Source organism: Leucoraja erinacea, chromosome 9 (genome assembly GCF_028641065.1).
Source record: "Leucoraja erinacea ecotype New England chromosome 9, Leri_hhj_1, whole genome shotgun sequence".
Taxonomy (NCBI): Eukaryota; Metazoa; Chordata; class Chondrichthyes; order Rajiformes; family Rajidae; genus Leucoraja; species Leucoraja erinaceus.
In genome coordinates this window covers 347,819-590,000 of record NC_073385.1, presented here as the reverse complement: position 1 = coordinate 590,000, position 242,182 = coordinate 347,819, and the positions used below count along the sequence as shown (strand labels likewise).

At 42.5% G+C, this 242,182-nt stretch overlaps 4 protein-coding genes across 10 annotated transcripts; 3 read left to right on the top strand and 1 right to left on the bottom strand.

Moving 5' to 3' along the window:
- Positions 1-18,389: 18,389 nt before the first annotated feature.
- Positions 18,390-50,472, bottom strand: cpsf2 (cleavage and polyadenylation specific factor 2). Its single transcript, XM_055640061.1, has 15 exons — positions 50,358-50,472; positions 48,812-48,987; positions 44,347-44,506; positions 43,947-44,052; positions 43,110-43,239; positions 42,667-42,782; positions 41,298-41,485; positions 40,413-40,703; positions 38,583-38,683; positions 37,425-37,625; positions 33,520-33,672; positions 33,182-33,407; positions 31,788-32,096; positions 22,219-22,353; positions 18,390-21,414 (listed from the first exon to the last, which is right to left on the bottom strand). Exons 2-15 carry the CDS (start codon positions 48,958-48,960, stop codon positions 21,322-21,324), a joined length of 2,358 nt encoding a protein of 785 aa, XP_055496036.1. The 5' UTR covers positions 48,961-48,987; positions 50,358-50,472; the 3' UTR covers positions 18,390-21,321.
- A 789-nt stretch (positions 50,473-51,261) lies between these two features.
- LOC129699957 (NADH dehydrogenase [ubiquinone] 1 beta subcomplex subunit 1-like) lies at positions 51,262-57,698 on the top strand. Its single transcript, XM_055640062.1, has 3 exons — positions 51,262-51,367; positions 54,115-54,255; positions 57,558-57,698. Exons 2-3 carry the CDS (start codon positions 54,119-54,121, stop codon positions 57,592-57,594), a joined length of 174 nt encoding a protein of 57 aa, XP_055496037.1. The 5' UTR covers positions 51,262-51,367; positions 54,115-54,118; the 3' UTR covers positions 57,595-57,698.
- A 4,811-nt stretch (positions 57,699-62,509) lies between these two features.
- Positions 62,510-176,240, top strand: atxn3 (ataxin 3). Of its 7 annotated transcripts, XR_008723968.1 has the most exons (13): positions 62,510-62,658; positions 69,376-69,540; positions 71,632-71,676; positions 79,456-79,541; positions 79,794-79,860; positions 82,085-82,172; positions 95,288-95,426; positions 95,823-95,995; positions 107,862-107,953; positions 110,838-110,970; positions 123,434-123,507; positions 170,767-170,856; positions 176,026-176,069. XR_008723968.1 is itself a non-coding variant. In XM_055640054.1 (12 exons), the coding sequence occupies exons 1-12, from the start codon at positions 62,635-62,637 to the stop codon at positions 176,094-176,096; spliced, it is 1,155 nt and encodes a 384-aa protein (XP_055496029.1). In that variant the 5' UTR covers positions 62,510-62,634; the 3' UTR covers positions 176,097-176,240. The 7 variants fall into 7 exon arrangements, 6 of the variants coding, with proteins under 6 accessions (XP_055496029.1, XP_055496032.1, XP_055496033.1 ...); XM_055640054.1 differs by lacking the exon at positions 107,862-107,953 and having other exon boundaries at positions 176,026-176,240; XM_055640057.1 differs by lacking the exons at positions 170,767-170,856; positions 176,026-176,069 and adding an exon at positions 124,757-127,807.
- Positions 176,241-211,247: 35,007 nt separating this feature from the next.
- Positions 211,248-216,904, top strand: wdr89 (WD repeat domain 89). Its single transcript, XM_055640053.1, is given in 3 exon segments — positions 211,248-211,402; positions 213,688-214,256; positions 214,258-216,904. Coding segments are annotated over 2 exon segments (1,167 nt in total). The 5' UTR covers positions 211,248-211,402; positions 213,688-213,710; the 3' UTR covers positions 214,879-216,904.
- The last annotated feature ends 25,278 nt before the right edge of the window (positions 216,905-242,182 follow it).

Sequence of the window (242,182 nt, the reverse complement as noted above, 5' to 3'; positions counted from 1 at the left end):
TCTGCATACTGCTATATCATGAGACATTGTTACTTCAAAAGCTCGATAGCCACACAAAATCAAAAATGAAATTGCGCCTGAATTTTCTACAGAAATAAATTTGACTTCAGCTTTGAGGTTTCAAATGTTAATGAAAAGCAAAATTCAAATGTAATCTTATGTGTTGATAGTTATTAAGATGATCAAACTAACAATGACTAAAATGTATTCATTATATTTTTCAGTTGATTATAATGAATACATGGACATAGTGACTAATACTTGTCAGGTGTGAACTATCTGTTCTTATTGCCAACCTTCACATTTACTTTTACTACAGGTGTAAGCACGCTACCCATCCTGATCCTAATTGGTCATGCCTTACCTGGTAGCAAGATACTAAGATAGGTGGGGTTGCGGGTAATGAAGTAGAGTTTCAAAGTCTACAGAGAGATTTATGCCAGTTGAAAGAGTGGGCTGAAAGATGGCAGATGGAGTTTAATGCTGATAAGTGTGAGGTGCTACAAACTTGGCAGGACAAATCAAAATAGGACGTACATGGTAAAATGGTAGGGAATTGAAGAATGTAGGTGAACAGAGGGATCTGGGAATAACTGTGCACAGTTCCCTGAAAGTCGAATCTCATGTAGATAGGGTGGTAAAGAAAGCTTTTGGTGTGCTGGCCTTTATAAATCAGAGCATTGAGTATAGAAGTTGGGATGTAATGTTAAAATTGTATAGGGCATTGGTGAGGCCAATTCTGGAGTATGGTGTACAATTTTGGTCGCCTAATTATAGGAAGGATGTCAACAAAATAGAGAGAATACAGAGGAGATTTACTAGAATGTTGCCTGGGTTTCAGCAACTAAGTTACAGAGAAAGGTTGAACAAGTTAGGGCTTTATTCTTTGGAGCGCAGAAAGTTAAGGGGGGACTTGATAGAGGTTTTTAAAATGATGAGAGGGATAGACAGAGTTGACGTGGAAAAGCTTTTCCCACTGAGAGTAGGGACGATTCAAACAAGGGGACATGACTTGAGAATTAAGGGACTGAAGTTTAGGGGTACATGAGGGGGAACTTCTTTACTCAGAGAGTGGTAGCTGTGTGGAATGAGCTTCCAGTGAAGGTGGTGAAGGCAGGTTCGTTTTCTTATCATTTAAAAATAAATTGGATAGTTATATGGATGGGAAGGGAATGGAGGGTTATGGTCTGAGCTATCAGGTATATGGGACTAGGGGAGATTATGTGTTCGGCACGGACTAGAAGGGTCGAGATGGCCGGTTTCAGTGCTGTAAGTGTTTATATGGTTATATGGTTAAGAGTTTATACAATGTAAGGCATGAATAACAGCTAGGGAAAAAAATCTTTGACAGTCAACTGACACATGCCTCGGCTCAACTGATCGTCAAATTCTTTACGTGTAGGAACTGCAGATGCTGGTTTAAACTAAGATAGACACAAAATGCTGGAGTAACTCAACAGGACAGGCAGTAGCTCTGGAGAGAAGGAATGGGTGACGTTTCGGGTAGAGACCCTTCTTCAATCCTTTATGACTGTTAAATGTTGCCTGTTAGAAACATGATTAAATGCTCATAAACTAAAATGAAAAATGTATGAAACAATTTAAAAAGGCATTACAAATGTTTAACATTTTTTAAAAGCCTAACACTTTTAAACAATTAAAGACTTAGATAAAATTAATCAGTTAAAATTAAGGGAAATCACCTAATTCCTACGTCATTTGCTGCCATTCCTTTCCATTGAAATAAATAGACTCAATGTTCCTGTGCCAGAACTAACCTGTCATGAATTCATTGGATTGATTCACAGTATATGTGCCAAGTTATTAAGGCATGCAGTTACATCTATGGCTTCAATATAGAGCACAGCAATGGAACACATTCATCTAAAATCCAGGATAAAGCTCCCAGCAGCTTTGGGCTCCTGCATTCAATTGTTAACATTTTTACTCAACAGCTGACTGAAACCTACCCAACTTTGGAAGTTAAATCTACGCTCTTGATTCTCCTCTTTAGACGTGAACAAATCTTCCACCAAGAATGTTCCATCTTTTATTAAGAATGTTCATTTCCATCAGTCTGAAGACAGGCTCGTCTGAAAAAGGGTTTTAACCCAAAACACCAACTATCCTTTTTCTCCAAAGATTCTGCCTGACCCGTTTAGTTGCTCCAGCACTTTGTGTCTATCTTCATTTCCAGCATGTCAATTTCCCCCCAAATTACAGAGCACCATATTAATATCAGGGGGTTAACTCTTGGCATCTGTTTAGACTAAAAATTGGTGTGAATATCTCAATCAGTTTAACAGGCTTCTAAAATTAAAGTTTGTTAAAAGAAGTGGAGATAAGAAGAATCGTCCACAAAATGCTTGTTCTCAATTTTGCATAAATAGGGAAATTATGGATTTTCAGCAGGTCAGTAGCAGCTGTGAGGAAAGAATCAGAGTTAATATTTCAATCAGAACTGGAAGGTGAGATGAAAAATCCAATAGTTGCTGCAAATCTAAAACAAAGGAGAGTCACCCAACAGATCAGGTAGCATTTATGGAAAGAAAATAACTGAGCAAATGTTACAGGTATATAACATGATTTTTCCATATGTTTTGCAAATGTATTGACTGCTTCTGATATTTAAAGAAAGGAGGAAAATGCAATCAGTTGAAATGTTTCAGCAAAGTACATTCTTGCCTGAAACTTTCTCTGCATTTTTGTTCCTTTTGCTGGTTTTGAAGTTCTTGCTCAGACACTTTACTTCCGTCCCTAGCTGGATGGTACATCAACAATACACAGAGGGAGGCAACAATAATGCTTCAACCTGTCAGCTCAATAATGCTTCAACCTGAAGAGAGATGAAGGGCTGCAATATCTCATGGACATATCTATCTAGATGGTGTAGTGCCAGTAATATATTTGTGGCTGCAGGAGTCAGTGCTTTAGAAGCTAACCTAAGAAATCACATGTATAAATTCATTTGCAGGATAAATGACTCTAAAAATGTAATTTTTGTGGCCTTGTCAAACATAAGGGTTAGCACTACACGCTACGAATCCCAGTTGTGGAGACACTGGTATCATTGTCTCATTGTAGGACATTGATTCTTTTAATCTGGATTTTTAACATATTGTGTTTTAAAAAATATATATAATTTATGATGCTTTTATAAGTGATATACTAAGATTTTATATGTATTTATGGTATGATGAATCCGTAATAACGTGTATTATTATTATTATTATTATTGGACATAAGAGATATTTGAAACAACTAGTCACAGGACAGACCAAGAAGGACTGGTTGAATCGAATGCCAATAAGAGATGATTGGCCTTGGCACACATATTGCCTGGCATGCTAATGTTCATGAAACAATCACCTGTGGCGCACACCTCCACAATTATGCCAGACAAATATAACAATCTGGATTTACATTATGGCTTTAATAAAGTGAATCTTTACAGAATAGGGTTTGTGAATTTAAATGTGAATGAATGAAACCAGTGCAATAGTACATTTTGTCATTCAAAGACAATCTTTACCAGATCTGACTAAATATTCTGGTTCTAATTACTCTAAAATAAATGAGTTTATTTTACATATTTTAAATACATTAAGCGGGTCTCAAAATAAAAGCAGAGATAGGAATAGAGTGAACTGTGAAGGAAATGCTTAGAGGGGTACGGGCCACAGTTGGGAAGAGTGAAGAATGAAGCAAAGTTTAAACATTCTGAGGAAAGATGGAATTAGCCTGAAACATGAACTGCTTATCTCTCTGCAACTTTCCCCCTGACTAAATGGATATTCACAACTCCACTATTATTTCTGTCTTGTATTTTTGTTATACTAAGTAATTTTGAAAAAGTAATAAAGGATACCACACATATATATGTAGAAAAGCTCATCAAATGAAAAGCATCAAAGGCTAGCTCTGTGATTATCTGTAACAGTAACAGTAGGCTGTGATCAAGTGATCAGGACATGCTAACATAATGAAAAGTAGAGGCCCTCTTGCTAATCCCATGTGTTCACTTACAATCAGAAGGCCTGTTACATTTTGTGCATTCCATAATTGTTAACCAGGATCCAGAAGTACATTTTAACTTATTAATGGTGCATTTTACATATTTGATTGAAGTCATTTAGAGGCGTATAAATTGAAAATGTTCAAAACCTTGTCTAGAACTTTCAAAATTGAGCTTTGTGAGGGGAACATAATGTTTTTTGGATGGCTACAAGCTTAAGTACAATCCTTGCAAATTTGTTTCCCCTCTCTCTTATACCTTCTAACAGTTCTGCTGTAATTTCTGGAGTCATTTTTATGTTTCTATGATGACAGATTATTTTCTATGTGTTGCCAGAAGTACAATTTGCCACCTATGGGGTAGACACTGTGCTGGATTGATTGTACCACTTTATTTGCCAGTTTTGTAGGCGGAAAAGGAGAATCTAAATAGATGATCGATGTGTTCGTATTTGTACCTGAAGCTGCTCACTCTACCCACCGTTGCCAAGCTCCTGTGTCAATAGACCAGGGCTTCCTGATATATGTCCAACTGCCCCTTGTACATCATTGAGGAAGAACTTATCAAAAGTGCAAATCCCTCGTTAGACGCTTGGACAAGTTCCCACAATAATAAAACAAGACTCTGGTAGTTGCCTCCAGGCAACAAGTAGTTTACCTCTTATAATAGAATTGTTCAAGCAACAACAGTAACAGAAACGTGTAAATATATTTCTTTAACATGGTAAAATGTCCCAAGATACCTCACATAAATATAAAAAGATGTGTATATTTCAAGCATTTGTGCTCCCTTGAAGAAATATTTTCTTAAATGAAAGCTGTTCCTAACACGTAGCACTTAAAATAAGCAGTGGAGGACTAGTTCCAATTGCAAATGAGCTGACGCATTTTTAATTCCTGCAGCTCACTTGAGCAACATGAACCACGCCAGTCTGAATTATTTAGGACATGTCGTCATGTTATCTGCCCCAGTTCACAAGCAGCAGTTATCATACCCCATAGAAAATATAGGCCAACATGTCCTTGTATGATGCCGAATCAATTAGTTGATGCATACAATCTCTCGGATCCACGAGTCTTTAAGATGGGAAATCTCTGCACTTAATAAATCAGATTTCCCAAAAGCATTACTCAATTAAAACTCATAATATGTATGATTAAAGACTGACTCGTACAGCATGAAAACAGGCCCTTCGGCCCAACTCGTCCAGACCAACCAAGATGCCCATTCTAAACTAATCCCATTTGATCTGTTTGGCCCATATCTTCCTAAACATTTTCGAAAACATTCCCTGTCTAAATGTTTAGTTTAGAAAAACAGTGTGGAAACAGACCGTCCGGCACTGAGTCTGTAGCGACAAGCGATCCCGACACATTAACACTATCCTACACACATAGGGGACAATTTACATTTATACCAAGCCAATTAAGCTACAAACCTGTACATCTTTGGAGTGTAGGAGGAAACTGAGGATCTTGTAGAAAACCCATGCAGGTCACAGGGAGAATGTACAAATTCCATACAGACAGCACCCCAACTCAGGATAGAACCCGGGTCTCTCGGGTTGTAAAACAGCAACTCTACCGCTGCGACACCATACCATCCGATGAAAGGTCTGATCTGACAAGACCTCTATAAGATCACTATACAACCTGCTGTGCTCCAAGGAATAAAGTCCCATCTGCCCAAACTCTTCCTATGGCTCAGGCCCATGTGTTCTGGCAATATCCTTGTCAATCTGAGTTCTCTTTACAGTTTAATAACATCTTTCCAACAGCAGGGTGATCAAAAGTGAACACAGTGCTCCAGCTTGTACAATTGATTTTCAAGGCTATAGATGTTACAGCCCAATACAGGATATATGCAAGATCTTAAATATGATTATGTTCAGAGGGATACAGTTGATGCATATTATATACATTTGTGCACAATTAATAATATCAGTCAGTTTCAACCTACTTGGTAACTGTATTCCTAAGCTTCTTATTATCTGCAAACTTTCTTGAACCTATGCTGCAGGTCAATAATAGTGTTGCAGACACTGACCTCTGGTACACATCACAGCAAACTTCCAACTATCCATGAAATGTGTTCACCATTGGTCTGCTTTTATCCCTTAAACAAATCCACATCCATATCTCCTGTACCCTCTACACACCACAGGTGTCATTTTGCCTCAGACCTAATGTGTGCCACTTAGATAGCTTACTTACATAATAAATTTATCTATCTATCTATCTATCTATCTATCTAAAACTCCCATCTTGTTTGTTTCTATGCGTGTGTGTGTGTGTCCGTCTGCATGCCTGTGATCCTGGAACAACGCCACAACAGTACACGATAGCGCTACAATTTTTGCACCACCTTATTCACAATTGTCCCGTGGTGTGGTGTCTTGTTTCGTTCAGGTTGATGTTATATTTTAAGTTATTCACATTTTTAACTGTACAAAACCCCAATTTGAGAAAGATTTCTTCCCTCTGCACTGGCAATTACAGCTATGATGTCACAATGAGATTGTAGCCCTGCTCGCTACAATGTTGCTATCCCAGGACACTGAGTCCTGCCAGCCCTCGCTTGCATTTTTTTTAAAGTTTAAAATGAGGGAGGGTGAATAAGGGGAAATGACCAGCCTCTGCCCAGTTGTGGGCTATGGGTGATTGGTGAAAAATTGAGTTGGAGGAACAGGTTGCATTGGGGGAACAGGTGAGTGGTGGAATGTTGCCTTGGGGAACGGGTTGCGTTTGGGGACCAGGCCTTCCGTGGGGGCTATGGGTGAGTGGTGGAATATTGCGTTGGGGGAACGGGTTGCATTGGGGGAATCGGGCCTCTCGTGTGACAGGGACCCAATGGTCCCACTTGGTTATATATATATATATATATATATATATACATGTGTGTGTGTGTATATATACACACACACACACATATATATATATATATGTTTATATATATATATATATATATATATATATAGATATATATATATATATATATATATATATATATATATATAACAAACATATATATACACACACACACACATATATACATACATATATATATACACACACACACGTATACACTCATACACTATATATATATATATATATATATATATATATATATATATATTGTGTATGAGTGTATACATGTATACGTGTGTGTGTGTGTGTATATATATATATATATGCGGACATCACCCATTCGCTCGTGTCCACCGAATGCCTGTGTCGCCTTGCTGAACACACAGCTGCTGATAAAACCACCCAACTACTGACTTCCATCATTATAGGTGGGTGGCCAAACAGTCTAAAACCCCTCTTGAAATACGACCCTACTTCCTGGTACGTGACGAACTAGTACTACAGGATGGAGTAATAGTCAAGGGTCACAAGGTGGTCATCCCCTCATCCCTGCGAAACGAGTACTATGAGGAAATCCACGGTGATCACCTGGGAGTGGAGGCTACCTTACAGCGTGCAAAATAAATTATCCACTGGCCCGGAATGACTAAATACATTCGGGAACGAACAGAATCGTGGCTATCTGTAACAGTCAAGAACCGCACCAGCAAAAACAAGCCCCTCGTCTCAACCAGCGCCCTCTCTACCATGGTCATCAGTTGCTGCTGACATCTTCGATTGGCACGGGAAACACTATCTCGTGTCAGTGGACTCATACGCTAACTGGTTTGAAATTGATTTTCTGCCAACAATCACTTCAGAGCTCGTAGTTCAAAAGCTAAAAATACACATGGAATTCCAGCTCGTCTTCAGACTGACAATGGGACCCAATGCACCAGCCAAAAGTTTAAAGACTTTGCAAAACGGTGGAACTTTCGACAAGTCACTAGCAGCCCGGAATACCCACAGTCCAATGGACTTGCCGAGCGCGCTGTTTGAAGCGCTACACAACTCGTGGAGCGCTCCTACATAGGCAAACCTGATGTCTACCTGGACCTGTTGAACCTACGAAATATTGCAAGAGATAACATTCTAGGTTCTCCAGCCCGGCGCCTGATGTCCCGCCGAATGTGACCTCCGCTGCCTGTCATCCATAAACACCTAAAGCCTAAAGTCTGCCTCCCTGCCGTGAAATAAAAGCACGTACAGTTCAATCGAGATGCGCAGAAACAAAGTTATGACAAGACCAGCAAACCACTTAAGCCACTTATTCAAGGCCGAGTGGTCCAACTACAGACAGACAAAGGACATACCATACTAGGTCAATACCTCCTTCCTGTAAAGGAACGGCATCCGGCACTCCAGGGTCCTGATGCCCCATCGCTCAAGTTTAAAATGATCACAGTTTCAGCCATTCCGGCATCTGCTGCCACCAGTCCCACCCATCACACCTGTCCCTACTTCCCCTATTGTAACCGGCTCTCCGATGTCCCCACGATGGTCTTCCTCGAGTTCTCCTACGGTGTCTCCTTACAGCCCATCCAACTCACGGAACCGCGCCCTCAGCTTTTCGGAGGAAAAGGTTGATGAGGCCGCTCCATACCGTACCAGAACCGGGCGGGTTAGCAAGCCACCCATTAAATATGGAGATTATGTTTAACCTCGTTATTACCAGATGTGGCGATTTGCGTTTAACATTTTTATTTACTCGTTGTAGTTGTAATGCCTTAATTGCTTTTTCATTTATACAAGAGATGTAGATTGGCTTTTGCATGTTAACCAATTAGAATGCTTAATAATTATAACTCCGCCTAATTATAACATACATAGTATAAGAACTCGCCACTGCCTGGCACTAGCCGTAGCAGTGTGAACGTGTGTTGTACCGGTTAGATGATAATGACCTGAACAATAAAGATGCTAGTGCTTCAACCTGTGAGACATTAAGCTCTTTACAAAATTGCCTTGCTTAATTAAAGTTGCCTTGCATTCTACATAATTAAAAGTCTAATCTTGAACACTTCCTGTTTGCGATTTATATTGATTTTAGAGTCCCCCTCCGCTGCGCAGGACAAAACAATTTTTCCCATCGATTAACAAGAAGAGTTTTTAGTGTTTAAAAAATGTTGAGATTCTCGCTCCTGAAGGCCATGCCCCTTCCAGAGGGACTATAAAACCCAGAAGTGTGAGTGCCTCAGTCAGTCTCTGCAAGATGGGGGCGCGAGAGGGTCACGTCTCTCAGTCTGAGCTGTGAATAACACTGAACACATGTCATTTAAACTGTGAGTGGTTATACTGACCTGTCAGTGCCCTTAGTCTGGTTTGGAAGTGCTAAAGCTCTGTTGCCTTTGGTTTGGAAATGCTAAAGCTGTGTTGCCTAATTAAAGTTGCCTTGCAAAATTAAAGTTGCCTTGCCTTCTATATAATTAAAAGTCTAATCTTGACCACTTCATGTTTGTGCTTTATATTGATTTTAGAAATAACGCTACCACGTGCTGCTGTGGTTTTTGGCCATCTTACTCGGAATCCCACTCCGCTCATCAGGTGCTGAGGATTTTTCCCATCGATAAAAAATAAAAGAGTTATTAGTGTTTTTTTTAATGTTGAGATTCTCCCCTGTCATTCATGCCATGAAGGCCACGCCCCTTCTGGTGTGAGGAGGGAGGGACTATAAACCCAGCAGTGTGGTCGTGGCTCTGTCTCTGCAAGATGGAGGAGGGAGAAGTCACGACTCGCTGTCTTTAGTGGCCTTGCACCCCGCTTGAAATGGAATTTCAAGGAATAGCCACGAGTCAATTGCCAGCCCACCAGCCGTGAGCGTGTGAGCTGCCAACACAACAGGCTTGAGTGCCAGCCCAATAATCCATTCGGCCCACAATGTCCACACTAGCCCTCTGGAAACAAGTCCCTTCAGCCCATAACAGCCCCCACAACCGCCCCCGCCCCCCCCCCCCCCCCCCTTCCCCAAGCCACCAATATTGGATTTGGTGGAGAGGTGGAATATTGTGTTGGTGGACAAGCCCTCCTGTGTGATGCTGGGACCCAACGGGTCCCACTTAGCCTAGTCTATATTACTAAATCTCTGTTCTTGACCGCTTTTGGCAGTCTGTGCTACGATTTCCGAGAGAACACCGCCACCTACGGCCGTCATTTTTGGCCACCTCGCTCAGAGCCCCCCTCCGCCGCATGTGCGCCGAGGATTTTTCCCGTCGATGAAAAATTACAGGGATATTAATGTTTGTATAGAATTCACCATTCTCTCTGCTGCCCCTGCTGGAGGGAGGGGGAGGGACTATAAAACCAGGAAGTGGCGTGCCTCAATTAGTCTCTGCAAGATGGAGCTCTGTCAATTAGTCTCTGTCACTCTGAGCTATGAATGACACTGAACAAATGTCTACATCACTGTGAGTAACCTTAATGTGGTTTGAAAATGAATATATGGTTAGTTTGAAGTAAAAAAAGCACTGCCTGCAAATGGTTCTTTGTGTTTGGGTTGAAGTAAAAAGGCACTCTCTCTCTCTTTCTCTCTCTCTCTCTATCCCTCTCTCTTTCTCTCTCTCATTCTCCCCTTCTCCCTCTACCCCCCCTCCTCGCCCACCCTCTCTCCTCTCCCCCCCCCTCCCCTCCCACCCCCCCCTCCCCCCTCCCCCCTCTCCTCCTCTCCCACCCCACCTTGCTCTCTCCCTATCCTCGCTCGCCCGCTCTTTCTCTCTCCTCCCGTCCCGTCTCTCTCCCCTCCTCTCTTCCCCCCCCCACTCCTCCCCCCTCCTCTCCCCCTCCCTCAATCTCTCCTCTCCCTCCCCTCCTCTCTTACCCCTCCTCTCTCCCCCTCCTCTCCTACCCCCCTCTTCTCCCCCCCCCCCCCTCTTCTCCCCCCCCCCCCCCTCTCTCTCTCTCTCTCTTTCTCTCTCTTTCTCTCTCTCTCCACCTCCTCTCTCTCCCTCTCTCTCTCCCTATCCCTCCCTATTGTCTCTCTCCCTTCCTCTCTCTCTCTCTCTCTCTCTTCAACGTCTCTCTCCCTCCATTTCCATCCCTCCCTTCTCCTCCTCTCCCTCTACTCTCTCCCCCACCCTTCCCCCCCTTTCCTCCCCTCTCCTCCTCCCCCCCCCCCTCCCCTTCCCCCCCTCCCGTCCCCTCTTATCCCTCCTCTCCTCCCCCTCCCTCCCCTCTCTACTCTCCTCCCCCCCCTTCTCCCCTCCCCCCTCCTCCCTCCCCCCCCCCCCCCCCCCTCCTCCTCTCCCTCTTACCCCTCCTCTCTCCTCTTTCCCCTCTCCTCTTCCCCCCTCTCTCCTCTCTCCCCTCTTTAGGGGGGGGGGGATATTTTATGTGTGTGACGCTGCATGCCGCCTCCCCCCCCCCTCTCCCCCCCCCCCCCACCTCCCACGTTGGGGGAACAGACCCAACGGGTCTGCAATTGGTCCAGTATATTATTAAAACTCTCATCATGTTTGTTTCTGTGAGTGTGGCTGTCTGCGTGCCTATGTGATCCTGGAACTATGCCATAATGGTACACAATAGCGCTACAATTGTTGCACCACCTTACTCACAATTGTCCTTTGGTGTGGTGTCTCAGATTTTGGTCAGATTGGTGTTATATATTTACATTTTTAACTTTACAAAACCCCAATTTAAGAAAGATTTCTTCCCTCTGCACTAGCACTTACAGCTATGACATCACAATAGGATTTGAGCCCTGCTCGCAGCAATGTTGCCATCCCAGGACACCGAGTCCTGCCAGCCCTAGCAAGCATGTTTTTAAAGTTTAAAATGAGGGAGGGTGAATAAGGAGAAATGAGCAGCCCGGGTCAGATACAGAAACATAGAAAATAGGTGCGGGAGGCCATTCGGCACTTCGAACCAGCACCACCATTCATTATGATCATGGCTGATCATCCCAAATCGATAACCCGTGCCTGCCTTCTCCCCATATCCCTTGATTCCACTAGCCCCTAGAGCCTTAGTGACTCTCTCTTAAATCTATCCAGTGATTTGGCCTCCACTGCCCTCTGTGGCAGGGAATTCCACAAATTCACAACTCTCTGGGTGAAGAAGTTTTTTCTCACCTCAGTCTTAAATGGCCTCCCCTTTATTCTAAGACTGTGGCCCCTTCTTCAGAAGAAGCGGAGCCAATGAGCAGTGGGAGAGCTGAGAAGGGGAGGGGAAGGAGGGAGACAGCAAGGACTACCTGAAATTGGAGATCAATGTTCATCATTTCAGGGGAAGCCTTTCACCTGCACATGGATAAACCTAAATCATACATTTAAACAGTTACATTATATTAAATCCATCAATCACACGCTTCACATTTATGTTCAGTTGGAGCATTCACTTTTTAGAAAAGGCAGAAGTAAATTGATGTGATAACTAAGCACTGAACATGGGAAAATATCAGCTGTATTAGATCTGATTAGATACATAACACTATTTTTTCACAAATAACAGCCATGCCTGAGTAATGAGAAAGGATACCTGTATTATATACGAAGGTGAAACAGTGCCATCTTTTGCAGATTTAGGTGAAATGCAATGTACATCATTCAGTCCAAATCACTCAACAATACCATACATAGAAACATAGAAAATAGGTGCAGGAGTAGGCCATTTGGTTCTTCGAGCCTGCACCGCCATTCAATATGATCATGGCTGATCATACAACTCAGTATCCTGTACCTGCCTTCTCTCCATACCCCCTGATCCCTTTAGCCACAAGGGCCACATCTAACTCCCTCTTAAATATAGCCAATGAACTGGCCTCAACTACCTTCTGTGGCAGAGAAATCCAGAGATTCACCACTCTCTGCGTGAAAAATGTTTTCCTCATCTCGGCCCTAAAAGATTTCCCCCTTATCCTTAAACTGTGACCCCTTGTTCTGGACTTCCCCAACATCGGGAACAATCTTCCTGCATCTAGCCTGTCCAACCCCTTAAGAATTTTGTAAGTTTCTATAAGACCCCCCTCAATCTTCTAAATTCTAGCGAGTACAAGCAGAGTCTATCCAGTCTTTCTTCATATGAAAGTCCTGACATCCCAGGAATCAGTCTGGTGAACCTTCTTTGTACCTCTATGGCAAGAATGTCCTTCCTCAGATTAGGAGACCAAAACTGTACGCAATACTCCAGATGTGGTCTCACCAAGACCCTGTACAACTGCAGTAGAACTTCCCTGCTCCTATACTCAAATCCTTTTGCAATGCATGCTAACATACCATTCGCCTTCTTCATTGCCTGCTGCACCTGCATGCTTACTTTTAATGACTGGTGTACCATGACACCCAGGTCTCGTTGCATCTCCCCTTTTCCTACTCGGCCACCATTCAGTAGTCTACTTTCCTGTTTTTGCCACCAAAGTGGATAACCTCACATTTATCCACATTATACTGCATCTGCCATGCATTTGCCCACTCACCCAGCCTATCCAAGTCACCTTGCAGCCTCCTAGCATCCTCCTCACAGCTAACACTGCCCCCCAGCTTCGTGTCATCCGCAAACTTGGAGATATTGCATTCAATTCCCTCGTCCAAATCATTAATATATATCGTAAATAGCTGGGGTCCCAGCACTGAGCCTTGCGGTACCCCACTAGTCACTGCCTGCCATTGTGAAAAGGACCCGTTTACTCCTACTCTTTGCTTCCTGTCTGCCAGCCAGTTCTCTATCCACATCAATACTGAACCGCCAATACCGTGTGCTTTAAGTTTGTATACTAATCTCTTATGTGGGACCTTGTCGAAAGCCTTCTGAAAGTCCCAATATAACACATCCACTGGTTCTCCATTATCCACTTTACTAATTACATTCTCGAAAAATTCTATAAGATTCGTCAGACATGATTTACCTTTCATAAATCCATGCTGACTTTGTCCAATGATTTCACCACTTTCCAAATGTGCTGCTAGCCCATCTTTAATAACTGATTCTAGCAGTTTCCCCACTACCGATGTTAGACTAACTGGTCTGTAATTCCCGTTTTCTCTCTCCCTCCCTCCCTTTTTAAAAAGTGGGGTTACATTATCACTAATGCATCCACTATTTCTGGGGCTACTTCCTTAAGTACTCTGTGATGCAGCCTATCTGGCCCTGGGGATTTATCGGCCTTTAATCCATTCAATTTACCTAACACCAATTCCCGGCTAACCTGGATTTCACTCAGTTCCTCCATCTCATTTGACCCGCGGTCCCCTGCTATTTCCGGCAGATTATGTCTTCCTTAGTGAAGACAGAACCAAAGTAGTTATTCAATTGGTCTGCCATGCCCTTGTTCCCCAATTCACCCGTTTCTGACTGCAAGGGACCTATATTTGGTTTAACTAATCTTTTTCTCTTCACATATCTATAAAAGCTTTCGCAGTCAGTTTTTATGTTCCCTGCCAGTTTTCTTTCATAATCCATTTTCCCTTTCCTAATTAAGCCCTTTGTCCTCCTCTGCTGGACTCTGAATTTCTCCCAGTCCTCTGGTAGGCTGCTTTTTCTGGCTAATTTGTACGCTTCATCTTTTGTTTTGATACTATCCCTGATTTCCCTTGTTATCCACGGATGCACTACCTTCCCTGATTTTTTTTGCCAAACTGGGATGAACAATTGTTGTAGTTCATCCATGCAGTCTCTAAATGCCTTTCATTGCATATCCACCGTCAACCCATTAAGAATCAATTGCCAGTCTATCTTGGCCAATTCACGTCTCATACCCACAAAGTTAACTTTCTTTAAGTTCAGGACCCTTGTTTCTGAATTAACAATGTCACTCTCCATCCTAATGAAGAACTCAACCATATTATGGTCACTCTTGCCCAAGGGGCCACGCAGAACAAGACTGCTAACTAACCCTTCCTCATTACTCAATACCCAATCTAGAATAGCCTGCTCTCTCGTTGGTTCCTCTACATGTTGGTTTAGAAAATTATCCTGCATACATTCCAAGAAATCCTCTTCCTCAGCACCCTTGCCAATTTGATTCACCCAATCTATATGTAGATTGAAGTCACCCATTATAACTGTTTTACCTTTGTTACACGCATTTCTAATTTCCTGTTTGATGCCATCCCCAACTCCACTACTACTGTTAGGTGGCCTGTACACAACTCCCACTAGCGTTTTCTGCCCCTTAGTGTTTTGCAGCTCTACCCATATCGATTCCACATCCTCCAAGCTAATGTCCTTCCTTTCTATTGCGTTAATCTGCTCTCTAACCAGCAACGCTACCCCATTCTAATATTGTCTTATTCTAATTCTAATACATTCTAATATTGTCTTATAAACTGTAGTGTCACAAAAAATCTTACAATCCTGAAAAATCTATATCTTGTGTCTTTGTTAATTTAATTTCTGGTCTTTGTTGACAGAATTAGGACTACCAGGAAGGAATGTGAACATTTGATATTCATATATCAAGGGCCAGGAAGCGAGTGGGCAAGATCATCTCTGACCCCTCTCACCCTGGCCACAAACTCTTTGAATCACTTCCCTCTGGAAGGCGACTTCGGACTGTCAAAGCTGCCACAGACAGAAACAAAAACAGTTTTTATCCACGAGTAATTGCTCTACTCAACAGCCAAAAATCTGTAACCTCCCTTTGATCTGGTATTTTGTTGGTTCACATGCTTGATCAATGGTGTTTTATATTTAATGTTTTATTATTATTAATGTTTAGTGTTTTCTGAGTCATTCGTAACTGTCACTGTATGTCATGTTGTTACTTGTGGGCGGAGCACCAAGGCAAATTCCTTGTATGTGAATACTTGGCCAATAAACTTACTTACTTATATACTCAAATTTTCCTAATACAGTTCCAATCCCCCCAATACTGGCCTGCCAAGGCTGCGGTGTGTACCATCTCCAAGATGCATTGAGCACTCAACCACGCTCATTCTATTGCACTTCCCATTGCGTTGGGGGATGGGTGAGTGGTGGAATATTGCCTTGGGGAACGGGTTGCGTTGAGGGACCAGGCTTCCCGTGAGACAGGGACCTAACGGGTCCCACTTGGTTTAGTTATTTCTAAAAATCTCCTTGTAAACATGGGTTGCGTTTGGAAAATTGAAAGAAAACTAACAATTTTAACGTCCGATTTGGATACTCCTTTGGAAAACATTCTGTGACCTGGGAATCTTCTCGCCGAATGAATATTATGCAGATTTGCACCCTTCCTCAAACGAGACATGGGAGCTTTGACCCTAACAACTGTGAGAAGATCTTCCACCCTTTCAATGCATGTTCTTTCAAATCTTGCAGTAACACTCTCACTTTCTTATGCATCATCGTCAAACTGAGTACAAGCTGTTGATCCTGATTTTCTAACCATACCTGTAACCCTTTTTCAATTCTCTCCATTATGTCAACTACCTTTTGAAACACATGGCACATTTCCAGGGTTAACATACCGTTACAACTAATAGAGATCCATTTCTAATAACCATTATGTCAGTAGGCAAATATATCAACAGGCTGCATTTTATTTCACTATGTACTTATATCAATGGTCAGATGTTGGTGACTTGGAGGACAGGACATATTACCTTAGTCCTTCAGATGGGGGAGGTTGGTGCATTTGAAGAATTGTTGTGTGCTCAATTCATCTTGAAGATGCTACACACTGCAGCCTTGGTGGGCTGGTATAGGGGCAGATGGGCTGCTGCTCAAGGTGGAACATTGGGAAAGTAAAAGTAAAGGATTATCAAAACATAGACAATAGGTGCAGGAGGAGGCCATTCGGCCCTTCGAGCCAGCAGCACCATTCATTGTGACCATGGCTGATCGTCCCCAATCAATAACCCGTGCCTGCCTTCTCCCCATATCCCTTGATTGCATTAGCCCCTAGAGCTCTATCTAACTCTCTCTTAAATCCATCCAGTGACTTGGCCTCCACTGCCCTCTGTGGCAGGGAATTCCACAAATTCAAAACTCTCTGGGTGAAAATGTTTCTCACCGCAGTCTTAAATGGCCTCCCCTTTATTCTAAGACTATGGCCCCTGGTTCTGGACTCGCCCAACATTGGGAACATTTTTCCTGCATCTAGCTTGTCCAGTTCTTTTATAATTTTATATGTTTCTATAAGATCCCCCTCTCATCCTTCTAAACTCCAGTGAATACAAGCCTAGTCTTTTCAATCTTTCCTCATATGACAGTCCCGCCATCCCAGGGATCAATCTTGTGAACCTACGCTGCACTGCCTCAATCACAAGGATGTCCTTCCTCAAAGTGCAATAATCAGTGTATTGCAAATTAGTTGTCAACCAAATCGATGGTGATTTTTATTGGCACAGCTACAACCATTGACATTTCATTTTTGATGACTATCAATATTAATGTCCATCCTCGTCTCTTAACAAGAATTATTCACAATTGTCAAAATTATCAACTATAACAAATATTTACAAATTGAATATTCATAAATCAAAGTATATCAGATCTCACCTCACACTTGAGCAAACAGCCAAATCATTACGCCCATCACATATTTATGCATGCACACATTAGATTTAGCTATAAACCCATAGCTGATTTCTGCAACAATTCACTTCTTCATAAGGCAATTTCACAAATGTTCCATCATGGAGGATTTATCTAGATGCAAGAATGGATCTTCGAAAACTAAAAATGCATTGTGTCATAATTTTCTCGAGGGTTTAGTTAAAACGGCCGTGTTTATTGAAGGTATTTTATAATGCTTGGATGCATAAATTGTACTCAAAAGTATAAGCCGTTTTAATCTTAAAACCTTGCATACTCTTGGAAAATAAATATTAACTTATCATTATCAGTGGGAAGAAAATGATGCACGGATTTAGAAATTTGCCTCATGGTACCAGAAGAGGGCATGGCTTGGATGATGGGGATCTTTGATGATCATAAGGTCATAAGGGATAGTAGAATTAGGCCATTCGGCCCATCGTCTCCTCCACCATTCAATCATGGCTAATCAATCTCTCCCTCCTATACAGTCAAGTGTACCAACAAAAGCAACATCAGGGAATTTACCACTGATAAGAAATTTAATTTGAACAAGCCACATAAACTTTGTGGCTACAAGAGCTATTTGGAATTTGAATACATTTCAATGCCTATTAATGTCCTGAATCTCCAAAGCTTTTACATCATTTATAAGACATAAGATATTTATTAATATATTCTTCTTCGGCATAATTGATTGCATCTCCATTAGCATTCAAGACCATCCAGGAAAAGGCAGAATAGTTACTTGGTATCCCATTCCTTTCAGAACTTTCACTTCCTCCACCAGAGTCCACATTTAGGTTTAGGTTTATTATTACATGCACTGAGGTACCGTTAAAACCTTTTTTTTTGCATGCTATCCAAACAGATCAGATATGCCATATATAAACACAATCAGTTCAACCTCAAGTACAATAGATTGATAAGGGAAGATACAGAGTGCATAATATAGTCCTTAGACTGATGTGCTACAATGGCCAAAGTGTGTAACATGAACAAAAAGTACTGCACCAACCCCCACATCTGTACACGTTTATTATATTTAAGGACAAGTGCAACAGAATCAAAGTTTCCCCGTCTTAGAAATTGAAATCAGTGATTTTATTGTTGCTAAATCAAAATTCTGGAACTACAAATCTAATGACACTGTGGAAGCACACATGGACTGCAACAGCTAAGAAGATTACCATTCCTTTCATAAGGCATCAAAGGCTTTCATTGAGGTTTGCATTGCAAAAACCATGGTAAAAATAACATAAATTTGGAAATTCCAGTTATGCTCAAAATGTTCTGAAAATGGTAACGTGATTATCAAACATTGTGAAAGCGTAAATATTACAGCAGTGAAAAATATTAATTTGCCAATAAGCTTAATTTGCCTTGGTGATTTTATATTGACATTCCCCAGTTTCAACCATTTTATCAAGGAGCAGTCAATGACGCAGGGTAAAAAAAGCATGTCCCAAAAGGCAAAAAAAACATACTTAAATAGTTTCCCTTCTCCCCTCCACACCTATCACTATCAAAGAGAACTAACATAATAAAGCTTTATTAAAATGAAATTCTTTCATGCTCAGCTGATGAGAATGCCCTGTAAGTATCCTACAGTGGATATCTTCCGAATGATAAATTTCTCAAAAATTGTATGACTGATGGGAATACTTAAGACTTACGGTACTTCTAAACAGAAGACTACACTCTTTTCAATAATTTGCAATGTAGATCACCACGAAAAAAAAAAACAAGATTACCAGCACATAGGTAATAAGTTTGCTATTAATGTTAATCTCACATGTGCACAATAATATGTAGAGATAAATGCAAAATACATGAAAATTATGCCATTCAATGCAGCTCAAAAGATTACAGCCATGGCAAGCAGGGAGATACAATTAATACTTGACAGAGGGAAAATTTTGCCGAAACTCAGCAGGTCAGGCAACATCCATGAAAAGAGATAAAGAGTCAATGCCCCTGTCCCACTTAGGAAACCTGAACGGTTTACCTCTGGAGACTTTGTGCCCCACCCAAGGTTTCCGTGTGGTTCCCAGAGGTTGCAGGTGGTTGCCGGAGGTTGCAGGTAGTGGAAGCAGGTAGGTAGACCGACAAAACCCTCAGGGAATCTCCGGGAATCGCACGGAAACCTTGGGTGGGGCGCAAAGTCTCCAGCGGTGTCCGTTCAGGTTTCCTAAGTGGAACAGGGGCATTAACGATTCAGTTCCAGGGCCCTTAGTTAGAATTTAAACCATAACTTTATTTCTCTTTCCACAGATGGTTCCCGATCTGCTGAGTGTATCTGGAATTTCTTAAATTTCAGATTGGGGCAGCACTGTGGCGTAGTGGTGGAGTTGCTGCCTTACAGCACCAGAGACCCAGGTTCAAACTTGACTACGGGTGCTGCGTGTATGGAGTTTGTACGTTCCCCCTGTGACTGCATGGTTTTTCTCCGGGTGCTCCGGTTCCCTCCCACACTCCAAAAATATACATGTTTGTAGGTTAATTGGCTTCAGTAAAATTGTAAATTGTCCCTAGTGTGTAAGATAATGCTAGTGTACGGGGTTTGCTGCTCAGCGCAGACCCAGTAAGCCAAAAGGCCTGCTTCCATGCTAAAGTTTACAACATCAGTAATTATTTTAGTTTAGTTTAGTTTAGAGATACAGCGAGGAAACAGGAGATACCCTGCGGCCCACAGAGTCTGTCCGACCAGCGATCCCCTCACACTGATACTATCCTAAGGAACAATAATTACAGTTATACCAAGCCAATTAGCTTACAAAACTGTATGTCTTTGGAGTGTGGGAGGAAGGGTGGATCCCGGAGAAAACCCACGCACGTCACAGGGAGAACGTACAAACTCTGTACAGACAGCATCCTTACTGCAGCACCACCCATGCTGCCAAATTTTGATTCAATTTTGATTTTCATATTATCAATAATTGCCTACTATCTACCGAGTACGATCTACTCAAGAACTACATTAGAATGCACACTTTCAGTAAGAACAGGGTGAATGCACGAAAAAAATTTAAAGGCTAAATTTTATAAACAATTTAATTATGTTTTTATGGATTGCAAAACTAAGTTACAACTTATTTGTAAACAAATCTCAAACAGCATTTCTCCTTTATAAATGCAATCTATTTACAATATTTATGCATTGGTGAGTCCGGTATTTTATAATTTTACAAAAAACTGATAAACCAACTTAGTAGTCCCATATTGTATAGGGTGAGCACACCAAATTCTCCAAAATACATACTAACATTTCAGAAAAAAAATTTAAAACTTTAAAATTATTTTGGGCTTTTCTTGGTCGAAAACTCACCTGTTTTATTTCTCTGCTGGCTAAGATAGACACAAAAATCTGGAGTGACTTAGCAGGACAGGCACATCTTTGGAGGAAAGGGATAGGTGACATTTCAGGTCAAGACCCTTGTTCAGACTGGAGAAGTCTGAAGGGTCTCAACCCAAAATGTCATCTATTCCATTTCTCCAGAGATGCTGACTTACTCCCGCTTTTTGTGTCTATCTTCGGTTTAAACCATATTATATGTTCGTCCCTACACATATAATAGGCCAAGTTAGTTTGACACAGCTTGATAAAAGTACAGCATCCCAAGTTGCAGTGTTATTACGTAAATAGGCAAATTAAATCTGGTATTCCGTGAGCCCTCAAAATGTACTGTAATTGGTCAAGAAATCAATTCTGAAGGAATCCAGTGAAAAGAGAACGTAATCTTATGTTTATCAGTTTTGACATACACAAAGACAAATTTGCACCTCAAATTTCTTCCAATGGAATGAGAAAAGAATACCAAACTCGAAAGACAAAGAATTGCTATTGTAGAAAGAAAAAATTGTCCAGATTTTTCATGTCACTTTCAAGCCTCCCAGAGTTCGAGATGACTCCCAGTGAGTAGAATAGATTTTCCAAGAGAATTCCACGCACAATTATACAATTGCATACTGTTCGTATAAAAGGTCCCTTATTTTATAATAATCTTCGCACAAACATCCTTCTAATCCAATGCGTCCTGTCTCAGTCTACAAATAAAATTGAAAAACAAGTAAGAATTTATAGAGAACAAACACTTAGTTTTACATCACATCTAAATGAGTACTGGAATTTGACATTTAAATGTTTGCTATTTATTGCAAAATAGTAATGTTGGGTAGAACAATTCTAAACACTATGGGTAGATCAATTCAAAACATTATTCAAAGGTTTCTTAATAATTCTCAGATAAACAAAATATTGATCAAGTAATGTAACAGTTCATTTCATTGTAAATCAAATTTGAAAAAGATAAATGACTTTCATGACAATTCAATGATAGTCCATACAGATGGATTTTAATTATAAATGCATTTTTCTATTTATTATCAATCTGCAAAATGCAACAATGCGCTTTACACTTGGATATTATAAATGATTCCTCAACCAAAACAACATTGCAATAGGAGATGGCTACACAGAAGATTGGTCAAATCACTGCAGAGCAATATGCCGTTTAAATATTTTTTAATCAAGACAAGAAAAATGATAAGCAAATATCACCTTAACACAAGAACCCATTTTGCAACTCCAATGATTGAAACAAATAGTTTAACTTCCTACACGAGTCAAAGGAAATGCATGGTGCTTAAATTACTTAGCTTCATCTAATTTTGTTCAATATTACTGTGAATACCTCTGGCTGCTTTTCGGACCTTGCTCAGTGACAAGCCAAAGGAAAATCATACAAAATATGTAGTATTCATTAAATTCATCAAATTTCCTTTCCATCAGATTTACTAACTTTGCTCGTGTTGTTTTAATGCAATAACATACCGGATGAAAATACTTACTCTTCGAACAGCTACTAAATTATTGCAGACAAGCACACCTCCAACAAATTCTGCCTGGATACCTTCCCGCAAAAGAACTTGTTTAAAATCAGATAATCTTGGCTCATTAATAAAGACTGCTTGATGACCAGGAACCTAAAAAATGAAAATTATTGATTTGTGAATGATTATTTGCATTTTAATTATCCCATTCAATTTGAAATAAACATATTAATACAACAGGCAAAATAAAAGGTAAAATCAGAAAGAATTTCAGAAGCCATTTGATCTCCAGGATAGATATCGGAATAGAATTGTTTATTCAAAATGAGCATGGAATCGAGTAATATGGACAGGCACAGTGGAGATAAAATTGCATCCCGTTTGTTGATGGTTACATTATTGAGCAATGCTGCATAGCGTTTTACTTCCACAACATTGATATGTTATACAACTACCTGAAGAAAATGCTAGAAATACCAGTAGGACAGGCTGAGGAGAGAGGAAAGAGAAACAGAATGATGAGAACAGAGAAGGAGACACAAAAGGCTTGTTAACTGTAGGAAAGAACGTTTTTAATATAATTAATCCAGGGTGACCATGGGAATAAGCCGTAAACAAGGTTATCTGGTCATGATCTCCGACTGAAATCACAGGGAGGACCGTCACATGTAGGTATAACAAAAGATTGTCAATCGGAAATGCAACCAAAAATGTGAAGAAAAACTTAATGGATGCCAAATCAAATCTGAAAAGAAAACAGGCAATAGGTGCAGGAGTAGGCCATTTGGCCCTTCGAGCTAGCATTCAATGTGATCATGACTGGTCATTCACAATCAGTACCCCGTTCCTGCCTTCTCCCCATATCCCCTGACCGCTATCTTTAAGAGCCCTATCTAGCTCTCTCTTGAAAGTATCCAGAGAACAGGCCTCCACCACCCTCTGTGGCAGAGAATTCCATAAACTCACAACTGTGTGCGAAAAAGTGTTTCTTCATCTCTGTTCTAAATGGCTTATCCATTCTTAAACTGTGGCCCTGGTTCTGGACTCCCCCAACATCGGGAACATGTTTCCTGCCTCTAGCGTGTCCAAACCCTTAATAATCTTATATGTTTCAATAAGATCCCCTCTCATCCTTCTAAATTCCAGAGTATACAAGCCCAGCCACTCCATTCTCTCAGCATATGACAGTCCCGCTATCCCGGGAATTAACCTTGTGAACCTATGCTGCACTCCCTCAATAGCAAGAATGTCCTTCCTCAAATTTGAAGACCAAAACTGCACACAATACTCCAGGTGTGGTTTTACTAGGGCCCTGTACAACTGCAGAAGGACCTCTTTGCTCCTATACTCAACTCCTCTTGTTATGAAGGCCAACATGCCATATGCTTTCTTCACTGCCTGCTGTACTTGCATGCTTACTTTCATTGACTGATGAACAGGGACCCCCCAGATCACGTTGTACTTCCCCTTTTCCCAACTTGACACCATTTAGATAATAATCTTGCAACCGAATTTCTTACACTCAAAAAAATATATAGTATCAATTCAATTTGCCCAAGGGTTCCAAATCTCCTCCACTCTGAATGGGTGGGGGGGTGGAGGGTGACGACAGGTGAAGAGATAGTGGGAAAAAAGAGGTGGGAAAAACGGGAGCACACCAGGACAAGTTGAATCAGTTGTGATCTTATTGAATGGCAATACTAGTTCAAGGGACCATTTGGTGGCTGCTCCTTTCACAGCATGTGGGGAGTCTGGCCAGGGGTACAGTAGCGGGGAGGGCAGGAGCGTTGAGAAGGAGGGGGTGGGGATCATGCCAGCAACTCACTCTCACCGCTGTCCGACCCCCTCCTTCTCAACGCTCCTACCCTCCGCGCAACTTTGTCCCTGGCCAGACTCCCCACACGATGTGAAAGGACCCCCCCCCCCAGGTAAATTTTCGTGCCTTATTTTTGGGTAAAAAATAGTGTCTTCATTGCCGGGAAATACAGTATTTAAAAACATTTAGCTGAAAGAAATTTACGTACTACATTATTTGTACACGAACTCCATTCTTCTCTCTTTGTTTCCTAAGATACTCTTAAGATAATGACATCCATGTTTGCAAAACCGGCCAAGAAACTTGCACTGCGCATGCGCAGTACGCAGTCCACGGCGCAAAGGCAGAATTTCAGCTGGCTTCAGCTCCCCTTGTCGTGAAGGCTTGAAGCAGCATCGACGGCACTTGAGCTGCACATACTTTTGCGTATTACATGTACTGTGGATGAAAGGCACGGGAGAATTATGCCTAAAGAGATCGATCTCTTAGGTCGGCATAATTGTCTCGTGCTTTTACTATTTATTTTTAATAATTACCACTTTATAATTTTAGGCAGGGTAGGCAGTGCCTACCATGCCTATCCTGACTGCACGTGCCTGTTCCACTGGCTCTCCCTTATGATTTCCCCTTCTTAAATCCATGGTGACTCGGACCAATCCTGTTACTGCTATTTCATCATTTCATCTTTTATGATTTACTCCAGCATCTTCCCCAACACTGATGTCAGGCTAAGCATTTACTTTCTCTTCCATGGATGCTGCTTGACCTGCTCACTATTTCCAGAAATTTAATTAGTCATTATACCTTTGGGACATCCGTTTTGGGGGCAATGGGGGGCTTGTTAGGATCGATTCAAAGCATTTCTTCTCATTATCATATTTTCAATTTTTATTCTCAAAGTGCAAGTGATAAAAACAGGACAACACATCATGTCTATCCGAACCATATTCTTGGATGACAAATAGCCCCATTGTTTGAAGGAAACAGAAACAGAGGTAGTTCTAAAAAAGGCCCATCTGACCTTTAAGAACGGAGGTTCTCATTGATGATACAGCTAAATATTATATAGCCAGGCATACTGCTCTGAGCAGCTGCATCCCAGTCTGCAACTTCTGGACTTCTCCTGGGAAATTGCATTCCTGACATAGTTCTGCTGAGGCTGTTGGTGTTGGAAGTAGTTGAGTTGCCTCAGACTCGAGCCCAGACTTTCTCAGTTCCCTTACATCAGTCAGGCTGCAATGGTATCGAAACCTGAAAGGCTCTGGCAGAATCCAAACGAAGTATCAGCAAGTAGGCTGTGGGTGACGTGTTGCTAAATTATTGTTGTAAATTATTAATCGGGCTGATGTCTGATGAAGAGTTCACTGGCTATTTATAAATGCTGTTTACAGACATTTAATACGGGCTTCAACACTTCTAATTAACCTGGCACGAAAGTTAACTTTTCAACAGCAGAGTTGCACTGTTATTTTGATGTCTTGTGCAGTAAAAAGGAACAGTACATCTCACTGTAAAAACTGCATTTGTGGATTTTATGTAAAAAATAATCACATTTGTTTGCTCCTTTCTGTGGTCAACCAACTGGAGTGTTTTACAGTTCATCATCCACAAAGGTAGTAAAATGTTTATGGCTGTAGCTGCAAGTTCACAGTGTTCAGGGCACACAGTGATAGTTCTATATCATGGACCCAAAGCCAAGCTGAACTTTAACTAAATAATAGACAGTAAAAGTGTTTCTAATCAAAATTCACTCTGACTGTGAACCATCGATCTTAGGAATTTTACTTTAAAAAACAATTAAGAAATATATTTAAAGATTCCCAGGAAATATAAACAATGAACAATAATTAATCCAATTATTTGAAAATATGAGCAAAATAATCACTAATCACAAGTACTAAATGGAAAATGTTTTGTGAATGATATTGTGTGTGTTTCTGTGTTATCCCTGTTCTTCAAAAATAGTTCCATTGCAGTCAAACAATTTGTTTGTAGAAATTATAAAGATAACATTATGCCATAATACAGTCAACTCTTACCTGAATCAACGACAAATGAGGAATAATAAGTACAAAATAAGATTTGATGACATTGACAGTAGCGTCATACAGCATGGAAACAGGCCCTGCGGCCCAACTTGCCCATGCTGCCAAGATCTAAACTTGTCTCACCTGCCTATTTTTGACCATATCATTCTAAACCCATCCTATCCACATACCTGTTCAAATGTCTTTTAAATGTTGTGATAGTATCTTCCTCAACCACCTCCTCTGGCAGCTTGATCTATATACCCACTATTCTTTGTGTGAAATGGTTGCCCCTTGGGTTCCTATTAAATCTATCCCCTCTTACCTTAAACCTATGTCCTCTGATTCTTGATTCCCCCAACATCTTTCCTCTTAACAGGCAGACCAAAACTGAACACAATACTCCAAATGTGGCCTCACCAATGCCTTGTACAACTGTAAAATAACACCCCAACTCTATACTCAGACTAATAAGTTCTATAAAAACAGGCTAATCCTTTGACTTTATCAAGAGTTTCCTCCTCCGTCCGTCTCCAATAAAAAGTCATTGTTTTACTTCTGGCAAGGGCAAAGACTGAATAATTAATACTTACATTTTAATTAAGTTCACATTACAAACTATCAAATTTTACAGATTCTATCTCCAAGCTTTGATCCATTGTGCCCAATCGCTCAACTTAATTACACGCTCAAGAGGAAATAAACAAGTTAAGCTTTTTTTGACATCAAAGTCTTTGAAAAATAACTGTCTGTCACTTTAGTAACAGCGTGATGTATCCTGCCTTTCAAATTTACTTTCTTAAAGTTAATGAAATTAAGTTTTGGAGACAGAATCAATGTGTTGCTGTTTTATAATGTGCTTGGCACCATTACTGAGGATCAATTTCTAACCACACAAGCCTTGAATCTTAGCTTTACGTTTTAAAAAGTCAGTTTTGTTTTAATCAAGCAAGGCAATTGAAGTCCACTGCTAATCAGACATTTCCCCCCACTTTAGGTTGTTTAACTATACATTCAATTCCCAATGTTATCAGTTCCTAGTTCAATTAAAGTACAAAAAAATATTTTTAATAGGGGCAGGTAGTTCTGTTATACAATATATTATATTATATTGAATACAATGCAAGAGATGCATTAGGGGAAGTTATTTGCATTACTCGTACTGAATTGATTGTAACGCAATTTTAATGGGAACTAGAAAACCACTTAAAGGTTACTTCGGAAATTAATGAGCAGAAAAATGAATGGTCTTGGATTTAAACAGTATAGGGGACAAAAACCTTGTTTCGGTGTAATGTTCGTGCAGTAATCGGACACCATTGTCTCTTAACTGGACAGCTGCTGCTAATCAAGGGTGGCCATTGAAATTGACTGGTAATCATTTCTATTGACACCAGTGCAACTATACTCTGGTGAACAATGTAACAAAGAATCGTTAGTATTATTAGCTTGCATTGACAATAAACCTAGTGCTGTTGAAAAGATCTTCATTTTTGAAAACCTTGCAGCCAAAACATCTTTGTTATTAAGGGTTGGCAATTCTTATTGTCTCACGGCAGGGTTCTCGCTTAACTGTTGCCAGCTGGGCAACCTCGGCAGCATTTTAGGTTGCCAAATGACAGTTTAGGTGGTCATTTAAGACGGCTTGCATGACGTGTGCGATAATGTGCTCGGACCAAGTGCGTAGTTACCAGTCGGAATTATGGTCAATGAAGCATTCACATTATTTCTGCTTCAAATAAAGTCACAAACTAAACATATTCACCAATCAAGACATGATATATACCACAATGACATGCTGCAAAATAACAATATAGTATCTCATCTCCTTTTACACGTTGCAATGAATGCAATTTCTATTATTTCTTTCCACTTCCAAACAAAATTCTGGTTGGATTATTCAGCGTATGATCGACCTCAGTGAGACCAAGTGCAGGCTTGGCGATCACTTCACACAACACCTACACTCAGTTCGCAATAACCAACCTGATCTCCCGGTGGCTCAGCACTTCAACTCCCCCTCCCATTCCGAATCCAACATTTCTGTCCTGGGCCTCCTCCATGGCCAGAGTGAGGCCCACCGCAAATTGGAGGAAACAGCACCTCATATATTGCTTGGGTAGTTTACACCCCAGCAGTATGAACATTGACCTCTCCAATGTCAGGTAGTCCTTGCTTTCTCCCTCCTTCCCCTCCTCTTCCCAGCTCTCCCACAGCCTACTGTCTCCGCCCCTCACTTTCTTTTACCGACCCCCCCCCCCCCCCCCCCCCGCCCCCGACATCAGTCTGAAGAAGGGTCTCGACCCGAAACGTCGCCTATTCCTTCGCTCCATAGATGCTGCCCTCACCCGCTGATTTTCTCCAGCTTTGTCTACCAACGGGATCCCATCACTGGCCACATCTTCCCATCTCCTCCCGTCGGCTTTCCGCAGAGACCGCTTCTTCCGCAACTCCCTGGTCATTTCGTCCCTTCCCACCCAAACCACCCCCTCTCCTGGCACTTTCCCTTGCAACTGCAGGTAATGCTACACTTGTCGCATTACCTCCCCCCTTGACTCCATTCAAGGACCCAAGCCGTCTTTCCAGGTGCGGCAGAGGTTCACCTGCATCTCCTCCAACCTCATCTATTGCATCCGCTGCTCTAGGTGTCAGCTGCTCTACATTGGTGAGACCAAGCGCAGGCTTGGCGATCGCTTTGCCCAATACCTCCGCTCCGTTCGCAATAACCAACCTGATCTCCCGGTGGCTCAGCACTTCAACTCTCCCTCCCATTCCGAATCAGCCTTTTTGTCCTGGGCCTCCTCCATGGCCAGAGTGAGGCCCACCGTAAATTGGAGGAACAGCACCTCATATTTTGCTTGTGCAGTTTACACCCCAGCGGTATGAACATTGATCTCCAATTTCAGGTAGTCCCTGCTTTCTCCCTCCGCTTCCCAGCTCTCCTTCAGCCCACTGTCTCCGCCTCTTCCTTTCTTCTTCCCACCCCCTGCACCCTCACATCAGTTTGAATAAGGTCTCGACTCAAAACGTCACCTAATTCCTTCGCTCCATAGATGCTGCCTCACCCGCTGAGTTTCTCCAGCATTTTTGTCTCCCCATTCACACAAGTTCTGTTATCCCACTTTCCTCACCCACTCCCTACACATTAGGGCAATTTTACAGAGACATGTTAAGCTACAGAGCCAATGCATCTTTGGGATGTGGGAGGAAACCTACATGCTTGAGGGAGAATGTTCAAATTCAACACAGACCGTGGCTGAGGACAGGATCGAACACAGATCCCTGATGTGTGAGGCAGCAAGTCCACCAGCTGTGCCACTATATTTTATTTTCCAACACACAAAACAATTATACGTTGATAACTTTGGTTACTAAAAAAAAAGAAACTTTCCATTTTCAGTCTTAAATCTCTAAGTGACACTATGTCCCCCTTTACAGCTACTGTATGTTTTAATTCAGTTCAAGTCTATGGGGCAGTACATCGGCCATAAAGTTGCTGCCTAAAATTGCCAGAGACCCGGAAGTGATCCTGAATAAGGGTGCTGTCTGAATGGAGTTTGCTCCTTTTCCCTTTGATCGCATGGGTTTTCTCCGGGTGCTCTTGTTTCCTTCCACATTCCAAAGGTGTGCAAGAACCTTTTTCAGACCCAACCCAAAACGTAATATTTTCCTTTTGTCCAGAGATTCTGTCTGACCTGTTGAGTCACTCCAGCTTTTTGTGTCTATATTCAGTTTAACCCAGCATCTGCAGTTCTTACCTACGCACGCGATACTATACGATAAAACTTTATTTATCCAAGGAGGGAAATTGTGTGTGTGTGTGTGTGTGTGTGTGTGTGTGTGTGTGTGTGTGTGTGTGTGTGTGTGTGTGTGTGTGTGTGTGGTTATATATTCATATATAAATATACACTGTTTTGTTTTCTCGTTGATAACATTGTTTACAGAGTACTATGTTTACATATTCTGTTGTGGTGCTGCAAGTAAGGGACACGAGAGAATAAAACAATCTTGACTCTTGACTTACGTCGCTAATGTGTGGGATAGAACTAGTGTACGGGTGATCAGTGATTGGCGTGGGCCGAAGGGCCTGTTTCCACGCTGTACGTTTAAAACACTAAAACCAGAGGAAATCTAAAGACGGGTCTCTACCCGAAACGTCACCCAATTTCCTCTATCCAGATATGCTGGCAGCTCCATGAAGATCCACCGCACAATTAAAGCTTGGAATAGTCTTCAACCTACTATAGGTACCCACCCAGAAGCAATTAAATTTAAGGTAGCTCTTCTGCTCTACCAGTTTCGTGGTGGTGTTTAAATTCTGTTTAAATTCCATTTAGAATATTTTTGGAGGGCCAGGATACCAAGAAGCAAGAGATACTCCAGGGAGTTACTCCAGCTCCAGCGAGTGAGTCTGCGTTGATTTTCAGCGGTCGCGGCGAGTGGACAGCAATGGCAGCCAGATCTCCCACCATGCAAAAGGGAGGGAGAAAGTGGCCGACGTCGACCAGTTGCAGGGTGGCACATGTGCACAACCACAGCCGATGATGTGCTGATCAAAGAACCTCGCTATAGAAACATAGAAAATAGGTGCAGGAGTAGGCCATTCGGCCCTTCGAGCCTGCACCGCCATTCAATATGATCATGGCTGATCATCCAACTCAGTATCCCGTACCTGCCTTCTCTCCATACCCCCTGATCCCTTTAGCCACAAGGGCCACATCTAACTCCCTCTTAAATATAGCCAATGAACTGGCCTCAACTACCTTCTGTGGCAAGATCTTTGGTGCTGGCCGTGGTTGTGCGCATGTGTAAGGCGGCCGGCCGTGCCAGCGGATGAGGAGCAGGCGGAGACTTGAGACATGGACAGTGGGTGGAGCTGTCCGCCCCCCCCCCCCCCCTCCCCCCCCCCCCAACTCCAGTCCCGTCCCCGACCCCCTGGGAAACTGAAGGGAGCGACAATCAACTGCCACCGACACAAATAAAGTCATACACAAGAAAGGGCAGATGCTGGTTGACAAAAAGTGAACACACAGTACTGGAGTAACACAAAGATGCAGCAGAATTTTGGAAACATCATCCCATCACCCATTCCTTCTCTCCAGAGATGCTGCCTGTCCCGCTGAGTTAAAGAGTATCCACGGTAGACTCACGAGTCACTAGGGTAAACTCACGGGCTACTACGTTCTTACAACGAGTTTAAAAGTTTTCAATTTTTACTTCAAGTGTAAATTTGACATCATGTTGAAAGATTTTCACGAGTTAACAAGTTTCCCGAGCACCTGTCGTTAGCGTGACGAGTTCCGACGTTCCCGCTACCTTAATTCTACGTGATTACCACGAGTTTGATTTGTTTTAAACTCGGGATCACTCGTGGGTGGACTCTCACCGTGAGACAGGGGTTTAACTCTTTCCCCATTGACACAATTGTTTTTATAATGTGATTTTCTGTATCTTAAGGTTTCTTAATAATGTGACTATTGTATACCTTTTACAATTTATGCAACACAAAGCGAGAAAATATCTTATTATGATTCAGAATAAGACACCATGTATACTAAAATAATACATTTGTGTTAAATGGAAATATAAAATAATCTTTAAAACATTCAGTTTTAACATAAAGAACATTATTATAAAACCAATATTTTTTTTCATTTCAAAACTTAAATCAAGCTTGATAATGTATGCCTTGTAAGAAAATGCAAGTTTGCAACTATGAATGACTGGTATTTAGATGTTGTTACCTCATTTGGTGACAATGGTTCCAAAGTGGGAATTACATCAAGATCTTCATTGTTCTCTTTATCATCATCATCAAATAGGTTCTTCAAAGCCTTTTGTTGAGCTGCAACTTGATCCGAGCTGTGTGTAGATGTAGGAGCATCCACCTGCATTTCTCCTTCTTCATCATCTCTTAACTCCCCCTCTTCAAGAATGACCCCAGTATCTACTTTTGACACCCGCATGTCCAAAATACCATCTATCCAGGCCAATTCTGCATCCTTTGCTTTACAGAACTGAAGGGAACTGACCAAAGAATCCTTTAGTCTAACCTGTGAGAATAAAATATGCACATTTTAGAAAATCATGGAATACGAAGAGCCAACAGCCCTAATTACACAAAGGCAACTAAAGCAATTTAACAAGCAGTTAATTTACATCCATCCCATATATATTAATATATTTTAAAATATAATATCAGTGGTATAAAATAAATATTAGAGGTCACTTTAAATTATACGGTTTAAGATAGAGATGAAATGTTTTTCTCCCTGGGGGAGTCTGAAGTCTGGATCTCTCACCCTTAAAAGGACAGTGGAAACAAAGTCTTTAAATATTTTTTTAAGGCCAATGTTGATAGATTATTTAATAACATGGGGGTGATAGGTTACTGTGGGTAGACTGGAAAACGGAGTTCAGATTATAATGTGCTTCTAATTTAAATGCTATTAAATATGTATTCAGTGATTTATGAACTATAATCAAATTCAATAGGTTTATGTAGATTTTTTAAAGTTGTTTATTAGTATCAATTTAGAATATTTATCTAAATGTACCGTTGAATGCTTTTTTCCAATGCACAGTTTTATTTAAATGTTTATAATAGATCTCTTACAAATTAGTCAGTACTTTTCTCCTCCCATTTATACTTTCAGCTAATGTTATCATTTCCTTCACAGTAAAATTTATTATTTTCTCAGTTGCCGAGTAGGCAACGTAATATTTTGTCAACTCTAATTTGCTTCGGAAAGCATCAAATTTAGGCTTTGCATATGTAAGACTTGAAGGTCCAACTTGAGGATGTTAAATTCATAAATCTAATTCTTTCTGGACTGACAAGTTGTTGTTTCAAGCTGCACATTTATAGTAATTCCTAGTGGAAATGATACCTACAAACTACCTGCCCAAAAATATAAAATACAATCACCTTTGAAATACACTTCAATATATTTGTTCGAGGGAAACTATTTCCTTTGTGACAAATCACAACTTCAATAATGGAGTCATTTTTCCTAGATTACAAAGGTAGGACCATCTGCTATCCTGGAAATTATTATTCAGCCTACAAAATTGAAGCAAAAAGCCTACGTACAGCAATTAATATCCATCAAATATATTAACCTTCAAGCTGCATTACCTGGTAAATATGAGTTTCGCTTGTAGCATCTATTGTTTCTTGAAGCTTTGGTGTGTAAAGTTTTATGTCCTTTCCACCAAATATTTTGCAGGATTCAGCAAGATCTTGGCTGGACTCTGGAGGTCCGTGAACAATAATTAACTGACGGGGTTTCATCTGATTAATGATTTTTTTGATAGAGTCACCATCTGAACGCCCCTCATAATCAATATATGTCACTCTTGCTCTGTTTGAGAAAGGCAAATTATTTGATGAAGATACATATCACTTTAGAAGATAAATAAGCAGATTTTCTCTGTACAAATCATTTTACTTTCAAATATTAGGGTTTCACTAACCTGATATCTATGGTTTCTGTTGCAGCAATGCACTTGGTTGGAACATCAGATAGATCCTGATCCATAGGTTCATCTCCATTACTCAGACCAGCATCAAGTTTGCTCTTTTCTTCTTCTGTGGCCTGAAGCTCTGGAACTAAAAAATCTTCAGCTCTATATTTTAAAAAAAAAAAACAGTAATAAACACAAATCAGGAAGCACAGAGCAAAGAAGCTCACTGTTGAATTTCTCATCTGCATAGATATCAAATTGAATGATTTAAAAAAAAGGTTCAAAATGAAAGGATGACTCAAGTTGAAGATAAGTTAAAAGCCTACAGGCATTGAGGAACATGGCTGTTCCAAATGAAACTCCAGCAGGCTAAAACAATCAATAATCTTGGATGATATCAGCACTTGTTTAGATCAATGAGAATACCAGAAATTATGCAACTACGGACAGGGATTTAATGGATCACGAATAAAAGGTCACTAGGTGCACTGAGGAGGAGGTAAGAATAATGACAGGTTGCCTGAAAAGATTTTCCTCCTCCTTTTTGTAAAGCTTTTACTGAGAAACATTATCAGAATTTGTATTTAATGACACCAATTGAGAAAAAAATACATTAAAAGGCATTTCATAGAAGTGGAATCCAGTAAAAATGCACTCAGACAAAGAAAATGATAGGCAAGATAATTAAAAGGCTGGTGTGGGTGCAAGAATGGAAACAAACACAGAGAGGAAAGAGAGTCAGGAGACGAGGATGATGATCTCAAAGTATAAGATCGTATGGAATTCTGAGAAAGGTTGGAATAGCAGCTTTGAAGGAGAGAGAGTGTCAGATGAGAGAGAATGATTTACAATGTCATGCAGCATGCAAATTAGGATAGCCAGTAAATTGGTCAGGTTTGTTAGAGTCACATCAACAAAATATGAGATTGGTCTCATGGACGAGAAACCTAAACGGAGGATGAGTGCAGCGTGAGAAAGTGAGAGAGCGCGAATGTAATTGGGTAAAATAAAGTGAAAATCTCTGATAAAGATTGGTGGTGGAGACAGAAACAACAGTGGCATTTTAAGTTTTGTGTACCTTAGTGGCATTTAAGAGGTGTTTAGATAGGCACAGGAATATGCAGGGAATGGAAGGAAATTGTAAAAGTGCATGCAAAGGCCAAGTGCAAATAGTGGAAGGGATATGCAAGATTTCAGTCAAGGCATGGGCTGACTATGTCAAGCTTCACCTATCCCAACCTCAATGATGATGGTGATCTGGGAACAAAAAAGTCTCTATACTGTTTCAGTAATAAATGGCAATGAAATGTAGGACTAAAATTACTATGCACATTTTTTAAAAGTATATATTGACATAATTACACTAAATGATTAACAATGTGACTGCTGATCTTTTCTTAAACTTAAAATGCTCAAGTCCAGAAGATCTGGCAGGAAATTGCAAAGTTGCAGCACTGCCCATCATACAAACCAGCCTCCCCCATCAATTCCATCCATACCACGCTGCTTTGGAAAACCAGCCAGCATAATCAACCACTCACATGACATTCATTCTTTCTTCTCCCCTTTCCCAATATAAAAACTTTAATAATAATAATAATAATATATTTTATTGTCATTGCACGTCAGTGCAACGAGATTTAGTATGCAGCTCCAACCGATGAAAAAGAAAAGTAAAATAAATAAATAAGCTGTGTGTCGTGACCATCCGAGGGAGACAATCCGGGGGGGGGGGGGGGGGGGGGGGCACTCAGCAGGGCCGGTTCAGAGCCGCTATAGCTCCTGGAATAAAGCTGTTTCTGAATCTAAATCGTGTAACTCCGGGTTGAAGAACAGCTGGTTTCCCACTGTTAACAGACTCTTTAATGGACCTCTCAGATGCAGAGGATGAATTTCCCAACCCTTCCACCTGCCTCATAGCAGCCCTTGCATGTTTTTAGTCTGCATTGTCGCCTTAGCTGTAATTATATTCTGCATGCACTCTGTTTATTTTCACTTCTGCTCTACCAGATGCACAAATTTATGTTAGAATGCTGATGCAAAACAAGATTTTCCACTATATCTCAGGACGTGTGACAATAATAAACCAAAACCAAATCCATGATTCAATAGATCAAAAATTATCATTCAAAACATCTCTAAACTTAAACCTGCATGAAAGATGCTATAAGGAACAAATTAGTAATGTGCTGCATTGTAAACCATATAACAATTACAGCACGGAAACAGGCCATCTAGTCCGTGCCAAACACTTACTCTCACCTAGTCCCATCTACCTGCACTCGGACCATAACCCTCCATTCCTTTCCCGTCCATATACCTATCCAATTTATTATTATTATTATTATTATTATTATTAAAGCTTTATTTCAGACACAGGTCCATATACACATCAAACAGTACAAAGAATTACAAAGATACATTAAGAAATTGCATATTAGCCTAAAATATATATAAGCTATTGCACCAATGCCATCTTAGCCTAGAAGTGAATCTATAGCAGCTTTTCAGAGGGCTGACTAAGGCTTCAATTATGTGGTTCTCTGACTTGTCCAGGCGACACATAAAACTAAACATCAGCTCTCTTAAGAGTGCCTCACAGGTTGGCACTCTAGTGGACACAAATAATTGACTTTATTTTTAAATGCTAAAATAGAACCTGCCTCCACCACTTCCACTGGAAGCTCATTCCACACAGCTACCATTCTCTGAGTAAAGAAGTTCCCCCTCATGTTACCCCTAAACTTTTGTCCCTTAATTCTCAAATCATGTCCTCTTGTTTGAATCTTCTCTACTCTCAATGGAAAAAACTTATCCACGTCAACTCTCTCTATCCCTCTCATAATTTTAAAGACCTCTACAAGTCCCCCCTTAACCTTCTGCGCTCCAAAGAATAAAGACATGAAACAGACATAGTGAGGGTCTGCTAGCAAAGTGAAATACTAACTTTATATGACTATACTGAAGAAACTAACATGCTTTTTGCAGCATTTTAATAGTTTAAAAAGACATTGTGCTAAATAGGCATAGGCAGTGGAAAGCACTGTTTGCAAAGGAACTGCACTAGGGAACCAGACAAGTTTGTAGGAAAGCATTTTTTTTCACCACATAAAACACATAAGATTGTATATGTATGTATCACAACTCCTTAAACATCCATCGCTTTCACAGTCATATATGAAGTGCAAACCAAAGATTAATCTCCCACTATGATTGGAACACTTAAAAAAGTAAATGGCAACAGGAATCTTTTGGTGGAAGCATTTATCACAGTTTAGTCAAAGAGTCAACCCCTATTGTGCAGCCATAATTACACACAAATAGGACATAGGCAGTGGATGGAAGCACTGTTTCCACTGCAAATGTCAGAGTCAAAGTCATACTGCACTAGGGAAAAAGCCACGCCGGGTGGTGCAAGTTTTGTAGCCCCCGGTGTGTGCTCGCAAAGTCATTTTTTTGTCAGGCCCCGCTCCAGGAGCTCTTCGACCCCCGCAACTCAGTCGCCGTTGCAAAAAGCGGTCTCCCTAAGATCCGTGGGCTCCCGGGTGCCGCCGTCCGCAGACCCGCAGTAGCAGCCTTCGCATCAGCAGTAGCAACGGCATCGGCAGCAGCAGCAGTAGCAGCAGCAGCGGCAGCGCTCCTCCACCGCTCCACCCGTCCGGTATCGGCCATGCGAGTGCAACGGTGAGTCGGCACCAGAGTCCCCGGCTTCTTCCTGTTTGGAGGCCGCTCCCACGTATCAACGACTGGAACACTTAAAAAAAGTAAATGCAGGGAAGATTCAAAAAGTTTCACCCCCCCACCACAACCCCAACATAAAATGGAAAAACTACATAAAAACACAGGCGGACAGGCTGCAGAGGCGCTGCTGGCCAGAGCCGCGCCACACCGGAGTGGAGGACAACAGGATATACCTTATTATTTCTCCATATTCATCCCACTTCACTCTCTCCTCTGTGGCTGGGAACATGGGATAAGATTTTTTAGCTTGTTTGAAGAAGCTTCCCTTGCGACTACTCTCACTTTTCATCATGAGATCATGTTTGGCTTTTCCGGCAAGCGGCTGATCCAAGTCTTCCTCAACATCACTCTCGTCACTGGAGTCAACATCTCGCCTGGAAGAAAAATAAAATCAGACTCTACATTTTTGTTTCGAACAACATTAATAATGTAACAAATATAAGTTTAAATAATATTACATTGACACATTGGAATTTTGATGATTCATTAACATTTTAAGAATTCCATCTAGACTCTGAATGTTCAAGGATCCCATTTGCATTTTCAAATGCGGAAGACCCAAAGGTACTGACAGATTCTGCAGGCCAAGTCTGTCAGTTTTCTTTACTTCTGGACTCTTGGAGCCCCTTGCAAGGGTGGCTCGGAGTTTCCAGTTGTATGTTACGTTAATCTTTCCTCTTTCACTCTATATTGCTCTCCTTTGCTGTTCCAGTAAAGTTCAATCTAAGCTCCATGAACAACACATTTTCTTCCAACTTAGCAGGCTACTGCCTTCAGGACTCTACAATCAAAATGTGCAAAAGAAGATAAAAAAACATTTGGAATATTGTGAGTAGTTCTGTGGAAGAAGTGCTGGCATTGGCGAGTGCCCAGAGGTGGTTTACGAGAATGATACAGAAGATGATTGGGTTAACATATGAGGAGCGTTTGATGGCTCCAGGCCTTTACTCACTCGAATTTAGACTGATGAGAGGGGATCTCATTGAAACCTACCGAATTATGAAAGGCCTAGAGAATGGATGTGGAGAGGATGTTTGCAGCAGTGGGAGTCTCAGAATAAAAGCTTGTAAGTTTAGAATGGAGATTAGAATAGAGGGGAATGTATTTAGCTAAAGTGTGGTAAATCTGTGGAATTCATTACCAGACAACTGTGGAGGTCAAGTCATGATGTATTTTTAAAGTGAAGATTGATAGGACCTTAATTAGTAAGCGTGTGAAAGGCAGGAGAATGAAAGTGAAAAATAGATCGGCCATGATCGAATGGCAGAGCAGACCCGATGGGCCGAATGGCCCAATTCTGCTCCCATGACTTACGATCTTGAGCTACTTACTCTTTTTCTTGTTCCTGCTTTTTAGCCGCCTCTTTCTTGAGCCTTTCCTTTTCCAGATATTCTTCTAAATCTTTCCCTTCCAATTTTACACGACGCCTAATCTATTAACAAAACATTATGATAGTCAGTCTGACGAAGGGTCTCAAACCGAAATGTCACAGATTCCTTCTCTCCAGAGATGCTGCCTGTCCCGCTGAGTTACTCCAGCATTGTGTCTATTATGATAGTCATAGAGTAGAATAACACAGAAACAGGTGACCCTTGCAAGTGAAAGGAAAATTAATTCTTCAAATTTGATTGAACAATTATTATATTACTGTAACTATATTATTATTTTCCTATGCGCTCATGACTGTGGCCAAATTCTGCTGTAACTCAATTTACTAATTTGCAGATAATACCAATGTGGTTGGCTGGATCTCAAACAATAGTGAGACGGAATACAGGAAGGAGATGGAGAGCTTAATAACATGGTGTCAAGACAACAACCTCTCCCTCAATGTCAGCAAGACAAACAAGTTAGTTATTGACTTCAGGAAACTCATTCAGCATAGAAACATAGAAATTAGGTGCAGGAGTAGGCCATTCGGCCCTTCGAGCCTGCACCGCCATTCAATATGATCATGGCTGATCATCCAACTCATTATCCCATACCTGCCTTCTCTCCATACCCCCTGATCCCCTTAGCCACAAGGACCACATCTAACTCCTTCTTAAATATAGCAAACCTGCTGAAGTTAAAATGGTTGAGAGCTTCAAGATTCCAGGTGTAAATAGCATCAAAGATTTGTCCTAGACCGATCACATTGAAACTACAGTGACAAAAGCACACCAATGCCTCTACTTCCTCAGAAGTTTAAGGAAGTTCAGCATGTCTCCATGATTCAGCATGATTCTTATGAACTTCTAAATATGCACCAAAAAAAAAGTATCATGATGCATCATAGATTGGTTTGGCACCAACTCTGCTCAAGACGCAAGAAATTGTAGATGACTGTGGCTGTAGCCTGATCCATTATACAAACCAGCTACAACCCCAACTACCCCCCCCCCCCCTCCCACCAACACACCCACATCAACTCCATCTACACTTAACAATGCCTCAGAAAGCAGCCAACATAATCAAGGACTATTTACATCCTAGATACTCCCTCTCCCGTCAGCCAGATGATTCATACGCATGAAAGTGTGTACAACTAGATTCAGCAACAGGTTCTTGTCTGCTGTCATTAGACTGTCTGGTCCTCTCATAAACTAAGGATTGGTTCTAATCTCTCAAACTAACTCATTGCAGCCCTTGAACTTTTTTTATATCTATACTTTCCCTGTAACTGTAATGCTTTAATGCTGTACCACTATAGTCTGCTCTCTGGTACTTTTTTCTTTGGACTACATTTTTTCCACGAGTAGTAGCTCTACTCAATAACCAAAAGTCTGTAGCCTCCTTTTGCTCTGGTATTTTATTTCATTCACACGTTTAAACTATAATGTTTTATTTTTAATGTTTTGTTCTTAATTGTTTACTGTATGTAGTGTTGTTGCTTGCGAGCCGAGCACCAAGGCAGATTCCTTGTATGTGTACATACTTGGCCAACAAACTTATTAATTTGTTCATTCATTCATTCATTCATTGTTGTACTTGTGTACGGCCTGATTGCACCCATGCATTGTATGATTTGTATCACACAAAGTATTTGAAACTATATCTTCAGCAACTGAAACTGCCTGCTTTCATTTACAGTGGTTACATTGTAATTCAGAATCTTTGATAAACCTAAAGAATAACAACTTTAATTGCAATCTACAGGCTTTTTTTTTTTAAACTCTTACCTCTATTTCCATTTTCTTGGTGAGTGGATTGTCTATCAGATATCTGGCCAGTGTACCTGGGGTTGTTCTGTATGTGAGAATTACAGAATTCTTTGGGTCCTGACACCACTGTATGAATAGGTCACGTGAAAATCCACATTCCATATCGGACTGACTAGCAAGCACCACCTTTGGACTAGGCACCCGTGCCAAATCCGAGAGGCTGTGGCACAATGAAAGGTGACGGAATTGAAAGGGATTGTTTCGTTTGTCTTCAAAGCATCTCATTAACTTGTCACTCATCCATTCTACCTAAAATTGATGAAATAATTAAGACAATATTTTATAATTGCATCCTACTGGCAGCTTAACATATTCTACGGCGAAGGTTTCTAACCGCATAAGTTACATCTTGTAAAAAAAGCTATTGAAGCCACATTGACACCTCAATTATAATACACTTACAAACACACCTGAATATTCCACAAAAGAGCCTTGTCATATCGATGGCTGACAACAGTCACATTTCTTTCAAAATAAGATTACTGATTACTGATAAGACACTTGATCCCAGCTGCCTATACCTGCGTCGTTCTTGCCCTTCACACTAACTTTGCCTGCCTTTCCCTTAACTCTAACACAGAATTTGTCTGAGACTTATGGTGCAAGAATTCTCTCACTTAGGATTCTGTACGAGATAAAAGTAAAAAAGGAAATAGAGTTTTATAGAAAGCATTTCAATGGCCTAAAGTCAATCTCTTTCTGAAAATAACGTTATTTTTTAGGTAATTATGCCTGACATTTAAAGAAAAAGAAACAGAAGCTGAACTCTAATTTAATAAATCAATTTTAAATATGTAATCTATAATAACAACAAAAGTATGGAGTGAAAACGTTCAGACTAACCTGCGATTTGGAAAACTCCACCACATTGTAGCTAACGTTATTGAGTAAAGCAAGAGAGTAGACGCTCAGCCCAGCATCTTTTGTCCTCCAGATTTGATCCAAAAGCTGAGCTAGTTCCAGAACTCTGCCAGCAGTATCCAGAGCTATGAGCACATTGCCATCTCCACGTAAAGTCTCCAGGACATTGGCTGCAAAGCAAGGCCATTGGCATGGAAATAATCTTTGACAATGCTATATAATGTTATATGGTTATATGCTAATGCAGCAAAAATAAACAACTTTCAGAAATACAAGGTTCTATATTTCTTACATGCATGTTCTTAATTGTCTACAATTCTACTGAGGATCAAGAACTCAGCATTTGTTCCTCAAGGAATCCACAGAATGTTGTTATACTTTCACTCTATTTGTCATTTTCCCTTCTTTTACTGATGACACTTTATTTATTTCTTCTCTGCCACCAATTTAATGAGAAATTAAAAAGTCTCGACCTGAAACGCCGCCTATTCCTTTGCTCCATAGATGCTGCCTCACCCGCTGAGTTTCTCCAGCTTTGTCTACTTTCGATTTTACCAGCATCTGCAGTTCTTTCTTAAACAAAAGGTTCAATTTCTTGCTCCCTTTGAACTCGCTCTAGCTCAACTTTATGCCTACAGTTGAAACTCACCAGGTTCAATTAAAAAAATCTACTACAGTCCTGTACAGCATGCAACAATTATGAAATACAAGTGGGATTGGGGTTTTAACAGGAGCAAAATTCAATAGACCAGATATGTTAGCACTAACAGAATCCTGAGTGTTGGATTATCAGGGTTTTACTATACTTTAACAATATTAAAGTAGTTAAAATCTAGTCATGCTGTCTCCCATTACTATAAAGTATAAAGTCAAATATGATGGCGCCAGGAAAAACAGAAGCCATGGTAAAATAAAATCTAGGTATGGATTTCAATTAGAATAAAAGAATAATATTAATGAGCCAAACAGGCAACTTTGAAGAGAGCCAAAACATCAATGAAGACAAGAACAACTAGAATTTTGTCTAATACAAAACAAATCTCTCTATTCCTTGATAACTTTGTGTGCCAATATCTCTATTGCCTTCAAAACAGATCTTGCACAACTACTTGGTTAGAATAACAGCCAGCAAACAAAGAAAGTACGGGTTACCATAATCACAATTTGAAGCAATTAACACTCAGTTTATTTGAACCAATAAAGAGATCTAGTTTGGCTGGCATACATTGCAAAATCCACAATTTTAGTTAAAAACAAAAAAAAGGTTTTTGATGTCACACAGAGAATGATAATGGACCAAATGATTCAGAATCCCGCTAGTCCTGATTTTCCATTGTTGACAAATACATACTGAGCAGTTGTTCATCACGTTGCTTTCTTCGGGGTTGAACATATGTGGCATTGAAAGAATCCGTGATGAGTAAAGATGGCCGACTAATCATTTCCAGTGAACATCCGTTCAGATGGCTAAGAAGTAAAACAGATAATGAACTTGGAAGCTGTGCCCACACAAATTAGTTCTGAATCTAGTCTTATTAGGGCTTTAAATACGAGAGTCCACAGTATTAACAACATATCTGATTTAAATCAAAGTTTGAAAACTTTGAATTTGCGTCAGATGGGATGTTTGTCTTGCACAAGAATCATTTAATATTAAAAGCATTCCGCTTCACATACAGCTACTTCTGAATTTCTTCAGATGACTTTTAGATATTAACTAGCGCTGTATAGATGATTTGACAAGTGGCAAATGTTGCATGATTATGTAAATGTGATGCTAGAAGTATTACTCACATTTCTCTCTTATGGTTAAAATCAACTGCATACACAATCTCCTCTTCACCATCTTTCACAATCTTCCAAATTGTTCCTCCAATCATGTGACCTGCAGGTAATGGAGTTATGGATAGGCCATGTCCTTTACCTAAATACAAGGAAGAAATTAAAAAGTTCAATAATTGAGTGCAACTAAACTGCTCATTGGATTTTTAAACATGTTCAACCCGTAATTTGTTGCAGTCGTTTTGGCCACATAACACACGGCACCCAAATGCTCTACATCCAAAACACTTGAGCCACTTTGCATTGATAACATAGAGTTGTCATCACCATTTGTGTATCTGGAGGAAAAACATCTACTTACTAAGACAGACACAAAATATTGGATTAACTCAGTGAGTCTGGCAGATCACTGGAGAAAAGGAATACGTTTTAAAGAACCTTTTCCTTTGCTCCAGAGATGCTGCCTGACCCACTGAGAAACTCCAGCATTTTGTGTCTATCTTCGGTGTAAACCAGCATCTGCAGATCCTTCCTACACATTTACTAAGACATCCTTATTACCAACAGTGATTGTACTTCAGAGTTGGCTCATTGGCTGTGAACCTCTGTGGAACATTCAGTTTGTGAAGAGAATGACAGTGCAAGTTTTCCAAGTGAGGTACCTTGTTTCCACACGGTACATCAACAAACAACACAGCTGAGATTTAAGATGTTGGAGATGAGCTGGTCATAAATCTAAAGGCCATCATTGTAGTGATGCAAACCTATTCCACTAATAAAATAAACTGATCAATTGCCCGATGCTCAAGTTGAACTTGAGGGTTATTACCCGAGTTTGTGAGCTCGCACCTTTTAAGTTGACAATCTGAGAGTATTTCAGTTGCTGGATTTTATCAAATGCTGCATCCACATCATCCAATGTAAACAGGGAGAACTCTTCAGTATTGTGCCGAGACTTGTAACGAGAAATTAAATCAATTTACAACTTCACAGTAAGAAATTATATCTTAATGAACTTCATTGTAATCTATTAAGTTAAATCAGTCTTACATTCTTAGAATATTATTAATTTTAGATCAATCTACGATTTAAGCAAAAACGTTAATACATTAAACTGAGCTTTGCTGCACCTTGGCTGCTCTGTTTAAATTACCATTAGCTGCTACTACCAAGGTTATAATGTTTAAACAGAAATTAGTACAAACAACATTACATATTTGACACCACATATAGTTATCAATTAATTTACCTGATAGAGATCGTACATAAACATCTGCCCCATCTTGTAAACAGGAATAGTGGCATAAATGGAGCAGTTTAACCCTAGCCTCCCAACAGCATAAGGGAGTGCACCCAGGTGTAAGGGGTCAGGATGAGAAAGGAGGATTGCATCAATCAAATGTACATATCTGCAAAATAAAGATTACAAAAATCATTGTAACACAGCAACAAGTCGTATCTTCAAATCTAACTGGATCAAATTGTACAGGATTCGAACATGTCACTGATTTCTCTCAGTATTTCTCTCATGATCCAGATGCACAGGGACAGCCCAGTTAACACTCTCACGTTCACCTGCAAAGTGGGACAGACAGCCCATTTCCACCTACAAAGTTGGTCAGGCAAATGGTGACCAGGTGGATCTCCTAAATCTGGACCACTCTTTGACAAAAAAATCCTATCAAAGGCCCATGAATTGTTCTCAAACGCTTCATAATCAGAACTAGTTAAGGCTAAATGTCATTAAGCATTCGAATCCAAAATTATACGTCACCTTCTTGTTGGAGAAGTCATTTAAAAGCATAAAGATGCCGTAAAATAAAGACAGACAAGTAAATCGACTGCCTGCACATTTAATCAGGATTTTTGACCCCACTGAAATGAATGGCGCCAGCCTACAACTGGTGGGAAGTCAGATGTGCCAGGATCTGACATCCATTTAATCTCTGACCCAGTGTTTCAGTGCTTAGGTACAGAACTCAATCTCCAAATAAAAAGAAATCAAAAATACACAAAATGGTTTAGGCAATATTTATGATTTAAAGCTCATGACTTGCAGTTTCATAATTAATATTGTGCTGGATACAGCAGCAAAATTTTACGTATGTTGAACTATAAATTCTAAAAGTTTAGGAATTACTTTTAAGCTGGTTGAGGACATTAAACAATGCAGATAAAATCAACACAATTTAGAGACCTCAGAAGAAGCCAAGAAAATAAATTGTCAGAACATAGAAACATAGAAAATAGGTGCAGGAGGAGGCCATTCAGCCCTTCGAGCCAGCACCGCCATTCATTGTGATCATGGCTGATCATCCCCAATCAATAACCCGTCCTGCCTTCTCCCCATATCCCTTGATTCCACTAGCCCCTAGAGCTCTATCTAACTCCCTCTTAAATCCATCCAGTGATTTGGCCTCCACTGCCCTCTGTGGCAGGGAATTCCACAGGACGTGAACGGAAATAAGAACATGGAAATAAAAATGGTTTAAGGCCACACGAGACATGCGACTGCTCAGCCACACATCAAGATTGTGACCAATTTTGCACAATGGCACTTTTCAGCAAAGCCTCAAATCCCTTGATTCCCTTCATGATCTATTGATCTTTGTTTCAAATTAAGATGACAATTGAGCTTCTACAATTATCTGGGGTGAAGAATTCAAAAGGCTTGCCATCTGAGGCAAGAAATTTCATATCTTCTCAGTCTTGAATAGCTAACCCCTAATTCTCAAAATACCCCCCAGTCTCTGACTCCTCCATCAGGGGAAATGTCCTCCCTGCAACTAGCCTGGCAGACCCTTTAAGAAATTTCAAACCTACAATCTTCTTAACTACAGTATAAAATATAGAGACCGAGTCTATTCAATCTTTCTTCATAGGATATACCTGCTACCCTGGAACTGTCTAATGAATCTTCACTGCACTGCCTCCACAGTAAATATATCATTTTGTGGATAGAGAAAGCGAAACTGTCTACAATACTCCAGAGATGCAGTCTCACCCCATACAGCGGTAATAAAAGGTCCTTGGATAGTTCAAAAGCAACTTTAAAACAGAAACACTGAAAAATGTACTAATTTTAAAGTGATAAATATTTATATTAGACGGGCAAGCAAGATTATAGATGCAAAAACATTGTGCTATTGAACATGCAAATTAGTGCTTTGTTATTAATATAGAGGGATGAAAATAATTGATCTTCTGGGGTGATCTTGTTCATTTTTAACTTCTTACAGAAAGAGTTTTTGTACAGAGTATAAACACAGAAATCATGATGAATTGTCAATAAATAACAGACATGCCAAAAAGTAGCTTTTGGATAGGGTATCCAATATTTCTTTAATCAGGTACCATATTCCCCCATCATTATAGTGTCTAGAACAAGGCCATTCAGGTACAAGGCCAAAATCATGGTTGACTTTATTGAATCAAATCATCTGCAGTTCCTTCATACACATGGTTGGTTTTATCCCAGCTCAGTTCACTTCATCTTTCCTGTGTACCATATTATCTGTATCCATTGACAAATTAATGAACTTCATATTCCTCCATGGTCTTTGGGTTTCACCCCAAACACTGTCTCCAGCCATCAACTTTATTCCCCCTCCCTGGGCAGATTATTGACAACCCAAACTACATATCTTCTGCCCATCCATTATAGCGATTGTATTAATGGTGCGAAGTGAGACAAAGGAATTTAATGTGATGGTCATTACTTACAATAAATTTCAGACTAATTTGTATTATAGAAACTGATGTACAAGCACACCCTGGTCTTGTTGCACCCATCCTTTTCCTAATCTGACACAATTCAGATAACAATCTTCCATCCTGTTCTTCCCACCAAAGTGGATAATCTCACATTTATCCACATAATACTGCATCTGCCATGCATCTGCCCACTCACCTAACCAAGTCACCTTGCAGCCTCATAGCATCCTCCTCGCAGCTCACACTGCCACCCAGCTTTGTGTCATCCGCAAACTTGCAGATATCCCATTTAATTCCCTCGTCTAAATATATTGTAAATAACTGGGGTCCCAGCATCGAGCCTCGCGCCAAGAGATCAAGAATTAAGAATCATGGTCTCAAAATAAGACTTCAAACATTTGGACTAAAATGATAATTCTTTGGAATTTTCTACCCAAGAGGCCTGTGGAGGCTTAGTCATTAATATTCAACAATTATATAGATAAGATTTTTGCAAAGAATACGCGGTTGGGATGTTCAGCATGTCCCCAGCAACTCTCACTAACTTCTACTGATGCGCCATTGAAAGCATTTTATAGGGATACATCACAACATGGTCTAGGAACAGCTTCATCCAAGTCCACAAAAAACTACAGAGAGTTATGGACATAGTCCAGACACTCATGCAAAGTAATCTTCCTTCCATTGACTCCGTCAACATGTCATGCTGCTTCAGCAAGGCCTCCAGCATAATCAAGGTCCAGTCTCACTCCTTTTCTCCTCTCCCATTAGGCAAGTGCTAACAGAAGTTTAAAACGCATACCTCCAGATTCAGGGAGAATTTCTTCTCAGCGTTTACCAGGCAACTGAACGGTCATCTCATCAGTGGAGTGCGGCCCTGACCTCCCATCTATCTCATTGGAGAATTTTGAACACTCATTAATTGGATTTTCCCTTGCACTATATTCCGTACCGTTTATCTGTGTATAGGGCTTGATTGTAATGTGTAGTATTTTCTTTGACTGGATTGCACGCAACAAACGTTTTTCACTGTACTTCAGTATAGGTGACATTAATAAACTAAATTAAACTAAATAGGGCACAACAGTAGTAGGCCCCCCTCGGTCATGACTAATCACGGGTGATGCATCCTAGTTTGTCGGATGCAAGCCTGGGCTGACGAGCCCCATCTGCCCGAGACTCGTGGGGCGGGAGTGTCTACCTTCCCGTGCAGGTCTATAGCACCTGCCCACTGCCACAAGGGCACAACATTAGTATTGAAATAGAAGATAGTCAAAGATCTGATTGAATGAAGCAACAGGTTCAAAGATCCTCCATAAAGTTCAGTATGTCAACACTACAACAATTTCTAACCTGAACCAAGTTACTTTTATCCATCTACATAAAATTTGCCAACTTAGAGGGTAAGCATTAAGAACCGATTAAGGTAGATAGTCAGAACCTATTAACGTAGTGCTAGGGGTGGTGGAGGAGACAGATACGGTAGTGGCATTTAAGACACTTTTGGATAAGCACTTGGATAGGCTGGGAATGGAGGGATATTGATCATATGACCAGAAGATATAGGAGCAGAATTAGGCCATTGAGCCCTTCGAGTCTACTTCGCCATTTAATTGAGGCTGATCTATTTTTCTTTCTCAAGTCATTTTCCTGCCTTCTCCCCATAACCTTGGACACCCTTACCAATCAATTATCTATCAGTATGATGTGCAATCAGATAAGGCTGGTCTCAGCATCATGTCCAACAAATATTATGACCTGAAGGGCCTGTTCCAGTGTGTTACTGCCCTATGTTCTATGTACTCCTGCACCTAATTTCTATGTTTCTATGTATTTAAAATTTCCATTAAATCCTTGCACAGCCTTATTCGTCAGCATATTTGTAACTTTTGCCAGCTTCACCAGCTTCCAACATCTCTGCACTCCTCCAATTCTTGAAACTTCTATTTGATTTCCTTCAATGTCAATCTTGCCTTCATCTGTCAGTTGTTATCACTTACTTTTTCAGTGAATCTATGATGTCCATGGAAAAGCTTTCATCCCAGCCACAATCAAGCAGAAAGCGGAATTCATCCACCTGCAGCAAATAACAGAGGGCAGATTCCTCCTGTACTCCAGAAATGGCAGTCAGCTTTATGATAGACGTCATTGTTGTTTTTCAAATATGCGCAGACCTCTGGCAAAATTAAAAAGTACACCAATATGTAAAAGTAGAACTTTACATTGCTGAAATAGAATAAAATAATGTAAATCAATTGGACACAAGAATTGGACACAATTGTGGATGCTGGAATCTTGAGTAAACAAAATGCAAATGCTGATCAAAACACAAAGTGCTGGAGAAATTCATGGATCAGGCAGCATCTGTGGAGGCACAGCTTCAGGTTGGGACTCGTCTTATGGACTAATGGAGTGGGTGAAAAAAAAGGAAAAAAGAGGTAGGAGGGAAACAAAGTCTTGCAAGCTTTGTCACTTACTCCATCCATCTGCCAATCATCTTGTTCCCCCCTCACTAGTACCCACCTATCACTTGCCAGACTTTGCCCACTCCCACTTTTTCAGCTTTCTCCTTCAACTCCATCAGTATGAAGACGCATCATCTGACCATTTTTTACCACAGATGCTGCCTGATCTGCTGATATCCTCCAGCACTTTGGTTTTTGTAAGTAAATTGTTCACTTGAAATGTTTATAGACTAGAATTAGGGTGGGGATCGCTGGTCAGTATGGGCTCTCTGGGCCTGTTTCCACACTATATCTCTAAACTAAAACTAAACTAACTCTGAAAACTCATCAACTGCTCCCTTTCTAAAGACTCTCCTGCATGACCCGAATCTTTCAAGTGGCAAGTTAAATTGAGGTCCTAAAACCCCCCTTCAAATAACTTCAAAGGGAGTTGGTGGAAGGATATTAATCCAACAATTTTCCATCAGAGTGATCTGGTCACTATCTACTGGATGGCAATTGGTTGTAGCGTTTCCTATATATCGACAGCCTATCTATGAAACTGATGCGCGACAATGCTGATAACTATATTCTGCACTCCAAATGTAGAAACAAGGAACTGTAGATGATGATTAATACACAAATGGACAGTGGTGGATTAACTCAGCAGGTCAGGCAGCATCTCTGGAGAACATGGATAGGTGACTGAAGAACGATCTCAACCTGAAATGTTCTTCAGAGATGCTGTCTGGCCTGCCGAGTTACTCCAGCACTTTGTGCCCTTTTGCAAATACTGCACTCTATTCCCCTTCAAACCATCTATTGTACTGACGTTTGACTTTACCTATGCATGCATCTGATTAGATAGCATGCAAAATAAAGTTTTCCGCTTTACCTCAGTACAGGCGACAATAATAATAATAATAAACCTAAACCTAACGTCACCAACAGCTGCATTTTATCGCCTGAGAAGAGTTTGAGAAATTCGCGGCTCCCTTCACCTTCCCTCCCCCCCATCCTATCCCTTGATATCCCAGGGCCGGGCCTCGAAACACGGAGCGGGGCTGAATGAAGAGACGGCGACTGGTTGCGGTGAACGTACCGGGCCTGGCCGGGCTGGACTAGGCTGGGCCGGGCTGGGCCTGGTTGTACCGGGCTGGGCTTGTACCGGGCCTGGTTGTACCGGGCTGGGCTGGGCCTGGTTGTATCGGGCTGGGCTGGGCCCGGGTGGACTGGACTGGGTCGGGCTGGGCTGGGTACCGGGCTGGGCTGGGCCTGGTTGTACTGGGCCGGGCTTGTACCGGGCTGGGCTGGGCCTGGTTGTACCGGGCTGGGCTGGGCCTGGTTGTACTGGGCTGGGCCTGGACTGGGCCGGGCTGGGCCGGGAGGGGTTGGAGAGGCCCGAGCAGCGAGCGGCTGCAGTCAGAGCGCACGCCTTGCCGCCATCTTCCGCCGACGAGGCACCGGGTCAGAGGGTAACGGGCGGCACCATTCCATTCCATTCCATCCCCCCCATCAGCCAAACATCCTCATTCCTGACCTTACTCGCCTGAAACATTTACTTCCCAGACGTAAACCTCAAATTAATGCCAGTAACATGGTGTGTCAATACATAACTTCATATTTATCTGATATTGTCCGATTGTGTGTGTGTGTATATATGTATGTATATATATATATATATATATATACATACATACACACACACTGAACTTTTGTTTCGGTTATTGTATTGTCTAGTTCTTACTTGCAGCAGCACCAAAGATATGGCAACATAGTACACTGTAAATTGATTTTGCCTTTTTGCACTATTATTGTTTTATGTGTGTGTGCACATATGTATACATATGAAAGTATGTGTGTGTGTGTGTGTGTATATATATACCACACACTGAACTAGTTTGTCGTTTATTATTGTGTTTACACATCTTGTTGTGTTGCTGCAAGAATGTCATTGTTCCACCTGGGACTTTATGTTCATCACCCCCCCCCCCCCCCCCCCCCCCATCTCCATGGTAACGTAGTGGGTGGTAGAGCCTGCTGCCCTTTGCCCCGGAACCAGTAGCGGACCCGCGTTGTGGGTGGGTGGGTGGAGAGCGGCGGTTTGGGCAGGTGAGTGAAGTGTGATCGCGACCTGCGCTCCGGGGCCGGGCCGGGCCGGCGGGGAGAGTAGAGCAGAGGACAGGACAGGACCTGACCCCCTCCCCGCCCGACCACGCTCTCCCAGCGCCGGCGTGACTCACTGAGCCTCGCCCTCGCCCTCGCCCTGTGGCCTGTGGCTGCTGCTTGGCGGCGCCGCTGAAGGTCAGAGTGAGAGTGGGGACGGCGCTGATACCGGGACAGGACCTGCATCAAGGCGACACCTGCTCCTTGTTGCCAACTCATCTTCCCATCCCCACATGACCTTTCTGTCCTGGGCCACCTCCACTGACAGAGTGAGGAAAAGGGGCGGTGAAGCGAGACCTGTGTGTCCTCGTACATCAGTCACTGAAAGTAAACGTGCAGGTACAGCAGGCAGTGAATCAATCTAATGGCATGTTGGCCTTCATTGCGAGAGCATTTGAGTATTGGAGCAAGGAGGTCCTACTGCTGTTGTACAGGGCCCTGGTGAGACCGCACCTGGAGTTTTGTGTACAGTTTTGGTCTCCTAATTTGAGTAAGGACATCCTTGTGATTGAGGCAGTGCAGCGTAGGTTCACGAGATCGATCCCTGGGATGGCGGGACTGTCATATGAGGAAAGATTGAAAAGACTAGGCTTGTATTCACTGGAGTTTAGAAGGATGAGGGGGGATGAGAAACATATAAAATTATAAAAGGACTGGACAAGCTAGATGCAGGAAAAATGTTCCCAATGTCCAGGGACCTCCCCTTAGAATAAAGGGGAGGTCATTTATGACTGAGGTGAGAAACTTTTTCACCCAGAGAGTTGCGAATTTATGGAATTCCCTGCCACAGAAGGCAGTGGAGGCCAAATCTCTGAATGGATTAAAGAGAGAGTTAGATAGAGCCCTAGGGGCTAGTGGGGTCAAGGGATATGGGGAGAAGGCAGGCACGGGTTATTGAAAGGCAGTGGACGCCAATTCACTGGCAGGCACGGGTTATTGAAAGGGGACGATCAGCCATGATCACAACGGACCCGCAATGTCACCCATTCTTTTTTTCCAGAGATGTTGCCTGACTTGCTGAGTTTTCCGCAGCACTTTGTGTCTGTCCCATCCCCGAGTCCTTGTTTCTCTTTTCTCAGCCCTCTTTCCTCCTCTCTCTCCCTCTCCTCTTCTCCTCTCTCTCCTCTCCCCCTCTTCTCCCCCTCTTCCCCCCTAGATTTCCAAGTCACTGTGATGTTTTGGCCTTTTTTTAATTAAATGATCCTTCTAGGGAAGTGGGGACAATTCATTAAACATTTCATTTGATAAGTTGGAATATATTTTAAATGTATAAACTTGCCCCTCCATACAAATTAAATCCAAACTCATCAATAATTATCTATGTCTCATAGACCTTCACCCTAACTTTCTCTATTTATCCTCCTATCCTCTTTTTATTTGCCATTTTGTTGCCATCATTCTGACCCCTCCTTCCCCTCATGCCTCTGGAATGTGAGATAAAATAGGAGCACCTGGTGTACCCACAGAGTTACAGCAAGAATGGTCAAATTCCACACAGTCAGCACCTGGGTTGCTGGACCTCTAAGCCACAGTGCAGTATGTAAATATTTTTAATGTTGCAGTTATAAACTGCATGCTACACATCAATAAAAACCTTGTTTCAATAACACTATTCTTTCATTTCTACCTGACATTCTTGTTTCATTACTTTTCCATAATAATTGAGAATTATATCACACTTGTGTAGCGTTGTTACAATCCCTGCCATCAGTAGCGTGCCAGATCTGCCGACTGCTGTGCGCGGGACTCGAGAGGCTGTAGGGGAGGGATGGGGGGGGGGGTTTGCGTAAACTGCAGTTTTTTCATTGTTGTCAGGGATGGATTTCCTCTTAAAACAAGCTTATGATGTAGAGGAAACCCCGTTCTGTCTTGGCTCGAAGGGCCGAATGGCCTCCTGCACCTATTTTCTATGTTCCTACGTCATCCGTTCGTGGGTTTTTTTTTTTTTCAACACATTGCTGATCTATTGAATCGCTGGATTTGAAAGTCAGGGCTCAAATTCAAGGCCTTCAAAATCACGGATCACAAGTTCACGCTAAAACAAAATGTTAGGACGTTTACTTAACATCTTATCTAGTTTTTGGTGTAATTTAATTTGAAGCTAATGATGCGAAATAAGTTAATTAGGCCCCGATATCGGCAACATGAACATTATCCGTATTGTGTAATTGTCTATCAGTGAACACTATTTTCATGCTAAAAATCTAACTAAAAGCTTCCACAGTACATACAGATCGGATTGTAGGCACCGCCATATTAAACATGGCGGCAGCCATGACAGATCTGTATGTGTGTCTGTGTAAAACGGCCCTTGTGACAAGGCTTGTCCTTGATCGCAGCTTTTGAGTTAACAATACAAAACAATAGGGAACAAGATGCTAATTTCCTAGTATGAAAATGACCATCATTTTTTTTAATACTGAAGATATGAAAGTGAATTAGGTAAATATTAAAGTTTTTTATGCTTTATCTGATGGGATAAATTACAGGCTTGATTTTTAAAATCTCAACATTTTGTAACATTCCTAACTTGTGCATAGTAATTTTACTCTCAAGAGCGCTAGCTGGATTGTTTTGCTTGTTGTGAGTAGAAATTGTGTATGAAATTATTTTCATAATGTACAGGGTTAAAAGGAGAATCTCATTATCTTATTTGTACCAACATTCATTTTGTTTTGTTTTCCTCCTTTCAGCATAATGAACCTGGTAGGTTTTGTGCGTGATCACTGGTACAATATCCTCGTCCCCCTGGGTTTTGTGCTGGGATGTTATCTAGATAGAATGAATGATGAAAAGCTCACTGCATTCAGAAACAAAAGCTTATTGTTCAAACGGTGAGTGTATGTTTTGCATTTTGAAACCACCAGTTAGTAAGAATTATCTATATTACTAATAGTAAGATCTTGACCACTTACTATTTTTCTGTTTCATGATTTTTGAAAAAACGCTGCCACTCACGGCTGTGAATTTTGGCCATCTTACTCGGAGTCCGCCTCTGCTGCGCAGGTCAAGAGGATTTTTCCCATCGATGAAAAATAAAAATGTTATTAGTGTTTTAAAAAATGTTGAGAATTTATTTCCTGTCAATCATGCCATGAATGCCACGCCCCTTCCAGTGGAAGGGGGGGGAGGGATTATAAAACCTGGAAGTGTGCGTGTGGCTCAGTCTGCAAGATGGGGGAGGGAGAGGTCCCGACTGTGAGTTGTGAATCAACTGAACACACTGAATGTCTACTGAACTGTGAGTGTGGTATTTATGTTGTGTTTTGTGTAGTTTTATGGTGGTTTCACCTTGCTTGAAATGGTATGAAACTGCATTTCAATGTGGTGGCCTTGCACCCTGTATGAAATGGTATGAAACTGCACTTCAATTTGGTGGCCTTGCACCCTGCTTGAAATGGTATGAAACTGCACTTCAATTTGGTGGCCTTGCACCCTTTGAAATGGTATGAAACTTCACTTCAATTTGGTTGTCTTACACCCTGCTTGAAGTGGTATGAAACGGCACTTGAATTTAGTGGCCTTGCACCCTGCTTGAAATGGCATTAAACAACACTGGCATTTGGTGGCCTTGCATCCTGCTTGAACCAAATTGGCGGCGCGACTTTTCGTCAGCAGCGGCCTCTGCAGCCCGTCCGCGTTTTTATTATTTTTTGTCTATGTTTATATGTAGTTTTTGTTATTTTTTGTTGGGGTGTGTGTGTGGGGGGGTAGGAGGGAGGGGGTAAATCTTTTAAATCTCTCCCTGCACTGGAGACCCGACCTTTTCTTGTCGGGTCTCCGTTGTCGTTGGGGCTGCAATGAGGAGCGGCCTCCAACAGAAGAAGCCGGGGACTCTGGTGCCGACTCACCTCACCGTCGCGGAGCTGGCCGAGTCCAGAGCGGGTGGAGCGGTGGTGGAGCGCTGCTGCTGCTGCTGCTGCTGCTGCTTCGGAGGCTGCAACTGCGGGTCTGCGGACGGCGGCACCGGGAGCCCGCGGGTCCCTGGAGGGAGACCGCTTTTCAGGGCTCCTGCAACGGCGACTTCTCCCGCCCGAGTTGCGGGGTCGAAGAGCTCCTGGAGCGGGGCCTAACATCACTGCCCCGCGCGGCTTGGAATGGCCGCGGGACTCTGCGAGCGCACGCCGGGGGCTCCAACATCAAGACCCGGTGTGCGACCTCGCACCACCCGGCGTGGCTTTAATGGCCGCGGGACAATCGCCATCGCCAGCCGGGGGCTTTGACTTTGACTTTGACTCTGTCATCGGGGGGGGGGGGGGGGGGGGGGGGGGGGGGTGCAGTGGAGAGATAAGTTTTTTTTTTTGCCTTCCATCACAGCAATGTGATGGATGTTTATGTAAAATGAAAATTATGTTGTGTCTGGGGTCTATTTGTTTGTAATGTATGGCTGCAGAAACAGCATTTCGTTTGGACCTCAAGGGGTCCAAATGACAATTAAATTGACTCTTGACTCTTGACTTGAAGTGGCATGAAACTGCACTTGAGTTTGGTGGCCCTGCGCCCTGCTTGAAGTGGTAGGAAACTGCACTTGAGTTTGGTGGCCCTGCACCCTGCTTGAAGTGGTAGGAAACTGCACTTGAGTTTGGTGGCCCTGCACCCTGCTTGAAGTGGTAGGAAACTGCACTTGAGTTTGGTGGCCCTGCACCCTGCTTGAAGTGGTATGAAACTGCACTTGAATTCGGTGGCCTTGCACCTTGCTTGAAGTGGTAGGAAACTGCATTTGAATTTGATGGTCCTTGCACCCTGCTTGAAATGGAATTTCAAGGAATAGCCGTGTCAACTCGCCCACCAGCCGTGAGTGATCTGCCAGCACATCAGGCTTGAGTGACTGAGCTGTCACCTCAAGAATCCATTAGGCCTTCAATGTCCATACTAGCCCTCTGGAAACCAGTCCCTTCTGCCCACAATACCCATACTAGCGCTCTAGAAAGCTCCCCCCACTGGCCACCAATATTGGAATTGATGGAGAGGTGGAATATTGCGTTGGGGCCGTGTGAACACTTAGTCTAGTTACTAATATGTTCTTGCAAGACACAAAGTGCTAGAGTAACTCAGCAAGTTACGTAGCACCCCTGGAGGACATAGATAGGTGTGTTTCGGGGCAGGACCCTTCTTCAGACTGGAGAAGAGTCCCGACCCAAAACGTCACCTCTCCATGTTCTTCCGGGATGCTGCCTGACCTGCTGCGTTACTACACACTCAGTTTTTTTCTTATTAGTAATTAATTTGGGTGGTTGCAGTGTCGTTTGAGAATTGATCACATTTTTGTAAAGGTTTCAGTGTTAGTCTTTCCCTGATTGAATAGATCAATGACATTTTGAATAAGTTTATTTAATCCAACTATGAAATATATAATGTTTTAATGGTTTATGTTACATTTCCCTGCACAGGGAAGAGTGTGAGGAAAAGATAAACAATCTAATCATTCAGTATTGTACATTTTCAGAAAATATATTAAGATCTTAAGGTGCAGCAGTACCAGAAATAATGTAACTCATCATTGCAGAAAGATTGCTGAGGTTGAGATTGTTCTCCAAACCAATGACATTCCGTGACCTTTTGGAAAACGGTCAAAATCTATCAGGATTTTGAAGAATGGCAAAGTTTTTGCCATTAGTAGGGGGATTTCTGATCAGAGTACATGGTTTTAGGATAATTAACAAACAAAATTTGTCAGTGAGATGATTGATAAGAATCATGTTTTACTCAGCAAGTTGTTCTGATCTGAAATGCATTATTGAAAGGACCTTGGAAGCAGATTCAGTACTAACTTTGAAAATGCTTGGATATGATTGGAAATAATCAAGAATTAACTGTCCAGTGGGACTAATTTGTAGAAACCAGGATTTGCAGGTGCTGATTTGCAAAATAGACAAAGTGTTGTAGTAGCTCAGCGGATCAGGCAGCATCACTGGAGAACATAAAAAGATATTTAAAAGTGTCAACATGGTCATTGAGAAGAATGGTAATCTCTTGAGTTTTATAACTAATTGCCACAACTGGAAGAATAAACTTATTCTACCAATTTTGGCAATGTTATAAAGTTAAGATTTTAAGAGTATATAAAAAATACATGTAATACCTATCTACTTCTATCCATGAGCTGCATATTTAAATTGTTATCTTTCCCTTTTAGGGAATTGAAACCAGGTGAAGAAACTACATGGAAGTGATTCAAATGCTTTGTTGCAGAAAAGAACATTAAAAAGAATCACCACAACAGTTTTATTCTCGATGGACTTTCAATTAAGAATTAAATTAAATATTATATGAAAAATGCAAGTGTTGTTTCGTTTGTATTCTGATCTATCACAAGAAATAGCTATCTGCATGTAGCAAATGATAATTAGCTTAAAATTCACATTTGACAGAACTTTCCTCAGGAGTATAAAATTTAAGGGAATATTTCATTAAATTGGATATGCACAAACTGATGCATATAACTTGATAAATATGATATTTTTAACGTTTTATTTTCACAATAACAAATGTTAAATAACAGCAGCAGACAGATTGTGCTTTTTATTCTATTGCAGGGTAATTGGCTAGGGAACATAGAACCATTTTAATAATTCCAAATGATTAGAGTGCTAGTGATGCCGTATACTTGATAATGTCTCATAAGGGCATTTATCCATTTTAAACTGTTAATAATATTTTTTAATATAGCTGACATTTAATGTAGTAGTGAAATTTGATTGGCAGTGTTTGAGCAGATCCAATGCATTGCCTGTGTGTTGAGTAACTTTGCAGCATATTCTCTTCACTCTTGAGGATTTTTTTGTTTTCTATTGTAAATTATTTTGTTCTGAAAGGACAGGAGTTTTACATGTAATATTGTTTTTGATTAAGCGTGTGCCTAAATAAATGAATGTTTCTTGTAAAATATTTATTGACTAAGTGATAGGAGCAGAATTAGGCCATTTGACCCATCAAATCTCCTCTGCCATTTAATCATGGCTGATCTATCTCTTGCCCTCAACCCCATTCTCCTGCCTTCTCCCCAAAACCCCTGACACCAGTACTAATCAAGTTGTCACTTGTAATGGATTGACGTCAGATCAAAATCATCTACCACGAACATTGTACTATTATTCTTGTATCTGTAATCCTTTGGCTTTTTTTGCACAATTTAACAGACTGGTTATGTGAGCTGAAGAGTAATTTCATTGGAAATTTATGGATACTAATCTTTTTCGGTTTGTTTTAGTGCTGTTCGATTATTGGATTGGTAGAGGAAAATTTGGAGGGGGGTTTGAGCTATATCCTGTAAATAATTTTTTTTTAATCCTTGAATGGAATGTGATTCCCTCCCCTTTATAAGATACTGGTTTTTACTTGAAAAGTTGATAACTTTTTTTTAAATAGTTTTGAGACAATTTTATATCAATGATTTGGATGAGAACATACAGTGCAAGATTAGCAAGTTTGCTGATGATACAAGTTAATGGTTTTGCAGATAGTGAATATGGTTGTGAACGATTGCAGCAGGATCTGGATCGATTGGCCAGGTGGGCCGAGGAATGGTTGATTGAATTTAATACAGAGAAGTGTGAGGTGTTGCATTTTGGAACGTCGAACATGGGCAGGTCCTACACAGTAAATGGTAGGCCTCTGGGTTGTGTTGTAGAGCAGAGGGATCTAGGAGTACAGGTGCATGGTTCCTTGACGGTCGAGTTGCTGGTAGATAAGGTGGTCAAAAAAGCTTTTGGCACTTTGGCCTTCATCAGTCAGGGTATTGAGTATAGAAGTTGGAAGTTCATATTGCAGTTGTATAAGACATTGGTGAGACCACATTTCGAATATTGTGTTCAGTTCTGGGATATAGGAAAGATATTGTCAAGCTTGAAAAGGTTCAGAAAAGATTTACGAGGATGGTGCCAGGACTAGGAGTTACAGGGATGGTTGAGAAAACTGGGTCTTTATTCCATGGAGCACAGGAGGATGAGGGGAGATCTTATCGAGGTATACAAAATCATGAGAGGAATAGATCGGGTAGATGCACAGAGTCTTTTGCCCAGAGTAGGGGAATTGAGGACCAGAAGACGTAGGTTCAAGGTGAAGGGGAAAAGATTTAATAGAAATCTGAGGGGTAACTTTTTCACACAAAGGGTGGTGGGTGTATGGAACAAACTGCCAGAGGAGGTTGTTGAGGCTGAGATTATCCCATCGTTTAAGAAACAGTTGGACAGGTACATGGATAGGACAGGTTTGTAGGGACATGGACCAAGCGCAGGCAAGTGGGACTAGCGTAGCTGGGACATTATTGGGTGAGTTGGGCCGAAGGGCCTGTTTCCACACTGTATGACTATGAGAACCTTTGAAAACCCTCATGCCATTTTCAATATTTATAGTCCTATGGTTGGATAGTGAGGGGTTATATAAAGCAAAACTTGATGTGGCATTCCACTGCTAAGATGAAGCCAATTTCCCCTTAGGTTTGCTCAGTAAACGGGCTTTATACATTCCCACCTCAGATGCTGCCCGACCTGCTGAATTCCTCTGGCACTTTGTATTTTGCTCAAGATTTCAGCATCTCCAATCTCATGTGTCTCAATTAGATGAGATCTGTTCAATTGCTTTTCAAGCAGTAGGTCAGAAGCTACTTTCTGATTCAACTACAGTTTTTGGACATACTCTGTCAGAGTTAAGAAACTGCCATGTTTTGTTTTAGAAAGAAACATTGAATGTGTAAATAAAATGTTCATCGGACAATGTTTATGTAAGAGGTCCTGTGAATAGCTTATTTGCTTTTTGGTTTATCACTATTAGTGCCCCCAGGGTCGAGGCACGCCTGCTCATCAATGGTGGCGTGGCGCCAGTGCAGAGATCCACCCTCACATCACTGGCATGGAAACTGATGGTCCGTACCGCCTATTGTGTTTGAATGGCTTAGAACATAAGGGTATGAACACTGGAGATTGGTTACCAAAGATAGGAGGATTCAAATATCCCCACATGGGATTCAAATATCCCCACAAACGTTCTGTTTCGGGGCATATGACAATAAAACACATTTGACTCGCCCATTCCTTCCACCTATATTCCTTACTCTAACTTCACAATCCATACATCTATCCTCATCTCACACCTTTCTGGTGTTTTTTTCATCTCTGGCCTTTGTTCAATCATAGGCCTATCAAAAAAACACTCACCTGTCTTCGATGCAGAACTCGACTCGGTCATTGCTGCCACAGTTCCCATTGCAGACCTTCGCCCTCGCATCAACAGCTGCTAAGCCATACTCTCATCCCGGCAGTGTCCCCAGTGCAGAGCTCCACCTTCTCAACCCCGGCATTGTCCCCATTGCAGAGCTATGCTTTCTCATCTAGGCAGTGTCCCCAGTGGAGAAGGAGGAGAACACCTATCCATGTTTAAGAAGGAACTGCAGATGCTGGAAAATCGAAGGTAGACAAAAATGCTGGAGAAACTCAGCAGGTGAGGCTCTCACTCCCCATCCCCCCCCCCCACTCGTAACAAGGACAGAGTCCCCCTTGTCCTCACCTTCCACCCTACCAGCCATCACATAACAAATAATCCTCCAACATTTTTGCCACCTCCAACGTGATCCCACCACTTGCCACATCTTCCCACCTACTCCCCTGTCTGCTTTCTGCAGAGACTGCTCCCTCTGTAACTCCCTGGTCAATTTGTCCCTTCCCACCCGAACCACCCCCTCTCTGGGCACCTTAGAAACATAGAAACATAGAAAGTAGGTGCGAGAGCAGACCACCAGGTCCATCGAGCCCGCACCGCCATTCGCTCATGGCTGAACACTAAACAGACACACTTACCCACAAACAGTAGACACAAGACACAGAACACAAGACACTACCCTCCCCTTTATACCGCTATCACCCCTCTCCCCCCCAAGAACCTCGTGATCTCCTGGGGGAGGCAAAAAACCGGATAAAAATCCAGGTCCAATTCGGGAAAAAAATCCGGGAAATTCCTCTCCGACCCCAATCTAGGCGATCGACACTTGTCCAGGAGATCACTCAGGTCTTACTATACTAACCATACCTAGGTCCATATCCCTGCCCTCTCCCCGTAGCCCCTTATCCACCCTTGGCAGCTAAAAAACCATCTATTTTAGTCTTTAGTCACCTTCCCTTGCAACTGCAGGAGATGCTACACTTGTCGCTTTACCTCCCCCATTGACTCCATTCAAGGACCCAAACAGTCTTTCCAGGTGCGGCAGAGGTTGACCTGCATCTCCTCCAACCTCATCTATTGCACCGCTGCTCTAGATGTCAGCTGTTCTACATCGGTGAGACCAAGCGTAGGCTTCGCCGAACACCTCCCGCTCGGTTTGCAATAACCTACCTGATCTCCCTGTGGCTCAGCACTTCAACTCCCCCCTCCCATTCCGAATCTGACCTGTCTGTCCTGTGTGAGGCCCACCGTAAATTGGAGGAGCAGCACCTCGTATTTAGCTTGGGCAGCCTACACCCCAGCGGTATGAACATTGACTTCTCTAATTTCAGGTAGTCCCTGCTTTCTCCTCCCCTACTCAGCTCTCCCTTCAGCCCACTGGGGCCACCTCTTCCTTTCTTCTTCCCGTCCAACATTTCCCCTCAAATCAGTCAACGACAATAAGGGTTTCGACCCAAAACGAATGCCTATCTTTGCTTCGCTCCATAGTGCAGCCTCCGTCCCCGCTGAGTTTCCCCAGCGCAGAACACCTATCCATGTTCTCCGCCCCGGACGGTCCCTGGACCCGATGAGTTACTCGAGCCTTTGTGTCCCGCCGGCAGAGCTCGATGGCCCTTTCCATCCCGCAAGTTGTCCCGTAGACAAGTAAGTTGGGTCCAGAAAGTGTTTTAACCTTGGCCCATCCATGTTCTCCAGACACGCGGCGCCTGACCCGCTGAGTTACTCGAGCACTTTGTGTCCCCAGGGCAGAGCTCCGCCCTTTCATCCCGCAAGTTGTCCCTGTAGACAAGGAGAAGGGTCCAGAAAGGAAACCTTGCCCATCCATTTTCTCCAGACACGCTGCCTGACCTGCTGAGTAACTCCGGTACTTGGTGTCAAAGATCCTATCGCGGATCTTTGCTTGGTGTCCCCAGTGCAGAGCTCCGTCCCGCCGCCGGTGTCCCCAGCGCAGAGCTCCGCCCTGTCGCCCCGGCGGTGTCCCCAGTGCGGAGCTGATTGGTTTGTGAGGTTTGACCTTGGCGGGTCACGCCGCACAGGACGATGGTCCATTATCCATCATGGAGGCGATATTTCACGAGAAAGTAAGTTGATGGCGGAAATTGTGTTTTAAATCGGCGGCGGGGAGACGGGGAGAGGCGAGGCGGCGGCGGGGAGACGGGGAGAGGCGAGGCGGCGGCGGGGAGACGGGGAGAGGCGAGGCGGCGGGGAGAGGCGAGGCGGCGGCGGGGACACGGGGAGCGGCGAGGCGGCGGCGGCGGCATCACTATCACTATCACTGGGTTTATCGGGCGGACATCTAATGAAGCCGGGCCGCCCTGAACTGATTCCTTTCCTCCAGGCCAGGGCTTCATGTACCGGGAGGCCGGTGGGCCGCGGGTGGGGGTGGTGTCGGCTGTTTACTCGGCCTAGCAGGGCAAGAACTTCGTTTATCCCAGGTGGCAAGAGTGAAAAAACCTCAAGCAGAACGGCCTGGGAAACAGAGGCGCTAATTTGGACGGGTTGACAGCTTAAGGATAAGGTGGAAATCCTTTAAAACCGAGATGAGAAGAACTTTTTTCACACAGAGAGTGGTGAATCTCTGGAACTCTCTGACACAGAGGGTAGTCGAGGCCACAGTTCATTGGCTATATTTAAGAGGGAGTTAGATGTGGCCCTTGTGGCTAAGGGGATCAGGGGGTATGGAGAGAAGGCAGGTACGGGATACTGAGTTGGATGATCAGCCATGATCATATTGAATGGCGGTGCAGGCTCGAAGGGCCGAATGGCCTACTCCTGCACCTAATGTCTATGTTTCTATGAAATGCTAGAAAAGACGGTCAATAAGCTTGATTGATGAGGTATTAAATGTTTCAACAATTGGAACAAAAAGTAATGAGACAAGGGGGATGTGAGACCTATTCAAACGAAGAATTTCGCCTGATCCAGGTCGGGGAAATGGAGAGGAGAGTTTAACCTAAGGGGAATGGGACACAGAGAAGTAAGAGAGTATCAGCCAAATTAAAGAAAGCTAAGTTCCAACACATGGGAAGAATAGAAGGCTGTATTTAATCTATTAGAATACAAGTAATCTCTTATGTAAGGATATTGAACTGAGGAAGACGTATAATTTTAACAACTTGATGCACAGAGTTGTTCATCTTTGTGGGACAGGGGGATGATGTTATGGACAAGATGGCATGACAATATTGATCAAGAAGTCGGAGTGGAGTGTAGGAGGGGGGGAGAGCGTGGGGAGGGAGGGGAGGTGTGTATGTGGGCGGGATGGGGGAGGGGTGTGTACAATACAATATACATTACAATATATTTGTCATTTGGACCCCGTTGAGGTCCAAACGAAATGTCGTTTCTGCAGCCATACATTACAAAACGAAAAAGACCCGAGACGCAACACAATTTACACATACATCCATCACATCGCTGTGATGGAAGGCAAAAAAAAAAACATCTCTCCCCTGCACTCCCGCCAAATGTCAAAGTCAAAGCCCCCCGGCTGGCGATTGTGATTGTCCCGCGGCCATTAAAGCCACGCCGGGTGATGCAAGGCCGCGCACCGGGTCTTGGTGTTAGAGCCCCGGCGTGCGCTCGCAAATTCCCGCGGCCATTCCAAGCCGCGCGGGGCGGTGATGTAAGGCCCTGCTCCAGGTGCTCAGACTTCTCCGCAACTCGGGCGAGAGAAGTCGCCGCCGCGGAAACCCCGAAAAGCGGTCTCCCATCCAGGGACCCGCGGGCTCCCGGTGTTGCCGTCCGCCAGACTTGCAGCTGCAGTCTCCGGGGGTCGGGTCGCAGCAGCGCGCCACCACAGCTGCACCCGCTCGGACTCGGCCAGCTCCACGAAGGTGAGTAAGACCGCAGCTCCACGACTGGAGCCCCAGGTCGTTCCGACAAAGTTGGAGGCCGCTTTAAAGTTTCCCCCCCCCCACACACACCACACAACACACACACCCCGACAAAAAAAAAAATAAATAAAAACGACATAGAAACAAGACAAAAATAATAAACAGACAGACGGACTGCAGAGGCTGCTGCTGACGAGAGTCGCGCCGCCCACCGAGAACTGTGTGTGGGGGAGGGGGTGTAGCGGTACAGTTGCTGCCGTGGGGGAGAGCTGGGGAGGGGAAGGAGGGAGAAAGTAAGGACTACTTGAAACTGGAGAAGTCAATTTGTTTTCGGAGAGAGGAGGAGAGGTCCATTTGTCTTTGGTGAGACAAAGGAAACCCAGCTCTCCCATAACCTACTGATCCGCTTTCCTTTCTTCTTCCCCCCGCAACAACCTGCCACATCAGTCTGAAGAAGGTCTCGACCCGTGTCCTAGACACTGCCTAGAATTTTTTGTTTAAGAGGAAAGGCCATTTTTCAAAGGAAACATGAAAACTGATACTTTGTTTGCCCTCAACAATGCCATGTAGTTGTCCAGTGTCCTAAGTAGAATTTCTTGCTTAACTAACGTCACTACAAAGTAGATCATTTGTGATTTTTATTTTCGTGCTGTTTGAGGGAAGTCAGGGGTTGATTGTTACATTTTCCTACGTTTCAGCAGTACTTGCATTGCAAAATTACTCCATTATCTGTAAAGTCCTTTGGGATTGCAAGGTTATGAGGAAGATACTTTGTTCTTCAATATATGATGGCATTGGTAGAGTCCAAGGTAATTCTGGAAATGCTGATAATTATTAATGAACATAACATGGTTAGTTAGCTGTCAATATGGAGCATTTTTGAGTCGTAAAATGATGAAATGAAATGATTCAATTTATTGTCATTGTCAGTGTACAGTACAGAGACAACGAAATGCATTTTTAGCATCTCCCTTGAAAGGGAGACACAGGGCGTCGCGGTGTGCCCGCGCCTGCCGCCGTAACATTCCATTACAGGCAAAGGTGGGTGAAGTGTCTTGCCCAAGGACACAACGACAGTATGCACTCCAAGCGGGATTTGAACCGGCCACCTTCCGGTCGCCAGCCAAACTCTTAGCCCATTGTGCTATCTGTCGATATTACAATGCAAAGTCTCAGTGAAAAACTATTTGGCACAGACTATTTATATTAAATGCTCAATTTCTGCGTTGTATATCATATCAAGATTCTTTGTTAAAATATCATGTCAGGTTTGGTACTTCATCTCATTTTTAATTCAAATTTCAACATGCATCAAAGCTGGATTTCAGCATCATTTAGAACATTGACAAAAAACGAATAAGTATCAGTTAACATTCCATCCCATCCAGACATGAAGCTTTCACCTGATGATCTAAACACTGCTACTGATGATGGCCTTGAAGCTGAGTACTCTGAGGCTTTGTTCATCATTGCCAGGTGCTTCAACTAGGCCATCTCAGTATCAAAATACTATCAACATGTCTCCTGATCCACCAGAGGCACAGACTCCCTAAAGAATGGCTAGACAATCATCAATGATGGTAACCACTCCAGAGAAGCCTGTTAAATTTGGATTTGCCATTATTAATAATAAAGATGAAATGAACACATTTCACCCAAACCTATTTTAGGTATTGCATGATACTCTTGAAATAAGATTTTTCTGGAGACAAGGTTTTAAATGCCATATACAGTTTAAAAAAAGGACACAGCTTCTGATGTGCACAGCTTGTCTCTAGAAATAAGTGAAATCCAGGTTAGCCGGGAAGTGGTGTTAGGTAAATTGAATGGATTAAAGGCCGATAAATCCCCAGGGCCAGATAGGCTGCATCCCAGAATACTTAAGGAAGTAGCCCAGAAATAGTGGATGCATTAGTGATAATTTTTCAAAACTCTTTAGATTCTGGAGTAGTTCCTGAGGATTGGAGGGTAGCTAATGTAACCCCACTTTTTAAAAAGGGAGGGAGAGAGAAAACAGGGAATTACAGACCAGTTAGTCTAACATCGGTAGTGGGGAAACTGCTAGAGTCAGTTATTAAAGATGGGATAGCAGCACATTTGGAAAGTGGTGGTGAAATCATTGGACAAAGTCAGCGTGGATTTACGAATTTACGGATTTACGGATTTACTAGTTACATCCTTCTCGAGGATGTAACTAGTAGAGTGAATAAGGGAGAACCAGGGGATGTTATATCTGGGCTTTCAGAAGGCTTTCGACAAGGTCCCACATAAGAGATTAGTATACAAACTTAAAGCACACGGTATTGGGGGTTCAGTATTGATGTGGATAGAGAACTGTCTGGCAGACAGGAAGCAAAGAGTAGGAGTAAACGGGTCCTTTTCAGAATGGCAGGCAGTGACTAGTGGGGTACCGCAAGGCTCAGTGCTGGGACCCCAGCTATTTACAATATATATTAATGATTTGGACGAGGGAATTGAATGCAACATCTCCAAGTTTGCGGATGACACGAAGCTGGGGGGCAGTGTTAGCTGTGAGGAGGATGCTAGGAGGCTGCAAGGTGACTTGGATAGGCTGGGTGAGTGGGCAGATGCATGGCAGATGCAGTATAATGTGGATAAATGTGAGGTTATCCACTTTGGTAGCAAAAACAGGAACGTTGACTATTATCTGAATGGTGGCCGATTAGGAAAAGGGGAGATGCAATGAGACCTGGATGTCATGGTACACCAGTCATTGAAAGTAGGCATGCAGGTGCAGCAGGCAGTGAAGAACGCGAATGGTATGTTAGCATTCATAGCAAAAGGATTTGAGTATAGGTGCAGGGAGGTTCTACTGCAGTTGTACAGGGTCTTGGCGAGACCACACCTGGAGCATTGTGTACAGTTTTGGTCTCCTAATCTGAGGAAGGACATTCTTGCCATAGAGGGAGTACAGAGAAGGTTCACCAGACTGATTCCTGGGATGTCAGGACTTTCACATGACGAAAGACTGGATAGACTCGGCTTGTACCCGCTAGAATTTAGAAGATTGAGGGGGGGTCTTATAGAAACGTACAAAATTCTTAAGGGGTTGGACAGGCTAGATGCAGGAAGATTGTTCCCTATGTTGGGGAAGTCCAGAACAAGGGGTCACAGTTTAAGGATAAGGGGGAAATCTTTTAGGACTGAGATGAGAAAAAGAAAATTTACACAGAGTGGTGAATCTTTGGAATTCTCTGCCACAGATTGTAGTTGAAGCCAGTTCATTGGCTATTTTTAAGAGTGAGTTAGATGTGGCCCATGTGGCTAAAGGGATCAGGGGGTATGGAGAGAAGGCAGGTACAGGATATTGAGGGATGATCAGCCATGATCATATTGAATGGCGGTGCAGGCTCGAAGGGCCGAATGGCCTACTCCTGCATCTATTTTCTATGTTTCTATAATTTGCAAACTGGTTACTTTAGTTTAGTTAAGCGATGCAGCATGGGACGGGCCCTTCAGCTCACCGTGTCCACGCCGACCAGCGATCCCTGCACATTAACAGTATCCTACACACACGAGGGACAATGCACAATTTTTACCAAAGCCAATTAGCCTACAAAACTGGACTTCTTTGGGAGTGTGGGAGGAAACCCATGCAGCTCACGGGGAGAACATACAAACTCCACATGTAGTCAGGATCGAACCTGGGTCTTTTGGCGCTGAAAGGCTGCAACTCTACCACTACGCCACCGTGCCGCGCCTTTTGTGTTACCTGGAATGGATTCTTCCTGAGTTTAGCGTAACGAACAGTTGTCTGCAACTCAGTAGCAGCGGCAAATCTATTTCCTCAGTCTATATGTTTAAATAGGGCATTTATAAACTGGAGGCTATCTATTCCATGGGATGAGATGTATAAATACTATAGTTATTTGTGAAGTATCACAAGTTCGCTAACACTTAATTATAGAGAACGATTTGGTTTTGGAGAAATGGAGTGTTAGGAATCTCTAAGCTTGCTTGATTAATTTGCCAATTCTCCAGAGACAACAGAGGCATGATAGTTGTTTAATTTACTTTGCTTCACTTATTCATCTGGTTAGCCTGTGCCTTAGAAATGTGCTTCAACTTCGCAGTGCTTACAGTTTGTGTGCAATAACCTCAATTGAATAATTGCTATTAACAAGATTTTTTGGAGTCTCTAAACAAGTTATTCTATTTGGTTCAGTGAGTAGGGTAATGGACTAAGGATAATGCCTGTGCCCTAACCTCACTGTTAATTTATTTGTAATTATCCTATGAATTAATGAATTAGTGAGATGTACTACTTACTGTTTATGGTGGATCTCTTTAGTGCTGCTGCTACATCTAGTACATGCCACAAAACTATAACAAGTAATTTTTCATCATACAATCTGCAATTCCAGGTAATTAGTGCAGCATGCCAGAGTTGGTGTTGCTTTTCTTAGCTGGTCCCTGAGGATTGTCCTGCTACCTCTTCAGTTTAGTGAGTTCTGAGTGATTTTATGAGCCTGGTAACTGCAGACTGTTCCACGAATGGGCAGGAGGTGGCTGACAGACAAGGCCTGAGCATAGTTTGTGAGGTACTGTGCTCTTTTGCTTCAGAGGTTTCATGTGTTTCTAAAGCAAGGCCACTTTATCCTGAATGCTGCTTTTCCCTTTTGAGCAGTCGTGGGCCAGATGTTCCTGGGAGTCAATGAGGATGTTGCACTTCTTTAAGGAAGCTTTTAACACATCCCAGCTTTTAAGCCATAAAAAGTACCACGTTTAGCTTTAATCCATCTTGGTAAGAAGATTGAATTGCAATTTGTTTGTTTTTTAATCTCCACTGTAAGATTTAAAAAATGAGATTAAGATGTGTCTTTTAATGACCAAGCAATGAGTCTTTTTAAGAATTGGTGACATTTTCAGAATGCGCCAAGGGACACTGCTCCCAGAGTTTACATGAAAATCTTATGTGTTTTATTCTGCTTGATCCTGCAGCAAGAAGGGTCTCTCTGTGCTCAACATTGCCTCAACAATTTGCTTCAGGGTGAGTACTTCAGCCCCATAGATCTGTCTACAATTGCACAACAATTGGATGAAGAAGAGCGAGCAAGAATGGCAGAGGGGGGAACTACCACAGAAGAATACAAAATATTTTTACAGGTAAAAGTTGTGTCTTAAATCAAACCTGTGTTTACTTCTATTGTTTCAAATAGACTTTTGCAATAACTAGATTTTAACAACTCAACTCCAAGTCAAACAGTTGTGGGTCTAACATGGGCAGGACCTACACAGTGAATGAAACATAGAAACATAGAAGAATAGGTCCAGGAGTAGGCCATTTGGCCCTTCGAGCTGATCATCTAAAATCAGTACCCCGTTCCTGCTTTTTCCCCATATCCCTTAATTCCTTTAGTGCTAAGAGCTAAATCTCTCTCTTGAAAACATCCGGTGAATCTGTGGCAGAAAATTCCACAGATTCACAACTCTGAGTGAAGATGTTTTTCCATCACTCAGTCCTAATAGGCCGACCCCTTATTCTTAAACTGTGACCCCTGGTTCTGGACTCCCCCAACTTCAGGAATTTTTTTCCTGCATCTAGCCTGTCCAACCCTTTAAGAATCTCATGTGTTTCTATAAGTTCTCCTTTCATCCTTCTAAATTCCAGTGAATACAAGCCCAGTCGACCCATTCTTTCATCATATGTCAGTCCCACCATCCTGGGAATTAACCTGGTGAACTTCTGCTGCACACCCTCAATAGCAATAATGTCCTTCCTCAAATTAGGAGACCAAAATTGCACACACTACTCCGGTGTGGTTTCACCAGGGCCCTGTACAACTACAGTAGGACCTCCTTGCTCCTAGCAATGGTAGGGCTCTGGGGAGTGTTGTAGAGGAGAGGGATCTAGGAGTGCAGGTGCATGGTTCCTTAAAGGTGAAATCGCAGGTAGATATGGTCAAAAAGGTGATTGGCGCATTGGCCTTCATCAGTATTGAGTATAGAAGTTGGGAGGTCATGTTGCAGTTGGTAAGTCGTTGGTAAGGCTGCATTTAGAGTATTGTGTTCCGTCCTGGGCACCATGCTATAGAAAAGATGTTATCAAGCTAGAAAGGGTACAGAGAAGATTTACTAGGATATTGCTAGGGCTAGAGGGTCCATGCTATCGGGAGAGGTTGAGTAGGCCAAAGGGCCTGTTTCCACACTGTATCACTCTATGACTATGGGTTTGTTTTTGCCTGCAGAGAAGCAATTCAAAGTAATGAAAAATGATATATGGCTGCATATTTGCATAAACGGGGAAAGTCACATTCAGTGCAGTATAATTGAATAATTAACCAATGATTTAAGATTGTTATAGTAATATAATCCAAACCAACAAAGCAAAGAGTAGTTTGGTGGATTTTTCTGAATTGCAGTAGTTGTGGATGGATGCCGTTGTCTCCACGCACCATCCTGCTATTTCTAGCAATATCCTTGTATTGTCTATAGTGGGTGCTTATGAGTATCTCAAATGACTTCTCATTCCCCTCTTTCCTTAATATCTTCTCTGAAAAGCAACTGAGAACAGAAATACATTATATGGGAGATGAAGATAAATAAAATGTCCTCACCACTTTACAGTGGAGTTTCCGTTTACCATTTTAACAAATGATTGCGATGAGCAAATTATTTGATTTGAAACTCTTGCTTGATCGAAGTGATTGTGCAACACTAAACATACACGCTAACTAAATTCATTATTCTGTGAACTTGCTTTACTTTGTCAATCTGGGGCAGCAGTCCATGAATATATCCCCTTCAAAAAGAATGTTTATACTTGGTAGACAAAAATGCTGGAGAAACTCAGCGGGTGATGCAGCATCTATGGAGTGAAGGAAATGGGCAACGTTTCGGGTCAAGACCATTCTTCAGACTTTATACTTGGTGTCAGGTTCATGAGAAGAAATTCAGAGTAGAGAGTTGGGTTCCTCTGAGTAACTTCTGTTTTTAAAATGAAATTTTAACTTGTGCATTTTGGTGCCTCAACTGCAATAATAATTTATTTTCGATGTAAAGATCAGGTTTATAACTGCAATATTGATTATGTATATTGTTGAAATATTATTCCCACATTGATGCTTTCAGCTCTGTTTGATAAAATAAGTCCGATATTGAAATTCTATGTTTGCCATTTAGCATTGTGCATTTTTAGTCACAGTACGATGAATGTTTGTATTATCCCATCTTTACAAACTCTCTCTCATTTTAAAGCAACCGTCAGGGAATATGGATGATAGTGGATTCTTTTCAATTCAAGTAAGTATCTGATTTTATGCCAGTGACATGTTACTTTTAAATATAAATTTAATTTTATTCTGGCAGGCAGGTTTGCTAGTGCTATACGGGTAGGTTTAAACCAGTGGTTCCCAACGCGGGGCGTACGCCCCACAGGGGGGCAATTTGAATTTTAAGGGGGGGCAATTGAGTGCGACTGAGGAGGTCTGGGTCCAAATTTTCGATTTTAATTTTTTTGGATTTTCCATCAGGTAAACATATGTAGTTTATGTTTCAGGTGTTATTTTGAGTAAATAATTTTTTTTGGGTAAAAAAAGGTCTTTATTGTGTAGTTATTACATAATCACCGCGCCATCGCTCTTCATGCACGTCGCACGAAGCGCGCGAGGCCATGTTCTTTTGAAGCTTGTTTAAACCAATGTATTGCCGTTTTAAGCTTCTCCAGCTGAAACGGAGTTCACTTTTTAAATTATAAGAATTATATATCACCACACGGGGGGGGGGCATCAGGATTTTAGAGGTGATTAGGTGGGGCATGGCCAAAAAAAGGTTGGGAACCACTGGTTTAAACTTAAAAGTGGGGAGGTGGAGTCAACAACGTGGACGCATATCCATGCAGCTAACCGGAAAGAAAGTGGAGGAAACATCACGTTTAAACTAACAGGGCAGGCAGGAGGATGGGACCCAATGCAAGGAGACAGGGCCATAAAAGGAGGACAGAAGCAAAAGGTAGAAGGGAGATAAGAAAATCTAACCTGAAAGCTTTGTGCCTTAATGCAAGGAGCATTCAAAATAAGGTGGATGAATTGGATGCGCAATTAGTAGTTAAGGGATATGATAGAGTTGGAGTTACAGAGACATGGCTACATGGTGACCAAGGCTGGGAGCTAAACATGCTGGGGTTCAGGAAGGATAGACAGAATGAAGAGGAGATGGGGTGGTTAAAGAGGAGATGAATGCAATAGCAAGGAGAGACATTTGCTTGGATGCTGTAGAATCAGTATAGGTAGAACTGCGAAATAGTCACGGGCAGAAAACACTTGTTGGGGTTGGATACAGACCACCAAACAGCAGTAGAGTGGTTGGGGATAGCATCAAGCAGGAAATTAGAGATGCTTGTAGCAAAGGCACAGTGGTTAACATGCGTAATTTTAATCTACATATAGATTGGGCCAACCAAATCGGAAACAGTGCTGAGGAGGAGGATTTCCTGGAATGTATACGGGATGGGATTTTAAACCAATATGTAGAGGAACCGACTAGAGGGCAGGCCATCCTAGACTGGGTATTGTGTAATGAGGAAGGATTAGTTACCGATCTTGTTGTGCAAGGGCCTTGGGCAACAGTGACCATAGTATGGTGAAATTCTGCATTAGGATAGAGTGTGACATGGTTAATTCAGAGACTAGGGTCCTGAACTTGAACCTGACTTTGAAAGTATGAGACGGGAATTGGCTGGGATAGACTGGCTAACTATACTTAAAGGGTTGACAGTGAAGATGCAATGGTGAAGATTTAAATACCGCATGGATGAACTCCAGAAATTGTTCATTCCTATCTGGCGAAAAAATAAAACGGGGAGCGCGGCTCAACCGTGGCTGACGAGGGAAGTAAAGGATAGTATTAAATCCAAGGAAGAGGCATATAAATTGGCCAGAAGAAACGGCAAACCAGAGGACTGGGAGAAATTTAAAACTCAACAGAGGACGACAAAGGGGTTAATTGAGAGGGGGGAAAAAGAACATGAAAGAAAGCTTGCGGGGAATATAAAAACTGACTGTAAAAGTTTCTATAGGTGTGTAAAAAGGAAAAGATTAGTGAAGCCGAATGTAGGTCCCTAACAGTCAGAGACGGGTGAATTTACAATGGGAAACAAGGAAATGGCGGAACACTTAAATTAATGTTTTGGTTCTGTCTTCACTAAGGAAGACACAAACAATCTCCCAGATATACTGGGGGACTGAGGATCTAGTGGTAGGGAGGAACTGAAGGGAATCCACATTAATCAGAAAGTGGTGTTGGGTAAATTGTTGGGACTGAAGGCAGATGAATCCCCCGGGCCTGGTGGTCTGCATCCCAGAGTACCAAGGATGTGGCCCTAGAAATTGTGGATGCATTGGTGATCATTTTCCAATGTTCTCTCGACTCTGGATCAGTTCCTGTGGACTGGAGGGTAGCCAATGTAATTCCACTTTTTAAGAAAGGAGGGAGAGAGAAAACGGAATTATAGACCAGTTAGCCTTACATCGGTAGTGGGGAAGATGCTGGAGTCGATTATTAAAGATGTTATAGCAATGCATTTGGAAAGCAGTGACAGGATTGATCAAAGTCAGCATGGATATATGATGGGGGAATCATGCTTGACTAATCTTTTGGAATTTCTTGAGGGTGTAACAAGTAGAATGGATAAGGGAGAGCCAGTGGATGTGGTGTATAGGACTTCCAAAAAACCTTTGACACGGTCCCACACAAGAGATTAGTGTGCAAAATTAGAGCACGTGGTATTGGGGGCAGGGTGTTGTCATGGATAGAGAACTGGTTGGCAGACAGGAAGCAAAGAGTAGGAATTAACGGGACCTTTTCAGAATGGCAGGCAGTGACTAGTGGGGTGCCGCAAGGCTCGGCGCTGGGACCCCAGTTATTTACAATATATATTAACGATTTAGACGAGGGAATTAAATGTAACTTCTCTAATTTTGCGGATGACACAAAGCTGGGTGGCAGTGTGAGCTGCGAGGAAGATGCTATGAGGCTGCAGGGTCACTTGGATAGGTTGGGTGAGTGGACAGATGCATGGCAGATGCAGTATAATGTGGATAAATGTGAGGTTTTCCACTTTGGTGGCAAGAACAGGAAGGCAGATGGTGTCCGATTAGGAGATTGGGAGGTGCAACATTACCTGGGTGTCCTTGTACATCAGTCACTAAAAGTAAGCATGAAGGCACAGCAGGCAGTGAAGAAAGCCAATTGGCCTTCATTGCGAGAGGATTTGAGTTTAGGAGCAAGTTGGCCCTTTAGGACTGAGATGAGAAAAAACGTTTTCACCCAGAGAGTTGTGAATCTGTGGAATTCTCTGCCACAGAAGGCTGTGGAGGCCAATTCACTGGATGATTTCAAGAGAGAGTTCAATTTAGCTGTTAAGGGCTACAGGAATCAAGGGATATGGGGGAAAAGCCGGAACAGGGTACTAATTTTGGATGATCAGCCATGATCATATTGAATGGCGGTGCTGGCTCGAAGGGCCGAATGGCCTACTTCTGCACCTATTTTCTATGTTTCTACCCTTCAACCCCTGATTGCCAATTTTCGGCATGCCAATCTAAAGTGATGAGGAAGGATTATATTTACTTCTGTTATTGATTTATTAAATATTGCCATGTAGTTTATAGTTCCAAATTAGCCACATCCTTAGATACATGCAATAGATAAAAGTAATCTGCAGACAGAACTAACCCTAAAGAACTGAAACGGTGGTTGCATGGGATTAACAGTTTTGATCATTCATGTTGTAGATGCTAATAAAGGTTGAACACTTATTTTCCAGCACCCTTGGTTCCAGAGTCTTTCGGGATTATCCGATTTTCTGGACCAACAGAGGTCACGTGATAATGAAACGACACACACCCCAGCCCCGCTAGCGACACCTCGTCTCTCTAAAGCACCATGGATGGCCATAAACCTAAATAAAGCAAATATAAAATGTAAATTGAATGTGAATGGAATGACCTGCCGACCCATCCCCGCATCACACCATCTCTCTGGCTGCTTGGACCCTTGACTTCTGACCCCACTCCAGACTCGCAAGGTGCACCAGCAAGCCCTTCTTCACCCCCCGAAAGGACACAAAGTGCTGGAGGAATTCAGTGGGTCAGGATCTCTTGAGAACACAGATAGGTGACTGATTCAGTCAGCTGAGTTACTCCAGCATTTAGTGTTGTTTCACTATAAAACTAGGTGCCGATGCCGCTGGTCTGCACTAGCGAGCCCGTCTTTCCTATCGGTAATGCATAATCTGAGATCTTTGGACTCGTGCACTGAGGTTTTTTCTATTCTTCAATATTCACTGGAATCCTTCCATTCATTGTATATGTCCTGCACTTACAAGTCCTCCTGAAATGCATCTCATTTATCAGGATTAAATTCCGTGCCATTTACCTGCTTATCTAATCAACTGATCAATACCATCTTGCTGCCTTTGACAATCTTTCTCACCATTAACATTTTATGGGTAATTTGTTAACTAACTGATCATAACTCCTAGTTTCATGTTCAAATTATTAAAATACATAAGATCCCAACACTGATTCCCCTGGTACATTATAGTAACACTGTGATCATCCACTAGCTGACTATTTGGAAACCCCCATTGGTTCAACATCTGGCTCACCAGATGCTAATTCCTGCACTACCTTTAACACACTGGGTTTTATTAAACTCCATGTAGTCTATATCAATTGCAATGCATCAATGTGTTTTGTCATTTCTTTGAGAAATTCAATCAATTTGGTTGGAAAGAATATTCCCTCTAACAAAGCCATGGCTAGTATCTGTATTTAATCCTTGCCTTTCCATGTGTAGATTAATCTTATCCACCAGAAGTCTGTGCCAGACTTAACCCTACTCCCTTTCTTGAATTAAAAAAGCATGTTTTCACTTCAACAGTGGCGGGTGAAGATTTAAAAATAACTTTGTCAGGGCTCCAACAATTTCCGTGGAATGTAGGAGGCTGAGGCGTGACCTGACCGAGGTTTATATAATAATGAGGGGTGTAGCTAAGGTGAATAACCATAATCTTTCCCCCAGAGTAGAGGATTCAAAAACTAGAAAGGATAGGTTTAAGTTAAGGGGAAAGAGACCTAAGGGGCAGCATTTTTCCAAAGAGGGTGATGTGTAGATAGAACAAGCTGTCAGAGGCAGTGGTAGAGGTTAGGGTTAGCAATTGCAAAATTTAAAAAACATGTAGACATATTCATGGATAGGAGAGGTTTGGAAATTTATGGGCTAGTTGCAGGCAAGTAAGTGTGACTAGCTGCGTTAAGTAACTTAGTCAGTCTGTACGAGTTGGACTGTAGGGGCAGTTTCTTGGCTTTATAGCTCTTTCACTTTGATTCTATAATAGCAATGGGGGAGTACTTTCACTGAGAGGATTGCAATGGTACAAGAATTTGGCTCAAATTCTTCTCAAGAGTAATCAAGGATGGGCAATAAATACTGGCCTTGCCGGCATTACCCACATTTACAAAGATTGTTAGAATATATGTTTTTTAAAGTGAACAATTATCTCCCCTAAAGGCACAGTAGCAAGTGGTTAACTTATGGACTAGCAGCCAGGGTTTTGAATGATCGATCCAGAGATGACTTTGAGCTTCCATTGCAGCTAGGGTGATTTATATTGTACAGAGTTAGCACATTCTCCGTGTGCTCAGCTTTACTCCCGCATTCTAAAGATATGCAAGTTTGTATGTTATATTAAACTTGGAATTTGTATATAACATACAAAATGTGTGTGTTATTTGTATGTTATTCATACCCATTCCTTCTCTCCAGAGATGCTGCCTGTCCCGCTGAGTTACTCCAGCTTTTTGTGTCTAAGTTTGTATGTTAACTGGCTTTTGTAAATTGTCCCTAGTGTGTAGGATAGAATTAGCTGGTAGGTGTGGACTCATTGGGTAAAGGGCCTTTTTCCATGCTGTGTCTATAAAATTAAAAACTAAACTAAAATCTTCAATTTAATGGGAAAAAAATCTAGTTTTTGATAAAGATAGTGATAGCCATAAAAATACTGGATTGTTTTAAAAAGCCACAAATGTCCTTTGGGGAAGGAAATGTGCCATTCTTTCCTGTTTTGGCCGATGTGTGATTCCAGACCAATCAATGCGGTTCACACTTAACTGTCTGCCTAGGTCAGGGATAGTTAAGAATGGACGATTAATGTCCGTGTTTCAAGTGCCATCTGCATCCTGTGAATGAACACAATGAAAAAGGACATAATTTGAAACTTAGAATCATACTATTGACGAGTGAAAACAAGGGGAACCATTAGTATAGACAGATCTCGCCACGCTCTCCCCTTCTCTCTTTATCATGGCTTGTAACGAAATTGAGGCAGTGGACAATTTCAAGACAGATAAACCTTTTATTGGGGTTTACTACAATATATCTCACACAGAATATAGAACAGCACAGTACAAGTACAGGTCCTTCTGCCCACAATCTCTGTGCCGAACACTTATACTCAATTCCCCGATCGATGAAAGCAAGCATACTAAATGCATTCTTTACCACTCTTATCAACTTGTGTTGCCACTTTCAGGGAGTTATGGACTTGGATTCAAAAAGCCTTCTATACATCAACGCTGCTAAGGCTCATCCATTAATTATACATTCTACATTTACATTTCACCTCCCAAAGTGCCACGCCTCACAATTGCCCAAATTAAACTCCATCTGCTGTTTCTCCGCCCATTTCTGTAGCTGATCAATAACCCGCTGTATATTTTTGACAGCCTTTCTCACAGTCCACGACCCCAGCAATCTTAATATTATTTGCAAACGTATTAACCAACTCGTCTACATTTACGTCTAAGTCATTTACATATGTCACAAACCGCAGAGGTCCCAGCACAGATCCCTGCACAACTCCACTGGGCGCAAATCTCCAGCTGAATATTATCCTTCCATTACTACCCTCTGTCCCCCCAGTAAGCCAGTTCTGAATCCATATGACAAAGTCACTCTTAATCCTGAGTATCTTAATCTTCTGCATCAATTTACCATGGAGGACTTTACCAAATACCTTACTAAAATCATGTAGACAACATCCACCACCCTACCCTCGTCGATCACCTTTGTTCCCTCTTCAAAAAACATGATCAGGTTAGTATGACACAACCTGCCATGCACAAAGCCATGCTGACTGTCCCCAATTCACCCATTTTCTTCCAAAGTAAATTTGATCCCAAAGAATCCTCTCGAATAGCTTCCCTACCAGTGATGTGATGTGCTCTGGCCTAGTTCCCTTCTGAAACAATGGAGCAACTTAAGCTACTCTCCAGTCCTCCAGGACCTTGCCTGTAGTTGGAGAAGGCACAAATATATTTGTCAAGGCTCCTGCAATCCCTTAATAACTTAAAATAGATCCCATCAGGTCTTGGGGATTTATCCACCCTAAAAGTCTTCAAGAACCCCAACAGCCCCTCCTGCTTATCCTAAACTTCCTTTGTTTGTTAGTAATCTCCACATGGATCTCACTGTCTTCCATGTCCTTCTCCTTAGTGAAAACTTGTGTAATACCTTGTGCTCACATCCCCAGACTCCAAGCACAAATTCCCTCCTTTATCCTGAATTCTCTCCTTTATCCATAGTAAAACAGATTCAAGGGCCTATTCTTGGGTACTTGTGCAAGTGCTTTCAGTAGTGCTGAAGAGGTATTGGAAAATTGCATTTGGGAAACTTGTATTTGCACTGTTCATACATTTGGAAGAAAATGTCTAATTTGCCATACTATTTATAACATGTTTATAGAAAGGTCACAGAAGCCAGTGAAGTCATTTCCACAAAGAAAATAATTAAAAGTTCCGCACAGATTGTATTCCGAATTGTTATATGGGAGGGAAGGGGCTGATTGATGCATTAATGTCCAAAATATGAAACCACTAGAGGTTTATTGATAAATATATTTTAATGCTTACATTTCTGTGCATTACAACAGCTGTTGCTAGTAGAATTATGTATTTTAAATGGGCTGCATTGTATTTATGTAAAATCCAAAACACTTTCAAATAAATGTTATTTCTACAGGTGATTAGTAGTGCCTTGAGAGTCTGGGGGTTAGAGATTACCCTCTTCAACAGCCCAGAATATCAGCGATTAAGGATTGATCCAATGTAAGACACATTATATATAAACACAGTGTGTTTTCATTATTTCTTTGATTGAAATTATAATTATTGTTAATGCGGCTTAATTTTAATTTTCAGAATTTGGACTCAGATTTGCAAATTATGCTCTTAAAACTCACAAATAAACAATAGCCATTTTGTTTGGAAGTAGGCATTTTGAAAAAATTAAATTGATTCTTTCAATAAATTCCTTGTGAAATGGTTTACGGTCTATCCATATGTTTGTTGTTTCCACAGAATTGAAAGGGCATTTATATGCAACTACAAAGAACATTGGTTTACAGTACGAAAATTAGGAAATCAGGTAGTTTACTCTTTGACATTAAATAATTAGTATGGAATTTTCATTCACACAATCAGGAAAAATGAGAGCATTCCCTTTCCAATATTTCCAATGATTGTTTATTTCAATTTGACCACTAAAAATATTTTTAAAAATACGCTCCACTAATAGTTTGCTAGACTTTACAGTGCTGTAGTTTGAATTACTTCTATCTCAAAAAATCTTCATTTAATTGAATTGTGAAAATAAATTTGTTTCTTCTTTGTGAAGATTGCGGAATTTTAAAATATTGCTACAAAAATGCGTTAAGTTGGTTGTCTTTCACCTAAACCAGGTTGTGCTCCCCCTCACAGCATCAAATTGCTCCTAACTAAACAGACTAATGATATTCACTGCGGCATGGTATATTATCTGCAGCTTTCGGCACGACTGATCACAGTATTTCAGTCTGAAGAAGGGTCTCGACCCGAAACGTCACCCATTCCTTCTCTCCAGATATTCTGCCTCACCCGCTGGGTTTCTCCAGCATGTTGTGTCTACCTACAATATTTCAGCACTTCCCCTTGGCCCAGACTCCAGAGTATCATCAAATAGATTTGAAAGGAACCAAACATCTTTTCCCTCCCTTACCTTGTTAGTTTAGAACAAGTGTACGGGTGATCAATGGTCAGCATGGACTCTGTGGGCCGAAGAACCTGTTTTCATGCTGTGTTACTAAGTTCAAATCCTTCACCTTTCATCAGCAAAACCTGCAATTTTTATCATATCGTGCACTGGCCATTATCCCATACCACATAACACCAGTTCCTCAATACATAGAAACATAGAAAATAGGTGCAGGAGTAGGCCATTCGGCCCTTCAAGCCTGCACCGCCATTCAATATGATCATGGCTGATCATCTAACTCAGTATCCCGTACCTGCCTTCTCTCCATACCCCTGATCCCCTTAGCCACAAGGGCCACATCTAACTCCCTCTTAAATATAGCCAATGAACTGGCCTCAACTACCCTCTGTGGCAGAGAGTTCCAGAGATTCACTACTCTCTGTGTGAAAAATGTTTTTCTCATCTCGGCCTTAAAGGATTTCCCCCTTATCCTTAAGCTGTGACCCCTTGTCCTGGACTTCCCCAACATCGGTAACAATCTTCCTGCATCTAACCTGTCCAACCCCTTAAGAATTTAATCCTCAAAGCTTAACTTCTAATCATGTTGTTTAAACCCTTTCCTGGCCGTTCCACCTTACATCTGTCACGCCACTTTCTGCATTGTTATTGATTATCCTAACTTTGTTTTATTTTTGCCCCATTGGCCTGCATTTACCTAGGTTTTGCAGTCTGACATTGCCTTGCGTTTGTCCACCACACTTTTTAAAGTTTTTCTGGAAATGTACCTCTTTGACCTTCTCCATTGCTTCAGTATTTCTTTAACCAGCATCATTGTTATTTTGTTTAAGGCTCCATAATAATGTTATTATGAAATGCAAGAAACCCATCGTTTATATAACTCAGTTGTTTGAAGTGGAGCATTTATAATCTACTTTAATAAATTGGAAAAATCAAATTTTCTGTTACCTCAAGAGGCAGTTTCTCTACATGGCGAAACATTCAATCTTTAGGAACATTTCACGCTTAGTATCTATTTGTTAAATTGGTCTTGACTGTTGTGACTACAATGTCTCTCCTTCCCACCCCTCTCCCTCCTCTTGTTAAATGGGGTAAATCTTGTGGTCATCAGCTAGCCTCAAAACAAAGTATGTATTTGTGCAATTTACCTCACCAACCCCCCCCATCAACCTTGCTGGGGTAAGCTGACCTAATCCTCAGTGGTGATGTACCACGTGTTGATAGGGCCCTCTGCCATGTAATATCAGAACATGGGGATAGGAGACTGAACATAATACAGCTGGCTAAACTACTCCCCTTACTTAGCCATACTCACTAAAATAATTCATAATCACTCAGAATGGCTAAGTTCAAAAATTATTAAGACTTTTCAAAGAAAAGAACAATAAAATGTAAAATTTCTTAAGATTCAAGCAGTTTTGTCTAAATTAACATACTCATCAAATACTTCTCAAGCATAGTTTACCACTAGGCGGCGCAGTTGATGTATTTTCTAGCAGAGTTAAACTAATAAGGAGTAAACTTAGAATTACTTTAAGATGGGTTAATGTGAAGACGATACATCTTTCCAGTAACTGTGTCACAGATGTAACAAATAACTGTTGCTTTCTTTTCCGACCAGTGGTTTAACCTGAATTCTTTATTGACGGGTCCAGAATTGATCTCCGACACATACCTCGCTCTATTCCTGGCTCAGTTACAGCAAGAAGGTATTCCCTATTCAACATCCCTGCAAGTTATCTTATTATTAATCTGCATAAAGAAAATGTCTGTAAAGCTTTTGATACAACAGGCTTTGAATAGGAAAAGAAGGAAGTCTTGCTGCAATTGTTCAGTGCTTTGTGGTGCCAAATGGTGCCATAAACATGGTGGCGCCTGCGTATGTAAATATGCAACAAAATAAATTCACTATGCAGTTGCACATGTGATAAATAAAGCACCATTGAACTATTGTTAATTCCATACATGGAGTATAGTGGACCGTTTAAGCTTCCTGACTTGAGAAAGAATAGTCTTGCCTTTTGATGTGGCGCAGAGTAAATTATCTATAAAGCCGCATGCAGTTTTAATAATAATAACTTTATTTAATCTATACTCTCAAATTTAAAAGCATGTGATGTGATCTCTATCAGCACAATTTTGAGAAGGTTTAGCATGATAAATGTTCAGAAACTGAAAAAAGGTAGAAATAGGAACCTTAGTCTCGAAATAAGGGTTTGGGTGCTTAAAGGGCCTGTCCCACTTACGCAATTATTTTGGCGACTCCTGGCACCCGTCATAGTCTCAGCAGGTCGCCGAAAATTTTCAACATGTTGAAAATCCAGCGGTGGCCTGAAAAAGGTACGACTCTTTGGGCAACTAATCACGACCATACAGGCATCACCCTGCAACATGTTGCCTGTTTGGTCATGAGTAGTCGCCCAAAGAGTCTGGTCAACGCTGGATTCTCAGCATGTTGAAGATTTTCGGCAACCTGCTGCGATTAATGACAGATACCGGCAGTTGCCGAAAAAAATTGTGTAAGTGGGAAGGCCCTTCAGGCATTCCATTCACGAGATGAGAGATTTATATTCTAGGAGGTCTTTAGAATTCCCTATTCTAGAGAAATGTGGGTGAGTGTGTTCAAGCTGAGATAAATAGGTTATTAAACATAGAGAATTAGGGTCATCATTCTCAGTGGAAAAGTGTGACTTAGAAAGAAGCTTTTGGATGCACTTTATGTTCTTGTAAGATCATGCTCTAACTGATATGATAGATGGAGCAGACCTCGGTGGCCTTAAGGGCTAAGGTGTACTGGTTTGTAGGCTAATTGGCTTGGTAAAATTGTACATTGTCCATAGGATAATGTTAGTGTGTGGGAATCGCTGGCCAGCGCGGACTAGGTGGGCCGAAAGACCTGTTTCCGCGCTGTATCTCCAAACTAAACTATTTCTGGGTCTTGGGTTTAATTTTTTTAATTCTTTCATGGGATGTGGAAAGCCAGCATTTAGTTGCCTGATCCATAATTTCCCTTTGAGAGGACATTGGTGAACTACTGCCTTGAACCACAGCAGTGCTTGAGGTGTGGGCACACCCGGAATACTGTTAGGTGGAGAGTTCCATGATTTTGCCCCAGGAAGGGTGATATATCTCCGAGTTATGGTGGTGTATTGCTTGGAGGTTAACTTCTAAGTGGTGGTGTTCCTATGCTTTTGTGGTTCATAAGATCATAAGTGAGAGGAGTAGAATTAGGCCATTCAGCCCATTTTGTGGTCTATTCCGCCATTCAATCATGGCTGATCTATCTCTCCCACCTAACCCCATTCTCCTGCCTTCTCCCCATAACCTCTGACACCTGTACTAATCAATAATCCATCTCTGCCTTAAAAATATCCATTGACTTGGCCTTCACAGCCATCTGTGGCAAAGAATTCCACAGATTCACCACCCTCTGACTAAATAAATTTCTTCTCATCTTCTTCCTAAAGAACATCCTTTAATTCTGAGACACTCCCACTAGTGGATATCCTCTCCACATCCACTCTATCCAAGCCTTTCACTATTCTGTACATTTCATTGAGGTCCCCTCTCATTCTTCTAAACTCCAGCGAGTACAGGCCCAGTGCTGTCAAGCTCTTATCATATGTTGACCTACTCATTCCTGGGTTCTTATCCTACTAACTGGTAGAGGTTGTGGGTTTGGAAAGTGCTGTTGAGGTGAATTGCTGCAGTGCATCCAGCAGATGGTACAGATTGCTACAATTGCATGCCAGTGCTGCAGTGAGTGAACGGTTGTGGAAAGGGTACCTATCAAGCAGGCTACTATGTCCTCTATGATGAATAATCGTGAGTGTTGTTGAAGCTACTCTTATCAAGGCATTTGGGGAATCTTCCATCGCATTAATTTAAAGTTTTTAATTCAAGCCTAATAAATAATAGATGGGAAAGTGATAGCTCACATCCTGTCAGCCATTTATTTAACAAGTAATAAACAATATCATTATATTAGCTTCCTGATTCATAAAAGCCTTTATCATCTGCAAGATATAAAAGGTGTTTGGAAGGGTCTGCTTCATCAACACTTGAAGCTTACAACAGTACTGTCCAGCATTTTCATTCAGTTTAGTTTGTTGCCATACACAGCAGGATACAATGAAATTCTTAGTTCACTCGAAGCTAATAGAGGACTGGAATTCCGTCCACTTTGTTATACATGATGAAGATACTTCATTGTCACTTGTACTAGGTGCAGTGAAAGTCTTTGTTTTCGCATTCAAAGTCACAAAAGAGTCACCGCAAAGGCACAGACAGTTATAAAAAGTGCTCATCCCATCATCGCCTACCAAGGATAGTACACGGCTAGTAATGTTAGTTTGTACTACCAAGGCAGTAAGTACCATCTGCCGAATGCACTTCCGTAACATCCCATGGCTACTTGAATAGCACTACCTAAAACACTGCCAAGCAGTCAGACAAAGGTAGAAGAGGCAAGGAGGTATCACCATCTGCACACATTGTTGACTTGAAGATATATCACCATTCCTTCATCATCGCAAGGTTTAATTCTGGAAGTCCGTGTCAAATAACCCCTCTGGGAGTTTCCTCACTGGACAGGGTTCGGTATTCCAGGATGATAGCTTAGAAACATAGAAAATAGGTGCAGGAGTAGGCCATTCGGCCCTTCGAGTCTCCACCACCATTAAATATGGTGACTGATCATCCAACTCAGTATCCTGTACCTGCCTTTATCCACAAGGGCCACATCTAACTCCCTCTTAAATATAGCCAATGAACTGGCCTTAACGACCTTCTGTGGCAGAATTCCAGAGATTCACCACTGTGTGAAAAATGTTTTTCTCATCTCAGTTCTAAAAGATTTCCTCCTTATCCTTAAACTGTGACCCCTTGTTCTCAACATCGGGAATAATCTTCCTGCATCTAGCCTGTCCAACCCCTTAAGAATATTGTAACTTTCTATAAGATTCCCCCCTCAACCTTCTAAATTCTAGCGAGTACAAGCCGAGTCTATCCAGTCTTTCTTCATATGAAAGTCCTGACATCCCAGGAATCAGTCTGGTGAACCTTCTCCGTACTTCCTCTATGGCAAGAATGTCTTTCCTCAGATTAGGAGACCAAAACTGTACGCAATACTCCAGGTGTGGTCTCACCAAGACCTTGTACAACTGCAGTAGAACCTCACTGCTCCTATACTCAAATTATTTTGCTATTAATGCTAACATACCATTCGCTTTCTTCACTGCCTGCTGCACCTGCATGCCTACTTTCAATGACTGGTGTACCATGACACCCAGGTCTCGTTGCATCTCCCCTTTTCCTAATCGGCCACCATTCAGATAATAGTCTACTTTCCTGTTTTTGCCACCAAAGTGGATAACCTCACATTTATCCACATAATACTGCATCTGCCATGCATTTGCCCACTCACCCAGCCTATCCAAGTCACCTTACGGCCTCCTAGCATCCTCCTCACACCTAACACTGCCCCCCAGCTTTGTGTCATCCGCAAACTTGGAGATGTTGCATTCAATTCCCTCGTCCAAATCATTAATATATATTGTAAATAGCTGGGGTCCTAGCACTGAGCCTTGCGGTACCCCACTAGTCACTGCCTGCCGTTGTGAAAAGGACCCGTTTACTCCTACTCTTTGCTTCCTGTCTGCCAGCCAGTTCTCTATCCACATCAATACTGAACCCCCAATACCGTGTGCTTTAAGTTTGTATACTAATCTCTTATGTGGGACCTTGTCGAAAGCCTTCTGGAAGTCCAGATACACCACATCCACTGGTTCTCCCTTATCCACTCTACTAGTTACATACTCGAAAAATTCTACAAGATTCGTCGGGCATGATTTACCTTTCATAAATCCATGCTGACTTTGTCCAATGATTTCACCACTTTCCAAATGTGCTGCTATCCCATCTTTAATAACTGATTCTAGCAGTTTCCCCACTACTGACGTTCGACTAACTGGTCTGTAAATCCCCGTTTTCTCTCTCCCTCCCTTTTTAAAAAGTGGGGTTACATTAGCTACCCTCCAATCCTCAGGAACTACTCCAGAATCTAAAGTTTTTTGAAAAATTATCAGTAATGCATCCACTATTTCTGGGGCTACTTCCTTAAGTACTCTGGGATGCAGCCTATCTGGCCCTGGGGATTTATCGGCCTTTAATCCATTCAATTTACCTTACACCACTTCCCGGCTAACCTGGATTTCACTCAGTTCCTCCATCTAATTTGACCCCCGGTCTGCTGCTATTTTCGACAGATTATTTGTGTCTTGCTTAGTGAAGATAGACCAAAAGTAGTTATTCAATTGGTCTGCCATGTCCTTGTTCCCCATGATCAATTCACCTGTTTCTGACTGCAAGGGACCGACATTTGTTTTAACTAATCTTTTTCTCTTCACATATCTATTAAAACTTTTGCAGTCAGTTTTTATGTTCCCTGCCAGTTTTCTTTCATAATCTATTTTCCCTTTCCTAATTAAACCCTTTGTCCTCCTCTGCTGGACTGAATTTCTCCCAGTCCTCTGGTAGGTTGCTTTTTCTGGTTAATTTGTATGCTTCATCTTTTGTTTCGATACTATCCCTGATTTCCCTTGTTATCCACGGATGCACTATCTTCCCTGATTTATTCTTTAGCCAAACTGGGATGAACAATTGTTGTAGTTCATCCATGCAGTCTTTAAATGCCTTCCATTGCATATCCGCCGTCAACCCTTTAAGAATTAATTGCCAGTCTATCTTGGCCAATTCACATCTCATACCCTCAAAGTTACCTTTCTTTAAGTTCAGGACCCTAGTCTCTGAATTAACCATGTCACACTCTATCCTAATGCAGAATTTCACCATATTATGGTCACTGTTGCTCAAGTGCCTTGCACAACAAGACTGCTAACTAACCCATCCTCATTACTCAATACCCAGTCTAAAATAGCCTGCTCTCTCGTTGGTTCCTCTACATTGTGGTTTAGAAAAATATCCCGCATACATTCCAAGAAATCCTCTTCCTCAGCATCCCTGCCAATTTGATTCACCCAATCTATATGTAGATTGAAGTCGCCCATTATAACTGTTTTACCTTTGTCGCACACATTTCTAATTTCCTGTTTGATGCCATCCCCAACTCCACTATTACTGTTAGGTGGCCTGCACACAACTCCCACTAGCCTTTTCTGCCCCTTAGTGTTTCGCAGCTCTCCCCATATCGATTCCACATCCTTCAAGCTAATGTCCTTCCCTTCTATTGCGTTAATCTGCTCTCTAACCAGCAACGCTACCCCACCTCCTTTTCCTTTCTGTCTATCCCTCCTGAATATTGAATATCCCTGGGTGTTCAGCTCCCAGCCTTGGTCACCCTGGAGCCATGTCTCCGTGATCCCAACTATATCATAGTCATTATTAGCTATCTGCATATTCAACTCATCCACCTTATTACGAATGCTCCTCGCATTGAGACACAAAGTCTTCAGGCTTGTTTTTACAACACTTACCCCTTATACAATTATGTTGAAAAGTGGCCCTTTTTGATTTTTGCCCTGGTTTTGTCTGCCTGCCACTTTTACTTTTCACCTTGCTACCTATTGCTTCTACCCTCATTTTACACCCGTCGGTCTCTACGCTCACACATTTAAGAAACCCTTTCCCTTTAACTCCATTCTCGACTATCCCATTTGACACCCCGCCCCCCTTATTCAGTTTGAAACCACCCGTGTAGCAGTGGCAAACCTGCCTGCCAGAATGCTGGTCCCACACCTGTTAAGATGCAATCCGTCCCTTTTGTACAGTTCCCCCTTACTCCAAAACAGATCCTAGTGATCTAAGAATCTAAATCCCTGCCCCGTGCACTAGCTTCTCAGCCACACGTTCAGGTCCCGTATCTCCCTGTTCCTGCTCTCGCCAGCACGAGGAACTGGAAGCAAACCGGAGATAACAACCCTGGAGGTCCTGCTTTTCAGCATTTTTCCGAGCTCTTTAAAGTCGCACTGCAGAATATTCATCCCCTTCTTTCCCACATCGTTTGTGCCGACATGCACTACCACTTCCGGCTGTTCAGGCTCGAAGGGCCGAATTGCCTACTCCTGCACCTAATTTCTATGTTTCTATGTTCACCTTCACCCTTGAGGATTTTCTGCACGGTCCGTGACATCCTGGATCCTGGCACCAGGAATCCCGTCTGTTGCCGCAGAAACCCCTGTCCGTACCTCTCACAATGGAGTCTCCTACTACAATGGCGTTGCCTGACGTCGGCCTTTTTGGTTTTGGCTCAATAGCCCTATTCGCATCGCAAGCCAGTCCGCCGCTCAGTGTAAACACGTCTTCTGTCCCGACAGCTTCTAAGTGGGTGAACCTGTTCACAAGAGGTACAACACCCGGGGACGTTTGCATTCCATGCTTCCCTCCCTTTCTCACCGTCACCCACCTTCTCTCTTCCAGTACCTTAGGTGTAACAATCTTACTGTAGGACTTGTCGAGGAACGACTCAGTTTCTTGGACGAACCTGAGGTCATCCACTTGCTTCTCCAGTTCCCCAACATGGTCCTTCAGGAGCTCTACCTGGATGCACTTCTCACATTTGTAGCAACCAGAGGCACCAGCAGTGTCCTTGACCTCCCACATACTGCAAGCATCACACTGAATCAGCTTGCCTGACATCTCCTTCTTTCGTCTTTGCCTCTCCAGCGTTTTGCGTAGCCTCCTCTCCTCGGCCTTCTTCTCAAGAGCATTTAAGCATGTTGAGTAAATGCTGGCTTTGCTGATGTTAATGAATGTAAAAAAATGAAAAATTTCAAAGTTCTTTCAAAGTTGATGCAAATTACAGCTCTGATTTACATTGCTAACAATGACTCATTTATTTTAATGAACACTAGAACCAAATACAACTTTGCATTTGATAATATCTTTAGAGTATAGAAAAATACCTGTTGTTCAATGATTGATAGGAATAATCTCATTTTTTAAGGATTCCACTAACCTTTTATGATTTGATACTACTATAATTATCAGTTTGGCACAAACATGGAAAATTACCATTTAAGCTGTGGAGCGACAACTAAGCAAGAACCTGACTCTCAGAAAATATCACCAGAAGTTGAGGCAGGGAAATAGAAATGTAGGGCAGGATTAAAGTTCAAAGTTAATCTTTGTAAAAGTTTTTAATGATGGAGATCTCCCTGTTGTGCATCTCACATTCAATCATCTTGTAACAAAAATAGAAAAATAACTTTGATGCTTCAAAAATAATTATAATATTTAAAAATCTCACTTCCCAGAACATGTCATCCCAGTTTACAAACACCTGACTTGCGTCCTGCCCCTATATATGGATGAGTGTTTAGGGGACTGGAGAGGGTAGATTTGCTGGCTGTGGGTGACTGTTCCTGACAATAAATAGAGAGAGTACAGAGGAGATTTACTAGAATGTTGCCTGGGTTTCAACAAGTAAGTTACAGAGATAGGTTGAATAAGTTAGGTCTTTATTCTCTGGAGCGCAGAAGGTTAAGGGGGGACTTGATAGAGGTCTTTAAAATGATGAGAGGGATAGACAGAGTTGATGTGGACAAGCTTTTCCCTTTGAGAATAGGGAAGATTCAAACAAGAGGACATGACTTCAGAATTAAGGGACAGAAGTTTAGGGGTAACATGAGGGGGAACTTCTTTACTCAGAGAGTGGTAGCGGTGTGGAATGAGCTTCCAGTGGAAGTGGTGGAGGCAGGTTCATTGGTATCATTTAAAAATAAATTGGATAGGCATATGGATGAGAAGGGAATGGAGGGTTATGGTATGAGTGCAGGCAGGTGGGACTAAGGGGGAAAAAAGTTGTTCGGCACGGACTTGTAGGGCCGAGATGGCCTGTTTCCGTGCTGTAATTGTTATATGGTTATAACTGGAAAATTACCACATCAAACCCAAACACATCAAAATAGGAAGAATACATTCTAGTTAGCACATTGATATTCATTTTGCATTTTTTTTCTGAAGACACACCATCTGAGCCAGAAGCAGTGTTTAAAAATAAATAAATGCATAAACAGCATTTAAAATGTTATCTACAGTAACATAGTTTGAAAGCGTACTGTTTTCAGCCCAAGATTGCTTGTACCAAATTTTATTAATATCAGCTTCATTAGGACGAATGACAAAGAGATTTAAATGCTTCTCCAGCCTATCCATTCCTATGGGACTGCTCGCTTCTGCAGATATCTGCTGCTGTGTCCAACCTGCGAACAACTTGGGTTTTGAATAATTCACAAAAATGGAAGTCTAAACTGGGAAGGACATGTAAGCTGGAGTGGCTTTTAATTAAAAGGTATCATAGTGACAGTCATACAGCACAGAAACATGCTCTGTGGCCCAACTCGCTCAAGCCGACTAGAATGCCCCATATAAGGTCATGTTTGTATTTCAGTCATTTCCCTTCATGATTTAATACACCTCTTTAAGATCTGCCCTCAGTCTCCTGCGCCACAAGAAATAAAGTCTGAGCCTGTTCAACCTCTCCCTTTAGCAACATCCCCGTAAATCGTCTTTGCACTATTTCCAGCTTAATGATATCAATGTGTGAAAAGTTAATCCATTCTTTTCTACCTTCACTTCCTCATTGCTTCTTTGTGAATTTTATTGAGATACTAGACCAACTGGGACCCATTGGGTCCCTGTCACACGGGAAGCCTGGTCCCCCAACGCAAACCGTTCCCCAATGCAATATTGCACCACTAACCCGTAGCCCCCACGGGAGGCGTGGTCCTTCAACTCAACCCATTGCCGAACGTAAGATTCCAGCATTTCCCTGCCTCCCCCAGCATTGGACAAAAAAAATCCCAATTGCACTTGCTCAATTGCAATACCAATACACCCTACCCCCCCTGTCCTGCCAGGAGCTGGAGTAAGTGTTGTATGATGGCAACATTTTCTTGCAAATGTCAGGTGGAGGACTGTGATATCCCATCCACGTGAAAAGTTGGTGGAAACACCGAGTGTTCCTGTATCGCAACATTGTATCGACGTTTTTAGAAGTTGACAGGAAGGATTTTAAAGTAAAAATCTTATTAAAGTTGGCTTTATTAAACCTTGAAATATCAATAATGTGAAATATAACATAAAATCTGGAGGAAACCTGACAAGAGCGACGACAGGAAGAAGCTGAGTAAATAAATGTGCACTATTGTGTACCTTTTTTGGCGCAGCTCCTGAGTTGACAGACAAACAAGTCGAGACTTTTAATAGTATACTAGACCAAGTGCAGACCCGTTGGGTCTGTTCCCGCAACGGACATTTGCGAGGGGAGGGGGCGGCCTGAGGCGTCACACACACACACACACACACACACACACACACACTCTCGCACACACACACACACACACACACACACACACACACACACACACACACACACACACACACACACACACACACACACAACCACCACCCCATTGATATTATATTATCGCGGAGTACACCCACACACACACAGAGTTTTCAAAGTATATAAAAAGATTGAACATTTTCCACTGTCCACATTATTATTTCCCTGTACTGTCACTACTTATATAAATATTCAGTCTTGTTTGTGTGTATTTTCAGGTGTACAGTAGAGAACCTTGTTTTGCATACCATCGTGGCAGATAATGCCATTCATGAGTGCATTCATACCATAGTACAATGCAAAAAGAGAAAAGGAAACTGAAGGCAGCTTATGGTGTTACAGCTATTGAAGTGTGAATAAAAATAAAAGAAAGGGCCACAGGAGATAGATCAGAAGATTGGGAATGTAGCCTAAGCAATGAGAGGTCCATTGAGGAAAATGATAACAGTGGGGAGGAAGTGTTCTCGGGTTTGGTTGGGTGAGATTTCAACCTTTTTTATTTTCTGCTTAACGAGAGATGAAGGACTGACGGGGGTGTGAGTGGTCCTTGATTATTTTAACCATATAACATATAACTATATAACAATTACAGCACGGAAACAGGCCATCTCGGCCCTACAAGTCCGTGCCGAACAACTTTTTTTCCCTTAGTCCCACCTGCCTGCACTCATACCATAACCCTCCATTCTCTTCTCATCCATATGCCTATCCAATTTATTTTTAAATGATACCAACGAACCTGCCTCCACCACTTCCACTGGAAGCTCATTCCACACCGCTACCACTCTCTGAGTAAAGAAGTTCCCCCTCATGTTACCCCTAAACTTCTGTCCCTTAATTCTGAAGTCCTTGTTTGAATCTTCCCTATTCTCAAAGGGAAAAGCTGATCCACATCAACTCTGTCTATCCCTCTCATCATTTTAAAGACCTCTATCAAGTCCCCCCTTAACCTTCTGCGCTCCAGAGAATAAAGACCTAACTTATTCAACCTTTCTCTGTAACTTAGTTGTTGAAACCCAGGCAACATCCTTGTAAATCTCCTCTGTACTCTCTCTATTTTGTTGACATCCTTCCTATAATTGGGCGACCAAATTTGTACACCGTACTCCAGATTTGGTCTCACCAATGCCTTGTACAATTTTAACATTACATCCCAGCTTCTATACTCAATGCTCTGATTTATAAAGGCCAGCATACCAAAAGCTTTCTTTACCACCCTATCTATATGAGATTCCACCTTCAAGGAACTATGCACGGTTATTCCCACATCCCTCTGTTCAACTGTATTCTTCAATTTTGACTGCTTTCCCAAGGGAGCATGATGCAAGTAGTCAATGGGGGAAGGCTGGTTTGCGTGATGGGCTGGACTACATTCACAACACTGCAATTTCTTGTGGAATTGAGCAATTGTCAATCCAAGCTGTGATGCATGGTGCTTTGTATATAAAGCCAATGGAGACATGCAAAATGTTCTCAGTCTTCCAAAGAAGTAGAGGATTTGTGTGTTCTCTTAGGAGTATTGTCACTGTGATTGGACTAGGATAAATGTTTGGTGATATTTACACCTAGGAGCCCTAGGTGTAAGGAATCTCTGAAGATCTTCCTGGTGCGAACACTAACGCAATTATCAAAAAAGCTCATCAGCGCCTCTACTTCCTGAGAAGATTACGGAGAGTTGGATTGTCAAGGAAGACTCTCTAACTTCTACAGGTGCACAGTAGAGAGCATGCTGACCGGTTGCATCGTGGCTTGGTTTGGCAACTTGAGCGCCCTGGAGAGGAAAAGACGACAAAAAGTAGTAAACACTGCCCAGTCCATCATCGGCTCTGACCTTCCTTCCATCGAGGGGATTTATCGCAGTCGCTGCCTCAAAAAGGCTGGCAGTATCATCAAAGACCCACACCATCCTGGCCACACACTCATCTCCCTGCTACCTTCAGGTAGAAGGTACAGGAGCCTGGAGACTGCAACGTCCAGGTTCAGGAATAGCTACTTCCCCACAGCCATCAGGCTATTAAACCTGGCTCAGACAAAACTCTGATTAATAACCACTTTCTGTTATTTGCACTTTACCAGTTTATTTATTCATGTGTGTATATATTTATATCATGGTATATGGACACATTTATCTGTTTTGTAGTAAATGTCTACTATGTTCTGTGTGCTTAAGCAAAGCAAGAATGTCATTGTCCTATACAGGGACACATGACAATAAACTCACTTGAACTTGAACCTGAAGCTTTTGACCATCTCTATTTCACCACATTGAAGCAGACTGGGGTACTCCACACTGTTTTCTGAAGTCCATGACCAACTTCTTTGTGGTGCTGACATTACTTAGAGAAGTTGTTATCTTGGCATCATTTCTACTCGGTTGTCTATCATTGCTCACGATCCAGCCTACAATGGTGGTGTCATCTCCAAGCATGTTAATGGGAGTTATGTGATGGTTCAGTTCTAATCAGTAGTGATCACATAGAGTTTGATGGAATGAGTGTTTAAAGTGTTGGATGACAAGGAAATGTAGTTAACCTTTCTACTGCAGATGGATATTGGGTGATAGAAAACCGTCTGCCACACACATGGTTCTAGTTTGTTGACTGTTCGTATCTTTCTGCAAGTGAAAGTATTTCTAATGTATGGTAAGAGATGACTTGGCTTTTTCGGTGATAATCAGGCAAAATGAATACTTTGAATTTTTAATAGGTGGCATCGTTAACGGATACATTTTCTCAATAAAATATGCAACAACCCCAGTAAAGAAAACGGTGTGTAGTACTTAATGTCTATATGTGACTTTCTTAGGCACATGGCTTTTAATCAAATATGCATCATTTGGTTGTGGCGCCATGGAAACTTGACCCACAACTCCAAATGAATAGAAACATAGAAAATAGGTGCAGGAGGAGGCCATTCGGCCCTTCGAGCCAGCACCGCCATTCATTGTGATCATGGCTGATCGTCCCCAATCAATAGCCCGTGCCTGCCTTCTCCCCATATCCTTTGATTCCACTAGCCCCTAGAGCTCTATCTAACTCTCTCTTAAATCTATCCAGTGATTTGGCCTCCACTGCCCTCTGTGGCAAGGAATTCCACAAATTCACAACTCTCTGGGTGAGAAAGTTTTTTCTCACCTCACTTAAATGACCTCCCCTTTATTCTAAGACTATGGCCCCTGGTTCTGGACTCGCCCAACATTGGGAACATTTTTCCTGCATCTAGCCTGTCCTTTTATTTGTTTTTATTTATTTATTTCTCGGCCTGTTTTTATTTATTTATTTTGATGATTCTTGAAGCAACTGGGTATTTTATAACATTCTGATAGGGCAGTAAGTTCTGGTGAACTGTGGGTTGCCCAACCAAAGATTGGTTAGTGTTTATGTACGATAAAGCTGATTTCAAATAATTTGGTACTGGCTCAGTTTGAAATGAAAGGAACACATTTTGTTTGTTCCCCAGGTTATTCAATATTTGTCGTCAGAGGAGACCTCCCAGAGTGCGCGGCTGATGATTTACTTAAAAGGATGAGAGTGGTGCAGCTAGAAAGACCAAAGTTAATTGGAGAAGAGGCAAATCAACAAACAGAAACTGAACAAAGGTACTGTGGATGAAAGGGCTAAAATTAACGTGCAAAATTTACACCTGGTAAATAATTTCTGGGCCACAAGTGTTGTGTCATTTATTTTTGGCAGTGATCCTAATGCTGCTCAATTAAGAATATAGGTGATTGATGTAACTCCAGTTACTACTTTCATTTCCTCCAGGGATTCATTTTGCCAGAGATCGAGTGTTCCAGAAAACGTTTCCATTTCGCAATAGATATTCACAAAAACATAAGCACTCGAAAAGACTAGTGGGAAGAACATCCCGTATGATATTTATAGGGCATGAAATATGTTTAAATGGCAGTAAAAATACCAGAGCAATGGAAGGTTTATGCACATGCATTCGCCATTGCCATTTTCTGACTTGTTATTTTGAATCATTTCTCAAGGGTACAGAGCAATGATTGGGAGCAAGTAATTGATGTGAATAAATCAATTTCAAATGATTTGGATGATGATGAGGATGAAAATCTGCAGCATGCATTGTCACTAAGTCGTCAGCATATGGAGACAGAGGATGAGGAAGCAGATCTACGAAGAGCAATTCACCTCAGCATGCAAGGTAAAGGTTGGTCCAATCAGAAGTACTCCTTGACCAAGTTTAATGCTTGGCTCTTATCATCTGTTCAGCCAGACATTTTAAGTAGGAAGGATCTGCAGGTGCTGGTTTACATCGAAGATAGTCACAAAAAGCTGGAGTAACTCAGTGGGTCAGGCAGCATCTTTGGAGAAAAGGAATAGGTGACGTTTCAGATCGAGACCCAAAACGTCACCTATTCCTTCTCCAGGGATGCTGCCTGACCCGCTGATTTCCTCCAGAACTTTGTAACCTTGACATTTTAAGTACCATTTTAAGATAGACTGCCTGGCTAAAAACCGTGAATCCTTCCCATGGTTAGAAATATCCTGTCATAGATTCATACGTACAGAAACTGGCCCTTCAATCCAACTCATCCATGCTGACCAAGATACCCTATCAAAGCTATTCCCATTAACCTGTGTATGGTGCATAACCCTCTAAACCCTTCCTATCATGCACCTGTCCAAATATATTTTAAATGTTGTCATTTTAATTGCCCCATCTACGTTCTATGGCAGCTTGTTCCATATTCCCACAGACCGCTTGGTGAAAAGTTGGCCTTCTGGTTCCTATCCTATCTTTCCCTTCATTTTAATCCTATACCCACCCGCTAGTTCGAGATGCCCTTACTCTCGGGGGAAAAAGACTCTGTGGCTTTGCATTTGCCCTATCTATTCCTCTCATGATCTTGTACACCTCTAGGATTACTCCTCATCCTCCTCCTGTCCATGGAATGAAGTCCTAACTTGCCCAACCGCACCTATAGCTCAGGCCTTTCAGTCCCAGAGTGTTAGCAGTGTGAACAGTGCGGTCTCACCAACATTTTGTACATCTGTAACATCACACCCCAACCTCTATACTCAATTCCCTGACTAATGAAGGCCAATGTGCCAACAACCTTCTTCACTATCTACCTGTGATGCCACTTTCATGGAACTACGTACCGTACTTGTACTCCTTTATCCCCTATGCCCGAGGGCTCTATCGTTCTATGTGATCCTGCCCTGGTTTGACTTTCCAAAATGCAACATCTCACACTTATTTGAATTAAACTCCATTAACCATTCCTTGGCGCACTTGACTGGCTGCCGTAATTCTTGATAATCAACTTCGCTGTCTACAATGCCACCTGTTTAAGCATCATCCGCAAACTGACTAATTATGCCTTGTGCATTCTTATCCAAATTGTTGATATAAATGACGAACAGCAAAGGGCCCAGCACTGATTCCTGAGGCAGGCCACTAGCCATAGCCTTCAGTCTGAAAAACAACCTTCCACCACCCTCTGTTTCCTACCATGAAGCTAATTCTGTATCCAGTTGGCCTGCTGTCCCGAGATCCTATGTGATCTGATCTTCCAGAGCAGCCTACACTACCTTATCAAAGGCCTTGCTGAAGTTATGTCTACAACCCTGCCCTTGGCAACTTTCTTGCTACTTCTTCAATGAACTACATCAAACTGGTAAGACACCATCTCCCACGTACAAGACCATGCTGGTTATTCAAAATCAACCTTTGTCTATCCAAATAATGTATATTTAATCCCTCAGAATCTTCTCCAGTAACTTTCCAAACACAGTTAGACCCACTCATCTATTGTTCCCAGGTTTTTCTTTGCAGTCTTTAAATAAAGGCACAGTGTAAACTACCCTGTAGTCTTCCAGCACCTCACCCATGTACAATAATGATTCATATATCTCAGCCAGGATTCTTGTAATTTATTTTCCCCTCTGTGTTTTTGATTATATATCTGATCAGGTCCCAGACATTAATCGACTTTCATATGTCTTAGGACAACCCGCACCTCCTCAACTGTAATAGAGGCATTCCTGAAGATGTTTCCATTAATTTTCCCAAGTTGCCCAGACCTCATGCCTTTCTGTAGTAAAGTCAATTGTAATTCCACACATCATAATAAATCTCTGCAGTTACTGCAAATCACAAGCATCTTGCTGATGGTTCTTGCTGATGTTTTCTTGCTGGTAACAATAAATCAACATTCCGAAAAACATTGGTGCAACAAATTAACAAAATAAATTACTTTTAAAAAATGTCTTTTAGTTTAGTTTAGAGATATAGCGTGGAAACCGGCCCACCGAGTCTGCACTGACCAGCGATCCCCGCACATTAACACAAGCCTACACCCATCAAGGACAATTTCCACTTATACCGAGTATACAAACCCAAGCCAATTAAGCTACAAACCTGTACGTTTTTGGAATGTGGGAAGAAACCGAAGATAAAACCCACGTGGTTGACTGGGAGACAGCACCCGTAGTCAGGATCGAACCCGAGTCTCTGGCGCTGTAAGGCAGCAACTCCACCGCTGCCGCACTCTCATTTTATCTCACGACTTCAAATTGTGCAATGAAATTGAGCTGGAAATCCTCAAATGTTTATCACAAAGTGCTACTTCTAAAGATGCACAGTTGTGTGGGGGGCAAACAAAAACCATGTGGTGTAGCATTAAAATGATAAAGGCTGAATCGGACACAGCCATGCCATTTTGTATCAGTCTTAGTCTTAGGTTTTTTTAGTTTTTAGAGATGCAGTGCGGAAACAGGCCCTTCGCGCTGATCAGCGATTCCCTGCACATTAACACTATCCTACACCCACTGGGGACAATTTTTACATTTACCAAGCCGATTAACCTACAAACCTGTATGTCTTTGGGGTGTGGAAGGAAACCGAAGATCTCGGAGAAAACCCACCCAGGTCCCGGGGAGAACGTAGAAACTCTGTACAGACAGCACCCGTATTCGGGATCGAACCCAGGTCTCCGGCGCTGCATTCGCTGTACGGCAGCAACATTACCGCTGCCCCACCGTCTGGAGCAATTACCTTGCACACTCCTAATAGGAGATTGCATTGAATTATTAAAGTGCCAAATATCTTGGAGAAAATATACTTCTATCTGTTCAGAAAGGAAGGCTCATTTGGTGAACCTTCTTTACTCTTTATGCCAAGCCTAAGCCTGTCAAACCCTATAGTAGCAATATTACAAAGTTTTGAGATTTTAAAAATCAAGTCTGCAATTTATCCCATCAGATAAAGCATAAAAATAAGTTTAATTTGACATCTAATTCACTTTCATATCTTCAGCATTAAAAAAAGTATGGCCATTTTCATACTCGGAAATTAGCATCTTGTTCCCTATTGATTTTCCATTGACTTAACACAAAAGCTGCGATCGAGGACAGTCAAAAGCCCATAACTTTATTAAAAATTAAGAGAACTGAAATTCATTTTCAGTTATTGTAGATTGAAGCATTCTGAAACAAATATTAAACAATCTTACTTGGATGACCTGAAATTAAAGCATATAATTAGTTAGTTACCCAATTGTAGCCAATTCCAAAATTCAATTACTAGATTTAAACATCTATCCATTTCTTAAGGAAAGATTAACATTTTTAAATAGCCTAAGTGTCCAAAGAACATTCAGACAAGAATTCACAATATAACATAATTTTTAAATCTCATTGACATTAATTTATAGGCCAAATGGAAGGAATTTAGTGTTCAATTGCTGTAAATTAATGGCCATTTAAATCAGCTTTCGAGTGGGATCGTGTGGAACGTGATGGTTTGGAACGTTCCCATTGCGGCGAATTTGTACTCCATATGCCCAGAAAAATACTGCAGGATTTAATGGGCCCCCAAATCAGCTACTCGCAACATAAAATTTTGTATAAAGGGATCTTAAGAAGCGCTTTTTAATGTAAAAATAAACAGCCTACCTTGCGTTGTCCCCTACATGAGATCCGTCCCGTTGGCGGCGGTCGCGGGTTTAGAGGATGATTTTTAATCTACTATGACAATTAAATAAACCAATTTAGTTTAAAAATAGCTGCAGCTAACTAATTTCGCAGCGATTTTTCGTCAGCAATTAAGTAGGTTGAACAACCTCGATTTGAATAGCCGAGAGAAAATCGCGTTTTAAACCTGCCCCCCTTAAAGGCGCCAAAATCGCGCACACGGGCAGCGACAGAACTGCAACGCCGCTGAAGGTACGTTTTGCAACATACCTACCTATCGGCCTGTAAAAACATAGTGTGGCATTAGCTGATACACAGACCACCAGGTCGAACCCTCGTCAGTAGCTACGAGAGCTGGCACGTGTCATAGGCTAGGGGGAGTGTCCTGCTACTTAAGCTTATCTCACCTTGAGACCAAGCAGTCAACAGGTAGCTGAGTTCCAGAGGAAAAACTTCGCTCAGTTACAGTAGCAATGACAATTACGTTAACTAACATGTAACACCTGAATAAAACTACTGTTTGAACCTGCCTGACGTCTGGCCTTCTCCTGACCACGTTTCGTGCCGCTACATTGGTGACCCCGACTATCCGAATCAAAATTTGGATTTCACCCGACGCACGCAGCCTTGGGAGACCTGATGTCTGCAGCCGACTGCCCAGCCCTGCACAACGACGCTGCCGCCAACCAGGCCCTACCCTAAGGTATGCCGCAGGCCGCCCGGGTCAAAGGGCGCGGTCCAGTGACAGTCCTTGTGTGACGGCCGCCAAGCTCTCCCGCATGACCTGCCCGGAGCCGACCACCGGAGCTGAGAGGCCGCGGCAGCTTCCCCACCGGCCGTCGCTCTTCCACCAGCCGCCGCTGCCCCACCAACTGCTGCAGGAGCTGCGAGCGTAGCAGCCCCCCATCCCCAGCATCACCGACGCACGCCCGACAGCCCCGGGAGCGGGGAGAGAGTGGGCCCGCCCATTACCCCACCGGCCGCTGCCCGGGGCCTAGCCACCCGATAGGGCGGGCTTACCTGGGGCGACTGCTGAAGACGCCCTTCTGCTCCTCACCGGTGTGGATCCCTGGGCGCTGGCTGCCTCTCCGGCCCAGCAGCAGGATCTTGAATCGCTGTTGAAGGCCTCATCAGCCGGCCGGCAAAATGGCCGCCCGACTACAAAAATGGCTGCCGTGGCCGGCCAGATGAGAAGCTCGACCTTCCCTGATCGCCGTCCACAGCGTCCCCTTCTGGCTGGATGCCATCCCTGCAGCCTCACCACGCACGGGGTGTCCCCAACCCACATGCAGGAGCCGCCCTCGACAATTCTATTTCTTCCTCCGGTTCTGGGGGAGGGTCCTGTGGCGTCAGCTGATACACAGAGCACCGGGTCGAACCCTCGTCAGTAGCTACGAGGGCTGGCACGTGACATCATGGGCTAGGGGGAGTGTCCTGCTACTTAAGCTTATCTCACCTTGAGACCAAGCAGTCAACAGGTAGCTGAGTTCCAGAGAACAACCTCACTCAGCTACAGCAGCAATGACAATTACGTTAGCAGACCAAACTAACATGTAACACCTGAATAAAACTAATGTTTGAACCGGCCTGACGTCTGGCTTTTCCTGACCAAGTCTGGTGCCGCTACAATAAATTTTTTTGTTCATTGACAGTACAAAGGGATAGCTGTATTTTCAAGGAAGGTCTTGTAGAAAGATGCTGGGGCGGGTGGAAGATCTGGAAGAGATGATTGCTGAAAAATAATTTATATATTCTATTCTTTAAGTGCGTGTATGTCACCTCTGAGTCAAAAGGCTGTGGTTTAAGTCCTATTCCAGAGACACAATCACGTAATCCAGACTAACATTTTTGTGTCAAATTGTAGTCGGGAGAGTAATTCAAGGCCCTGTATTCCCATTTAGTTGGGTGCAACGTGAAGGTCAGTGGTGTTCACTTAACATTCTGCCAAGTATTAATCCATAACTATTAACTAAAACAGATCTTTTTTTACTTCATTGTTGTTTGTGGGATATTGCTATGTACAAATTCACATGAATTTTCCACAATTGACTATCTCAAAAGTACTTCTGTTGTAAAGGGTTTTGGGATATCATTACATTGAAAAAGATACAAGAAAAATACAGGTGTTCGTTTTTTTGCATGTGTGTGTGAATGGACAACCACCAAGTCTTATTTTGTCATGTCTTTTCTGCTTCAATTCATCTTCAATGTAGTGTTTGCAAGTCTCTTTAGTTTATAGTAGAACAATTGTCTAAGTTGTTGATTATTGAGTGTCATTTCTATAGAAAGCAAAATATGAAGACCACAGGCATTATTTTTAATAATTTTTAATGAGCCAAATTAGATTACTGCTTTACTACAGTTGAATTTTGAAAAACAGATAGATTAAAATAGCTTTTATCCTTTGAAACAGAAATGTCCAAAAGAAGGTGATAGTCTTCACACCCCTGCATGGCTGGAAAGAGCGCAAAGCTGTACTGTATACCGTATGTACATACACTGTTAAGAGGGAGAGGATTCGTTACTGACCTGTTCTATAACTGGTTACTAAATAAAACATGAAAACCATGTTTTTATGTTTGTAGTTTACAAAAAAATGAACTGCATATAGAATTTAGAAGCTGCAAAATAAAGTGTTTTTTTTTACGTAATCACGTTGTTGAAATGATTAGGTGTATATAAGGAAATATTTTTGGGGCACTTGGTGAAACCAACCACTTATGTACTTCTGAACAAATGTTCTACTTCTGAAAATGATTGCCTTAAGAATGAAATCTGTTACTTCAAAAACAAATTAGATATCTAACTAATAGCTGGTAGGCAACAAAGGTGATGCCTCCATCTCCATAATCAACAATCCACACTACAAAATTGCATTGTCAGATACCATGCCATAAATTGACAATTTCTTTTGATTTGAATTATAGAACTAGGTGCCACAACAACCCAGTTATTAATCATACTCGTGTGAGTTCTTGAGCAGCTATTTGCTTCCCCCATACCTTTTTACAACTCTATCTACCTTTCATGCTTGCTCGGGGAGAGTAGTTAACATAATCAAGGACCATCTTCACCCCAGTCCTTCCCTCTTCTCTCTACTCCCGTCAGGCAGCAGACACCAAAGCTCGAAAGCACGTACCACCCGATTTTGTGACCACTTCTCTGCAATTATCGAACAACTAATCGGTCCACCCATAAGCTAAAGAGTAGTCCTGACCTCCCAAACTATCTCATTGCGGACTTGCGTTTATTTTTCATCTGTACTTTCACTGTAACTGTACTGCTAGAAAGCTGTAACGCAATATTCTGCCCTTCGGCATTTTCCTCTTTGCCTACCTATTGGACTTGTGTATGGCTTGATTGTACTTGGGGATGGTATGATTTAACTAGACAGCATACAATCAAAGTATTCCACTGTATCTCAGTACACTTGACAATAATAAGCCAATACTAATACTTTTAAAACTCAGTGAGACCAAGCGTGGGCCTGGCGATCGTTTCGCCGAACACCTCCGCTCGGTCCGCATTAACGAACCTGACCTCCCGGTGGCTCAGCACTTCAACTCCCCCTCCCATTCCGTATCCGACCTCTCTGTCCTGGGCCTGGGCCTCCTCCACGGCCAGAGTGAGCAACACCGGAAATTGGAGGAACAGCACCTCATATTCCGCTTGGGGAGTCTGCATCCTGGTGGCATGAACATTGAATTCTCACAATTCTGTTAGCCCTTGCTGTCTCCACCCCTTCCTCCCTCTCCCTCAGCCCTCGGGCTTCTCCTTTTTCCTTTCTTCTCCCCGCCTCCCCCCACCCCCCCATCAGTCTGAAGAAGGGTTTCGGCCCGAAATGTTGCCTATTTCCTTCGCTCCATAGATGCTGCTGCACCCGCTGAGTTTCTCCAGCATTTTTGTGTACCTACTTTTAAAACTTATTGGATTGCAGTAAAATAGAGTCCTGATATGGCTACGTCTAGAATATTGTGCACAGGAAATGCTGTATATCTAAGACGGGATATACTTGTAGGAGATAAAGTGTATCAAAGGTTTACCAGATTGATATCTAGAATGATGAGATTTGTCCCATGAAGAGAGATGAAGCAGACTGATCATATACTCTCTAGAGTTTAGAAGAATGGAAGATGATCTTATTGAAGCATGCAAAATCCTTATGGGGTTGTCCATATTTTAGCAGGCTAATATAGCTTTTCTCCGAGTTGTAAATAAATGAATTGAGTTTATAACGAAGCCAAGGAAATTTGTTAGTGAATTTGCTGGTGAACCTTTATCATCTGGCTCTTTTTACCATGTCATTACCATTTAAATTGGCCTGCTGAAATTATAACGCAAACATTGCTGTGCAGCAACGGACTTGATGCTGTCGAGTTTAGAAGTCATTAACTGACAACTGAACCATGAACAATCGGATGTGTTTATGGAATCATAGAGGAACATTTCAGAATGAAGAACAAATAAGACAATCGAATGCTGAAGAGAGGCACAATTCACGCTGAGGTTTAATGTTACCGATGTTACCGATAGGGAATAAACATCTTGAATTACTTTTGGGTGTTAAGTTACCAGGTTTAAAGAAGAAACATTGTTCTTGTCCCACATGAGAAGCAGAATATTTATTTTGTGTATATAGTGGATAAATGGGATGTGTTTTTGAAAGTTATTTTACTTTATAATTTTTGATATTTTCATTATTTTGACTAATACTAGTTTTTCCTACTACTTTTATTTTACATGGAGCAGCCTCAAAGGGATGGCGATGTATTAAAAGTTCAGTTATATAATAATTGTAGCTTAAAAGCTGTATTTAAGCTTGGAGCATAGTTGTGTGATGTGGAGTTAAACTTTGTTCAAATAGGATGAAAATTAGGATAGTTAAAACAATCTGTTCTGCTAACATTGAAAGATGAGTCGTGCATTCCCCTGAGGGTTTAGGGGAAATAGTAGGTATGTTCAAAGAGATATTTGAATATTTTAACACACAATGTAGCCAGCTAATATTTGGTGGAATAGATAATATTGAAAGGAGAAAGTTGTCTCCATATGAATAACTAAAGCTAGAACGGTGTCATATGGCCTAACATGTTGCATGCTTTCTAGATATACAATACATTTTGATTAAATAAATGTAAGAGGTACTATAAAGAAAAATGACAAAGTTCAAACAATTAGGCTGTATGAATGAATATTGTAAATCCAGGGCATTATCAAAAGAAAATTTGTACATCCTGAACATTTTAAGGTCTTTTATCTTGTTGATAAATGAGCAATTTGGTGGCTGTTTTTTGTTTTTGGTATTGGAAGGAATAATGAGTATAAATTCTTCACTTTGCTGGACCAAAAACTTTTCTTTGGCAAAAGTTGTGAATAATATTAACATTTTAATCAAACAATAGGAAAGAAAGGGGAGCCATAAAGATAATGATGCAAATCTAGTGTCACGATTTTCCTTCTGTTCAGCCTGTCTAAAATGTAAGTTACAACTCTGATTATTAGTATTCCAGTTAACTATTTAAATTGAATTTTATTTCAGCCCTCTCTGCTTTGCTGAAACTGCTTAGGCATGTACTTGGAACACTTACAGCACCCTATACAATACAGCTGGATTTTAAAGTTTTAAATTAAAATTTTAGATTTTTAGTCTCAATTTTGAATATTCCTAATAAATTAATATTGTTGAAGTCAATGCTCTATCAATTAGACAAAGTGAGCTTGCATTAAAAAAATAAATAGCGGGGAAACCTCAATATCTGTAAAAAGAAGAACAGAATTAATGTTTTGGGTCAAAGATACTTCCTCAGATCCGGGAAAGAGAAAACAACTTGGTTTCATATTGCAGACGATTGGGGGAGGGGTGGATTATCCCTGATAAACTGAGTAAAGAGCAGCAACAGGATAAACTGTAAACTAGGTCAGATGGTTAAAGGGAGGCAATAAAGGAGAGCAAGAATCGGAATAAAAGGATAATAACGGCGATGAAATGGGGGCAGTTAAAAAGTGAAAACACAAAGGAATATTAAAATCACAAAATGCAGCACATTTTGTCATTGTTGGTCGGTCATTTTGGGCTAATGAAGAGCGGGAAAACTGAGGTAATGTTACAGATAGAACGGTCATTCTGATGCAGCGAGAGAGAATTATCTGAAGTTGCAGAATTCAGCGTTGGGTTCTAAAGGCTGCAGTGTGCTCAGGAAGATGAGGTGCTTTTCCTCAAGCTCGCATTAAGCTGCCGACCAAAGACTCGGTGGGGTGGAGAAATAAATTTGCAAGCGCAGGCTTAGTGCAGAAACTAAATAATATTGGTGCTGAGTATGCTTATGTGAACATTACATAGAAACATAGAAAATAGGTGCAGGAGTAGGCCATTCGGCCCTTCGAGCCTGCACCGCCATTCAATATGATCATGGCTGATCATCCAACTCGGTATCCTGTACCTGGCTTCTCTCCATACCCCCTGATCCCCTTAGCCACAAGGGCCACATCTAACTCCCTCTTAAATATAGCCAATGAACTGGCCTCAACTACATTCTGTGGCAGAGAGTTCCAGAGATTCACCAAAAAAGTTCAAGTTGCGAGCTCAAAAGAAGGGTTACACTTATTAAGAAGAGTATGTATTGATCTGTAGAATGTAGCTAAGGAATTTTGCTAAACTTACATACACCGAGTAAATGGAATTTCTTACTTTAAACTATTAACAAGGCCAAAGGCAAAATTTATCGGGATTAAAAATTATTTTGATTTTTAATTTATTGAACAGAAGATATGCTCTATGGACAAACTCTCACTGGGAAAACAAAAACTAGTGGAAATATAATCTAAGATAGTTGCAGCATAAAGTTTTACTACATTAAACTCAAACAGAAACTAAAAGTCATATGAAAATAATAGAAACAAAAATGTTGGTTCCTCTTTTATTGCCACATATTTATACTTAAAAAAAAAATATTTTTAGTTATTAGAAGCAAATGTACAAAAATGGAACCAACGGCATATAAAATGATACAGTTATTGTACAGTTTCAATTTTAACTTTTTAGCTTTAGTTGGAAGAAAAGGAAGGAGAAAAAGCAAGAAAGAAAAAAGTGAGATGTGCAAAGATAGAACCCCTAGACTAAAAGGACAAAAAGAGAAAGAAAGAGAAAAGTGATGATATACCTGCCTCGCATCCCTCCCCACCCATCACCCAACCCGTAATTAGATTTAAATCCAAAATTGTGTTGTACCATACTATCCTTGTAATAAATCAGTGAATGGTGTCCATGCCTTCGAAAAATGATCTGGTTTTTCTGCCAAGACAAGTCTAATATTTTCAAGATGTAGCCTCTCAGACATGTTTGTAATCCACATCTTAAGAGTAGAGACTGATGTATGTTTCCAAAATTTAAGTATTCGTTTTTTCGCCATTATCAGGCCATAAGTAAGGAAACGTCTTTGAAATAGTGATAGCTCAGAGCAGGCTTCTGAAGTACCTAGAGTGATCAGTTCCGTGTCGGGGTCCAATTTTGTTTTTAGTGTTTTTGAAAAAAAATCAAAAATTCCTCTCCAGAAATTATGTAACTTTATACAAGAGGCAAAGGAATGGGTTATAGTTGCTTCCTGAAGAAGACATTTATCGTAAATAGGAGATACATTTGGAAAGATCTTATTCAGTTTAGACTTTGAATAATACTGTGCAGTATTTTAAATTGAATTAACGAATGCCTAACGTTGATCGAACAGTTGTGTATATATAGAAGGTTTTCCTCCCATCTGTCTTTTAAAATGTTTAGGCCAAGCTCATCTTCCCAAGCTCTTCTAATTACTTCTGACGATGGGATTTCTATATTTAAAAGGGTGTTATACAGATATGATATTAACTTGTTTGAATCAGAGTTTCTATTCATACATTCGTCTGATGTAAGATTGATAGTTTTGGGTATATGTTTTCAGACAGTCTTGAATTTGAAGGTATCTGAAATATTGACTACCTTTCAGGTGATATTTCGACTAATTCTTGAAACGAGAGAAGAGTTCCCATCTCATAAAGATCTCCAAGTTTTTAAATTCCTAATCTTTCCCCATGTGTGAACGTTTTGTCTAAAATAGATGGCTTGAACGAAGGATTGTTGGCAATTGGTGAGAGAAGAGATACATTCCTCAGTTTAAGGGTTGACTTCACTTGTCTCCAGATTCGTAAGGTACAGTGGATAATCGGATTTTTCTCATATAGTGTTTTCTTCAAATTTATAGGAGAGCGAAGAATCGCGCCTATGTTAAAAGGCGAGCAATCCTCTCTCTCCATTATTAACCATTTAACTGTTGACATGTGTTGTCCAACCAATAGATTACGTTTTTACTATTCGTTGCCCAATAATAGTATAAAAAATTGGGGAGAGCCAGCCACATTTATACTTGACCTTGTAAGGAATTGAAATGCCTCTGTGGTGCAATGCTACTTTATTTTGTGTGTACTTTATTGGATACACAATAATAGTAACTCTTCTTCCAGATTTCTGCTCTAAACAATCGCAATCAGACCTTCAATTGAAGCCTTTTATACATTCGCCACCTGCACCATTTGATCCATGGCTGGTTGTCTCCCCTTGAGTGATGCCTTCCACTCACTGATACGAATCAATTCAATACCAACTGCAGGTCCAACTACAACATTTCCTAAACTTTGCAGTTAGCTGTTAATTGGACATAATCAACCTCAGCAAATTGATAATATCCTATTGAAAGGGAGTGGGTGTTTAAGCTGTCAGGACATTTTATTATTTGCCAAAATATGCATCTCAATAGCATAATGATAGAAGACTTACTATTCCACACACCACTCGTAAGTCTGGAGATTTTTCTAATGATAAATTTAGCTTCAGAAGCGTTTTCATTTTGCATGTAAAAACCCACTTGAGAACCATGGACGATTTTAAAATTTTACAGCCAGATTTATCACTTCTGAGACCTTTTTAGATACCAAAGGAATCAAGAAAAAACACAAATAATGCCTTACTGTTGATGAAATGCAGTGAGGAAACGCGATAATTCCCAATATTTTCAATTTCGATATCTGCACGGCCAATGTTCGCCAAGCACTTTAGCTGTTGTTGTCCCTTCAGTTCTCGCTTCTCTTTACCTTCATTTCGCTTCACTTTTGTAATTCTGAAGTTGGGTACATGTCTCTCACGCTTACCCCGACTTCCACAATTTTTTTACAGCGCAAAATTTCACAATTTTGACGTTTTTTAACAGGTAGGAAAGTACGCGTTTCATGTATTAACAACATATACCGGAAGCTGCGATGTCCTCCAGATGGATTGAGCAGCTGCGTGCGTCAAGCCCTATGACCCGGTCGGTGACCTTACGTGCAACCCCCCTATACATTTTTTTAGGATCTAAACCTTAATGGAGATCCTGTCCAGTATTGATTCTGTGGTATTTACTTGTCAATGTCAACAAATTACAAGGATATATTTTTGAATATCCTGCTTGTTCTTGAGGTTGCTTCGCAGACTAGAAACGTGGGAAATGGGTACAGTAGTAGGCCATTCGGCCCTTTGAGCCAGCACCAATCCATTCAATATGATCATGGCTGATCATCCTAAATCAGTACCCCATACCCCTTGATTCCGTTAGCCCCAAGCCCTCCCACTGGCTTAACACTTCACTCCTCCTCTTTCCTTATCTGACACTCTCTCTACTTTTCACATCTACCCTTGGTCACCGAGAAGATACGTTTCAATCTCTTATTTAGTTACCTGAACTGAGCTGAGGCTGATTTTTATTATATGACTTGTCTGCTGAATGGTGAAGTAGGAAGGAGAGTTGTGTAATTTTCCCTTGCATTTGACCTTCCAAACTGCAGTACATCCTCACACTTGTTCAGGTTGCAATCCAGTCACCCGCAGTGAAAGTGCACATGTTGAATATAGCTCTGTATTGACATTGTTACTCTGACACTTGCTGAATGGTTTAGACATTATGAGGTCTGGGTCCATAGACTGGGTCTATGTTGAGACAGATCTCTGCTATTTGTGAAGTATATAAATGACTTGGAGATAAACGTAGACGGGTTAGTTAGCAAGCTTGCAGGTGAGACTGAGATTTCTGGGGTCGGACTGTGAGAAAGGCTTGATTTAGATCAGCTACAGAAATAGGTGGAGAAATGGCAGATGGAGTTTAATCTGAGCAAGTGTGAGGTGCTTCACTCTGGGAGGGGAAATGTATGCAATTAATGGCGTGACCTGACACAGCATTAATTAGGGCTCTAGGTCTGTCCATAGCTCCCTGAAAGTGGCAACACAAGTAGACAGAGTGGTAAAGAAGACATGTGGTATGGTGTGCTTACTTTCTTAGGTCAGGGGTTGAATATAAGAGTCATGATGCAGCTTGAAGTGCCCCATTGCAGGAAGGATGGGGAGGCTTTGGAAAGGTTGCAGAGGAGGTTTACCAGAATGAGGCCTGGAATAGAGAGTAAAGGGAGAGGTTGGACAGACTTGGATTGTTTGCTCTGGAACGTCGGAAGTTGCAGGGAGACCTGATAGAAATATATAAAATTATGAGTGGCCTAGATAGGGTAGACTGGCAGAACCTTATTCCCAGGATGGAAACATTACATAGTAAAGGACATGGCTTTAAGGTGAGGGGGGGGCGGAGCAAAATTTTATTTTACTCCGAGAATGGTAAGTGGCTGGAACGCGCTGTAGTCATTGGAGGTAGTCATTGAGGCAGAGATAGACACAAAAAGCTGGAGTGTCTCAGTGGGACAGGCAGCATCTCTGGAGAGAAGGAATGGGTGACAATTCAGATCAAGACCCTTCTTCAGTCATTGAGGCCGATACAATAGTGGCATTGAATAGACTTTTGTATAGACGTACAGGGAATGGAGGGATATGGATTATGCCCAGGAAGGTAAGGATTGGTCTTGGTATAGTGTGGTATAGTACAGATACTGTGGGCTGAAGGGTCTGTTCCTGTGGTGTACTATTCTAGTTGCTTGGTTCTCAGATATGACATTTGGAAGAATGTAATTTTAAGTGCTTGGATATTCTATTTAATAATGTGATATTAACAAATCTTTAGGTTTTATACAAGGAACAGAAAATTCCGAAATGGCCACATCCCAAAATAGAACTACAGATCCTTCAGGAACAATTGCAGCTGAATCTCCTACAATGGAGGAGCTCCGAAGACGGAGACAAGCGTACTTTGAGAGGTGAGCATACCATTAGTCTCCATTACGGGAACACACGAGTTAATATCCATAATAGAATGGGCAACTTTTATTTTTAAAGTATTGATTTTCAAAATGTTCTTAGTCTCCTGTACTATAATAACATTAACAAGACATTTGGACAGGTTCATGGATAGGAAAGGTTTAGAGGAATATGGGCCAAATGCGTGCAGGTGGGAGTGGGCATGTTGGGCCATGCTGTGTGTGTGACTGATAATTGCTCTTTTCTAAGCTTCCGCCCAGTCTAGTTTCAGTAAAAACACTGAATCAAGCACTTGAAACCTCCTTTCCTTTACATATATTGATTAACCCCATACATAAGAGGCATTGCCCTAACCCAATGATACAACAGTTCAATATCTATATTACTAAAACTCTGTTCTTGACCGGTTTCGGCTTTCTGTGCTGCGGTTTCCGAGAGTACGCCACCACCTATGGCTATCATTTTTGGCCACCTCGCTCGGAGCCCCTCTCCGCCGCGTGTGTGCCGAGGATTTTTCCCGTCGATGAAAATTGACAGAGATATTAATATTTTTACAATATTTCCCCATTCTCTCTGCTGCCCCTGCTGGAGGGAGGGGGAGCGACTATAAAACCAGGAAGTGGTGTGCCTCAATCAGTCTCTGCAAGTGGTGTGCCTCAATCAGTCTCTGCACTTGGTGTGCCTCAATCAGAGCTTTGAATGACACTGACAAATGTCTACAGCACTGTGAGTACCCTTAATTTGGTTTGAAAATGAAAATATGGTTAGAGGTAAAAAAGCACTGCCTGCAAATGGTTGTTTGGGTTTGGGTTGAAGTAAAAAGGCACTCTATCTCCCCCTCTCCCCCCCCCCCCCCCCCCCCCCCCCCCCCCCCCCCCCCCCCCTCCCCCCCCCCCCCCCCCCCCCCCCCCCCCCCCCCCCTCTCCCCTCCCCCCCCCCTCCCCCCCCCCCCCCTCCTCTCCCTTCCTCTCCCCCCCCCCCTCCCCTCTTCTCTCCCCCCCCCCCCCCTCTTCTCTCCCCCCCCTCTCCTCCCCCCCCCCCCTCTCCTCTACCCCCCCTCTCCTCTCCCCCCCTCTCCTCCTCTCCCCCCCTAGGATTTAGCCAGGATTCACATTCCTTCCTTTGATCATAATGATAACCCATCATTAATGATAACCAAAGTGGCACAATAAATAATCGGCTAACCAAATATACATAAGTGTGCTTTACATTTCCCATCCATCTGTAGCACAAGATGATGATGATGTTTCTTCTCAGAATCCTGTCAAGCATCCCGAGTTTTCATGGGCATAACTTCACAAGTTCTGTCTGAGGAGTCTTCACCTCCCGAGTTTTCGTGGGCACGAATTCCCTCCATCCGTATTCCTGCCCAGTGTTCCATCACCTTCCACAGTTAAACCTAAACCCTAGAAAATCCTAAGAAGCTTGGGACAAAGCAAGTTACCATCATGCACTCAAGCTTTCCCACACATTCGCTATTTCTATTTCACTTGAACCTATCCCTCTTCTATTATCTATCGAACCTATTATATTGTGCTCTATTACTATATCCCTATTCTATTCCCTAATATATTCTTTATTATTCTAGGATTGACACCAATTAGCCTTCTTCATACTCACACGGTGTTATACTGTGTATATCTGATGACGGGTAATCATATAAATTTCAGGTTCAGTCCAGATTCCCCTAAAGGTGTGACTTTAATTTGAAGCAAACCATGATAAATGTTCCAATTTAATCAAATTCAGTCTCAGCCTTCAATTTACTATTTCTAATTCCAATGCCCATCTTATCCTTTTTATTCCACAGCATTGTAGCCAATAATACAATTCCCTTCCAATTCCTGTGGAATTCCCAGCTGTTCGAATTTAAACAATCAATTCCCTTTACTATTAATTTTATCCTAAGTCCAATCAAAAATGCCAAATCCAGGGACAATTTCTTTCCTCCTTGATAATATAAGCCGCTTTACCATCAAGGGTTAAACAATTCAAATCCATCTGGCGAATACACATCGGCTCTGCTATTCACAATACAATTCAAGTTTCCCCCCCGCTACAGTTAACCAGGTCTTTCCTCCAGTATCTCCTCTTATTTATGTGTGCACTCCTCACTATGGTAACTCATTACTATGGTGATTCTCCACTTTGTTGGTTCTTTACTCTATTAGTTCCTACTATGTTGGCTCTGTTCTTTGTCTAGGGGTTCCTACTCTATTGGCTTTGTTCTTTGTCTAGGGGTTCCTATCTCTAAGTAACTCTTCTAGATGACTAGTATTTATCTTCCAAGGGAAACATACATTTTCAGTCTACCTCATCATTTTATACTACCACCTTACGTTTCCTTACCCTTCCTTAATGGTAACTAAATAGTCCAGTCCTATCTTCGACTGTCTCCTATGGGTGAGGCAAAAGAAGAATGATAATTTAACAGTCAATTCTCTAACAATTCTAAGTGTATCCCATAAGCTCTCTTTGAACTAATTTATTTATAACTAAATTTTGGCACAAAGTGAGTATTTTGCCCCGAGTCACAGAGAAATTCCGTTTTATTCAGATTCCAGTTTAAAGAGGAGCCATCCCAACCGTCATTATCAGTTGTCAGTTTTGTTTGGAGATGATTAAAGTGTCCATCATTCTCCTTCCTTTTCTTCCTTCAGTAGCTAGGCGATATTAAAGTTGGGCACTAGGGTAGGTCCTTTCCTTCCTCCTTTCTGATGTTGGTGTCGGTTACTAGGGAGTGGAGATACTGAGGAGCATGTTGCTCTGCCTGCTGGCCTTCCCAAATATATTAAAGGGGCAGGACAGTATCAATTTTCCCTGCTGGTCACCTTTATCTGGGAGCTACATTACCTTTTGCTGTCTTCATCCCGTGCTTAGGGGTCTGTGCATTCTTTTACCTCACTCCCCAGATAGTCTCTTGTTGACATACTGTCCTGCAGGCACAAAATTCAGCAATACATTCATTCAATATCTTCTTTCCCCGCTCCCACTCCTCCTGCACAGTAAGCTTGTTTCTTCTCTCCCTAGTGCCATTTCTATTCCTTAATTGTTATCTCTTTTCACGCTAGCTACTATGTTCCTTTTCTTACTTTCTTTATTGCCCCTTGGATTTTCTTTAATCCAGCTATGTTCTGCCTCCTCACTGGACACTCCTTACTCCAGTGACCTGTTTGGTTGCAGTTTAAACAAGCCCTTGATTTACAATCTTCTTTGCTGTAAGGGGTAATCATAAGGGGGTTTATAATTTTCTTCCATAGCATGTCCAGTTTTTATTATAAGGGTATATCCAATCTGCTCATTCTGGTAAATTACTTGAGGGAGATCTAGAGTAAGGATCATGTCTCCACAATTCCAGGGTGGGTTGGTGAGTCAGGACTGAGAAAATGGGTTAGCTTGAGTGAACGGTGTGTGACTTCTCAGTTCCTGACATCGGGCCATCTCTATCACTGGTTTCTTGGGTCCCAATAGTCTCTTGAATTAAAGGACCTCCCATAATTCCTTGGATTTCAGATGTCTCTATATTCTCTAGGATCTCTAAGTTCTTCATAATCCTGTAAATCCCTTCTTTGACCCCTCTCTTGCATGGAAACATAGAAAATAGGTGCAGGAGTAGGCCATTCGGCCCTTCGAGCCTGCACCGCCATTCAATATGATCATGGCTGATCATCCAACTCAGTATCCCGTACCTGCCGTCTCTCCATACCCTCTGATCCCCTTAGCCACAAGGGCCACATCTAACTCCCTCTTAAATATAGCCAATTAATTGGCCTCGACTACCCTCTGTGGCAGAGAGTTCCAGAGACTCACCACTCTCTGTGTGAAAAAAGTTCTTCTCATCTCGGTTTTAAAGGATTTCCCCTTTATCCTTAAGCTGTGACCCCTTGTCCTGGACTTCCCTAACATCGGGAACAATCTTCCTGCATCTAGCCTGTCCAACCCCTTAAGAATTTTGTAAGTTTCTATAAGATCCCCTCTCAATCTCCTAAATTCTAGAGAGTATAAACCAAGTCTATCCAGTCTTTCTTCATAAGACAGTCCTGACATCCCAGGAATCAGTCTGGTGAACCTTCTCTGCACTCCCTCTATGGCAATAATGTCCTTCCTCAGATTTGGAGACCAAAACTGTACGCAATTCTCCAGGTGTGGTCTCACCAAGACCTTGTACAACTGCAGTAGAACCTCCCTGCTCCTATACTCAAATCCTTTTGCAATGAAAGCTAGCATACCATTCGCTTTCTTCACTGCCTGCTGCACCTGCATGCCTACTTTCAATGACTGGTGTACCATGACACCCAAGTCTCGCTGCATCTCCCCTTTTCCTAGTCGGCCACCATTTAGATCAGATTCAGATTCAGATTCAATTTTAATTGTCATTGTCAGTGTACAGTACAGAGACAACGAAATGCATTTAGCATCTCCCTTGAAGAGCGACATAGCAAACAATTTGAATAAAAAATAAATAATAAGTGTCCGGCAGTCACCGAGTGATTGGCAGTCACCGAGGTACGTTGTTTAGTAGAGTGACAGCCGCCGGAAAGAAGCTGTTCCTCGACCTGCTGGTTCGGCAACGGAGAGACCTGTAGCGCCTCCCGGATGGTAGGAGGGTAAACAGTCCATGGTTGGGGTGAGAGCAGTCCTTGGCGATGCTGAGCGCCCTCCGCAGACAGCGCTTGCTTTGGACAGACTCAATGGAGGGGAGCGTGGAACCGGTGATGCGTTGGACAATTTTCACCACCCTCTGCAGTGCCTTCCGGTCGGAGACAGAGCAGTTGCCATACCATACTGTGATGCAGTTGGTAAGGATGCTCTCGATGGTGCAGCGGTAGAAGTTCACCAGGATCTGAGGAGACAGATGGACCTTCTTCAGTCTCCTCAGGAAGAAGAGACGCTGATGAGCCTTCTTGATCAGAGTAGAGGTATTGTGGGTCCAAGAGAGGTCATCGGAGATGTTGACTCCCAGGAACCTGAAGCTAGAAACACGTTCCACCTCCGTCCCGTTAATGTGGATGGGGGTGTGCGTGCCACCTCTGGACTTCCTGAAGTCTACAATGAGCTCCTTGGTCTTCTTGGAGTTAGGGGCCAGGTTGCTGTCCCTTAATAATAGTCTGCTTTCCTGTTTTTGCCACCAAAATGGATAACCTCACATTTATCCACATTATACTGCATCTGCCAAACATTTGCCCACTCACCCAGCCTATCCAAGTCACCTTGCAGTCTCCTAGCATCCTCCTCACAGCTAACACTGCCCCCCAGCTTAGTGTCATCCGCAAACTTGGAGATATTGCCTTCAATTCCCTCATCCAGATCATTAATTTATATTGTAAATAGCTGGGGTCCCAGCACTGAGCCTTGCGGTACCCCACTAGTCACTGCCTGCCATTGTGAAAAGGACCCGTTTACTCCTACTCTTTGCTTCCTGTTTGCCAGCCAGTTCTCTATCCACATCAATACTGAACCCCCAATGCCGTGTGCTTTAAGTTTGTATACTAATCTCTTATGTGGGACCTTGGCGAAAGCCTTCTGGAAGTCCAGATACACCACATCCACTGGTTCTCCCCTATCCACGCTACTAGTTACATCCTCGAAAAATTCTATAAGATTCGTCAGACATGATTTACCTTTCGTAAATCCATGCTGACTTTGTCCAATGATTTCACCACTTTCCAAATGTGCTGCTATCCCATCTTTAATAACTGACTAGCAGTTTCCCCACTACCGATGTTAGACTAACTGGTCTGTAATTCCCCGTTTTCTCTCTCCCTCCCTTCTTAAAAAGTGGGGTTACGTTTGCTACCCGCCAATCCTGAGGAACTACTCCAGAATCTAAAGAGTTTTGAAAGATTATTACTAATGCATCCACTATTTCTGGAGCTACTTCCTTAAGTACTCTGGGATGCAGCCTATCTGGCCCTGGGGATTTATCGGCCTTTAATCCATTCAATTTACCCAACACCACTTCCCGGCTAACCTGGATTTCACTCAATTCCTCCAACTCCTTTGACCCGCGGTCCCCTGCTATTTCCGGAAAATTATTTATGTCTTCCTTAGTGAAGACGGAACCAAAGTAGTTATTCAATTGGTCCGCCATATCCTTGTTCCCCATGATCAACTCACCTGTTTCTGACTGCAAGGGACCTACATTTGTTTTAACTAATCTCTTTCTTTTCACATATCTATAAAAACGTTTGCAGTCAGTTTTTATGTTCCCTGCCAGTTTTCTATCATAATCTATTTTTCCTTTCCTAATTAAGCCCTTTGTCCTCCTCTGCTGGTCTCTGAATTTCTCCCAGTCCTCCGGTATGCTACTTTTTTCTGGCTAATTTGTACGCATCATCCTTCGCTTTGATACTATCCCTGATTTCCCTTGTTATCCACGGATGTACTACCTTCCCTGATTTATTCTTTTGCCAAACTGGGATGAACAATTTTTGTAGTTCATCCATACAGTCTTTAAATGTCTTCCATTGCATATCCGCCGTCAACCCTTTTAGAATTAATTGCCAGTCAATCTTGGCCAATTCACGTCTCATACCCTCAAAGTTACCTTTCTTTAAGTTCAGAACCATTGTTTCTGAATTAACAATGTCACTCTCCATCCTAATGAAGAACTCAACCATATTATGGTCACTCTTGCCCAAGGAGGCACGTACAACAAGACTACTAACTAACCCTTCCTCATTACTCAATACCCAGTCTAAAATAGCCTGCTCTCTCGTTGGTTCCTCTACATGTTGATTTAGATAACTATCCCGCATACATTCCAAGAAATTCTCTTCCTCAGCACCCCTGACAATTTGATTCACCCAATCAATATGTAGATTGAAGTCACCCATTATAACTGTTTTGCCTTTGTCGCACGCATTTCTAATTTCCTGTTTGATACCATCTCCAACTTCACTACTACTGTTAGGTGGCCTGTACACAACACCCACAAGCGTTTTCTGCCCCTTAGTGTTTCGCAGCTCTACCCATACCGATTCCACATCCTCCAAACTAATGTCCTTCCTTTCCATTGCGTTAATCTCCTCTCTAATCAGCAACGCTACCCCACCTCCTTTTCCTTTCTCTCTATCCCTCCTGAATATTGAATATCCCTGGATGTTCAGCTCCCAGTCTTGGTCACCCTGGAGCCATGTCTCCGTGATCCCAACTATATCATAATCATTAATAGCTATCTGCACATTCAACTCATCCACTTTATTAAGAATGCTCCTTGCATTGAGACACAAAGCCTTCAGGCTTGTTTTTACAAAACTCTTACCCCTTATACAATTATGTTGAAAAGTGGCCCTTTTTTATTTTTGCCCTGGATTTGTCTGCCTGCCACTTTTACTTTTCACCTTGCTACCTATTGCTTCTACCTTTCCTTCGTTGGACAGGCCCTACTCCAATGTCCCATCCCTCTGCAAGTATAACATTGGTTAGGCAGCATTGTGGGTCTTATTCTACCCCTGAGTTTCATTGAAATGGGCTTGAGATTGGGAGTATAGCGGTGATAGTAGTCTGAATAATCTGGGACCCTAATTTCTCCCAATCCCTAATTTGCTGGCACTCTGGGGATCCACGGTTCAGTTAGATTTTGGTAAATCTTCCTTTACTGTGCGTTCACATTCTCTCCTAGTTACAGGATAATTTTCCTGGTTCCCACCTTCCTTCCAATAATATCTCACAGCTCTGGCTATTTGACTGTGTCGGCTCTCAGACCAGTTCCTGTTATTAGTTTAAATTAAATCCGCTATTTTAGTGGGGAAACAATTCAACAAGACGGCACAATTTTGAGGGGCACTTACTCCATTCTGATAGTCTAAATCACCTGATTGATCTATATTATTCTATATATATATATATGCGGTCTAGAAATTCTTCTGCTCCTTCACCTGTCTCTGGTTTTATTTCTAGGACTCAACCATTTCGCCTTTTTGTGAAATGTTTTTGCAAGGGCCGTTAAAACGGCCTCTTCTCTTGCATAGTCATCCAATCCTGCTTTAGCCAATTTTTCATAAGCCTGGTGTCCTAGGGCTACTAGCAATTTGGTATTCTCAGCTGGAGTAATTATCTGTTGTATGGTCTCCCACAAATCCCATGAATCTGCATGGTATACACGCATTGTGGTCCACAAGTACTCTATGAAATCAGCAGGGGACTTCTTCCTATCAGGGATTCTGTTTAGTACAGCCATTCTTTCATGGGGCTTCCACGGCATATGTAACGCGCGGTTTATTCATACACTGCGCTGGCCAAATCTGCTATTCCTGCCCTTACTGGTAACTGCCTATGGGATACCTGTTCAATTCCGAAGCTTTTGGTTACGTCAAGTCTATTTCAGTATCTCGAATCACTATCTCACCCTCCGATAATAATAATAATAATAATAATAATAATAATATATATTATTGTCATTGCACGTCAGTGCAACGGGATTTAGTATGCAGCTTCCAACCGATGTAAAAGAAAAGTAAAATAAATAAATAAGCTGTGTGTTGTGACAATCCGAGGGAGACAGTCCAGGGGGGATGGGGGGCACTCTGTAGGGCCGGTTCAGAACCGCTATAGCTCTGGGAATAAAGCTGTTCCTGAGTCTGGAGGTTCGGGCATAGAAGGCCTTGTAACGTCTGCCGGAGGGAAGTAGTTCGAACAGTCCGTTTCAAGGGTGTGAGCAGTCTTTATGGATGCTGACGGCCTTCCTGAGGCACCGTGTGTGGTAGATATACTCCAAGGCTGGTAGCTGTGTCCCAATGATCCTCTGCGCTCTGTGGACGACGCGCTGAAGAGCTTTCCTCTCCGCCTCCGTGCAGCTGAGATACCACACAGAGATACCATACGTTAATATGCTCTCTGTGGTGCAGCAGTAGAACGTTGTCAGCAGCTGTTGGGGCAGACCAGTCTTTTTTAATGTCCTCAGGAAGAACAGTCATTGCTGTGCCTTCTTAACCAGCGCAGCGGTGTTGGTGGACCATGTAAGGTCCTCTGAAATGTGAGTGCCCAGAAACCTATAGCTGGACACTCTCTCCACACTGTCCCCGTAGATGGAGATTGGGGCGTATTCTCCATTATGGGACCTCCTGAAGTCAATAATCAGCTCCTTGGTCTTGGAGGTGTTTAGTGACAAGTTGTTACGTGCGCACCAGTCCGCCAGGTTCTGCACCTCCGCTCTGTATCCTGATACTGCCCAAATAAATCATTCCTTTCCACCCGAGTGATCTGCCTAGGTTGTGGCTCACAGAAATACTCTGGCGGTTGCACTATATCTATCATACGTTTCTTTTCTTTAAACACTGGAGCTAACCTTTTCGTTCTACTCTGGGTGCCATAAGCCACTGGACGATCTATCAGTGATGGCGTGGATAAGATCGAAGGACCTGGTACCTCAGTATCTGCTGTTGGTAAAACCTGTTCAGATATAGAATCTGCAGGAGTTGTTACAAGTTCTGCGGACCTAAAATATTTATTACAGACACAAGTCATACACGGTGCTAATGCAGCCTGGGAAACACATGAGGAACATGGTGGGAGCTGTGACATGCCGTTGACATTTGTCCACTCTTCTAAATACTCATCCTCTTCCCCCTCGAAGTCAGCACTAATCATCAGATTCTTAATCTTTAATTTTAAAGGGACTACTTTTCTTCCAGGAGATCCACCTTTCCGTTGTACTGAGTGTTTCCCTTTATCTCCACTCCTGTTCCTATCACTAACTGGAGGTCGATCTACTTCACCTTCTTTTAGTTCTAATCCTAGTTTAGCGATCGCTTTTTCCCAACTAGCCATTCTCTTGACCTCCTTATTCGCCTTCCGACCCTCTAAATACTTTTCTCCATAACCCTGTTAATTATTTTGCACCCTCGTTATTACAATGCTGCCAAATGATTAGTTCTATGTATTTTATCCCTTTTACTGTTTCTATTCCCTCCAGCAGCCTTGGCTTATTGTCTAATTTCTTATTTAATGCCTCTGATAAATTTCTTAATTTCTCTGCCTTGTGTGGAAACTCATAACACATTAGTTGTAATGGACTTTTCTCTTCTTCTGTTACATCCCTGTCTACATTATTCCCCATGCTTCTGAACACCTGAAACAGAATTTCTTTCATCCTTCCTTTTATCGCTAAATTTTCCAAGCACGCTCCTAGGTAATGGCTAATGGTTCAAAGCGATCACCGCCTCCAAACTCTTTACTCCTTCGCTCCACCAGTCCTGGTCTCTTATTCAAATTCTTCTCCTATCTCCCATTAGTCCACACTCTAACCCTGGGCCACTCCTCACCCGATGAAGCGCGTTTGGCTCTCGTTAAAGGCAGCTGCAGGCTGCCCAACTACCACCAGTTTTGGGCCCTGGAACTGAGGCTGCAGGTTTCAAGAAGGGAATACACATTGTCTTGCAGTTACTGCATAGTCGTGAATAGGGGATCACAGGCCCCGTCTGACAAGATTGAGGAATATACAATCCCCCTCGCCTGGAAGACTAAGGAATGTACTGGTCGGAGCTCTAGAGTGGTTCCTCTAATTAACATCTCTTTATATGTACATACCTGTAGTCCCGTATTTTGCGTACGTGTCGGTTCTTTGATCGGGGAATGTGGGAGGTGCTAAACAGTGGCATTAACATATAAAAGGCATTGCAATTAAGGGCAGAGAGCTTGACTCTTTGCTAGGTTGTTAACCTGTGTGAAGACTCCTGCTCAATAAACGTACGTTTAAAGCAACCCTGGTGCCTGGTCGATTATTGTCGAAACAACCGATGTGAAAGAAAAACGTGAATCAACATTTGGTGTCAGAAGTGGGATGTCAACCAGCGACTGATCGAGCCGGCGAGTGAATCCACTGGGAGGTACTGCCAAGTGAGTAGATTTAGTTAAATCTCCTCTTGGTCCTTCCTCGTATCCCAGCATGGCAGGGTAATTCGCCGGCTCGATCAGTCGCTGGTTGACGTCCAATCCATTCTATGCATTTTGCACCAAATTGACAGGGTTTTACAGGGTTTGGCAATCCATTCTTTGCTTGCAAATTGTATCTAAGCCCCAGACACTCTGGTGCCTCTTTGCAGCTTGTCCCAGGTCTGCAGAGAGTGATTCCAATTTGACCAAACCTCCCAGCAACCCTGAAACTTAATTCAATTTTGAAGACCCAGCAGCTCCAATTTAGCCGGGATTAACAACTCCATGGCTTCTTATTTGTGATAATGAAAGAATGATTATTCGCTCATCTCTGGAATAATGAATTCCTAAGATTCACGACCCTTTGAGTGAAGTCACTTATTTTTGTCTTGGTTCAAAATAGCTAAGTTTTTCTTTTGAGCCAAAGGCTTTGAGTTGTAAACCAGTAAACCAGGGTTACATTCTTCGAGTGTCCACCATGTCTGTCAAGCTCCTTATGGTCTGTATTTCGATGAGATCTTTACACTACATCCCCAGATCTACTGATTCTCTTGAGGGATAATCTGTTCTTCACTACTTTTGTCTAATGATTATTTGGGACGGGTTCCACACATCGCTTTAATTTCATGTTTCATGTTTCCTGGTGTGGTTTATGACTGTGGCAGACCAATTTCCCTCCTGGGATAAATAAAGTTCTATTGTATCGTATAGTATTATCTTCCTCCATCTGCAAAGCCCAGCGTGGTTTCATTAAAGTTAAAATAATTATACTGATACATCTTTCCCCTTGCACTCCAGCCCATTTGTAATACCGACAACTGCATCATTATATTTTCTAGTTGATCATCCAGGTTTAATGATCAGTGAATTGTGTATAAGAACGCCTGAATCGCTTTGAATACCGTAAATGAAAAATTGTATCAAAATGCACAGCAACATTTAAGAAATTAATTAATCTGCAATGCTTTTACCTTGTTAACTTGTCTATATCTCTTTTGTGCTATTATATACTGACCTTTGTTTTGTTGACAAAATTGGTTTTCTCATCCAAGTCATTAACACAGGTCGTTAATAACAAAACCTCTCGCTTTGACTCCTCACTGGTTGTAACCTGTCAGTCACAATCGCAGAATGGTTAATGTACAGCATTTTAGTAAATCCAACTTTCCATAAAATCTGACATTATAAAATTAAAAATTATCTGGGAATTTATAGTCGACAGATTGCATTCAATGAAAAATATTAATACTTTCATTTCATCAGAGTGGCTTGGATTGATCACATTTGCGCAGACAAAATATTTAAAAACCTTTCTCGAGAAAGAGAAAGCAATATTCTCAGCATCGTGACCACTGCAATTTCTGTGTATAGCCAATATTTGCATGATCATAATATTAAAAAATATATTATTAACTAAATCAAACCATTCAATAAGAATTGAATTGATCAATTCGGAGTTCAATTATTTACAATAACTACTTCATGCATGTTAAAAGATAAGGACATTAATATTTTATCACAATGGTGAAAACTACATTGCACTTGCTATGTGTTTTATTGTACTGTATCTTTTTTTTATTTCCCCAGAAAACAACATTTACTGCCTGAAAATTTGGTTCATCCCGAAAAACAAAGTTGTGCTGCGTTAAAGGCAAATTCAGGTCTGTTTCCCAATATGGTAGTTTTAAACCTTTTGAATAAACATGGCTGCTCTAAAATATGTATTCGTTTCCTTTACATGCTGCCTAACCATAGCTCTGTGTTTTGTGTTGATCATAATCCTGTTTAATAACATCCTGTGCACAAGAATTGGATCCGCTGAACTTCAGGGTTTTTTTGTTTCCTGTTGAGGGTGGGATGATTGTTTAAACAATCTCCATTTCAAAAGATCTTCCATTCTTGTCATTACACTGGCAGTTTATATAAAAGCTGATCACACAGACAGGGACAGATGTGCTTTCCCTTTTTTTTAATGGTAAATGTATGGATTAAAGGGAAAGAAAATTGCCTATGGTGAGGATATTGGGAAAATCCACTTTCTCTTATATACGAAGAGTTTGGAAATATTTAGTTCCCCGGATTATCAGTGCTGTCAAGGTACTTACTTATAATGACACAGAAGGAAGCTATGCTAGTTCCCAACAGGGAATTCCCACTGGTTCCATCTTCCTCCTTGTTTTTCCTGTCCACCTGCTGCAACTTCTCTCCTATATACCCTTCAGTACCCGTGTATTTAATTTTGCTACTAAACTACACAAAGAAGTAATTTACTGTAACAAGTTCTCCCCCAGTACAACTCTGGGCGATGTAGGTTCTTGAAGCTGTATAATGAGATTAATCAATTCATACTCTCCATTGTAAACCGTATTCCCATCAGGAAACCCTGAATAGTTTTGGAATTATATCATGTTATTTTTTGAATGAAAGTTTAGTTTAGTTTCGAGAAACAGCATGACCCACCGTGTAGCAATCCCCAGACACTAGCACCATCCGACACATTAGGAGCAAGTTACTATTTTTACTGAAGCCAATTGACCTACAAACCTGTACGTCTATGAAGTGTGGGAGGAAACCGGAGCACCGTGGGGAAACCCACGCGGTCACGGGGAGAATGTACAAACATCATACAGCCAATAACCATAGTCAGGATCGAACCTGGGTGTTTGGAGCTGTAAGGCAGCAACTCTACCATGCCATGGCTGCGCCACCATGCCATCCTATAGCTAAAGCATCTAAAGGGTTGGTTTCAATCGGTGTTAGTTTTAAGGAGGTGACTGCTAATATTGCCAGTTATTTAACAATAAAGAGCTTTAAAATAACATTATAGCTCATGATTTTATGGGCATCCTTTCTTCAATGAGCTGATACATTTAGAACCAATAAGAGTTATTTTATCTTTCCTATCTATAGCTAACGTGACTGATGGAGAACTGCCTCGAGCAGATGTGTTGAAACCACTAGAAGCTGGTGCCAATAATAATTCAAAAGGGGAAGGAAGTTAATTTGAGAACAAATATACCAGTAACAACTGTACTTCCACTACTGATTTGTGTGAACTGGTCTCCTTTTGTACATCAGCTATGAAGTGAAATAGGCAGATGTGTTGAGAGAGAACAAAGATAATGTTCACTTGATGCAATTGGCATTTGTGGTTGTTTAACAAAATCGTTCGTGGTACAGAACGAGTGTTTGATCTTGAATTGTAGCACCTTACCTGCTGTAAAACCTTCTTCATGCACCACCTAGTAAATTACAGGGAAGTGTTGAAATATTTTGCACCCATATGTAAACTTTGCCGTTTGGCAAACAGTTACTGATTTATTTCATGGTTTAATTGTGCAACTGGGCCTTGGAAGAAGGAAGTTTTGATGTGTTAAGTTCTTTGCTTTTTTAAAAATTAATATTCATGTTTAAGCCTCTTGCCTAATGTACTGTATCTGTGAAAATCAAATTCATGTAAATGTCGGATTAAGGGATACAATATGTGGCAAATGCGTGAGGTTTGAGGGTTTTATTGATACTTGGAGGTTTTTAAGGTTGTTTATGTTTGGGTATTGATCCTGTGCTGGCACTGAAATGCCTTTGAAACTGAAACTCTGAAACTAATTACCTGTATGTTTAATGTGTTGTGCTCAATTATGCAGGTTCTATTTATATCCTTGAATTTCTATTTTTGTCCATTTAATTTTGATGTTCAAGTCTGGGACATAGGTGCAGAGCATGGAAATACATGAAATAAGAAAAACTGTATTTGAATCATTAATCTGATGTCCATTATGACCTGTTTAAAAATTGTAGCTTCAGATTATGTTTTTAATTGTAATTAAGTAAATGCCTCTGTGTAAAATGCCTCTTTATGCATTATTCTGTTCTCCTTTCATTGAAACATTTAATCTCAGTCAAACATGTTATCCATTGAAACGTCATGAAACTTGCATTATTATTAACGTACAAAAATCATGTGTTTGTCTACGTGGGCCAAGATAAAATAGTTTAGCATGTTGCAATTTGTGTCCATCTTTGCAGGTGGGAGTGGTTATTTCTCCGTAGCTTAAATTTATGGCCCTGCAAAATAGTGTTGCTAATTAGGGTCCAAAAATAAGAATATATATTGCTTAATCAGATAAGATTGTATTTAAAAATAAATCAACAAGAAAAAGTTTATGTAAATTGCTGGATTTTCATAAAATCAAGCTATTCATAAATCACAGTTTGGAAATAGAGTTTACTACAAGTCTGATCTACACTCTACTCCAATCTAATACTAAGCTATCGGCAGCCAGAATGAGCAATAAATATTGTTTAGCTTTTGTTGTTTTCATTCCAGGAATAAATCTGGTTAACTTGTAAAGTGGCCTTTTTTTAGTTAAATATAAATTTGAAAAGTGAGAAGTATTTGTATTATTGCTCTATTTTCGTCCAAAGATTTTGACTGGATAGAATAGAGTTTAGTAGGCACTAGTGGTGACCCAGCGCCATGGTGTCAGCAGCACTCCTCTCTTCCTGGACTGAGTAGCTTTGTAAACCAGTTATTCTAACATGGCTGTGGTTGGGGGTCAGGCTGGCTGGGTAGAAGAGTGGAATTGGGAGATTGGGACTGAGCTCATTTATTTAACTAAAAGGTCATGTCATTTTTTTAAGCAGAAGGTGATGATGGACAGGAATGGTAATTGTGTTTTCATCATCACCACTTTGCCTCCCTTTATCATGCAGCATTGCAAAATGTAGGCTCAGTTTTAGAAATCCCATTCTCAACTCGACTGACATCAGTTAACTCTGAGTCCAGGAATGGAACATTGATATTTGTGACATACCAGTGCTTTATGTCATAACAAGCAGGGTAAATGTTTTAGTTTAGTTTGTGTGTGCGTGTGTGTGTGAGAGAAAGAGAGAGCATGGGAATGGCCTTTTTGCCAAGGTATTGGTTCATCTGGATTCTAAGTATTTTCACTACTGGAATGAAAATAAAGTCACTGGAACTTCTTACTATAGCGTATTAGAAATAGATATTTATCCCCCAAAGCCCATGTTGCCATTCATTTTAGATAACAGATGATCGATATTTCAGCTTGTCTAGCTGCTATTAATATTCTTAGCTACTACAATCCTATTGATCTTACTTTTGAAGTTTGACCAAGGCTCAATAACATATTTGAAGAGTTTTACATATTTCCACAGCCCCAGCTCCAATTTTAAGCTAAAAGTTCTCTCTTACTAACCTATCAAGTCTATTTATAATATCTCTTCAATTAAAATATCTTAATTTGAATGCCAGAAATGCTGAAGCGCCCGATTCAATTGTTAGTTTGGGTAAAGTTCACTTTACCTCAATTGGGTCGAGGGTGATTAATTCCTTGCCATACTTGCTAATTATTGCTTTTGGGAGGGAGGCTTGAACAGGAAATAAAAAGCAGAACATTTCAGCTTTCACTGTGTTTTTAACTGTGTTTTCTCAGAACTATTGGCATTATTTGAAACTACTGCGATCTCCATATTATTTCCTTACTGCTTACTTTTTTAAAATGTAATAGTTTTAAATGGGTCCTAGAAACGGTTGCACTGCCTGTATGTTATGTGTGCTGAAGTTTGGACTTTAATTTCTCCATGTTCTAAGAGTTATCTGCAGAATCAAATTTCTATTTGAATGCAGTTTTTTAAAGGTTAAGACCAAAATGGTGATGAGATGAGAATGTCTTCCTGTCTTGTTTTATTTTAGCAAGGAGGCAGATGACATTTTTAAAAAATTGGTTATTTGCATTTTGCAAGGCTTTTTTTTCATCTGCACACTGGAGATAAGATGTGTCGGTCTCTAAAATAGTATTCACATGGCTGTGTATTAAATAAAGCTGCATTTTGGTTTTGAAAGTCTGTGTCTTTTTTGATGTTATGTTGTGAGTTACTGAATGAGTCATTGCACTGACGTAATGAACTGATAAGCATACTTGGCAAAGGTTCAATCTTGTCTTTTAGAGATAGCCTAGTGGTCTTTCAACAGTCTGGAATGTTGTGACAATTTCCAGTGCATCTGCAAACTTAACAGATTTTTGAAAAATATTTTCTTACACCAATAATACTCAAAGAGTTAAATAGCTTTGAAACTGGCCTTTCGGCTCAACTTGTCAACCAAGGTGCGGCCTTCAACTTGTCCCATTTGCTTGCATTCGGCCATATCCCTCTGTTTCTTTTGACCCATCTACGTGTCCAAATGTCTTTTAATTTAAATATATACCTGCTTCTAACACTTCCCCTGGCAGCCCGTTCTATATATCCACCACTTTCTGTGTGAAGAAATTGCCCCTCAGTTCCCCTTTCAATCCCCCCCTATGACCATACACCAAAGCCCTCTAGTTTTAGACTTCCCTATCCTGGGAAAAAGACTGTGACCGTTTCTATGTTGTCATCATTTTACACACCTCTATAAGGTCTCCTTTCAGCCTCTTTCACTCCAGGGGAAAAATGGCCCAACCTATCCAGTCTGTCATAACCCAAGGCCTCCAGTCCTGGCAACCTGGAAACCTCCTGGTGAATCTTTTCTGCTGCCTCCCTGGCTTAATCACATCTTTTTTTTTTAAAGAACACACATTTTTCAGGTTCTAAACCTAATAAAATGCTTGGTGTTGAAGACTGTGTCTAGATTATGTAATATCGCATTGATAATTAATGTTGGCAGCTTTCTAGTTCCATTGATTATGGTTTTATAATTCTAGACAATACTGAAGCTTTAATGTTTCTACGCAAGGCCTACATTTTTTCAACCCCCTTTTTTGGAGTTTATCTTTACGTGCTCAGAGGTGCACATGGAAATCTGAAGTATTAAATTCCATTTTGAAAGTTGTTTTTGAATCTGCTCTCACCAGACTTAAATAAGTATTTTTGCAGATTATAAATTACTGTAATTTTTTTTTGGTTCTTGTAAATGCCACACATTTTGCCATTTTGCCTTTGAAAACAGTTGCTCCTTATCCTGAATGATTTTGAATACTTATCTCAAATCTCCCCCTTCCATTATTCTGCACCAAGGAAAACAATTGCAGCTTCTCCAGACTTACATCGGACAGATACAGGAATAAGCCATGTAGCTTCTCAAGCCTGTATTTCCATTCAATCGTGAATTATCTGTAGCCAGATTTGTGCCTTTCTTCTCATCCCTTGACATCTTTGGTGAAAGAAGTTCATCCGTCTCAGAATTAAAATAACAAATAAGTCAAAGTCAACTCCTTTCATACTTCCTCATGTTTAACATTTTGGAAGTATTTCCAAACATCCATCTTGAAAACCTGCCCAAAACTGTAGCCTCATTTGTCAGTTGTAAACATCATTGTAGGAACCATTCCTGCTTAAGCTAGAAACTGTCAGCATATTATTATTATTTTATCTAGATTTTCTAGCAGTATTATTTTCAACGCTTAGGGAGTGGGCTTTTGATACGTAGATGAACGTTACATATAGCGTAGTCACAGGGAGTGGCTAGATCAGACTGGAGCAGGCACGGGAGAAAGAATACAGTGTTTACCAGATCAGATAGTAAGAACAGAAAGGTACAATTTGTATAAGAATAAAGAAGATCTGGTATGTTCACTTCTTAGTCTGTACAACTACGTCAATAAAGAATCAATTAAACTGAAAAGAACAACTCGAGTATATGTTTATTGTATCTTCAGCGTACGATGACACCTCCCTGCCTGTGTAGTTACGGCAAAGAAAAGTTGGACATTGGAAAAGCTTGAAATTGCCATTACATTCATTAACTCACAATCTGCCCTATCAGTTGCACTTCAAAGCTTTTAAAATGTTATCAAATAGTTGTTTATTCTTCCAAATTCCGGAGAAAACGACTCTAGTTTGTGTATTCTACGCCCTTGGAATCGATGTACATTTCAATTAAATCCATACTGCACCAATTGCAAAGGCAATATCTGCTTCCTAAATGTGCATTGTACAGAAGTGAATGCAATGTTTGAGGTGCAACCATAACTTACCTTTCCTTAAGTAATCCTTTGTGGTCAAGAATGAGTCACTACAACACCCACAGTGACTGATGAGTTTTATGTGGGATCTACAGACTCTGCCGTAGATCCCGTAGGCTGATTTCTTGACTGGTTGGGTGAGTTATCTGAGGTGTCATGCACTACTTTCACATTTACACATATGTGCTCCTAGCACAAAGATACAAGTGGCTATGTGCCTTTTGAACACTTCTCCATTTTGAATGATCACATGCCAAGGAGTCCTATGAGTCAGAGAGGATGTTAGGTTTTTGCATGCATTTTTTTTAAACATTGTTGGAGTATCTTCTCTGTGCTGGAAACCTCTTGCAGTAGAGAGAATGGTGTTTAACAGATTGTGTGTTGGGTGCCCAGAACTGGGAGAGTATGATCAAAGCCTGTTGATAGGGTTATTGCTCCAGAAGATGGTGCTGACATAGGCTGCCAGAAAGTAGAACATTCAGTCAGAAATGCAATATCGCTGGTGATTTCACTTTTCAATATTCACTGTGTGCTCTGAAAAGTCCAGGGTGGCACAGCGGTAGAGTTGCTGCCTTACAGCGTTTACAGTACCAGAGACCCGGGTTCGATCCTGTACGTTCTCCCCGTGACCAGCGTGGGTTTTCTCTGAGAACTTGGTTTCCTCCCACAAAAGACATACAGGTTGTAGGTTGATTAACATGGTGTAAAATGTGAAAAATTATCCACAGTGTGTGTAGGATAGTGTTACTATGCGGGGATCTCTTGTCGGTGTGGACTCGATGGGCCGAAGGGCTTGTTTCCACGCTGTATCTCTAAACTAAACTAAACTAAATTAAAGACCTCCATTCCAATGTTTAACACACACAATAGGCCACAAGCACAAACTTCTGTTTCCATAAAGATTTAGAATAACTTTCTACAACCCAAAAGTTCATATGAGTTATAAATATACATTTGCACCACCAACATTAAATTCTGTTTTGCTGGCATATATCCTGTTGAATAAAATTTATTCAATTATATGCCACAAGACTTTTCTTTTTCTGTTAATATTTGTACTGTTTAATATAAAGCTACAGTCCGCTTATCCAAATAACATTTTACCAATTCCAAAGATAAAAAATGTTTCTGTGATGTTGAATTTATTTTAGTATATTCCGAAAGATTTCAATATTTATCAACATGTGTAAAACAGGCAGTATTACATCAGCCACCCGTTAAAGCATACCAGTTAATACCAAATTTGTACAACTGTAAAAGCATTGAACATAAAGCAATGAATGTTAGAGGTAGTGACTATTGGTGTTGGTTTATTTTGTCACTTGCAGTGTTTGCATATTATCCAGTCAGATCATACTATACATGAGTACTATCAAGCCACACAAAGTGCAATAGTGCAAAGAGAAAAAATACCAGAGTGCAGAATAGAATGTTACAGTTAACCATATAACCATATAACAATTACAGCACGGAAACAGGCCATCTCGGCCCTACAAGTCTGTGCCGAACAACTTTTTTCCCTTAGTCCCACCTGCCTGCACTCATACCATAACCCTCCATTCCCTTCTCATCCATATGCCTATCCAATTTATTTTTAAATGATACCAATGAACCTGCCGACACCACTTCCACTGGAAGCTCATTCCACACCGCTACCACTCTCTGAGCAAAGAAGTTCCCCCTCATTTTACCCCTAAACTTCTGTCCCTTAATTACAAAGAAACTAGCACAATGCTACCCGTTTTGCACTTCTGTGCAAGATGATTACCTAGACCAACAATCTTTCTTTCCAGTCTATAGCAAGTGTAATTAGCGAGGTTATGAACATTTGTTGCAAATCATAATTCAAGATATAAAGAGGAAATAGTTAACACAAAAATCTTGACAACTCTTGACAATTTTGCTGATTTGAATGAACTGCACTACCCTTGTAAGTCAGCAATAAATATGTTTGTAGAGAGAGAAAAAAATGCATTCATTCTGATCCAAGTAATATTTGATGCCTTTTGGGATAATTTGTGGTATAACTTTAAATGGTTTGCAATCTTTAACTGTAACACTTATCGTCTGAAAACTCTTCCAAACACAACCCCGCGGAGTGAATTAGAGGTCGGTATTGAAAGAATTTGAAAAAAGCCTCTTTTAAACTATTACAAAAGACTAGTTATGTTTTAAAGGTACACAAAATTGCTGGAGAAACTCAGCGGGTGCAGCAGCATCTATGGAGCGAAGGAAATAGGCGACGTTTCGGGCCGAAACCCTTCTTCAGACCCTTCTTCAGCATCTGCAGTTCCTTCTTGAAACAGCATCTGCAGTTCCTTCTTGAAAGTACCTTCGATCTTCCAGCATCTGCAGTTCCTTCTTGAACACTTTGTCGCTCCATAGATGCTGCTGCACCCGCTGAGTTTCTCCAGCAATTTTGTCTACCTTCGATCTTCCAACAAGTGCAGTTCCTTCTTGAACACAGTTAACCATATAACAATTACAGCACGGAAACAGGCCATCTCGACCCTTCTAGTCCGTGCCGAACACATAATCTCCCCTAGTCCCATATACCTGCGCTCAGACCATAACCCTCCATTCCCTTCCCATCCATATAACTATCCAATTTATTTTTAAATGATAAAAACGAACCTGCCCCCAAGCTCATTCCACACAGCCACCACTCTCTGAGTAAAGAAGTTCCCCCTCATGTTACCCCTAAACTTCAGTCCCTTAATTCTCATGTCATGTCCCCTTGTTTGAATCTTCCCTACTCTCAGTGAGAAAAACAGTTATGTTTTAAAGATTTGTTTTTGGATGAATTCTTCAGCAGTATTTACATTTTTATTCACTAATATAGAATGTGGGTATGGTTATCACATTTATTGTCTGTTATATGTTGTTTGCATGTTCTAGATTCTATTATGTACTTTGTTTACATTTTCATGATCGCATCAGAGGACATAAATGTAAAATATGAAATTACATCAAATAAAACCAACTCTTTTTGATCCAAGTTTCTTTTTGGATTTTCTTTTCCAAACTGATTTCGTATCAAGTCATTCATTAATTAGGAAGTAGTGGCTGTATATTTTTTATAAATTTGTATTTTTTCCAGTAATTGAAAAATAAAAATCCAGTCAAATTTTCCATGAATTAGAATCTATTGATGCTGAAAAAAGTTTTTGACTATTGATAAACATAAAACAGAATGGCATGTAGCACTTTGTCTTTCTAAATGCTTTAAACTTTGTAAACTTTGGCTATTTGGCTATCTTGCAGATTTAAATCTTTGAATGATACTGTAACTATGGTAGCCTTGTGGTAGTGCTGGGGCCCAGAGGTCAGGGGTGCAATTGCTGCAGAAGCATTTGAAATTGAGTTCAAGAGATCAGATAATAGATGAGATATTATTGTGAATAATTGACAATGAAAGGTGCCAGATTTTCATATTAGTTTGCAAATGACCTGTACAGCAGGGAGAAAACAGGATCTGAAGAAGGGTCCCGACCTGAAAGGCCAAATGTCCATGTTCTCCATGGATGTGGCCAAACCAGCTGAATTGCTCTTGTACTTTGTGTCCTTTTCTGTGGAGAATGGAGTTTACTATCAGTGTGATCTGCACATGATTCCAATCCAGCAGACTGTGGCAAATAAAATGAGCAACATATTTTGAAGTGTCGTTGTTTGCTGACACTCATGCATAAATCTGTTTTAACGCATCTTTTAAAAGGACTATTATTGGAAGTTGAAGGAGAAAAAATTGCAGTTTGATGCATTCCTTCATGGCATTGATTCTGTTGAGTTTGGGCAACCCTCAACACCATTGGGCATGTTGGACACTTCACACCATATAACAACTTTCACAACTTATTATTCTAGCAGAAAGGGATGAAAAGAACGACGTGACTGAGCAGAATCAAGGCCAAACAAGCAAGCAAAGATTTTTGTTTAGGAGATTGGTGGTGTTTATAAAAAGGCAACAATAGCCTGAACTTTGTTGTCAAAAAGGAACAAAATAATCTTCTTAATGATGGAAAATCTAAACCTGTGTGGGTAGGTCAGTTTTCAGTTAGCCATCAGCTGTTGATTTTAATTTTCATCGCTACTTCATATGTCATTAGCCACCCAGCCTGTGAACGACACGAATTGTAGCAGAGTCATTCTCCCCAGACAACAAAGGGCATGAGAAGGTAAAGATTTGTGTCAAGGAAAGACACAAAATGCTGGAGTAACTCAGCAGGTCGGGCAGTATCTCTGGAGATCATGGTTGGGTGATGTTTCGGGTCAGGACCCTTCTTCAGATTGATCACTGGGGTGGGGAAAGAAAGGAAGCGCGCAGCTTTCTAAATGTGTTTTGTGTTAAATCACTGATTCGTCAGGAAACAATGTACTTTCTTGTCGGGAAGAAAGGTAAATATGCCAAAGAAAATTCAACAGCGTCTTGGAAATAGAAATGTGCCTTTCAGCTCCACAGGTCAGGTCTGTCACTTATTTTAGATCAGGGTAGATCTGTAAAACTCCATCCGACCTCCATATTTCTGCATCCTACTGCTCTGACCTAATACAAATCTATTGATCCCACGATTGAAATTTGACCCAAGTAACTTTATTGGTTGATGGTATGGTGAGCAGGAGAAGATCTCGACTACCTTCATTTGCTTTGTTACCTTGTCCTCAGTCCTCATTTTATTCTATGTTTTCATAATTTATCCTTGTGATAAATTATGAAAACATCATTTATAATGTGAAATTACAAAACGAGCTAATCAAATTACTAGATTATCTTAATCAAACACGATTGATTGAATGATACTATTCTATCACATGTGACATCTCACAGGGAAATATTTTGTTTTGCATTCCATACACAAGGGAGAGGTTGTCAACAAAGTCACTAAATATTTACCCTTATCCCTAACCAGTCTGAAGAAGGGTCTCGACCCGAAACGTCACCCATTCCCTCTCTCCAGAGATGCTGCCTGTCCCGCTGAGTTACTCCAGTTTTTTGTGTCTATCTTCGGTTTAAACCAGCATCTGTAGTTCCTTCTTACACATACTAAATATCTATTACAGTCCCCAATGCTCCCCCTTTGTTCTCAACAGCCACCCTACTTAGGGCCCTCTTTGTTCTCCTGGCCGGCCCCCCAACTACGCCGGGTCCCTCTTTATTCACGATGGCCCCTTCAGGCCGGGTCCTTCTTTAGAAGGCTATAAGACAAAAAAGTCAGGGGAATCCTGGTGCTCCTTTTAATAAATAGATTGCAGAAAGATCCCAAATTGCAGTGATTCAGTCCATTTATTCAGCCCCAATGATCTGTTTTAGCATAGGACAACCAAACCTGTCATCCTCTTTTGATTGCTATCCAGTCTGCCTTGCTCAGTGGCTGCTGTTGTGGTTAACACTCAGTTATCTAGATACATGGAAGGAAAAGCTTATTTCATAAGAAAACTGTGGAAAAAAAGGAACTGTGGATTATCCCTCAATCTGTAGAAGGGTCTCGACCAGAAATGTCATCTATTCCTTTTCTCCAGAGATGCTGCCCAGCCCGTTGAGTTACTCCAGCATTTTGTGTCTAGCTTTCTGTGTGTCTCTCACCACCGTAGTTTGAGAAGGGTAAGAAAGATCTCTGAAACAAAACTTAAAATCAGGTTTGCTTTATGTATTAATACTTATCAATTGCTGCTTAATGTAAAACTAATGTAATATGTTTACTTTCTTCTTTAAAACAAAAATAGCATAGTGGGGTACTGTAATATTTTAAGTGTCTAGAAAGGCTTGTAGTACATATGTTGGTTGTATGAGGTTTGGATCTTAACTATTTCACATTGCAGAAGATTAATGACAAATATCACAATTTGAATTCAGCTTTTTCAAAATGTAAAGACAATGTTGGTAGACGTAAGTCTCTTGTTATCCTATTTCATGTTTCCTAAGAGATAGATGACATGAAGCATGATTATTTATGTTTTGAGACCTTTTTGTGTGTGCACATTGGTGATAAGATGTGTGCGCCCTAAAATAGTATCATAAAGTCATGTCTCCATATATCTCACGACATGAAAAATGTTTTCGTGCTGAGTTAATGAATGAGTCATTTTCAGTTCAGACAGGTTGATGTAATCAGCTGATAAAGCTATTTTTGCAATGCTTACGTTATTTTCTGGTAAAATGTGTGATTTTGTCTTTTAGAGATAACGCCTAGAGTATCGTCTGTTTTGAATTCTGAGTGTTTGCCATGATATCATATATAGAGCAGAGAGAAAATGCTGAGGTTAAAATGTGCTCATGATGATACAACAGAGGAAGAATCCATTCAAACAACTGTACCTCTGTTGGTATTTTGCAAGACTTATTCAATTATCGCCACATAGTTATTACCCTGGCAACTGTGAGCACACACTCATCTCCCAAAATACGATGAGTCTTCCCTTTTCAATGTTTTTAATTAATTTGCACATTTGGAAGTTACAATATGTCTGTTTCCACCATTCCTTCAGGCGACACATTCCAGATCATCACAAATTACTCATTGGGAAAAAACCCAAACTTTCTCACGTGACCTAAATTATCCCAGCTCCCGTGTGGTAAAATAGTTACGGCCGTATAATTCCATCCATTCTGAACACTAAGCAGTTTTAATATTTTATACTTCAAATATTTCAGGTCAGGTCGAGTTTGTTGACATATGAGGCGAGGTACAGCTGCAGTGAACATCTTATTTGCAGCAGCATCACTGGCACATAGACTCAGACACAGGAAAACAAATTATATGTAAATTATACAAATTAAAGGAAAATCGTTGTGCAAACAAAACAAGACATTAGTGTAAAATACAATTAGACAACAAGCCCATAGAGCAAGATGTGGTCCATAGTGTTCCATTGCCAAGGTCCGATTAGGGTTGCACAGGTCATTTAAAAAAAAAATAGCTGCTACTGAACCGGATGCTTTGGGACTTCTGTACCTCCTGCTTGATGGTGGCAGAGCACAAATGGGGCGATCTTTGATGATAGATGATGCTTTCTTGAGGCAGTGCATCATGTAGATGTTTTTGATGGTGGAGAGCACTGTGTGTCTGATGGACTGGGTTGAGTTCTTCTAGCGTTGGTGTGCATTGGAATTGCTGTACCAGACCATGATACTATGCACAATGGATCTGCCGAAATGTGTTTGAGCATTCTGTGAGATGTTAAATATTGTTAAACTTGCCAGCATCTCCTCCATAATTACATCTATGTGTTGGGCCCAGGACAGTTAATCAGTGATGTTAATGCCCAGGAATCTGAAGCTGTTAACACTCTACTGCAAACCCAATCATGTAAATGGATACACAGTCTCCTAATTTCTTCTTTGTGCTGTCAATGATTTGTTCCTTGGTCTTGATACTGAATAAGAGGTTGACACGGCATCACTCAACCAGGTGCTCCATCTCTCTCCCATACGCCAACTAATCGCCACCTGTAGTTCGGACAACAGCAGCGGTGTCATCGGCAAATTAGTAGATGGGATTGGAGCTTAACTTAGCCACACGGTCATGAGTGTGAAGGTGGAGCAGGGGTCAGGGGGCTACGCACATAGCTTTGAGGTACATTTTTGTGTTTAGACATTTTAGACTTTGGAGATTCAAGATGGAAACCTTCAGCCCACCGAATCCACGCTGACCAGTGATCACCCCATACACCAACACTATCCAACACACCGGTGACAATTCACATTGTTTTACCAAAGCAAATTCACCTACAGACTCGTAGGTTTTTGAGTGTTGGAGGAAACTGGAGCACCCGGAGAACACGCAAACTCCATACAGACAGCAGCCATAGTCAGGATTGAACCTGGGTGTCTGGCATAGTAAGGTAGCAAATCTAGCTCTGTGCCTCTTGATGGTCAGTGAGGAGATGTTACCCATCTGCAATGATTGAGATCTGCCCGAGGAAGTCAAAGATCGAATTACCAAAGGGGGTCATAGGAGTCCAGGTTTTGGAGTCGAATGATGAGGTTTGAGTGCTTGATTGTAGTTTAGTTTATTATTGTTACGTATACCGAGGTACAGTGAAATGCTTTTTGTTGCATGCAATCCAGCCATTAAACATGATTACACTCAAGCCATCCACAGTGTACATACACAGGATAAAGGATACAACATTTAGTGCAAGATAAAGTCCAATTAAATATAGTTCAGAAATCTCCAGTGAGGTAGATGGGAGATCAGAACGACATTCTAGTTGGTGAGAACTAGTTGTTAAGTTGCCTGATCACGACACGGAAGAAACTGCCCCTGAATCTGGAGATCTGTTTTTCCATACTTCTCTCCCTCTTGCCTGGTAGGAGTGAGACTGGTCCTTGATAATGCTGGTGGCCTTGCCGAGGCAGCGTGAGGTGTAAACTAAGTCAATGTAAGGGAGGTTGCTTTGTGTGATGATCTTGGCTACATCCACAAATATCCACAATTTCTTGCTGTCTTGGATGGAGCTGTTCCAAAACCAAATGACTGTTGTGCTGCAGTCAATGAACAGCAGGATCAAACTTACAATCAAACAAAGCCACTTGCAACATTGATTGGACAGCTAAAATTATCATTCTGAATGTTATGCTGTCCTTTTCTGATCAAAGGTCTGTTTCATACACCTGCTCTTTCCATTTCTACAAATGGAATTAATGATATTTTGGCCAGCTGCAGGTATTTTTTTAATATGTTGTGTTCTTCTGTCACATCTTGCAGGAATATTTAACCCGTCTTAAAATTTTGCTTAATCGGTCAATCAATCTAAAACACCTCAAGGCAACTATTTGCAAACTTTGTAAATCTACCAATAAGCCTGCTAAATATACCATTATTCAACAAGAAATCTCAAGTGCTGTTCTCATGCTCCTTGCTTCTTCTTGTCCCATTATAGCTGAATGAGAATAAACAGCAACAATAATCCATGTAACGTGTGTGTCTGCAAGTGAACTATTCCTTGGGATTATTTGTTTACATGCCAACCATGAGTTATAGTCTTCATAGCATCTGTGATGATATATCAACTGGAATGTAATCCAACATTAAACATTTTCACTGTTAGTCTTAATAGATTTGCACACAGCTGGTGACACGAGTCTCTTCCTTTATACTGGAAAGAGTTTGAATGTTAATTGATTTGAAATGCAATCCTGCAAATTTAAATGAGCTACAATTCAATAATGTTTCCTTAAATGCCCTTCCAAAACAATTGGTGCCTACAGCAGCTGTTCCTCCAGATTGTACCTTTAAATATTTGTTTGTCTGTTTCTGACAACTGCTTCTCCAAGATGTGCTGAAGATGTCTTTGTAGAGAAATGCAATGTTTATGCAGATTCTTTACCTTCAATATTTCCCCCTCTCCCAATGTGTGTGAACGCATTATGACGTTATACTTGTTGAATTTAAGATGATGGGATTTTCAGAGAAGCTGTAACTTAAATGGGCCGATATCAGAGCAACTTTGTCCAAACTTTATTTATTCATAAGGGTGGTGTTGATCACTTTCGTTTTTTAACTATGGAAATCTCCTCTTTTGAGATTTTAAAAACCTATAGATATCATGAGCACCGGCACACCACAGGGCTGTGTACTAAGCCCCATGCTCTACTCCCTCTTCACACACGACTGTATTCCTGCATTCGACACCAACACCATCGTGAAGTTTGCAGACGACACAACAGTGATTGGGCTGATCACCAACGGTGATGAAACAAAATACAGGGCGGAGGTGCAGAACCTGGCGGACTGGTGCACACGTAACAACTTGTCACTAAACACCTCCAAGACCAAGGAGCTGATTATTGACTTCAGGAGGTCCCATAATGGAGAATACGCTCCAATCTCCATTTACGGGGACAGTGTGGAGAGAGTGTCCAGCTTTAAGTTTCTGGGCACTCACATTTCGGAGGACCTCACATGGTCCACCAACACCGCTGCGCTGGTCAAGAAGGCACAGCAATGACTGTTCTTCCTGAGGACATTAAAAAAGACTGGTCTGCCCCAACAGCTGCTGACAACGTTCTACCGCTGCACCACAGAGAGCATATTAACGTATGGCATCTCTGTGTGGTATCTCAGCTGCACGGAGGCGGAGAGGAGAGCTCTTCAGCGCGTCGTCCATAGAGCGCAGAGGATCATTGGGACACCGCTACCAGCCTTGGAGGGCGTCTACTACACACGGTGCCTCAGGAAGGCCGTCAGCATCCATAAAGACTCATCACACCCCTGTAACGGACTGTTCGAACTACTTCCCTCCAGCAGACGTTACAAGGCCTTCTACGCCCGAACCTCCAGACTCAGGAACAGCTTCATTCCCAGAGCTATAGCGGCTCTGAACCGGCCCTGCTGAGTGCCCCCCACCCCCCCTGGACTGTCTCCCTCGGATGGTCACGACACACAGCTTATTTATTTATTTTACTTTTCTTTTACATCGGTTGGAAGCTGCAAACTAAATCTCGTTGCACTAACGTGCAATGACAATAAAATATATTATTATTATTATTATTATTACCGAATTGAATCAATGATTCGTCATTTTCCACCCTCTAGGGCAGAGAATTCCAAATATTCTTAACCTTCTGACTGAAGAAATGTATCACCTAGCCCTTAAATGGTTGATTCTTTCCACAAGACAATGTATCTGTCTCTGATCTCTAGAACCAGAAGTAAAGATGTAACATAATTACAATTTTCCAGCCCATTGTTTACCAGATTTAATCATGAAATTTTACATCATGGAAAAGTAATGTGAGTATTAACCCAAGCTGAATTTTGAAAAACACCCAGTGGTTGGATCTAATTGAGAAATAAATAGAATGTTAATGAGAGTTAAATTGATAAAAGATTAAAGAACTTTTATTAACACATGAAATAAGAGATTGTGGAAGGAAGAGTATGTTACCTTCCTTATGATATCATGAGTGGAGTAAAACTCTGACGAAAGGTCTCGACCCAAAACATCACCCATTCCTTCACTCCATAGATGCTGCCTCACCCGCTGAGTTTTTCCAGCATTTCTGTCTACCTTACGATATCATGGTGTATTTTATAACTGAGGAAGTATTTCAAAGTCATTGTTAGATATAAAAGGTTTGTAACATTGAAACCAGCGGGCACAGCAAACACCCATCAGGAATAAATACAGAGTCATGGACATACAACATGGAAACAAACAGGCCCTTCAGCCCAGCCTGTCAAGGCTGAGAATGTTGCCCCATCTAAGCAAGTCTCATTGACCCATATTTGGCCCAAAACCCTCTGAAACCTGCCCTATCCATGTACCTGTTGAAATATATGTACGAAGGAACAGATGCTGGTTAACACCGAACATAGACATAAAATGCTGGAGTAACTCAGTGGGACAAGCAGCATCTCTGGATAGGAAGAGTGGGTGATGTTTCGGGTCGAAACCCTTCCTCAGACTGTCAGGGGAGAAGGAGAGACATAGAGATATGGAAGGGTAAGGTGTGAAAACAAGACATCAAATGGGACACAGTTCAAGGATAATGTAGAATGGGTCATTGTTAGCGGAGGGAAAAGTGACAATGATGCATACAATCAGTAACATTTAATCAGGAGGACAGTGAAGCAAATCGGAGAACTATGATGAGGGAGGGAGGGATGGAGAGAGAGAGAAAGCAAGGGTGACTTGAAGTTAAAGAAGTCAATATTCATACCACTGGGGTGTAAGCTCCAAGTAAAATATGAGGTGCTGTTCCTCCGATTTGTATTGGGCCTCACTGTGACAGTGGAGGAGGCCCAGGACAGAAGGGTCAGTGTGGGAATGGGGAGGGGGAGCTGTGTTTAGCAACTGGGAGATCACAGAGATCTCGGCGGACAGAGCAGTGGTGTTCAGCGAAACAATCGCCGAGCCTGTGCTTGGTCTCGTTGATATATAGTTCACACCAGGAACAATTCCTCTGTCTACCGCATCGACGCCGAAGGTGACGGGTTCCATACCAGGACATCCATGATGTCCTCATTCTTTAGGGAGCAGGGGTTCCCTTCTTCCATCATAGATGAGGCCCTCACACTCCGCTATTACTTCCCCTCCCCCCTGAATCAACAGGGAAAGTAACTGGGTACTGAAGCTTGTTAACATTCAAATATCATTTCAGATTAATTTTAAACATATAAAATGCTATGATACACTAGGCTATATTGATTTAATTTGAAAATCTAACACAGGCGTTCCATTAAAATGGTATGCCAATTTCACTCCCTAACAGTGGACTCTTTGTGGAAGGAGAATTACTGTTAACGTTTCTGTTTTGTCCACAATCTGTTGCGTGATTTATGAATATTTTTGTAAATATGCTTTTTATTCATAAATCACGCAACAGATTGTGGACAAAACAGAAACGTTAACACTAACACTAATATACATAGAAATTAGGTGCAGGAGTAGGCCATTCGGCCCTTCGAGCCTCCACCGCCATTCAATATGATCATGGCTGATCATCCAACTCAGTATCCCATACCTGCCTTCTCTCCATACCCTCTGATCCCCTTGGCCACAAGGGCCACATCTAACTCCCTCTTAAATATAGCCAATGAACTGGCCTCAACTACCCTCTGTGGCAGAGAGTTCTAGAGATTCACCACTCTCTGTGTGAAAAAAGTTCTTCTCATCTCGGATCCAAAATGGATAACCTCACATTTATCCACATTATACTGCATCTGCCAAACATTTGCCCACTCACCCAGCCTATCCAAGTCACCTTGCAGTCTCCTAGCATCCTCCTCACAGCTAACACTGCCCCCCAGCTTAGTGTCATCTGCAAACTTGGAGATATTGCCTTCAATTCCCTCATCCAGATCATTAATATATATTGTAAATAGCTGGGGTCCCAGCACTGAGTCTTGCGGTACCCCACTAGTCACTGCCTGCCATTGTGAAAAGGACCTGTTTACTCCTACTCTTTGCTTCCTGTTTGCCAGCCAGTTCTCTATCCACATCAATACTGAACCCCCAATGCCGTGTGCTTTAAGTTTGTATACTAATCTCTTATGTGGGACCTTGTCGAAAGCCTTCTGGAAGTCCAGATACACCATATCCACTGGTTCTCCCCTATCCACGCTACTAGTTACATCCTCGAAAAATTCTATAAGGTTTGTCAGACATGATTTACCTTTCGTAAATCCATGCTGACTTTGTCCAATTATTTCACCACTTTCCAAATGTGCTGCTATCCCATCTTTAATAACTGACTCTAGCAGTTTCCCCACTACCGATGTTAGACTAATTGGTCTGTAATTCCCCGTTTTCTCATGTTGATTTAGATAACTATCCCGCATACATTCCAAGAAATCCTCTTCCTCAGCACCCCTGCCAATTTGATTCACCCAATCTATATGTAGATTGAAGTCACCCATTATAACTGTTTTGCCTTTGTCCCACGCATTTCTAATTTCCTGTTTGATACCATCTCCAACTTCACTACTACTGTTAGGTGGCCTGTACACAACACCCACAAGCGTTTTCTGCCCCTTAGTGTTTCGCAGCTCTACCCATACCGATTCCACATCCTCCAAACGAATGTCCTTCCTTTCCATTGCATTAATCTCCTCTCTAACCAGCAACGCTACCCCACATCCTTTTCCTTTCTCTCTATCCCTCCTGAATATTGAATATCCCTGGATGTTCAGCTCCCAGCCTTGGTCACCCTGGAGCCATGTCTCCGTGATCCCAACTATATCATAGTCATTAATAGCTATATGCACATTCAACTCATCCACCTTATTATGAATGCTCCTTGCATTGAGACACAATGCCTTCAAGCTTGTTTTTACAACTCTTACCCCATATACAATTATGTTGAAAAGTGGCCCTTTTTGATTTTTGCCCTGGTTTTGTCTGCCTGCCACTTTTACTTTTCACCTTGCTACCTATTGCTTCTACCCTCATTTTACACCCCCTCAGTCTCTATGCTCACACATTTAAGAAACCCTTTCCCTTTAACTCCATCCTCCACTGTCCCATTTGACACCCCACCCCCTTATTCAGTTTAAAACCACCCGTGTAGCAGTGGCAAACCTGCCTGCCAGAATGCTGGTCCCACACCTGTTAAGATGCAATCCGTCCCTTTTGTACAGTTCCCCCTTACCCCAAAACAGATCCCAGTGATCTAAGAATCTAAATCCCTGCCCCGTGCACCAGTTCCTCAGCCACACACGTTCAGGTCCCGTATCTCCCTGTTCCTGCTCTCGCCAGCACGCGGAACTGGAAGCAAACCGGAGATAACAACCCTGGAGGTCCTGCTTTTCAGCATTTTTCCGAGCTCTCTAAAGTCACGCTGCAGAATATTCATCCCCTTCTTTCCGACATCGTTTGTGCCGACATGCACTACCACTTCCGGATGTTCACCTTCGCCCTTGAGGATTTTCTGCACTCTGTCCGTGACATCCTGGATCCTGGCACCGGGAAGACAGCACACCATCCTCGCATCCCGTCTGTTGCCTCAGAAACCCCTGTCCGTACCTCTCACAATGGCGTCTACCACTACAATGGCGTTGCCTGCCTTAGGCCTTTTTGGTTTTGGCTCAACAGCCCTATTCGCATCGCAAGCCAGTCCGCCGCTCAGTGTAAACACGTCTTCTGTCCCAACAGCTTCTAAGCGGATGAACCTGTTCACAAGAGGTACACCACCCGGGGACGTTGGCATTCCATGCTTCCCTCCCTTTCTCACTGTCTCCCACCTTCTCTCTTCCAGTACCTTAGGTGTAACAATCGTACTGTAGGACTTGTCGAGGAACGACTCCGTTTCTCGGACGAACCGGAGGTCATCCACTTGCTTCTCCAGTTCCCCAACACGGCCCTTCAGGAGCTCTACCTGGATGCACTTCTCACATTTGTAGCAGCCAGAGGCACCAGCGGTGTCCTTGACCTCCCACATACTGCAAGCATCGCACTGAATCAGCTTGCCTGACATCTCCTTCTTTCGTCTCTCCCTCTCAAGCGTATTGCGTGGTCTCCTCTCCTCAGCCTCCTCGCCAAAGACTCTCGAGCCAAAGACTCACACTTTACTCACAAGGCCGCTCACTCACTGCCGCTCGCTAAGAGCCGTCTTGCTTAAATTGCCTGCTTTACCAATTTACAAACCAAAATTCCTCAGTTTTCAACTGTTTTCCCGGCACTGACTCATTTCTCTCCTCCCACTTGGGCTAGAGCCAATCAGTCGTATCTCTTGCTAATCTGCTGCTGCTGTTGCTCCCAAATCTACAGCAGTTCTGAGTTTTATTTCCCATACGCTGTTTTTTTGTCTTTTCTTGGAACTGTACTCCCCACCTGCTCTCGTGTAAAAAAAACCCCAGCAACTTTGGTTTATTCATAACTGGAGGAAGAAGGGTTTCGGCCCGAAACGTGGCCTATTTTCTTTGCTCCATAGATGCTGCTGCACCCGCTGAGTTTCTCCAGAGGGAGGGAGAGAGGGAGGGGAGGGGGAGAGAGGGGGAGGGAGGGAGAGGGGAGGAGGGGGGAGGGAGGGAGGGAGGGAGGGAGGGAGGGAGGGAGAGAGGGAGAGGGAGAGGGAGAGAGAGAGAGAGAGAGGGAGAGAGAGAGGGAGAGAGAGAGGGAGAGAGGGAGGGAGGGAGGGAGGGAGAGGGAGAGAGGAGGAGGGGGAGAGAGGGGGAGAAGGAGAGGGAGAGGAGGAGGGAGATTGGGAAGGAGAGGGGAGGGAGAGAGGGAAGGAGGGCGCGGCACGTAGAGCAGCCCTGCCTCCTCCTACCCCGGCCCCACCTCCCCGCTCCCCGCTCCCCGCTCTGATGGAGCGAGGTTTGTAGACAGCGGAGGCGGGAGCCGGGGCGGGGCGAGGCTGCGGCGACAGTTAGCGGAGAATAAGACGGGAGCCCGCAGACACAGAGAATCTACTGGCCTGGTAAAGCGGAGCACCAGAGTCTGGGGGAGCCGAGCCGAGCCGAGCCGAGCAGCCGCCCAGCGGGACAGCGCTTCACCACCAGCGGGGAACTGGTCTCCGGGATAACCGAGCTGTGGACCCACTGTCGGGGAGCGGGACATTGTGTCTGGGACCGCGCAGCCTCGGGCCAGCGGGGAATCTCCGGGGCCGCGCCGAGCCGAGCACCGCTACAACACACACACATACACACATACAGGGACAGGCATGGGCGTGAGGGCAGGCGGGTGGCGGCAGCTGGTCGACTACTTGCACGACCCACACCTAGTGGCCAGATTTCAGCAGCTGTGCGGCGTGTCCGCCGTGTGCTCCACCCAACCGCTGGCGAACGGCGGCTGCCTCCATGGGGCCGGGACTGGAGCGGCTGGGGCTGGGACTGGGACTGGGACAAGGGCTGGCACTGGGGCCGGAGCTGGGACAAGGGCTGGGGCCGGAGCCACTGGGGCCGGAGCTGGGTCAAGGGTTGGGGCTGGTGCTGGCACTGGGGCCGGGGCCACTGGCGCTGGTGCTGGCGAGGCCGGCGCCCGGTACCGCGGACCCACCCCCGGCTCCCTGAGCAACAACGGCGTGGCCTGCGGTCCGGCCACCGGCTACTGTGGAGACAACGCCGCCTCCTCTCCCTTGTCCAGCCCGCCAGACATCCAGCCGCCCGCCGCCGACCCCAAGAAGAAGCCGAGACGCACGAACTCGCTGAACGGCGAGGCGGGCACTGAGTTCAACATCCACAACAGGCTGCTCTACTACATCTTCAGCCTGGGCACTGAGCTGGGCAACGAGCTCTTCTACATCACCTTCTTCCCGTTCTGGCTCTGGAACATCGACCCTTACGTCGGGCGCCGCCTGATTGTCATCTGGGTTTGGGTCATGTACCTGGGCCAATGTACCAAGGACATCATCCGCTGGCCGCGGCCCGCCTCCCCTCCCGTCGTCAAGGTGGAAGTCTTCTATGATTCCGAGTATGGGATGCCTTCCACTCACGCCATGTCCGGCACTGCCATCCCCTTCTCGCTCTTCGTCCTCACCTGCGGCAGATGGGAGGTAAAGTCATCTCTTTCACTTATTAGTCTCTCCTTGTTTTTAAACAATGTGGTTTTTTAAATGTCAATGATTTAATGTGGGCGGATATTGCTTTTAACACTCCATGGATAACATGTAGTTTGCTGTAGTGTTGTAGGGGTGAAGGGGGTACACCTTGAGTTAGCACCTTATTCCAACTATACCTTGGTGTGTACATGGATGTTTGGAATGGCCCTGCTTTTATTTTATCGGAGTCACTACCCAATGATGTCTGCTTTGGTCATATTCTTCCATTTACAGTGTTAGCCCACTCTCAACTCCTGAATCTGACCATGCCCTTAGACCTTCATGTATGCTGTTCAGATGTGTAGTTAAGATGGAGGCATAGACTTATGGCCTTACAATTCCTGTCTTTCCAGAAGACGAAAACGGTCTTGTACTGATACAGGATTTACATTGTTAGTGCAGAGTCAATAGATGAAATAATCCACATTTTCTGCTAAACTATTTCCTACTTACTTTATTTTGTAAGTGTTTCTCTTTCCTTGCCCATTTTGGGTGACCCAGTATGGGATGTTTAATTTGCATCGCTGTATTTTACTTAGTGGGGTAATGGAGAGGAGGGGATGTTGTAATGTGGCTAGTTTCTTGCTGATGAAAAGTTAGATGCCAGTGTGGATTGTGAGTGGAATGCCGTGGAACTTTGAGGAGACATGGACTGTGAAGTTATCCATTTTGATAGGAACAATAGAAACACTGATTCATTTTTAAATGGTGAACGATTAAAGTTGGTGCTCAGGGGGATCTGGTTCTCCTTGAACAAGAATCACTTGTGGCAAGCAAAGGAAGAATTTGCAGGAGCACTAGCAGAGAGTTTTATATCCTCTTCCACCACAGGTTTTGTGGCAGAAGACTGGAGAGTGGCTAAAGTTATGCAAGGTGAATGGCCACTGGGAATGACTAAGGAGGATGACTGGACTTTGGTGCCTTCCCTCACAGTGGGAAACTTTGATTCCACTGTGTGGGGATGTCTATGTTAAAGACTATCGTGTTCTGTGTTCTTTCTTTATTCATATGGCTGTATGGTGTCCACAAATTTCACTGTACCAATTTGTGACAATAAATGTCTCTTGTAGTGTCTCTTGTCTTGAATCCTGCATTATCTGGCCTTTCCATCTGCCTTTCCTGGTTGTTATTCCAACTGTCTGTACATTGAGTCTAACCTTTTCACAAAATTTCCTAAGATGCTCTCAGCATCATGGGTGCAGTTCCTGAGGAAGTTTAACTGTAGCTCCAGTTTGCTGATGAGGTAAGTCAGGAACTGCACCTGGCCACACTTCCCATAGTTACAGTCATCAGCTGTAGGTATGTGCCTACAGCTGGTGTCCGCAGTTCCCCTAAACTCCCACCTCGACAGGAGGAGCAAATGACTGCCTCATTTGCTATGTCTACACCGCTAAGATTCCAGAGGAAAGTAAAAGATTGTGCCTTTACATTGCACAGCCTTCTTGCTGAGGCCTCTTGAAGCAAAACCCCTCTCTCTGGCTTCTGTGCTGTCACACACCACCTTTCAAATACTTGCTTCAGGCTTGACTCGTGGGGCCAAAAAGCCATTAGGCATGGGTGGGTTGGGGTAAAGGACATGTTTCCATGCTGCATGACTCTGCACCCGAGTTACTGCATATGGTTTCAATTATTGGATGGGGATATTAATTGTTGAAGCTTCACAAAAGCAATTAAAATACATCTTTAACATTTAAAATTACACTTGTCAATCTAAGTACAGAATTTATTTGTACATGATGTACAACAAAATAGGTTAAGTGGAAGGATTTGATGCACTCTGGTCAGATTGTATTGTCGTCTTGACCTAACTGGTTGTATTTAAGGCAGCTTTTCCATGTAATCATTTTTAAGAGGCTAGATAAGCGTTAACTGGCTGGCTATGAGCACAAATGCACTCTATCTGTTTGCACTTGTTATCATTCATATTTATTTTAGAAGGGTCACTGAAAACAGATCAAGAGCAATTAATCAGGTTGCATTTGTCAGTTTCCTAACTTGTGAACAGTAAATATATTCCTGGGATTACTTTGGTTTCTCTCAGCATGGTAGATAAATTAATGATCAAATTCCAGATCTTCATGGCACGAGCCGTTAGCGAATTTGTCCTCGAAGCTTTTGATGCCAACCCAAATGCATTTTCACCATTTTGACCTCAGCCAGGGATTGCCAGGAATCAATGGAAATGTTGCATTTATTTTCCAAGAAGATCTTGAGGACATTCTTGAATCTATTCCCTTGTTTCTCTGGTAATCTTTCCCTGACAGAGCTCAGAATAGAGTTTCTGTTTTGGAAGTTTGGTGACATGTGAATGATGTATGTTTAAGCGTATACGCTTACTTTAAGTGGTCCTGATCCGGTGCAGTTTATTTCTTATAATTTTTGTAAAGGATGATGTCAGACTGTTATAGCAAATATCATGTATTAACTTTATTGAAGTGATGAGGTTGAGAAGCAAAGCCTAATGGTCAGCTCAGGTCAAACATAAAGCTAACTGCAAAGGATGTTGCTTAGAGTGCATTTAAAACTTGCGGGACATGAAGGTTGGGGCACTAACTTAGACTGTTGGGTCAGGCAGCATCTCTGGAGAAAAGGAATAGGTGACGTTTTGGGTCGAGACCCTTCTTCAGACTAGATGTTCTTCAGATGAGTCGCAAGAAGGGTCCAGAAGTGAAACATCGCATATTCAATAGACGCAGGAGTAGGCCATTTGGCCCTTCGAGCCAGCACCGCCATTCACTGTGATCATGGCTGATCATCTACATTCAGTACCCTGTTCCTGCCTTCTCACCATAACCCCTGACTCCGCTATCTTTAAGATCTATTCCTTTTCTCCAGTGGTATTGCTTGACCCGCTGAGTTACTCCAGCAATTAGTGTCTATCTTTGGTGTAGATCAGCATCTGCAGTTCCTTCTAACACGACTTAGACTTGTTGTTTAAAGCCAACATAGCCTTGGTCAGAATAACTATCCACCAGGAAGCTGCTCATGAAGGGTGGCACTTGAAACAAATGAAGTAGGGAAGGTACTGTGATTGCAAGAGATTAAAGCAAAAGCTGTTGCTGAACGTGACATTTGTGATGGAATTTGAGACAATTTAATACAGGGATACTATTCATTGGCATGGCTCAGTCTGCAAGGATGTAAACAACAGTGACAAGGAATGTTTGAATCTGCAAAAGAGAAGACAGAAGATAGACACAGAATGCTGGAGTAACTCAGCAAGATAGGCAGCAGAGTTAGGATGTGTTTTTAAAAGGAAGAGACACGAGCTAACTCTGGAAATTGGTAGTTAGTGGTTGATATAAGACAAATGGCTTATAATGGAGGAGAGAGAGCAGAAGGATGAAAGAGAATATGCAGTCCACAGAATGAAGGAGGGCTGCGTAAGTGAAATCAAGTGAGTGCAATTTGGGCCTTGGTGCTGGGATTATAAGCATGGCAAAGCATGCTGTTATTCCTTTCGAAAGAGAATACTACGAGCTTTAGTCAGGAGACAAGTCCTGACCCAAAATATCACCTTTCCGTGTGATATTCCACCCACAACATAACAGGCTACAGTCTAAAATTTAAAGACACATGCCATCGTTAATGACACACAAAACAAGCCAAATGGCCACTACAATCACTGCTGCTTACTATCGCAGATTGAACTTTGTCATGATTGGCACGGGAGGAGTTGCTGATACTAGTTTCCCTACTCTGCCAATTGGACTTTGCTGAGACACAGTTGATGGTATCTGTCCAAGACCTTGAATTGCCTGTACTACAAGTCAGCTGATAGGTGACTCTTTTATTCAAAGCCACTTGCACGCAAGAAATAAAGTTTGCCATTCTAAAGATTTGAGGATTGTGGAAAAGCTCATTCAATTAGCCAAATAGTAAATGTCAGATAAAATGGATACGTTAGAAATAGTAGATCATAACTCTCCATAAATATGCTGCCATTTATTTATGCCAATACATTTGGCCTTCCTTTATCATCTAACTTAAGCAGTGGAGTAGCTGGTAGAACTGCAACCTCACAACATTAAAGAGCACAGTTTGATCCCGACATCAGGTGCTGTCTGTGTGGTATTTACATGTTCTCCCTGTTATTCTGTGGGTTTTCTCCAAATGCTGCAGTTTCCTCCCACGTCCCAAAGGCATACGGGTTTGTAGATAGATAGATAGATAGATAGCCTTTTATTGTCATTCAGACCGAAGTCTGAACGAAATTGCAGCAGTCACACATATAATACCATACAATAAAACAACAATAAAACAACAACAAACACACATTAACATCCACCACAGTGAGTCCACCCAGCATCTCCTCACTGTGATGGAGGCAAAAGTCTTAGGTCTGCAGTCTCTCCCTCCTTTCCCTCCTCTTCTCCCTCTGCGCTGGGGCGATCTCCACCCCCCGGGCGATGTTATAAATCAGTCCCGCGGCTCAAACACCGCGGCCCGGGGTGGTTGAAGCTGCCGCCCACCAGTCCTGCAGAAGCAGCTGCTGGCCCGCGGCCGAACCCCGGACTCAGGCCACCGCCTCCAGAACACCGTTCCAGCCACCCTCACGTGAGTACTGTGCCGTCTTCAGCCTCGGGCTGGGCCGCCCCGACATGGGCGCCGAACCTCCCTCGGGCTGCCAGCGCCGCATCTTCCCGAGCTCGGCCGCTCCGACGGGAGCCTCATTCCACCCTCGGGCTGGCCGCCCTCACGGGAGCGTCCCAACCTCTTCCAGCCCTGAGCTGGACCACCCTCATGGGAGTGAGCTCAGGACCGACGGTGCGCCCCGGACTTGGGGTCGTCAGCTCCATTTGGCCTCAGCCAGACGGAGGCAGAGAAGGGGAATACGACAAAAAGGTCGCATTCCCCCGCAGGGGGAGACTGCAAACCCCGTTTCAACCCCCCCCCCCCCCCCCCCCCCCCCCCAAAACCCAAACCACAAACTAAAACCAAAAAACTAGACTAACCAAACAAAATAAACAACATGAAAAACACAAAACAACGGGACTGCCGGTAAGCCGCTGCAGCTAGAGCCGCGCCGCCACTCCGATATAGGGTAAATTACCCCCTATAAAATTGCCCCTAGTCTGCAGGGAATGGATGAGAACGTGGGATAACATAATCTAGTGTGAACAGCTGGTCGATGGTCATGGATTTGTTGGGCTGAAGGGCCTGTTTCCAGGCTGTACCTCTAAACTAATAATATCCTGTAGAATATTTTGCCTTCGAAAATGTAGTTAACCTTAATTGTGGTATGCAGCAATTATTTCAAATTACTCAATTAGATTACCATTTAGTTTGATAAAGTAATAAAGAGGAAGTATAAGTAATCTGTCATCATTACTTGACCTTTGGGTTCTTGTTCTACCGATGCATCTGCACTGTGCATGTCCTTTATTTCCACCTTGAGAACATAGTGCACGAGATTATGCAACAGAAACAAATCTTTCATTTCAATGCTTGTGCCATTAAAACCCTTTTAACCTATAGCCATTTTACATATGATTATGCCTGAACGGCCTTTATTACAGTATACGTGCCCCCCTTAATTCCATTCCTCCCTTCCAGTCTTTTGCCAGTGGACATATTCAGATGAAGCCTTCCTTTATCCAAAGTGAATCACTTTCTTGTACCTGTCATATTTGCCAGTTTCACTCACACTTGACTTGTGTCCCATGTTAACCTCTTGCTCATGTCTGCAGGAATGATTCTCCAACATTGTGCTGTTTGTACTCGGTCATTAATGTAGGATGCTAAAATCCCCCAATAAGAGAAAACGTTGGAAAAATTCAGCAGGTCAGGGGCAAAAAAAAAAAGAAAGTTAGCACCTTGGAGACATATGTAAGTTTGTCAGCGACGTTTATGTGCCGACGATTTACATGCCTTGTGTATGCAAGCAAAGAATTTCACTGTGCCTTGTCACATGTGACAATAAAGTATTCCATTCCAACGGTCACATGTGACAAAGAACTCCGTCCATGACTGTTGATGCTGGAATCTTCAGCAAACAGCAAAGGGCTGGTGAAACTTGACAGACCAGGCATCGTCTGTGGAGGTAAAGGGCAGATTATGTTTTCCAGACTGAGTTCCTCAAGCAAGTTAAGCTTCGTGTCAAGTTAACATTTCTGATTTAGGTGGTTTCATCAGAATTTGCCAAAAAAAAATGCTTGTTCCCTTTTCTCTCATTCTGCATGATGCAGCAGTTAGTTCTGCAGCGTCACAACTCCAGGGATCTGTGTATCACCCGGAGTCAAGTGGTGTTGAGGACAAAGGACATTTATTGTCACATACACCAACTGGTGCAGTGAGATTTGAGTTGCCATTACAGCACACAAATAAAATAAACATAACACTATGGAATTTAACATTAAACATAAAAAACATCCCCCCGCCCCCCACAGAGGGATCAACGTTTTCCACTGTGAGGGAAGGCAGCAAAGTTCAGTCCACTTCATCCATGTTCACCCGTGGTCGGGGCCTATTTGGCGTCGCAGCTACAGCGGCCCAATGTTTCAGGCCCTCTCGCCGGAATGATGGAACTCCAGCGTCGGAAGAACACTCAGCGGCTTGGAGTTCCGAAACGGCCGCTTCCTCCCGGAGACCCCAGCTCCCGAAGTCCATAGGCCAAGCTGGGTGGAGCTCCAACACTGGCGACCTCGGCAAAAGATCCCAGGACCCCGCGTTGTTAAAGTCAGCGCCGCCGCAGCTGGAAGCTCCGCAGGCAACAGCTCCAGGATGTTGAAGTCGGCAGGCCCAGTACTCCAGAGCTCCACATGGCGACTCGGGTAAGGCATCGCCCGCTCCGCGATGGTACCTCAGTGCTGCGCTAACACTGAAGCTCGACGATCTGGCCGGACTCCGACAGGAAAGGCCACGAGGAGGGGGCGAAGAAGTGGCTCGGTGGAAAGACTCATCCTCGACTCAGGTAGGGACTGGGAAAGAAACGGTTTTCCCCTCCATGTTGCTGCAGGTTCCTCCCACCTTTCAAAATGTAAAATTTAAATTTAAAACTGAGCATTAAGTGTAATTCATGCCACAGAGATTTTGCCAGCAGGTGGCCAGTTGGCATCTCGTGTCTATCAATGGTTTAAAAAAAAAATAATGAGCCATTTGAGCTCACGATGTTTGTAAAAGTCGATGTTTGTAAAATTAATATCTTAATTTTTAATCCCACACCAACGTTCTCATTTTGTATTTCTGCTTTCCTGGAACAGTGACCTCTTCCTGATGTGTGTGTGTTTCCATAAGGAGTGGTTCCCCTCCAATATCTTGTTCAAGCATGTCATTATTTATTGGTGTTGGCAGTGCAGAGATTCTGCTCAATCACTGAAACAGCTTTTGATGCTTCTCAGTACAAACCTGCAGGACGGATGAATCAAAGCATCTTATTTTTCTGTCATGGTTCTTCCAATTGGAGTCGGCTAACTTGTGGCATTTAGTCAATTGATCTAACACGAATAAGATAATTTAAAGCTGGATGTTCTCACCCAAATGTAAAAGATGATTTAAAACGGGAAAATGTATAAAAACCCAGCCCTTTCCATCTTACCTTTGTCAATCTTTATGTTCTTGCAGCTACACTGTTTAAATTAAAGGTAGAAGTATATATTTCAGGGCCTACCTTGGCTGATCTAGCATTTACCATCGGATGTCCATTGCACTGTGGATTAGGTAATTAACTAATAGCCCATTGTAAGTGGTACTTTTATTTATAAGAATCAGTTCAGTGCCCTGCCTAACTTTCAGTAATTTTTAGAGGTGACAAAAAGTCCATGGAACAAAAATATTTAGAATTTCTTTATTTAGTTTTTAGATCCATTGTTACGAAATCATAGTTTTTGAGTATAATTTTCTGCCACGCTCCCAAGAGTCATTCTTATGGATCTTTCTTCATATCCATCCTGACATAAACCAAATTAAACAATAGATCGCACTGGATGCAAGGCAATTATCTATTTAAAAGGCATTAATTGACCTTGCACTTGTAACCAGCCTGTGAATTTGTAAAGGAACTTGGATGAGTCCTTGTTTTTCTTAACATCAATTAGACTTTCTTGAAGTAGTCTTAGAAGTAGCAGAGTTCACTGCATTTATATAATGCTGTTTTGTAAAACACCACTGTACAATTTGCTGAGAGAATCATTAAGGAAGCCACTGGTATTTTTAAATAAATTGAAACGCATGAAGCAATATATTTTATGCTCTATGAAGTACCATGTCAATTTAAAACAAAACTGGTCTGAGTAGTTGGTTCTGGCTCCATGGCATTGACTGACCTCTCCGTCTTGTAAAAGGAGTAATCAGGCCTGAATAGAAAATAATTCCTTCCAGATGGTTTGGTAAGTGCTCTTTCCATGAATGGTGATACCTTGTGCGTCATTGTAATCTACCACCTGCATTATGAATGATGGGTTCCCAGTAGTTCGTTTTCCTTTCTCCAACAGTTAATCTATTAAATTAAACTTTGAATTTTGTTTTTCTGCAGTGAAGTTGTTGTAACTTCACATTTTGAAACCTCCTCAACAAATGTTATTTTGGCAATTCCAGTTTATACCAGTCTTTTATATCGGGGTTCTTTTCTCATTGTTTTCATTGAGCTTTTCTCCTGCCCTCTTTACAAATCGCTTCCTGTTCTGCTGGTATAATCCAGACTGATTGGTTTGCAGTCTCTGAACTTTCCAAGCTTTATTCGTACTGTATTGATCTGCACCCATGCTGTTGAATGTTCAACCCACTATGGGATGTCCTGGCTTAGCTATTTGTGTCTCTAATTTTAAATCATTGTTATATTACAAGGTAATGTTACTTTATGCTGGTGCTGGGGCAAATACACCCTCCTTGATTGTTTGAAAATACAAGGATTTTTATTTTAGTTCCGTTTAGAGATCCGGGACATGTAAAAATCCTTGTATTTTCGGCCCACGGTGTCTGTGCCGACCAGCGATCCCTACACACTGACACTATCTCACACACAACAGGGACAATTTACTATTTTACCCAAGCCAATGTATGCCTTTGGAGTGTGGGAGGAAAACCCATGTGGTCACAGGGGGAAACGTACAAACTCCATACAGACAGCACCCATTGTCAGAATTGGACTTGTGTCTCTAACTGTAAGGCAGCAATTCTATTGTTGCTGCCACCTCGCATTAATGGTGACGAGACGGCTAATTCGCAAACACATTAAACCTACCCCAACTCTAATCTGTGGTTTCACTGGTTTAAGATGACCACTATCATCCCAGTGCCAACGGGAAACAAGGTATTGGCCATTAACTCTGATATTCAGTGTCATGAAGTACATCAAGAGGCTGGTCATGCACACGTCAACTTCAGCCTCGATCTGTTGCAGTTTGCCTACCGATCGCTACAAAAGGGCCACGCCAGTGCGACGGGACACGCCAGTGCGACAGGGGACACGCCAGTGCAACACGGCCACGCCAGTGCGAGGGGCCACGCCAGTGCAACACGGCCACGCCAGTGCAACGGGGCCACGCCAGTGCGACAGGGCCCACGCCACTGCGACAGGGCCCACGCCAGTGTGACGGGGCCACGCCAGTGCGACGGGCCCACGCCAGTGCGACAGGGCCCACGCCAGTGCGACAGGGCCCACGCCAGTACGCCAGTGCGACAGGGCCCACGCCAGTGCGACAGGGCCCACGCCAGTGCGACAGGGCCCACGCCAGTGCGATCAGGGCGACGGGGCCCCGGCCAGTGCGACACGGCCAAAATGCCAGTGCAACACGGCCAGGCCAGTGCGACAGGGCCCACGCCAGTGCGACACGGCCATGCCAGTGCGACAGGGCCCACGCCAGTGCGACACGGCCACGCCAGTGCGACAAGGCCACGCCAGTGCGACAAGGCCACGCCAGTGCGACAGGGCCACGCCAGTGCGACAGGGCCACGCCAGTGCGACAGGGCCACGCCAGTGCGACAGGGCCACGCCAGTGCGACAGGGCCCACGCCAGTGCGACAGGGCCACGCCAGTGCGACAGGGCCACGCCAGTGCGACAGGGCCCACGCCAGTGCGACACGGCCACGCCAGTGCGACACGGCCACGCCAGTGCGACACGGCCACGCCAGTGCGACACGGCCACGCCAGTGCGACAGGGCCCACGCCAGTGCGACAGGGCCACGCCAGTGCGACAGGGCCCACGCCAGTGCGACAGGGCCACGCCAGTGCCATCTCCCTGGTCCTACACTAGCCCCGGGAGCATCTGACAACTCAGTGACACAAAATGCTGGAGTAACTCAGCGGGCAGGCAGGCAGCATCTCTGGAGAGAAGGATTGAGTGATGTTTTGGGGCAAGACCCTTTTTCAGACGAGTGTGCAGTGTATGTTCATGTCCTTTTGTTTTCTCAGTGTGTGTGCGCTGAGATGTTAAGTTTAGGTCTATTTCTTGGTATGTAAATGTAAACCACCCTTGGTGTACAGCTGTCTGGCCCAATGAATGTGGGGACACTTAGTCATGGTTTTCTTACAGGATCCATTCCGGCTAATTACTGCCCTATCAGTTTACTCCCAATTGAGGCTTTTACCAACTGCCATCAAGCACCAACTACTCATCACGTATTCAGAGCGAGCATAATGGATACTCAGTGTTCAGTTAGAAAACAAAAGATGCTGGAATCTTGAACATAAAACTGAACGCCGCAAGAACGCAGCAGGTCAAGCAGCAATCTGGGGTGGAAAATGTGCAAGTCTCCACATGTGTGGTTGTGTCTCCACATCAGGACCGATAGGGAAGAAGATAGTCAATAGAAAGTGGGGCAAGGGAAGGTCTTGAGCCAAAACCTCACCCATTCCTTCTCTCCAGAGATGCTGCCTGTCCCACTGAGTTACTCCAGCTTGTTGTGTCTGTCTTCAGTGGAAGGGAAGGGTGTGACAGAGGCTGGTAGATGATAGGTGGGACCAGATGGTGAGATCAGGAGCACTTGGTTCCAGACTTCTTCCCAGCCTTGTTACAAATGTGGGCCAAAGAGCTTTCATTAAGGCAGCGTAAATCATGGCCCAGAATAACATTATAGTCATTGGGCATCAACTATATCATTGCAGGAATTCCAGCACAAATATCCATTACTTCATTATGACCACATTTCCATCAAGAAGTCAGAAGTAGGATGTTTGTTAATAATTACAATGTTCAATCTTATTACCCATTCCTGCACAAATGAAGCAATCCATGCCTGCTAACATTCAGACGTGTGCCCATTTGTAGTAGATACCATTTGTGCCACAGAACTGTAAGGCAATGATCATCTCCAGCAAAATGGAATCTTGTCGCCTATCGTGAGAGCCAGCATTGACCAGTCATATGAATAAAGTGGCTACAATATGCCAAACACTGGGTTTCGTGCGGTGAGACAGGAGCCTCCTGATAGCCAAGCCTTTTCTTCGACTCCAAGGCACGTCGGGGGCAAACAGATCCAAAACATTCAAGAAGCTTAGAGACATCCAAGACAAAGTAGCCTGATTGATTAACAGCCCATGCACCACTGATGAACAGTGGCGAGCGACTATATTCCATCTGTATAATACCCTGCAGTTACTCGCCCAGGTTTGCCCAACGGCACCTCCCGACCACTATCATCTATCGCCATGAATGGCTGATGCAGCTAACATGAGGATCCCACCAATTGCAGGCTCCCTTACAACACACACGCATATAATGCTGGTTATTCGAACTCAATCTCAATAGGGTGGCACAGTGGAGCAGCGCTAGAGGTGCTGCCTTGCAGCGCTAGAGACCCGAGTGCGATCCTGACTACGGATGCTTCCTATGTGGAGTTTGTGCATTCTCCCTGTGACCGCATGGGTTTTCTCCGGTTTCCTGCCTACATTGCAAAGACATGCAGGTTTTTATGTTAACTGGCTTTAACTTGTAAAATTGTCCTTGGTGTGTGTAGGCTGATCGCTGGTCAGTGGGCTGAAGGGCCTGTTTCCGCGCTGTATTTGAAGTCTAAAGTTAAAGTGCTCTACTTGCTGGTGATGGCCATATTTTTAACTATTAATAAAACAAAGCCAATATTCCACCAACTCTGCTCTTTGGCATAGGATCTGTGCCTACGTCATGTTGCACTCCTGCAGTCCTGTGAAATGTCAGCAAACATGTCCTGTTTAATTCTAATTTCACACTTTTGCAGCTTTAGTGTTTGTGATGGTCTGGCTTTTTATTTTAATGGAACATGGCAAATTAACATCAGCTCGTATCTAGTCTACAACTGTCACCAATTTGGCCCACAAGCATATCATGCTATTTCTCATTTCAAAACCTGTCATTAAAACCTCCCACAAACCACTTGGAATGAAGCATCAGACCGATTAAAGAGAATGTATCATTTTAACGTTAAAATCTATTTTTAACAGATTCCTAATTTTTCACATTCCTCTTTGTCCTTGTCTGAGTTTTTAAATATATATTTAACCTACCATGAGAAAATCTGAAAAATTAAAAGGCAGGATTTCCCTGCAGTATGTGTTGGACTATCCAACTCCTATGTTGCACATTTTCTGAAGAACATTTTTCCTTGTGGTTGCAGGTTTTGGTTGGAAAAGTCATTGCCAAACATCATAACAAAGATTTATTTTTTAAATTGTGATGGGCTGAGTAATTAAATTAATACAATCTAAATGCTTTCTTTTTTAAAGAAAAAATCTAAAAATGTAGGTAATACTCTTTGACTCTCAGATAGGGAAGGACTGTTTCAGTATTTTGTTGATCTGGTTGGTATGTTAATCCTGGTTGTTTGAACAGCATGGTGGCACAGCAGTTAGTGCTGCTGCCTTTCAGCCCCAGCAAGCTGAGTTTGATCCTGACTTTCTACTCTTATGCAGAGTTTGATTGTCCCTTCCACAACCATGTGGATTTTTTCTGGATACTTTCATTTCCTCAAAAAACCCCAGAAGTGTGCGGGTAAGTTTGATCGCTGTTGTGAATTATCCCCGAGTTGTCAGTTCATGGTTAGAATGGCCAAGGCAGTAGATGGGCATCTGTGGAAGAAAATAAGTTGCTGGGGTGCAGGGAAGGGTAGGGTCTAATGGAATTGTACCCGTGGGAGCTGATGTTGACTTGATGGGCTAAATGACGTCTCGTCGGGAGAACTTCTTCAAAGTAGACATACCTTGAGGAGATTTTGCAGTGGTGCAGACAAAATGTGTAGAAAAGAACTGTAGATGCTGGTTTAAATCGAAGACAGACACAAAATGCTGGAGTAAATCAGCGGGACACAGAGGGGGGGAGTAGTGAGAGAGGATGTTGCTGAACTTTTTCTTCTTCTTCTTCTTGCGTTTGAGGCAGCAGAATTTATGTAACGCCCTCAGGCGCAGCAGTCAGTTAGGCTTTCCGCATTCAGCTGCAACAGGGTGATGCCATCCGGTTCGACATTCGTATGTGCCCGCCCATAAAAGGGCGCATGCTCCGGGTCGGCGCCAAGCTGCGATGACTGAGGTTGCATTATTCCTACTGCTGTCTCTGTTTGTTGTTGTTCGCCTGACTGAGCGGGCTCAGCTGACAGGGCTCATCATGGGGAGGTCAACAACATGAGCCCCACAGGTGAGGCAGAGGTCCACTTGCACCTCCTCCAACCGCAACTGTTTCCGTTATTCCATGTGTGGCCCTTGTACATTGGCGAGACCAAGTGCAGGCTTCACTAAACACCTCTGCTCAGTCTGCCCAAACCAACTTGATCTCCCCGTTGCTCAACACTAACTCCCCCTCTCATTCCCAATCTGACCATATTCTGTCCTGGGCCTGCTCCATTATCAGAGTGAGGCCCAGTGCAAATTGGAGCAACAGCACCTCATATTTCCCTTGGGTAGTTTACACCCCAGCGGTATGAACATTGACTTCTCTGACTTCAAATAGCCCTTGCTTTCCCTCTCTCCATCCCCTCCCCCCCCCTTCCCAGTTTTCTCACTAGTCTTACTGTCTCCGGCTACATCTTATCTCTGTACCGCCCACTTCCCTGACATCAGACTGGAGAAGGGTCTCGACCCGAAATGTCACCCATTCTTTCTCTCCGGAGATGCTGCCTGTCCTACTGAGTTACTCCAGCATTTTGTGTCGAGCTTTGGGCCAAATGACCTTAGAAACATAGAAATTAGGTGCAGGAGTAGGCCATTCGGCCCTTCGAGCCTGCACCGCCATTCAATATGATCATGGCTGATCATCCAACTCAGTATCCCGTACCTGCCTTCTCTCCATACCCTCTGATCCCCTTAGCCACAAGGGCCACATCTAACTCCCTCTTAAATATAGCCAATGAACTGACCTCGACTACCCTCTGTGGCAGAGAGTTCCAGAGATTCACCACTCTGTGTGTGAAAAAAGTTCTTCTCATCTCGGTTTTAAAGGATTTCCCCCTTATCCTTAAGCTGTGACCCCTTGTCCTGGACTTCCCCAACATCGGGAGCAATCTTCCTGCATCTAGCCTGTCCAACCCCTTAAGAATTTTGTAAATTTCTATAAGATCACCTCTCAATCTCCTAAATTCTAGAGAGTATAAACCAAGTCTATCCAGTCTTTCTTCATAAGACAGTCCTGACATCCCAGGAATCAGTCTGGTGACCCTTCTCTGCACTCCCTCTATGGCAATAATGTCCTTCCTCAGATTTGGAGACCAAAACTGTACACAATACTCCAGGTGTGGTCTCACCGAGACCCTGTACAACTGCAGTAGAACCTCCCTGCTCCTATACTCAAATCCGTTTGCTATGAAAGCTAACATACCATTCGCTTTCTTCACTGCCTGCTGCACCTGCATGCCTACTTTCAATGACTGGTGTACCATGACACCCAGGTCTCGCTGCATCTCCCCCTTTCCCAATCGGCCACCATTTAGATAATAGTCTGCTTTCCTGTTTTTGCCACCAAAATGGATAACCTCACATTTATCCATATTATACTGCATCTGCCAAACATTTGCCCACTCACCCAGCCTATCCAAGTCACCTTGTAGTCTCCTAGCATCCTCCTCACAGCTAACACTGCCCCCCAGCTTAGTGTCATCCGCAAACTTGGAGATATTGCCTTCAATTCCCTCATCCAGATCATTAATATATATTGTAAATAGCTGGGGTCCCAGCACTGAGCCTTGCGGTACCCCACTAGTCACTGCCTGCCATTGTGAAAAGGACCCGTTTACTCCTACTCTTTGCTTCCTGTTTGCCAGCCAGTTCTCTATCCACATCAATACTGAACCCCCATTGCCGTGTGCTTTAAGTTTGTATACTAATCTCTTATGTGGGACCTTGTCGAAAGCCTTCTGGAAGTCCAGATACACCACATCCACTGGTTCTCCCCTATCCACGTTACTAGTTACATCCTCGAAAAATTCTATAAGATTCGTCAAACATGATTTATCTTTCGTAAATCCATGCTGACTTTGTCCAATGATTTCACCACTTTCCAAATGTGCAGCCTATCTGGCCCTGGGGATTTATCGGCCTTTAATCCATTCAATTTACCCAACACCACTTCCCAGCTAACCTGGATTTCACTTAATTCCTCCAACTCCTTTGACCCGCGGTCCCCTGTTATTTCCGGCAAATTATTTATGTCTTCCTTAGTGAAGACGGAACCAAAGTAGTTATTCAATTGGTCCGCCATATCCTTGTTCCCCATGATCAACTCACCTGTTTCTGACTGCAAGGGACCTACATTTGCTTTAACTAATCTCTTTCTTTTCACATATCTATGCTATTTTTCCTTTCCTAATTAAGCCCTTTGTCCTCCTCTGCTGGTCTCTGAATTTCTCCCAGTCCTCCGGTATGCTGCTTTTTCTGGCTAATTTGTACGCATCATCCTTCGCTTTGATACTATCCCTGATTTCCCTTGTTATCCACGGATGTACTACCTTCCCTGATTTATTCATTTGCCAAACTGGGATGAACAATTTTTGTAGTTCATCCATGCAGTCTTTAAATGTCTTCCATTGCATATCCACCGTCAACCCTTTTAGAATTAATTGCCAGTCAATCTTGGCCAATTCACATCTCATACCCTCAAAGTTACCTTTCTTTAAGTTCAGAACCATTGTTTCTGAATTAACAATGTCACTCTCCATCCTAATGAAGAACTCAACCATATTATGGTCACTCTTGCCCAAGGGGGCACGTACAACAAGATTGCTGACTAACCCTTCCTCATTACTCAATACCCAGTCTAAAATAGCCTGCTCTCTCGTTGGTTCCTCTACATGTTGATTTAGATAACTATCCCGCATACATTCCAAGAAATCCTCTTCCTCAGCACCCCTGCCAATTTGATTCACCCAATCTATATGTAAATTGAAGTCACCCATTATAACTGTTTTGCCTTTGTCGCACGCATTTCTAATTTCCTGTTTGATACCATCTCCAACTTCACTACTGTACACAACACCCACCAGCGTTTTCTGCCCCTTAGTGTTTCGCAGCTCTACCCATACCGATTCCACATCCTCCAAACTAATGTCCTTCCTTTCCATTGCGTTAATCTCCTCTCTAATCAGCAACGCTACCTCAACTCCTTTTCCTTTCTCTCTATCCCTCCTGAATATTGAATATCCCTGGATGTTCAGCTCCCAGCCTTGGTCACCCTGGAGCCATGTCTCCGTGATCCCAACTATATCATAGTCATTAATAGCTCTTTGCACATTCAACTCATCCACCATATTACGAATGCTCCTTGCATTGAGACACAAAGCCTTCAGGCTTGTTTTTACACCACTCTTACCCCTTATACAATTATGTTGAAAAGTGGCCCTTTTTGATTTTTGCCCTGGTTTTGTCTGCCTGGCACTTTTACTTTTCACCTTGCTACCTATTGCTTCTACCCTCATTTTACACCCCCCTGTCTCTACGCTCACACATTTAAGAAACCCTTTCCCTTTAACTCCATCCTCCACTATCCCATTCGACACCCCACCCCCCTTATTCAGTTTAAAACCACCTGTGTAGCGGTGGCTACAAGGGTGGTTGCTGTAGGTATAAATGCTGTAGGTATAAATGCTGTAGGTATAAAAATGCTGTAGGTATAAAATAAGAAAATGAGAACTTCACGGACTTTGGCACAAGAAGAAACGGCTTTATATTAGACAGTGCTAGAATTAAAAAGGACAGGTGTTAAGGATGAAGACGGACATAAATTGTAATGCACTGAAAACGTTTGACTAAAGGGCCTGTCCCACTGTACGAGTTTACCCAAGAGCTCTCCCGAGTTTAAAAAAAAAATCAAACTCATGGTAAGTACGTAGAATGTATTTAGCGGGTACATCGGAGCTCGGGACGTCTCTTAGCGGCTCGTACCGCTAACGGCAGGTACTCGGGGAAACGCGGGAAGCTCATGAAGAAGAGTGAAGATTTTTCAACATGTTGGAAAAATGTCCACTAGAGCCCCGAGTACCCACGAGCGGCCATTACCGTAATTCTCCGAGTTAGAATCAGGGGAAACTTGGGAGAACTCTTGAATTACCTCGTACAGTGGGACAGGCCCTTTAGCCTCCTAGGTAAGATGATACTAATTTCTTCAGGGACATCAATTTTAGGAGGAAAACTTTATGCAAATGATAAGAATTAATATATTGCAACGGTAGAGATACAAAGAACTGCAGATGCTGGTTTATTTAAAATAACAATGCAAAGTGCTGGAGTAACCTAGGCTGGTCAGATAGCGTCTCTGGAACGCATGGGTACTGGTAGGTGATGTTTTGGGTCTGGGCCCTTCAGACTTATGGTTTTGGATGGGGAAGAGAGAGCTGGCAGAGAGGTGGCAGCAGGACAAAGCCTGGCATGCCTGCTTTCCCACCATAAACACTGAAGAAAGGTCACCTACCAATGTTCTCCAGAGACCCACTTAGTTACTCCAGGCCATTGTGTCATTGTTTATATTTACAAAGATATATTAACGAGCATTAATAGTGCCTTTCACAGCAATAATGTTGAAACTTTCTTGGAAATTCATGCCAAAAGTTGAAACTGTCAGAAATGGCACATGATTTTGTTCAGTTTCACAATCTTTGTTCAACAATTACAAATTGCTCCGACTTTACTGATCACTGATTGTCAGGAATGTTAACTTAGAAAATAAGAGACGCCATTTGGGATCTGCTTTTCATTCAGAATATGATTAGAAAATGGTTTATACAAGATATGTCCAATTGAAGCTACTTGTCATTGAATTTGTTTCTTTCTGGCCATGTGAAGTTATTCTGACTGTTGGCGTCAGGAGTATGTGCTGTATACAATGTTGCCTTTGTTTCATTAAATAGCAAACGAGGAAGTGAGGATCCAAAAACGATTGTGCACATTTGTCATCTCTCATGTTAACCAAAAGTGACACAAGTGTTAAAGTATGCACGGCTGCACTGTTAAAATCATTTAAGATTATTTGAATTAGCATTTCTATATTTCAGTAATCCACATTAGTATTTGCAGCAAGTCACTAAGTAGCTCCAGAAATAGTGGATGCATTAGTAATAATCTTTCAAAACTCTTTAGATTCTGGAGTAGTTCCTGAAGATTGGTGGGTAGCAAACGTAACCCCGCTTTTTAAGAAGGGAGGGAGAAAGAAAATGGGGAATTACAGACCAGGTAGTCTAACATCGGTAGTGGGGAAACTGCTAGAGTCAGTTATTAAAGATGGGATAGCAGCACATTTGGAAAGTGGTGAAATCATTGGACAAAGTCAGCATGGATTTACGAAAGGTAAATCATGTCTGACGAATCTTATAGAATTTTTCGAGGATGTAACTAGTAGCGTGGATAGGGGAGAACCAGTGGATGTGGTGTATCTGGACTTCCAGAAGGCTTTCGACAAGGTCCCACATAAGAAATTAGTATACAAACTTAAAGCACAAGGCATTGGGGGTTCAGTATTGATGTGGATAGAGAACTGGCTGGCAAACAGGAAGCAAAGAGTAGGAGTAAACGGGTCCTTTTCTCAATGGCAGGCAGTGACTAGTGGGGTACCCCAAGGCTCAGTACTGGGACCCCAGCTATTTACAATATATATTAATGATCTGGATGAGGGAATTGAAGGCAATATCTACAAGTTTGCGGATGACACTAAGCTGGGGGGCAGTGTTAGCTGTGAGGAGGATGCTAGGAGACTGCAGGGTGACTTGGATAGGCTGGGTGAGTGGGCAAATGTTTGGCAGATGCAGTATAATGTGGATAAATGTGAGGTTATCCATTTTGGTGGCAAAAACGCGAAAGCAGACTATTATCTAAATGGTGGCCGATTAGGAAAGGGGGAGATGCAGCGAGACCTGGGTGTCATGGTACACCAGTCATTGAAGGTAGGCATGCAGGTGCAGCAGGCAGTAAAGAAAGCGAATGGTATGTTAGCTTTCATTGCAAAAGGATTTGAGTATAGGAGCAGAGAGGTTCTACTGCAGTTGTACAGGGTCTTGGTGAGACCACACCTGGAGTATTGCGTACAGTTTTGGTCTCCAAATCTGAGGAAGGACACTATTGCCATAGAGGGAGTGCAGAGACGGTTCACCAGACTGATTCCTGGGATGTCAGGACTGTCTTATGAAGAAAGACTGGATAGACTTGGTTTATACTCTCTAGAATTTAAAGATTGAGAGGGGATCTTATAGAAACTTACAAAATTCTTAAGGGGTTGGAAGGCTAGATGCAGGAAGATTGTTTCCGGCGTTGGGGGAGTTCCGGACAAGGGGTTACAAGTTAAGGATAAAGGGGAAATCCTTTAAAAACGAGATGAGAAGAACTTTTTTTCACGCAGAGAGTGGTGAATCTCTGGAACTCTCTGCCACAGAGGGTAGTTGAGGCCAGTTCATTGGCTATATTTAAGAGGGAGTTAGATGTGGCCCTTGTGGCTAAGGGGATCAGGGGGTATGGAGAGAAGGCAGGTACGGGATACTGAGTTGGATGATCAGCCATGATCATATTGAATGGCGGTGCAGGCTCGAAGAGCCGAACGGCCTACTCCTGCACCTAATTTCTATGTTTCTATATTGGACGGCACAGGCCATGGAACCGTTACTATCGGTGCATTTCCTTTTAATATCCTCCAGCTTGATGATGTTTGCATAAAATTAACAAATTATACTTGCATATTACACACATTCTGCATACAAAAGCAAGGATTCGCTCCAGTGCTGCATGTTTAAGTCTTAACCTCGTTTAGCCATGTGGTAATGAAGGTGAACCTGCAACACTCAAGATCTAATTGTCTTTATTTGTGGGTCTACATTCTACCCTCTCAGTTTCTCACTTCAAAGGGGGGAGTGGATAAATTTGTGATTTGGGGAAACTATTGTATGTATAGCCTCTGAGAATGTCGGATCATGTATTGAATATATTTATTTCTCAAAGTCTATTTTGAAATTTTTTTTAAAGCAGGCAATCAAATGATTGACATACAGAAGTAACACGGCATTCCCAGAATATTTTTAATACTTCTCTGTTTTTCAAATAGCTTTATCCTGCAGATCAATAACATTTGAAATTCTCAACAAAGAAACGTCACATTAGACATTAATGTGTAACATTAAAGGGCAGCAGATCCCGAGACCATGTTTGACCGTGACTACAGGTGCTTGTCCGTATGCAGTTTGTATATTCTCCCCGTGACCTACCTGGGTTTTCAAGGGATCTCCAGTTTCTTCCTACACTCCAAAAATGTACAAGTCTGGATGCTAATTGGCCTAGTATAATTATAAATCGTCCCTAGTGTGTGAGGATCGCTGGTCAGCACGGACTTGGTGGGCCGAAGGGCCTGCTTCATGCTGTATCTCTAAACTAAACTAAACTAAAATATGCAAGGGATATAGTGTGTTACTCCAGCATTTTGTATCCATCTATGGTGTATCTGATCTTCTCTGTGCCAACTGGGAGCCTCCACACCAGTGCTTTTTTTTGTTTTTTCTGGCAATCTTCTGAAATGTGGAAGAGTCATTATTAATCCATGATTGATGTGTTAAGGGTGTATCAGAGTTCTTGGGATTTGGAAGAGTTCTATCCTTTTCTGGAACCAGTAAAATCCAGTCACTGAAAAGTTCTATTGCAGATAATGGGTGTTGTCTGTCTGAGATTTGTGTGTTAAATAGAACAAGATGAATTTAACAAAATATTTGCTGTTGCCTATTGGATAGAATGCATCAGCAGCTTTTTTGTGGGTTTTCTTACTCAGTAAGTTGGGTAGTGGTTGAGAAATTGTCGAGGTATTACTGGTTTAGAAAGCATTGTCGTGATAAATGAGCATGTTGCAATAAATGATTTTATGAAGTTTAGGAATTTTTAAGTGTCCCCCCCCCCCCCCCCCCCCCCCCCCCCCTGTTTTGAGAAGAGAAGAAATGACTGAAACCTTTTAGGGTTTTTTAATATCTTAATCGGGCCTGAAAGTCATTATTCCAGCAACTTCCATTCCCTGGTTAGACGTGCTGTCTCAGCGTTGCTTGCTGCTGTTGACCGTGAAATGCACAGTCTGATTTGCCAGAAGAGGTAGTTTAGGTTATCCAAATGTTTAAGAAGCAGTTAGACAGGTACATGGATAGGACAGGTTTGGTGGGATATATGGACCAAGCGTGGGCAGGTGGGACTAGTGTAGCTGGGATATGTTGGCCAGTGTGGGCAAGTTGGGCCGAAGGGCCTGTTTCCAAATTGTATCACTCTATTTCTGCATTGTTGGTGCTAAATGACTTGCTATCTTCTGATCACTGTTCCCACATTGTTAGGATTGCAATAAATTGCAGTGCAATAATAGAAGCAAGTTCCTGCCATATACAATACAGACTGACGAGGCTAATTGAAATTTCTCTTTACTTTCCGTGTAAAAGCTGCTGACGGCTTTTCTGTCGGATTCAAGCATATCTGTTGAACTTTTGGATGAGATTACGTGGCTATTCAAAACCTTGAAGCCTACTCTTTATATAAATCTGTTCTTTTTTTTGAAGTGGAATCATTTAAATTGAAACACTTAAAAAAAATAAAATGACAGCTAAAATGTTTGTACAACTTGTGGGTGGCATAGTGACGCAGCGGTATAGTTACTGCCTTACAGCACTTGCAGCACCAGAGATCCGGGTTCGATCCCGACTACGGGCGCTGTTTGTACGGAGTTTGTACGTTCTCCCCATGACCTGCGTGGGTTCTCTCCAAGAACTTCGGTTTCCTCCTACACCCCGAAGGCCAATGGGTTTGGAAGTTAATTGGTTTGGGCTAAGTGTAAATTGTCCCGAGTGTGTGTAGGATAGTGTTAATGTGCGGGAATCGTTGGTTAGTGTGGACCTGGTGGGATGAAGGGCCTGTTTCCACGCTGTATCTCTAAACTAAGCTAAAACTTCAACTTGAGTTAATAGGTTGTTTGAAGCAGATTCAATTTGACCAAACACTATTGATCATCCAATTAGAGATGTGAAGTTTAGATGCGTGCTATCTTTGTGTGCATTTGTTTTCTGTTTTTCTGAATACATTTCCACTTGTTCATTAGTCTACATGATATTCTTAAATTGCATTTTTAAGAGATTGCATTGCATGTTAAAAACCAGGTCAGTTGAATAATTCAGCCAAGATTCAGTGAAGGTTCACTTGTGCTGTGCTCTCACTAGGGCATTTGTATCCCTTAGTGGTGCCAGCACACATTTGAATACTCCAGCTGTTTGTTTTACTGAAAAACCTATATTGTCCTACTGGAAGTGGGAGAGGAATAGAAAAAGATAAGCAAATTGCTGGTGCCTCAGAATTCAAGTAGTTACGTGACATAAACTAGTTTGCTTTAGTGCATTAAGCAATTATTTAGTCAAAACATAATCATGCTGCAATGTGGAAATTTTACTGATTAATGTGTTAAAAGTGGATCAGAATACTCCTGACGGGTGAAAATGTTTATCCTTACCTAGAAACGGTGAACTCCAGTCATGAGAGGATTCAAGATTCTCACCAAAAACATGCTTCAGGAAATATCAAGTTTTTGCTCTCATTTGGCAGAATAATTATTCGTCGACTTTTCATTGCATCTTTCTACGAGATGTTAGGTTTATTGCTTTATAACAAGGGGAATTATGGAATCTAAACTGTTGTGTTGCAAATGGTGGAAGCTGGGTTCCTTTGGGGGGGGTTCATACTTGGGCAATTCATTCATAATTTGTATCAACATTTCAAACACAAGGAATCAAATGTACTATTTTAAATTTGCAGCTAACCCACCAGGAGAAATAGGATGGGTCAAGTTGCAAAATGGCCCACTGTGTCTGTTCCAACATCATGTATCTAACCATTATGCATCTTCACAAGCTAGATACAGGAAAACAATTCCCAATGTTGGGGGATACCAGAACCAGGGGCCACAGTCTAAGAATAAAGGCGAGGCCATTTAAAACTGAGATGAGAAAAAACGTTTTCACCCAGAGAGTTGTGGAATTCTCTGCCACAGAAGGCAGTGGAGACCAATTCACAGAATGAATTTAAAAGAGTTAGATAGAGCTCTTGGGGCTAGCGGAAACAAGGGATATGGGGAGAAGGCAGGCACGGGTTACTGATTGTGGATGATCAGCCATGATCGCAATGAATGGTGGTGCTGGCTCGAAGGGCCGAATGGCTGCCTCCTGCACCTATTTTCTGTGTTTCTCTATTCCCATTTTCCAGCATTCTATGTCATATGTCCAGGGGAAAACTTTTGTACTCTCCTGTTTTGCATCTTATAATTTTGGACAACTCAATCAAGTCCCCTCTGCCTCGTTTGCTCTAAGGAATATAAACCCGATCTATCAATGCTCTCCTCAGTTAAAATACAACATCCCAGACAGCATTCTGGAGGGGCTTCTCGGCATCCTCACCAGTAATCACATCTTTCCTAGAATGTGTTGACCAGAACTATATACATGGTGTGTAGATTGATTTAATATTTTCTCAACATGTCTCAAACTGGCAGCAACTAACAACACATAACTGAAATTGGTTTTAATTATGCAACTTTGAGAATAATTGGACTGCAGAGTGAACTTAATTTATTATTATTATTACCTTTCTTTTTCAGTATCCATATGTAATTGGACTACTGTTGGCTTCAAGTTGGTGCATCCTTGTTTGTCTCAGTCGACTTTACATGGGGATGCATTCTATTTTGGTAAGTGAATCATGAGATTTTATGTTGGCTGCTTTTGTTTGGATCTGTTTCCTGTCTTAAAGATTAAAGTATAATCTCAGTTAATAAGCACAAGCAAACGTTGTTAGTAATGCTGCATTCTGCCAGTTGCCACTAATTTGAATTTGCGGCCAATGTAGAATCCTGATCGTTTTGAACGACTTCACAAATATGTCTAATAAAATAAACATTCTCTCATTATCATTTAGTTTAATGGTGTGGAATTTTTACACCCTTTTTTTTCCCATTTAAGTAGTGGTAGTGATTTTCTATGCCTTATGATTCGGACTAGGAGGTGTCAGAGCCATGACCATGAATTCATCACATCAAACATTGTCCATGTTACATTTCAAAGTAAAATAAAAACAGACTGCTGGAGGAACTCGACAGGTTGAGCAGCAGCTGTGGGATGGGGATGGGAAGGAATTGTTGACCTTTCAGGTTGAGATTCTCCATCAGGACTGAGTAGAGAGGGAAGAGTAAACAGCGTAAAGAGGAGGGGGTGCAGTAAGGCCCAATTAGGTGCAAGGTGGACTGAGGAGTGTTTGAAAGATGGAAGGCAGACAGAAGCGAGGGAGAGGAGAGGTGGAGATGGGAGATAGAAGCACTTGGCCGACATATGAAACCAGACAGGGTGTCAGGGGAGTTGGGAGTAGGGTAGATGTAGCCAAGTAAGGGAAGGTGAAGAGGTTGAGGGTTATATGGCGACATAAAGGCTCCCAGTTCAGGAATCTGATGTAAGGTGGCAATGGGATCCATTTAAGGGAAATATGAAGGGCAAATGGAGAAGGCATTCCAGAGGGTGAAATGTGTGGGGCAGGTGGATGGAACTAGGGGGTGGGAATTGAAATGGGAGGATTGGCGATGGGTTGGAAAGAGAGAATGCAAGGAACCTGGAGACAAAGCTTATCCTAAACTGGAAAATTCTATGTTTATTTTTCCATTTTTATAGTGCAGTGGAATTTTTATTTTGACTCGTCAATTGCATTAAATTAAAACAAAATTATTAATAGCCAGTAAAATTCCCAACAAGTACAGTATTCAATATCTCAAACATTAATCATTGCCACAAATTGACTTTGCCTCTGTGGCCAGAACACAATGGTGTGAACATTTGCCAGAAAACTGATAGGCATAACTTTGTTTGTATTAGCTAGCTGGTACTGAGATATCGTATTATCTTTGGAAATATGCATAGCCTTAATTTTTCCACAAATATTTTAATATAGACAGACTGTGTTTTGTTAAATAAATATTCCGGATGTATGTAACAATTATCAGTGTTCTGATTCACTACTTTACACTGGCCTACCTGATTTCTGTCCATTCTAATGTTGATTCTTGGCGCAGCCACACCTGTGATTGGTCCTGTCCTCACTTGTTTTATTGCTGTGTATGTGTACATATCTAGCCCAGGGGTACAGAGGTAGGTTATAACACAGAGCTGTTGTTTCTACTTCTCCCAAGCTGAAAAGTTTAAGATTGACCAAGTTTGAATCGAGACAACCTCGTGGCCTGTATGGTGGATCACAGCACTAAAATACTTAAATGATCCTTGGGCTTTTGAGGAATTACTTGTGTGGCAAATGTAAAGATCCTGTCCCACTTTCCCGAGTTTTCCCCTTGATTCAAACTCGGAGAATGTTCGTAACAGGTCCGTAGCAGTCCGTAGATATATCGTAGCGGCTCGTTATGTCAGCTGTAGGTACTCGGGGCATCAGGGAAGTCGGGACGTTTTTTTTCCAGCATGTCAAAAAATGTCCACGAGTAAAAAGATAGTCGGGAGGAGAAAAATTGCAACATTGAACGCCCCGAGTACGTACGGCTGACATAACGAGCCGCTACGATATATCTACGGACCTGTTACGAACATTCTCCCAGTTTGAATCAAGGGGGAAAACTCGGGAGAATTCATGAGCAGCTCGGGAAAGTGGGACAGGCCCTTAAGAAACTTTTATTGGGGAAACTGGCAGTGTCTTTGCAATGTAGTTGTTCTCATTCTGGTGCTGTTGCATTAGAGTAGGGCCCTATTTAAAATTAGTGCACAACCATTCATTCATCAGCTACAACTTTTAGAACTGGAGTTCAGGATGACTATGGATTTTAAGATCGTCACCATTACTTGCCTAGGCAGGCAATGACTGAGTTGCGGTAATCTGGAGTAAACAAAGTACAACTGCTGGAGGAACTCAGTGTGCCGGGTAGTATCTAACCAGAAAGGGAAAATACAATTGTCTGGACAATCATGGAAATGGTGTAGACTCTTCCCATACCCCCACCTCCTTTATCCAAAGATTCTATAGCGGAGCAAGATAGACCACTCCTGCTAAATGCTGACGTGTAGTGCGGAACGTGGGCCTTTTTTTCATCCATTTCCGTAACCGGACCAGACCCGACTCGCAGTGTAATCAACGTTGCGGGGAAACAGTTTGTGTTAATAAATTAAAATTCTGAAAATGAGGAGAAGATTTTTACCAAATAACTTTTATTTTTACGAGGATGTTTCCGTAACCAGCTTCTGTCTCTGTACTATTATCCTATGGGATCTTTGGTGCGGAGATGGAAGCCAGTTACGGAAATGGGGTAAAAAATTACCCATGAATCTGCCCAGGACCGTACTATGTTTTTTTCGGCGAGTGAACTATCTTGCTCGCTATAGGGTCTTTGCCTTTATCTGTGATCTGCCTTCAGATATACAAATTCTAATCAATCAGAATCATCACTTTGCTACCTAGCAGTGGCTATTTCAACATAGTAACTTTCAGTTTCTTGCATGAAATCGGGGTTTTGCTTCCAAAAACTAAAAATCTAACATAACGTGCTGCAGAAAACAGCAACATCTCTCTGGACAAAATGGACTCTGATTTTGATCAGTTATTGGTGAAAGTCAATGAAATCTGTCAGCAATAATCCTTTTAAATGGTTTTCAGCTGTCAAATGTTGCTAATCAATCCTAGAACCTTTGCCAACATGCAGATAAATTGTTTCTAAAAATATATATATTTTTAAATGTCTTGAAAACCCCAAAGCGAGTACTGTAGACCAGAGTGGACGGGGTGGAGTGGACCATAAGTGGAGCTTCCTGTTACACTGACAGTGTGAAAGGGCCTCCTGTGTTCCTGCTGCTGACTTGCCTCACTCGGGTTTGTTTTGAGCATTTACACACGTGCCCTACATTAAATACAATCTTTTGAGTCACTTGTTTGTTCTGGTGCTTAGATGTGATCTAATTCAGTCCCAATTCCATGATTTGTGGAAAATGTGTCATCTTTCGGTATTGTGTCCACATATTTGTTCCTCTCTCTCTCGCTTACTATTGAGGGGCCTATAGAACAATCCCATTAGAATGCTAGCACCTTTCTTATTTCTTGGCTGTATCCATATTGCCCCAGTATGTCCTCTCGGAGTGCTACAGTGACTGGCTCGCACGATGATTAGCGCAAATCCTCCACCTCGTATGTCTTGCTCGTAATCACATCCAAAACATCAAAACCTCAACATTGAACTGCTAGCCATGTAACCCTCTCCCAACCATGTTCCCGCAATGACCACAACTTCATAATCCTAAAATGGCAAAACCCTTATCAGCATTGATGTAGAGATGGATTTGGGGGTTTCAAACCCATAACATGTGAGTAGATAGAATGGCAAAGTCATGATGCAGTTTTATAGTTCTTTGGTTAAGCCACATTTCGAGTATTGTGTGCATTTCTGGTCACTCCAATACATGAAGGATACAGAGGCTTTGGTAAAGAGGAAGTTTATCAGAATGATGCCTGGATTGGGGACCACTAGCTTCAGGAAGAGGTTGGACAGACTTGGCTTGTTTTCTCTGGAATGCCCGAGGTTGAGGGGGAACCTGGTGGAGGTTATTAATATGTAAAGGGGATGTGCAGTGCAAACCCTGTACACGTGAATGTCTGGGACATGCTGTCATGATGGTTGGTGAGGTAGATACGATAGTGGGATATAAGAGACTTTTAGATGAACATAAGGGTATGGAGGGATATGGATTATGTGCAGGCAGATGAAAGTTGGATGTGGCACCATTTTCAGCACGGACATTGTGGTCTGAAGGGCCTGTTTCTGTGCTGTGTTCTGAAGGACTTGTAATTGTGTGCTGTGTGTGTGTGTGTGTGTGCGCGCTTCCTTATCTGTTGAACTTTGGAATTATAACAAGCATGCTCCAGATGACTTCAATGGCCTTGTCCCAGGAATAAGAAAGTCAATCAGATAAGGGAAACAGAGAGCTGCCTTGCATGTTTTGAAAAAGTATGGACTTTATGAAGTTGAAAGTAATATTGGGTTTATTTGCAGCATCAATCCGTGGTCAAATAACTTGCCCGTGCACCATCATAACTGATGTCTATCGCCATGTTAAAGTCCACCACAGCAATTTGGCATCTGCCGTGTTGGCACACTTGCTTCGGATTTGGAAGATTCTGAGATCGATTTCCATCCCATAGACTTGCAAACACAAATTCTTCTCTTTTCCCTCATTATGCGATCTCTCCCAATCTTGCCCATGAGATCATCTTCCCATTCAGACTCCCGTGCTGCCAAATAGCTCTTTGAACCAACATGGCAGCTGTCAATCTGAAGAAGGGTTTCTGCCCGAAACGTTGCCTATTTCCTTCGCTCCATAGATGCTGCTGCACCCACTGAGTTTCTCCAGCACTTTTGTCTACCTAAGCTGACATTGTAGGTGATCCTTTGATCGGGTTTTCATTTTGGAATGCGTTGCTGCAGAATTCTGAGCTTGCTCATTTGCTAATCAGTTCTGTTACTATGTATTTAAATATGACCTTGATAATAAGCACTTTAATGCCCTAGATAATTATAGTCAAGTAAGTCGGTAGGTGACTACAAAGGTGGCGTTTACAGAGTACTAAGTGGGTGATCTACCAATGGACTGTTCAGGAAAATCTAAACTAATTACATAAGTGCTGCATAATATGAACCTTTAAATTAAGCACGGAAAGCACAATAACAACTAATTTACAACTGTGGTTTCTAGTTGAGCTCTGTGTGCTGTTGTGTATTACCTTCATTGGTAAATTGATAAATTGTGGTTTTCATTTAAGAAACAAACTTTTGGATTTAATGAATCAGATAATGCTTTAAACTAACGAGTCTTTCCTTTCTTGACAGGATATTATTGCTGGTGTTCTTTACAGTATTCTAATCCTGATCATCTTCCACCCAGCGTTGGACTTAATTGACAACTTCAACTTGACCTACAAGTATGCCCCGTTATTCATCATCAGCCTTCACCTGGGAATGGGCCTCTTCTCATTTACCTTGGACACGTGGAGCACATCTCGTGGAGATACAGCTGAAATTCTAGGCACGGGAGCAGGTATCGCTTGTGCTTCTCACGTCAATCACATATTTGGCATCTTGCCCGACCCACCACTTGTCGCTCTCCCATTCTCTCCCCCCTCGATCACATTCAATCTCATCACAAGAGCTTTTCTCCGTTTTGCAGTCGGGGTGGTAGTCCTGCTATTGACCAGAGCACTGCTGAAGGCAATTACTATCCCTCTGGCCTGCAAAATATTCCGTATCCCATGCACCGACATTCTCCAGGCACGAAAAAGAATGGAAGTAGAACTTCCTTACCGTTACTTAACATATGGAACAGTAGGATTTGTGGCGCTCTTCCTGGTTCCATGCTTATTCAATTACCTGAACCTTTCTTGATGGGAAGGACAAGGCATTTTTGACACTGCTATTGACTGCAAGAAGGAATGCAGAGTTTTTACTGCTAAGAAATAAAAACAATCTACACGCTCTCCTGCTACCCTTGATCTGCCATTTGTATGGACACATGAAACATGGAAGTTGGCAAGAGGAAAATAATGGACATGACCCAAATTTAAACTGGTTGCTTATCCCACTATCCAATAGAAGCTTCCTGAGGCCATCCATTCTGAAGAGAACATGAGGAGAATGAACTCTGAATGATCAAGAAAATTCTTCTTAAATTCTAGCAGAAACCGATTAAATCTGTGCAGAATGATCTTGCTGTAATCTAGTCATAATAGATTCAAGGTTCAGGTATCTAACAGCTTATTCAATTGTGCCTTTTAGTTTATTGCTTCGAAATGCTGTAATTTCTGCAGTGATCATAAATTCTAAATGCCTCGGATGAGTAGTGCAACTTTTTTGTTTCCTGTCACTTCCTTTTACACTTACTGGCATTTTAATCCTGATACCTGTTCGAGATGGTTCACATACTTGCAATTTACACTTGCTTTCTGAGGATTACGGTCGTAAAAGGAGTTTCATCTGAGATCAAAGATCTTTTTTTCAGTTTATAACCATATAACAATTACAGCACGGAAACAGGCCATCTCAGCCCTACAAGTCCGTGCCGAACAAATTTTTTCCCTTAGTCCCACCTGCCTGCACTCATACCATAACCCTCCATTCCCTTCTCATCCATATGCCTATCCAATATATTTTTAAATGATACCAACGATCCTGCCTCCACCACTTTCACTGGAAGCTCATTCCACACCGCTACCACTCTCTGAGTAAAGAAGTTCCCCCTCATGTTACCCTTAAACTTCTGTCCCTTAATTCTGAAGTCATGTCCTCTTGTTTGAATCTTCCCTATTCTCAAAGGGAAAAGCTTGTCCACATCAACTCTGTCTATCCCTCTCATCATTTTAAAGACCTCTATCAAGTCCCCCCCTTAACCTTCTGCGCTCCAGAGAATAAAGACCTAACTTATTCAACCTATCTCTGTAACTTAGTTGGACCTGCCTTTATATAGAAGTTCTGCAATAAGAACTTGGATCATTTTGTAGATAAACACATTCCAAGGGTTTAAATTTTCATTGTTAAATCTTAATAGCTTGAGTCTCCCATTTAGACCCATTGGCCTATTGGAATTTTCATATTAAAGGGAAAGATTACATTACTGGACAGTCTGTAAGCCAAAGTTAATATTTCCCATGCTGGAAGATAGACCTGGCTCCAACCATAAGTCTTCTGATGGAAGGACTAAATTGACAATATTCAACGGTATAACAAGCCTTTTCTGTGCCCAGAGCTCCGTTTTTGGGAAAATGCTGCATTGACGACTCGTTTTGAGCCTCGGGCATTGATGGAGTAAATAAATATTTTTTCATTGACTCTCTATGTGCTCCCGTTGAATGCAGATCCTATTGGTTGGACAATGAAGAAACCTAAACAATGAAAACTGCAGTGGTCATTCTAGATTTCAGCATTGTTGCATGACTTCTTTTAATGGTAGCCAAGATCGCATATGGTACTAACTGTGATGTTGGTGTTTAAGTCATTGAAGTAGACCTCGTTTATATTTTACAGTGTGGCTTTGCAACCTTGCCCTCTATGCAGTTTGGGATCAGGTTGTTGTGCGGTGAGCTTGTTAATGTAACGATCGCTTCTAATAAATTATGTTTTTGACTCCTTAAATCTGTAGATTGTTATCATGCACAAGATGATTCCCTCATTCGAAGATTGCTGCTTGGATTGTGTGTGAAGTGAACCCTATACTTTTTGCATGTGACAAATGTCTGACATAAAAGCTACTTTTTATATGCATCTGTTTTTCATGTCAGTTATTTCCCCCCCCCCCCCCCCCCCCCCCCCCCCCCCTTATCATCGAAAGGTGATTGTGGTAATCCTGCTAAAAGGAACATGAGTCGCACTAGTCTTAATATTGCATTAATCACAACTGCACTGTTGCAACACCAACTAAATTAGGAAAAAGAGGTTTAGTTTGCAGGATGGTCGATGGATTTTCTTCCCCCCTCTATCCTTGCTCCATTTTGGTCCTTACTAGTACGGCCCTCACTAGAAAGTCCAATAACTTTATAACTTTAACTTTAATAACTTTAATTGTCATTCAGGTATGCACATAGACACAGTGCACATTGAACAAAATTTTGTTGCATTGACTCTTCAAAGTAGCAGCAAAATATAACATTTATATTTATATCAGGCGATCAGTGCTTAGTGTGCCCATAAAAAGTGCATCATGTGCATAGTTCTGTAAAATAGATATATAGGAAAGTTTTTAAAAGTGGCAATGTATAAGAAAGTTCTAGCATTGGTTTGATTGTGAGAAGATTACGGACTTGTTTCTTTCAAATAGTTGTCATTTGCTCATGCAAAATAATTATTTTTACAAATGTATCACAGTCTGATAATGTTAGATAAAAGTGAATTCCGGAAGTGGCGGCGCTGGTGAACGGCTGCGGCTCGCCTGCAGTCCGTTTGTTTTTGCTTTTTTGTGTTGTTTTTTTTCGTTTTGTCTAGTTACGTTTTTAGGTTGTGTTTATGTGGGGGGGGGGGGGGGGTGGGGGAGGGGTTGAAACAGCGCTTGCTGTCTCTCCCTTCGGGGGAATACGACTTTTTTGTCGTATCCCCCTTCTCTGCCTCCGTCTGCGCTGAGGCCTAATGGCAGAGCTGGCGACCTCGAGACTCCGGAGGCAGCCAGTCAGGACTCGCCCTGGGCTGGAATGGAGGGGCGCTCCCGTGAGGGGCTGAGACTCTCCCGTGGGGGGCTGTGGCACTCCCGTCGGAGTGGCCCAGCCCGAGGGTGGAACGGCACTCCCGTCGGAGTGGCCCAGCTCGAGGGAGGAACGGCACTCTCGTCGGAGTGGCCCAGCTCGAGGGAGGAACGGCACTCACGTGAGGGCGATCCGGCTTGGGGCTGGAACGGTGCTCCGGTGGCTGGGACGGCGTTCTGGCGGCGGTGACCTGAGTCCGGGGTTCAGCCGCGGGCCAGTGGCCGCTGAACTGGAGGGCGGCAGCTTCGACCACCCTGGGCCGCGGTGTTTGAGCCGGCCCGTTTGCGGGGTTCGGTGAGCCGCGGGACTGTTTGTACCATCGCCCGGTGGGGAATCGCCTCAGCGCAGAGGGAGAAGAGGAGGGAAGAGACTGCAGCCCTAAGATTTTTGCCTCCACCACAGTGAGGAGGTGCTTGGAGGATACACTGTAGTGGATGTTAATTTGTGTTTATTGTTGTTTTTATTGTATTATTGTATGTATGACTGCAGGCACGACATTTTGTTCAGACTGTAAGGTCTGAATGACAATAAAGGTAATGCTAATTCTAATTGATCCATAAATTCACATTACTGCATCATTCAAAATCTTTATCATACCTCCATTTTTCCTTAGTTGCTGCTCAGTTATTTAATTGATTTCAGTGTAAAAGTGTTGTTTACGTCCTCCTGGTGTTGAAGCAGCAGAGCTTTGATGAAGGAAGTGTCCCTGTGTTGAAAGTTAGGTTTCAATTTAATTTTCCATAAATAAGATTGCAATAAAACTGACAAACGAGTGTCGCCCTTTTCCAACCATGCATCTTTGCCATTTACTGAAATGAAAGTTGGTCTTTTATATATATACAATAAATTATTTAATAGATGCTAAACCAAATAATGTCCAATGGGGGAGTTGCATGCTGTGCCACAGGAAAGTGTCCTATGGATTGTATGAGCAACTATGATGCATTTCTAATAGAAAATTCCATCAGAATATTGCTCAATTTTCTTCAAGATTAGTTTTGACAGGATCGTGCTATGGGCAGATTGGAAGCATTTTCCCTCACTGACTTTAAGCTTTCAGAATTTTTGTTTTTTTAAAAGAAAAGGTTGCTGCTGCACTTGACAACATAGTATTTGTGCATTGCATAATTGGTCTTAGGCCAAATAGTGTCATTTATAAAGTCATTACTTGGAAGGAGATTCTATTGAATCTAATTGACCTTGTTTACATCTCAAAGGTGGACTTTTTATATGGAGCTAATCTGACTGATTAGAACCCATGATATTTGTTTACTTTTCCAGATCAACAATATTCTATGGTAATGTACAGGCAGTATGGTTTGTTCCTGTACCTATCCAATAAGCCATCAATGTATTGAGATTTACTGTTGCCGTGTCCCTGGGATGGAATGTGGAAGGGAAGGAAGAGGCTGGAATTACTTTTTATCAAATAGTTCTCCAAATACTTTGTGTAAACCAACCTACCAACCCCTTCGATCTTTGTAACTGGTTAAAGCCATCAAGAAAAAGTTAAATGGTTATAACTGTCTGATGTGTAAAACAACTGTGCAGCAAAATACAAAAGCTGCGGATATGCTTGAGCAATGCAGTGTAGAGCATCGTGGAGCTGGCTGCCTCTTGCTGGGGACCGACCTCGGGAGCTCCATGCAGCAGGAGCTTTGACCGCCCCGATCACGGAAGCTTTGACCACCCCAATCACGGAAGCTTCGATCGTCCCGATATGGGAGCTTTGATCGCTGGCTGCGGGAGCTTCGATTGCCCCAATTGCAGATGGTTCGACTGCCCCGACCACAGGAGGAAAGAAGATGGGACTTTATTGTCTTTCATCACAGTGGGGAATGTGGAGGAGCCGATTTGATTGCTGTTTATGTCCATTCTTTGTGTAGTTGTGTGTCTTGTTACTTTTTTGGTATGACTGTATGACAAATCAAATTCCTCGTATGTTGCAAAACATACTTGGCTAATAAATGACGATTATGTTTTATGATGATTATTATGATATGACTCACTAAGTGATGAACCCAGTACAATGGTACCTTGCTTGGCACTCAGGATGCACACCCAGTAACAAGGATTCTGCACTATATATATAAATTACAGACATTATTGATTGCAGTGCTGTGCCAAGCATCTGGCATGAAACCTATCTCTTGATCTCAGCAATGAATCATCCATGGCTCAATGTGTCGAGGCCTTCAATGAAAGCTAGTGTCGGGTGTCTGGGACAGGCAATGTGGTTACTCAGCATGACGGTATATGCTAGGAGCAACACCACCTGTTGGATGTGATGGAAACTGCTTTCTCCCCCTTTGTTTTTGGCCAGGCCCCAAGAGTTCTCTGTGATACAAAGCTCAACACCAGCCACTGGCCTTTGATCTCATCGTGTCCAACAGGAGGTGATAAGAGAGGCCACAGAATCTGGGGAACGTGTCAACATGTGGTGTAGGTGTTGCTAGTCCTGAGCAGTGGCCAACTCAACAAACCTGCTAATGTTGCTATAGACTACAGATCCTGGCATGCTGCTTATCCAAACCCTTGTAGGCACCCAACCACAAAGCTGTGGGCAACTAAGTCCTCTGCAACTGCCAGCATGCTACATAGCAGCATGCAGCCTGAGTGGATGCATTTTAAAGGTGCAGAGGGTATGTGCCTCTGACTGAGGACTGATGAATGAGTGCTCTCGGGCCAATGCTAATTGAGGAATGTATGAGTATCTTGCTCCATGCTGCACTTCAAAGAATTATCGAAGGGTGTACCAGGAAAGGAAAGTTGATGTTGTCCTGATCCTGGCTACACCTTGCGCTCCGGTGGAATAAATGTATAGAAATTGGATAAGATCGTGTCTGACTGCTAGAACAGTGACATTATATCGCAATGCAAAAAAAGCAAGCTTGGTTGTTGTAGTGTAATGCTGCCACCAACTTGAGTTGTAGCTTCTAAGAGATACGTAAACGGTAAAATATGAATTAAAAGAATCTCTGCTAGGATATTTGGTTTCATTCTTTGTAAATTGCAGTCAGGGATTTGTATTAATTTTTTTAATATCTTTTGGTTTTGGTAAAAAGCGGTCTGATCGTGATCCGTTGGCAGACTGCTTCTGATTGTGTTTTGACCTTATCATTGCACCCTTTCACTGTTCTGGTGGTGATATTCAAGGCCTAGAAAGTACACTGTCATGACAGCTGCACTTGTAAATTTTATCCACTGCTGGAAGCTAAGTTTTTAAGCAAGGACTATCTGTACAAATGGGCATTTGCTGATCCCGTTAATCATCTGTGCTGCAAATATGTTTATCAGCTCTTGACGGTAAAAGGCGACGTGCATTATGTTAAAAAAAAAAAATCCTTAAACATTCATGAAGTAAGAATTGATTAATTTGTGCAAAAGGTTAGTTTGGGTGGAAATTCACCGTTTTTGTTTCTGCCCCTTCTGAACATGGGCGTTTTGTTGTGGCGAACATGTTTCTAAATGCATATTTCTTCAATGGATTTAAAATATATTGAGTGGTTATCTTGTCAACTACATTTCATATTATATGAACAATATGATAATCCATTGTAAAGTTTGAACTGTAGATGTATACATTTATCTCGAGTGAACAATAAATTGTTTGGAAAACTTTATCCTTTATTCATTCCATGATGGTAAATTAAGCTTGTTATATTTGGGGAGCACAATTATAGTTGGATTGTGTTTAACCTTTAAGTGTTATAACTAAAGCAGTTTCTCTGCAACACTGAAAACTGGGTATACTCGGCAAAACTTAATAAATCCTGATGCAGCTCAGAATTGTGTTGCCTGCAATTTAAAAACAAAGTAGTGAAGTTTGTTTTTTGATCCCTTGGACCTGAGGTGCTTTTGACATGTTTGTACCTTTTTTCTGATCGTATGCACAGAAAAGGTTTTGATTTCTCAGCTGTTTCCAGTGATGCATGTTGAAAGTGGAATTGGTGAATCACTTGAAACTAAACTTTTTTAAACCGTTATGGGAAAAGGAAAACAATATTTGAGATTTAATTCTGAAATGCTCCAGTGCGTGAAGGATTAAAATATTTAAATAAAATAGGTTTATTTATGGAAACACTGCATTTCCTTTGTTTAAGTGATAACCAAGATTCTACATGATGCACAATTTTTCTGAGAGTTATATTGATTCGTTGAAACTTTAATGGCCACCGATAGCAATGGCTAAATATTCATGTGCCAAGACTATCTGGTTGACTTGCCTCCAATTTAGCCCCTTTGACATTATTACCATGCACATATTCAAAATCGTTCTCCAGTTGAAACTGCATGAATACCTGGCCCCAAGCCAGTTGGTTGCTGTGATTAAATTTGCACTTTCCACATAGAATTGTGAGTGTGCATAGTGCACAGATGGACAAGGGATGCAGGCAACATAGAACATGAGCTCTGCCCTAAGAGTAGTCTGTGGGATACATTGGTACTCAATGTAAATCTCACTGACAAACAGTGAATCCAGTAAAAAGTTCTGGCGCGTGTGTGTTTCTAACAAAAATGTTGCCCTTGCCTTTCATAATAGACCCTGTCATTTCAGATAACTAATTAAGATGGCAAGAGTGAATTGCAGAGTCCTGGTACAATAACATAGCATATTAACTGCCTTGCAGTTGCAGTAGATTACTGTTTGTCCTTTTAATATTCATTTGAACAATTCACAAAGACTGTGGGCTTTGCAATGAATATGTTTTTGCATTTCAGATTGCAATCATATGGCTGCTATGGACTGTAGCTGAATTTGTGAATTCATTTGAAAATACTTTTTTTTTTAATTACATAATAAATTCCTTCAGTATTCACTGTGCCAGAAATTCTACATATGGGATTTTTCAAATTGAACACAATTCAGGAAGGGGCTTAACATTAACTATTTGCTTCCTTTACTTACTCAGAATTGTTTCCTATTTCCTCTTGGATCATTATTAAGCTTTCAGCTGCTGTTAAAGCATTTCCATCAACTGCTGTCATCGTTTATTTTTCATCCGGCAAGTTGAAGCTTTTTGTTCAATTATCTTTGTTCATTCTGCTGACATGAATCGTATGCTCATTCTCTTAGCCATTAACACTTAAACTAGTTCAGTAATCTACCAATAAAGCAAGGAAGATGTTTCATTTTTCATCAATGTCAGCTATTTAGGGTTTCTCTCAAAACTAATCCCATTTTTCCCCGAGTGCTAGTGTTCCAATTTAAGAAATAGTTCATTAAGGATTAAACACTCATGGACAAAATGACAACTTGTGTGTGATGATATACCATCTCCACCTATTCATAAAAGTTGGAGTGTGTGCGCTATGAATTGATTGTGAAAAATTACTTTACATTATAAAAAAAATTCCCAGCCAGCTGTGAAGGAAAATAAGACAATTGCCAAAGTAAATGTACCTGATAATTAAATGTTTAACAATATTGTTTGAATGTCAAACGGTTGCGAATAAAGATGTCCTGCATATTTTTCTCAAAGTTGTTCGACCAACAACAGAACCGTTTTTTGTTAAATCTTTTTTTTGCTCTTTAAAAATTATTTTTCTGCTTTGAACTCTGTGGCTCGATGTATTGTAACTGTGTGTGTGCGTGTGTGTGACTGATGTTACTCCCCTCACTAAATGCTGTTATCTCAACTCTGCAGTTAGCAATATCTTGTGCTTGGCACAGCTCACAGTTCACTTGAGTAATTGCACTTTGCACTGTGCTGAAAATTAAAAAATATATATAAGACTTGTCCGATTGGTGTTTTTTATTGTTTGTATTGTGAACAAAGTACTTGCAGAATTGCTCCTTGGCTAGTGACCTACTGATAATACTTTGTGCTGGCTGATTCACTTTTTTATTAGCTCAGCAAAACTGAGAGTTCAGATATTAAATGGTCTCCACAACTAACGTCATGCATGAAGTATTTGAAATTAGTCACTGAATTATGAATAATCAGTTACCTCGCTCTGTATTCGATTCTGTTGGCTGTGTTTGTTCCCTGACATTGGATACTATTTATTAATCTGGCTTGAAAAAACATATTTTGTTATAGCCACTCTGCTCATCAAGTTCACAGAGCAATCGGATTCCTCCCACTGATTTTATCTGCAACCTATTCTCGCCACATTCTCACAAACTCATCGATTTACCTTTCACCTCCTGTGGGCATTTTTTAATTAAACCTGTATCACTGAATCCAGGGCTGCCAACATTGAGTGAGTTTTGGAGTGAGAAATTGCAAGAGACCAAGCCAAGGGAGCATAGCGACGCCCCCCCCCCACCCCCGGTACAGAGCTTTTGCATTTTTCAGCTTGAAATTGTGCAATCTTGTGCATACTGTAGCGAGTCTTTTAATTTACACTTGAATGCAATATTTATGCTTTCAATTGGATTAGCTATGAATAAGGTTAGGCTAAATTACATTCCTAATTACATTCCACAGTAGAGCCAGGCTCTGATCACAGGTGCAGCACATGACTGATCTTAGTATACAATACAATACAATTTATTTGTCATTTGGACCCCGTTGAGGTCCAAACGAAATGTCGTTTCTGCAGCCATACATTACAAAACAAAAAAGACCCGAGACACAACACAATTTACACATACATCCATCACATCGCTGTGATGGAAGGCAAAAAAAACTCCATCTGTCCACTGCACTCCCCCCCCCCCCCCCCCCCGATGTCAAAGTCAAAGCCCCCGGCGGACGATGGTGATTGTCCCGCGGTCATTAAAGCCATGCCGGGTGATGCAAGGTCGCACACCGGGTCTTGGTGTTAGAGCCCCGGCGGGCGCTCGCAAAGTCCCACGGCCATTCCAAGCCGCGCGAGGCGATGGTAAGTACCCCCTCCAGGTGCTCTTCAACCCCGCAACTCGGCTAAGGTGAACGTTGGTCCATTGGAGGGTGAGACTGGGGAGTTGTTGGTGGGGAACATGGAAATGGCAAAGGCATTAAACGAGTATTTTGTATCAGTCTTCACCATAGAAGACACAAAAAATATTCCAATGCTGGATAAACAGGGGGCGGTAGGAATGGAGGAGCTAAATACTATTAAGATCACCAAGGAGGTGGTATTAGGGAAATTAATGAGACTGAAGGAGGATAAATCCCCTGGGCCTGATGGATTACATCCAAGGGTCTTGAGGGAGATAGCGGTGGGGATTGTGGATGCATTGGTGATAATTTTCCAAAACTCCCTGGAGGCAGGAACGGTCCCAGTGGATTGGAAAATGGCCAATGTAACACCTATATTTAAAAAAGGAAGTAAACAGAAGGCGGGTAACTATAGACCGGTTAGTCTAACATCGGTGGTGGGTAGAATGTTAGAGACAATTATTAAAGAAACACTAACGGGGCACTCGGATAAACATGACTTCATCGGACAGAACCAGCATGGTTTTGTGAAGGGGAAGTCCTGTTTAACGAATCTGCTCGAATTCTTTGAGGAAGTAACAACCCGGGTGGATAAAGGGGAACCGGTGGATGTGGTATACTTGGACTTCCAAAAGGCTTTTGACAAGGTGCCACATAAGAGACTATTGCTAAAAATAAAAAATTATGGGATTGGGGGTAATATATTAGCATGGGTAGAGGATTGGCTAACAAATAGGAAGCAGAGAGTGGGGATAAATGGTTCATACTCGGGATGGCAACCGGTAACTAGCGGGGTTCCGCAAGGGTCGGTGCTGGGACCCCAGTTGTTCACAATTTATATAAATGATTTGGAGGAGGGAACCAAGTGTAATATATCAAAATTTGCGGACGATACAAAAATGGGAGGAAAAGTAGGGGATGAGGAGGATAGGAAGAGTCTGCAAAAGGATATAGATAAGCTAGGTGAGTGGGCAACAACTTGGCAGATGAAATTTAATACTAATAAATGTGAAGTCATTCACTTTGGGAAAAAAAATGATAGGGCAAGTTATTTTCTAAATGAGGAGGAGCTGCGTTGTAATGCAACGCAAAGGGATCTAGGGGTATTAGTACATGAATCACTGAAAGTTAGTATGCAGGTGCAGCAAGCAATCAGGAAGGCCAATGGAGTTTTGGCCTTTATTGCTAGGGGGATTGAGTATAAAAACACGGAGGTCTTGCTGCAGCTATACACAGTATTAGTGAGACCGCATTTGGAATACTGTGTACAGTTCTGGGGTCCATACTTAAGAAAGGATGTACTAGCCCTGGAGGCAGTGCAGCGAAGGTTTACAAGATTAATTCCTGCAATGAGGGGATTGACATATGAGGAAAGGTTAAGTAGGCTGGAACTCTACTCTTTGGAGTTTAGAAGAATGAGAGGCGATCTCATTGAAACATATAAGATCGTGAGGGGCCTTGATCGGGTGGATGCACCGAGGATGTTCCCAATGATCGGGGAAACTAGAACTAGGGGACATAGTTGCAGAATAAGGGGGGGCTCTTTTAAAACTGAGATGAGGAAGAACTTCTTCACCCAGAGGGTGGTTAATTTATGGAATTCACTGCCCCAGGGAGCAGTGGAAGCAGAAACTTTAAATATATTTAAGACTAAAATAGATGGTTTTTTAGCTGCCAAGGGGATAAGGGGCTACGGGGAGAGGGCAGGGATATGGACCTAGGTATGGTTAGTATAGTAAGACCTGAGTGATCTCCTGGACAAGTGTCGATCGCCTGGATTGGGGTCGGAGAGGAATTTCCCGGATTTTTTTTTCCGAATTGGACCTGGGTTTTTATCCGTTTTTTTGCCTCCCCCAGGAGATCACGAGGTTCTTGGGGTGGAGAGGGGTGATAGCGGTATAAAGGGGAGGGTAGTGTCTTGTGTTCTGTGTCTTGTGTCTACTGTTTGTGGGTAAGTGTGTCTGTTTAGTGTTCAGCCATGAGCGAATGGCGGTGCGGGCTCGACGGACCTGGTGGTCTACTCTCGCACCTACTTTCTATGTTTCTATGTAAGCCCCGAAAAGCGGTCTCCCACCAGGGACCCGCGGGCTTCCGGTGTTGCCGTCCGCCAGACCAGCAGTTGTAGCCTCCGAATCTCCGGGGGTCGGGTCACAGCAGCGCGCCACCACAGCTGCACCCGCTCCGGACTCAGCCAGCTCTGCGACGGTGAGTAGGACCGCAGCTCCGCAACTGGAGCCCCTGGTCGTTCCTGTTGGAGGCCGCTCCATGTTGCAGCCCCAACGACAACGGAGACCCGACAAGAAAAGGTCGGGTCTCCCGTGCAGGGGAAAGATTTTAAAGTCCCACCCCCCCCACACACATACCCCGACAAAAAATAAAATAAAAACTACATAGAAACGAGACAAACATAATAAAAATACAGACGGACTGCAGAGGGCGCTGCTGACGAAAGTCGCGCCGCCCACCGTATAGTATATTCATGTATGGAAATCAGATTATAATCAAACACTTGGCCCATGTTGACCAACCTGGGTCTCACTGCACACCTGGTACTACTCCTGACACTGACTCCATTGCATACCTTCTCTCATTCCTGTCCCTGAGTCCAGCCTTACACCTGGCCCCCTATTCTACCCTGATCATAGCTGGTTACCTGCTTAGGTTCCCAGTGCTGAACACTCCCATTGTCCCAGCTTTGACTGCACACCCAGTACTATTCCAGACCTTGACTCTAGATGCACACTTGGCCTTGCTCCTAGCCCCTCTGCACTGACAATATATCTGGCCCACACATAGAGCCCCATAGCTGACCCCCTGGACTTAACCTATTTCGTTCAAGTCCACAGGTGCTTATCTAATGCAGTAATCGTTTATGCGGCACTTCACAGACCAAATAATCTATAACAAAATTTGCTACATCCATTGGCTTGTTATCTACGGCACACACAAATGCTGGAGAAACTCAGCGGGTGCAGCAGCATTTTTATATCTGACATGCTAGTTACTTTGTCAAAGAAGTCATCAATTGGTTGAACACTATTTCTCATCCATAAAATTATACTCGGCTGTATGTATTCTGTTACCATTTCTTTCATTTTCCTAACAAACTGTCCTGTCGTCATTTTCACCCCCAATATTTTCAGTATTTTGCTGTCTTCCTCTCAGCTGGGACTTTTCCGAAATGCAAAGTCCTATAACAATATATATTTAAGTACAGGTGCACAACCTTTTATCCGAAAGCCTTGGGACCAGACACTTGTCGGATTTCGGACATTTTCGGATTTCAGAATGGAAGATTTTTAGCGTAGATTAGGTAGGTAGCGCGGGCGGCTTGAAAAGTCTGGAGCAGCTGCCTCCTCCCCGGAGACCGGGAGAATCATTGCATAAATGTTAGTCAGTTAGTTTGGAGGGATTTTATGTGGTGGTGGTGGTGTAGGGGTGAAGGGGGAAACTTTAATTCTTAGTCCCCTACCTACCTGGTCGGCGACTCCCAACCTCGCGGAGCTGGGGGCTCCGTCCGGCCGCGGGCGGCGCCGGTTGTAGCTCCGACCCCGGCAACTCTACCCCTGGCTGCGAGGCGCTCCAAATGCAGCGCGGCCCGCGGCCGGACGTCCCAGCTCCGAGAATGTCGGGAGTCGGCGGCATCGCAGTGCTGGGATACCAGCGGGGAGCGGGCAATGCCTTGCCGGGTCGCCGTGCGGCAAGCTCCGGAGCGCTGTGGCCGCCTTCTTCCAACATTCGCGGAGCGTCGCTGGATTTGGAGCCGCGGAGCTGGGGGCTCCGTCCGGCCGCGGGCGGCGCCGGTTGGAGCTCCGACCCCGGCAACTCTACCCCTGGCTGCGCGGCTCCAAATCCAGCGACGCTCCGCGATGTTGTGTGTCGGCGGCCACAGCGCTCCGGAGCTTGCCGCACGGCGACCCGGTAAGGCATTGCCCGCACCCCGCTGGTATCCCAGCGCTGCGACGCCGCCGACTCCCGACATTCGCGGAGCTGGGGCGTCCGGCCGCGGGCCGCGCTGGATTTGGAGCGCCTCGCAGCCAGGGGTAGAGTTGCCGGGGTCGGAGCTACAACCGGCGCCGCCCGCGGCCCCACCGGCCACAGCGCTGCGGAGCTTACTGCACAGCGACCCGGTAAGGCATTGACCGCTCCCCGCCTCTCCGACCAGGTAGGGGACTAAGAATTAAAGTTTACCCCTTCACCCCCCTTCACATAAAAGCCCTCCAAACTAACTGACTAACATTTAAGCAATGATTTACAGATGTTTAAGCGTCTCCCGGTCTCCAGGGAGGAGGCAGCCGCTACAGTAGTACAGACCTGGGTTGACCGTGGGTCGTTTTGGGTCAGGTTTGGCGCCAAACGCGAGCTTTGGTGCGCAGACGACATCTGGAAAAAATGGTCGGTTTTCGGAGCTTTTCGGTTTCTGGAACACCGGATAAAAGGTTGTGCACCTGTAATAATATTCTATTTAATGGGATGTTGAGAATACATAATATTTTCTGTGGTATTCATAACACAACAATGCTAAAAATATCTTTGTTTTGATTGCACCTACCAACATGCATACATTATTATATTACAGTTAATATGTACCAAGGGCAAATTTTTGTTCCAATGCTCCCCATTCCCAATTACTTTTACTTTGAAGTGATTGAAATCAAAGTGAAGTTTAAATGGCATCAGAAAAATAAAACCTCCGGAATGGATGATATTCATTACATGGTTGGTTGGAGTCAGTATCAGCACAATTACTATATTAAACTTTGAATCTTCAGTTGTCCTGATTCAAGCTAAAACTAAAGACAAATAATAACCTCCTCACACATTCCCCTGCAAGTATCTCTGTCACTCCTTTAAAATATGCCCCTTCTTTGTGAGGAAATATTATAAAATAGAATTGCTTAGATAATAACATTCGTGTGAGGAACTTATGTTGAGTTGCAAGAGAAGGGTTTGGGGTTTTCAAAAATACATGTCCCCACAACATCACATGGAAATGTTGATCTGAATAGGGATAACTATGTAGTTGTAGGGAAATTATTTGTGAAGTGTATTGTGTTTTAATTAGGATTGTAAGTATTAGACTTTGTTTAAATCTGAAGTTTTAGAAATAACTTTCTTTTCCAAAAGTGAAAATATATGTTTTGTGTGTATGTATTGTGTGATTGCTGTATGATGTGTATTTTATATTCTGAGAGGTGGTCTATGGTCTATATTTCTGTGGTTTTACTTCATTGAAATAAAATGATTTTGAGCAAAGAGGGTGAAGCAAACCATAGAGGAAGCGAGGGTTGTAAAGAGGCCAGAAATGGGAAAATCATGTGACTACACGCGTTGTCAATCACGGGAAAGGATTTAGTTGATTGGTTAATGCAAATAAGCTAACGTATGGTAAACCATAATGATTGGTTAATAGTTTGCCACACCTTCTGTACCACAATTGTCTAATATCTATATAATGCGTTAAGTTTGTACCAAAGTTACTAGCTCTTTGAACCTGCCCTGGAGCTTCCAGCTCTGTGTTGGAAGGTTTAAAGAATTATCCAGCCCTGTCAGAATAAATAATTGATTTCAACAGCAGCAATGGTTTGAATCAAGTTTTCTTGAATTAGACTGGCAAAATAACTCATTAACATTTGAACAAGCTCTTAAACATCGCATCTGAATCAGTTTCCATCTGATTACACTCCTTGAGGATGTTCATCAACGTGTTCAATTAATAAAACAACAAAAATTGTGGAACATTTCTATTCAACCTGTCAAAGGAATTTGGGGGGAGGGGGTTAGAAATAGTCAGTGAGATAAACAAACATAATAGTTGAGTGGCAAATGACAATAGTGCTACCTTCCCAATATTTAACTGAAGGAAATTATGGCATATTGGGGTTTTAAGTTGTGACAGACAGCCTGACACCTTGCATGTCATTTTAATATTACACGTATCCCATCCCCCTGAATATTCCAGATTAATAAATTAAGGTTTTGTCAACTAATTACAAATCGGGCGGGGGGGGGGCGGGGCGGGGGGGGGGGGGAGCTGAGCGATCACTGATCACTGGCCTTGGGGGTACCCGGCGAGACAGTGGAGCAACCGAGTGGGGGGAGGGGGGGGGTATGGCCCCCTCCCACGACAGGGACCTTATGAAATTTGATGTATTAAAATCATGTTTCAGTGCATTGTAGAAGTATGATTTCAATGTTTTTTTGTTTGAAGTATTTTTATGAGGTAACTTTTTCCACACAAAGGGTGGGTGTATGGAACAAGCTGCCAGAGGAGGTAGTTGAGGCTGGGACTATCCCAACATTTAAGAAACAGTTAGACTGATACATGGATAGGACAGGTTTGGAGGGATATGTACCAAAAGCAGGTTGTGTAGCTGGGACATGTTGGCGGGTGTGGGCAAGTTGGGCCGAAGGGCCTGTTTTCACACCGTATCACTCTATGACTACATTATACCTCCACCATGCATGAATGCTTCTAAATCAAGTCGTCGAGTTTTATTGTCATATACTCAAGCATAGAAACATAGAAAATAGGTGCAGGAATAGACCATTCGGACCTTCGAGCCAGCACTGCCATTCAATATGATCATGGCTGTTCATCTAAAATCAGTACCTCTTTCCTGTTTTTTCCCCATATCCCTGATTTCGCTAGCCCCAAGAACTAAATGTAACTCTCTTGAAAACATCCAGTGAATTGGCCTCCACTGCCTTCTGTGGCAGAGAATTCCACAACTCTCTGGGTGAAGAAAGTTTGTTCTCATCTCAGTCCTAAATTGCCTACCCCTTATTCTTAAACTGTGTGAACCCTGGTTCTGAACTCCCCCAACATCGGGAACATTTTTCCTGCAGTTACAGTAAATGAAAATCAAGCAGGATGCTTTCTCCAACCACCCCCATTTGAAGGCCACTATCTTCCACCGCTTCCACCCAGTGCCTGGTCCATGCCGGTCACCAGGGCGAATTCGGCACAGAGACTCTCACGGCAGTGTAGCAATGCCTCCGACGGCCCGGGACTCTTGCACTGAGGCTGCTCCATGGCCGGAGCTGCAGTGAGCAAATCGCCAGCGACTCGCCAGCCCGGCAAACTCACCAGAATGCTGCTGTCTTGTCAACAGACGTGTACACAAGCAGTTGATATTAGTTTTGAAATGCTTGTTGATCGCAGAATTTCTCACGCCAGAGCGTGAGAAATTTGTGATCAGCGTGAGAATTGGGTGAAATGCGTGAGTGTTGGCAGCTCTGCTGAATCTGTGGCAGCAGCTCTACCAGCTATGCCACAGTGCTGCCACAAATCACAATCAACCATATTGGTAGTTCTGTAGATACCTGTTCTGTAATTCAGTCCATCTTTGGTAGTTCTGCAATTGACCATATCAAGTAAGGATAACTGATTTAATTTACTGAATGACGAGTTTTTATGACAATCGAGCAAAGCTTGCCTAAACTAAAATTCAATTTTGATTCCTATCTACTTGAATTTAAATTCCCCAGGGGCCATTTAAATGTATTAATCTGAATAATCCAGACTTCCAGAAACTAATCCAGTAAATGAACCACACTGATACCATACGGGATAGTTTGAAAGGATAGATACATTTGCAATGATTGGGTACATTATGCAGTTCTGGGCAACTTCGGAATGTTTATAGTGCGATTTATAGTTTTTAATTTTATATTGTCTGCTTCCTGAAAGTTGTTATTTAATTTGTATATATTCATGGTCCTCCTTGTTCCATAGCTCTAGTCTCCCATGTCTATAATTATCCATTATCTGCACTCTTCAATTTGAGCATTTTGATTATCCCCAAATGTAAATGCTTCACCATGAATGCTTAAATCTTTACTTGATAAGGCCTTAAACTCTGGAATTTGCTTCTGAGATATCAACCTCTGTCAACATCTTAACACAGTTCCTAAAATATCAAAATCCACAGTGCTGGAGGAACTCAGTAGGTCAGGCAGCTTCTGGGAAGGGACATTCTGAGTCCCTCTAAATCTCAGTCTGAAGAAGAGTCATGACCTGAAACATCTCCTGTCCATTTCCTTCTCCCTAGATGCTGCCTGACTCGCTGAGTTCCTCCAGCGCTGTTCTACTCAAGATTCTATCAAGTAGCTAACTTGTCTTCTAAAATATAATTTTGACCATCTTTGTGATCATCTGCTCTAATATTCCCAGTAATATTTAATAATTTGCCTGAAGTATCTTGGGATATTAGAGGAGCACCACCTTGAATGGTGCAAGATTGCAGGGCCAAATCAGTCAGTTTAGTTTATTTATTGCCAAGTGAACCGAGGTACAGTGAAAGGCTTTTGTTGCGTGCTGTCCACAGCGGAAAGACAATACATGATTACCATCGGGTCATTTACTGTGTACATGATAAGGAAATAACGTTTAGTGCAAGGTAAAGCCAGTAATATCCGATAGTCTGGGGGTCACCAACGAGATATATAGTAGCTTAGGACTGTTCTCTAGTTATGGTAGGATGAGTTGAAATACGGACAGATTGAAGAGTTTAAGATGATCACAGTTAAAGTAAGACAAATTGTTGTTGCGGGAGTAGTGATTAAAGGGTGTGGAGGAACTAACATGTAATTGTAGATCTGCTTCTGTGGCTAGCATGCAAATAGTCGGCTGGGCGCCATCTGACCCAGTCATTTGGCACCAAATTACCCACTCATTTGTCACAGCCATACAGCGTGGATGCAACCATTTAGCCCACCATGACTATGTCAACCAGTGGGGACCTCTCTGTATTCATCGCATCTACAGCCCTTGGTCCATAGCCCTCTGCGCCAAGACAATTCAAGTGCTCTTCTTAAAAGCTATCGGCAACTCTGCTTCCACCACTCTCTCCAGTAGTGCGTTCCAGGTACTTGTCACTCTCTGGGTAAAAAAGGTCCCTCTCATATTCCTTCTAAATCTCTTTACACTAAATCTATGGTCTAATTGTATCTGCTTCTGATGTGGGAAATAGATTCCTGCAGTCTATCCTCTCTGTACCCCTTAAACTTTTATATTCCCCAGTCATGTCCCCTGTTAACTTCCTCTGTTCCAGACAAAATATACAGAACCTCTCCAACCTTTCTCCTTGAACGGCACGGTGGCGCAGCAGTAACGTTGCAGCACCGGAGATCTTCAGTTTCCTCCCACAACACAAAGATGTACAGGTTTGTAGTCACATTGGCTTGGTATAAGTGTAAATTGTCCCTAGTGTGTGTGTGTGTAGGATAGTGCCAATGTGCGGGGGTCGCGGGTCGGTGGGCTGAAGGGCCTGTTTCCGTGCTGTATCTCTAGATTAAAGTAAACTAAACCGAAATGCTCCAACCCAGGCAACATCCACTCCAGTGCTATCGGATCTTTCTTATCGTGTGGTGACTAGAACTGCATGCGGTACACCAGCTGAGCTCTGCCTCATGTTTTATAAAGTAAGTTGAGACCTACTTAGTGCCCCAAGTAATGAAGGCCAGCATCCCTGCACTGCTCCTTAGACTCAATTATTTATGGTATATTTTCTAGCCCCATCAGCACCCAAACATGAATCACCTCACAATTATTCAGATTCAGATTGTTGTCGGGAATTTTGAGAATTATAAGGAAGATGACTAGGTTATAATTTAGTTATGGTCATATTGAATGGCGGTGCAGGTTCGAAGGGCCGAATGGCCTACTCCTGCGCCTATTCTCTATGTTTCTATGTAAACCCTAGAGCTCTCACACTGCGGAGCATGGTGGGAAAATGGCCAACATGGAATGTAGTTAAAATAGCTAAAGCTGAAACATTCTGCTGAAAAGCTGGCTTTCTTATCTATTGGAGGGGAGAATAGTCATTTGCAGTTCTGGCTAGGTGCTTGTCTGTTGCAATCTTGTGATTACAACCAAAGATCCTATAGCAGAGGATCTTTGATTACAACTGCTCTTTGTCACTGTGTTTAGCAGGCAAGTCTCCCAAAGGTTAACAAATGAACTCTTTAACCAGGGGACCCCATTTAGCAAGGAGAATCCAGTCTCCCTACAGGAACATTTGTAGTTTTTATTTGTTAGATATAAGGGAGAGAGATTCTCAAAAATACAAGAAACTCGTGGTTAAAGTTAACTGGGGAAAGACAAAGATGGAAGGTCACAGAGATATTGATTAATGATTTATTTCAGCTCCACAAGTAACTATTGTCATGAGGATATAAAAATCCTATAGTTACTATGGCTTGTTGAACGTTTGAGTCTCCTCACACTGTTTCCCAATGCACATCGATAAGGCCTTTAATAAACCAACTTGTTTGATAGACTCACCACTGATTGACGAGCTGATTTATTTTGAGTCCGTGCCTATCTGAGTAATGTCCGATATAGGTCAAGGGTATAGTACAAAATTCCCTCCTTCACAACTTGTCTCCATTCATTTTACCAACCCATCACTATCACCCTGTAGCCTGAAAATACCAATGCTACCAAAAACACCACCAACTTTGTGTCATCTGCAAACTTGCTAATTATGTCTACATCCAAATCATTCTTGTGCATTACAAACAGCTAGGAACACAGTACTGATTCTTGTGGGACACTACTTGTCATGAACATCCAATCTCAAAAATAATCCTCTACAATCACTCTATCTCCTATTGCCAAGGTAATATTGAATCCAATTTGCCATGGATCAAAAGGGTCCTAACATTTTGGGGCTATCTCCCAAATGGGACCTTGGTAAAGGCCTCACTGAACTCCACGTAAACCACTTTTGTATGCTTGTAAGCTTCCTTATTAAATGTGAAATGTTATTTGACTTCAAAACTGTAGTCTAACAATTGTTCAACAGTGTAATGGTGCCTCTAGAGATGAACTGTGTACTAATCCAATAACCCATGCACACTTAACCATTAATATTTGTATTTTAAGCAACACTTGAATAAATAAATTAATTACAAGAATCAATTATGAAAGCAATTAAAGTATTTCAAGTAGCTCCCCATTTTCTGGAATTGATTATGTTTTGGAAGAATAAATCAGGTAAAACCTGTCTCCTTGGCGATGAAGTGCTTTGATTGTTAAGTACTTCAAGATTTCATTGTCTTTGTTCGTACTAGTATGATTTTTACACTGCAATCTCGTGCCAAGATGCTGTTTGGGCTGATATTTATTGTTTTATTTATCATCACTGTATGAATACCATTTACTCTGAGCTTCATGTGAACAATGATCTTTGTTGCACACTGGTGAATATTGGACAATAAACCTTGGTGTATACATAACAATAAAGTACTCTAATCTTTTGTTGTTCAATTACTGAAGTCTAAATTGCTACGCTCTTTTATGAATGTTCCATTATTTACTTAGATATAATAATGGAAGTAATATATTCCATTATATCTAATTATAATGTTTTTTACAGGAAGCTGAACAGACATGAGAAGCCAAATAGAGGTTTAGCGCACTCATCTGCTTTCTTTGGACAAAATATGTTTTGAAACTTAGGATATTGAGAAACTTTTTGTAAGAGGTCATTATGGACCAATGGTCTTTCATAGTTTGCAAAACTTATTTACAAATGAAATATTTTAAACATGTTTTGTGAAAAACCTGTAGTAACAACATTTGTATGTTGCGGACTTTCCTTGGTTGGTAACTTTTAAAATATCTTTCCTGTTTCTGCATGTGTTTCCTGAGAAAGAAGAAAGATGTGGTATCATGTGCGATGGTTACATTTCACAACTATGTATGACATTTAATATTTTGACATCAGAAGAACAACTTTGTTTCTGTAATGTTTCACAAATTTATAAATGTGTTTGAAAAGCCATTGTAATAAGACCAATGTCTTTCATGCTCGTTGAGATATATTAGATTTCTCTTTGAATTGAAGAGACAACTGGATGAAGACTATAACTTATGGCAGAGCATATACTGATATTTGAACAGATTATGGGAAAAACAGTGAAAAGACAAATTTTGTAATTGTTTTAGACAATTGTTAGACAATTACAATATTTGTCTAAAACCGAAATATAATACCAAACCTAAAATGAAAACATCATTGTAGATCGGCTATTGCATGTTAGCCAATCATAGTGCATGTTAGTAGAAGCCCTGCCTTATACATGCTTTATAATATCAGAATTTGCCTACGTCAGGCAGTAGATGTAGCAGCTGGAAATGTAACGTACTGCAGATCCTGAGCTGTAAGTGTTTAATAAAATATGTTGTATCTCTGCATGTGTTGGAGTCATAGCAGTTACATGGTGTCAGACAGTGGCTAAGACTCACTCCGCTAAGTTTATCAGGCTTTATTTTGTTTCATTAGTTGTTATCATGGCTGATTCTTGCCGCAGACCGAGCCCTTTGATCTTTGATTCCGACATTGCAGAGCGCTGGTGTCTATAGGGTGATTTCACGAAAGGTCACTGGGTCATAGGTCTTCACGCACGGAGCCGCAAAATCCAACTGGGGTACAAACGTCACTTCCAGTACATGTTATTAATGCTAGAAACTCGTACTTTCAAACCTGTTTAAAAACTGCGAAAATAGTTAGTTTTTTTGCGCTATAAATAACTGTGCCAGTCGGGGTGACCGTGAGACACAGCTATCCTACTTTAGAGTTCCAAAGTTTAAGAAAAATGAAGGTAATAATAATAATAATAATAATAATTTTATTTATAGAGCACTTTAAAAACAAACATAGCTGCAACAAAGTGCTGTACATCACTAATCATTGACAAAAAAAGTTAATACACACCAAAAATAACAATCAAAAGAAATAGTAGGAAAAGACATGTAAAATAAAGAAACATCAAAAACACCACAAACAGAAGCAACGTCTCAGGCATGGTCAAAAGCCAGGGAGTACAAATGTGTTTTAACACTGGATTTGAAGATGGACAGTGAGGGGGCCTGTCTGATGCGCAACGGCAGGGTGTTCCAGAGTGCCGGAGCAGCAACAGAGAAGGCTCTATCCCCTCTGAGCCTCCGATTAGACCTCGGTACCTCCAGGAGCAGCTGACCAGCTGACCTGAGGGACCGGGCAGGAGCGTATGGGTGGAGCAGCTCAGAGAGGTAAGGCGGGGCGAGCCCATTCAGAGATTTAAAAACAAATAACAGTATCTTAAAATGAACTCGAAAGTGCACCGGGAGCCAGTGTAGGGAGGCCAGAATTGGCGATATGTGCTCCCTCTTTCGAGTCCCTGTTAAAAGGCGAGCAGCAGCATTTTGAACCAACTGGAGACGAGCCAGTGAAGAACGAGCAACACCAAAATAGAGCGCGTTACAGTAATCCAGCCTAGATGCAATAAAGGCATGGATTACTGTCTCAAAATGCTGCCGCTCGAGAATGGGCTTCACCTTCGCCAGCTTCCTTAGGTGAAAGAAGCTGGACTTAACCACCGCGCATATTTGGCGATCTAATTTAAAGTCACTGTCCATCCTAAAACCCAGGTTCACAACTGTTGGCTTCACGTACCTTGACAATGGACCTAAATCAACAAATGGAGGTTCACGGCAGCCATTGGGATCAAATAAAATCACCTCTGTCTTCTTTTCATTAAATCCAAGAAAGTTTAGGGCCAACCAGGACTTAATGTCATCAAGACAAGACAGAAGTGATTTTACAGAAAAGGCGTCTTCCCCCCTCAGCGGCAAATAAAGCTGGGTATCATCTGCATAACAGTGGAAAGAGATGCCATGCTTTCTAAGGATGGAACCCAGAGGAAGTATGTACAGCGAGAAAAGCAGGGGCCCCAGAATCGAACCCTGTGGAACCCCATATGACAGGGGAGCGGAAGAGGATTCAAACCCAGCAAGGCTAACACACATGGTTCTGCCCGCCAGATAGGACCTGAACCATCCCAGGGCACTGCCGCAGATGCCCACTAACTGCTGTAGCCGAGATAATAAGATATTATGGTCCACCGTATCAAAGGCGGCAGACAAGTCCAGCAGGACAAGAACCACACAATCCCCAGAATCATTAGCCAGGAAGATATCGTTAAAAACACTTAGCAATGCTGACTCCGTGCTGTGCGTGGTTTTAAATCCAGACTGGAAGATCTCCCGAATATCATGCTCTTCCAGGAATAGTTTTAGCTGAGCATAAACAACTCTCTCCAGTAATTTAGAAATAAAAGGCAATTTCGAGATGGGTCTAAAATTGGCCAGAACAGATTGATCCAGGCCAGGTTTCTTAAGTAGTGGTTGCACTACCGCATGTTTAAAACTCACGGGGACAACCCCAGAACACAAGCTGCTGTTAATAATGGTAAGAACCGACTGCCCTATACTAGGGAAAACCTCCTTAAAAAGATGTGGAGGGACCGCATCACAAGGGGAACCCGATGGCTTAATATGGGAAACCACATCCTTTAAATACGATATAGTCACAGGCTCAAACTTGTCGAATACCACCAGGCAAAGAGAAGAGAGAGCTGAAGGGAAACTAACAGCGTAAGGTGGTGGCCGTGCAGATACAAAGATAGAAAATATCGGGAATGATCGCTGCATTTCATCAAAACTAAGGCATTATTGATGTTTTGATGAAATGCAGCGAGCAAACGTGATAATAGCATTAATAACATGTACTGGAAGTGACGTTTGTACCCCAGTTGGATTTTGCGGCTCCGTGCGTGAAGACCTATGACCCAGTGACCTTTCGTGAAATCACCCTATTTGAACGTGATTACACTCATTATATCCGTATCGTTCACCGCAGGGACACAACTGACTTTAAAGCATCACTTCTGCTGAACCTAGCTGGTCCTGAGGCAATGAATCATGCTGACAGCTTTGTTTTTGCTCCTACTGTTCTGGACACACAAGGGCAGGTCCAGGTTCCTGCTGAAACTAGATGACCCTGAGGTGTTGCTCAGAAAATTTAGAGAACTGTGCGATCTGTGTCTAATCACATAATTGAAAGGACAAAGTTTTATGCTCGCATGCAGCAGCCTGACGAAGCACTTGAACAGTTTATTGAAGGCTTCAAACACATGGCCGCTCGCTGTCCCTTTGGTGAGTTAACTGATCACCTCGTTAAAGTTAAGATCGTTTGTGGGATGATTGATAGAAAACTGAGTGCTGAGTAACACTGAACTTACTTTGACCCAAGCTGAACACGAGTGTCGTGTCACAGAGCTAACTGCACCCCTTGCAGACCAAATCTCTATTGCCCCAAGACAGCAACAAAATATTAATTTTACTGATCACCTGTCCCAAATGCCTTCTAATTTGCCGGCTGCGCGTTGCTAGAATTGCAACTATTTCCACCCTAAGGGACGTCAGTTCTGTGTAGCAAACGGAAAGACTTGTAATTATTGTAAATAATAAAATCATTTCGCAAAATGCTGCCATTCTTGTGGGACTTCCACTGCTTCAAGGACAACCCTGCACCTGATTCAACAAGAGCTCTCAGATAACGATTCGCAAGAACTTGAAATGCCGTCTCACAAGCAGTGTTACACCTAAGGTACTGGAAGAGAGAAGGTGGGTGACGGTGAGAAAGAGAGGGAAGCATGGAATGCAAACATCCCCGGGTGGTGTACCTCTTGAGAACAGGTTCACCCACTTAGAAGCTGTTGGGACAGAAGACGTGAGCGGCGGACTGGCTTGTGATGCAAATAGGGCTGTTAAGCCAAAACCAAAAAGGCCTAAGGCAGGCAACGCCATTGTAGTGGGAGACTCCATTGTGAGAGGTACGGACAGGGGTTTCTGCGGCAACAGACGGGATGCGAGGATGGTGTGCTGCCTTCCTGGTGCCAGGATCCAGGATATCACAGACAGAGTGCAGAAAATCCTCAAGGGCGAAGTTGAACATCCGGAAGTGGTAGTGCATGTCGGCACAAACGATGTCGGAAAAAAGGGGATGAATATTCTGCAGCGTGACTTTAGAGAGCTCGGAAAAATGCTGAAAAGCAGGACCTCCAGGGTTGTTATCTCCGGTTTGCTTCCAGTTCCCCGTGCTGGTGAGAGCAGGAACAGGGAGATACGGGACCTGAACGTGTGGCTGAGGAACTGGTGCACGGGGCAGGGATTTAGATTCTTAGATCACTGGGATCTGTTTTGGAGTAAGGGGGAACTGTACAAAAGGGACGGATTGCATCTTAACAGGTGGGGGACCAGCATTAACCATATAACAATTACAGCACGGAAACAGGCCATCTCGGCCCTACAAGTCCGTGCCGAACAACTTTTTTCCCCCTTAGTCCCACCTGCCTGCACTCATACCATAACCCTCCATTCCCTTCTCATCCATATGCCTATCCAATTTATTTTTAAATGACACCAACGAACCTGCCTCCACCACTTCCACTGGAAGCTCATTCCACACCGCTACCACTCTCTGAGTAAAGAAGTTCCCCCTCATGTTACCCCTAAACTTCTGTCCCTTAATTCTCAAGTCATGTCCTCTTGTTTGAATCTTCCCTATTCTCAAAGGGAAAAGCTTGTCCACATCAACTCTGTCTATCCCTCTCATCATTTTAAAACACCTCTATCAAGTCCCCCCTTAACCTTCTGCGCTCCAGAGAATAAAGGCCTAACTTATTCAACCTATCTCTGTAACTTAGTTGTTGAAACCCAGGCAACATTCTAGTAAATCTCCTCTGTTCTCTCTCTATTTTGTTGACATCCTTCCTATAATTGGGCGACCAAAATTGTACCCCATACTCCAGATTTGGTCTCACCAATGCCTTGTACAATTTTAACATTACATCCCAGCTTCTATACTCAATGCTCTGATTTATAAAGGCTAGCATACCAAAAGCTTTCTTTACCACCCTATCTACATGAGATTCCACCTTCAAGGAACTATGCACGGTTATTCCCAGATCCCTCTGTTCAACTGTATTCTTCAATTCCCTACCATTTACCATGTACGTCCTATTTTGATTTTTCCTGCCAAGGTGTAGCACCTCACATTTATCAGCATTAAACTCCATCTGCCATCTTTCAGCCCATTCTTCCAAATGGCCTAAATCACTCTGTAGACTTTGGAAATCCTCTTCATTATCCACAACACCCCCTATCTTGGTATCATCTGCATACTTACTAATCCAATTTACCACACCTTCATCCAGATCATTGATGTACATGACAAACAACAAAGGACCCAACACAGATCCCTGAGGCACCCCACTAGTCACCTGCTTCCAACCCGATAAACAGCCATCCACCATTACCCTCTGGTTTCTCCCATTCAGCCACTGTTGAGTCCATCTTGCTATTCCTGCATTTATACCCAATAGTTGAACCTTCTTAACCAACCTTCCATGAGGAACCTTGTCAAAGGCCTTACTAAAGTCCATATAGACAACATCCACTGTTTTACCCTCGTCAATTTCCCTAGTAACCTCTTCAAAAAATTCAAGAAGTTTAGTCAAACATGACCTTCCAGGCACAAATCCATGTTGACTGTTCCTAATCAGACCCTGTTTATCCAGATGCTTATGCATCTGGATAAAGCATTCTGGCAGGCAGGTTTGCCACTGCTACACGGGTAGTTTTAAACTTTAAGTTTGAATATGGGGGGTGGGGTGTCAAATGGGATAGTTGAGGAGTTAAAGGGAAGGGGTTTCTTGAATTTGTGAGCGGCGAGACAGAGGGGTGTAAAATGAGGGTAGAAGCAATAGGTAGCAAGGTGAAAAGTAAAAGTGGCAGGCAGACAAATCCAGGGCAAAAATCAAAAAGGGCCACTTTTCAACATAATTGTATAAGGGTGTTGTTAAAAACAAGCCTGAAGGCTTTGTGTCTCAATGCAAGGAGCATTCGTAATAAGGTGGATGAGTTGAATGTGCAGATAGCTATTAATGACTATGATATAGTTGGGATCACGGAGACATGGCTCCAGGGTGACCAAGGCTGGGAGCTGAACATCCAGGGATATTCAATATTCAGGAGGGATAGACAGAAAGGGAAAGGAGGTGGGGTAGCGTTGTTGGTTAGAGAGCAGATTAACGCAATGGAAAGGAAGGACATTAGTTTGGAGGATGTGGAATCGATATGGGTAGAGCTGCGAAACTCTAAGGAGCAGAAAACGCTAGTGGGAGTTGTGTACAGGCCACCTAAAGGTAGTAGCGGAGTTGGGGATGGCATCAAACCGGAAATTAGAAATGCGTGCAACAAAGGTAAAACAGTTATAATGGGTGACTTCAATCTACATTTAGATTGGGTGAATTAAATTGGCAAGGGTGGCTGAGGAAGAGGAATTCTTGGAATTTATGCGGGATAGTTTTCTAAACTAACATGTAGAGGAACCAACGAGAGAGCAGGCTATTCTAGATTGGGTATTGAGTAATGAGGAAGGGTTAGTTAGCAATCTTGTCGTGCATGGCCCCTTGAGCAAGAGTGACCATAATATGGTTGAGTTCTTCATTAGGATCGAGAGTGACATTGTTAATTCAGAAACAAGTGTCCTGAACTTAAAGAAAGGTAACTTTGAGGGTATGAGACGTGAATTGGCCAAGATAGACTGGCAATTGATTCTTAATGGGTTGACGGTGGATATGCAATGGAAGGCATTTAAAGACTGCATGGATGAATTACAACAATTGTTCATCCCAGGTTACACAAAAAGGCTGGAGAAACCCAGCGGGTGCAGCAGCATCTATGGAGCGAAGGAAATAGGCAACGTTTCGGGCCGAAACCCTTCTTCAGACTGATCGGGGACGGGGGTGGGCGGGGACAAGAAAGGGAAAAGGAGGAGGAGGAGCCCGAAGGCTGGGGGATGGGAGGAGACAGCAGGGGGGCTGAGGAGGGGGAGGAGACAGCAAGGACTAACAAAATTGGGAGAGAATCAGTCTGAAGAAGGGTTTCGGCCCGAAACGTTGCCTATTTCCTTCGCTCCATAGATGCTGCTGCACCCGCTGAGTTTCTCCAGCTTTTTTGTGTAACCTTCGATTCTCCAGCATCTGCAGTTCCCTCTTAAACAATTGTTCATCCCAATTTGGCAAAAAAATAAATCAGGGAAGGGAGTGCATCCATGGATAACAAGGGAAATCAGGGAGAGTATCAAAACAAAAGATGAAGCGTACAAATTAGCCAGAAAAAGCAGCCTACCGGAGGACTGGGAGAAATTCAGAGTCCAGCAGAGGAGGACAAAGGGCTTAATTAGGAAAGGGAAAATAGATTATGAAAGAAAACTGGCAGGGAACATAAAAACGGACTGCAAAAGCTTTTATAGATATGCGAAGTGAAAAAGATTAGTTAAAACAAATGTAGGTCCCTTGCAGTCAGAAACAGGTGAATTGATCATGGGGAACAAGGACATGGCAGACCAATTGAATAACTACTTTGGTTCTGTCTTCACTAAAGGAAGGCATAAATAATCTGCCGGAAATAGCAGGGGACCGGGGATCAAATGAGACGGAGGAACTGAGTGAAATCCAGGTTAGCCGGGAAGTGGTGTTAGGTAAATTGAATGGATTAAAGGCCGATAAATCCCCAAGGCCAGATAGGATGCACCCCAGAGTACTTAAAGAAGTAGCCCCAGAAATAGTGGATGCATTAGTGATAATTTTTCAAAACTCTTTAGATTCTGGAGTAGTTCCTGAGGATTGGAGGGTAGCTAATGTAATCCCACTTTTTAAAAAGGGAGGGAGAGAGAAAATGGGGAATTACAGACCAGTTAGTCTAACATTGGTAGTGGGGAAACTGCTAGAGTCAGTAATTAAAGATGGGATAGCAGCACATTTGGAAAGTGGTGAAATCATTGGACAAAGTCAGCATGGATTTATGAAAGGTAAATTATGTCTGACGAATCTTATAGAATTTTTCGAGGATGTAACTAGTAGAGTGGATAAGGGAGAACTAGTGGATGTGTTATATCTGGACTTTTTTCAGAAGGCTTTCGACAAGGTCCCACATAAGAGATTAGTATACAAACTTAAAGCACACGGTATTGGGGTTCATTATTGATGTAGATAGAGAACTGGCTGGCAGACAGGAAGCAAAGAGTAGGAGTAAATGGGTCCTTTTCACAATGGCAGGCAGTGACTAGTGGGATATCGCAAGGCTCAGTGCTGGGACCCCAGCTATTTACGATATATATTAATGATTTGGACGAGGGAATTGAATGCAACATCTCCAAATTTGCGGATGACACAAAGCTGGGGGGCAGTGTTAGCTGTGTGGAGGATGCTAGGAGGCTGCAAGGTGACTTAGATTGACTGGGTGAGTGGGCAAATGCATGGCAGATGCAGTATAATGTGGATAAATGTGAGGTTATCCACTTTGGTGGCAAAAACAGGAAAGCAGACTATTATCTAAATGGTGGCCGATTAGGAAAGGGGGAGATGCAACGAGACCTGGGTGTCATGGTACACCAGTCATTAAAAGTAGGCATGCAGGTGCAGCAGGCAGTGAAGAAGGCGAATGGTATGTTAGCATTCATAGCAAAAGGATTTGAGTATAGGAGCAGGGAGGTTCTACTGCAGTGGTACAGGGTCTTGGTGAGACCACACCTGGAGTATTGCGTACAGTTTTGGTCTCCTAATCTGAGGAAGGACATTCTTGCCATAGAGGGAGTACAGAGAAGGTTCACCAGACAGATTCCTGGGATGTCAGGACCTTCATATGAAGAAAGACTGGATAGACTCGGTTTGTACTCACTAGAATTTAGAAGATTGAGGGGGGATCTTATAGAAACTTACAAAATTCTTAAGGGGTTGAACAGGCTAGATGCAGGAAGATTGTTCCCGATGTTGGGGAAGTCCAGAACAAGGGGTACAGTTTAAGGATAAGGGGGAAATCTTTTAGGACCGAAATGAGGAAAACATTTTTCACACAGAGAGTGGTGAATCTCTGGAATTCTCTGCCACAGAAGGTAGTTGAGGCCAGTTCATTGGCTATATTTAAGAGAGATCTAGATGTGGCCCTTGTGGCTAAAGGGATCAGGGGGTATGGAGAGAAGGCAGGTACAGGATACTGAGTTGGATGATCAGCCATGATCACATTGAATGGCGGTGCAGGCTCGAAGGGCCGAATGGCCTACTCCTGCACCTATTTTCTATGTTTCTATGTTTCGACACTGTCGATAACAACTCCGCTATTCACTCTGTCCTCCCTTCCACAAACGAGCCCCTGGACCCTGAAGTAACTATTTTATGAATAACAGGCCAATACTCGCCAAGGTCGACACGGGTGCAAAGGGCAACGTCATATCGATGACAGAGTTTTTTAAAAATTCGACATGCTGAACTACTGCTCAAGGACTCCACAACTCTTTGGGCCTACGGGGGGGAGACTTTACACCCACTCTGAAAAGCTGGTTTAAAGTGTACAGTCAACCAGCAAACTCGCAACCTGCTGTTTTACATTGTCGAGTCAGACTCAGAGACTTTACTCGGTGTCAATGTACCATGATCTCAGCCTGGCGTATTTTGGACGTGCGGTTCACAAATTATGTCTAACTGACAAGCCAGTACAACGCTTTATTTCCCAGTACAAAGACTTGTTTGATGATGGACTAGGCAAGCTGCCTATTAAATATCGAATCACTGTTGATGCTACTGTCACACCAGTAGTCCGAGCACCTCATCATGTCCCTCATGCCATGCACGACAGAATACAAAATGAACAATGGGGGTAATTGCTGAAGTGACCGATCCATCTGACTGGGTCTCCACCATGGTCGTTGCAACCAAGAAAAACAAAGGGGGATACGCATCTGTATCAATCCCAAAGATCTGAATACTGCAATCAAGTGCCCCCACTATCCAATGAGAATCACAGGAGATGTCGCTGAACAAATTTCGTTCAGACCGTAAGGTCTGAATGACAATAAAGGAAATTCAATTCAAAAATTCAATTCAGAACAGATTGGTAACACAGCAGTGTTTTTCATTCTGGATGCCTAAAGCTCCTTCTGGCAGATTTCGTTAGACCAGGACTCATCCAACCTCACTACCTTTGCCATGCCACTCCACGGAGTCTGTACTTGCATGGAAAGTGTCATAATCGAATGGCTGGAAATATCATAATTGAGTACAGTCCTTTGTCCTATCCATATGAACACAGTTAATGGACAATAAAAAAATGCACCATAAAGTTGTTGCAAACTGTAATTTTGGACGATGTATGCAAAAAACAAATGATCCTTTATAAACTAATTAAATGTTAGGCACATCACTTCAGCTGTTAAGAACAATGTATATGAAATGGTACTCCATGGAACTGGTTAGGGTAGAGGCTTGGTACAATGCCCCTTTTCAGCTCCCGAGGTTTGAATCCAAGCCAGTTTTCTGGGTGTATGAAGCCAATCTCTCTCTCTCTTGGAGTTATACAAATCCCATGTGGTTAATTTGAACTTACCAAATGATTATATGAAGAGAATCACAAGATAGTTGGCAGAAATGTGGGAATACAATAAGACTATTTTTCTAATGCGTGCCATTCTGCGGTAGTGATTCAGATTTTGACATGTGTGGCAAAGTAATGAATACTGGGTGATTAAAAGTTGAGATGGAAATGAAATGTTGCCCTCCAATCATTTTGGCTTGCTGCACATGAAACATACTGTATCTAGGTAGAGAACCATTAAAGCAATATTTTGATTTGTAGCTTATTTTCAGAAAATAGGAATTTAAATTTGAATGTAATTTTCTTCTTACATTAGTCCATAAATATGTCACATAACCCAGACCTCTGGAAAATTATTTGTATGATTTTTAATAACATATTCTGTGCACGTTTACAGTGCACAAGTCTGATCTATTGGAAATAATTGAAATCTGCTTCAGTTCAATGGCAGCATCTTGCATCCGAGTCAAAGCTGAGTTTGTCGATTCCACAAAATGAAGCACATAAATGGACTGGTGTTTTATGTGTGGTTCTATAGGTATGATGTTAAACCAAAACACTACTTTCCCAATGAGGTAGATGGAAACTACACCATAGACAATCTACTTCATTTATTTCAATGTGATTTTATGTGAATGCAGGTTCCTCCATTACACCAACGTTTATATTTCAGGAACTGTCAGTCCGTCTTGGACAATGAGATTATGAAATCCAGTTCATTCTTTAAAAGTTAGGGGAAGCAAGGGTGCCCTCACCTGGTCAGTGACAACTTTACAGCAAATATTCAGTACAGCAATATTTGGCCAAGAACCAATAACCACTATTTTAAATCAAATGAAATATTGCACATAATATTCAGAATCACAGAAGATTCTGTTTAACACCAAATGACCTCGGTATATAATAAGGATGCTTGGAGTTGGAACTGTGACTGAGCAAAGAGACTTTTAGCTTGTTAACTATTAAATTGGCGGTAGACAAAAATGCTGGAGAAACTCAGCGGGTGCAGCAGCATCTATGGAGCAAAGGAAATAGGCAACATTTCGGGCCGAAACCCTTCTACAAGATTGGAGATTGACTCAAAAAGCTGGAGCAGCTCAGTGGGTCAGACAGCATCTCTGGAGAAAAGGAATAGGTGACGTTTCGCGTTGAGATCCTATTCAGATTGTCAAACGTACCCAGGGTGCAATGAAATTCATTGATTGCATGAAGCTCAGCGTAAACAGTATGCAAACACCAATGATAAATCTAACAATAAATAAATGACAAAATACTAAAACAGGATAAACAAATGAGGTAGCGCTATGACCATGTGACAGGACCTCTGAACGAGGCAATTAGTTCAGGAGTTTGATAGCAGGGCGGTGAAACTGTTCTGAAGTCAGAACAACTGGGCTCTCAAGATCCTACTCTTCTCCTAGAAGGCAACGAGGAAAGCTTTTGAGTTGGCGCAACGGTAGAGTTGCTGCCTTGCAGCGTCAGAGGCTCCGGTCCGATCCTGACTACGGGTGCTGTCTGCACTTAGTTTTACATTCTCCCTGTGGCCGGGTGTGTTTTCTCTGGGTGCTCCAGTTTCCTCCCACATTCCAAAGCCATTCAGGTTTGTCGGTTAATTGGCTTCTGGAAATTGTAAATTGTAGAGGATAGTGCTAGTGTATGGGGTGATCGCTGGTCTGAGCGGACTCGGTGGGCTGAAGGGCCTGTTTCCACGCTGTATCTCTGAAGTCCAAATGCCGGGGTAGCAGGCAATCTTGGAGATACTTCCAACTTTCCTGAGGCAACAAACCGTGAAGATGGATTGGATGGAAGGCGGGGCCAAGCCGATGATGGATGGAAGATAAGACACAAAATGCTGGAGTAACTCAGTGGGACAGGCAGATGGACTGGGCTGTGTTCACCAGACTCTGCTGGTTCAGGTGATCAAGGGCATAAGCAGTTGCCGCATCAGGCTGAGATGCATCCTGTCAGAATATTTATAGTACCTCTGTAGAAGTTAGTGATAATTCTTATGGACAAAGATCATACAATCTTTGTTTATGGACATGCAGAATCTTCTTCGATACATAAGAAACCAAATATGCTGATGTGCTTTCCTGATCTCTGCATCATTGTGAAGCGATAAGCAATGTGTTGCTAGTACCATCCACAGATTCACTGATTAAACCGCTGTTGTTGGCTGCGGCACAGGAGAGTTTACACTGTAAACTCGGAAAGAGAGGGAACATTTATGTTTAAGATCTCATTCAAAGTCAACAAAACCAAGGGACCTTGATTCAGAAAGTGGAAGTTGGGAGACCATGTGCCAGTTTTAATTGATGGATCAGCAGTAGAGTTAGCAGCTTCAAATTCCTGGGCTTTAATATCTTGAACGACTTGCACAGCCCATAAATAAAATACAGGTGGATTTTGCTCGCTGTATCTTTTAATACAAGTGAAGAGATTGCGATCCCTTAAATACAAGAGGGATAAATACCTGAAGTCTAATTATATGGAAAGTGAATGGGCCCAACTCATATAATATAATAGATGGGGCTGTGATTCCTTTAATGTTGTTTGCTATTTTCTATATTTCTATGGGTTATTGATTGGGGATGACCAGCCATGAAAGGGCCGAATGGCCTCCTCCTATTGTCTATGTTTCACATGCATGTGTAGAGTGAATGGTGAATGGTGACTGTCCCTGTGAAGCCGAGGGAGTGAACATTTCCCGCCCCTTTTGAATGCAAAGGAAGAGGAGGTTGTTTTACTGCGCGGGGTGTGAACCAACGCTGGCGGTGTTTAATGTGCGGGGAGTGGATGGAAGAGTTTGCGGGTCGTCCTTCAACCCGGCGGCTCAGTGACCACTGGTAGGTGTCTCGTTAACCCCGCTGTGTCGCGGGTGTAGAGGGGCTGCAACACGGGGCCGGGCCGGGCCCGCTCCCTCCCGCCGCATCCTCCTCCCGCCGCCGGCGCCCTCACTCACTCACCCACTCACCCGCCGCATCCTCCTCCTCCCGCCGCTTGCTCGGGCTCGGGCCCCACTGACTGGGCGAGTGACAGCCGGCGAGCGCTGGGCCCACGCCCGGCGGCCATGATCCACTCGGCCCGGCCGCTGTGGGGTAAAGGCTAGGCCCAGGCCCAGGCCCACCCCCACGCCCAGGATAAAGACCAGGGTAAAGGAGGGAAGGAGAGAAAGTGGGGGAAGGAGAGAGGAGGGGGGAGGGGTGTAAGGGGGGGGGGGGGGGGGGGGGGAGAGAGGAGAGGTTGGGGTCTGAGAAGGACAAGGAGATCAGCTGGAATTTACATTGAACAGCGGGACACGGGAACAATGTTTGTAGGGAATATGATGCCAAGTTAAACTGATCTCATTTACCTGTACATGATCTATATCTCTCTACTCACTGCACTTCCACGTGCCTATCTAAAAACCTCTTAAATGCCACTAACACATCTGCTTCTACCATTCCTGGAAATTCTACCATTCCCCTATTACTCCCTGTGTGTAAAATTTTTTTACCCTGCACATCTCCTTCACACTTCTCACATTATAGCTAAGCCCTCTAGTATTGGACATTTCAACTGTGTGACAAAAGGTTCTGACTATCTCTATCCATGCCTCACATAACTTTATATACACTATAAACACACTTTGCTCAGAGTCACACATTGTGGAAGCAGCCAGTTGGCCCAACTTGCCCATGCAAACCAACATGCCCCATCCATATGAGCCTTACCTGCCTGCGCTTGACCCATAGCCCTCTAAACCTATCCTACCCATGTACATGTCCAAATGTCTCGTTATGATAGTACTTCAACTACCACCTCCGGCAGCTCGTTCCATATTTATAGTATACTTTGTGTTTTTAAAAAAGTTACTCCTCTGATTCCTATTCATATCTCATCTTAAATCAATGCCCTCTGCTTCTCGATTTCCCCACTAGGCAAAAGATGCATTTACCAGATCTATTCAACCTCATGATCTTGTACACCTGTATAGGATCACCCCTCATCTTTCTGTGCTCCCAAGGAATAAATTCCTAGCCTGCTCAAGTTTTCCCTATAGCTCAGGCCCACCGAGTTCTGGCAACATCCTTGAAAATCTTCTCTACACCCTTTTTAGTTAAAACATTTTTTAGATGAAGACATAGATGTATAGAAAATTGGATTACTGTAGGTGGGTACTGGCTGGCTGGCATGAACAGGGTAGACAGAAGAACCTGTTTTAGTTTTTGAAAATGGGACCAGAGATGGGATGAAGTGTCTCTTGATGAACACTGAGACAGACTCGGGCCAGGGATTGCAGATTGTATAATTTATCACCGAGAGACAATTTCCTGCTTCATAAGGTCATAAGTGACTTAGAATTAGGACATTCGGCCCACCAAGTATACTCCACCATTCTATCATAGCTGATCTATCTCACTCCTAACCTCATTCTCCTGCCTTCTCCCCATAACTTCTGACACCTGTACTTGCTTGTGAGAAGTTGCTTGGAATAGACCAAGGGGGTAGCTGGTCGTATTCCATTCTATAGTTCTGAATTTGAAATTATGAAAATTATATTAGTGTTTTGTAAGTCTCAGCTTTGGAAACATTAGGAAGAAAGTAAGGCCATTTTTATTGTTTCAATCGGTTGTTTGTGCTCAAACGATCAGTGTTATCGGTTTGGGACCTCTTAACCAGTGGAGTTGGAAAGTCATATTTTACAAGTGGTTTTATTAACTCCAGACTGAACAACACATTTCATCATCTGGCCTGAAACTGAATTCCCACATTTTTATTGGAGTGATTTTAAGAACTGTTAGGAGAACTGTTGTGTTTGTGAGTCACAGATGGGGTAAAAAATAATTTGGAATTTCTTTTCTTGCTCATCATCCACTGCATTGTGAGGGGGTGGGGGGGGGGAGGAATGCATTTGTGGATTTCATGTGGTAGATTTGAAATGTAACCTTTGTTTTGTGGATTGAAAGTGACTTTCTTAGTCTTAACAATCACGAGCTAGAAATTTGAACCGTTGGCTGCTGAATGCATCACATTTTTAATGGACAACTTGGAGAACACCACTAAAAATGTGTCTTTTTGCTGCCAAAATATGTTGGACAGGATGAAGTTTGTCAGTTTACTTATATTTGCTTTCCATATTACCATTAAGATCGTGGAGGGATAACTTCACTCATGGAGGAGATTGAGCAGTGGTTCCATGACCTGCGCATTGCAAAGAGATCAACACAGAAAACTGATGATTTAACCTACCTGCTGGATATTGACTGCATCAAATCACCCACTGGTCAAAGTAGTAATCTAGTTGCTGTTTCGTGTTCCAACCACTGCATACGTGTATACAATAAACAGACTCTGGCTCTGGTTCAACAGTTCCAGGGCCATTCTGCACCCATAAGTGGAATAAGATTTGCACAAACCAACAGCCAGTTACTCTACTCTGCATCGTGTGATGGGACACTGAAGTGCTGGGATGTGCGTTCGTCCAGCACCGATGCAGTGCAGATTTTTAAAGGCTATCCTAATAATGCCTTTGCCAGCTTTGACATTAGCTGTGATGATTTAGTAATCTGCGCCGGAACAGAAAAGATTAAAGAAGATACTTACATGGTTTTCTGGGATGCTCGAAGTGGAACAAACACGGATTATCCTGGAGCTCAGGGACCTCTCGGGGTGTATTCGGAGACCCACAACAACGACATTACCCAAGTGCGTTTCCACCCCCTCAAATCCCAACATGGTGGCATCAGGCTCAATGGATGGGTTGGTCAACATTTTTGACATCAGCCAAGAAACAGAAGATGATGCTCTCCTTGCAACTTGCAACTCTGATTCTTCAGTCAGTTTCATTGGTTGGTCCGGCAAGCAGCACCAGCAGATTTTTTGCTTGACCTATGACGAAGGTTTCTTTCTATGGGATCTCGCCCATCTCCATAACGATGAGCCCATCACACTGGTTAAGATGCAGGATGCCAGAAAGAGCTTGAAGTTGGACAGTGGCTCCCTGGAATACCTGATTGGAGGATTTTACCACAAGAAAGCCGATCGATTGTTTGTGTTGGGTGGCAGCCATATGGGGAAGCTTCACTTCTTAGACTGTGAAGCCGGTGGCCTTGCCTATATGTATTCACTACGGGAAGGACACTCAGCTATAGTTCGTGCCTTCTACTGGGATCCTGAGGATAATTCTTTGTTGACGTGTGGGGAAGACTCTCAACTGGTTTTATGGAAACCAAATGCCATAGAAACGACCACAGAAAATAAGCCAACAATGAAACTTCCTTCTGATATGCAGAAAAAAATGAGAGTTCATGGCAAAAGCGCTTACAAAAGCAAGAAATAAGAACTGCAGATGCACGGTTGTATTTGGCACAGCTGAATTCCATGAGATTAACGATTTTGCTCAGAGAAAAACAATTCTTCATGTCAAATAGCAATTTAGCTATTTTATGGCAGCAAATTGGCAGATTTAAACTGCATCCAAACAATGTACTTTTTATTGGAAAAAGCGCATGAGTGCAAGACAATGAAAAAGATAGGGCGAGTGTTGGAATTTCATTTGCATAATTATTCTTTTCTTTATGATATTAAAAACATATCTTTGTACCATAAAGCAAATTTTAATGGTCAATGGTAAAATGATATCTCCCTCACACAAAACTATGCTGTCATTAATCAATCCTTGTCTTTCCAAATGCATAGTTTAGAGATGCAGCATGGAAACAGGCCTTTTGGCCCACTGGGTCCATGCCGACCATCGATCATCCACTTGTTCTGTGTGATCCCATTTTCGCATCCACTATGTATACACAAGGGTAATTTACAGAGATCAATTAACCGACAAACTTGCACATGTTAGGGATGTGGAAGGAAACTGGAGCACATGGTCACAGGGAGGATGTGTAAACTCCACATAGACAGCACCCAAGGTCAGTATCAAATCAGGATCTCGGATGTTGTGAGGCAGCAGCTTTACCAGCTATGTCACTGTGCCGCCCATGTATCAGCCCTCAGAATCTTCTCCAGTAACTTTCCTGATGCAGATGTTAAGCTTACTGGGCTATAATTCCCACGTTTTACCTTGCAGAGCTCCCACAACATTAGACATCCTCCATCATCTGGCAACTCACTCGTGGCTAACAATGATTTTGGTGTTCAAAATTTCTATGGAAAATTGTACCAGTCTGATAATATATGTGGCATAGGGTGTAAATCACAAGGAGCAACTTTTTATCTTTTCCTTCATATTGACAATGAAAATTATTCTACTTTGGGAAAAGCTGCCCTGCCCACTCCTGGACAGAGCAGCATTTTTCATGATCCATCAGGTGGCTAAAGTATTTTATAACTTCACTTTTAGTCTTGATCTAATTACTATTATCAAATGTACAACGATGTAGTGGAAAAAAAGTTTGTGTAACATCCTAAATAACCATAGGATATGCAAGTGCAGCAAAGAGAAAAAGAAACAATGCAAAATATAGAAAGAGTGTAGATAGAAAAAAAAGTGCAAAGGCTGGTGAGGGAGATTGGAAATTCATCCTTAGTGTAAGAGAGGTCAGTTGAAGAGTCTGATAACTGTGAAAGAAGCTGTTCTTGAATCTAGTGATGGTGTATCCTCCTGTGATATTCTTCAGAGGAAATAATTTGTATCAATCCTACCTAAAATTATTGACAGTGACATATAGATGGTTCAAAATCTATATTACTAAAACTAAGATCTTGACCACTTTCTGTTTCGTGATTTCTGAAAGAACTCCGCCACTTACGGCTGTCATTTTTGGCCACCTCGCTCAGGGTCCCCCTCCGCTGAGCTGGACCAGAGGATTTTTCCCATCGATGAAACATAAAAGAGTTATTAATGTTTTAAAAATGTTGACATTCTCTATGCTGCCCCTGTTGGGGGGAGGGACTATAAAACCCGGAAGTGGTGTGCCTCAGTCAGTCTCTGCAAGATGGGAGAAGTGAGAGGGTCACGTCTCTCAGTCTGAGCTGTGAATAACACTGAACATGTCTACTAACCTGTGAGTGTGGTTTTACTGATCTTGAGTGCTCTTAATGTGATTTGAAAATGAAAATATGGTTGGTTTGAAGTAAAATCACTGCAAATGGTTGGTGGGGGTTTTGGGTTGAAGTAAAAAGCACTGCAAATGGTTGTATGGGGGTTTTGGGTTAAAGTAAAAAGCACTGCAAATGTTTTTTTGTCTAAATTTGACAGCTTCCTATTTGCACGGTATATTGATTTTAGATAAAACGCTACCACTTACGGCTGTGATTTTTGGCCATCTTACTCAGTCCCCCTCTGCTCATCAGGTGCAGAGGATTCTTCCCATCAATGAAAAATAAAAGTGTTATTAGTGTTTAAAAAATGTTGTGAATCTCTCTCCTGTCAATCACGCCATGAAGGCCACACCTTTTCTGGTGGGAGGGGGAGGGATTATAAAACCCGGAAGTGTCGGTGTGGCTCAGTCTCTGCATGATGGGGGAGGGAGAGGTCACGACTCTGTCTGAGCAGTGAATCGACTGAACACACTGAATGTCTACTGAACTGTGAGTGGTGTTTTGTGTGGTTTTATGGTGGTTTCACCCTGCTTGAAATGGTATGAATCTGCATTTGAATGTGGTGGCCTTGCACCCTGCATGAAATGGTATGAAAGTGCATTTGAATGTGGTGGAGTTGCACCCTGCATGAAATGGTATGAAACTGCATTTGAATGTGGTGGCCTTGCACCCTGCATGAAATGGTATGAAAGTGCATTTGAATGTGGTGGAGTTGCACCCTGCTCGAAGTGGTATGAAACTGCACTTGAATTTGGTGGCCTTGCACCCTGCTTGAAATGGAATTTCAAGGAATAGCCGTGAGTCAACTGCCAGCCCACCAGCCGTGAGTGAGCTGCCAGCACATCAGGCTTGAGGGACTGAGCTGCCACCCCCAAGAATCCATTTGGCCCACAATGTCCATACTAGCCCTCTGGAGACCAGTACCTTCAGCCCACAACACCCATACCAGCGCTCCAGAAAGGTTCCCCACTGCCACTGGCCACCAATATTGGAATTGGCGGAGAGGTGGAATATTGCGTCGGGGGACCAGCCCTCCCGTGTAATAAAGCCAAGGAAATATTCTACCTATAAATCTTTCATTATAATTTGACATTTTTTAAATATTATCATTCCAGTGAATCAGTGCTGCAACTCAAAACCCAATTTTCTTTATGTGGTGTATCCAAATTCCAGTACTTCACGTCTGTTCACAGTTTTGTACAACTCGAGTAACACAACTCATTGGCAGAACTCACTGACTTCATCCATTTCACCACTAACTTCCATCAAGCACTCAAATACACCTGGACCATTTCCGACATCTCCTTACCGTTTCTAGACTTCACTACCCTCTCCGTTTCTTCCTCGACCGCAGAACCAACCAATCCCTGTCTACTGATACTCTCCTCCGCCTAGCGGAGCTGGTCCTTACCCTTAATAACTTTTCGTTTGACTCCTCCCATTTCCTCCAAATCAAAGGCGTACCTATGGGCATGCACGTGGGCGCAAGCTATGCCTGCCTCTTTGCATGGTACGTCGAACAATCCTTTTTCGAGGCGTACCGTGGCCCTATCCCCGAACTCTACCTCCGCTACAGGGGAGGGGGAGTTGAAGTGCTGAGCCACCGGGAGATCAGGTTGGTTATTGCGAACCGAGCGGCGGTGTTCGGCGAAGCGATCGCCAAGCCTACGTTTGGTCTCACCGATGTAGAGCAGCTGACATCTAGAGCAACGGATGCAATAGATGAGGTTGGAGGAGGTGCAGGTGAATCTCTGCCGCACCTGGAAAGACGGCCTGGGTCCTTGAATGGAGTCAAGGGGTGGGATGGGTGGGAAGGGACGAATTGACCAGGGAGTTACGGAGGGAGCAGTCTCTGTGGAAAGCAGACAGGGGAGGAGATGGGAAGATGTGGCAAGTGATGGGATCACGTTGGGTGTGGCGAAAATGTCGGAGGATTATTTGTTGTATGTGACGGCTAGTAGGGTGGAAGGTGAGGACTAGGGGGATTCTGCCCTTGTTACGAGTGGGGGGGATGGGGAGTGAGAGCAGTCACGGGGTATAGAAGAGACCCTGGTGAGAGCCTCATCTATGGTAGAAGAGGGAAACCCCGTTCCATGAAGAATGAGGACATCTCCGATGCCCTGGTGTGGAACACCTCATCCTGGGTGCAGATGCGGCGTAGACGGAGGAATTGGGAATAGGGGATGGAGTCTTTACAGGAAGCAGGGTGGGAAGAAGTGTAGTCCAGATAGCCATGGGAGTCAGTGGGTTTATAGTGGACGTTGGTCAGTAGTCTATCACCTGTGATGGAGATAGTGAGGTCAAGAAATGGTAGGGAAATGTCGGAAATGGTCCAGGTGTATTTGAGTGCTGGATGGAAGTTAGTGGTGTAATGGATGAAGTCAGTGAGTTGTGTGTGGGTGTAGGAGGTTGCACCAATGCAGTCAATAAACAAAGTTATTAATGGTAAGGACCAGCTCCCTACCATTTCCCTACCATTTCTTGAAGCCTAGAGGAGCTGGTCCTTACCCTTAATAACTTTTCGTTTGACTCCTCCCATTGCTTCCAAATACAAGGCCTAGTTATGGGCACATGCATGGGCCCTAGTTATGCCTGCCTCTTTGAGGGGTACATCGAACAATCCTTGTTCGAGACGTACCATGGCCCTATCCCCGAACTCTACCTCCGCTACATCGACCTGTAATTACGGCGGCAGGCGCGGGCACACCGCGACGCCCTGTGTCTCCCTTTCAAGGGAGATGCTAAAAATGCATTTCGTTGTCTCTGTACTGTACACTGACAATGACAATAAATTGAATCATTTCATTTCATTTCATTTCATCGACGACTGCATTGGTGCTACCTCCTGCACCCATACAGAACTCACCGACTTCATCCATTTCACCACTAACCTCCATCCAGCACTCAAATACATCTGGACCATTTCCAACATGGCCCTACCGTTTCTAGACCTCGCTATCTCCATCGCAGGTGACAGACTGTTTAAGAAGGAACTGCAGATGCGGGAAAATCGAAGGTAGGCAAAAGTGCTGGAGAAACTCAGCGGGCGCAGCAGCATCTATGGAGCGAAGGAAATGTGACAGACTACTGACTGACATCTGCTATAAAGCCACTGACTCCCATGGCTATCTGGACTACACTTCTTCCCATCCTGCTTCCTGTAAGGACTCCATCCCCTACTCACAATTCCCCCGTCTACACCGCAGGATGAGGCGTTCAAAACTAGGGCATCGAAAATGTCCTCATTTTTTAGGAAAACTGAGGTTCCCCTCTTCTACTTCAGATGAGGCTCTCACCAGGGTCTCTTCTATACCTCGTAACTCTGCTCTCACTCCCCATCCCCCTCCACCCCACTCGTAACAAGGGCAGAGTCCCCCTTGTCCTCACCTTCCACCCTACCAGCCGTCACATACAACAGATAATAGAAAGATAGAACATAGAAAATAGGTGCAGGAGGAGGCCATTCAGCCCTTCGAGCCAGCACCGCCATTCATTGCGATCAGGGAATTCCACAAATTCACAACTCTCTGGGTGAAAAAGTTTTTTCTCACCTCAGTCTTAAATGGCCTCCCCTTTATTCTAAGACTGTGGACCCTGGTTCTGGACTCGCCCAACATTGGGAACATTTTTCCTGCATCTAGCTTGTCCAGTCCTTTTATAATTTTATATGTTTATATAAGATCCATAGTTTCTATAATCTTCCGACATTTTCAATCAATCAATCAATCAACCTTTATTGTCATCTTGCAAGCAACAGTTGTTACAGTGCAAAATGAAAAGACGTTTCCCAATGAATAGCGGAGCATCGCACATGAAATTTACCATGAAATTCGTCACCTCCAACGTGATCCCACCACTGGCCACATCTTCCCATCTCCTCTCCTTTCGGCTTTCCGCAGAGATCGCTCCCTCCGTAACTCCCTGGTCAATTCGTCCCTTCCCACCCAAACCACCCCCACTCCTGGCACTTTCCCTTGCAACTGCAGGAAATGCTGCTCTTTACCTCCTCCCTTGACTCCATCCAAGGACCCAAGCCGTCTTTCCAGGTGCGGCAGAGGTTCACCTGCACATCCTCCAACCTCATCTATTGCATCCGCTGCTCTTGGTGTCAGCTGCTCTACATCGGTGAGACCAAGCGTAGTCTTGGCGATCGCTTCGCCCAACATCTCCACTCGGTTCGCAATAACCAATTGTGACTCAGGTGGCTCAGCACTTCAACTCCCCCTCCAATTCCGAATCCAGAGCGAGTCCCACCGTAAATTGGAGGAGCAGCACCTCATATTTCACTTGGGTCGTTTACACCCCAGCAGTATGAACATTGACTTCTCCAATTTCAGGTAGTCCCTGCTTTCTCCCTTTTCCCTTCCCCTTCCCAGCTCTCCCGCAGCCCACTGTCTCTGCCTCTTCCTTTCTTCTTCCCGCCCTCCCCACCCCCACATCAGTCTGAAGAAGGGTCATGACCCGAAACCTCACCCATTTCCTTCGCTCCATAGATGCTCCCTCACCCGCTGAGTTTCTCCAGCATTTACCTACATATTTGGTTTAAGGCTTTATGAAATCCTTTGCTTCCATATTAGTTCTTTTGTAATTTGGAAACTGGTCCCATTTGCCATTTTTTTGCATCCAAAATGAATGACTCGTGCTGATTCCCATCAGATATTGTTTTACCCAGACATTTATTCCATGGCCCGCTCCAATCCACACTATTAACTACGACGCCAATCTTAGTGTTGTCTACAATGAATGGATGAATGAATACGTTTATTGGCCAAGTATTCATATACAAGGGATTTGTCTTGGTGCTCTGTCCGCAAGTGACAATGACATACAGTGACAGTTAGGAATGACACAAAAAATATTAATCATTAATAATAAAACATTATTGATTAAACATGTGAATTAAATAAAATACCAGATCAAAGGGAGACAACAGGTTTTTGGTTCTTGAGTAGAGCTACTACTCGTGGAAAAAAAAGCTGTTTTTATGTCTGGCTGTGGCAGCTTTGAAAGTCCGGAGTCGCCTTCCAGAGGGAAGTGATTCAAAGAGTTTGTGGCCAGGGTGAGAGGGGTCAGAGATGATCTTACCCACTCGCTTCCTGACCCTTGCAGTGTACAGTTCATCAATGGAGGGAAGGTTGCAGCCTCCGGATGTTGTGCTTGGTGACTGAGCCAAACCAGACCATGATGGAGAAGGTGAGAACAGACTCTACGATGGCCGTGTAGAATTGGACCATCGTTGCCTGTGGCAGATTGTGCTTCCTCAGCTGCTGCAGGAAGTACATCCTCTGTTGTGCCTTTTTGACTGTGGAGTCGATGGTAGCCCCCCGTTTAAGTTCCTTGGAGATGATGGTTTTCAGGAACTTAAATACTCCACAGATGTGACTGTGGTGTTGTTGATGGTGAGTGGGGTGAGGAGAGGGGGAGCTCTCCTAAAGTCTACTATCAATTCCACTGTCTTAAGAGCATTGAGCTCCAGGTTGTTGCGATCAAAGGTCCTATAGCGGAGCAAGATAGACCACACCTGCTAAATGCAATGGGCTGACGTGTAGTACGCAACGGAGCGGAACGCGGGCCTTTTTTTCATCCATTTCCGTAACCCGACCCGACTCGCAGTATAATCAACGTTGCAGGGGAGCAGTTCCTGTTAATAAATTTAAATTCTGAAAATGAGATGATTTTTACCAAATAACTTTTATTTTACGAGGATGTTTGCGTGACCTGCTTCCATCTCCGCACTAGTATCTTTGCTCCGCAATGGGATCTTTGGTGCGGAGATGGAAGCCGGATACGGAAATGGGGCCGAAAAATACCCATGAATCTCCCCATGACCATACTACGTCTTTTTCGTCGAGTGGGCTATCTTGCTCGCTATAGGGGCTTTGGTTGCGATGGCACCAGGCCGCCAGCTATGTCACTTCCTGTCTGTAGGCATATTCTTCCCTATCCTGGATCAGTCCAATCAGGATTGTGTCGTCCGCAAACTTGAGAAGCCTGACAGTGGAGTCAGTGCAGGTGCAACAGTTTTGTAATCATTTAATGCACTTCATTAAATGTTCAACCCACTGAGTATCACCAAGACATTTTGGAACATATTATGTAGCAGGAAGACATCCCATTGCGTGTTATTATGAAGCACATGATAAGAAATTCTGAAACTCTTATTATCTATAGTTCACTGAGCAAACTATTGAACTCTCGTTCCAGCAAATCATGAATAAAGCCAGAGGGAGGTGGGAACTTTTCTTCGTGCCTCCACCCAGTGAGATAACCTAAATAATTGACTTGGTTTACAATGTGTTTTGTGCAGAACTGGCACAAATAAGAACATGGGGAAAAAAGCCTATGTTTTAACATTTTATTTCGATTTTCCTTGGCTTTCCCTCATCTCTAGTTGCAGAATAAAAGTGAAAATAATTATATTCTACAGACATCTTTTTTCTCAGCCACTGTCAAAGTCAGCACAATAACGTGGATGCATCGAACAAAATGCCAGGGTAAAAGGAATGGGTGATGTTTCGGGTCGAGACCCTTCAGACTTCAGAGCCAAACCTATTTTGAATTGAAAATTATTACAAGTCACTATATTTTACCAAGATAAATGAACTCCAGAAAATTGGATATATGGTATGTACTAGGATTTAAAAAATATATGATTTTGGAACCGAGTCATTATCAAAGGTTTCAAAGGTCTTTTATTGTCACGTGTGCCATTAAGGTCCAGTGATATTTGTATCAGTGAACAATAACATGCATTCATCACGTGTTTCACTAGAATAGATAATTCTAACTGTCTTCAATTTGGGTTCTGCTATATGGAAATAAAAAATCCTGAATTTAAATGGTAAGACAGAACATTACAGCAATAGGAATAAAAAATAATAGATTGGCAGCAGTAGATCAACTAATAACAAATTCAGAGTGCCTTTGATCAACACTGAAATAAAAGCAGACATGTTAAGCTAGAGAAAGGGGATAAGGAATAGAATTGGTTAACGGATACCGATTAATAGAACATATGAACATCTCCAATTCTAGGTCGCCTCTAACTACCTCCCCTCTCTACACCCCCCCCCCCCCCCATCCTTATGCCCCCCCCCCCCCTGCATCTTTTCCCCTCCCCCCTGCCCCCCTCCCCCCTGCCCCCTTGCTGTTTTCTATCCGCTGGCTTCATAGTCCCCAACTCTTCAATCCTGTCTCACTCCTTCTGCTTTTATCTGTTGTCCAACCATCTGCCTATCATCCCCTCCCCCCCCCCACCACCACCCCCCCCCCCCCCACCACCCACCACCCCCCCCCTCCACCACTACCACCATCCCCTGCCACACTTTGTTCTGCCTCACCCCTTTTCCAGCTTGCTTCTTCCACTCCCCACAATCAATCTGAACAAGGGTCTCAATCCAACATGTCACCTATTCATGTTCTCAAGAGATGCTGCTTGACCTGAGTTACTCAAGAATCAAGAGTTTTATTGTCATGTGTCCCAGATAGGACAATGAAATTCTTACTTGCTGCAGCACAACAGAATATGTAAACATAATACTGAACAGGAGATAAAAGTTCAGTGTGTTTATGTACCATAGACCATATATATATACACAATAAATAGACACAATAAATAGATAAAGTGCAACAGTAATAAAAGACTGTTATTGTTCAGAGCTTGTTTGATGTTGTATTTAATAGCCCGATGGCTGTGGGGAAGAAGCTGTTCCTGAACCTGGATGTTCCAGATTTCAAGTTCCTGTAACTTCTTCCCAATGGCAACGGAGAGATGAGTGTGTGGACAAGATGGTGTGGGTCTTTGATGATGTTGGCAGCCTTTTTGTGGCAGTGCCAATGATGGACTGGGCAGTGGTCACAACATTCTGCATTTTTTTCCACTCCTGGACATTCAAGTTGCCGAACCAAGTCACGATACAGCCAGTCGGCACACTCTCTACTGTACACCTGTAGAAGTCCTATAGAGTCCTCCCTGGCATACCGACTCTCCTTAATCTTCTCAGGAAGTAGAGGGGCTGATGTGCCTTCTTTATAATTGCACCAGTGTGCTGGGACCAGGAAAGATCTCCGGAAATATGCACCTCCAGTAATTTGAAGTTTTTGACCCTTTCCACCATTGATATGAACGGGATTGTGGGTCCCTATCCTACCCCTTCCAAAGTCCACAATCAGTTCCTTGGTTTTGTTGGTGTTGAGAGCCAGGTTATTTTGCTGGCACTATTTGGTCAAACGGTCGATCTCACTTCTATACTCTGACTCATCACCATCAGTGATTCGTCCCACAACAGTGGTGTCATCGGCGAACTTGATGATGCACTATGTCTGGCTACACAGTCATGAGTATACAGTGAGTACAGCAGGGGGCTGAGCACGCAGCCTTGAGGTGCTCCCGTGCTGATTGTTATCGAGGATGATACTCCAGCCTTTTATGTAATTTTGTGTATCAATCACTTCCGGAAGTGGCGGCACTGTTGAACAGTTGCGGCTCGCCTGCAGGCCGTCTGTTTTTACTTTTTTTGTTGTTTTTTTGTCTTGTTTTATTTAAATTTTAGTTTATTAGGTTGTGTAATGTGTGGAGGGGGGGGGGGGGGGAAACATGGTTACTTGTCTCGTCCTTCGGGGGAATGCGACTCTTTTTGTCGTATCCCCCTTCTCTGCCTCCGTCTGCGCTGAGGCCTAATGGCAGAGCTGGCGGCCTCCAACTGAGACCGACCTCGAGGTTCCAGAAGCAGAGCCAGCCAGGACTCACCAACGCGAGGCTGGCCGAATTCGTAGCTGTGGCGGCGTTCCGGCGTTCCGGTGGCAGCGGCACGACTCGGGGCTGAGGCGGTGCCCTGGTGGCTGAGGCAGCGGCGACCTGAATCCGAGGCTCGGCCGCGGGCCAGTGGACGACATCGTCGGGAGCTCGCAGGTCACAAGTTGGTGCCTGTTTTCCGGAGCTCCCGCGGCAACAGCTGCATCCGCTGGACTGGAGGGCGGCAGTTTCGACCACCCCGGGCCACGAAGCTTGAACCGGCCCGTTTGCGGAGCTCGGTTGAGCCGCGGGACTGACTACCATCGCCCGGTGGGGTAACAACATATCGCCTCAGCGCAGAGGGAGAATGAGGAGGGAAGAGACAGTAACTTTAAGATTTTTGCCTCCATCACAGTGAGGTGGTGCCTGGTGAACTCACTGTGGTGGATGTTAATTTGTGTTTATTGTGTGTTTTGTTGTTTATTATTATATGTATGTGCAGGCAACGACATTTCGTTCAGACCGATAGGTCTGAATGACAAATAAAGGAACCTAATCTAAACTAAAGCATCTGCAGTTCCTTATTTCTACGAATTGATTATATTGTCAGATTTAAGAAATCCAGCATGTCTGGATAGAAGGAATAGGTGACCTTTCAGGTCAAGACCCTTCTTCAGACTGAGAGTCAGGGGAGAGGGAAACGAGAGATATGGAAGGGTGAGGTGAAAACATGAGTTCAAGGAACGACGTTCAAGGGAAATATAGAATAGATTATGGTTAGCTATGGGAGATGACAACCAGACATACAATGTAAACATTTAATGAGGACAGTCAGCCTGGTTGAAAAACTAAGATGGGGAGGGATGGAGAGAGGGGGAAAGCAAAGGTTACTGGAAGTATTGAAGGGTTTGACCAGTTGCAGTTTGAAAGAGCTGTTGGAGAATGACAATAACATCCTTTCATTCTAATGTTTGGTCACTAGATGGCACATACATTTCTGGCTGCAACCTCGGTTTTACCAGAGCTGCTGGAAGATGACAATATCATTCTTTGACAAACTGACTTAAACATAGAAAATTATCCTTCGCCGCTCCACAGAGCATTACCCAATGCCCAGCTCGAGAACAAAACATGAATTTTGCAATTCACAAGACAAAGCCCAGTTCCAGAGCTAGGCACTGTCTCGTGAATTGCAGAATTCATGTTTTGTTACTTCGAATACATGGTCATTTATTCTCAATGGCAAAACGTATTATTGTTGGACGAGTTTGTTGTTTCGCTGGAAGAATTTGGTGGCTTCTGACATGATCTACTTGAGAGTAGTGTTTGTGTTGCACGTGGCCAATATGTTGTCATTCACAGGCACTGAGTTTCTGTTGTCTGCACATAACTCATTCCCATGTAACTAGTATTTGAACAATCTAACCGATTGTGTCAGCATTGATTGCTACTGTCAAAAAGTGTAGTCATCATTGGAACATGTCTTAAAATTCAATTATTGGTGTCCAGTTGCTAAAAACATTGCTTGTATTAAAGTCAGGCATTTTTCATTACCGTCGGTCAGCTACATTGTCTGCCGGCCAGATACCAGACTCCCAAAAACAGACAATCTCTTACCATCGTGGTGCTGGGAAGAGTACATGGTGGTTGGAAAAAAGGATAGAAGGGTGTGCTTGCAGCTTTCCTTGAAGAAATCGGGGCCACGGTGGCGCGGCGGTGGAGTTGCTGCCTTACAGCACTTGCAGCGCCGGAGACCCAGGTTCGATCAACAAAAACGTGAATTAAAAGAACATTGGAGTGTTAATTGGAAAGATATCCGGATGTCTGGAAAATCTGTCGGTCTGGCACCATCAGTGTCCTTGGCATGTCGAAGGGTAGGCCATTCGAGTTACGGAAATGCACACTTTGCAGGATTTGCAAGATATTTCCCTAAAATGCAAGATATGGAATAAAGTTTGCACTTATGGAATTTGTGTTTGTGTGTGTGTGTGTTGGGTGGGTGGGGGGGTCAGGGGAAGGGATTACATATATCAATGCAAAGGGAATAAGGAATTTTGTCTATTATGACAATAGACAATAGGTGCAGTAGTAGGCCATTTGGCCCTTCGAGCCAGCATCGCCATTCAATGGCTGATCATCCCAAATCAGTACCCCGTTCCTGCCTTCTCCCCATATCCCCTGACTCCACTATTTTTAAGAGCCCTATCTTGTTCTCTCTTGAAAGCATCCAGAGAGCTTGCCTCCACTGTCCTTTGAGGCAGAGAATTCCACAGACTCACCACTCTGAGAAAAAGTGTTTCCTCGTCTCCGTTCTAAATGGCTAACTCCTTATTCTTAAACTGTGGCACCTGGCTCTGGACTCCCCCAACATTGGGAACATGTTTCCTGCCTCTAGCGTGTCCAAGCTCTTAACAATGTTATATGTTTCAATTATGTTAATTTATATATCTTTTTTCACTCTCATTTCTTGACCCATGTGCGATAATGTGGCAAGTTTTTATTAACATGGAAGGCTCATTTTGCTGACGTTAATCATTTTCCATAATTAATGCAGAGTTAGCAAAGTCTTACTGCTGCTGGTGTAAGGAATCTGACTCTCTCCCCATGAATGAAGGTTGAAATGTTGCTATGTTCCTGGACATTGGAAAGTTTTGGAAAACGATAAATCAATTATCATCGAGTCCATATTCAGTGAGAAAATCAATGCAGTCGCTGAAGCCTGGCCAAGTTTGATAAAAGGATTTCTTGCCATGAAGCCTAGACAACGAGGCATAGACAATCTAATCAAAAACAAAGGAATCCACTGAGATGTTATACCATTTCGGTACAGAATGATGGATAGGTAGGAGTGAGAAACTGGCTGGAATCTCATTGAAGAATTCAGAGGGTTTATCTGTAGATTAACTGATATCCATGAGTGAGTAAAAGACTGGCATTCAATGAGGGAAATAGGCAACGTTTTGGGTTGAAACCCTTCTTCAGACTGATGTGAGGGTGGGGGGGGGAGGGGGCGAAAGAAAGGAAGAGGTGGAGCCAGTGGGCTGAGGGAGAGCTGAGAAGGGGAGGAGAAAGTAAGGACTACCTGAATTTAGAGAAGTCAATGTTCATACCACTGGGGTGCAAACTGCCCAAGCAAAATATGAGGTACTGCTCTTCAATTTATGGCAATCCTATTGCATATATTGCATCCGCTGCTCTAGATGTCAGCTGCTCTACATCCGACCTTTCTGTCCTGGGCCTCCTCCATGGCCAGAGTGATGCCCCCCCCCCCCCCCCCCCACATCAGTCTGAAGAAGGGTTTCAACCCAAAACGTTGTCTATTTCCTTCGCTCCATAAATGCTGTCTCATCCGCTGAGTTTCTCCAGCATTTTTGTTTACCTTCGATTTTCCAGCATTTGCAGTTCCTTCTTAAATTTGATATATTTATACATGCAACATGAGACATCCAGGTGTATGTAATCGACCAGATCTAATTGAAGGATTGTAGAGGTTTATACATTGAATAACAAATAACTAGGAATGAATTACATTGTGATCCAATTAAGAGATTCTACAGGGTGGGTGGTTAATACATTAAACAACAGATAACGAGAAGTAAGTTATAGGCTGGATTCAAAACTTCTTCACCACCCCAATCTACCTGTAATGCCACTTGCAGGAATGATGTACCTGAGGCAAACCACTGGACACAGGTTTCCAATCTGAAAAACAGGTTTCCACCATCACTACCCTCTGCTTCCTACCATGAAGCTAATTATTTATCTAGTTGGCTAGATCTCCCTAGATCCTCGGCAATCAAACCTTCCAGAGCAGCTTACCATGTGGAACATTACCAAAGGCCTTGCTAATATAGACAACATCTATGGACCTGACCTCACCAACCTTCTCAGTTACTCCAAAAACTCAAATTTGTGACACACCATCTCCCATGCATAAAACCAGTCTATATTTGGGGAGAAAATCCTCAACTATGACAATCTTATTAGTCTTGCAGCTGCCTGACTATCCCCAGCTTATTTGTTCTTCCAATTCCCATTGACTAATTAGAGGTGTACAGTACCATGATCATTCCCTTTTTATTTCTCAGCTGCAGCCACACTGGACAATCCTTCATTCGTGTCATCTTGGATTACTGCTGTGCTGCTCTTCCTATTTAGTAAAGCAATTCTCCCTCCACGTTTACTCGCATCTCATCTCATTTGTAGCAACTCTACCCTGGAATGTTAACAAGTACACATTGGCACAAATGACTTAGGTAGGAAAAGGGCCGTGGTCCTGTTTTTTTTAATCTTTTGCCTGATTTGCTATATTCAATCTGCAGGAACTCAGACATCTTGTATCCTGGCATCGATACAGTACATGTATCACTTGGACTATCCAGGAAATCCTGGGGATTTTAGTGTAACAGAGCTGACATGAAATGAGGAGGAGTTTCAGTGGTTGAATTAAGCAGTGTCCAATTAAGGATAATAAAGAGCCTAGACCAGCTCGGGAGTTTTAAGCACTTGTATAGAAATACAAGGCTCCTGTTTAGCAGGCAGCATTATTTAATCAAATTATCACAGTTCAGTAAGGATGGACTAGAGCCAAAACGATGGCGGGAGTTTTAATAGTTTGTATAGAGATATGGAGAAAATATCCCCATATTCCAAACAGTTTCTTCTTAGACATTGCCATAGGATCCAGAACGATATTTTGGCGTTCCAGAACGCTCCAGTTTTGAGAGTTCGGAGGTGACACTGTAGGACTAATGTAGGGCTTATTACAGACTAAGCAACTGATGGGGGCAGGATCTGGCTGATAAGGTGGGCAGGCAGTTAGTTTATGAGGCAGTACACTCCTTCCATGACTTATGTAGAGTTTCAGTATTCTCCTGGTACATGGGCCTGGTTTCTCAATACTACCCCAAGCACCAAGTGGCGAAACAGGCACTTTCGACCCACCGAGTCCGCACCGACCAGTGATTCCCGCACATTAAACTATCCTACACACACTAGGGACAATTGACACATACACCAAGCCAATTAACCTACATACCTGTACATCTTGGGCGTGTGGGAGGAAACCGAATATCTCGGAGAATTCTCCCCGCGGTCTCAGGGAGAATGTACAGCAACAATTCAACCTTCGTTCATGGGGAGAGAGTCAGATACCTTACACCAGCAGTAAGATTCTGCATGAATTGTGGAAAACATTTGAAAATAAAACTGCTAGTTGGCAAAACGAAGCTTTCATGTTAATGAAAACTCGCCACGTTATCTTGCATGGGTCAAGAAATTAGTTAAAAATAATAGACAACATTTCTTATTCCTTTTGCATTTTGTGTAGATATATGTAATCCCTCCCCCCCCCCCCCCCCCCCCCCCACACACAAAACACAAATTCCATAAGAGCAAACTTTATTCCATATCTTGCATTTTTGGGTAAAGATTTACGAATCCAGCAATGTGTGTATTTCCGTAACTCGAATGGCCTTAAAATGCGGTTTGCCTGCACGCTTGGGACACTGGTGGTGCCAGACTGGCAGATTTTCCAGACATCTGGATATTATTCCAATTAATACTCCAATGTTCTTTTAATTTGCATTTTTTGATATGCGTTACATAGTATGATGGTTGATGGTGTCATAAATTTTCCAGCGAACCAAGTAAGTTTCAACGAACTGCAGCAACCAAAACCAAGTGAGCTTAACAGGATGGAAACCAGTCCCCTACGGAGATTAGGGGTACCGCACCAACACGTTTGACAGGATCTCATTGTGAAATCAAGTAAGGAAATCTCATAGTGAAATCAGTTTGTTGACTGTCAAAATCACAGTCACAAACATAGAATAACATGACAGTTCAGCTCCATTAAAATGCACATGCAAAGTTTACTCAAACTCGTTTTTCATATAGATCTCATATAAATCAACTACTCGAAAACAGCAGTGACCAGTCACATATAAAATTACATTTTTGAATTTAGATTGATTTCTTTTCACCTGCTAACATAGAAACATAGAAATTAGGTGCAGGAGTAGGCCATTCGGCCCTTCGAGCCTGCACCGCCATTCAATATGATCATGTTATTCTGCTGAGGTTATTTTCTTTTGTAATTGTTCAATTTGTAATATAATGGAATACTTTGTCACATGCGACTAGACACAGTGAAATTCTTTGCTTGCATACACAAATCATACAAATAGCACTGACATACAAAGCAGGCCAGGTCCTCGTTTGTTCTCCTCCCCCCCCTTAGTGGTTCCCCCACTCCGGGTCCCCATTGTCCATTGTTCTCCCCCCCCCCCACCTCCCTCACGCCGGTCCCCCCCACGCCTCCATTGTTCTACCCCCCCCCCCCCCCTCCCTCACGCCGGTCCCCCCCACGCCTCCATTGATCTTCCCCTCCCCCCCTTACGGCGGTCCCCAATGTCCAGGTCCTTTATTGTTCTTCCCCTCCCCCCTCACCGCAATCTTCCACGATCTCATCAACCTGCCTCGTGAGGAAAACCTCATTAATTGTACACGGTATCACAGTTTATTGATTTGTGCAGAGTACTCTGGACATGGGAAAGCTGTTTTATAAATGAAATCTGTTCTAGCAGTAATTTGAGCTTTTCAACTGAGTGCCGCAGTTGATGTACAAAATACACAGGCATAGTATGCTGTTGGTGTCTGCAGAAGCAGAATAAATAGACAAAGGAGAACCGAATTAGGAGATCTCTCCAGGTTGGTTCTTGGTATTGGCCTGGGACCTTGCAGGCAGGACCCCATTAAGTCATTAATAACCTCTGGTTTACCTGTTTATGAATGACTGAGCCACTCGTGGTTCAATAAAATCCCGAAAGTGGTGTCCACACATTCACATGATCAGCATGTGTCCAGAGTCCTTCAATGTGTCGTGCTTCAAACGTGAAAGACTGGAATGTAAATCACATGTGTTACACTGATGAAGACCATGATTTTTATGAATATTTTGTTTTCCATAAAAAGTGGATTGCATCATGTCCAGAAAATATTGTCATTACGCTATACAATTTCTATCCATTTACCAAAACTGTTAAAAAAAATGCAAAGGTGAGATACGAAACATGTTGCAAATATGAAATATAGAGTGAACAGAAAATGACTACTCGCAAGCACTAAAACTTGGGTTCTCTCTGTGTCTGCACTTGGTCTAGTATTTTATATAAATCTGTGCTTTTTTGTTATTAACTGTCTATGTCCTTGCTGTTTTAAATTGTATTTTTGTTTAGACCTGTGTTTTTTGTGAAAAGCACTCTGGGTTGCATTCAATTGTATGAAAAGTGCTATACAAATAAAGTTATTATTATTATTATCAAAAATAAAGAAAATATTTTATAGCTTTGCAGACACATGTACATAGTGATTTTTAAAAAAGCCTTTCCCATACTAGGCAAGTCCATAAAGCTGTCGTTATGAAACTTCAATAATAGAAACATAGAAAATAAGTGCAGGGGTAGGCCATTTGGCCCTTCGAACCAGCACCGCCATTCAACATGATCATGGCTGATCATCAAAAATCAGTACCCCTTTCCTGCTTTTCCCCATTTCCCTTGATTCCTTTAGCCCTAAGAGCTAAATCTAACTCTCTCTTGAAAATGTTTGAAACCATTTTATTAAAACATTTAGGATGTGAGAATCCTTGTGCAGGAATATAAAGAATTGTGCATTTCTTCTGTGCAGGATCTTTTTCTGAAGTGTGGTGACAAACCAGATGCTTATTAAAGAGATATAATTATTTGACAGCAAGTCAGCAACTGTGCAACTTCTGGGCTTAGGGACACATATGGTACATTCTCACTAGCTGCTGAATACATCATTGATTCCATTGAGAATACATGGACAAACAAATAGTTGAGTTCCCTAATAATGAGCTAAACTTCACTGGTTAAGAACAACCTACCTGTGATCTGTTCCTCACCTCTGAAACAAGATAACATAGTAACAGATGGGGTTGACTTTCATTCCAGCTGAGATTTGGAAAGAAAGTTGGGGCAAGCTGGGTTAATGATGTATTAAAACAAAAAAATCAGTTGCAAATATCAGCTCCGGTGAAAGCACAATATTTTATGAACATAAACCTAGTCCTATTTGGCAAAAACCTCAAACATTTTATTAAACCTCACCAGGTCTCAAGCTTGGTACTAGGCTTCTAGTGACAGAGATAAGAGAAAACAAATATTGAGTTTCATGGAGCTGCATTGTGTTGGCAATCTGCTTGAATATTAGGAACTATTGTATTTTCAAAAACAAAACATAGTTCATATCCCTGAAAAATAGTTGGGCATATGGTATATTTTACCATGTGGAGACTATTACTTCATTTAAAAGCCTAAAAGAGAGAGACTGGAATTTTTGGCATGCTTTCAAATTTAATGCAGTTAACCTGAGCAGTCACCATGACAAATGAATTTATACCCTTGGAAAGAGTCATTGTGTTGATTTGATCACTACTTATGATTCACGGATCAGTTATTCATTAAACCTGCATCCTCAAAAGGTTTCAACATTTAATTATGGTCATTTCTAGCAGATGACGGTGGTGCTGCAAAACTACTGATGACTCATTAAATTCGCACAAATAGTTTGCATTTAGAACAAATTCATTCTGCACCAAACTGGGTTAGTAGATAATAATCAAAATATCAATCTCACTGCAAATATCTTTTGTGTTCCATAGATTAATTAAAATCTTTACGTAATAATGTTCAAATAAATGTTCTGGGTTGACGATATTATAATCGTTGAGCAATTTTATCTATTTGTGGAATAACCAATTATGATAACATTTTTAAATTTCAATGGAAGTACCGCACATGCTACCATAATTGGTTATCCCATAAATTTACAGAAGTCAGTACTGGTGTTAATATTCCACAAAAGCCTTTTCCCATCGGATTCCTTCTGTGCCACCTTGCACAAATTTCCATTCTTTGCTCCATCTGTAATTATCTATCCTTCCCATAAAAGTTTTAATGACATATCCTCCTATTATTTCATGTGTAGTAGGTTCTATCGGTAAATAGAAGTATAATTCCAATGTACAACAAGCCCTCAAAAGTATGTTGCAATTTTAAGTGATTTCTTAGTAGACACCTTGTATTAATGACTCTTCAGGCCCTGTCCCACTGTACGAGGTAATTCAAGAGTTCTTCTGCATTTTCCCCCAATTCAAACTCGGAGGATGTCCGTAACAGGTCCGTAGGAGTTCGTGGATGTCTCATAGCGGCTTGTACGAGTAACGGTAGGTACGCGGGAAATCCAGTTTTTTCAACTGTGAAAAATGTCCACGAGTAAAATAATACTCGTGATGAAAAAAATTGTTACTTTTTACTCATACGAGCCGCTACGAGACATCCACGAACTCCTACGGACCCGCCAAGGACATTCTCCGAGTTCGAATCAGGGGACAATTCGGGAGAACTCTTGAATTACCTCGTACAGTGGGACAGGCCCTTTAGTTTTGGACTCGTGCTCAATGGAATCATTATGTCCATATATTAAATCTCTACACAAAGATTGTAAGATTTCCATTAGTTAACTGATCAGCCTTGTCTCTTCTAAAGAGACACAACATGTTCAGTCTTCTCTAAAGGTTCAGTGTGATACAAAGACAATTTTTGTGTAGAAGTGAATTTATTTTCCTTAGTCTTTGCTTCCTCTCAGGGGTGAAGTATGGGAAATGTATGCCTCTGGTACCCTGAACATTCTCTATGTGTGAGTTTTAGTAGAAAACAAAAAGGTTTGTCGGCTACTTAAAATGGCGCATGCAAGCAAACAAAACAAAGCCCCCAACTCATTCAGTTAGCCAATCTCTGCTTTTTCATTATCATTATTCCCTTGTACCTCATGTTTTGTGGCTGTCCATGCATGTCTTTTCAGTTTCACTAGAAGGTTACATTTAGTTGATCTGGTGTATTCAGTAGGTGGGTTGAAGGATACTATGTGCTGTCAAGTCTCTCCACGGTAGAAGTGGAATGAAGGAAAATAGGAGCAGGAAATTGTTCTTACAGTCCATTTGAGCCCACACCACTAAAACCGATCATGGCTAATCCTCTATCTCATACCTTTATACCTCCCTATACCTTTTGATATCTCTGCATCTAGACATCTATCTCTTTCTGATTTATATAGAATGATTTGGCATGAACAACTATTGGTGGTAGAAAATACCGCACGTTCATTGCTCTCTGATTAAAAAAACCTCTCCCCACCCCATATATCAAGATTGTTGGTTCGAAACTCACCCAGCTAGGGGAAAGCTCTAGTGAGTGAATACAGCCTTAGTCAAAGCTAGGAGAGTTGTTGGAGGAATTGAGCGGGTCAGGCAGCATCTATGGAGGGAAATGAACTATTGATGTTTTGGATTCAGACATTTTATCTTGACTAGACTGGACCCTTCATACAATCTAGATGAAGGACCTTGACCTGAAACGGTGACTATCCATTTCCATCCACAGATGCTGCCAAACCCGCTGATTTACACCAGCAGCTCTACTTTTTGCTTCAGATTTTTCCATCTGCAGTCTCTCATATCTCCTCATCAAATCAATCTCTCCTCAAATGGCAGTCTAGCCATGTCAAGAATCAATCTGGTGAGCTTTTGTTCTGATGGATTTTGGGACTGCATGCGGAACAAAAGAAGAACCAGATTAAAATGGTGGCTACATCACTTCACACCAAGTTTGTTTGACAATATAAAATCACAGAATGAGATTCTAGAGAACCAGGCAGGCTTTTTAGAAAAACTACTCAACCAATCTTCCTTTGCCTGGCAAGGGTAATGCAGCTAAGAAACCGTAAATTAAACAAACCATGGCATGACATTCAACTTAAATAGCTGCTTCTTGGAAGGTAATGGTAACCTTCATGCAGTGACACCTGATCCACATCTAAAAATTTGCAGTTTTGATAATGAATACAAAGATATGTAGTTTTACTTCTGAATACTTTCCTGTTGTTTTGTAAATATCGTCTGTTTCAGAAAGTGAATTTTAATCCATTGCCGGTACACAAAAATGCTGGAGAAACTCAGCGGGTGCAGCAGCATCTATGGAGCGAGGGAAATAGGCAACGTTTCGGGCTGAAACCCTTCTTCAGACTGATGGGGGGTGGGGGGAGGCGGGGAGAAAAAAGGAGGAGAAGCCCAAGGGCGAGGGAGGAAGGGGAGGAGACAGTAAGGGCTAACAGAATTGTGAGAATTCAATGTTCATGCCACCAGGATGCAGACTCCCGAAGCGGAATATGAGGTGCTGTTCCTCCAATTTCCAGTGTTGCTCCGGTGTTTATCCATTGCTCACTTGACATTTGTAATACATAACAACAATCAGTTTCTGATGAATTTGTAAAGTAACATAAGATGACCTTTCTCCTCCCAAGCCCAAGTTCACTGAAACATAAAGAGCTACAGCCATTTTGTTCTCTGGGGCTTGATGCTACAATGGGGGGAGGGGCAATAGTTATTTATGTTATTTTGATGTTAACAAACACATAGATGACTTTGGAGATATAAATCCCGACAGATGTCAGAATCTGGAGCAAAAATACAAACCTCTGGAAGAACTCAGCAAGTTGAGCAGCATCTATGGAAGAAAAGGAAATGGTCAAAGTTTCAGGTCACCTACATCAAGGCTGAGGTACTGAGTTGATGGGAATGCTGTTTAGAATGGAAAAATAGACCTGATGCAGGGTCTTAACCAAAAATATTGACCATCCCTGTGCCTCGACATATGCATGACTTTTTTGGGTAGAACTGTAGAATCTGTGATTTCTTTTGACAAAATCACATCTAGATTTACCAGGATGTTGGCAGGACCTGAGGGCCTGAGCTACAGAGAGAGGTTGGGCAGGCTATGATTTTATTCTTTAGAATGCAGGAGGATGAAGGGTGATCTGATAGAGGTGTACAAGATCTTGAGGGGAATAGATAGGGTAGATGCATAGACTTTTACCCAGAGTAGGAGAATAAAGAGCCAGAGAATATAGGTTTAAGATGAAAGAAAAAAATAATAGGAACGTGGGTGGGGGGGGGGGGGGGGGGGGGGGGGCAACAATTTCACATAAAGGGAGTGGGTATATGGAACAAGCTGCCAAAGTAGTTGGGACAGGTACTATAACAACGTTTCAAAGACATTTGGGCAGGTACATGGATAGGAAAGATTTAGTGGGATATGAGCCAAGTACAGGCAGGTGGGACTAGTGGTAGGCATGGGGATTTTTTTTTAAATTTCAAACTAGGCTTCATTCAGGTAATAAATATATACAATACATGAACCGTGCAAAACATTCATCTGACATTTTTGGAGGCTATACAAATGATTCAATACAGTCTACATACATTGCTGACATTGGGGACCGTGCCTTTGCTGTGTCGGCTCCGAGATTGTGGAATGAATTGCCTCTGCACGTTAAACAGGCCCCTTCTCTAGCTGTTTTTAAGTCACTCCTGAAGACATATCTATTCTCCATGGCCTTTGTAGACCAGTGAGGTGTTGAATTGTTTATTAACTTTATTTGCTTGGTTTTGCTGCGTTGTTCGTACTCGTGTTTTATGTTTTTTAATTTATTGTTTGGATTTTTTTTGTATGTAATTTATGCGCCTCGTGTTAGTTGTATGTTCTGTTGTTCTGCCTGTTTTATGATGTCTTGCTTGTTTTCTTTTTTCTGTACAGCACTTTGGTCAGCTTTGGTTGTTTTTAAGGTGCTTAACAAATAAAGTCATTATTATTATTATTATTATTATTTCACAAATTTATCCTCCACACTTGCCACTCATGTGGCCCACTGGCGTGGAATCCCTTCCCTTAATTTGAGGGTCGTCTCCACCACACCCTGCCCCCCAAGTCCAGCAGCAGAAGGAACCTAGACGGTGGTCCTCCCCCGCCGAGCCTTGACGTTGGCTGCACCGAGCTTCAGTGCGTCCGTCAGCACGTACTCCTGCAGTCTACAGCGGGCCAGTCGGCAACATTCCCTGACGGACATCTCGCTCCGCTGGGTGGTGAACAACGCTCGGGCAGACAAAAGAGCGTCTTTCGCCGAGTTGATGACCTTCCAGCAGCACTCGATGTCAGTCTAAGCATGGGGAAATTGAGCCAAGGGGCCTATTTCCATGCTGTAAGACTTTATGACTCTAGTTCAAATGGGCTGATTCTTAAATGATTCAAGTACCAACAAATGTCAAGAAACCTGTTTAGTTATTACCATAAAAAGAATGAATGTAATGCTCCACCCCAGAGTACAGGAATGTGTAGGCATGCAAAGATAAGAAAACTAGTGGAGCCAGGATTGAGACAAGGAAAGAAATCTTTATCGAGAGGATGGTGAACTTTTTGATTCTCCATCTAGAGGGCTGTGCAAACGATCACTGTCTTTGTCTAAAACTAACGATCTATAGATTTCTGGACATTGAGGGTACCAAGTTGGAAGATGGTACTGAGTTAGAAGATCAGCCATGGTCTTAATGAAAAATGAGTAATTTTAAAGAGTCCGATGGTCTACGCTCACTCCTAATATTTTCTGATAAAATACTGAGTGCGTCTATGTTCATTGTTGCAAATTCAATCTTGTTTAAAGCAAAATCTGACACATTGGACATTAGCAATGTATTATATTCATGAGTGGATTTACCTATTATTATTATTATTATTATTATTTATTTTAACAAAGCAAAACATTGAAAAAAAGATTACTCATTATGGCATCTCATATGAATGCAACATCTCCAAGTTTGCGGATGACACGAAGCTGGGGGGCAGTGTTAGCTGTGAGGAGGATGCTAGGAGGCTGCAAGGTGACTTGGATAGGTTGAGTGAGTGGGCAAATGCATGGCAGAATGCAGTATAATGTGGATAAATGTGAGGTTATCTAATTTGGTGGCAAAAACAGGAAAGTAGACTATTATCTGAATGGTGGCCGATTAGGAAAAGGGGAGATGCAACGAGACCTGGGTGTCATGGTACACCAGTCATTGAAAGTAGGCATGCAGGTGCAGCAGGCAGTGAAGAAAGTGAATGGTATGTTAGCATTCAAAGCAAAAGGATTTGAGTACAAGAGCAGGGAGGTTCTACTGCAGTTGTACAGGGTCTTGGTGAGAACCACACCTGGAGTGTTGCGTACAGTTTTGGTCTCCTAATCTGAGGAAAGACATTCTTGCCATAGTACAGAGAAGGTTCACCAGACTGATTCCTGGGATGTCAGGACATTCATATGAAGAAAGACTGGATAGACTCGGCTTGTACACGCTAGAATTTAGAAAATTGAGGGGGGATCTTATAGAAACTTACAAAATTCTTAAGGGGTTGGACAGGCTAGATGCAGGAAGATTGTTCCCGATGTTGGGGAAGTCCAGAACAAGGGGACACAGTTTAAGGATAAGAGGGAAGTCTTTTAGGACTGAGATGAGAAAATCATTTTTTACACAGAGTGGTGAATCTGTGGAATTCTCTGCCACAGAAGGTAGTTGAGGCCAGTTCATTGGCTATATTTAAGAGGGCGTTAGATGTGGCCCTTGTGGCTAAAGGGATCAGGGGGTATGGAGAGAAGGCAGGTACAGGATACTGAGTTGGATGATGAGCCATGATCATATTGAATGGCGGTGCAGGCTCAAAGGGCCGAATGGCCTACTCCTGCACCTATTTTCTATGTTTCTATGTTTCTATGTTATACATCAGAGAATAAATACGTGTGATCTTTTCACTGTTAACACTCTTGTCTGCTTGAATTTAATGTAATAGGTTTTTCCAAACAACGGTGCTTTACACAACCATTACTGGAAGCTTCTGGGATTGATAACTACGTGAATCTCAAAATGCAGATATTTTTAACTGAGCAATCTTTTGTCAGAAGTTTGAAGTTTGTTCCTGGCAAACTAGTTGCCACTTCAACTGAAAATAAACAACCCCAGTCAGCATACCCAGAATAGTCAGATTCAACTTCCAATGTGAACTCTGTTTATTTTCCACCAATGCTGCCTGCGCTACTGAGTGTTTCCAGCATTTTATATTTTTATTTCAGATTTTGTGACATTTGCAATTTTTTTCATACCCAAATTAGTGTTGATCAAATAGGTGCCTTGTGTGCCCTTCAGCACAAGACCTATGTATAATGTTTTCAATTAATGTCTGAGAAGCCACAGCTTTTTACTCTTTCTGCCATCTTCAACATGCAGAAGAAATGGGTGCAAATGAGCTGAAACTTCCATTCCAGAACCTGCCAACTATATATACCCAATAGTACCTTTATTCATGAACAAGATAAGGTGGCCACAGTGTTTTATTAATATTATTACCCCCTCAATATAATTAAGCGGGAAATTGATGAGGGTAAAGCAGTGGATGTTGTATATATGGACTTCAGTAAGGCCTTTGACAAGTTTCCTCATGGAAGGTTCGTTAAGAAGGTTCAATTGTTGGGTATTAATGGTGGAGTAGCAAGATGGATTCAACAGTGGCTGAATGGGAGATGCCAGAGAGTAATGGTGGATGGTTGTTTGTCAGGTTGGAGGCCAGTGACTAGTGGGGTGCCACAGGGATCTGTGTTGGGTCCACTGTTGTTTGTCATGTACATCAATGATCTGGATGATGGTGTGGTAAATTGGATTAGTAAGTATGCAGATGATACTGAGATAGGTGGGGTTGTGGATAATGAAGTAGATATTCAAAGTCTACAGAGAGATTTATGCCAGTTGGAAGAGTGGGCTGAAAGATGGCAGATGGAGTTTAATGCTGATAAGTGTGAGGTGCTACATCTTGGCAGGACAAATCAAAATAGGACGTACATGGTAAATGGTAGGGAATTGAAGAATGCAGGTGAACAGAGGGATCTGGGAATAACTGTGCACAGTTCCCTGAAAGTGGAATCTCATGTAGATAGGGTGGTAAAGAAAACTTTTGGTGTGCTGGCCTTTATAAATCAGAGCATTGAGTATAGAAGTTGGGATGTAATGTTAAAATTGTACAAGGCATTGGTGAGGCCAATTCTGGAGTATGGTGTACAATTTTGGTCGCCTAATTATAGGAAGGATGTCAACAAAATAGAGAGAGTACAGAGGTGGTTTACTAGAATGTTGCCTGGGTTTCAGCAACTAAGTTACAGAGAAAGGTTGAACAAGTTAGGGCTTTATTCTTTGGAGCGCAGAAGGTTAAGGGGGGACTTGATAGAGATCTTTAAAATGATGAGAGGGATAGACAGAGTTGACGTGAATAAGCTTTTCCCACTGAGAGTAGGGAAGATTCAAACAAGGGGACATAACTTGAGAATGAAAGGACAGCAGTTTAGGGGTAATATGAGGGGGAACTTCTTTACTCAGAGAGTGGTAGCTGTGTGGAATGAGCTTCCAGTGAAGGTGGTGGAGGCAGGTTCGTTTTTATCATTTAAAAATAAATTGGATAGTTATATGGACGGGAAAGGAATGGATGGTTATGGTCTGAGCGCAGGTAGATGGGACTAGGGGAGGATACGTGTTCGGCACGGACTAGAAGGGTCGAGATGGCCTGTTTCCGTGCTGTAATTGTTATACAAGATACAAGATACATTTAATTGTCATTATATGGTTATATGGTTATGATAGCCTTACAACAAAGCATTCATTTAAAATAATGACCAAACCAAAGTGAACAATCGACACCATACAACTGGAATTTTTCTGACATCTTCCATCTTTAAAATTGTGCACAAAACATTCTTCCAACAATACCCATGATAGCAATAACCAGGGGGAGAAAACATGAGAATGGGGGTCCTATACTCCTCAATCTCCTAAGGAAGTGGAAATGTTGGCGTGCCTTCTTAGCAGTCACTTCTGTGTGGTTGGTAATATTGACTCCAAGGAACTTGAAAATCTCAACCA

Bases quoted from the DNA above. Each gene is read 5' to 3' on its own strand.
- cpsf2 (XM_055640061.1), bottom strand. From the start codon at position 48,960: ATGACGTCTATCATAAAGCTGACTGCCATTTCTGGAGTACAGGAGGAA. The intron at 37,626-38,582 runs GTAAGTAGCTCA...TTTTTCTTCCAG, and splicing joins AAGCAGGAACAAGAAAAAGA to GCGAGATGTTGACTCCAGTG. The intron at 33,408-33,519 runs GTTAGTGAAACC...TTTCTCAAACAG, and splicing joins ACAGAAACCATAGATATCAG to AGCAAGAGTGACATATATTG.
- LOC129699957 (XM_055640062.1), top strand. From the start codon at position 54,119: ATGAACCTGGTAGGTTTTGTGCGTGATCACTGGTACAATATCCTCGTC. The intron at 54,256-57,557 runs GTGAGTGTATGT...TTTCCCTTTTAG, and splicing joins AAAAGCTTATTGTTCAAACG to GGAATTGAAACCAGGTGAAG.
- atxn3 (XM_055640054.1), top strand. From the start codon at position 62,635: ATGGAGGCGATATTTCACGAGAAA. The intron at 62,659-69,375 runs GTAAGTTGATGG...TTGATCCTGCAG, and splicing joins AGGCGATATTTCACGAGAAA to CAAGAAGGGTCTCTCTGTGC. The intron at 95,427-95,822 runs GTACTGTGGATG...TCATTTCTCAAG, and splicing joins CAAACAGAAACTGAACAAAG to GGTACAGAGCAATGATTGGG.